Source organism: Tachyglossus aculeatus, chromosome 16, assembly GCF_015852505.1.
Source record: "Tachyglossus aculeatus isolate mTacAcu1 chromosome 16, mTacAcu1.pri, whole genome shotgun sequence".
Taxonomy (NCBI): domain Eukaryota; kingdom Metazoa; phylum Chordata; class Mammalia; order Monotremata; family Tachyglossidae; genus Tachyglossus; species Tachyglossus aculeatus.
Window position 1 is genome coordinate 32048552 of NC_052081.1, and position 272753 is coordinate 32321304.

The 272753-nt window shown below is 43.3% G+C and overlaps 3 protein-coding genes across 4 annotated transcripts; 1 reads left to right on the forward strand and 2 right to left on the reverse strand.

Moving 5' to 3' along the window:
* Positions 1-14440: 14440 nt before the first annotated feature.
* Positions 14441-16743, forward strand: BBIP1 (BBSome interacting protein 1). Its single transcript, XM_038757628.1, has 3 exons — positions 14441-14526; positions 14996-15068; positions 16378-16743. The coding sequence occupies exons 2-3, from the start codon at positions 15023-15025 to the stop codon at positions 16542-16544; spliced, it is 213 nt and encodes a 70-aa protein (XP_038613556.1). The 5' UTR covers positions 14441-14526; positions 14996-15022; the 3' UTR covers positions 16545-16743.
* A 3544-nt stretch (positions 16744-20287) lies between these two features.
* On the reverse strand, positions 20288-46513 carry PDCD4 (programmed cell death 4). Of its 2 annotated transcripts, none has more exons than XM_038757626.1 (12): positions 46403-46513; positions 40447-40542; positions 36192-36494; positions 33423-33517; positions 31869-31982; positions 29562-29783; positions 28301-28398; positions 26313-26427; positions 23978-24085; positions 23734-23844; positions 21847-21986; positions 20288-20990 (listed from the first exon to the last, which is right to left on the reverse strand). In XM_038757626.1, the coding sequence occupies exons 2-12, from the start codon at positions 40487-40489 to the stop codon at positions 20930-20932; spliced, it is 1410 nt and encodes a 469-aa protein (XP_038613554.1). In that variant the 5' UTR covers positions 40490-40542; positions 46403-46513; the 3' UTR covers positions 20288-20929. The 2 variants fall into 2 exon arrangements, with proteins under 2 accessions (XP_038613554.1, XP_038613555.1); XM_038757627.1 differs by lacking the exon at positions 46403-46513 and adding an exon at positions 43830-43917.
* A 23654-nt stretch (positions 46514-70167) lies between these two features.
* Positions 70168-234392, reverse strand: RBM20 (RNA binding motif protein 20). The gene is made up of 15 exons (XM_038758330.1): positions 234213-234392; positions 120487-121636; positions 117757-117818; positions 117563-117651; positions 117136-117233; positions 107584-107727; positions 105929-106060; positions 95408-95487; positions 93522-94188; positions 89636-89740; positions 83414-84068; positions 81025-81144; positions 76378-76499; positions 73019-73165; positions 70168-70307 (listed from the first exon to the last, which is right to left on the reverse strand). Exons 1-14 carry the CDS (start codon positions 234293-234295, stop codon positions 73055-73057), a joined length of 3618 nt encoding a protein of 1205 aa, XP_038614258.1. The 5' UTR covers positions 234296-234392; the 3' UTR covers positions 70168-70307; positions 73019-73054.
* Positions 234393-272753: the final 38361 nt, after the last annotated feature.

Below are 272753 nucleotides of genomic sequence, written 5' to 3' on the forward strand. Positions count from 1 at the left end.
CACATATTTTATTTGCATTTCAAATGACAGGTTCTGTTTAAAACGCTTTAAATCTTGCCCTTACTGTATTACATCAGAGATTGATTGATGTGTACAAAGGCTGTCATTTTCAATAATGATCATCCTGAGTTGCCAGCAGTTTTCTTTACAGCAACATATAATGAAGGAAACGTGAGCCTCAAAAATTTTCTAACTTGATTTAAGAAAAGATTTGAAAAGAGAGACTCTGTGAGAGAGTGGAATAATAAAGAATAAGGCAAGAGAAGCCAAACATGGCTTTTGTCAGTATTACAACGCAGAAAGCCAAAGACGAAGTGATTTTAACCACCCTCTAGCTTAAAATGGGTAAAAAAGGAGAAAAATATTGGATAGCTCTCTGGCTCCCATCCTTTTCTTCATCCCTTCCATCCTTCCCTTCAAGTACATTCCCTTTCCCAGCATTCCAAAACTTGTGGAGGCCTCACGCTACTGAAATGTGAGTCCCTCATGGCCTCATTTGCCCAGGGCAAAGCCCTAGGAGAGTATGATGGGAGTGGGAGGGATCAGCAGGGGTTCCTGGTGTGGTTCACTGGGATTGAGCTAAAGGTGTTCTCACAGAGCAAATCTGGAATGAAACCCCAGGATGACATTGTGGGGTGAGAGAGGAGCAGCAGGGGAGCCCAGCCGGGATGGTCGGCAGGCCAGTGGGGTGAGAGGCTGAGGTGGAGGCTTCTGCTGCTTAAATACAAGTAAATAAATGGTATTTGCCAAATGTTTACTATGTATCAGGCACTATACTAAGCACTGGGGGAGATACAGGATAATCAGGTCAGACACAGTTCCTGTCCCACATGGAGCTCACAGTCTAAGGGCGAAGGAGAACAGATAATCCTCTTTTTATAGCTGAGGAACCTGAGGCACAGAAAAGTTCAGTGAATTGCCCATGGCCACACAGCGGGCAATAATAATAATATAGTGTTTGTTAAGCACTTACTATGTGCAAAGCACTGTCTAAGCGCTGGGGGGATACAAGGTGATCAGGTTGTCCCATGGGGGGCTCACAGTCTTCATCCCCATTTTACAGATGAGGGAACTGAGGCACAGAGAAGTTAAGTGACTTGCCCAAAGTCACACAGCTGACAGTTGAGGGAGTCGGGATTTGAACCCATGACCTCTGACTCCAAAGCCCGGGCTCTTTCCACTGAGCCACACCGCTTCTCTGTCAGGCAAGTGTCAGAGCCAGAATTAGAACCCAAGTCTCCTGACTCCCAGGCCCACGCTTTTTCTCCAAGGTCATGCGGCTTGTCTGCTTAAGGAAAACGTCACACTGATAAAGAATTTCCTAATGATCCTTGAGTAGTCATCAGCAACGTGTATGTGCTATACTCGATATCAAGTGGCTAGACAAGATGACGAACACTGAAGTTCTGGAAAGCTGTCAGTCTCATAACACAGCTACTCCCTCCACCTCTAGACCGTAAGCCCGTTGTGGGCAGGGGCCATGTCTGCCAACTCTGTTGTACTCTCCCGATCACTTAGTACAGTGTTCTGCACACAGTATGGGCTTAATAAATACCATTGATTGATTGACTGATACTCCGCTTAGTACCTGAGAGGAGAATGAGCAACAGCAGGATACGCAAACAACGGCTGTTTGAAAAGTTGCAATTGGGAAACAGAAAACAAGGAAAGCAAAGGGAATATTTTAAGGATCCAGTAAAACAAAACCCCAGACAATGCTGAACGTCAGCCGTGAACTGGGAGTCAGTTGCTGAGGAGAGCATGGGCCTGGGGGTCAGAGGACCAGGGTTCTAATCTTGGCTCTGTCCCTTGCCTGCTGTGTGACCTTGGGTAAATCACTTTTTTATGGTATTTATTGAGCACTTGGTGTGTGCAGAATAGTGTATAAAGTGCTTGAGAAAGTACAACAGAGTTGGTAGACACATTCCCTGCCCACAGGGATTTTACAGTCTAGAGGGGGACACAGACGTTAGTATAAATCAATGACAACTTCCCTGTACCTCAATTTCCTCATTTGGAAAATGGGGATTAAATAGGTGATCAGTGGCGGAGCTGGGATTAGAACCCACGACCTCTGACTCCCAAGCCCTTGCTCTGTCATTCATTCATTCGTATTTATCGAGCGCTTACTGTGTACAGAGCACTGTACTAAGTGCTTGAGAAGTACAATTCAGCGACATATAGAGACAATCCCTACCCCACAATGGTCTCACAGGGCCAGGGGCGACCTCTCAACCCTACCGGGCCCCACACCCTCTGCCCACACTCCCCCGACTGAGGCCGCCAGTCCAAACGGAGTCTACCCCAGCTCCCTCCAACTGCACCAGTCCCGAGCTCCTCACCTAACAGGATCCATCTCTGAGCGCCTCTCGGGAACCACGTTGCTTCTCGTCCAGCGCTTAGTACAGTGCTTGGCATATAGCAAGCACTTAGTAAATAACACAATTAGTAGTAGTAGTGTTTTGTGCGTGCAGGTGGCATCCAATATACCACCATTGACAGGAATGAAGAGACTGAAAAGGAGGAACCACGCCATCTTCAGAAGGGCTGCTGAACTACCCTGGTGGATAATTAGCTTTTCCTTCCTCTAGGATGTTGACTGAGAACTTAAAGCATATACCTGTTACGATCTAATGAATGATTGTTATCTAATGCTCACAAGTGGGCTTGATACTGAGGATTCCCAGCCCCAATGTCCCAGGTTTCTGTGATGTTGCAGCTACAAGTCATTAGCTTCCCCTAAGTAGGTAGATGCAGCTCTTAGACTGTGAGCTCCCCAAGGGACAGGGACAATGTCTAATTCATTCAATCGTATTTATTGAATGCTTATTGTGTGCAGAGCACCATACTAAGCATCTGGAAAGTACAGTTCAGCAACAGAGATAATCCCTGCCCACAGTGAGCTCACATATATTCTCCCTTAGAACTTAGTACAGTGCTCGGCACACAGTAAGCACATAATAACTACTACTACTACTACTCATCCTGCTGAAGAAGTCTGATGAGCCAAGGGATCTCACATAACCAGCAGCTGCACAGCCTGGCCTGGCAGAGTAATTGTCCTGTGCTTTGAAGGATGCTGCCTTCTCCATACACCTAGCAACACCTCCTGACGAGCCACTTGGCTCACGCCAAGTCTTGAGAATAAATGTATACAGCTGGGTCAAGGGCCGGGAGAAGGTGATTAAGGAGAACTTCTTCAGCTGCAAGCTCCTCAATACTGTCTTTCCATCCTCCCAACCTGAGCCCTAAAGCAATCAGTAGCCCTGCTTTGGCCGAGGCCTGCCATGGCCATTTGGTGGCCCTAAGAGGAGGTGATAACAATAATAGTAATAATGGTATTTGTAAAGCGCTACGTGCCAGGCACTGTACTAAGTGCTGAGGTGGATACTAGCAAATCGGGTTGGGCACAGTCCCCCTCCTACGTGGGGCTCACAGTCTCAATCCTCATTTTATGGATGAGGAAACGGAGGCAACCGAGGTGATCATTCCTGATCATGTTTTCCACCCTCAGGTCCACAGGATTCCTTCATATTCCACCCCTGCACTTGCGTGCTGTTTATTTGTTTTAGTGGATTTTATTTTCCTTTAAATTGTCTCTATGATGTACATTTGGCAATTCACATTGGCCCTTCTCTCCTCCTTCCCCCGAAAGGAGATAGATGAATGTCCCTTCCCCCAGCACTTGTATACATTTGTACATATTTATTACTCTATTTATTTTATTAATGTGTATATAGCTATAATTCTATTTATTATGAGGGTATTGACACCCATCTACTTGTTTTGTTGTCTGTCTCCCCCTTCTAGACTGTGAGCCTGTTGTTGGGTAGGGACCATCTCTCTATGTTGCCCATTTGTACTTCCCAAGTGCTTAGTCCAGTGCTCTGCACACAGTAAGCACTCAATCAATAATAATAATAATGATGGCATTTGTTAAGCGCTTACTATGTGCAAAACACTGTCCCAAGCGTTTAGTCCAGTGCTCTGTACACAGTAAGTGCTCAGTCAATAATAATAATGATAATAATGATGGTATTTGTTAAGTGCTTACTATCTGTCCCGAGTGCTTAGTTCAGTGCTGTGTACACAGTAAGCACTCAATCAATAATGATAATAATAATGATGGTATTTGTTAAGCACTTACAATGTGCAAAGCACTGTCCCAAACACTTAGCCCAGTGCTTTGCACACAGTAAGCGCTCAATCAACAACACTAATAATAATAATGGTAGTTGTTAAGTGCTTACTATGTGCAAATTACTGGGGAAGTTACAAAGTGATCAGGTTGTCCCACGGGGGGCTCACAGTTTTAATCCCCATTTTACAGATGAGGTAAAGCTCCGCCAAGGTAGCTCTCTTCCTCCCTTCGGGGCCCTACTGAGAGCTCACCTCCTCCAGGAGGCCTTCCCAGACTGAGCCCCTCCCTCTCCCCCTCATCGCCCTCTCCATCCCCCCCGACTTGCCTCCTTCCCTTCCCCACAGCACCTGTATATATGTATATATGTTTGTACATATTTATTACTCTATTTATTTTACTTGTACATATCTATTCTATTTATTTTATTTTGTTAATATGTTTGGTTTTGTTCTCTATCTCCCCCTTCTAGACTGTGAGCCCACTGTTGGGTAGGGACGTCTCTATATGTTTCCAACTTGTACTTCCCAAGCGCTTAGTACAGTGCTCTGCACACAGTAAGCGTCAATAAATACGATTGATTGATTGATTGATTGATTACTCTATTTATTTTACTTGTACATATCTATTCTATTTATTTTACTTTGTTAATATGTTTGGTTTTGTTCTCTGTCTCCCCCTTCTAGACTGTGAGCCCACTGTTGGGTAGGGACCATCTCTATATGTTGCCAACTTGTACTTCCCAAGGGCTTAGTACGGTGCTCTGCACACAGTAAGCGCTCAATAAATACGATTGATTGATTGATTGATTACTCTATTTATTTTACTTGTACATATCTATTCTATTTATTTTGTTAATATGTTTGGTTTTGTTCTCTGTCTCCCCCTTCTAGACTGTGAGCCCACTGTTGGGTAGGGACCGTCCCTATATGTTGCCAACTTGTACTTCCCAAGCGCTTAGTACAGTGCTCTGCACACAGTAAGCGCTCAATAAATACGATTGATTGATCGATTGAAGTGACTTGCCCAAAGGCACACAGCTGACAAGTGGCGGAGTCGGGATTTGAAACCAAGACCTCTGACTCCAAAACCCGTGCTCTTTCCACTGAGCCACTTTGCTTCTCCATTCATTCATTCATTCAACCGTAGTTATTGAGCACTTCAATAAATGTGAACCCAACAACGGGTTCACAGTCTAGGAGGGGGAGACAGACAACAAAACATGTAGACAGGTGTCAAAAGGTTCCTCCCTTAGAAAGGATCACTGAAAAAGACACAGATCTCCGACGGCTAGCCATCTGCCATGTGGACTAAAAAACCCCTCGCAGTTGGCTTCGAGATCCTCCACCACTTCTCCCTAGACTGCGATATAAAAATAATAATAATAATGATGATGATGGCATTTGTTAAGCGCTTACTATATGCAAAGCACTGTTCTAAGCGCTGGGGGGATACACTGTGATCAAGTTGTCCCACATAAGGCTCACAGTCTTAATCCCCATTTTTACAGATGAGGTAACTGAGGCTCACAGAAGTTAATCGACTTGCCCAAGGTCACAGCAGACTTGTGGCAGAGTCTGGATTCGAACCCACGACCTCTGACTCCAAAGCCTGTGCTCTTCCCACTGAGCCACGCTGATTCTTTCTGTGTTCACTGTGATATGTGTTCACCCTCGTACCCCTCCCTTCCTGAGGCTGCTGGTTGGGGGCTGGAGGGGACGTAGCCAAGCCCTCTGTCTCCTGGTCTGCTGGTAAATTTATCAGCCCATTTCCAAGGCCTCTTTTTTTTTTTGTTTTTAAATGAACAAATATATACCTGTATATATGTATATATGGTTGTACATATTTATTACTCTATTTATTACTCTATTTATTACTCTATTACTCTATTTATTCTATATCTAATATAAATAATATATTTATTACTCTATTTATTTTATTTGTACATATCTATCCTATTTATTTTATTTTGTTAGTATGTTTGGTTTTGTTCTCTGTCTCCCCCTTTTAGACTGTGAGCCCACTGTTGGGTAGGGACTGTCTCTATATGTTGCCAATTTGTACTTCCCAAGCGCTTAGTACAGTGCTCTGCACATAGTAAGCGCTCAATAAATACGATTGATGATGATGATGAAATGAAGGAGATTGGAGGGGAGACGGGAGACGGAGGGGCCCAGCTAGGGGGAAGAAAACTGCTCCAAACAGCGCCGAGCCAGAAGTAAACAGAGCAAGAAAGGGAGAGGGGCAGGGAAGGGAAATTAATTCTTTACACTTATTGGACACAGTGTCAGATGGGGCTTTCGGATGCTGGGCTACGTCAACAATCAGCACCCGATTGTGTTCTCTAGGTCTGTCTCTCTTTCCCATCTCCTCCCCTTTCCGACCCGTATGTGGAAAGCGAAAATAAACTGCGATTTAAGTCAACAAGGAGGCCAAGGCCAGCGATCCACGTTTCCCCAATGCTCCATTTGGCGAAACAGGCTTTAAGACGGGGCGGGTGGCGGCAGCCCTTCTTTTATCAATCAATCAATCAATCAATCAATCAATCAATCGTATTTATTGAGCGCTTACTGTGTGCAGAGCACTGGACTAAGCGCTTGGGAAGTACAACTTGGCAACATACAGAGACGGTCCCTACCCAACAGTGGGCTCACAGTCTAGAAGGGGGAGACAGAGAACAAAACAAAACATATTAATAAATAGAATAGATATGTACAAGTAAAATAGAGTAATAAATGTGTACAAATATATATACATATATATAGATGCTGTGGGGAAGGGAAGGAGGAAAGGCGGGGGGGATGGAGAGGGCTCAGTCTGGGAAGGCCTCCTGGAGGAGGTGAGCTCTCAGTAGGGCCTTGAAGGGAGGAAGAGGCTTTAGGCTGCCCCAGGAGCCAGGTGATCAAGCCCTAGTGGCCATAGGCTACCAGGAGTGCTCAGAAGCTCAAAGACTCCACACAATTCCATGTTTTCATACAACAAATTTAATAAATATTACTTTTCAAAATTTATTGCCAGGAACAACACATCAAAGATGCATTTTCATGTTCATATAACACTAATATCACAATACAAGGTATCTTCATGATCTCATTGGTTATCCAATGAGATTACTCTGTTTATAAGCCTTTTTGATCTTAAACATTGTAATAGCACTTTGATTTCCCCACTTTAGGCGGGCATTGTAATCTATGGCAAATCTAAACATTCAATCATATTTCATTCAATCATATTTATTGAGCGCTTACTGTGTGCAGAGCACTGTACTAAGCGCTTGGGAAGTACAAGTTGGCAACATATAGAGACGGTTCCTATCCAACAGTGGGTTCACAGTCTAGAAGCTCCTGCCTCCCAAGAGCTTAGTTAATAATAATAATAATAGTATTTGTTAAGCACTTAACGCTTTCCAGGCACTGTTCCGAGCACTAGGGTAAATAAAAGCCACCGGGGTTGGACACAGTCCACAGTGATCTTACTGGATAGTCTACTGTTCAAGTATTCAACAAGCTTATTCGAATACTCCCTACATGCAGTAGATTACAAAAAAAATCAAATCTATAAGTGGTTCAGTATTACATAGTCATGGTGAAAAAAAATCAGAATTTACAAAATAAGACTGCTGTGCTTCCAACTTCACGCACTAATTTGTTTTTTTATATGCAACCACTCACATTTCAGCTAAAGTCATAGCTCAGTTTTTCCCTTAAACTGCTTTGGAGCAGATTATCTGCCTGTCACTTCTCTTTTAGACTGTGAGCCCACTGTTGGGTAGGGACTGTCTCTCTATGTTGCCAGCTTGTGCTTCCCAAGCGCTTAGTACAGTGCTCTGCACCCAGTAAGCGCTCAATAAATACGACTGATGGATTGACTGATTCCCTCAGGACCTGAGGAGCGGAGCGACGAAGCTCCGTGGTCGCCTCCGCGCATGCGCCACGGCGGTGGCCCGGCCTCCCAGCCTGCTTTGCGGCGGTGGGGGCCCGGAGCTTGGTGACAGCGGCCTTGGCGACAAGGAAGGCGCCCTCCGGCAGGTACGTCGTAATAATAATAATGGCATTTATTAATAATAATAATGATGGTATTTGTTAAGCGCTTACTGTGTGTCAAGCACTGTTCTAAGCGCTGGGGGGATACAAGGTGATCAGGTTGTCCCACTTGGGGCTCACAGTCTTAATCCCCATTAATAATAATGCTGGTATTTATTAAGTGCTTACTATGTGCCAAGCACTGTTCTAAGCGCTGGGGTAGATACAAGGTGATCAGGTTGTCCCACTTGGGGCTCACAGTCTTAATCCCGGGGCATTAATAATAATGTTGGTATTTATTAAGTGCTTACTATGTGCCAAGCACTGTTCTAAGCGCTGGGGTAGATACAAGGTGATCAGGTTGTCCCATTTGGGGATCACAGTTTTAATCCCCATTAATAATAATGTTGGTATTAAGCGCTTACTATGTGCAAAGCACTGTTCTAAGCACCGGGGGGATACAAGGTGATCAGGTTGTCCCACTTGGGGCTCACAGTCTTTATCCCCATTAATAATAATGTTGGTATTAAGTGCTTACTATGTGCCAAGCACTGTTCTAAGCGCTGGGGTAGATACGAGGTGATCAGGTTGTCCCACTTGGGGGTCACAGTCTTAATCCCCATTAATAATAATGTTGGTATTAAGCGCTTACTATGTGCAAAGCACTGTTCTAAGCGCCGGGGTGATACAAGGTGATCAGGTTGTCCCACTTGGGGCTCACAGTCTTAATCCCCATTAACAATAATGCTGGTATTTATTAAGTGCTTACTATGTGCCAAGCACTGTTCTAAGCGCTGGGGTAGATACAAGGTGATCAGGTTGTCCCACTTGGGGGTCACAGTCTTAATCCCCATTAATAATAATGTTGGTATTAAGCGCTTACTATGTGCAAAGCACTGTTCTAAGCGCCGGGGGGATACAAGGTGATCAGGTTGTCCCACTTGGGGCTCACAGTCTTAATCCCCATTAATAATAATGTTGGTATTAAGCGCTTACTATGTGCAAAGCACTGTTCTAAGCGCCGGGGGGATACAAGGTGATCAGGTTGTCCCACTTGGGGCTCACAGTCTTAATCCCCATTAACAATAATGCTGGTATTTATTAAGTGCTTACTATGTGCCAAGCACTGTTCTAAGCGCTGGGGTAGATACAAGGTGATCAGGTTGTCCCACTTGGGGGTCACAGTCTTAATCCCCATTAATAATAATGTTGGTATTAAGCGCTTACTATGTGCAAAGCACTGTTCTAAGCACCGGGGGGATACAGGGTGATCAGGTTGTCCCACTTGGGGCTCACAGTCTTAATCCCCATTAACAATAATGCTGGTATTTATTAAGTGCTTACTATGTGCCAAGCACTGTTCTAAGCGCTTGGGTAGATACAAGGTGATCAGGTTGTCCCACTTGGGGCCCACAGTCTTAATCCCCATTAATAATAATAATAATGTTGGTATTAAGCGCTTACTATGTGCCAAGAACTGTTCTAAACGCTGGGGTAGATACGAGGTGATCAGGTTGTCCCACTTGGGGGTCACAGTCTTAATCCCCATTAATAATAATGTTGGTATTTATTAAGCGCTTACTATGTGCAAAGCACTCTTCTAAGCGCTGGGGGATACAAGGTGATCAGGTTGTCCCACTTGGGGCTCACAGTCTTAATCTCCATTAATAATAATAATGGTATTTATTAAGCGCTTACTATGTGCAAAGCACTGTTCTAAGCGCTGGGGGGATACAAGGTGATCAGGTTGTCCCACTTGGGGCTCACGGTCTTAAACCCCATTAATAATAATAATAATAATGTTGGTATTAAGCGCTTACTATGTGCCAAGCCCTGTTCTAAGCGCTGGGGTAGATACAAGGTGATCAGGTTGTCGCACCCGGGGCTCACAGTCTTAATCCCCATTTTACAGACGAGGGAACTGAGGCACACAGAAGTGAAGTGCCTTGCTCAAAGTCACCCAGCTGACAATTGGCGGAGCCGGGATTTGAACCCTTGACCTCTGACTCCAAAGCCCTTGCTCTTTCCACTGAGCCGCTCTTACTATGTGCAAAGCACTGTCCCAAGCACTTAGTCCAGTGCTTTGCACACAGTAAGCGCGCAGTCAACAACGGTAATAATAATGATGGTATTTGCTAAGCGCTTACTATGTGCAAAGTACTGGGGAAGTTACAAGGTGATCAGGTTGTCCCCCTTGGGGCTCAGTCTTCATCCCCATTTTACAGATGAGGTCACTGAGGCACAGAGAAGTTAAGTGACTTGCCCAAAGTCACACAGCTGACAACTGGCCGAGCCGGAGGGAGAGTCGCGGGGTCCGCCATGGGCCCGGGGGGACTAGGCCCGATCGGCCGCGGCCAGCTCCATCCTCCTCTCCCTCCGCCTCATTCATTCATTCAATCGTATTTATTGAGCGCTGACTGTGTGCAGAGCACTGGACTAAGCGCTTAATAACAAGGATGGTATATATTAAGCGCTTACTATGTGCAAAGCACTGTCGTAAGCGCTGGGGAGGTTACAAGGTGATCACGTTGTCCCACGGGGAGCTCACAGTCCGTCTCTATATGTTGCCAACTTGTACTTCCCAAGCGCTTAGTACAGTGCTCTGCACACAGTAAGCGCTCAATAAATACGATTGAATAAATGACTGAATCCCCATTTTCCAGATGAGGGAACTGAGGCACAGAGAATAATAATAATAATAATAATAATAATAATGGCACTTATTGAGTGCTTACTATGTGCAAAGCACTGTCCTAAGCGCTGGGGAGGTTACAAGGTGATCACGTTGTACCACGGGGGGCTCACAGTCCGTCTCTATATGTTGCCAACTTGTACTTCCCAAGCGCGTAGTACAGTGCTCTGCACACAGTAAGTGCTCAATAAATACGATTGAATGAATGACTGAATCCCCATTTTCCAGATGAGGGAACTGAGGCACAGAGAATAATAATAATAATAATAATAATAATAATAATGGCACTTATTGAGTGCTTACTATGTGCAAAGCATAGTTCTAAGCGCTGGGGAGGTTACAAGTTGATCACGTTGTCCCACAGAGGGGCTCACAGTCTTCATCCCCATTTTCCAGATGAGGGAACTGAGGCACAGAGAATAATAATAATAATAATGGTGATAGCATTTATTGAGCGCTTACTATGTGCAGAGCATTGTTCTAAGCCCTGGGGAGGTTACAAAGTGATCACGTTGTCCCACGGGGGGCTCAGAGTCTTCATCCCCATTTTCCAGATGAGGGAACTGAGCCCCAGAGAAGTGAAGTGACTTTCCCAAAGTCACACAGCTGACATTTGGTGGAGCGGAATTTGAACCTGTGACCTCTGACTACAAATCCCGGGCCCTTTTTCCACTGAGCCACGCTGCTTTTTTCCCCTCCTCCCCACGGGGTCCGCCGCCAGCCCCCCGTGCTGGGGAGAGCTCCAAACTAAGCTGTCTTTCTCCCTCCAAAGCTCAACTGAGAACTCACCTCCTCCAGGAGGCCTTCCCAGGCTGAACCCCCCTTTTCCTCTCCTCCTCCCCATCCCCTTCTCTGCCCTACCTCCTTCCCCTCACCACAGCACTTGAATATATAATAATGATGGCATTTATTAAGTGCTTACTATGTGCAAAGCGCTGTTGTAAGCGCTGGGGCGGATACAAGGTGATCATGTTGTCCCACGGGGGGCTCACAGACATAATCCCCATTTTACAGATGAGATAACTGAGGCACAGAGAAGCTAAGTGACTTGCCCAAAGTCACACAGCTGACAATTGATGGAGCCGGGGTTTGAACCCATGACCTCTGACTCCAAAGTCCGTGCTCTTTCCACTGAGCCACGCTGCTATATCTGTACAGATTTATTACTCTATTTTACTTGTACGTATTTTCTATTTATTTTGTTAACGCTGTGCATTGGGGAAGTAGCGTGGCTCAGTGGAAAGAGCACAGGCTTGGGAGTCAGAGGTCATGGGTTCAAATCCCAGCTCCACCGTCAGCTGTGTGACTTTGGGCAAGTCACTTAACTTCTCTGGGCCTCAGTTCCCTCATCTGTAAAATGGGGATTAAAAACTGTGAGCCCCCCGTGGGACAACCTTATCACCTTGTAACCTCCCCAGCTCTTAGAACAGTGTTTTGCACATAGTAAGCGCTTAACAAATGCCATCATCATTATTATTATATAGCTATAATTCTATTTGTTCTGACGGTTTTGACACCCGTGTGCATGTTCTGTTGTCTATCTCCCCCTAGACTGTGAGGCCGTTGTGGGGTAGGGACCGTCTCTAGATGTTGCCAACTTGTACTTTCCACGCGCTTAGTCCAGTGCTCTGCACACAGTAAGCGCTCAATAAATACAGTTGAATGAATGAATGAGAGAGAAGGGGAGGGCGCCCCTGCAGCTCCGCGCCCTCCCCAGCGCGGCTCGCTTGCCAGTGCGAAAGCCATCCAAGGAGGCGATAACACCAATAATTATTACGGTATCTGTTAAACGCTTACCATGTGCCACTCACTGCGCTAAGCGCTGGCGTAGATACAGGCCAGTCGGGTTGGACCCCGTCCCACGTGGGCCCAATCCCCATTTTACAGATGAGGAAACTGAGGCCCAGAGAAGTGGAGCGACTTATCCAAGTTCATACAGCAGACAAGTGGCAGAGGCGGGATTAGAACCCACGACCTTCTGATTTCCAGGCCCACGCTCTATCCACAACGGCATGATTTCAGCAATACCATGAAGTTGGTTGGGCATAAATGGTGCGGGCATACTGTAAATGGGCTGGTTGGGCAGAAAGAGGTTTGTTCGTAAACTGAAATCAGCCAAGTGTTGAAAGAAGAGTATCACAGTAGTAGTAACATAATAATAATAACAATGGCATTTGTTAAGCACTTTCAATGTGCAAAGCACTGTTCTAAGCGCCGGGGGAATACAAGGTGATCAGGTTGTCCCACGTGGGGCTCACAGTCTTCATCCCCATTTTACAGATGAGGTAACTGTGGCTCAGAGAAGTGACTTGCCCAAGGTCACACAGATATGTGGCAGAGCCAGGATTAGAACCCATGCCCTCTGACTCACAACCCCAGACCTTTTCCACTGAGCCACAATCATTTGCACCCTGGGTAAATCAATTTGGGAAAGTGCACCACTGCCCACAAGGTGCATGCACCATAACAGGGGAGAAACACATAAAATATTTGCACGTGGAGTAATCTGAAGGTCATCAGTCGAACAATTGAAAAATGCATCAAACCACAAGTACCAAGAATAGGTATAAATAAATATAATCAAGGATGAATTGATCCACGGATGTCTGCTGATGATGCTCAATAAATTCACCAGTTTAAAACTTGGGGTTAAGTAGAAGGTCGTCTTTTATGTAGGTAACACAATTCATAGAAGACAGTTATTTCTTCCAATGCTGTTTTAGCAGTATATTTTGAATCATTAATAATTAGGGTATTTTGTTAAGCACTTGTTAGGTACTAAGCACTGGGGTAAATATAAGATAATCAGGTAAGACACAGTCCCTGTCCCCCCTACAGGGCTCGCAGTCTAGGTAGGAGGGAGTAGGATTTAATCCCCATTTTACAGATGATGAAACTGAGGCCCAGAGAAGTTGTGACTCGCCCAAGGTCACACAGCTGACAGGTGGCAGAGAGAGGATTAGGAACCCAGGTCTCCTGATTCCCAAGCCAATTCTTTCTGGGAACACTATTAGGGAAGTTTTTTATGACAGCCTGAACTCTCTGGATGGAGCGTGACAGTTGAGAGGGAACTTTCTTTCACAAGGGGTTTTTCAAGAATGGAGCAACTGTTTTCGGTGAACTGAGTGTATTTATATACAGTAGTCCTTCTGTGTGTACAGGGGATTAGAAAAATGCCTGCAGATGAGAGAACACAATACCTGTGCCCAATGGTGACAGTTTATTCAACAACTCACAGCTTTCTGGGCTTTCCGGAAGGTGGGGTGGTGGTTACGTGACCAACGAACCATCACAAGAAACATGGCCATGACTGCTGGCCACCAAAGAGGCAGCCAGGGGTGAGCCTGAAGCCCACCAAATCGTGGGTGGGCAAAACTATGAATTAAAAAATCCACATATGCTGATGAACTGCTGTGTGTGTGTGTCCCCATGCAGAGAGCTATGGGTTTTTTTTTTTAAGATGCTCATGTTGGACATGAGTGACAGTGTGACCGAAGAGACCCGTACATGCCCAATATTCCTTTCTGCACTGTTGCATGAAAAGACAGCTCCTTGCCACACTAATGATTTGCCTTAAACTTGTCTGTTTCAGATTTCAAGCTTGCCCCTTGGTGCCCCGGTCTTGGTGAAGACTTTGCCCAAGGAAGACGGTCGCTCTCCCTGCTGCCCATCAGGTGGGTCCAACTCCTATGGTAGTCTCCCAAAAGACCATTGCTGTGTTCCATTGCTTGAGGCTGTGCTTCACTGTGTCTTTAAATAATTGATTCTGCGCTCCCAACTTGTTTGTACCCCCCTTTTCAGTTCACAGCTGGAGCCACTGTCCCAGGTGGAATGCAGCTGGTGGAGCTAATAGTGGGTGAATGACATTGCATAAGTTTTTTAATCAGTGCTTTTGGGCAGGTCTAGTCCCAAACTCTTTGTGACTGGACTAAGACTTCCCAGTTCATGCCAGGAAATTGACTGCTCCATATTGCTAGCATGCTTTTCCTCTTGAGCCAGTTAAATCTAAAGAAATATAACAAATTTGAGGAGTTTTCTCCGTTCTGAAGCCTAAACAAATGAATTTTAAACAGAACTGATTAAGGTATTTTGGGCATTTGTTCTGGAGAATAGCTCTAATACCTGCATTTATTTTATTTAAAGGAAAATAAAGTCTACTGCAGTTCAGATATGCCAGAAGTCAAGTCGATGTTCCGTGAGGTCCTTCCTAAGCAAGGTAATTATATAGTCATCATTAGTTAACTTTTAAGCTATGCACAGTGTGCTAGACAGTACAAAAATCTTTAGAAATAGTTATGCATCCTGTATGCTGATTGCATTTTTCATTCATGAGTCATTTTCAAAAACCTTAGTATTCTTGGAGCTGATCCTTTATAAATAGAACATCCAAAGTATACCTTAAATGTTGGCATATTTTTTCTATATAATTGTTGCAAAGTGGATCTAATCAACCATAAAAATAGGCTTACAATTTAATTATTGCTATTAACTTATTTAAGTGAAAGTAAAAGAGGAGTTCATTCTTACTCTGAAATACAATCAGTTTGGCCAAAATGTGTGCTTAATTATGTGCTTTGGATAGAATGCAGTTGTGGAGTTAGGGAACTTTTTTTACAACAACGCACATGCATTTTGGGTACAACGGAATGCAGTATGTGAAGAAATGGTTTCGTGACTGTGTCTGACATTGGCAAGTACACAACATTTTTCCTTAATGCAATATTCTTGTAAAACATAACCCTCATGTTATAAGAGAACTGACTATACCATTGAAAATATTTTATATATTCCGCTTTTTTTTGTATTTGAAGTGAGGTGTCACATTTATGCTGTGCGGATATTCTGTAAAGTAGTTCTAAAGCTGACTTTTCAGCATTTGGGGGGAATTAAGCTTTGCAAAGCTGCTAAAAAAAACAGTAACTGTTTTCTTTAGTTTGGAACCCCAAGCCAACTATGTTAGAGATATAAGGGGTCCATGAGCTCTGCCAGCATTCTGCTTGATGTGTATCATCATGTATTATCTCATTCCTCTTCCTTGAAAAGTCATGTGTGGGCAGTGTGGTGTACAGAGAGTTAAAGTGATGGGAAATTACTGATTGTTTTCTAGTTGGTACTACTAGCAAATCCTCTCACAAACCAAGTAAGCTTTTTATAAGGGAAGAAAATTCTAAACATGTGAGTTCTGAAATGTAACTATAAGCTGGTTATGGGCAGGGAACATATCTACTAATTATGGTATTGTTCTCTCCCCAGCACTTAGTACAGTGGTCTGCACATAGTAAGCACTCAGTAAATATGATTGATTGATTATGCCCTCTTCCGTGGTTAGGCTGGGGTTTGTTTTGTTGTGTGGTCTGGCACCCCAGTAGCTCAGATTGTTGGAACGAGATCAGGCCGAAACACGGGCAATAGGCGTCTCTCTACTTGCTAATTATGCTTCTTATTTGCAAGAAGTTTTTAAACATCTAGAGCTAGTGATGAGTTAGTCTCCTCCTAACGCTTTTTTTTTTCCACTTTCATTTTAGGGCAGTTATCTGTGGAGGATGTGGCCACTATGGTGTTATGCAAACCCAAACTTTTACCTCTCAAATCTCTTACCCTGGAGAAGTTGGAAAAAATGCAGCAGGCGGCACAGGAAACAATTCGACAACAGGAAATGGCAGAAAAGGCACAGCAGCAAATGAATCAGTGAATTATGAGTCACGTTTGTGCTGTTTATCGGCTATTTACTTCCCGTTATTATAAAACAATCTATATTGTTTTTAAGTTGAGAATAGTTGCATTTAAATGGCTCCTGAGTTATTTTAAAATACTAAGAGGGTAGGTGTAATTGTGGTATTTATTAGGCACTTTACTATGTACCAAGCTGCGGGAGAGCCAAGATAATCAGGTTGGATTCAGCCCATGTCCCATATTGGGTTCACAGTCTAAGTAGGAAGGAGAAAAGGTATTGAATCGCCATTTTACAGGTGAGGAAACTGAGACACAGAGAAGTGACTTGCTCAAGGTCACACAGAAGGCAGGTGGCAGAGCTGGGATTAGATCCAGGCCCTTGCTCTTTCCACTAAATAATCCTACTTCAGATGCATCTGTGAAATCAAAACCTCCACCAAACCACCTCATTTTCAGTTTGAACTATAAATAAGCCATTTAAAAATGAGTGATCATTGTATTAGATCGACCAGTGGTACTTACTGAATGCTTACTATACACAGAGCACTCTACTAAGTTCTTGGGCGAGTATAGTACAACAGAACTAGCAAAACGAGCTTGTAGTTTAGAGATAGGTGGCTTCATTTTGTAAATACTTTAACAAAAATGCAGTAGCGAGGGTCCAGATATTCTTTTAAATAAACAGGTTCCATTTTTTTCCCCTGTGCCAGTCAGTGGTAATTTGCCTAATTACTTGAAACACTGCTGCTTTAAGTAGCAGTTTTCAGTCCATCTATTATCAGGCGTACTCAAAATAGGGGAAAGGTCAGTTGTACCTCACTGTGTATCGTCCTTGATGTAGCTGTCCTGCAGGCCCCAACATGACCCACTTTCTGGTGGAGACTGTCCAAGTGAGCTTCCCCAGCTCCACACCAGGCTCAAAGATGAGGCTTAGGCATCACCTCCTCCTCCTCCTCTTCTTCTTCTTTCTCCTCCTCCGACGGTCTGGTTCACTGAGCTGCAATTAAGATAAAAGGTTTTTCCAGCTCATAGAACAAGGCTCCAAGTGCTGAAGGGAACACTGAATGGTGCAGCTGACTCTGGAGGGAGATGGGGGGGTTCCTGAGCCCCACCCCAGGCCAGCCTTCCCTTCCCCACTGTGGCTAAGATAAAACACTGGTGATCGGTGCTCCTGCTGTAACTGCAGGTAAGTGTAATTCCATTTCAGATCTCAAACCTTGGAGTGTAGGTTGGGTAGAAATTCCTTTTAGAAGCTTTTTAAATATTGCATCAACATTCTGCATTTTAAAATGCACGGGAAGCAGCAAGGCTTAGCAGAAAGAGCACGGCCCCGGGAGTCAGAGGACCTGAGTCCTGATCCCGGCTCTGCCATTTTCCTGCCGTGAAACCTTGGGCAAATCAAATAACTTCTGTACCTCAGTTTCCACTTCTGGAAAATGGAAATTCAATATCTGTTCTCCCCCTGACTTGGACTGTGAGCCCCATGTGGGACAGGGACTGTGCCTAATCCAATTTTACTGTATCTACCCCAGGACTTAGCTCCATGATTCCATGGAGCTAGTAAGCGCCTAACAAATACTAATATCATCAGCGTTATTATTATTAAAATAAGTTGACTTCCTTAAAACAGCATATATAAGGCAGGGATATGTGTGTGTAGAAAATGAGTGTTCTCACGCCTTCATTCCACTTGGTAAAGCATTCTGTGCTTTTCCAATGTCCTGTGTGTAAGTTGGTGGAGTGTTTACGTGGATCATTAGTCCAAACTGCAATGTAGCCTATGAAGCTTTATCTCTTGTAATAAAGGTCGGAAGGAACAGCATCTCCCCACCTTGACTGATGTCTCCCGAGCTTCTGGATTTCTGTGTTTGGGTGTTCGCTTGTTTCCGGTCCCGATGCGGTGGGGAGGGACTGCAGTCGGCTCCGCTACCCTGGCTGAGGCGGGCAGCAGCTTGGGGTGGTCCTGGTTTCCTGGTTCAGACAGCAGCAGCACCAGTTGCTACTGACCCCCCTTCTTTCGGCTTCCCTGGGAGGTCGAGGGGCTACAAGGAGAAAGCGGTGGAAGCTAGGGTGCCTCTGGAGAAGCTGGATTGACGCTAGACCCTAAGATTGTCCTCTGGATTGAAAGCTCATTGTGGGCAGGGAATGTGTCTATTGTTCAGTGTACTCTCCCAAGCACTTAGTACAGTACTCTGCACACAGTAAGCGCTCATTAAATACAATTAACTGTTCAAATTGGAATTTGATGTTTGGGACATTGGGTTCCTCCCCCCAACCCACCCATCTCATACAGTGGTCTGCCCACAGTAGCACTCAGTGTTGATAGTGGCCCCTACAAAGTAACTGGGAGCGACAATAGCCTTGGGGTCTTTCGTGACAACTCAAGCATCATTTCAATGTCTGGCTTGCCTGTTGCCTCGCTACCTAATTGATATCATTAATACACTCCAGCACCTGTCAGGGAGGTGAGGCCCGAGATGGAGCCAAGTGGAATGGAAGCTGAACGGAGGAAGCAGGAGCGGAAAACAGGAGAACTGACCGCTGGACTGAACCGGATAAAAGGCTGGGGTAGGTGGCAGAGGCCATGAAAGCAACACAAAGCATAATATTGACTGTGGGTAAATATTTTAGCCACGTGTGAAGAGATTGCAGCTTTAAGTTAACCCTCCCCCTTTGCCGCCAAGATTATAGGACCAGAGAAAGGTGTGGTGCAGATGGGGAGGTTTGTCAAAAGCTTTGAATAACTAGACTCCATGAGGGGCATACACATCACTGGCATTAACTGTAAGAATGAAAAAGCCCAGACTAACCCTCCTCAAGCCAGAGACCGTCCAGGGTAGGCAACCAGCTAAAAGCCATCAGAACCAGTCTGGATATTAGGCTCCAGGGCAGTCATGGCCAGTATTCTGCAGATATCCGGGGTTTGGTTTGTTTCTCATTTCACCACCCTCCTCCCCTGGAAGAGGATGACCGATCAATCAACGAATGGTGTTTTTTGAGTACTTACTGTGTGCAGAGCACTGTATTAAGCACTTGAGAGGGTACACTATAACAGTTGGCAGGCATGTTCCCTGCCTTCAAGGAGCTTACTGTCTAGAAGGGGAGACCTTAAAGAAATGAAGGATATGTAAATAAGTACTGTGGGGTGAATATCAAGTGCTTCTTGGGTACAGAGCCAAGTGCGGAGGCCATGAAGAAGGGAGAGGGAGGGACTCAAAGAGTGGGGAGATGTGTGCATTCTGTCACATTCCCAAAGGTGCAGGACATCCCAAGCTGATCAGTTGGTGCAATCATTTTCTTTGTAGCAGCAGCACTTCCATTCTGTCAAAAACTGAAAGTGGAAGGGTTTGTGTTGGACATATTAAGGTGGATGTGAACAACACCAACACAGGGCTGAGGGGGAAGAGTTGGGGTTGTGGGGACAGTAGAAGAGAGCAGGCAAGAGAAAGAGAAGGTTTCTTCCATCCAAAATCCCTAAGGGTGTGGATGTTCTTTGGGTGTATTAAGCGGTTAGTGGCACACTGAAGGTATCCACCTTGAACCAAGATTCCCAGGCCTCCCTTTAGGACCCACAAATTGCCTTGGGTCTGTGGGAGATACTCCACAAACACCACTTGGAGAATCTTGGGAATAGTGTTGCTTTTTTCCTTGTAATTACTATTCATAACTACTGCATGCAACATTTTCTGCAAAATTCCTTTTGTTTGTACATGTTAGATTTGGGGTACGTTTTTAACCAGAGTTGTCACTGAAGAATAAGTCTGAACTGCTTCACAAATTTTATTTTGTAGTACATTCTTTCAGAACCTGGTTCATTTTTCCAGTTTTGTAGAAAAATAGATGTTCCAGCCACCATTTACTGAACACTCTAGTCTTTAAGACCAATCAATATGTTCCCTGGAAAGATGAATAAATCTCATGACTAACCCATTTTCTTAAAATTCTTTAAAACAAAGAAATAACCTTTTTTTAACCTCCCAAAGCACAGTATTTCAACAGCAGCAGCCAACATGGGGTTTCAGCGGCTTAACTTTACCCCCTATATAAAGCTTTGTATAAACCAGTGATTTTACTACAAAAACACTGTCCTTGAAAGAAAGGAGTGGCAGTCAGACATCAATGCAAAACTTGGAATGATTAGGTCATAAACATGGCACTTAGAAAAGGGTAGCTTATTTGAATAGACCACATAACTGTGGCTTGTTCTGTCCCTCAACTTTATTATCCACAAAGAAAAATTTTCCTTTAAAAAAAAATCCATCCTGAATGTTGAAGTTTATAAAACATTCAAAAACACCTTGTACCCAAAACAAGTGCTTAAAAAAAAAAAAAACTGTGCTAAGCAACCCCTTTCAATTCAGATATAGGTTTTTATAACATCTAAGGCTGCAAGAGTTCTTGTATTCAGTAGCTCTCTGGTTTAAGGCGACCTCCATCCCCTTCGCTTACAAAGCGTTTTCTGCCCCTGCAATGAAAAAGCAAACTTTACCAAACTTAAAATTAAGTTTAAGTCAAGCTTTAAGTCAATACATATCTACTGTTTTAAGATAATGGTAGAGGAAGCTGATGGGTCCTTTCAGTATCACCTGAAGCAATGAACTATAATTTCCTTTTTTAACTAGAGAGCCGGAAATGGACAATTTTCCTACAAGACATGGAAATATTCCCTCACTGCTCTAACTAGTTCCGATATCAAGTTCAGTTTCAAAACTGAAAGGTCTGGAAACTTGAATTCCCATCCTTTTACACTATCTTTCAAATTAAAAGATAATCTCACATCTATGAACTTTTTTAGATGTAAATAGGAAACTTAGCATGGCTTTTACTGAAAGTATTTACTCAGTGCTCTCAACCCTTTACAAGGCATCATTACTTTGAATAGTGTCCTTCTAAAAGAATGATTGATTTAAAGCCTGAGGAAAAAGACAACTTCTGAATTACAAATTTACGTGAAGCCACAGCTGCATTATTAGAATGCCGTCAAAAGCACAACAGAAAACTAGGATTTTTTTTCATTATTTGTTTCCAAATCTTTCCAAATCTTATTTTAATGTGAGAGTCCCTGCCTTAAATAAGAGCTAGACCTTAACAGCTGAGGTGTTTAGGCACTAGTGAAATAATTTGTTTTACAACGTACACATTGGACCTGAGCCTGTTGATGCAGGAAAGCAACACATTGCTCGTTAAGTAATGTATCAACTCCACAGTGTCATTTTCGGTAAGGGCCAGTAATGGATTGTAGAAAAATGAATGTGTCTTTCAGGTTCTACCTAAAGCTACGTCTATCCAGACCACATAGTTATTTGAAGAGGAAATGGTACCTTGAAGGACATAGATCTCTCAGTGATTTGGAAATTATCCCAGCCTGAAAACATTCTTCTACAAATCGCTCCAGCAGGGAGTAGGAATGGGGCACATCGAGATTAATGTCTGGTATCTCACTGTAAACTCGTTCATAACCCTGCAACAATAAGAGTAGGATGATGAAACCACAATCAAAAAGGTTTACCTCAATACCTTAATGGTAAAAAAGCCTTCATTTAATTAATCAATCAATATAACCACCACTAAATAGTATTGAAGTGCCTAATGCATGTGGTACTGGACAAACAAGGAAATATTCTGGTTTCTTAGAAATGCTTGTTTTTCTGATTTAGGGCACCATGTCAAGAAAAATTAGTTACTCATTAAAGGAGTCAGAAAGCATCTCTAAGGCTACACTTGGCTTTAAGTTCATTAGCCCCCAAGTAACTTTTCTGATACCTCTTGCTTAACTGCCACCCCCAGCCCAAAGACTAATCTGTTGGATGCTTTCATGATCAATTGAGTGAAAATAATAGCAAATGAGCCTTTGCCTGCCCTTCTGCTCCATGTGAGAACCTGATTAACTTGTATCTACCCCAGCGCTTAGTACAGTGCCTTGTATTCATTCATTCAATCGTATTTATTGAGCGCTTACTGTGTGCACAGCACTGTACTAAGCGCTTGGGAAGTACAAGTTACATAGTAAGAGTTTAACAAATACCATAAAAAAAACCACCCTCTCCTCAGCCAGACTTGCTGGAGGAAAATGAGATATCATTTGACAGAAGTGGGCACCAAACTCCCTACCCAATAATGTCCCTGGATAGATTGTCCTCACCCTATGCTGGACTCTAAGATCAAATAAAAGCCTCTTGGGGCTTGCCCCTCCTCTTCATTTGGATAAGTGAAAAATAAACAAAGCCCAACAATACCTGTGACAGGAAAACAAAACCAAAAAACCAAGACCTGTCTACCGAGACATATGAAGGCTGAGAGGGGACACAGATTAAAGTCCACAAAATCCTAGCAGGTATAGCAGAGGAAAAAAAAACCCACGCAAGTATATGACACCAACTTTTCCAATATCAGAACCAAGGAGCAACCACTGAAGTTTGACAGAAGTGGATTCAAATTTAAAAAGGACACTTCTCTACACAGCAGGTAGTACACAGTGGAATTTACTACCACAGGAACTTGGGCAGGCTCAAAACATCAATAGATACATTTATGGCCAAGACACTGGAGGAAAAAAATGGCTGGGGAAGGTAGGTAACATCACAGTATTCCTTCAAATATCATTTGCTGCCTCTCTTGGAGACTAAATACTGCATCGCCTCCAGACTGGAAGCTCATCATGGGCAGAGAATGTGCCTACCAACTCTATTATATTGTACTCTCCCAAGCTCTTAATACAGTGCTCTGCACACAGTAAGTGCTCAGTAAATGGAATTGATTGAGAAAGGCCCATTTGTCTTTCATAGAATGGAAAAGCCAGCAAGTGTAGAAAACACAAGAACAACCTTTCACAGCAAGAGAGGCACGCAGACAGGGAAATTAAAACAGAAAAGGAAAGAGCCTACCACAAAGTGACATAAACAAAAAGTTTCTATCATTTTTGAATTAAGGTCAAGAGTTTGACAGCCCGCAATATTTTCTTTAAAACACTCAGTTACAGTTCAGTTATGTTACTAGTCTAACCCAGCCTGTTATTAGAAATATCGACTTGTCAGATATGGCCAGAAAATCGAAGGATGCGCCAGTCATAGTGAAATACCATGCTAGACTGATCTCTCTAAGCTTATAATTGACAATGCAGCCATTGTTAAGGAACCCAAAAGCCCTAGCAAATGTAAGATAAGGAAAGATCCACAGCTTTTCCTTTCTGCAAGAGGATATATACTTACTCTTTTCATTTGGTCCAAAGTAATGGTTGAAGATTTCCAAAGAGATTTCAGTAAATCCAGTACCATTTTAAAAGTACTTTCTCCAGTTGACTCCAAAACCATCACAACTGCCTGAAATGAAGGATTTATGGTTTAACTGATAAGCATACTTTTGAGATAGAGAAAAGTATGACTACATAAAATACAGAAGACATTAATTTTCGGTTTAGCAAATAGTAACTTCACAACTTCACACTAATCTTACTTCATATACAAGTTCATGGTGAAAATGAGGTACTTCTAGTTCCTTAAGGCAATGTTCAACTTCAGATATGTCTCCAGAAAGTAAGTACTCTTTCAGCAGCATGTCAATCTGTTGGATACAAATCAAGTAACAATTCCTGATGAGAAATAAACTGAAGGAAAACGTTTACCCTTCCCAATGGTATAAGGGATTTTAAGAAGCAAAAATGGCTTAGTGGAAAGAGCACGGGCTTGGGAGTCAGAAGTCATGGGTTCTAATCCCAAGCTCCAACACTTGTCAGCTGAGTGACTGTGGGCAAGTCACATCTCTGTGCCTCAGTTATCTCGCATGTAAAATGGGGATTAAGACTGTGAGCTCCACGTGGGACAACCTGATTACCTTGTATCTATCCCAGCGCTTGGAACAGTGTTCGGCACTTAGTAAGCGCTTAACAAATACTATCGTTATTAAACTTGTCAGCCCATCTGTGAACCAGGAAATGGCAAAGGAATGACATTTGAATCTTTTGTTAATTTTTTTGTTTTTAAGGCAAACCCCTGCAATGCAGAATCCTTAGTGAACTGGTCAAGGGTGGAGAAGAGGTGGAGCTCGTCTCTCCCACAAAAATTGTTAAGCAGACAATACTCCTTGATGTAAAAGTCAATGCTGACTTAACAAAGCTCCAGAGTGAAACTTACATACCACTAGAGGACGCTAGCTACAAATTGAAAAAGTTTGGTAACAAGTTTTGTGTAGTAAAGGCCTCCACTAGCAATAGTCTTCTTTAGTCATTACCTGTTCACAGTTGCTTGAGTAAATTCCATGTTTACGGTCTCCTGAAAAGTACTGTGAAAAGGACCCTTTCCAATAATATATAAGTATATATTCTATCTGTGTGTGTGTGTGTGTGTGTGTGTGTGTGTGTGTGTGTGTGTACACAAGTACACACACACGACCTCACTGTCAAGAATGAGGCTTAATTTTAAAGGGGAAGAAAATCCTGTTCTCCACATATTTTATATTAAAAGCCTATGAAACTGAGCAATCGTATCTAGTGATCGCTTACTATGTGCTATCTTTATATGTGTGTGTGTGTGTTTACACATGTACACACACACGACTGCACTGTCAAGAATGAGGCTTAATTTTAAAGGGGAAGAAAATCCTGTTCTCCACATATTTTATATTAAAAGCCTATGAAACTGAGCATCAATCGTATCTAGGGATCGCTTACTATGTGCTATCTTTATATGTGTGTGTGTGTACACATGTACACACACACGACTGCACTGTCAAGAATGAGGCTTAATTTTAAAGGGGAAGAAAATCCTGTTCTCCACATATTTTATATTAAAAGCCTATGAAACTGAGCATCAATCGTATCTAGTGATCGCTTACTATGTGCTATCTTTATATGTGTGTGTGTGTACACATGTACACACACACGACTGCACTGTCAAGAATGAGGCTTAATTTTAAAGGGGAAGAAAATCCTGTTCTCCACATATTTTATATTAAAAGCCTATGAAATTGAGCAATCGTATCTAGTGATCGCTTACTATGTGCTATCTTTATATGTGTGTGTGTACACATGTACACACACACGACCTCACTGTCAAGAATGAGGCTTAATTTTAAAGGGGAAGAAAATCCTGTTCTCCACATATTTTATATTAAAAGCCTATGAAACTGAGCATCAATCGTATCTAGGGATCGCTTACTATGTGCTATCTTTATATGTGTGTGTGTGTGTGTACACATGTACACACACGACTGCACTGTCAAGAATGAGGCTTAATTTTAAAGGGGAAGAAAATCCTGTTCTCCACATATTTTATATTAAAAGCCTATGAAACTGAGCATCAATCGTATCTAGGGATCGCTTACTATGTGCTATCTTTATGTGTGTGTGTGTGTGTGTACACATGTACACACACACGACCTCACTGTCAAGAATGAGGCTTAATTTTAAAGGGGAAGAAAATCCTGTTCTCCACATATTTTATATGAAAAGCCTATGAAACTGAGCATCAATCGTATCTAGTGATCGCTTACTATGTGCAAAGCACTGTACCAAGCACTTGTGGGAATAAAACAGAGTTGGTAGGCATGTTTCCTGTCATAAGGAGTTTACAGTCTACAGCATATAAATATTGGTCATTATCTGACGCTCAGGCCTCTGTTCTTTCTACTCAGGCCATGCTGCTAAATTCCAAATTATAGAAACTTGGACACGTAAAGTCAAAAATGCAATTTCTCTCTAAAGGACCAATTTTAAAAACTCATTTCAACACAAATCCTGTATTAATAAAATTAACATGCATACAGCTTCTGACAGTGTCTGGTATTTAATTACCTCTTTGATGAGATGATTGACTGACTGCTGCCCACCGCCTGATCCCCACACACTGTCTTTACGCTTTCTACCTTTCGTCATACTCAGGAGCACAGTGGCTCTGTCCAATGCTGCTCTAGAGGGGGAAAAATGATTGAAAAGAAGGAAAATATAAAGTTTATAGTACTGATTCAAATAAATTAAAGTCCATTTCTTTTAACAACTCTATTTTTTTCCACTAGCCTAATACATAAAGGGGGGCTTTGGGGGATTTATGGTTTCCCACTCCAGCTGGCTTGGTACAAAGGGTAGGGTTTTTTTTGTTGTTGTTGTTTAGTTTAACTAAACCTTTCTCCCCTCCCCACCCCGCCAAACCTTACTCCTTCACTATCTACAGGTGTTACTAACATACTGTACCCGCTCTGATTGGGTCATTGTGTAATGATGAAAATTCATCAACCAGGATAGAGCCTATGAACTCGGTGAGATGGACGGCCTTCTGAGACATAAAGTCACCTTGCTCTGGAGAGCTGATGGGGGCTAAGAAGAAGGGATTTATCCAGTTAGCCAGTTGCTAGGTCAGTTCTCCATGTCTGGAGTACAACAGTATTTTCTTGTGGCTGTTGTTCATTTCTTGCTTTAATTACTTTCCCACTAGTTTTCACAATAAAGTGGAAAATCCTAAGCCACCCGGAGAATGACGACTTATCAAATGGGTATGGGTCTGGTGGTGCCTCCTGATGTTTAGAACAATGCTCAGCACATAGTAAGTGCTTAACAAATACCATAATTACAGACTGGATCCATTCTCCCTACCAGCCATTTCACAATGTGGGCCCCAGGCACTGGGAACCAGTCAAGAGAGTAAGGATGGCTCAACGTAAACCACTGCCACTACTGCAGATACAGTCAGTCCATCATACTTATTGCGCGCTTGCTGTGTGCAGAGCACTACTAAGCTCTTGGTAGAGTACAGTATAACAATACACAGACAATCCTTGACCACAACGAGCCTACAGTCTAGAGGATGAGCTCACAGTCAGCAGGACATCTCTTTCCCCCATTGACCATTTGGTGTCTTAGCAGTGCTCACCCAAATAGCAAAGGGCCAGAAAACCAGCAGTACTGTAATTCCCTGGGCAAAAGGTACAAGATTCTTTTTCAAAGACACTCCCACTCACAGATAGAGTCTCATGCCAGCACCATCATCTTCAGGTTGAAGGCCTATTCCACTATTCTCTAATTTTATAGACTGGTTTCAAGGATTTATATTATCAGATTTTTGCCCTAAAATTTTTCAATTAAAATCCAAAAAATAAAATTTTAAATGATATTCCAAAGCAAAGTCCATTCTGTATTCTAAACTTGGGAAAAACAAGGGTGTCACTTCAAAAATATGAACACCTGTCTGTGGTTGGAAATCTGGCTGTGTGTATATTAGAGGCAGGCCTAAGATTGTGGGTGTGAGAGATTATGAGGGTTGCAGGTGTGAGACAAGAAAAAGGGGAGGAGATGGAGAAAGATAAAAAGGGGAAGTAAATGGGCAGCAGAAAAAAAACCCACAAAAGAGAGGAAAACAGGAAAAAGGAAAATGCCAAGAAATAAGGCAAAGAAAAATAACTGGAAGTGGAATTGGAGCTTAGAAGAAAAAGTGACATAAAATGCCTGTGTATTTCCCTCAGTTCTCAGCTAATAGCACATTACATAGCTTTCCAGATCTAGCTTCCCACTAATAATAAAAAAAAATACCCAGGGACTACACTATCACAGTTTTAAAAAGGCTTGAAAAGTAGGTCAAAACTTACTGAAAATAAAATGAAAACATTTTATAAGAGATTTCTCCATCTTGGTTTACTGCCATGGAATCTACTTGCAACAGAAACCAGCCTGGCAAAGCAATCATAATATTTGCTTTTAATAAAAATTTCATTTGAATGGAATTATGAAAACACTCTCCCTGCAAATTCTAAATATTGAGCGAGCTGAAAGGCATGAGTACAATTACTTACCGAGCTTGAACACAGTCTACGGTTCCTTTATAACTATCGATATATGTATGGCATAAAATCCCATCTCCAACAGCTCTAGCGATAAACTGGCCCACCAACTGTAATGGAAAAGAAAAGCTTTAAAATAATTTCTCCAAAATAGAATTCACTCACTGGAAATCATTTATATATAAAATGAATATTTCAGTTTGATAAAATTTCTTCCTTTTCTCTTCAAAAATGACAGTTAAAGAGTGGTTTAGCTAAGTTCATGGGTGAAGTTTCATGAGGAACTACTATTGGGGAAAAAAGTTAGGGAGTCTGATGTTACTTCCCTAAACATTAAAATTGTTGCAAAAGAATGTCACCACCACCCAGTTCCTCCAAGGATTCTACTGCCTCTGCCAAAGACAATAGTCAATCATTTAGTCGTATTAATTGAGCACTTGATGTGTGCAGAGCACTGTACTAAGCACTAGGAAAAGTAAGATACAATACAGCTCAGAATACTGAGCTGATGGAGCCGTTGGTCTGACACAGTAAAGGCATTGCTGATTTAAATTAGTCATTAAAAATGTATGTTCCTCATTAAATACTGAAAATCTTTCTAACCCCATGCAGAAGTACTTTAGCAGTGTATTCCCTATTGCAAATCTTCGGGTAGGGGCAGACATTTAGTGCTCTGTGATGGCACTTCTGACCTCCTAAATTACACAGCACCAGTGATTATTAGAAGGCATTTTTGTTTCTCCATCTCAACAATGCACAAACAAAACAATCTCTGAAATGAACCAAACATTCAAGAACAGAAAACCAGCACTATTTTTTAAAATATGCTTACCAAGCGTTGAAAAATGATTGCTTTATAGAGAAAGCAAATAATACTCAGAGTTTATTAGGTACAAGTGGATTGAATAAATATAAGATCAGCTCCCATCTTAAAAAAATGGCATTATTATCTAAACCACTATTGCTTCCAATGCTGCAAATTCATTATTAATACTTCAAAAACTGGGTGATAACACTGTGAAGACACCATATTAAAAAACAAAAGTATTCAGATTTCTAATTTGTAGCCATTATTTGCGGAGGTTAAGAAGCCTTGGGGCCAGGCTCTTGAGTTTTCTTTAAAGCTTCAGGTTAACAAGATAAATGCACATATGAAAATATCCTTGTGTGCAAAAGGTCTTAAAATCTAAAATGTTTGTACCCGTTATCTATGGAGTACTTTAGCAAACATTTTGAAAAGGATACACAGACAGAAAATATATATTACACACACCTGTGGTGCTCTAGGTGTATCTAATGCTAGTTCAGGTAACTCTTTAAGTAACTTATCAAATGATTTTTCTACATCATTTGTGCTGACTACTGTTCCACAAAGGTCAGAAAGGAGCTTAGATGTCATTTCTCTATGACTAGCTTTGCCCTCCAACGCCAAGGACACGGCCAGCACAGGAACTCCACTTTTCATTTCACCAAGATTTAAATCTCTTAGCATTTCCTTATAAAAAAAGAAAGAAGAAATGTATTACATTATGCAAGAAAACAAAATCTTTATAAATGTTAAATAAGATGAATTACAAAATCAAAAACTCCTTTGTGGAGATAAATTCTAACGCTTCTTACCAGATGAATAATTAGGGCACTTCTGAGAAATGCCATAATTTTTCATGCTACCTTGTTATTCTAGAGCCCTGGAATTTTTACAACTCCTCACTGCACTGACTCAGATCTGTGCTCTGCATAAAAAATGACTATTAGTGATAATGCACTGAACCAGTATTAAATATGTTCTGGCCCTCTCCTAACCAAAATGGAAGTGGGAAACTGGAGTTCGGGAGAGCTGTGGAGGGAATAAGAGATGAAAGCCAATACCAGAATTAACCAAAGAGCTAGGAAAATACAAATGATGAGGTACAAAGAATAGACGTAATAAAATGAGAAACAGGGTGGTGCTTCATGACCTCTCACGCTATCCCCAGCAACACAGCCAAGATGATATCACTAGCAATAGTGACAAGGAGTTTCCACACTTTGGAGGGCTCCAGTAAGGAGTAAGGGTAATGATGGATTGCGCTGGGCCCAGGTTTCAACACACTGCTTCAGCAGCTATGGAAATGGCAGAGGTTAAATAGCCTGGGAGAAGAGATTGATGGAGAGTTGAAAAAGGACAAAAAGAGAAAAGTATCAGAGAGGTAGGCAAGACACAGAAGTGGAAGATAACATGCAAGTGGAGTAAGACCAAGAAGCAAGGAGGGAAGATAAACAAAACAATTTGCTTACTTCCTACTTCAACTCTCTTCCCTGCCTTTCTCCTTCTCTTCCAAGTCTGTATGTGCTTGGACTTTAAGTGTGGGAACAGTATACAGGGAGGAACCAAGGACAGAGATGGTAAGTAATAGCTCCTCAATTACCACCTCAGCACTTGGGCACTCACAGCTACCCAAAGCACTTTTGTACATGTCTGTTCACAACTCAACTACTTTAGCGTTTTTTCCTACTATCCATCTTTCCATTCTGCTCCTCTTATTTGTAAATTATTTTGTGTTGGTCTCCTCTTTACATTTTGAGCTCCTGAGCAGGGATCATCTCTCTTTATCTTTACTGTGCTCTCCCAAGCACTTAGGACTGTACTCTGCCTGGAGCAGATAGTCAATAAGTTATTGACTGATAAACAGTGATACCTGATCAGGGAGAAACACAGACATCAGGCAGGCAGGCTTTGGGGAAAAGAGAGCAGGAGGAAATGGAAAGTCTAGTTCTTAAATGGAGTGACCAACTGAGGAAGAAACACTACTCTAAATGCAGCAATTTTTAGATTACTAACGCACCATTTCTCAGAGAGTCCGATTTTCTCATTTGGCAGGTTCTGACCACATATATCCTTTAAAATTTTCCTCAGCTGAAAATATGCTAGTTTCTTTCCATCTTAACTCCATAACACGACAAGGGCCTGATATTTTGGGGCTTGTTAATATTTACACATCATACCAATTTTTAGTAATCAAAATCCTCTTTCTGGGCCAATATATTTAAAAAATGAAGAGCAAAGTTCATCTACATAAGGGCATTAATACGCTAACATTAAAAAGTTTCCTTTATTTTCAGTTTGTGATAAATATTCACTTTATAGAACTATTATTTCATTCAATGACTCTTACATAGGTCATGCTTCTTCCTGCCCCACCAACATCAAAGACAGTAGATAACAAACCCACAATAGGGTTCACAGTCTTAATCCTCATTTTACAGATGAGGGAACAGAGGCACAGAGAAATAAAGTGACTTATCCAAGGTCACACAGCAGACAAGTGGTAGAGCCGGGATGAGAGCCCAGGTCAGAAGAACTCCCATGCCCGTGCTCTCACTCACTGTCTTTTGTGAAGAAAAAGACACTCACCCTTAAGACTTTGACTGGAGACAAGAATTGAAAGGGTCTAGCCAACCTTCACATGTCACAGACATAGCTGAACAAGAAGTTCAGGTAGAAAACAAAAGCTTCAAATATATTAAATTGGGGAACTTAATACTAAGAATTTCTTCCTTCCCATATTAAATTACATTTAGAAGTTTTTTTTTAACTTACTGCAACTTCATTAGTATCTCCGTGTTCAAAATATTCTTGTATGATGGGTGTTAAAGTCTTCTCAAATGCCCTTTCATCTAAAGGTAAAACTACAGTTTCATAAACACAGTTCTCCTGAAAAGGAAAAAAAAGAAATGTACATTAAAACTCTCTCTCGATCTTCAGATATTTCACATTTCTTATAAAATTGTACTGGCAGTAGTAATCCAATTAATGAAAACCAAATTCATCTTGAGAATTTGCATAAACTTACTGCCAGACTATTTACAAGCTGCATATTTATCACTTTTGTGTCTGAAAATAATGCTATTACTCGTGTGTCCGTCCTCAAAAACAAACCAGTGTTAACTACACAAGCTCTCCTTCCCCTATTACCTACATGTCTAACCTTTAACAAAGCTCCAATATGACCTATTTCCCCAATAGCAACAGAAAGAAGTTTCCTTCCAGCAGAAAAAAAAAGTTGGTAGTTTTCATTTTAATTCACTTTTTAAACAAACGGGCATTGCTAACTACCAAGGTCCCTTTAATAAAATAAATTTAAAGCTTTAAAATTTTAGTTCACACTGAAACTTTATGGAAAGCAGTTACCCTGGCTCCCTCCTAAAAACAAGAAATAACTGAGCTAAATTAGGCAAGGCAAATGCTTACTTCCTTTTTGACGGACTTCAGAAACCACATAACAATAATAATAGTAATAATGGTATTTATTAAACACTATGTGCCGAGCACTGTACTAACTACTGGGGCGCTGGGGTAGATAGAAGATACTTAGGTCAGGCACCGTTCCTGCCCCACGTGGGACCCACTGTCTAAGTCAGAGGGAGAACAGGTATTGAATCTCCATTTCACAGATGAATAAACTGGGGCATAAAGACACAAAGTGATTTGTTCAAGATCACACGGCAGGCAAGTGGCGGAGCTGGGATTGGAACTAGGCTCTGGTACCTTCCCCAAAATAGAATCAGGCACACCCAAGTAGGGTGCCCACTGAATACTGAGGTGCCTTCCATGGGGGGTTGTAGTTGCATATTCATGGAGGGGCTCCAGTTAGCACTACAAGGGATTTGTGTGCCCTGCCAGGGTGTGCATGCTAGCTACCTGTTCAAAAACAGAGTGATTTGCATGTCTGGCGCCTACCAACTCAGGCATTTGGCATTTTGGTGGGGAGTGTGGCTTTCTGGCATTCCTCTAAACTTTAGCAGCCAGCCCTTAGGGTAGAAGACTGGCTAGCTACAATCCAAATGGTTCCCTTGCGGTTTGGGGGCTCTGAGTTCTATGAGTCACAGAATGGTAGAAAACTATTGGGGGAATCTTGAGGTACTACTGGAGTTCTACCTTGGAGTACTCAAAGAGTACTTACGCCAGATGTTCACTGCCATGAGTACTAGCTAGAAAACACTGATGATAAAAACTGGGCATCTAACCTCAGAAGTAACAGAAATGTCACAGACTGTTTTGATTTAATGAGTGCACGAGTAGAGTAATTATAACCAGTTAATACATTTTCCACTTAGTTTTTTTCCACTAGAAATGTAAACAACAAAAAGATACCTGATCATCATCATAGTTAGGGTCTTTAACATCTACTTCCTCCACATCATACACTTGCCCAGGTGTGCCCCACACCCCTTTGCCTCCAGCACCACCTGGAAGAAAGTGAGTAATGGCAAAAGAAAGACATTTTAGTACAGCGAAGAGTCAGGGAACAACTCCTACATTATTTTGGAATCTCTTTTACCAAAGTTTACACATCATGGGATGTTGAAAATCCAACATCAAAAATAATTGTATTTTTTTGAAGTGATTTGTAGATCATCATCACAACTACTCAGTGAGCAGAAACTTTGTCAGAACACTGTATCAGGCACAGACTAGAGGCCATTTGGTGCAGCCTCCCATTTCCAGTTAGATGAGTGACTAAACCACCTGGGGCAAATCATATTGAAATAATTTCTATGGATGGAGTCTCCACAACCTTATTCTGCAGCCTTTGTCACAATGTATAGTCATGATATAAACATCTAATCCCCATAAGCAATTCAAATGCATTTAATGTAGTCCTTTTCTGAAGTAACACAGATAGCAAAATTCAGTGTATTTTATAAGGTTCAATCTACACCAAAATATGCTAGGTTTGATTTTTTTCAAGGTTTTTGTTAAGTGTTTAAGGTGCCAGGCACTGTTCTAAGCACTGGGGTAGATACAAGGCAATCTGGTTGGATATGGTTCATGTCCCACATGGGGCTTCACAGTCATAATCCCCATTTTACAGATGAAGTAGCTGGGGCACAGAGAAGTTAAGTGACTTACCCAAAGTCACACAGCAGACAAGTGGAGGAAGTGCTTAGTACAGTGCTCTGCACACAGTAAGAGCTCAAAAATACAATTGATTGATTGATTGGAGGATCCAGGATTAAAATCCAGGTCCTTCTGACTCCCAAGTCCGGGCTCTATCCTCTTAGGCCACATGGCTTGATTCAGTTGTCAAGAAAATTCATACCTCATTCTTGAATCATAAACAATTCAAATATTGTGAAACTGACAATGAAGACTGTTATGTTTGCTAAGCGAGGAAATCATAAGCAAATACTTGTCCTTTCCTAATATCCTGGACTCCAGGCTGTTAGATTCATAGTACCTGATCAGTGCGGCCCACCAAGAGTATTACTTCCTGTCACAGTACAAGATGCTGCATTGAGAAATGCAGATTGAGTAACTGCTGACTATATAAAGTAACTTGGCTTAAATTGAAGTAAATTCAATTATCACTAACGGATTCATTTTTAAATATTTTTATTGGTAACGTGGTATAGGGTCTTCACACTTACACAGTGACCAATGGATTAATTTGCTACTAAACAACTAGCACTGTTGAGAATTCTCTTCCTACTTCAAGTCAACATTTTTCTGAATAAATGCCCCAATTCGAGCATTTATTAAAACTAAAAGTTAAGGACTAATCTTATTTTCTAGATGTATCTTTTACATAGTATTTATCATTACAGACATTCAATTAAAGAATAGTACCAATTGTGGTTTCACACTTTACATGCTTCACATTTTCAGAGTGAACTCTGTGGTCACCTTTTTTACAGTTCAAAGAGCAACTGAACACAAAGCCTTGCTGCAAACATCAAAGCTGCAAATAGCTTACATTAACTGTACTGAATAAATAGGGTTAAGTTCCTGCTGTTGCTATGCTATGTCTTCCCTCCAGCAGTGGGAGGCCTCCACCTTCCCACCCTTGCCAAATTTCTCTTCTGGAGTTCTAAAGCAACTGCCAGAAAACATGGACTTGTATAGTGGCGGGGAGACAAGGAGCTCTGTGACAGTGAAAAGGAATAGTTTCCACTGATGGCAGAACCCTAGGCTTATTTTGACTGCTGTTTAACATAACCACAAGATATTTCTGTATACTGAAAGAAGCAAGCCCAAACTCCTTAAATTGTTAATGCTATAGTGTTTCACAATGTAACTTTTTTTGAATAGCTAAGGCTTACCAACGAAGCCACCAAATTCAAAATGAGATATATGAGTTTTCCCCAGGAGGGACTTGGTCTCAATATGAAAACATGTTTCTCCAGTGTTCCGATATATACACCCCATGCAACTATCATGGAAGGCCAGTCTATGTAAGTTGGGGGTCTCTTAAAATGCTAAACTAATAGACTTTTTTATAGACACTTTCATTTTCTCCCCTGAGTATTATTCCACCTTACCATGTTAAGAATTGTACCAGTTATATGAGAATACCACCTGAGCATTTTAGCACAGATCTTTAACAATGGGCATGTCTTCACATGTACTTAGCACTGTGTCAGATACAAAGCAAAAGACTCCCCTCTGATCAAGCCTTTGCCTGAATATTATTACATGGTTAAAGAACAAAACCAACTTCATAGAGCTCATAGGGAAAAACTAAGTTCACATGCTCAGTAAAACAGAGTGGTCAAAGCTGGCAAAAAGTCATCACCATCAGTGGTACTGTTGAATGCTGTGTACAGAACACTGTACAAAGTGCTTGGGAGAGTACGATACGACAGAGTTGGTAGACATATACAAAACCTTACTGTCTAGAGGGGAAGACAGACATCAATATAAACAACATAAAAGGAAAAAATTGAGATAGAGCAGTTAAGTTTAATGAGCCTGCAAATCATCATACACCTACATTTGTACAAGTGAAAAGACAGAGAAAAATCAATGGGTCTCTACTGCCCTTCTCAAAACTGTATTTCTGCAAGGCTAAAAAAAATACATTCTGGGAGAGCAACAATATCATTTATTTCTATAATATTTTGGTTTAATGTTTACACTAACCTTTCTTCGGTAGCCCCCTTCCTTTTCCTGATCGGGATCTTCTGTCCAGCAACTTTCCCTTCGGACTGGTTGGTACAGTAACCCCACTTCTTAATGCCTCTCCTCCGTTATCGCTGACCGAATCTCCTCTTCCAGAGTCCCGAGATGAGTTTTTCCTCAACCGCCTCTTAGCTTTAGCGTTAATTTTAGCTTCATTAATGGTCGATGCGGAAATCCAATTTCCATTTATTTCATTCTTTATTTCTTCAGTTCCAGTATTTTCTTCATCACCAGAAAACAGAGAGTCACTTAAATGATCAGGTTCTTGAGAGAAAAAATGAGGAAAGAAAAAATTAGTTTGTATTCCAAAACCAATCAGTTGACCTATCAATCAACTGTATTTATTGAGCGCTGCATGCAAAGCACTGGACTAAGTGCTTGGAAGAGTGCAATATAACAGAGTCAGTAGACATATTCCTTGCCCACAACAAGCTAACCCAGGAAATATGTTATAGTTGTCTTCAATAACTTTAGGGAGTAAAATCATTTTCAGTGTTAGTGTCCAAGGTAAATAATGAGGAGTCAAATGACAAAAATTTAATTCTTATAGTAAGATTTGTGCCTTCAAAACTTTAAATATTGACTGCACTGTTAGTTCTTAGACTATGTATAAAACTAACCAAAATTAAATATAATTTACAATCAATTCACCAAGAAAAACATGCATAATTTGAAAAGCAGTGTCACCTAGTGGAAAAAGAACTGGCCTGGGAGTCAGAGGGCCTGAGTTTTAATCTTGGCTCTGTCACTTGTCTTCTGTGTGACCTTGGACAAGTCCCTTAACTTCTCTGTCCCTCAGTTACCTCATCTGTAAAATGGGGATTAAGACTGTGAGCCCCATGAGGGAAATGGACTGTGTCCAACCTATCTTGAATCAACCCCAGTGCTTTAGTACATGTGCCTGGCACATAGTAAAAGGGCTTAACAAATACATATTTTTTAAAAAATAAGACAAACAGTGTATTAAGAGATCAGAATAACCACATTATACAAGGCAAGTGAGCTTTCTGGTCAAGTTGTCAGAAGAACCAGAAGATCAATTTTGATTTTGAGTCCTTTTTTTTTTTTTGCAATATTCTCCTTTCCTCCCAATTTGTTCATAAATCTAACCCAATGAATACCTATGGGATTCTCTTTTCACTAAAGTATAGTCATCACAATGGACCAGAATATATTAAAATGATAGGTGGACTGGATAGGCAGCTACCACATGGCCCAGGAACTCATCATATCCTGAATAAAGTGGGGAGCTGGGGTACTGGCTTCAAAGTTCTCCATCACCCTGCCCCTTCTTACCTCACCTCCCTTCTCATCTTCTACAACCCAGCCCGCACACTCCACTCGCACTAACCTTCTCACTGTGCCTCATTCTCGCCTGTCCCGCCATCGACCCCTGGCCCATGTGCTACCTCTGGCCTGGAATGCCCTCCCTGCTTATATCTGCCAAACTAGCACACTCACCCCCTTCAAAGCCCTACTGAAAGCTCACCTCCTCCAGGAGGCCTTCCCAGACTAAGCCTCCCTTTTCCTCTGCTCCCCCTCCCCATTGCTCCAACTCGCTCCCTTTGCTCTACCCCCCTCATATTTATAACAATTCTATTTATTTGTATTAATGATGTGCATATAGCTATAATTCTTTTTATTTATAATAATGCTATTGATGTCTGTTTACTTGTTTTGATGTCTGTCTCCCCCCTTCTAGACTGTGAGCCCGTCGTGGGCAAGGATTATCTCTGTTGCTGAATTGAACTTCCCAAGCGCTTAGTACAGTGCTCTGCACACAGTAATCACTCAATAAATATGATTGATTGAATGAATGAATACTATTGAGTCGACTCCAACGACAGATTTATTTACCAACATAGTAGATTGTAAGTGGACAAGAGATAAATCTGAAAAAAGGAAATACCATCAGTTTCAATGAATATTTTCCATTGTTTCCTCACTCCCTGCTTCAGTATCCCTTCACCCATGTGTGCTAATTCCATAGGGGCAATCTCTCCCACAGCTTTTTGAATGGACCTCTGCTTTGTTCATCCTGGATCTTTGACAAGACCCAAGAGATTCCTATCAGGGACCAAAAAACCCAAAATAATGGCTTTCTGACCTGTCAGCCCTTTAAAGCCAGGGCCTTCCAAGCTCCATCATCCCTAAAATCTCTGAAACCTTTAAACTCTCAACCTCAAAATAAAATTAAAAAATGGCACCTATGCCTACATCTGTTGGTTTGTTAAGCACTTACTATGTGCAAAGCACTGTTCTAAGCACTGGGGGGGATACAAGGCGATCAGGTTGTCCCACGTGGGGCTCATAATCTTAATCCCCATTTTACAGATGAGGTAACTGAGGCCCAGAGAAGTGAAGTGACTTGCCCAAAGTCACACAGCTGACAATTGGCAGAGCCGGGATTTGAACCCATGACCTCTGACTCCAAAGCCCATGCTCTTTCCATTGAGCCATTCTGCTTCTCTGATTTGTTCTGATTACTTTCTCAACCTTGAATATTTAGTATCAAAGAACAAGTTTCAATATACTCTGTTTCACCTTCTGAATGATGACTTCAAGAATACTTTCTCCTATGTATTAATGGTTTTCTTTCTGTGTATTCAAAGGCTGTCTCTGAATAGGAACTGTCACTATATTTCAACCCAACTAAACATTTCATAAACATCAATACAGGAAATCAATCAGCGTGAAACAATGCAGAAATTTTAGAGAGCAGATTGCAAACCCTGTATCTAGATTAATTTCTTAGGGTTAATGATCCTTTCACTAGCAAACTTCTGTTTTTCACACTTCCCTCCCTAAAAAGAGAGTATTTTAACATATTTTGCACATTATCTTCTGAGGAGTATTTACCGTAGCAATATTCTCAGCTTTATTTTTCTATCATTTTCAAATTAAAAAAAAAATAAAACAGTGAAGTAGGTTAGACTTCAAAGGGTCTTCCCACATCAAAGAAAGCTATATAAATTGTACACACTGCAGAAAAAAGTATTAATGCAAGTGTCCACAACATGATCAAAGAAATGAAGTTCAAATTGTGTAATACAAGAGAACATGCTGTCTGCTTTACAAGTTTGAGAAATGGATTTCAAACACTTTACAAAGAAACATTATGACTCTATCCTGAAATTATGTCAGAATTTTCAGCAATATATTCAGTTGTAAGCTTTTCCCATAAGCACTAAGATGTTCACAAGAATACCACTGTCACTTTGCTTACAAATCTCCTGAAAGGTACCTATAAATATCCACTTTAAAAGTATTAATAGGATAAGCCCTTTCCCAGCTTCCATGAATTAATCAATACATACCCACATATAAAATATTTACTTTATAAATTTTTTAAATGAGTGAGAAATAACACTGAAACCCCTTGAGAAGTTCTAGCAATACTATTTAATACTGTAAAATCATGAATGCATTTTATATCATTACTAATCATCTCCTTTTACAAGATTAATAGGCATGATCATTTTTGATCTCTTCCTTTATGCTACTGCTCAAAGGATGAAGACCTCATTATTCAGTAGCGGGGTTGTAATAAAATTAGCTGATGCAATGAAGGGAATGTATGTTAAAGGGGAAGTAAAGGGGGAAAAAGAGGCAAACAGGTGAGACTATATGTATATTTCCTTTGGCAGGGATGTTCCATAAAAGCACGTTAAGAGAACGTCAGAGTCCCAAATTTGTGATAGAAGTAATATCAGAGGGATTACTTACTGAAGACTTTCATTTTAAATAATGCCAAAAAACATGTAAGATACTTACATCATGATTCCACAAACTTCAAATAAAAAAAAATTTCTTAATCAGTAGAATTTATTGAGAACCTGTATGCGGAGCACTATCCTAAGTCCTAATTGGTAAATATGATCCCTGACTGTCTTTAGTGAGTTTCCAAACTTAGCATAAGAGGCAGGCTCTAAAATGAATTACGAAATAACAGAATATAAAGAAATGTATGTTAGTCCTAAGAAGGGGAGGCGGGGGACAGGGAGAGGAGTTGGTGAGTAATCAAGCATTTAGATGAGGTGGAAATACTGAAGTGGCAGTTGGAGGGGGATGTAGAGTAGAAAAATGAGAGATAAATCTGAGATGGCCTCCTGAAGGAGATGTGATTTGAGTAGGGCTTTTTCTCTATATTTTTTCAGAAGTACATTTCAGCACACTCGCATAAACACGGTTTAAATCTAAAATGTAAATGACTTACCTTGGGGGTTAACGTTTAAAACCTGCTCATTTTCTACTTCCATTTTCAAGTGTAATTTCCCCTGCACTGATTAAGGATGAGAGCCTCCTTTGGAATCTATAAAAAACAAAATGTCAACCCATAATTTTCCAATGAGTAAATTAACACTTTCGTTCCATTCCATTTTCACAGTTGGCAGCTCTCACAAATCCTTAAATATAAATCAGAGCTGAAAATAAAAATGGATCCATACTGGACTAGGGAGTGGGGCAAGGCATTTAAAGTTGCCTAGTAGTTGTGAGAGCGGGGGAATGTGGGGAAGGATGCAGGGGCACATATCGCACTACAGCAGTTAGCCTTCAGCTCACTTTGCAGCCTGGTGTGGACAAAGGGACCCCACAGGTTGTTGTGCTGGTTGAAATCACAAGAGCAACAGGAGGGTAGTCCAGCCTCCCCCTCAGCCCCAGAGCCATGCCAGCTCACTGCAGTTTCTGACAGCAGTGCTAGTGGCCAACTGACACTTGGCATACTGCAGCCCAAACCCCACCCTAAGGCCTTGGTCAGGGACTGGCACCACACTGGAGACAAGTCTGCTTCTTGGCACAAACGCCAGTGGGAGGCAACCCAGCACCCACATCAACTTGGAGCCAGAAGAAAAAAAAGCTTCCAAATTGAAACAATTTATGGTAATCTGGCACATTCTTTAACCACTCCACCTTCCTTCCACCCCTAATATCAGTCACGCAATCTTTAAAGCTCTCTGATAAGTATTAAGTTTTTAACATCACATTAACTTGGCATTTACACATTTTTTTTATCCTCCCAGCAACACCAGAACTCAGGATCACTTCAAGGAATCCAGAGGTGAATATTATGAGCGCTGCATCTTGTAAATTTTTGCAGAATATAACAATCAGTCCGCCTAGACCAAAGGAGCAGAATAGAATAAATATCAGAACTGCTCATTGGGAGCTTACCCAAAATATAACCTCCACCATTTTGGCAAAAATCACTGAGTAGCATCAACCAGTTATTAATGTCTCATCCCTATGCAATGGCTGAGGATAAATGGATCCACCTTTTAACTACCCTTAGCTCTCTAGAGTCAGACTAGTCCCACAGTGGCATAATAAAACTAGCAACTAGGAAGCAGGTTGGTGTGAGGTCTAGAAAGACTCAGAATCTTCATGGGAAGAGTCACACATATATGTTCCAGTTTTCCTTCTCCTAAACATTCTAAACAGTCTCTTTTAGAAACTATTTGATAGGGCAAAGATACCTACCAAAATGGTTTTCCTGAAAGATAAGCTACAATTTAAAATGTAATAAAGGTTGTGGAATCTTATGAAAAAAGACCTTTCTTTTCTAGAGAAAGGAAGATATAACATTCCTTGAAAGGTCAACTGTTGGTTGTATGAAGGCTCAGAGCTGGTTAGGGTCTCAACTACCCAAATATCTCTTTATATTACATTTACATGACATGAAAAATGAATATCATTCAAAACATCTTCCTTTCAGTACCATGAAAATTGTAACATCCAACCTTTCAGAATTCTCCAGTGCGCTAAAGGGCTAATATTTTGCTAAAACTGTTCACTCTTTAGCACTCACAATGCTCTTTGTTCCTTGTAGAATGTTCTAAGACATTCATTCCACTACATTATGCTCTCCTTTTGAAAAATAAAATGCACACATTAAAATGGCTTTCTATATCAAGAGCTGGAAAATATTGCCACATATAAAATTTTAGGGTAAAATAGGTAAAATACTATTATGTCTTTCCTAAAAGGGATACAAAAGCTGTCACACGTTAAATGAATCAAAGACTAAATCAGCTTTCTTTATTCCAATCTACTTAGATTGCATACAGTCAATCAATCATACTTATTGAGCGCTTACTGTGTGCAGAGCACTGCACTAAGCGCTTGGGAAGTACAAGTCGGCAACACATAGAGACAGTCCCTAAAGTGACTTCTTTTTATTTAATGCTAAAATTTTTGAACAATTTGCTGTTAGTAATATAAATGAGAATATTGAAACATATTAATTACCACAGAAAAGAACAAAATGGAAACACTTCTCTAATTTCACAAAAAGTGATGCATGTCACAAATGGCCGCTCTTTTACAATGTAGTGCCATCTAATGCAGACTTAGGAATGAAAGTGTAAGTTAAAAAACATCCATGACAAAACATCTTACATCATCTAAATGTTCATAGCTAAAATAGCACATGTACATTTGTAAAGCTCATCTGTACTAGAAGCACATATAGTCTATAATTTGCATACAGACTTGACTGAAAATACCCATACCTCCTTCATTTTTCCCATTTACCTAATTCCATGCTTTCTCATTCTCTCAGGATCAACTGAGAAAATTAGATCTCAGATGGATAAACTCTGACAATTGCACATTTTCTCCACAAACACTTCAATAATATTAATATTGGTATTATAGAAGAAATCAATTGGTTAGAAAAGTAAGTGCTCAATAAATACGACTGAATGAATGAATGAATGATCTCAGTGAGTTTTTAGCTATTTGAATATCCAGTATAGCAGTCCAAGATATGTCCCATTAGCCAATTATCACAAATGTGTCTTGCATCTAAGGGAAGTGATAACACACCCAAGAAGTAAAACTTGATAGCAACAATTGCCGTTTGATGAATAGGGAGGAGTTGGATGATGTTTTGTGTGCCTAATATCTCTGCCTTGCAGAATGGTGTGCATAACTGATAAAGTTGTTCATGTTTTTCCATCAATTAAGAATGATTATATGTAATATGTAAGTGGACCACACTTTAAATATATGGCAATATCAAGCTCTTTGCTTCCAAACTCAGGGAATGAAGTATATCAAAAAACATTTCCTACCTACTCTTATGGTTTTGTAGATTTATAATGGGAAAAGAAGGCCTAGGATTTACATTAAGTGTTTTTTCCTCCTTCAATTATTCATGACTCTTCAGTGAAGAGTTTTGGGAAAAAAATCTTACACTTGATCACTAGAAAAAGATACAGCTTTAAAGATGCAAAAGAGGCCTCTGCAAGAAAAGAAGCCAGCCCCAGACACTATTTTAGAGCAATTTCCTTTTCTCGTCTATTATAAAAAAAAGAATGTCTCAAAGATGCCTGAAGACACTTTAATTATTCAGTTTAATCAATAATACAGAATTATGTGCTCAAACTCAAATGTATTTGGGGGCCAACATTGGCAGTATTCAATTTTTAACAAGCCATTCTGCTGTTAAAATACTTGAGAGGCCTCTTTGAGATGCCTGCACAAAGTCATTACCCACATTCACCCACACACCACCCCGCCAACGAAAACCCTGCAGCTTTGAAGATCACAAGAAGCACAAAAAACATTTCAATTTAAAAATTACAACTCGTTGCTTACCACCTTCCTCTCACAATGACTGGACTTGATGAGATGATTTTATTTTACTAGTCTGGAGTCGAATGAAAGCTCTTGTGTAGATTCCATCACCACATTTCCAAACAAATCTGATAGTTTATGGAGTGTGTGTGTGTGTGTGTGTGTGTGTGTGTGTGTGTGTGTGTGTGTGTGTGTGTGTGTTTGGAGGGGATTTGGCCTTTACGCTAACTAGATTTGTTTTAAGCTGGGTAGGAAAGAGGTAGAACAGAAGCCCCAAATCTTGAGGGTGATTTCGAGCTTCTGTTCAAGGATAAACAGTAACCCTGTTTACTGTTACTGGATAACAGTAACCCTTATTACCTCTTTCTATATATATCTATATCTATTTATATATCTATATCTGTATATATGTCTATATATATAGCTCTTGTGTAGATTCCATCACCACATTTCCAAACAAATCTGACAGTTTATAGATTGTGTGCGTGTGTTTGGAGGGGATTTGGCCTTTATCCTAACTAGATTTGTTTTAAGCTGGGTAGGAAAGAGGTAGAACAGAAGCTCCAAATATTGAGGGTGATTTCAAGCTTCTGTTCAAGGATAAACAGTAACCCTGTTTACTGTTACTGGATAACAGTAACCCTTATTACCTCTTTCTATATATATCTATATCTATTTATATATCTATCTATATCTATCTATCTATATATCTATATCTATCTATATATCTATATCTATCTATATATCTATATATAAAACGATCTTAAAGGAAGGAAGCAGCAAGCAAACCAAAAGTAATTCAGGAATCAGGGCCTTAGGCCTAAAGAGCGGGGGCGGGAGCAGTCTGCCCGGGCTCCACGGGGCGGGGAGACGGAGGGGGAGGAGGAGGAGGGAAAAGGAGGGAAGGAGGGAGGAAAATGGGAGGAAAGGCAGGAAAATGATGCCAAGGAAATAAGGGCAGGGAGAAGGGAGATCGGGAAACGGGGGTAGGTGAGGAGGCCTTCCTACTACAGCCCCCGGCTCCCATTCCTCGCCTCCATTTGGGGCGAAAGGGAGTTGTTGGGGAGGGCGGCTTCCACACACGGATCCGAATTTCGGTCACAGAATAAAACCAGAAGGCTCGTTGGGGGGAGGAAGAAATGCAGCCTCCTAAGGTGTTCGGAGGGGTGGTTAGGGAAGGAATAGGGACCCAACCCGAAGAGGAGGGGGCTGGGGGGGGGGGGGGGCTGAGGAATTCTCTGAGGGAAAGATGGGGAAGGGGTTCTGAGGAGACGGGATCTGAGGGAAAGATGGGGACGGGGGTCTGAGGAGACGGGACCTGGGGGAAAGATGGGGAGGGGGGCCTGAGGAGGCGGGACCTGGGGGAAAGATGGGGAGGGGGGCCTGAGGAGGCGGGAACTGGGGGAAAGATGGGGAGGGGCCCTGAGGAGACGGGACCTGAGGGAAAGATGGGCAGGGGGGCCTGAGGAGGCGGGACCTGAGGGAACGATGGGGAAACAGACCTGAGGAGGCGGGACCTGAAGGCTTCTCTGAGGGAAAAATGGGGAGGGGGGGCCTGAGGAGACGTGACCTCAGGGCTTCTCTGAGGGAAAGATGGGGGGGGGGTCTGAGGAGATGGGACCTGAGGGAAAGATGGGGAGGGGGGTCTGAGGAGAGGGACCTGAGGGAAAGATGGGGAGGGAGGCCTGAGGAGGCGGGAACTGGGGGAAAGATGGGGAGGGGGGCCTGAGGAGACGGGACTTGAGGGAAAGATGGGGAGGGGCCCTGAGGAGACGGGACCTGAGGGAAAGATGGGGAGGGGGGCCTGAGGAGACGGGGCCTGAGGGAAAGATGGGGAAGCAGGCCTGAGGAGGCGGGACCTGAAGGCTTCTCTGAGGGAAAAATGGGGAGGGGGCCCTGAGGAGACGTGACCTGAGGGCTTCTCTGAGGGAAAGACGGGGAGGTGGTCTGAGGAGATGGGACCTGAGGGAAAGATGGGGAGGGGGGGCCTGAGGAGACGAGGCCTGAGAGAAAGATGGGGAAGCAGGCCTGAGGAGGCGGGACCTGAAGGCTTCTCTGAGGGAAAAATGGGGAGGGGGCCCTGAGGAGACGTGACCTCAGGGCTTCTCTGAGGAAAAGATGGGGAGGGGGGGTCTGAGGAGATGGGACCTGAGGGAAAGATGGGGAGGGGGGGGCCTGAGGAGACGAGGCCTAGAGGCTTCTCTGAGGGAAAGATGGGGAGGGGGGTCTGAGGAGATGGGACCTGAGGGAAAGATAGGGAGGGGGGGCCTGAGAAGACGAGGCCTGAAGGCTTCTCTGAGGAGACGGGACTTGAGGGCTCCTCTGAGGGAAAGTTGGGGAGGGGGGTCTGAGGAGACGGGACCTGAGAGAAAGATGGGGAGGGGGGTCTGAGGAGACGGGACCTGAGGGAAAGATGGGGAGGGGGGTCTGAGGAGACGGGACCTGAGGGCTCCTCTGAGGGGGAGCCGAAAGGCCCTGAGGAGACGGGGGCCTCCTCACCCCTCCCATCTCCAGCCTGCGCGGCCTTCTCGGGGGACAAAGGAGAAACTGAAGAACGTGAGGCGGTAAAGGAGTTCCCTCCATCCGGTACTAACCCCTTTCGGGCTGCTGTTGTCGCGCCTGGTCCCCGAATCCAGTCCCCTTCAACAACACCGCCACCACCACGGCCACAGCCGCCGCCTCTTCAGCGCCTCTCCGGCCCTTCTCGCTCCGTTTGTTTTTGTTTTGTTCTACCCAGTAACACGGGGGCGAAGGCAGGCCTCTGATTGGCCACAGCGTGGGGGCGAGCCGGCCAATCGCGGGGCTTGGACGGTCGGAACGAGGAGCGCGATAGGTGGGGAGGAGGGAGGGAGGGAGAAAGTGGGGGGGCAGGGGACCGTACTGCGCATGTGCGGACGCTTCCCGCAATCAATCAATCAGTCGTATTTGTTGAGCGCTTACTATGTGCAGAGCACTGTACTAAGCGCTTGGGAAGCACAAATTGGCAACGTATAGAGACAGTCCCTACCCAACAGTGGGCTCACAGTCTAAAAGGGGGAGACAGAGAACAAAACCAAACATACTAACAAAATAAAATAAATAGAATAGATAGGGGGGAGAGAAAGAGGGAGGGAGGGAGAGAAACGGGGGTGGGAGGGGCGAGCAGAGGAGTGAGGGCGTCTATTTTATTTATTTATTGACGGCATTGGTTAAGCGCTCCCTATGTGCAAAGCACTGTTCTAATCGCTGGGGCGGATACGAGGTGATCAAGTTGTCCCACGTGGGGCTCCCAGTCTAGCCGTCCGGTTTAATTTTAGACAGCGGTTTAGGCCCTGTGCTTTTATTTTTAGCACCCAGCTTTCCTCCGCTGAGACCTCTGCCGCCATATCCCAGCCCCGCCACTTGTCGGCTGTGTGACTTTGGGCAAGTCACTTAGCTGCTTCTGTGCCTCCGTCACCTTATCTGGAAGATGGGGATGAAGACTGTGAGCCCCACGTGGGGGCTTACCTTATGAGAAGCAGCGTGGCACAGTGGAAGAAGCACGGGCTTTGGAGTCAGAGGAGGTTCAAATCCCTGCTCCGCCACTTGTCAGCTGTGTGACTTGGGGCAAGTCGCTTAACTTCTCTGTGCCTGTTACCTCATCCGGAAAATGGGGATGAAGACTGTGAGCCCCCAGTGGGACAACCTGATCACCTTGTAACCTCCCCATCGCTTAGAACAGTGCTTTCCAGCGCTTAGAACAGTGCTCTGCGCATAGTAAGCGCTTAACAATTGCCATCATTATATCTACCCCAGTGCTAAGAACGGTACTTGGCACACAGCATTTAACGTGGCTCAGTGGAAAGAGCACAGGCTTTGGAGTCAGGGATCATGGGTTTAAATCCCGACTCCACCAACTGTCAGCTGTGTGACTTTGGGCAAGTCACGTAACTTCTCTGGGCCTCAGTTACCTCATCTATAAAATGGGGATTAAAACTGTGAGCTCCCCGTGGGGCAACCTGATCACCTTGTAAACTCCCCAGTGCTTAGAACAGTGCTTTGCACATAGTAAGCACTTAACAAATACCATAATAATAATAATTATTATTATTGTTATTATTATTATTATTATGTCCCGCAGCCAGGAAGCAGCGTCCCTGTTTACGGGAATCTGGGAAGGGAATGCAAAGGCTCTGGAGGAAGGAGAGGGGCGGAGGGAGCGTCTCCCTAGGGAAGGCCCTAAAATCGGATGGACGTGACAGACAGATGCACCGTTTCACTGCTATCGTCATGTTATGGTGTGCGTGCCCTGTGTAAAACATGGTATCACGAGTCTCTTTCTAGGGTTTCCAGAAGGGATGTCAGCAGCCTCCCTTGAGGTGAGAGGAAAGGAAATGGAGGGGGTGGAAAGGTATATGGGAGGGGATGAAGGGAAGGAGAAAGAGGGGGATGGAGGAAGAGAGGAGAGAAGTAAGGAGGGGGTTAAGGAGGAAAGGTGAGGGGCATATGATGCAAGACTCAGGGCTGTTCTTCCCAACATTAGTTCTTTGGTTGGAGCAGCCTATTTTCGTTGATTTCCCCGCCTACTCTTCAACTCCTCAGCCATCTGTACAGTCTACCACTTCCAAGTGGCACTCAATAAACATTAGACAAATGATAACCGCGTCATCTTTCTTCCTTCTCCCATCTCTGCCCAAGGGGTTGCCAGGTGAGATAGAGTCTCAGGGTTCCAGTTAGTAGGTACAGATCCCTTGTAGGAGTCACAAAGTGTTTCCAACTATCCCCCAAATTGTATTATGAGGTCATATTGCAGAAAACAGCTCAGTCAATAAATCAATCAATCAGAGGTATTGTGCGTTTAATGTGAGAAGAGCAATGTACAAAGTGCTTGGCAGATAATAAATAATTCTGGTATTTGTTAAGCCCTTACTGTGTGCCTGGCACTGTAATAAGCGTTGGGGTGAATACAAGCAAAACGGGTTGGACACAGTGCCTGTCCCACATGGGGTGCACAGCCACAATCCCCATTTTACAGATGAGGAAACTGAGGCCCAGAGAAGTGAAGTGATTTGCCCAAGGGCACACAGCAGACAAATGGCAGAGCCAGGATTAAAACCCATGACCATCTGACTCCCAGGCCAGTGCTCTATCCACTACACCATGCTGCTTTCAATTCATCTGATTAATTAATTATGGCATTTATTAAACGCTTACTACGTGCCAAGCATTGTTTTAAGTGCTGAGGTAGATAGACAAGTTAATCAGGTCAGAAATAGTCTCTGTCCCTGATGGGCCTCACAGTCTAAGTAGGAGGAAGTAGGACTTAATCAATAGGCATAGTCCCTGCCCACAAGGAACGTACGGTCTAACGGGGAGACAGATATTAAAATAAATTATGGTTATGTACATAAGTGCTGTCGGCAGAAGAGGGGGTGAATATCAAGTGCTTAAAAGGCACAGATCCAAGTACATAGGTGACGCAGAAGGAAGAGGAAGTAGGGGAAATGAGGGGGGTAACCAGCTCTTTCCTAGGCAGGCAGAATACCTAGCATTCCCAGTTGAATTCCTTAAGTACTCACCAGGCCTAGGTCTGCTGAACTTTCAAAATCAGATGAAATAGGCCTCATTCAGGCAGTGGTGGCCAGGATGGATTAGACATTCAAGCTCCGCCACATGTCTGCTGTGTGACCTTGGGCAAGTCACTTAACTTCTCTGAGCCTCAGTTACCTCATCTGTAAAATGGGGATTAAGACTGTGAGCCCCACGTCGGACAACCTGATCACTTTGTATCCCCCAAGCGCTTAGAACAGTGCTTTGCACATAGTAAGCGCTTAACAAATGCCAACATTATTATCTGTTCCCAGCTCTGCCACTCGTCTGCTGCGTGATCTTCGGCAAGTCACTTCATTCATTCACTCATTCATTCATTCACTGTATTTATTAAGCATTTACTGTGTGCAGAGCACTGTACTAAGCAGTTCACTTCTCTGTGCCTCAGTTACCTCATCTGTAAAATGGGGATTGAGACTGTGAGACAGAAACTCTGTCCAAACCAATTTGCTTGTATCTACTCTAGCGCTTAGTACGGTGCCTGGCACATAGTAAGCCCTAAACAAATACCATTAAAAAGTACTATGGATTGATTGATTGAGACACACCTAGCTCTCAAAGCATGGTTTGGTCACCAGTTCTAAGGAAGAAAGTTCAAACAGTTGTGATTTTCTGTTCCCTGGCTTGGTTCACATTGAGACTATGTAACCCCTGGGCTTAGGTTTCTCAATCTATAAAATAGGGATAAGAAATATCACCTCTCCACATCACAAGAGCACAAAGAGTTTCTGGTGCAAGGTATGATGTTGGTAAATTGCTTGCAGATCTACAGATGAAAAGTACAGGATAAAAGTACCCTTGGGATTGTCTAACACCCTTTTGCTTCCTTGGACAAAGTCTACTTGGGAAGGAAAGTTACTTATCAAGAAGTCCCCTTATACTGCTTGCTATGCCCTCCAAGATGCCCGAGGACCATATTTTCAAGGAGGGCTAGGACCAGATGTTGATTGTTTTCCACTACAGTCCTACCTAATCACTTTCAGATAGGGTTGTCCAACAGATCAACATAATCTACTTGTGGTAACTGTAATCCTAGAGCCAGTGAAAAAACCGAAGTGAATTTTAATATATAAAAGAGATAGGCAGCCATGAAGATTAATTTGCCCCCTTGAACTCTCTGCCAGAAAACTTTAAGGTAGAACTAACCCCAAAAGGAAGACAGGAGAGTAAAACTTTTCACAAAAAATTCAGTATATACGCTCCATATCTGGCTTTGTTTTATTTCAGATTTCTGATGCACCTTCAGATGTCCATCAGACTTAACAATTTTAGTGATGGTGTAAAAATTGGAAGGCATTTTAGAAGATGAGGAAATGTTCTCATTGGCTAAAAGGTGCTTATATTTATGTGTCAGGGCCCCAGTAGGAAGGTAGTCTCTCAAATATAAAAGCATAACAGAGCTTATTATAATCTAGTATATCAGCAAGACTTTTTTTTCCTCCAAAGAGCATCCAGATTTTTGCATTCAGAAACCCATTCTTGCAGCAGATAAGAAAGATTTTCCCAAATGAAAGCTCTCATTTGGTTTGGAAGACAGGTTTGTCCTCCTAACTAGAGCTGAAAAATACTGACTGGAGATAATATTCCCTAATATCACTTACAGCCATCCTACTTGAAGCACCCTAAGACCTGAAGCTATAGTCCAGAAGCTCCCTTCCCCTGGAAAACTCCTCAACTGCTCAAACTTTCCTACAGTCAGGCCCAGGATCAACCCATCTTGTTTTATTTGATTACTGCAAATATTGCTGTCTGCATCACCATATTTAATTGTACAGGGAAATTTTACCAAAGAGCAGACTGACTGAGTTTCATTAGCATATCTTCTGCCATCAAAGGGCCTTTCCGAATGTGCATCTCAACCTGTTCTAAGCCTTTCTCACTATCCTTGGAAGCCTGGGCAAATTTCCTTTGTCACCTAATAGGTTCATCCTAAATCCTGGGCAACTCCCCATGTTGACTCTGAAGGCTGAGGGGCCCAGGAGTCCTCCAGAACATAAGCTCCTTGTGGGAATGAATGTCTCTACCAATTCTATTATAATCTCCCAAGCACTTAATGCAGTTCTCTCCCTTTTTTTTCAATAAATACCATTGTTTGATTGACTGGAGTCATAGACTGGGAATCTCAGGAAAAACTAACTAGGGTCTTTGCATCACCCCAGAAAACAAGGAAGAATAAATGAGAGGTTTGGGGTGAGAGCAAAAAAAGAAAATGCATGAAGATACCAGGCTGAAAATATGAGGCTGGGGAGCCAGGTTGGGGAAAATCCAAACAATTAAGATGGTGAGGAGGGAAAGAGATACAGAAAGGGAAGAGAGAAAAGAGAGCCTCAGCAGAAATTATTGAACAGATGGTAACTTATTGTCAATTAAAAGAAACAAAACTAGTGTTAAATTGAAAGGGAAAATCAAGGACAGATGGTATGTTATTTGTTAGCACATGAAGTCTGTTTCATCATTAAACACTTCATAATTATCATTTAATAATGATTTTTTTCCCTGTTGGTGTGAATCAAAAGCTATGCAGCGACATGCAGCACTGTACTAGGCGCTTAGGAAGATCAGAGTAACAAAATGACCTGTTCCCAGAATAACTGGAAAAGTCCCCAGGCCCCACAAATTTTGATACTCAGACTCAGGGAAACCCTCTTTCTGTGCAGTTGAAGTATTATAACTGTTCTGTAGCATAGCAGATGGTGGGCAGACTTAGAAAGAGGAACAATAAGACACCAAAACATTGCATGCAAATCTTTTAAACCCCAAGACTTCAGGACGAAAAACGTAACAATTTTTCAGGGACAAGGAACCAGGTGTTTTTCAGTTTACAAAGTTTCTCTTCTGGAGCAGAGGTTTTGCTCATGGCATGTATGACTCTGTCAGTTCTTTCAATGTCCTCATGATAGTCAACCTACTGGAAGAATTCTAGATTAACCTCTGCTGTAAAGCCCAGGCCTGACAGGATAGCGTCTGGAACATAGAGATCTAGGCCTTTGGCCCATGAAACAAATCTTACTGTGACCATAAGACAGTGGCAAGGAAAAACAAAAAGACACAAATTTGCTTGCTGCAGTAAGGTCTCTAATGGAGCCCAATAGGTTTGGAGCAGTAGGGGAAAAAAATCAGTAAAAAGAATATATCTAGAATAGAGTGAAAGTGTGTGGGGTGACCAGGGAGACAAAGCGCAAATAGTTCAGGATGCCAGGAAGAGAGCAGAAGCTGGGACCTGGTGAGGGGAGGGAGGAGGGCGGGAGCAGGGAAGGGGAGGGGTCACTTTTCTGGTGAGTTTTACAAAAGCAGAAACCCAAAACTCAAGAGGCAATCATTTCAAGAGGAATGATTTCCACTGAGCTTACACTGAACCAACAATACTAATGTCAACTGATTTGTTAACCACCAAAATCAAAGAGGGATTTTTTTCTATACTTTTCATAGCAGTGTATCACTGTAGGGTTAGAATATAATAGCTGATAGAATGTCGATAGGGTTATTTTGGTAGATTAGTCGATCTGATGAGCAACTCTTTCCCTAGGTCCCATCTTGCCCCTCAGACATCAACCTCTTATTATTAATAGCAATAATAATAATAATAGTAATTGTGGTACTTGTTAAGCACTTACTATGTGTCAGGCACTGTACTAAGCACTGGAGTGGATACAAACAAATCAGTTTGAACAGAGTTTCTGTTCCACGTGGGGCTCACAGTCTCAATCCTCATTTTAGAGATGAGGCAACTGAGGCCCAGAGAAGTGAAGTGACTTGCCCAAGGTCACATGGCAGACAAGTATGGAGCAGGATTAGAATCCATGACCTTCTTACTCCCAAACCCATGCTCTATCCACCAGACCATGCTGCTTTGTCTGGGAATGGCCCTGAAATGATCTAGAGTGGGCAACTGAGAGAGAAGGCACAGATAGGTGAAATGCTTGAACTGTTCAGTCAGACTGCATGTGTTGCCGTCAGGGCACCTTCCGTGTGCTTGGTCCATAAAATCCCAACTAATATTATGTGGACTGTAAGCTTATTATGGGCAGAGAGCATGTCTGCTAATTCTGTTGTATTGTACTCTACCAAGCGCTTAGTACAGCACTCTGCACATAGTAAGCACTCAAAAAATACCACTGATTTATTGATTGATGGATGGATGTGCTCAGTTTACTGAGACACTCCCTACAGGGACCCCAAACACATTTCTCTACTCAAAAATAATCTTTGAAACACATGCACAGCTCCCACCCTGCATTCATGACTTAGCAGCAAATACTGAATAATGGAGGGAAATACTATTGTGTTAACTTGTAAATAAGGTAGATTTTGCTGGTACAGGCTCTTTGGGAAGTTGCATCAATTCTTTCCTGCCACTGGGTTAGCATTCAGGGCGCTAAAGCCATCCATCATTTATACTGTAGCGGGACTCAGAGACTATGGGAGAATCAGACACAATAGGAATTTTTACATCAAGCAGACTGTTCTCAATATGAAGGCTCAGTCAGAATGAAGACAGCAACTCTGGGATAAACTTGACATCAGTGTTGGAAATGGGAGGAAATTGAGAGTAGAGTAGTTTGTTGAACATTTTAATTGGAAAAATAAGGAAATAGGAAAGTATGTATACAGGCCCAGACTTAACCCCTTAAAAAGTAGCCCGCATGTAAAGAAGTAGTGGCTAGAGAACAGGCCTGGGAGTCCGAAGGACTTGTGTTCTTACCCCAGCTCTGCACTTCTCTGCTTTGTGATCTTGGGCAAGTCACTTAACTTCTCTGGGCCTCAATTACCTCATCTGTAAAATGGGGATGAAGACTGTGAGCCCCATGTGGGATAGGGACTGTGTTCAACCTGATTGACTACCCCAGCACCTAGAACAGTGCTTGGCACATAGAAGCACTTAACCAGTACTATTATTGTTATTATTATTATTAAGAATTTTACTTCATTTGCAGATTTGGGACTTTATGAGAGACAGAATCTTTGAAATTTTCTCGAGCTTTCACAATCAGTTGGGAATTAGCCTGTGGGGATATTTTAAGAGATGTTGTGTGGTGACGTAGTGCACATGTTCTCTGCATCATGGGTGTAGGAAGCGATGTAAAAGTTTAGCAAGCGTAACTGTGCAGGGAGTAACAGAAGCCAGGTGGCAGGGAGTCACAAGCAGCAAGATCAAATAATATGTTCTACATATAAAATAGAAAGGTTGTTACCCTGTAAAAAGCAGCCATTTCTTATACTGATGATGAATGAAGGCATGCTGAGGCTCCAAACTGGGTAGGTTACACATTACATTTCTTTCTCTTTGGTCATAGCTGCCCAGAGTCAGGAGGATTTTACTAAAGGAATTTTCCACTACACCCAACTTTTGACTCAAATCTGCCCAAGGAAAACCTAACTTTTAAGGTTCAAGTTAATATTAGGAGAGATGGTCCTGTGTAGCCCAATGATTGCTTTGGAAATCACAAACTCATAGACCCCCTTCCTAGAAGCCCACCTCAGAAACCCTGCCATCAGTGCATCCACTTTTCCAGCCTGGGTCTTATGGTAGAAAAGGGATAGGATAAAGAATGGGAGGCCTCAGGACAGACAGATAGTGAGGTTGGTCAGTCAATCCTATTTATTGAGTGCTTAATGTGTGCAGAGCACTGTACTAAGCACTTGGGAGAGTTCAATATAACCATAAAACAGCCCCATTCCCTGCCCACAACAATCTTATAGTCTAGACTAAGGTGAGTGGAGCAGTTTAAAGCAAATAATGCCACTGGGCAATAGATGTCAATCAGGCAGATTGTCAGACCAATCAAAAGACACAAATGAGGTCACAGTCTTGCAGTTGAAAATCCTACCTGCTTGACAACAATCTAATGCATTTTAGTCTTTTGTGTCCAAATTGAGGCACTCAGTAAAGAGACAAATCCTCTTAGTGTTAACTGGCAGATGAAACAAAATCTGGGAAGGCAATGAATATGGAATTCCAACAACTTTTCCCAAATTTACATTATATTTTGTCCTATACAGACACCACTTTTATGTTGGTGTCCAGTTTTGCTATACAGGTAGATATTGTTTGGTCTTTGCATTTCCAGTGTGCTCAGGTAGCATTTACAGTAAAGTAAATAGAATTCAATGGAAAACCATTTTCAAGTACTTTGTTAAATGTCCTTCTTTCCTTCTGAAGTTTTCTGCTGAGGGTGAAGATGCATAGTGTTCCCCTTTAAACACTCTAAAAGACAGGATTGTGTCAATCCTCATAATCAACCAGGGGGAAAATTAAAGAGGACTAAATCAGTACCCCAGCCTACCTGTGGCCCAAGGCACAAAGCTACCACTAAAGCACATGTGATATGCACAGCCCATGCAGCATTTCTCTAGCTACTGGGAAACTGGTAAAATGAGTTTCTAAAGCAGTTATTCCATAATTAGCTCCAGTGAGTCAGCACATGGAACAAAGCAGAGCAGTCACAGCAATGTACATTTCAGAAGTGATCAACTCCTGAGGCTCTTCTGTACAAGGTGGGAGAAATAAAACAGGAGGACAAGGTGTTCCATAATCTTCCAGAAAGCTGCAGGGTATGAAGCTAAGCGGCATATAAGTACTTTGGTGACCCTGAAGAGCCCTTATCCAAGAAACCCTGATGTCAGGGTGTATGTCTTTTATTTGTGTTTTTATTTTTTCCAAAGTTCTTTCACATCAATTATCACATTTTAACATCACAACTTCCTGGTGAGATAAGGAGAGGCAGTCAGGGAGTGGCTCTGTCAGTTGCCTGTTGTGTGACCTTGGACAAGTCATTTAACTTCTCTTCTCAATTTCCTCATCTGTAAAGTGGGGGTAAAATACTTGTTCTCCCTCCCTCATAGACTGTAAACCCCATGCAGAACAGGGACTGTGTGCTATCTGGTTATCTTCTATCTACCCCTATGCTTAGCACATATTGTTATTATTACTGTCATTATTATTATAATCCACATTTTACAGGTAAGGAAGCAGAGGCACAGAAAGGTTAAGGAGACTTGTCCACAGTCACACACCAGACCAATAGCAAAATTAGGACTAAAGTCTGGTCTCCCAATTCCCAGCCTTATGCTCTTTTCCACAAAGCCACACTGACTCTTAGCGAAGGATTTACATTAAAGATGGACTTGCACCAGGACCCCATAATTTTCCATTCTGTGTCCAGCCTTGACCTTGATACTGGGGCTTCCTTGAGTGGCCTCAGGGCAGTGCCTAGCTTGGCCAGCCTGTATGGCCTGCCAGGTTACAGAGTCAGGGGGAGGGTGGAAAGCTACCAGCACTACAGTAGCTGCCAATGTGCCAAGCAGGAAGCCCCATAAACACTCAATCTCCCGTGTGTACTGTCAACCTATTATTTTACAAACCGATAGAGTGTACTGGAACTGAAGGGACCAGTATTAGGGTAAGCCCATGGTAGCAGACTTAATAGGGCAATGCAAAATTGTTCAAACTGTTCCTGTCCCATTCAAAAACAACTACCGGCCGAGTCTGTTGCTGAAAACAGAGATCAATACAGCATATCGTCTCATGAAGCTCAGACTATACTTCTTCACGTTTCTTTGTGAAGGTAGGAAGAGGACTTTGAAATTCTGATTAATTTTCCTTCAATCCCATTGGAGACCAGGCAGTTTCTCCCCAAGGTCTGCACAGCTCGTTCTGCTCTGCACTGTCCCTACCCTCTGGTTCCACCACTAGCACTCATTCCTCATGAACTACCTTATTTCCCACCTCCATTACGGTCCATTAGGTCTTTTGGCCCATGCATCAGAAGCATTTCCTTCTCTTGCCAACACAGGCTTCTCAAGCCTTTTCAGGTTGAAGCATTAGGTCCTAGGGAGTCAACTTGTTGACCTGAAAATAAAAAATCCAGTCCTCTCAAAATAGTGTGTCTGTCTTGCTCTTTGCAAAAACCAGTTGGAGCTGATCTGGTACTTGACCTTGGATTTTAATCACACATAAACAAGCATCCTGAGCTCTGCACTCGGGCAGCCTTGCCCAGCTGGGCCTGGGCCAGACTTGAGTGTGCACCTTCTATGTGCAAGACTGAGAACTCAGAGTCCAGCAGAGGAGACTCAAAGCCAGAGAAGACCATAGGAGCTCTTCGGAGAGGAGGGCGGGTCGGTGAAACTTGGATTGTGACACTAGGCCGCTTTCTGAAGTACTGTTAGAATTGAGATAGAGCCTCAAATCTGTATTTACTGACCTCAGCGCCTAGAACAGACAGAAAGAATTTGGTGCCAATGCACCAAAGGATAGCTTTGGCCCTGGGAGAATCTAACTCTATTGGTTGCCTCTGAAATCTGTAGGGCCGGTGGTGGCATAAGGTCTTTCTGGATGACGTCTGTTCGAGCGCAGTGGGGAGATTCAGATCTTGCTAAAACTTGTTTGTGTGGTATTTATCGATGTAATGTCACATCCTAGTAAACAGTGAGGGCTGGCAGCCCTAGCCATAGCAGTTTGCAATTTGCCCATCAGATGGGGAATGCTTTTACAGCAGCTGAGCGAGATTTTCATCTCCCTTCCCTCTTCCTCTACTTCACCTTTTCCCCCTCCTGCTCCAGAACCATACACACACTCACACTCTCTCTCACTGAGTCTCTAGGGTCTGGCCTAGGGGAGTAGACAAGATCTTCCTGAGGACTATATCAAGCGCATGAAATAGTTTTGGTGGCCAGATGTACATTTACAAAAAGAGAGTGTGAGCCTGTATCATCTTTCACCAACAGCAGCAGTAGTACTGAGCTCTACTTTGTGCAGTACACTAAGCTAAGCACCCACAGTTTACAGGTTGTTCCTGCTATTATAATTGCTCCTTTCTCAATTTTCTTTTTTTTAAAAAAATGGCATTTGTTAAGCACTTACTTGGCTCCAGGCACTGTATTAAGCGCTGGGGTAGATACAAGCAAATCAGTTTGGACACAGTCCATGCCCCACGTGGAGCTCACTGTCTTAATCTCCATTTAACAGATGAAGTAACAGAGGCACAGAAAAGGTAAGTGACTTATCCAAAGTCACACAGCTGACAAGTGGCAGAGCCAAAATTAGAACCCAGGTCCTCTGGCTCCCATTTCTTCTTCATGCATTCAATCGTATTTATTGAGCACTTACTGTGTGCAGAGCACGGTACTAAATGCTTGGAAAGTACAATTCAGCTACAGATAGAGACAGTCCCAACTATGGGATCTTCCCAACCCAGTAACTGTATCACGAAGTTCTTCTACAGAAGTATGGGATATGGGGGTGCAGTGGGGCAGGGCTGGGGTGGAGAGGGGAAAGAGAAAAGTTCCATAATTAAGATGAAAGGGGGAATCAAAAGGGCATGAGAAACCTTTGCTGGATTCCAAATAAGGTTTATGTTCTTTTGTAATGCTTGGGTGGGGAAGGAGCTTTATTTATTTGCCACTGACAAGATGGGCCAGGTTTTCTAATTTTCTCCGAGTAGAGAATGTGTGGGGAGGTGGGTGAGTGTGTGGGGCAGGGGGAGGGAAGGAGAAGGAGGGAGACAGGGAGTGATGGGTGTTTCACAATTTGTTCTGATCCAGGTGAAACTGTGCAGCAATCAGTAAACTGCTATCTAAGGCAGATAAACAGGGACACTCCACCTGCATCACAAACACAGGGATTAACCAAGAATGTCTGTAAACACAAATGCATTTCCTAGGCCCAAAATCACTCAAGCCCCAAGAGGCACCAGTTCATAGAGAAGGAGACCTGAGTCAGCGGGTCCCTAAACTTAACAGAGGTGTCATGGGGAACACACACACACACACTCACTCACTCATTCACTCTCTCAAACTCAAGTCTTTGCAGACAGAGTCTGGGGAAGAAGCAGGTGAACTCTGTGCCAGTCAGAGGACAAGGCAGTTGTTATGCAGTCTAGCAACAGGAGGAAAAGAAAACTGGCAATGATTGAAAGGTTTAATGAGGTTTTAACTCCCAGCCCTACCCCCTGATTAGCCTTCCTTGGATACTAAAACATTTGAAGCCTGCCAACCACCCAGCCATTCCCAATTTTTTTTTTTTCATGTGGGAGGACATTGTCCGAAGCTCCCCATGGCCCGGTTCGGGAGGTGGTGGTGCAGCAACAGACTGGATGGGTTTAATCACTGTGTATTCATGAAGGCTGAATGACCAGGCCTTCTGCTGCTGGGCGAGGCAGAGTCTAATCCCGGCTCTGCCACTTTTCTGCTGTGTGACCTTGGACAAGTCACTTTGCTTCTCTGGGCCTCAGTTCCTTCATCTGTACAATGGAGATTAATACTGTGAGTCCCATGTGGGACATGGACTGTGTCCAACCTGATTATCTTGTATATACCCCACTGCTTAGTATAGTGCTTGGCACATAGAAGTGCTTAACAAAAGCCATAAAAAAATAGCAACAGTAGGCAGGTACACGGTCTTCCCCATTTGCTTTGGAACAGCTTATATTCTTCCCTCTGCAAACAGAATGGCCCCCACCAGTCAATACTTGGGCAATTCCTTCACTTTCATTTACAGCTTTGGCAGTGGAGAGGGGAGGAGAAAGCTGTTTTGGTTTCCTTCAACTGTAACTTGTTATCTAGGGCTGTTGGTGGGATTCACTAGTTAATATTTACCCAGTACATTAAGATAAGCAATACTATCTGAAAACATGCTGAACTTCTCAGCTGTTATATATTATCATTGCCACTCATATTGTCATATTCCTGACATTTGTTGAGCACTAATGTTTTGCAAAGCACTCTATTGAGAGCTGGGGAAAGGTACAAAGAGAGCACAAATACCACCATAATTTGTGATTATTGTTATGGCTTCACACAGGGGTGGGGGCAGGGAGGGAGGGAAATGACAGAACATCAATACCACTAAACAACAAAGGCAGCACAGTACGTGGCATCACGTTCAGCCTTGAGATGACAAGAATTCCTGGAACTCCCAGACCAACACCTTGGGGAAAACTGATACCACGTCCGTGGTGTTGGGATTCTGGAGAGGAAGCCAAAGGAAGATGGGGTCTCCGGATCTGAGAGAAGGAAGCAGTGTGGCCTAGTAGAAAGAGCATGGGCTTGGAAGTCAGAGGACCTGGGTTCTAATCCCAGCTCCACCACTTGAATGCTCTGTTTCCTTGGGCAACCCCCTTCACTTTTCCATGCCTCGGTTTCCTCATCAGTAAAATGGGGATTAAGTCTGTGAGCCCCATTTGGGACAGGGAATGTGTCCAGTCCAACTATCTTGTATCTATCCCAGCACTTCGTACAGTGCCTGGCACATAGTAGATTAACAAATACCACAATTATTGCTATTATTATCCCCAAAGGTTGGTTGTGGGTGGGTACAAGAGGTGCCTGGCAGTGATTGGAAGGGTCCTCTCCACCCCTTCCCTCGCTCCCCACCACAGGCAGTGGATTCCGCTGGGGGCCCCAGGTCAGGGACAGAAGGATTTAAAAAGATGAATCACTTGCCACTTCAGGAACTGTGCTCCTAAAACCTTCCCCATTCTCCATCCAGGCTAGGAGCCATATTGGATCCTGAAACTAGTGCCTCTCTGACTAGATTCAGAAATGGGGTGATTTAAGGGGCAGAATTATTGCAGGCAGTAAATAGTTCTATTCTTTGAGCTCCTCCCTCTCCCCTTGGGCAGGGCCATGAAATGAAGGTTTGCCCAAGAATACCAAAATGCTAGCACTGGCCTCAGGTCAGTAAGGACCTCTTAAAACCATGTAAGTGCTGAACTTCAGAGTTTCCACCCAAGAGCCAGTCCTGACTCCCCTCATCTTATCCTCCCAGTATTTTCTCTGGTATTTCCACCTCAGCTCTCCCCGTGAATTCCCCCTATCTGCTGACTGTTCTTTTATCTCTCCCAGCAGGTAGCTGCCTTTATGTTGATTCCAGAGTAAAGAGATTGATATACATATTTCTTTATTATAGCTGAGAGGGAAACCATCCATTTCAGGGTCAAAAGGACGAGGAGGTCAGGGTGGGCTGTGGAATTATGACTCCCCATCTCTGAAGACCTTAATTTAGAAGACTCTTCTGACTGGGGTAGTGGACGGGCTGCTTTGGTTGGTAGCAGAGGAGAAGCCAGGACGGCCTATCAAGTTCTGGAATGAGAAAAGCTGTGGGCAGGGAACGTGTCTACCAACTCGATTATACTGTAGGCTGTCAAGCACTTAGTACAGTGCTCTGTAAGTGCTCAACAAATACCATTGATTGATTAGGGTAAGATAATAATGTCAACAATCAGTTGAGGCTGCATTCCCTTGGCTCTAGGAGAGCGTGAGAGCTTTCAAGCAAATTAAATGATTTCTCTTCTCACCTATGACACCAGCTATTGATTCAGAGACTCAAAATGTTCACAGATTAGTTTTGCTTATCAGCAGAACTAATAATAATAACGATAAAAATAATGATGGCATTTAAGTACTTGCTTTGTGTCAGGTCCTGTACTAAGCACTGGAGGTAGATACAAGATAATCAGATCTGACACAATCCCTATCCCACATGGGGGGTCCCAGTCTAAAAGAGAGGGAGAACAGGTGTTTTATCCCCATTTTACAAATGAGAAAACTGAAACACAGAGAATAAGTGACTTATCCAAGGTCACACAGGTGGCAAATGATGAAATTGGGACTAGAAACTGGGTCTCCTGCCTCTCAGTCCTATGACCTTTCCACTCGGTCACACCATCTTTTCCCAGGGGAAAACTGTGAATCACCTTCCACTTAGAAAAAACACACTCATCCATCTACCCCTTTTCTCCTTTATCAAAACCTCCAGTCACCAGACGTTGTGTTTCACCCCCCTGGGTTTATCCTGTGACCCTGCCTCTTGCCTCTTTGAGTCACTAATAGGACAGTGGGCATTGTAAACATGGCTCAGGGTGCCAGTCCCAAATTCTCAGAGCACTCAAGGAAGTCCCTGTGAGTGGCCCTGGCAGTGAGCAGAGAGCACCACCATACTCTGACAGGGGTTCCTTCATGTCCTCCACAGTATCTGTTGGTCAGCAAACATCAAATATTTATCATTCAGCAATGGAGCTAGGCTCGGGGGAGGGGGCAGGGGGGACACCCCGGAGTTAGAAGTATGTTTTTTGGGAAATTTCTTAGAACAGTGCTCAGTGCAAAGATGATGTTCAATAATATTGTTTCTGGTGGTGATGGCCAAGGTGTCTGCCTTTGGGGAGGAGCATTTGGAGTTTCTACGGCTTTTTCAGCTGCCACTTTCATCACAAATTCACCACAGGCTGCTGGAATACTGACTGGGAGCTTAGGGATAGGTGAGTTGGGTTTTCTCCCTCCCCTGGTTTTAAGAAAAGGATAGACCCCATCCACTGGAATGGGCCAGACGCCTGGGCTTAGGGAGTGGAAGTGACAGTCTATTGATATTGTATCTGATAGGACTATATTGTATCTAATACAGCACTTAGCACGGTGCTTGGCCCACAGTAAGCACTTAAATACCACAATTATTATCATTATGAAAATCTTTGGTTCTGTTCTCTGTCTCCCCCTTTTAGACTGTGAGCCCACTATCGGGTAGGGACTGTCTCTATGTGATGCCAATTTGTACTTCCCAAGCGCTTAGTACAGTGCTCTGCACATAGTAAGCGCTCAATAAATACGATTGATTGATTGATTGATTGAAAATCTCTTCCAGGCAGCGGTTGCTACTGTTTCCTCAGCAGCAGCATGGTTGAATGAAATAAGTTCCAGAAAACTAGTTCTAATCCTGACTCTGCTACTGACTCATAATCTAAAACATGTCCATCTATCTATCCCTGTTTCTCTGCTATAGATAGGTGACTCCTTTTTCGACACCCCTAACCCAAAGGTATTGACAACTTAAAGGAGATTTGAAATGTGATTCTAAAAGGAGCTATGGTAATAAAAGCACTAAACTATAAGCTTCTTGTGGGTAGGGATCGTGTCTTCCACCTCTATTGTACTGTCCTCTCTCCAAGGCTTAGTGCAGTGCTTTGCACACAGTAAGTGTTCAATACATTCCTCAGATTAGCTGATTGATTCAAGGTGAAAAGTGGTTCTTAGTTAGTCAGCATTCAGAGTGGCCCAATGAGAAGCTAAACAATTTGTACGCCAAGGACCTGCTCTTTGCCCTTGCAACATTTAACTCTGCTTTAGCCCTTTTCTTCCCAGTCCCTCTTTCGGGTTAGTCTGGCAAGACAAAGCTAAGGGCAGGCTCGTCCAACTGGATTCAACATTAGTCTGGGCAGTCACGGGCCCCGGGCTCAGGGCCTCAGAAGCCCAGCTCAGCCTGGACAGGTTCTGCCCTGCGGATCCTGGAGCTAGTTTTGTTCTGGCCCAAACCCAGAGGGGTCCAAGCAAAAGTGTCCGTGACCCAGAACCACAGGAAGGAATCAGCAAGTTAATAGCTTGTCAGTTCCTGGTTTTGATTCCCTGAACTGCCATGAGCTAATTTCAATGAGCCACTCTGCTCAACTGTCACATGGTGATACACATGGGCACACACACTCCAACCCAACACACATGTGAAGTTCAGCTTCCCAGAACTCCACTGACATTCTTCTCCACAGTACCCACACAAGGAAACGAACAATGACCCAGACACATTAAGTAACAGGGCAGAGGCAAAGTGGTACAATAAAGAGGATAACCAGTGTCAGGGGCAGAAGTGAAAAACATGAAATCTGTACAGAGCTCTGGCATGGGGAATTATTACCACCCTCGGGCTCCCTGGGTTTCCAATTTCACCTGAAAGACATATAAGCCTTTGGTGCCAGTTGGTTGTAAAAAATGTGGGTCAGCCTCAACTCCTCTGAATCCCTCAGCAAAAAAGTTGCATTCATTTTCTGCAGCTTTGACTATCTAAACCTTCATTCCCAGACTCTCACAATCCCTTTTCAAGAAGGAAAAAAGACACTGAACAGATATGATCCTGACAAGTATGTTCTTGGAGTCTTCGGTTATTTCCTAACTAAACCAGCAAAATGTGGCATTAGAGGAACCTGATGAAGCTTCCTTAGCCAATATCAGCAATTAGCTACTTACCAACAACAGGAAAAACAGAACAGATGTCACTCGTGGTTTGCAGCAAGGTCAAAAATGGGAGTGAAAACTTAGGAAAACAGCTAAAAGGCAAAACAGTGGGTGACACCCACTTCAAGTATACGTCTCTTGGCATTACATGCTGCTGTGTACGTGCGCTGGCACAGATTCTGCCCTCAGGCTCAGATCTCCAATTGCAGAACCCCTGAAGCTTTGGCGACTCCGTTCTTTGAGGGCTGAAGTTTTAGGGCCGAAAGAATGTTTATTTTATGGTTAAGCATCCTTTAAAAAGCCAGGCTTGAAAGTCTGCAGAATCAGTTATCTGGAAATCAGTTCTTCTGATCAACATGAAGACTATCCCTTAAACGTCACCCTGCCCTAACCAAGTGCTGATGTGCTGGGTCCCTGACTGCTGGCTCCCTCCATTCTGGCTACTCATGGTCCCTGGGTTCAAACCCAGAACACTGACACTAGCAGCTTTTCAGAGACACACACTGAATGGGGGTGTTGCGGGGTGGGGGTGGGATAGCAGGGGAGAAGGAAGTGACTTCTAGGGATTGTGTCTTCCAACTTTATTGTACTGTCCTCTCTCTAGGGCTCCAGTTATTGGAAATTAATCACATAACTAAGAAAACTGCATGCCTCTGGATTCCTTATGAAAAGGAGAGAGTGACATTCTGTTTGCATTGCCTGGAGCCTCCCTTTCTGACAGCCAGATCCAAATACAGGCAACTAGTGGTTTCCCATTTCTGGGGCACCAGAGGGAGTACGCCACCATCATGGAGGAGCCCTGACCCTCGCCGGGACCGCCACCTCCGGGGAGCCCTCCCGGATGGGAACGGGCCCGGGGGCCGCCTCCCACAGACCACCATCGTCAGGAAAGCCGTGGGTTTGAATCCCGGCTCCGCCACTTGTCTGCTGCGTGACTTGGGCAAGCCACTTCACTTCTCTGGGCCTCAGTTATCTCATCTGTCAAATGGGGATGAAGACTGCGAGCCCCACGGGGGATAACGCCCGTGCTTAGAACAGTGCCCCTTCTAGACTGTGAGCCCATTATTGGGTAAGGACCCCATCTCTATCTGTTGCTGAATTGTACTTTCCAAGTGCTTAGTACAGTGCTCTGCACACAGTAAGCCCTCAATAAATGTTATCGAATGAATGAATGAATGAATGCTGTGAGATGGGCAACCCTAATCGAAAAGGCAAAGGAGCTTAGAAGGACAGATGCAGTAAATCCCCTCTGCTCTCAATATCAGTGATCAGAGCCCAGGTAGATGGGCTTTTCGAGGATAGAAAGAAGCAAAGAGGTAAGAAAGGAGTAAAAAAAAGGAGGAAAAGAAGAAAATGCTCCAAGCAGGAGGGACCTCTGCAGTAATCAGTGGCCTTTATTAGTTAGAATTGTTAAGGTCTCTCTAGGTTATAGGCATATAAACTAAGCACATAGAAAGACCCAGAAGAAACAGGTCTTCAAAGATTCTAAAGTTAGCAAAAAGTAGTATAATATTATGTGGTAGTTATCTCCCCTAGCAAAACAATATGCCAGTTCAGTTCCATTGATCAATTTCCCAGAAACCCTGGAGCACTCAGGAAAGCATTATGTCAGAACAAAGCCCTTTTGGAGAAACCTTTCTCTTAGCTCTTGCTCCTCTGACTCTAGGTCCAAAGGGCCTGAGGCTGTGCAGTGTCAGGTTATGAATGATCCGGCCATGACCATCCATCTATGTAAAGGTCCTTTATCTTATAAGGACTTGCAATACCTGCCTAATCAAATCCTCCTCCTCAAGAAACAGCCCATAAATTGAGCTCTGATGAGGGTCAAGAAAAACACCCTTCTATCCCCCTAAGAAGCTGTTGAATATGCTATGTGCCTGTCAGTTAGGTGTGGTCTCCAGATGTATGAGTGAACCAAAAAAATAAATCCCGTGTTGACATAATTGTCATAAAATGAGATTCATTCCCAGACCATTAAAGCCTCCACACCCAGAAGCTCCTCAGCAACCCAACAATCCGCTTGGGCTCAGGAGGCCCATCTCGGGCCTGGCAGAGCTGGAAGACCAATCTGCTCGGACATGTGGAGGGGCATAGTGCTGGTGAGGTGCCCCACGAATAACTACATGGTACACATACTATCCCAGGCTGGCAAAAGCAGGCCCCAAGTGAAAGGAATAAGGCATGCAGGGAAAGCCTCAGTTACCTGCTTCTGTGGCAACAACAGGATCTGGCTGTCATAAGGTGGGGCTCCAGGCAGGCAACCATTGTTGAGTTAACTTTTCTTCTACCTTCAGGCACTACCTTCCTAACACTGTTACGGAACTTCTCCTGGGTAGCAACAGTAGCAAGCTCCCAAATCAGCATCTAGCTCAAACAAGATCATAAAAGCATTGCTCTTCAGCTCCCCATCTCATTCCCCTTGCCTCAAACTCCTTGCTCCTCCACCCAAACATGGAAACCTGGCCTTCTCCACTCTTGAGTATTTGGGGTGAACTGGGAGTACTGTTTGTTGTCCCATTTAAAGAGCAAGAATTAAAGAAAAAAGCTGATCTCTACTGGGTTTCAGTCTAATTTTCAATCCAGTAAGTAGTATGGACTCCAATCAGTCACACTTATTAAGCATCTATTAGGCATCTTATTAAGCAGAGCACTGTACTAAGAACTTGGGAGAGGCCAATGGAGTAAGAATAATAATGGTATTTGTTAAGCACTTACTATGTGCCAGGCACTGTACTAAGCGCTGGGGTGGATACAGGCAAATTTAGTTGGACACAGTCCCTGTCCCACGTGGGGCTCACAGTCTCAATCCCCATTTTACAGATGAGGTGCCTGAAGCCCAGAGAAGTGAAGTGACTTGCCCAAGGTCACAGAGCAGACAAGTGACAGAGCCGTGATTAGAACCCATGACTTTCTGATTCCCAGGCCCGCGCTCTAACACTACACCATGCTGCTTCTCTAGCAGCATAAGAAGACATGATCCCTGCCTTCAAAGTCCTTACAATCTAGCAAGGGGAGGCAGATGCAAAATAATATACAGACAGAAGGAAAATAATGGAAAGATGGATGTGTGGATGAGGTAAGTGCTTATAAAATGGGGGATAATAACAATAATAATAATAATAATGGCATTTGTTAAGCGCTTACTATGTGCAAAGCACCATTCTAAGCACTGGGGCGGTTACCAGGTGATCAGGTTGTCCCACGGGGGGCTCACAGTCTTAATCCCCATTTTACAGATGAAGTAACTGAGGCACAGAGAAGTTAAGTGACTTGCCCAAAGTCACACAGCTGAGAGTTGGCGGAGCCGGGATTTGAACCCATGACCTCTGACTCCAAAGCCCGTGCTCTTTCCACTGAACCATGCTGCTTCTCTGTAAGTCAATATGTGCCTGTGCAGAAATGTTAGAGGTGGCTGTGAGTGTTGAGATGGCACCAAAGGGCTAAGAGGATATGATCTGGGTCAAAGAAAAATGTACTTGCTTTGACCACTCTAGATTGATTTATTGAAAAAAGATAGCAGACCAGTGGTGAAGGTAATCTTGTGTGTGTGCACCTACTGACTGGTCTGGAGGTCAGCACAAGTCACAAATCTTGCTCTGGTTTTGCAATGGCCCTATCTGCCTCTCTTTTCCTTCCTCTCCCTCCCCGATCACATTCCTGGTGTCTGGGAATTTCCCCAAGGTGACCAGGACAATAGAAAGGTGAGGGAACAGGAATGCCTTAAACACTGTCTGGCACTCTGGGTACCTTGGGGGAAATCAGGTTCCTGGGGGCAGTCAGATGCAGGACTGGCTCTACATCCTTCTGTAATGGAGAACTGCATACAGAGAAGCCCAACGGCCATTACCTGGAGGTTGGTGCTGGGCATAGAGAATGATGGAAAATTCAAACTGAAAGGATGCTATTCTCTTTTGCTGAAAGCAGGACCATAGAATTCTAGGACTAGAAGGAGTCTTGTAAAATCAACTGAGTCATCCTCCTGCCTCCCAGAGGATCTTCCTTACTCTTCTTTCAGGGCGACCAGTGCCCTTGCCTTCCCCAAAACACAGCTGCTCATGATACAGTAGCCCAGCCCGGGAATCAAGCTTAGATCTGTTTCCCATAATAGCACAAAGAGCTACTGTGAGATCTTGGGGTGAGCCTTCTTAATTACCACTAACTCTTTTAGCAATTAAAAAAATAAATAAAACATTTGAGCTGGATGTGTTTGGAAACCAACTTCTCTGTAAGCACGGGGTAATTACGGAAGTCAACAATTGTATTTAACATGTGAATGTGTGCTCAAATGGTAATGACCGCCACCAAACAAAACACACAGCTTTTACCGGTTTCATTAGATTGAAAACTCCTCGAGGCCAGGTGCAGTATCTTGCTTTTTCGTTTGTGGAGGAACCTCTCCATCTGGCACGGATACTGGTCTGGGTCTTATCCAAACCCCAGATTCCTAGAGAAAAGAGACAGTCCCAGGTTGAGTCACTGTCTGACAGCCTCAGGAATATTCCTCTTCTGCCTCCCTGGGACACAACGGTGAATCTGGAAAAGAGAAGGCCCGTGATTTTAACCTGTCTCTGTGGGTGGAATCCAAGAATCTCTGGTAGGGCTGGGCAGAGAATGTGGGGCGAGGGAGTTGAAACATAGGCTTTCCCCAAGCTTGGTCAGAAAACTGTGACAGTGCATGTCATATTTCTGAAGAAGTCCTCAAAAACAGTCTAAGGCTTTGGGGTGGTGAAAAATCCTGCACCTCCCACTCACTGCAGAGGGATTATAGGAGGAGGTGCTCTTTTGCCAGAAGATACGGCAGCAGAGGTGGTGTGGCCATAACAGGCTGAACAGCATGCCCTGGGCTTGGGGAAGGGAGGAGTAACAAGCTCAACAGGAATGTCTGCCTGTATTTCATAGCGTTAGAAGCGGTGGGGTTGGGGAGGGCAGGGGCTCCTTCTCCACTCTAGCCCAATGTTGGAGGAAAATCTGATGTAGCTGGAACTCTTTAGCCTGGAGGAAAGAAGGCCAGAGAATGCCTCAAGGACTATTATACCGAAGATAACCAACTTCTCTGCTCAGGAGCAATGGGAAAAGGGAGGCACAAGGGAAGATCTTCTAGGTTGAAGAGCATGGGGGAGGCAGTGGACTCTTTTAGCAAAGATGAGAAAAGAAAGAGAACAGACCACTGGAAATCTGGAATAGATGTAGTTTCCCCAAACGTTTCTCCCAGAAGACAGGATTGGGTGACCTCTGGAAGGCCATTTTATCCCCAGAACTCCAGGATTCCATCTCTGGTGGGCTGAAGAGTTATAACCCTGCCTCACTCTAAGAAATGTCCCTCCTCCCCTCCCTATGTCCCTCATTGTTCCCACCACTGTACACCACTGCTGGCTCCCGGAATCCAAATCTTGATTTTGCTGCCTGCTGGACCTTCTTCATCAAGACCCAGAGAACTTATTATGAATAAACCATAACCAAGACTCACATGCTTTAAAATTCTCTTTATTAAAATCTTTTTTAGGAAACAACTTGAAACACTTTGCGATCAGTAACACAGATCAGTAAAACTGGTGACGATTCATATGACACAACAAATTCTAACAAATTCCAAATGTTTACAAGCCAAAAGTTAAATTAACAAGTTTTTTTATATAAGCTCAATAAATATGTTCTGGTCCAGTTCAAGTATAATTCAACAGATCACAGCCTCAAATAGTCCAAGAAGGATAAAACCCTGATAGAAAAAGCCTGATGCTCTGCTGATATTCAGTCAATGTTGAATTTGTCATTTCTGATGGAGATTAGCTTTCATATTTTCTTTTGTTGTTGATGCTACAAAACAGTAAGTCTTGCATGTGATATTAACCAAGGGAAAGATGTGTCTTCTGTTCAGAAAGGCTGCTCTCTGGGAAGCCTTTGGTTGATTCACTTTCAAATGATTCACAAACATCGAGGCGCCTTTTTTTTTTAAGAAAAAAATAAATATTTTTCTGGCTGCACTGTATTCGGTGCTATACACATACAAATAAGAAGTGCAAGCTACAAGGTTGGTGAAGAATCATGCCAACTGTATAAAAATATATATATATATATATATACATATACATGGGTATATATGTGTATATAAAATCTTAGAATCAATTTTTAAAATACAGGAACCTGGCTGAGCCTGGTCAGAATAAAGCCTGGAGGTTGCTAACTGTCCTCTGATGTCTGATGCTGATGGTTCATTCAGCAGAGGCAACCTAACAGTAACCTAGGAGAGGGGCTAACTTTCAGGGTCAGTCTCCATTTCTATAAAACCCCACTTTCAGTGATTAACTATCTGGGACCTTTCAAACTAGATGGAAACAAATTTCCCAGAAGGTAGGCCTAATGGAACAGGGAGCAAAGTTGCAGTCCTTCGCCTCTCTCTGAGTCTTACGACCAAGCCAGTTGGAGTGAACGACAAAGCCCATAAAAGTGAAGGAAGTGGTCCCATCGCTTCCTTCCATGGACCTTCATGAAGAAGAAACATGCCTTTCAGGGCTCTATCAGAGTACTTCAGAGAAAGGAGGAAGTGGTTTCTGGTGCACAGAGCATGGTAAAAGCACTCATTGTTCAGTAAACAGCTTTGGCACCTGGACTAATGAACTCTGGAAATGGAAAAAGCCAGCATCTTCGGTCCCTTTCCTTTTTCCAGGAACCAGCCTTCCAGGGGGCCTAAAACAATCAGGCGATTTCTTCTGAGTTCCAGCTTCAGCCTCAGTCTGGAGCCAGGATGCAACACCTAACTTGGGAAATAGCAGGCCTGCTTTCCCTTCCTTCCCTAGACTTCCTTCTCCCTCTCTCCATTTGCCTTTCGCTCAAAGTTTCCACCCAAGAGTCTTATCGGATTTAACTGTGTTTAAACGGCTCCAGTGGGAAGGTCCTTGGGCAGGCCTTATGTTTGCAAGTGCCTGGGACACTATCACCTGCCATAAAAAAAATTAATAATTGGCTCATAGCAAATCTGCTAATGGCTTAGGTGAAACTGTGGCTACTCTCTTGGCCTAATCCTTCCTAGGCCCAATATGTCTAGGTCAATTTCACATAAACACCCCAACCCAATTCTCCTGCTGACCTTCCTAAGCTTTATCCCCTGGCAAAAGCTTATCCGAGTTCTCCTTCATCTGGCCTAAAACTATTAGATGTGTAGAGCATAGGAATGTCACCTTTGGCCATTTTATTCCTGCATCTGCTTGGGAATAGGTTTTCTTGCACAAAACCCCTTTGAAATGGAGCAGAAATATAAGCCATGGGCTTCAGCGGGGGGCTCTGCAGAAAAAGCCCCAGAACAAGAGACTGCAACTCTGTACAAACAGTGCAATCTCCAGGCAGAGTCCATTAAGAACATGAAAGGAAACTAAATATCCAGCCAGTGCTGCAAGAACCTTCGGCGTTGGTCTTAGCTTAAACTGTTTCTCAGCTCCCAGTGATCCACTTGGAGGAGGATCACGACTGCCATGGACCTTTCAGATCGTTCTACTCGGAGGTTTCTGATAAGAGCACTACTTGGGAAGGTAAAATTCAGGCACAACGGGATGAGATAAGGCCAGAGTCCTTGGCTGCAGTTTCCTTGTTTTTATGTTTTTCAATTAAATACTGAACACAATTTTAGGGCAGTCGTTTGTCCGGAACCCACAACTGCTATTTTAGCTGGAGGATCAGGAAGTTGTTTAGTTCAACCCTTATGGAATTCATTGTTGGAGGCTGTTTAATTTTTTAAACTGTGTGTTTGGTTGGGGGTGGGGGGGGGGGGGGAGAGGATGGAGGGGAGAAGAGAGATCTAACCTGTCCTGAAATCAAGAAGGGAAAGAATGAATTAGGAGGAACGGTATATTAAGACACAAAGCTGGTGAATGCTCAGGATGGACCTAAACAGGAACTATTAAAAAGGTGCTTAGCGTTTGGAGGATGAAAAAGATTTGACAAGTTTCATGAACACCCTGTCATTCCACTAGTTTTCTTATCCTGTTATTCTTACTTCTTTCCCCTTTTGAATCTGGACTGGCACAAAACTTTCAGGTCCCACTCCTGACATCTGTCCTGTGAGGACCACAAGCAGGGATTATCTTGGCTCTACCCCAGTGTTTAGCATAGTGCTTGGCACATAGTAAACACTAAACAAATCCCACAATTATAATTAGGATTGGAGAATTTCCCCCAAAATTTATCTTTCTTGCCAAGTAGATTTGCTTTCACTGATTGTGAGTGCCTCAGGGACAAGCTCCATCTCTACTTCCTACATGTACACTCTTTCCTAAGTGCTTAGTACAGTGCTCTGCACAAAGTAAGCACTTAATAAATACTACTCCTATCATAACTACTTTCAGATTGCTTCCCCTGGATAATCCATCCTCCCTGGATCTGCCCTGCTGTAGACTGCCCAAAATCCAGACTCTGAGGAAATCCCTGAGCAGGAGGATTTTATAAAAGGAACTTGCTCTTGACAAAGAATGCAGGAAAAAGAAGGAACAGCTCTCCTCTGCTTTCAGGACCTGACAGAATTGCATCCCGCTGGAAATACATTTGGGTTTTTATTTCTCTTTCATTCCGCAGAAGAAAATGTAAGTCCTACGCTCTTCAATGTGCTGCCATCCTCACGGTCAATGCCAACGGACCCCAGGCCGGCTCCTGAGTGCACCCACCAGTGTTTGCTTCTTTCTAGCTTCCCTGCTGGAGCATCAAAGCTTCTTCCTTTCAAAATGTGGAACAATTCCCATGTCCTCTGGCACCGGGCTGCTGCCTCTTTCGCTCTTCTTCAGGCCCTCCTCGGCCAGCTGGGACAAATACTTCTGTGAGCAAAAGAAAAAGGCCAAAGAGCAGTTGCTACACAGAGAGGAAAAATCTACCCTGAGGGACTGGAAGAATGTAGACACCTCGCTCAGTTGGGAAACTATTTTTTTTTTTTTTTGGTAAAGGAGGGAATGTAGTTTCTTCTCAGGATTGTTTTCTGGTGCTTGTTTCCTGAGGGAAAGCATTTACCCTTGAAACAGTTCTGCTGTTTCCTTGGTTTGGGCTGAAGTATGTTGTGCAAGAACCAACAAATAGGTCATCCCACAGAGCTGGAATTCTCCGCCATGCTGGTTCTAGTTCATACTGCACGGCACACAGAAACAACCCATGCAAGGATGGATTCCCTCTGCCAGAGACTTTCCTAGAGAAGAAGAGGTGAGTACAGCCATCAGAGTCCCTTTCACTGTGCCTCAGCTTAAGGGGATGGGGCTGAGGCCCTACCTGCTTTTGTAGCATGTGAGACCTGAGGTTCAGTAGATGGCAGACGTCTCTCTGAAAATACCCTTATGAATTCTTGATGCTGCAAGCTGTGAAGGAGTAGGCTGCTGCTGCCATCCCATTGTGGCACTCCTCTCATCACTGCAACCATTTATCCAGTGGGCAGCTAAGGACTTCCCCACCCAACCCCCTCTGTGCTGTCCTTGAGCAGCAATCAGAATACAGGACTGGGAGTCTAGTTAGTTCTAGCTCTTCCATTGTTAAGGAAGTAACTTGAACACCTGAAAATTCAAAGCCACTCAACCTGGTTGTATAAGGAAAGGGGCAGGTGGGCCCTACTGAAAGGGTAGTTGGTCTGAATCCCTCTGTTTCCCATCTAGCAGGAAAAAAATGTGAAGGACAAATTTCTCCCTCCCTTCCCATTTCCATGCTGTTTCCTGTGGGGAATGAAGTCCAATGTATGCCATGTGGTTTCAAATGTATACTCCATTCATCTGTTGTTTGGAACAGTTGACACCAGGAGGCTACTGGTTGCTGTAATGAGAACACACCTACTTTTCCAGCTATGAGCTGTGGCTGAAGTCTGGAGGGGCAGTACCTTGGGGGAATGAAACATCCTTATGGCAGCCCTGCCACTGCCCCATCTCTTTCTTGCTGCCTCAACTTCTCCCCTTTCAGCTGAAGGGCTGAATGCCCCTATGAGCTTCACCACTGGAAGCTCCCAAAGTGCTCCTTCTGCTCCAGGCAAGCTCCAGCAGCACCCATTCATCAGTTCACAGCTCTTCCAGATTGCCACTTTGGACAGGGATGAGCAGAAAGCATTTCGAAAATCCCAGAGGTAGAAACCCTGGTGAGTGGTGGGGAAGAGGAGGAAAGGTACCCCACCATCTTTATGGCTAACAGAGCTGTGGACACTGAAGCTTGGCACTCATCACACCTGGCTTTGAAGAATCCTCATTCTGAAAACAAAGGCTCTTTTCTGCGGATAATCAAGTCCTTCCTCTCTCTCTTTCTCTCCCTCCCCCAGCCAAGGCAGCTAGAGAGCTACATTGCCCCTCCCTCTCTAATAAGGGTGCCACACACAGTATGGTTAAATTTTCCACGGAGGGGGTTGATGTAAGGAGTGAGAATGAAGAAAACAAGCCTGGCTTTGGAAGAGCCATATCCTGGGCATCTACAGACTTGGAATAAAATCTAAAGTTGAATCACCTCAGAATGGAGATATACTGAAGTCGGACCTGTTTCTGCCCATTTTGCTCCAGAAGCATGTTGGCATGGGTTAAACCTAATGCCGACAGCAAAGCTTTTTGTAGGATCCATTCATTCAATTGTATTTTTTGAGCACTTATTGTGTGCAGAGCACTGTACTAAACTCAATCGAGTACACTACAACAATAAACAGGCATATGCCCTGCCCACAATGAGAATTCAAATTTCTTAACAGCTTGAGTGAAATCTCCCATGCTTACCTGTAATATTTTTTTTAACTTTTGATTGCAGAGCAGTCTGGGTTCCAAAGCACTAGATTGAGCTCTGTGGGGGTATAATTTTTTCCCTGCCAGATATTCTTCCTGGTGTAGATCCCCTGAATGGATGGGGGGTCCATTTGCTTGAAGGCTGCTGCCAGCCTGCACTGCAGCCCTCTTGGGGGACTAAGATCAGGAGCAAAAATGCTCCAAAAGGTGGCTGTCAATCAGGCAGATGGGCTAACATCAGGCTTCTGGAGAAGGTACTGGACATGGAACCATGGGACTAGTGGATAATAATGCTGGGTTATTACCTAACATTAGGTGTCCCAGGCAGACTCTGGCCCCAGATGGAATCTCCTCCGGGTAAAAATACCCTTGCCCCATACGAACATGGCCAGGGACACTACAGGAAGTTTTATGTGCTGCCCACAGCCATAACATCAGCTTCAGAATTAGGAAAAAGTTATGCAGCATGTACATTTGGGGGCTTTGCTTTCCTCTCTAAACAGCTCAGGGAGCCACGTTCCATGTATTCTCTCAGTGGCTTGCCACTGAGTCCAGGAGTCACTCCATCCAGCTGCCCTGGTGGCTCGCACTAGGATTTGTGTCCAGATCTCTCCAGTTCACTGATTGGTCATAAGCAGAGATGCTGAATCACGATTTTATCCAGCAAATCTTCCAGAACAGGTTTCAATCAGAGTATTCTCCCTCCTCACTCTCCCCGGCATGCCATCCTGCCAACCCCATGGTTCTGCAGGGCTGCCAGTGATGTTAGGGGACTCTTTCTCCAGACCAAGTTTCTTGCTGTGAAAAACTGAAGCAAGGTCCAGACTGAGTCCAACCATGCAATTTCCAGGGGGTTGGGAGAATCACTGAACTAGAACCTTACTCCCCCCTCTGACCTTCAACCTCTCTGGAATGCCAGGGGAGAAGGGTCTAGGATCTCTTCAGCCCAAAGCAGTAGTCCCCAAACCAGTGACAACTGTGTCTGGTGTGGTTGTCCATCTATCACCTCTTATCACTCTAGCGTACCTGAAAAACTCCCAAGTCACCAAAGGACATGGGGCTCATCCCCTTGTAGCCAGAAAGTTCAGCGTGAAGTTAGCAGGCAAAGTTTTGCTGCCAGCCTAAGCCAGAGTCAGAAACCTGGCCTGAGGCCTACAAAATATAGCATCCCCCAGGCTCTGTGTCAGAGAACTCCCACAGATCCAGGTGGAGCTTTGACTACAATCCAATGCTGATTCCTCAGCCCCAACACCTCAAACAAGGTATGAAGGGGTGGGGGCAAGTGAGCGGGGTCATACCTGAAGGTTCCTATAGTGAACAGAGCTCCGACAGTGGTTTATCTTTGCAGTCTCCTCACTTGTGTAGAACAGTCCACACAGCTTACAGTAGAATCCTGTTCTGGGCACCACAAATTCTACCCCTAATCAACAACACAGAGAATCAACATGTTAGAAAGGCAGCATATATAATCAATCCATTGCATTTTTTGAGTGTTTACTATGTGCACAGGACTGTATTGAGTGCTTGGGAGAATATAATACAACAGAATTAGCAGACATGTTCCCTGCCCATAGCGAGCTTACAGTCTAGAGGGGGAGACAGACAATAATATGAGAAAATAAGCACTTTACAATATATAAAATTTAAAGACATGTATATAAGTGCTGTGGGTTTGGGGGTAGGGTGAGTATTAAATGTCCAAAGGTTGCAGATTGAGGTGCATATAAGTTAGAGAGAAACTGAACAAGGTGGGCAAGCTGGGGTGTGACTTATGTGCTTTTGGATATAATCTTGTGATTATAATCTAGCCAGAGGCAGGATCGCAAGGCCTTCAGGTTCCTATTCTGCAGATGGGGATGGGGATGAATAACTTGTCTAAGGTCACCTACTGGGTCAGATGGAGTGCTGGAACTAGAACCCAGGCTTTCCCTACTACTTGGGAATAACCCCAGTCAGGAGAATCTAGTATATGACCATTTCATGAAAAGATTATTGTTTGGGTGGGCTCCTGCAAGGGGATAACTCAGAAAGAATGGTGGAAATGGTAAGCGCCCGGAGAAATAGCAATTGCTTGAAGTCGACTTGGATTTTGTTGGATTCAAACAATGAACAATTATTGAGTGCTCACCGTGTACAGAGTTCTGCACTAAGCTCTTGGGAGAGTACAATCCAAAAAAGATGACAGACATGTTCCCTGCCCACAATGATCTTACAGTCTAGAAAAGATAAACAGCCAAGTCTCTTCTGTAGATTCCTTGTGGGGGGACTGTTTTACCATATATTTATAAAATACCACACCCCAGAATTTGGTCCTCTTTCAGAAGACATAACAGCTCTCTCTCTGATTAGCAACAAGGCATGAGTTCTCTGGCCCTCCACTACACTCCATCACTTCCTTCTGGGTTGGGGATCTGCCTCTCCTTGAAGGCTATATAGGGTAGGTGGATAACTCTGATGAGGTCAGGATGAATGCATATAAAGAGATGCATATAACATGCTCATACTGAGAAAGTCCATTAACATCAGTCTGAGAAGTGGCAGGGGAATTAGTATACAAAGATAACTGGCTCCAAGCCAGCTGTTAATAGTTGTGCATTGCCCAAAAGTCATGAAAGTTTTTTTTGTTTGGTTCTTTCTTTAAATAAATAGATGAGACTGTCTAAATCAGGCAGACACGTCTGAGCCCCTGTCTGAATCATGCAGACACATCTGAGCCCCTGAGATAAAGTCCAGTCTGGCTATTAGTTAAGTTTATTTTTTCACCTCAAAGTTGCCATCACTAACAACAAACATTCTCAGAAAGATAACTCACTAATGATCTGAGCATCTGATAGTGAGTTCTGGACTCTATCTCTATGGGTACAACTAATTTGTGTTTCTTAGAACTGGTGTCTGGAAATATAATGTTACCCTCATTTTCTTAACCCTACATTTAAGGATGATACCTAGGTATTCCTCTTATTCTGGGCAAGGGGTGAAAGAAAGATTGTGCCCATGGGAGAAATGCTTTATCAACTCCCTAGTAAGCCAGGCTGACTAAAACCATGATTTTGGAAGAAAACTTAAATAGGTCACCTGATCCATACTCCTGCTTCCAGGCTTTACCTGCCCAAGAGAAGTAATATTACATTTTTTTATTTCATGAGCAGGAGGAAATTTTGTCCTCTCCCCAGGCAATATGATGTTTTCTCCAAATCCTACTCACTAGAGCTACCTTACGGGGGCGGGAGCAAGGGGGTGAGAAGTCATCACTTTATTTACATCTGCTAGATTGTAAATCCCTCCACTAGACAGGAAACTCCTTGAGTCTAAGTAGGAGGGAAGAGGATTCGATCCCCGTTTTACAGATGAGGTAACTGAGGAACAGAAACATTAAGGGACTTGCCCAAGGTCACACAGCAGACAAGTGGCAGAACCAGGGCTAGAACACAGGTTCTTCTGACTCCCATGCCCAGCTAATCTGAAAGCAGCATTTGTTTTCCAAAGGCAGCTTTTAAGTGAGGATCATTATAATCCTGTCATAACAATAAGTCTGAGAATTAAGTAAACATGGAAGCATTTTAGAAGCAGAGCTCCTAAAAGGCAGTGATGCATACACAATAGAGGTAATCTGAGTCTTTCACCCTGGCTTTTGGGCCTCAGCCCTCCACAGCCTACTGGCCACGGTGGTCCTTTGACCAGCACTGCCCTGGCCCCTGGGGAGGTGGTACTTGGTCCCTGGCTTTGCTGACAATAGTCTCGTTGCACTGCTGTTCCACAGGGAAGAGTTTGCAGGTCACACATGAGCGTCTATATCAGCCATCCCCGGACTCATGGAAAGTATTATTGTTTGCTTAACAGAGAACCAGAAAGAGAGAACCAAGTGTTTCCTGGCTTGCCAATTCTCTCCTGGTAATGATGAAACCACTCAGTTCTACCTATACCTCTGGGGTTCAGGACTGATCTGGTCTGAGGTTCCCCTTGTGCCAGGGCTGTTCCCACACACAGCACACCCCAGAGACCCAATCCACTTGGGGAAGAATCCCCAATCTACTAATTCTTGGGAATTTGGGTGAGTTACGAGCCACCACAGCCCAAAGCCATGTAGGTTGCTGTTTTGCTAGGCCTGGGGGCTGGTTTAGTGTTGAGACAACACTGGGGTCACGGGACAGAAACACAAACCCCCACTGGAGAAAGAGGCTCTGTATCCAGCCTCAAGACTGGGGCTGCCTGGGACCTCTCCCCAATCCCGAGGATCCTGACTGCTTCCAGCCCAAACTGAAGGGTTTGAGCAGAACCAGACCTCTGGGACTTTATAGCAAGGAATCCAAAATTAACACAAACAGAATGGGTCCTTGAAACTTCTTCTGCCCCTTTAACTCAAAAAGAATCCCCCATATGTCTAACTTGAAACTAAGAACTTCAATTTGAAAACAGCTGCAGCCCAACTGTTGTTAGCCATGATCAACAGGATCAATGTAAAGTCATACATATTTTTTTTCTTGGAAGGGGGATAACTTGCTGGCATATGACAGTCTCTGAGCAAATGAACTACAAAAGAAGGAAATTTGCTCTTCATAACTCTCACTATCAAAATGTTGCAGTTGGGACAGAGAACAATACGAGCAAAGATGTCTGGTATCCAGGGTGAACCCTCACCATGTCAGCCTCTCTGAATTCTCCTTGCCTAATTTACCCTTCCAGAAGGACTGACTTATCATACTAATTGCAGTGTTTTTCAACTCTTGGCAAGAAATATCTTCAGAGCGATCTAAGCCTGCGTGTCTGAAGTGCATCTGCTCTCACTCCTCTCTCCAGAATCAAGCCTAGGTGTTCTGGTTCAGAAGCAGGCCTGGTCCATAGAGCCCGCCAAGGACTTAGGTTGACCTGGGGGCTGCTAGAATGAGCCTCACTTCTTTTTTCCTCTTTCCCCAAAAGTGATGGAATGGGATTCTCCCTTCTCTGTCCCCTTTTCTCTTCTCAGCCTAGTTTTCAGACACTGGAGGGGCTGTGAAGCTCTTGCCCCTATGTTACTGTCTCCACACTGTTCCCTCTCCACTTCCTGTTAAGACCCGGCAGGTAAAACTACAGTTGAATAAGTGTGTTGCCCTTGTACAACTCCATCCCCAGAGATAATGTAAGGTTCCCTTCAGATGGTTCAAGTGTTGGTCTCTGTAGAATGCCACAGTACTGGGTGTCACCGTGGACCAGACTGGACCATGGGTTTATGGCCCAAACAAGGCTTCAGTCCTCCTGTGGCCATCCCCCCAACCCCTGCGTCACATCTTCTGTATTTATTTTAATTGCCTGCACATCCAGACCAGAGCCCACTGACCACTTGAGATGACCATCACCGCTTTCACTCCCCCTCCTCAGCACAGTGCTCTCTGTCTCATTATTTGGGACATTATTCTTTATCTTTTTTGGACTGATGGACTGGTTAATATTACTACGGTATTTGTTAAGTGCTTACTGTACCAAGCACAGTTCTAAACGCTGGAGTGGATACAAGTTAATCAGGTCAGACACAGTCTTGTCCCACATCAGGGTGGGTGGGGGAGGGGGGACTCACAGTCTAAGTCATAGAGAGGGGGAGGTGGACCTTTAGGAGTTTGCTTCCTGCAGGCCTAAGAAGAAGCATGCCACCTTTATTTGGGGGAGGAGGAGGGAGTGACTTCCGATTGCTCTGCAAAAGCACTAACCCCCTATTTCTTCCTAGAAGTGGATTGGATTCACTGCCTGTTTCTTTGTAAATGAAATCCCTGACCTCTAAAGAAGAGATTTTAGCCTTTTGCAATGACATGGTTCTCCAAAGCTCCAGCTGCTTGATTACAGGCATCCTGGATCTGCTCTCCTGGGACAGCTCAACAAACCTTGAATAATGTCAAAGAAGCTGGGCCACAGTCTGATTTCTGGGGTCAACAGGGGATTCACAACTTACAAACCTTACCCTGAAAGTCACTTACCTAAAGGAATGCTAAGTTCCCTGAACACATCCTCTTGTCCCCAGGAAGACAGAGAATGTGGTTGTTTTGTCTCTTCCTCTGCGTATTCCAGGGATTTGATTTCCAGGTACCCAGAATTTTCTGAAAGATAGTGTGGACAACGAGTGAAAGGAACCCAAAATGCTAATAAAAAGCCTTAAAATCTATTCCTAGCATTTCCTGTGACTGGACAAATAAACCACATTCATTTCAGATTCTTAACAGCGTGGAGCGGGCAAACAATCACTAATTATCACCAGAATATCCTAATTGCAATGGGTTTTTTCCTGGCAAATTATGACGTGCCTGTTGCAACTAAGGGTTTCAGCATTCCCATTGGTCCAGTACCTAAGTGTTGGGTGGAAATGGAGTGCTGAAGCCAGGGTTGACTCATTTCCCTGGCATCAGCCTAGATGGTCCACTCCCACCAACATTACTCAATCAGGCAATGTGTTTCCTGAAGAACCCAAATTATGCTGACATACTCAGGACTAATGTTGGCAAGAGAAATTGGTGACATTCTCACCTCAAGCCTGTCAGGTATTATTATTAAATATGAACTCAAAATTCTCTGTGAGATAACAAATCATTAAAGCTAAATGCATGTTCAGGCCGACACCAGACAAATAGAGGCAGCCTAAACAAAAGAGGGTGAGAAGTTGGCTCCACTTTTGATTTTACCTTCCAAGGTCAGATTTCAGGTCCCCTGGTTTTCTCGTTAACCAGAATGCAACTGGTGGCAGAGATGCCAAAGAGATTCTGACACAGACAGGTGAGAAGCATACATGCAGACCTTGTGATAAGTAAAAGTCTATTTCTGATTATTGCAGTACACTATGTTGACTGGGATAGAAGAGTTTGTTACACAGAACCCAAATTACGCTGGTCTCAAACACTACAGGCCAGAATCAATAACACTTAGTGATGTTTATTTGATACCATAGAGACTGCAGGTTTCACAAGGAATATACCTTACTCATCTACCATTCTGAAAATAATGATCTTTACCTTTACATTAGGGAAATGAATTTATTTTTTTCCCGCTGATTTTATTTCAAAAGTTAATTTATAAAGTACGTACTCCCAAGTTTGGGAGACCATTTTTGGAATATTGTTGTATCACCTAAGACTGCTTTTAAATAGGCTCACCTTCAGGATGGGCTCAGTCTGTGAAGTAATTACAGTAATAATCATACTATTTTGAATTTGTAGAATGCCTTAATTTTACCACATTATTTGTCCTCACATCTCTGTGAGGTAAAGAGAGGAATGTATTATTATCTCCATTTTTCAGATGAGGAAACTGGGGTCTAGAGAGGTTATGACTTGCCCAAATCATTCAGCAGGCAAAAAGCAGAGCCAGGACCAGAATCCAGACCATTTGGCTCCTAATTCAATGCTCTTTTCACTAAATCTCATTGGCTTTGTTGAAAGCCTTTCTCTGGTCATGTTTGCTCCATTTTAAACATGTTTTAAGGTATCAGAGTTTTTAGTGCAATATAGAAATTCATTACATCCAAGCTCACCTATAAGAATTAACAAAACCAGTCCCTGTTCACTGTCCAGCACCTACAGCTGAAGGGGTATTCAAATCTTCTCAATAAAGCAATATGAAGTAACATGGCCTAGTGGAAAGAGCCTGGGTCTGGGAATCAGAGGAACTGGGTTCTAATCCCAGCTCTCCTACTTGACTGTTTTGTGACACTGGACAATGCACTTAACTTCGCTATGCCTCAGCTTCCTTGTCTGTACAATGGGGATGAAATACCCTGTTCTCCCTCCTACTTGAACTATCAGCCCAATGAGGAACAAGAACTATGATCTACCTGATTATCTTGCATCTACCCCAGTGCTTAGTGTGGGGCTTTGCACATAGTAAGCACTCGACAAATGCCACAAATATTAAAGCTCACACGCTGCTCTCAAGTCATTCAGGGCAGAAATAAATGTCCTGAATTGCCTTTGTGGGTCTGTGCCATGCAGACACAAAAGGTACCCCTACTCCTTGTTGATCAGCAGGAACTGCTGCTCTTTTTTTTCTGATAATCCAAACTAATTTTACCTAGGGACTGAAGGTGTTCATCTCTACTCACATGAACCCAGAGGAGACTGCTCTATCTGATTATGCCTCCCAGAAAACCTGTAGCTGCATATCATATTCTCTTTACGCCATTTGACTAAAAGCCTCAAGTGGTTTAACTTGGCTTATGGAAGCTTGCTTCTATTACCGAGTTACTCATAGGTCTCTTTTAATGCTATTAGCAACATTAATTATATTAATAAACGGCTTGCAATCTCATGTTCCTCTTCTGGATACTTAAAAGTTCAATGACCTACCCAACCGTAAAATTCAGAGACACTGCATATTTACCCTGGGTTAATATTCCTTGGCAATCTTGGCTTTTGGCACTCGTCTCTTCTTGAGAGCTAGGATTCTCCTCTGCAGGCATTACTTCCAGAGCAGAGTCAGCTGGTGAGGCCACAGGCTTGAAATGACCCAAAAAGGTGCCAGGGAGCTGGACACTTTCCTCGGTTGGCTCTTGGGAAAGGGTCTTCTGTGCTTCTGGAGTTAAAGGACTCTCGGAACTTTCAATCTGTTCTTCTTCAGGATCAGGACAGAAGGGATCCTTGCGGGTGCAGCCTTCCACCAATTCATCAGGTTTCTGTGCGGCCTCGAGATTTATGTTTGATGTTTCATCTCCTAGGTCCTCTGGACCACCCACAGGAGTGACAGGACTTCCTTTCGGTGACCTGCAGCTTGTTTCTAGGGATGCTTCACTGGCCAATTCACCCTTTGTTAATTCATTGTGGTTGTTTTTCAATTCCAAGGGGCTAATTTCACAGGGAGACATTTCAGTGCCAGTTTTGTCCTTGGGGATGACTGGCATAATTTCCTCCAGTTCAGTGATATCCGGCTCCATGATGAAATCTTCTTCTCCGACCTCATCTACTGTGACTAATTCTTCCATATTGGTAGGATACCAGGTCTCTCCTTCCACCTCACTTTCACTCTCCCAATCTTGTTCCTGTTCAAATATAGAGTGTTGATTTTATAAAGTGGCTGTGGAATCAATGGTCCAACTAAAATAGACATCTGTGTCTATAGTGACCACTGAGTCAGGCCTTTTTGTTCCCTTATACCTTAGTACTGAAAATGTATTTGCTCTGAGAGGTAACCTCTTAAAACCTACCCTGCAAGACATGCATTCTTAAAGAATACGACATTTCTCTTGGTGCATAAAACGCATGTTGGTAATTTGAGGCTCTAGAAACCTCCACCTGTGCACAACTGAGTTGTAGCAAGCCACCACTATTAACTTGAAGGGTTTAAAATGATTCTAAGCCGCTGTTTAAGGTACCTACTATACACTCAACTATGATCCTGGGATATTTATTAAACTTAGTCATGCTTCTTGTGGCTATTTCCATGCAGCTTTATTATAATTTTTGTAACAAACCCGGGCAGCTTGCAAGCTGGCTGAAGCAAACCATCTTGCACCTATGTGCAAAGATGTATGTTTTCATTTCGCACATCCTGCCTTCATTACTGTATGAGCTTCTTTGTTGACCTCCCTGTCTTTCTGTCTCTCCTCACTCCAGTCTGTACTTCACTCTACTGCCCAGATCATTTTTCTACAAAATCATTCAATCTATCTTTCCCCACACCTCAAGAACCTCCAGTGATTGCCCATCCACCTCTGCATCAAACAGAAACGCCTTACCATCGGCTTTAAAGCACTCAATCACCATGCCCCCTCCTACTTCACCTCGCTAATTTCTTACTACAACCCAGCTCACACACTTCACTCCTCTAATACCAACCTACTCAGTGTACCTAGATCTCATCTATCTCCCTGCCAACCTCTCACCCAAGTCCTGCCTCTGGCCTGGAATGCCCTCCCTCTTCATATCTGACAGATAATTATCCCCCCACCCCGCCCCCACCCCCAGCCCGGCCTTCAAAAGCCTTATTGAAGGCATATCGTCTCCAAGGGGCCTTCTCTGACTAGTCCCTCTTATCCTCTTCTTCCACTCCCTTTTGCATTGCCCTGACTTGCCATCCTCCCTCCCAGCCCCACAGCACATATGTGCACATAAATCCATAATATATTGATGTATATTAATGTCTGTCTCCCCCTCTAGACTGGTATGCTCACTGTGGGCAGGGAATGTGTCTGTTATATTGTACTCTCCCACACACTTAGTAATCAATCAATCAATCAATCAATCGTATTTATTGAGCGCTTACTATGTGCAGAGCACTGTACTAAGCGCTTGGGAAGTACAAATTGGCATCACATAGAGACAGTCCCTACCCAACAGTGGGCTCACAGTCTAAAAGGGGGAGACAGAGAACAGAACCAAACATACCAACAAAATAAAATAAGTAGGATAGAAATGTACAAGTAAAATAAATAAATAAATAAATAAATAGAGTAATAAATATGTACAACCATATATACATATATACAGGTGCTGTGGGGAAGGGAAGGAGGTAAGACGGGGGGATGGAGAGGGGGAGAGGAAAGAAGGGGCTCAGTCTGGGAAGGCCTCCTGGAGGAGGTGAGCTCTCAGCAGGGCCTTGAAGGGAGGAAGAGAGCTAGCTTGGCGGATGGGCAGAGGGAGGGCATTCCAGGCCCGGGGGATGACGTGGGCCGGGGGTCGATGGCGGGACAGGCGAGAGCGAGGTACAGTGAGGAGATCAGCGGTGGAGGAGCGGAGGGTGCGGGCTGGGCAGTAGAAGGAGAGAAGGGAGGTGAGGTAGGAGGGGGCGAGGTGATGGACAGCCTTGAAGCCCAGGGTGAGGAGTTTCTGCCTGATGCGCAGATTGATCGGTAGCCATTGGAGGTTTTTGAGGAGGGGAGTAATATGTCCAGAGCGTTTCTGGACAAAGATAATCCGGGCAGCAGCATGAAGTATGGATTGAAGTGGAGAGAGACACGAGGATGGGAGATCAGAGAGAAGGCTGGTGCAGTAGTCCAGACGGGATAGGATGAGAGCTTGAATGAGCAGGGTAGCAGTTTGGATGGAGAGGAAAGGGCGGATCTTGGCAATGTTGCGGAGCTGAGACCGGCAGGTTTTGGTGACGGCTTGGATGTGAGGGGTGAATGAGAGAGCGGAGTCGAGGATGACACCAAGGTTGCGGGCTTATGAGACGGGAAGGATGGTAGTGCCGTCAACAGAGATGGGAAAGTCAGGGAGAGGACAAGGTTTGGGAGGGAAGACAAGGAGCTCAGTCTTCGACATGTTGAGCTTTAGGTGGCGGGCGGACATCCAGATGGAGATGTCCTGAAGGCAGGTGGAGATGCGAGCCTGGAGGGAGGGGGAGAGAGCAGGGGCAGAGATGTAGATCTGGGTGTCATCAGCGTAGAGATGATAGTTGAAGCCGTGGGAGCGAATGAGGTCAACAAGGGAGTGAGTGTATATTGAGAACAGAAGGGGACCAAGCACTGAACCTTGGGGAACCCCCACCGTAAGAGGATGGGAGGGGGAGGAGGAGCCTGCAAAAGAGACTGAGAAAGAACGACCGGAGAGATAAGAGGAGAACCAGGAGAGGACGGAGTCTGTGAAGCCAAGGTCAGATAACGTGTGGAGGAGAAGGGGGTGGTCCACAGTGTCAAAGGCAGCTGAGAGGTCGAGGAGGATTAGGACAGAGTATGAGCCGTTGGATTTGGCAAGCAGGAGGTCATTGGTGACCTTTGAGAGCGCAGTTTCCGTGGAATGAAGGGGACGGAAGCCAGACTGGAGGGGGTCGAGGAGAGAGTTGTTGTTGAGGAATTCTAGGCAGCGTGTGTAGACAACTCGTTCAAGGAGTTTGGAAAGGAATGGTAGGAGGGATATGGGACGATAACTAGAAGGTGAGGTGGGGTCAAGAGAGGGTTTTTTTTAGGATGGGAGAGACATGGGCATGTTTGAAGGCAGAGGGGAAGGAACCAGTGGAGAGTGAGCGGTTGAAGATGGAAGTTAAGGAGGGGAGAAGGGATGGAGCGAGAGATTTCATAAGATGAGAGGGAATGGGGTCAGAAGCACAGGTGGCCAGAGTAGCACTTGAGAGGAGGGAGGAGAGTTCCTCTGAGGATACCGCTGGGAAGGATGGGAGAGTAGCAGAGAGTGTTGAGAGCCGGGGGGTTGGAGAAAGGGGGGAAGAGACTTTGGGGAGGTCGGACCTGATGGATTTAATTTTGTTAATGAAGTAGGAGGCCAGATCGTTGGGGGTGAGGGAAGGAGGAGGGGGAGGAACCGGGGGCCTGAGAAGGGAGTTGAATGTACAGAAGAGCTGGTGGGGGTGATGGGCATGGGTGTCAATAAGGGAGGAGAAATAGTTTTGTCTGGCAGAAGAGAGGGCTGAGTTAAGGCAGGAAAGGATAAACTTGAAGTGAACGAGGTTGGCATGGTGTTTAGACTTTCGCCAGCAGCGTTCGGCAGCTCGAGCATAAGAGCGAAGGAGGCGGACAGTGGCAGTGATCCAGGGCTGTGGGTTAGTGGTGCGAGAGCGGCGAAGGGAAAGGGGAGCGAGCGAGTCTAGCTGAGTAGAAAGGGTAGAGTTGAGAGCAGTAATCTGATCATCAAGACTGGGTAGAGAGGAGAGGGCAGCGAGGTGGGGTGTGAGGCGCTCCGAAAGATGGGTGGGGTCCAGAGAGCGGAGATCTCTGTGAGGGAGTAATACGGATTTACGGGGGAAAGGTGTGTGAGTGAGGAGGCAGGTGAGAAGATTATGATCAGAGAGAGGGATCACAGAGTTGGTGAGGGTGGACACAGTGCAGCGGTAGGAGATGATGAGGTCGAGGGTATGACCAAGTTGGTGAGTGGGTGAGGTGGGGTGGAGGAAGAGGTTGGCAGCGTCAAGGAGAGATAGAAGGCGGGCGGCAGAGGAGTCGTTAGGGATATCCATGTGGATATTGAAGTCTCTGAGGATCAGAGTGGGCATGGAGAAGGAGAGAAGGAATGTGAGGAAGGGGTCAAAGTCGTTAAAGAAGTTGGAAGTGGGGCCCGGAGGGCAGTAGATGACGGCTACAAGAATCTGGAGGGGGTGGTAGAGGCGAATAATGTGGGCTTCGAAGGAAGGGAAGGAAGGGGAAGGGGGAGGAGGGATAGTGCGAAAGCGACATTGGGGGGCGAGAAGGAAACCGACACCTCCTCCTTTTCCGGTGAGTCTGGGGGAGTGGGAGAAGAAGAGGCCTGCACTGCAGAGAGCAGCAGAAGAGACCGTGTCATCCGGCGACAGCCATGTTTCAGTTAGGGCGAGGAGGAGTAGAGAACTGGAAAGGAAAAGGTCCAGGATGAAAGGGATCTTACTTAAAACGGAGCGGGGGTTCCAGAGGCCACACTTGGCATCAGCTGTCGAGGGAGGGGAGGGAGGGGGAAGGGTGCGAGGGGTGGGGAGGGTTTGGATTGGGATGAGTTGGCGGGGGCCTGGGCGGGGAGAGTGGGAAGGGGGGTGGCGATGGGAAAGGAGAACTGGGATGGGGTGGGGGCGGGGAGAAGGGGAGGAGGGGGGCCGGGAGGGAGAAGCGGAGGACCTGCGCTGGTACAGAGGAATCCTTGGTAGGGGTTGAGGGGGAGCAGTCTTGGTGGGTGAGAGGGAGGGAAACAGCTGGGTGGGAGAGGGGAAGGGGAAGGTGAGGAATGGGAATGGCAGTTGGGAGCAAGGGAACTGAAAGTTCATGGTGAGGTCAGCAGGGCGAGTGACAGTACCGCGGGGGGTTAACAATTGAGATGCAGAAGCAATAAAACAGTAGCAATGATAAAAGTAGGCGATGGCATCACAGGGTGTAGTTGAGCAATCAATATGCAATCAATAGTAGAGTGGTTTGCAAACATTAGCGCTCAATAAATGTAACTTGGTGATTGATCACATCTAGAACAGTGCCTGGCACATAGTAAGTGCTCAAAAAATGCCGTTATTATGAATTATTATTATTATTGGCCCTTTCCAAAAGATGCTAAGATCCAGGGCAGTATTAAGCCTAGGAGGGCAAGTTCTGTCTCTGGATCTAGAGATCAGTTTTCTCTTGCCTCAGAGTTTGATATCTTCCTCATCTGACTGTCAGCTCATGACTCAAGAGATATGGAGCTGGGCAGTTTCCAAGGACATTTTTTTGAGCCATTTAAGCACCACACAGGGAGAACTGTAACTGGATTTTTCTCATTCTAATTCAGATTGTCCCAGTGCTGCCGATGGCTCATTACTCCAATGTCTTAGGAATTTATGTTTTAATACCCACTCTCTTCTTTGTCTACAGTTCATAAGAGATCTGGGTTTCTATTCCTGGATGCAGTTTTCCAAGTCATATAGTCCTTTTTTAGGCATAATTATTTTTAATGGACGTGGCCAAATATTATGCATGTAAAGCAAAGTGAACTTACTTGGGGAAAGAGCAACTAGAAAAACATTTCAGAGGTAAGTATGAGAGGGCTAGAGCAAAAAGAAGGACGGGGATGGGACATGAATTAATTTAGGATATAATTAATAGAATACTTAGAACTGGTATTTAATAGGGATGTCCCATGTTAAAATGGAGAATTCCCCAACGAGTTCCTTTATAAACCTGAAGTACTCCAGATATACTGGAGGTATTCCAGATAGAATTACCTTCTCTTTCCTTGAGTTTTCCTGATCAGATTCACCTGCTTCTCGCTGTTGCCTGTCTGGAGGATGTGAGATCTTCCCAATGATGCCAGGGTCCTCTTTGTCAAGCTGAAGGCAACAAAAAAACAGCACCTGTGTCTTTAATGATGCTTGGCAGAATAAGTCTCAACAGAGAAAGGGACAGAATTCTTGATGCTAAGCATTGAGGGCTACTGGATAGAGCAAGGGCCCGGGAGTCAGAAGGATCCGGTTGTAATCTCGGCTCTGCCACTTTTCTGCTGTGTAATCTTGGGCAAGTCACTTCACTTCACTGTGCCTCAGTTATCTCATCTGTAAAATGGGGATTAAGACTGTGAGCCCCATGTGGGACATGGACTGTGTCCAACCTGATTAGCTTGTACTGATCCCAGTGCTTAGTACAGTCTCTGGCACATAGTAAGCGCTTAACAAATACTATTAAAAAAAGATTGTGGGGGGCAAGAGTTACCCTTCCTCCTCAATAATCCCCTTTGTCTGCCACTTATCTTGCGTTCGACTTAAAAAAAAAAATGAGCTCAGGGTCGGTCAAAGGAGCCAGTAATTAAGGGATAACATCCTGAGGTTACCCATGTGACCTCTGAACCTCCCAAAACTGGACTATGGTTTCCAAATCAGTTCATTCCAATCTCAGGGCAATGCCAATTTTCAGGGCCTGGTGTTCAAGGCCAGATTCAAAATAAAAGGTTCTGGGGTCTATAAACTCATTGCGGACAGTGATCGTATCTACCAACTCTGTTGTACTGTACTCTCCCAAGGGCTAAGTACAGTGCTCTGCACTCAGTAAATGCTCATTAAATACTATTGATGATGATGGTCCACTCCCAACGTCTCCAGCCACCCAATCCCACTGACATAGACATCAGAGAAGGCCGCTGTAAGTTAGAGCTGGAAAACACCTCAAGACCATACTGGTTTAGCTCTCTGGCCTAGGCCTAAATCCCTTCCTTGAACCAAATAGTTTCCTATTCTTCCCAACATCCACTAAGGGAAAGTTCTCCATTAGCTGGCCCTAACTGAATTTAACCTTATTCTGTGCTGTGGTATGAAACCTTTCCTCTAGATTGTAAGCTTTTGGAAGGCAGGGATCAGCTCTACTAATTCTACCGCATGCTCCCAAGTCCCGGCTCCGCCACTTGTCAGCTGTGTGACTTTGGGGAAATCACTTAACTTCTCTGGGCCTCAGTTACCTCATCTGTAAAATGGGGATTAAAGCTGTAAGCCCCACGTGGGACAACCTGATCACCTTGTATCCCCCCCTGCGCTTAGAACAGTGCTTATAGCACATAATAACAAATGCCATCATTGTTATTATTATTATTACACTGCTCTGCCCACAGTAAATGCTCAAAAACCACTACTGATTAATTCCTTCTTGTCTTTTCTCAGTGGTCAAAGTAATTAGCCACGTTCAATCTTTCCTTCACTGAACTATTCATGGGTTTCCAAGGAGCAGGGTATTTCCACTGCTTTCTAAACTTTGTGAAAGGTATATCTGAGTAAACCCATGACAACAGAAACAAAGGCAATCACATGTGCTATAGCAAAAGGCCAACTATCTAGACCTCTAGGGAACCTAACAAAGACATGTAAAATAGCATAAAAGGAAGCCAACTAATTACTCTGAGTCTACATCTGGGTCACCTCCTGAGTACCCTTACTGGATGGAGATAACTCCCACTGGCAACTGTACACTGGGGCTGGCCTGCAGGATGGGCAGGAGTAGAAGCCAGAGCAGGGGCAAAGTGGGAAAGTGCCCAGGAAGGGGGGTAAGGATGGAAAAGAGCTGCTGAGAAGACGGCAAGGATGAAGAAAAAGGAGGAGGAGAAAGAGGAAGCCAGGCTGGAGCCGTCAGGACAGCAGGGATGATCCCAGAAGAGAGAGGGTGGATAGAACACAGGCCTGAGAGTCAGAAGGACCTGGGTTTTCTAAGCCTGGCTCTGCCACTTGTCTGCTGTGTGACCTTGGGCAAGTCACTTAATTTCTCTATGCCTCAGTTACCTACCTGTTCAATGGGTAATCTGTAAGACTGTTAGCCCCATGTGGGACAAGGACTCTGTCCAACCTGATTAGCCGGTCTCTACCTCAGCGCTTAGAACAGTGCTTGACACATGGTAAGCACTTAAATACCATCATAATTACCCTGCAGACAGAGCAGGAGCAAGGGTTGAGAATGGGAAGTGACTGCATCCGCCAGATGACTGGGATGGTGGCAAGGAGAGGGGCAGGGGCAGGACAAGGATGAGGATACGGACACCTTGATGCAGACCAGATACTAAAATTTGAGATTCTGAAGCTCTCCCTCTCCAGGAGAGACTGGAAACAATGTTTCCCAGGTTTCCACTGCTATATCTAGGAGACTAGAAAAAGGGTCACAATCCTATGGGGAGAAATCTTTTTGTACATTGATTATGCTGAACCTCCCCCACAGTTTTCCCATGTGCTAATAAGGAAAGGCAGGGTAGCTCATGGTTAGAATACAAGTCTGGGAACTCAGATTCTTCCCTTTGACTCACTGTGGGACCTGAAGCAATCACTCTTGTTGTTAAAGGCTTTGAGATTTCTGGATGAAAGGTTCTATATAAATGCAAAGCATTTTTATTAAAGGGGAAGCCAAATATTGCTACAATTAACGCTATCCGGAGAAACGCATAATATAACCTGGTGGGAGGCTCTCCTTTCATTTCTTTTCTTTCTTTGCAGCACCAACAGTGGTCACTGCTCTAGACTTCAGACCAAATTTAGCAACCCAAATCATCTAGTGCGTGTCTGTGGGGAACTTTACAAGTGCATGTGAACACATTAAGGAATATCACTGGAGTTCCACCCTAAACAATGGATTAACAAAGACTGTCTTTGCATCAAACCACAGCGTGAGAAGCAGTGTGGCCTAGAGAAAAGAGCCCGGGCCCGGGAGCCAGAGGACCTGGGTTCTAATCTCTGCTCTGCCACGTGCCTGCTGTGTGACTTTGGGCAAGTCACTTAACTTCTCTGTGACTCAGTTCCCTCACCTGCTAAATGGAGATTCAATACTTGCTTTCCCTCATATTTAGACTGTGAGCCCCATGTGGGACTTGATGATCTTGTCTGCTGGGTGACCTTGGGCAAGTCACTTAACTTCTCTGTGCCTCAGTTCCCTCAGCTGTAAAATGGGGATTAATACTGTGAGCCCCAAATGGGACGGAGACTGTGTCCAACCCAATAATCTTGTATCTACCCCAGAAATGAGCACAGTGCCTGGCACACAGTAAGAACTTAAATATCATTATTATTATTATTACTCCAGCACTTAGTAAAGTGCTAGGGACATAGTAAACATTTCAAAAAATACCACAAGTCCCTGAAGTTCCAACCCCTTCTATATACTCATTCATTCAATCGTATTTATTGAGTGCTACTGTATGCAGACCACTGTACTAAGTGCTTGGGAAGTACAAATCGGGAACATATAGAGACGGGCCCTACCAAATAACGGGCTCACAGAAGCACAGTGGCCTAGTGGATAATGCAGGGGCCTGGGAGACAGAAGGACCTGGATTCTAATCCCAGTTCTGCCACTTGTCTGCTGTGTGACCTTGGGCAAGTCACAAATTCTTTGTACCTCAGTTATCTCATCTGTACAGTGGGGAGTACTACTGTGAGCCCCATGTGGAACATGGATTGTGTCCAATCTGATTATCTTGTACCTACCCCCAGTACTTAGTAGAGTGCCTAGCACATAGGAAGTGCTTAACAAACTCCATAAAAAAACCAACCCAACAACTTTACTTTTAGGACACAAACTGTCCAGGTGGAAAATTGGGAACACCACCATATTTTACATTAATTGGAGATGGGCAACAGGGGTTACTACCTCACTCTTGGCTACATCACTTTCTTTCAGATAAGCAGCAACTTCTTGGTCTCTATCCAGTTTCTTGGTTTTATTCTTCTCACTCTGTTTCTGCTTGGAGCTTTCAGAAGTTCTGTGGGCCTTTGGCTCCGAGTCTTCCTTCCCTGAGTCCTCACAGTGGGCATGTCTGCTTTCTCTTAATCTCGACTCTTCTTTTCTCCTGGACTTGACCAGGGCATCCTGTTGTTGCTTTAGGTATTTGTCAGCTTTTGGTTTAGACTCTTTTCGGTAATAGTCATCTTCCCGGCTTTTATATCCAGACAAAGGGTGAAGAGGATTGGGAGAACCAGTCCTGGTGTACTTCTCTCGGTGTCCCCTCAGACTTTCGATCCGATCATCCAAATCTAACTTGTCCAACTGCCGGAGATAATGTTTCCGATCATGAACCCAGGAGTCCGTCCTGTCCCTCTTCTCCTCCCCATTCTCTCTCCAGGGGACCAGTTCTCGGTCTTCCTCTCTCCTGGAAAAGGGAGACTGGTCCCATGCCTCCCTTCCATTTCCCCAGTCTGCCCGTGAGGTACCCACTGGGCTGTGGGAGGAGCTGCAAGATGTGAAGCTAGGAGTATGAGATCTTGGAGAGAGGGACCGGCTCACAGGGCTACGGGACCGTGGTCTTTCAAGTCCATATCTATGGGGTAAAGTGGACGCACAAACACACATGGTGGTGGGAGGAGAAGTGGGGAGAGAGAGAAAGAGAGAGAGGGAGAGAGAGAGAAAAAGAGAGAGAGAGAAGAGAGGGAGAGTAAAGGGGAGAAAGAAAGGGAGGGAGAGAGAAGAAGAAAATGAGAACAGGAGAAAAGTTGAAAAGGAGAGAACAGATGACACGGGGAAGAAGAGAAGAAAAGCAAGGAGAGAAAAGAGTGAAAAAACTGCTTTCGTCATTAAACATTTAGGAAGAACAGCAGTACCTCGATTTTTAATATCCCGTTAATCAAGCAATCATATATACTGAGCACTTACTATGGGCAGAGCACAGTACTAAGCCCTTGGAAGAAAACAATACAACAGAGTGGGTAGACATTCCCTGCCCACAAGGAGCTTATGATCCAGAATTATCTGAGCTTTGGTTTTTCTACTTCTCCTCTCGTCCTCTAGACTGTAAGCTTGTTATAGGCAGGGAACATGTCTGCTGATTCTGTTGTACTCTTCCAAGCACTTAGTAGAGTTATCTCCACATAGTAAGTGCTCAATAAAGGTAATTGATTGACTGACTGATCAAGACAAATCAGATGAGAGGTAACCAGAGAGAGCCAGGCTGTAGCTCCCAGACTGTGTTAACTGCCAGTATTTCTACACCTACTCTTGCCACAAGCTGAAAAGAGTCAGGTTTTGGTGCTGTCCACACTTCTCTTGAAACTCATAAATTCCATGCTGTTGCCATTTAAAGTACAGAGAGGCCTATAGTATTTCTCAGACAGCATGGGCAAAAGAAGAAAAATCAACCACTGCTTTAGGCTTGTGAATGCTTTAAGTGGTCACCATGCTAAAAACTACTTCTTTCCTCCTTTGCTGACAAAAAAGGCAGCTGGATCTGGAAGCGGTCCCGGCACCCTGCATCTTTAAGTAGCTAAACTCTAGAGTGTGTTTCTCCTGAAAATTTCTGGGGGGACCCAACCTTTTTATTAGGCAAGTGAAAAGAGTACCAGGACAGTGAGGAGAGGGTCAGAGACTCAACCCAGGTCTGGGTCATGAGACAACTAGCATAATATCTTATCTGCCCAGTCCAACAACAGATCTTCATGAAGTCATAGCTCATGGTCCAGGAAGGCTTAGAATTTGCTCCCTGCCCTTTGTCTGGACCTCCTGAGGGGACCAGACAATGGAATATCTCAGAGATATTCTGTTACCTGTCCGTTTCCCGGAACATGTCTCTCTCCCTCTGAGAATGGATGTCCTGAATGATGGCTGCCACATTCTTCCCGGGTTTCTAGGCAAAGAGAAACCAATTTCAAATCAGAGATGCCCCCACAAGCCCCAGATGAGAGGTAGCCTGAAGAAAAGACTAGTTTTATCAAACTATCAAATGGTACTTACTGAGCACTGACTATGTGCAGAGCACTGTACTAAGTGGTTGGGACCGTACAGTAGGGTTGGCAGAGGTGATCCCTGCCCTGTAGGAGCATTATCCATTCTACTGCTTGGGGAAGGCTGTTCTCTTCCCTGGCAGAAGCAGATAATAGTGGTGGGGTGGGTAGCAATAATAATAGAAAAAGAAACATGGTCAACTTATTTGGCCTTATGTCTGTAAATGAGGTGGGGTGGAGAGGAGGGATTTTGGTGGTAAGCTCAAGGGTGGAAGGACACACACAGCCTTGTACCCAGAGCTGTTTGGAGACATGCCTGTTATGGGGCAATCCTGTCTTTGGTATCCTCACTGTAGCTCTGTTGGGAAATGCAGATAAGATACCTGCTGGGCTCCAGAGGGGATAAGGCGGCAGTGAAGAGAAGGCAGCTGCGCTTAACAGCTATTCTCTATCTGTAACAGCATGTGCCATGTCTTGTGTCCCGTGTGGAGGGAATGAAGGGAGCAGAGAGTTGGGCTCAAAAGTTACTACTTTTCTCTAATAATCAACCTGAATGGTCTAATTTAAACGCTGATCTTATCACATTAATCCACTTCTTCAAAGCTTCTGTGGCTCCCAGTTGCATCAGCTTTAAACGCTTGACATTTGGCTTTAAGGTTCTCTCACCCCTCACTGAGAAGCAGTGAGGTCTAGAGGAAGGAGCACAGGCTCGGGAGTCAGAAGACTTGGGTTCTAATCCCAACTCCACTACTTTTCTGCTGTGTGACCTTGAGAACGTCACTTAACTTCTCTGTGCCTCATCTGCAAAATGGGGATTCGATACGTGTCCTTTCTCTTAAGACTGTGAGCCCCAAGTGGGACAAAGACTGGACTCGACCTATTATCTGGTATCTACCCCAGCATTTACTCCAATGCTTGGCACATAGTAAGCACTCATCAAATATCATCTTGGTGAATTCTTTTCACTCACTCCTGCTTGTGGTCTTCACTCTGCCCAAGCCAACCCCCTTAGAATTCAGTCAGTCAATTGTATTTATCTAGACTGTAAGCTTGTTGTGGGCAGGGAATGTGTCTATTTATGGTTGGATTGTACCCTGCCAAGCGCCTAGTAAAGTGCTCTGCTCACAGTAAACACTCAATAAATAGGATTGAACGAATTGAGTGCTTACTGTATGCAGAGCACTGTACTAAGCACTTGGGAGAGTACAATATAACAATAGACTTATTCCCTGCCCACAGCGAGTTTACAGTTCACACTATACTTTTCTGCCTCCTCCATTCGTTTAGTGCTCGCTCTATGTCTTTTCACCAAATTACAGCTTTTGCACCCAAAACAATATACTGAAAACACACCTTCTATGGCTTAACCCCCTACTGCTCTATCCACATTGCCCACTACAGTTTCCCCATTGCTTTTAGTCTTATCTGTAAGCCTTTGTATGTATTTTAGGATTAGATTGTAAACTCTTTGAGAGCAAGGACTTTGTATATTTTTCTTGTAAATCGCTTCACTATCTAGTTCGGGCGCAACCCATGATAAAACCAGGCTGAGTTTAATGGAAAGCAGCATGACCTAGTGGAAGGAACACAGGTCTGTGAGTCAGAGGGCCTGAGTTCTAATCCCGGCTCCGCCACAAACTTGCTGTGTGACCTTGAGCAAGTCACTTCACTTCTCTGTGCCTCAGTCCCCTTATCTGCAAAATGGAGATTCAATACCTGTCCTTCCTCCTACTTAGACTGTGAGCCTCAACTGGGACCTGATTTTCTTGTATCTACCCTAGTGCTTAGTACAGTGCCCGACACACAATAAGCACTTAACAAATACCATACTTATGAATATGTGATTGTATTGTGAAGGGTTCTTTTGGTACATTTGTCCATAAACCTATGAAAAATTAGGTTCTCTTCCAGAGCCAGCCCTAACAAGACAGCTGATGACTTCAAGTCAAAATTACACTGTAAATTCCTCCCTGGATCTTTCTCCCCTCCCCACTCCATTCTACCTTCCCTTGTTTGAAGAAGATTTTCTGCCACCTCCTCCCTGCCCACTGAATTCACCTAACCCCCTTGCACTCTGGTAATCTTTCTTGGTTGTTGTTTTTTTTAAAAAAACATAACTACTGGTGAGCCCGTTGTTGGGTAGGGACTGTCTCTATATGTTGCCAACTTGTACTTCCCAAGCACTTAGGACAGTGCTCTGCACACAGTAAGCGCTCAATAAATATGACTGAATGACTGAATGAATGAATACTGGTGCTGCTGTGAGCTCCCCCACTCCCTCGCCACCCTTTGCTCCCTGTTTCCCTGCCTCTCTGCCCCAGCTAAAGCCACGGGATTGAGGACAGGGATGGAGGAACAGGTGGTAATAGTGGCAGCAGTAACTTGGGAGGAGATCATGCCACTCCTCCCACTTCCATCCTGCCATGGTCCATCCCTGTCCCCCTAGTTTCCGCAAGTGTGCGAACTGAGATGGCAAGTGGGAAGTGGAAAGGAGAAGAGGTAGGGGGATGGTGCCATATGTCTGGCACATGTGTGAGGCGGTAGCTACTAACATCACTGAGGTTGGTTAAAAAAACAAAAACAGCTGGATCATAGAGAGGAGACAGGGAGGAAGAGGTTTAGTTTGGAGTATTGGGTCGGGCAGCAAAACCACTGGAAACAAAGGAGAGCCGGGATGGGGTGAGGCAGGGAGAGAAGAGGGCAGGGAGGAAATACATTTTCCTCCAATAATTGGATATATATTTTGGGGTCAATCAACAAAGAGTACAGCGCATTACCTGCCTTGTGGGTGGACATGACAGCGTGTAAATAAATTCTGCTACTTCTAAATGACTACCACACATCCATCCAGATTATCTGATTTTTGCTTCATAAGGGAGTTTGGAAAATTATTATGTTGCAACATTTAAAAAACTCCTAGAGTGGGCAGGGCAATGGAGCTTCTATTAAAAAAAAAAGAAAAAAGAAAAAACTGTCCTGGGAATCTTCGAAACTAAGAACCAAGATTCAGCCAATTCTCCATTATCCATGATAATCAGGACAGGGAGGACAGAAATGAAATTTTTAATTTGAATTTTGAATCCTCAAATGTGATTTTAGGCAGTAGTTTTAAACTCCTTTCCTCTTTTCTTTTTTAACCAGAATTATTAAGAGTATTATTATTATTAGATGGCTTGAGGTTTGTCTTCTTTTAATTCCCCAGAGCATACTCTAGTTGCAGGTCAAAGAGCAGTGAATATTCTTTAAGAGTAAGCCTAGCAAGCAACATAATGGGTCTGGATAATCCACAACTGGATAATGAGACTCTGAATAATCACAAGTGGACTCTAACTGTGGGGCATGGACACATTCAACTACATAAAGATAATTCTGCAAATGCTCATAACTTCTATTCATTCAATCATATTTATTGAGCGCTTACTGTGTGCAGAGGACTGTACTAAGTGCTTGGGAAAGTATGCTACAACAATAAACAGTGACATTCCCTGCCCACCACAAACTTACAGTCTAGAGGAGGGGAGAAAGACATCTTTACAATAAATAAAATTACAGATATACTTCCTACTTTACTTCTGTGTTGTGACTTAGTGGAAAGAGCACAGGCTTGGGAGTCAGAGGTCATGAGTTCTAATCCCAGCTCCGCCACTTGTCAGCTGTGTGACTTTGGGCAAGTCACTTAACTTCTCTGTGCCTCAGTTACTTCATCTGTAAAATGGGGATGAAGCCTGTGAGCTCCACGTGGTACAACCCGATTACCTTGTATCTACCCCAGCGCTTAGAACAGTGCTTCGCACATAAGCATTTAACAAATTCATTCATTCAATCGTATTTTTTGAGCACTTACTGTGTACAGAGCACTGTACTAAGTGCTTGGAAAGTACAAGTCGGCAACATATAGAGACGGTCCCTACCCAACAACGGGCTCACAGTCTAGAAGAGGGAGACAGACAACAAAACAAAATATGTAGACAGGTGTCAAAACCATCAGAACAAATAGAATTAAAGCTATATGCACATCATTAACACAATAAATAGAATAGTAAATATATACAAGTAAAATAAATACAGTAATAAATCTGTACAAATATATACAAGTGCTGTGGGGAGAGGAAGGAGGTAGGGCAGGAAGGATGGGGAGGAGGAGAGGAAAAAGGGGGCTCAGTCTGGAAAGACCTCCTGGAAGAGGTGAGCTCCCAGTAGGGCTTGAAGGGAGGAAGAGAACTAGCTTGGCAGATGTATGGATGTATGGAGGCAGATGTATGCTTCTAGACTGTGAGCCCACTGTTGGGTAGGGACTGTCTCTATATGTTGCCAACTTGTACTTCCCAAGCGCTTAGTACAGTGCTCTGCACACAGTAAGTGCTCAATAAATATGACTGATTGATTGATGTATGGAGGAAGAGCATTCCAGGCCAGGGGAAGGACGTGGGCCGGGGGTCGATGGCGGGACAGGTGAGAACGAGGTACAGTGAGGAGGTTAGCGGCAGAAGAGCGGAGGGTGCGGGCTGGGCTTTAGAAGGAGAGAATGGAGGTGAGATAGGAGGGGGAGAGATGATGGAGAGCCTTGAAGCTGAGAGTGAGGAGTCTTTGCTTGATTCATAGGTTGACAGGCAGCCACTGGAGATTTTTGAGGAGGGGAGTAACATGCCCAGTGCCATCATCATCATAGAATGGGAATTCTCAGGTCCAAGATCCTGTTTGTGTTTAAGTATTGGGGTAATTTTGTTGGGGTGAGCTTGACAGGGCCAAATAGGGAAGGTGGCAGCTTTGAAGATTCTGGATAATATAAGGGATTGATGATGGGAGAGGGATGAGATTAAGACATGGATGAATCCAAAAGAGGAGAAAGCATCCTGCAGCAGGAGACTTCAAATAAGGCCCAAGTGAAGCCCTCCTAGTTGCCTGATCTACTTCATTCTCTCAGTCATTGTTTGAAGGGGACAAGGAACCCAAAAAGGGGCTTGTGTCCCTTATTTAATCAAGTCCCATACACAGAAAAGGAAGTCTGCTGGAATCCCTGCCAACCAGCCACCTCTGCTTCCCTCTTCTCACTTTATGCCTTGCCAACCTTCCTAGATAATCCCTTCTCCAACTGCCTCCCTCCCCCCACCTCCTTGATCTGACCCACGGTTCTCCACACTCTGGGCCCTTCTCCATGACCTGTTTTCCTTTCCAAGTCCCCTTCTCTGAGGATTAAGACAGGCAAAGGGCTGGCAGCAATGCTGGCAGGTTAAACTGGGCCTGCAGGATGTGTGTGTGCGTGTGTGTTTTGGCGTGGGCAGGAAGGGGATGCAGTCGGGCTAGGGAGCAGGGGCTGGAGGGGGTTGGAGGGTGTGAATCAGGTCTGGCTCCAAGCAAGGGCTTCGGTTCCTTTCACATGACTGAGGTCAGGCAACGCGCCTTCATTCCAGCCTCCACTTCCTTGACACGTTGGTTTTTGTGGCTGAAAGGGACTCTGGGCCTAGTGTTCCCCTCGATGAGGCAAACTTTAGCCAAAAAGATGTACCAACGACCTCAGCCACTCCTCGCTGATTACAGCATCCTCTAGTGGCCCTTAAAATGGCCAGGAACACAAAACCCCGCTCGCTAGTAGTTAGAAGTTCCTAAGTGCAACAGGAGGGCCTCCTCCTCCTTCAAGAAAACACGATTTGATTTCCCAATTCAGTCCAACGCTCAAGACAAGGGCACTGCCAGAGGCACAGAGAAAATCAGTAACCATGACAGAATCCCAGAATCATAGCCCTCTTTGCCATCATCATCATCATCATCAATCGTATTTATTGAGTGCTTACTATATGCAGAGCACTGTACTAAGCGCTTGGGAAGTACAAATTGGCAACGTATAGAGACAGTCCCTACCCAACAGTGGGCTCACAGTCTAACACCTGCCAGGGCCAGGTGTTATTTTTGTTTAGACTGCTTTTTCCCCAAAGAAATTTCTATTGTTTGTCCTAAGACTGCCCAAGACAAAATCAAGGTCTGAGGCTTTTTTAAATGCCCTGGATACTGCTCAGTGCAGGCAATGGCAAAGCTTTGGAAAACATAATCATAACATTTGTGAAGCAATTATTATGTCCCAAGTACTACACTAAGTGCTAGGGTTGACACAAGATAATCAGGGTCAAATACTGTCTGTCCCACATGGGGCTCACAGTTTAAGTAGTAGGGAGAACAGACATTGAATCCCCATTTTACAGATGAGGAAAAGATGTTAAATGATTTGCCCGAGGTCACACGGCCCACACCATTAAACCAATGTCAGAGCTTGCCCAAGTACCCTAATAATAGGACCCCTTTTGGACCAGAAGACTGCACTGCCTGACCTGATGACCAGTTTCCCAGTCCTGTCTCTGCAAGGGCCATATTATTTTCTCCCTTCCTTCTCTTCCTTGCTTGGGGGTGGTCAGGGAAGATGAATCAGTGGTATTTATTGAGCACTTACTGTGTAGAGAGCACTGTACTACGTGCTTGGGAATACAAGGATAAGATGAAGGTAAAACAAGATAAAACAGAAGTATCATCAGAAGCTGGGTACAAAGAGAACGAAGCAATTATTCTCCCCACTCAAAAAAAAAAAAGAAAATGAGTATACCAAGAAAGTTAATAATAATTTCTTAGCAAGAAAGATTAGCTCACTTCTCTAAACCCAGTAATATCCCAAGTGAGTTTTCTCAAGCTGGGGTGCATGATCTGTGGTTACTGGTTCAAGCGCTTAGTACGGTGCTCTGCCTACAGTAAGCACTCAATAAATACCCATGATTAACTGGCCCTCCGTTAGCACAAGAACCAAAGAAATACTATAAGGAAGAGATGGAGATTTGAGTTTCAAAGTCCAAAGCCAAAAGAGACATCCTAGATGAGGAGTTTCCCTCCTGAAATCCACCAGCAACAGTAATCCAGGAACAGACACACAGGAGTAGCTCTAACTGCATATCTGTCTGTGGTTAGTGAAAGAATTAGTCATATAGATGTGAGCCTGATTAATCTCTAGAGTTAACAGCCCCTAAAGAAGACTGTCCTCACATTTCTGTGCTAGATACGTTTGATGCCTGCAGTGACCAACCCCAATTTTGGGGGGAAAAAAGAACCAAAAACAAAAATCAAAACAAAACAAAAATCTTTTTGTTCATAGAAGGCAGTAAAATAGTTACATTCTAAAGACAGGAACAACAAAAATACATATTAAATTTTGCTACATTTCCTTTTCTAAAGGACTGGGAGGAAGTGAAAGAGACGAGATGAAATTGCAGTCAGGCAGACTTGTAAGCCAATCAGGAGACATACTTGAAGAGGCACACTCAGCCACAAAAACATTGTCTGTGTGGGCAAAACAGAACTTAACAGGGGATCCACAGAAACCTCTGTTCAAAGTTTGCATGCATTTCCGCAGTTAAGCAAATTGAGTTTCAGGATTTTTTCTTCAAATTATCACTGACTGTGTTTTATATAGGAGTAGAAGATACTGTCAAAAGTGGGTATTTGAGATGGTTGAAAAGATGGTTGAGAAGCTGCATTGCCACGTGGAAAGAATACAGTCCTGGAAGTCAGAGGACCTGGATTCCAATCCCAGCTCTGCCACTTGGCTGCTGTGACACCTTGGTCAAGTTACTTAATGTCTCGGTACCTCAGTTACCTCATCTGTAAAATGGAGAGTAAATCCTATTCCTTCATGCTCAAACTTGTGAACCCCAGTGTCGGATAGGGACTGTGTCCAACCTGATTAACTTGTATCTACCCCAGTGCTTAGAACAGTATTTGACACATAGTAAGCACTTAACAGATACCGTTTAAAAAAGAAAAACAAAACTGTTGTTTCGATTAGCTTAGACATAAACATCCCTCAACTCCTTGACAAAGGTGAATACCACTGAGTGCCTGGCAAATAGTTTTTTGAAAAAGAAGATTTCATTGATTTAACTCTCTGTGTTTTTAGGGTTTGGAAAATGTGGCCTAGTCATTTTGTCTTACTACTTTCTGTAGAAAATAATGATTATGGCAACCACTGCCATCTTCCAGCCACCAAATATCGTCAATTATGGTAGGAGCAGCTGAGATTTTAAAGAAATCAAGGAGCTTCCAAACCTCACATCACAAAATTACAAATCAGCATTAAGCAGCATAGGAGCTCTCCATTTTGCCCCTGAGTGACATGGCAAACAGGGAAATGGAAAGCTGAATGTCTGCATTTGCCTTTCAGGGTGTTCTCATTCAGTGGAACTGGTACAGAGCTTCCAAGACCATGTTCACTGACCTGGCCCCAGTATGACTGTTGCTGCCACTTTTAACATTCAGTAGCAGGCTCACACGGTTCCTAGGGGAGTCACAGAACAGTACTTGCTGCTGCCTCAAGAACAGAAGGCCGGCCTGCTATACTGACAGGGTGGTTGAGGGTAGGGCTTATCAGATCAGGGATGCTGGCCAGTGAATTTGAGCCCTAGCTCCTGCCACTACCTGGTTGGTGACTCAGGGGAAATCCCTTCACTCTCTATGCCTCACTTTCGCCATCTGCATACTATAATATAAATACCTGCCTATCACTTTCTACAATCCGGGGGTGTGAGGGGTGGGATAATGAAAGCCTTCAGGCATTTGGACAGCATAGAATTGCTTCAGAGAGGGTTCAGTAACGTTCTCCCAGGCCCGGTTGCAGTTTCAAATCTGCTACGGGAAGAGTGGAAGAAATCCTATATGATGGCATTTGTTAAGCACTTACTATGTGTCAAGCACTGATCCAAGATCTGGGGTAAACACAAGGCTAATCAGGTTGGACACAAGCCCTAACCCATTTGGGGCTCACAGTCTTAATCCCCATTTTGCAGATGAGGTAACTGAGGCACAGAGAAGTTAAGTGACTTTCACAATGTCACTCAGCAGACAAGTGGTGGAGCCAGGATTAGAACCCAGGTCCTTCTGACTCCCAGGCTTGTGCTCTATCCACTATGCTGTGCTGCTGCTATACGCTGTAATCTCCTTAAGAGTCAGGGGATATCCAAATGCTCAATGATTTATATCTCCCATAGCCTGAGTGGTGTGCAATTTGTGGGTGTTTACAACACTTTTGCTTCATTCAGTGCCACACATCCTTCAAAATTAGGGTTAATTAAGCTCAGAATTATTCTTGTTGAGACTGACTCTCCTGGGGAGAATGAGCTCTACCCTATATCTCTGTGAATATTCCCTGGGGGTGACAGGAAGAGGGCAAGTGCCCTCCTCCAATGCCCAGGGTAATAGCGATGCTGGGCGAGTCCTGCTTGGGACAAGCTAGTGGGGCAGGTCTGGAGACTGGTTCCTATTGGCATGATTCTACGATAAGAATGACTTCCATGACTCTGTTCCCTTCCCTAACAGGGCTGGTGAAACAAGCTCATGGTTGTGGAGGGTCGAAGCCCTTGAAGGGAACTCTCTAGCTGAAGCAGGCACCACAATGGGGCGGATTTTACCAGATAAACATGCTTAGCATTTGGAACGATGAATTCCAACAGGGTTCACCACCTGAGCTGGTCCATGTCTAACCGCACAGTGAACACATCAGAAATCATTATTCTCACCACAAATTATGGAACCAAGTGGTGAGAATCACTTGTGGAGGCATATACATCCATGCTGTTCTCTTTTCCCCGAATTCGGGAATTCCCCTGTGGTGTATTTAGACCTCGCTCAGTTTCCAAATGGGTCATCTCCTAAAATATTCAAGCTAGAGGCTGAGCTTACACACACACACAGGCAAATTATCCAGATAATTTAGATGCCCCAAAATACATTTTGCCCTTAGTGATTTGGCTTTTTGTCAAAGTGAACATCTGCATCTCACTGTCGGGATAATTCAAATTTGGCAGTTTTTTGATTAACTGAAAAAAAATTCCCTCACCGTACTATATTATTCTATTTCTTGTTACTACTATATCAATTTAGAATAATATGCCATCTACCATTAGTTGATGGAAATTTAACGTTGAAATTCAGTTTCCGTTTGAGGTAAAGTATTGGGAGAACAATAACTTTTTTTCCAATAGTGGTGAGCATGGAATTTGTGAAATAATTTAAATGTGGTCAAGGCAAGCAATTAGCTTTCATCAGTCAGAAAAATACATTACTTTGTCAAACTAAATTGCTGAGGAAGGAGTTCTGCAGATAAAATTGTAAAAAAAATCCTTACGGACCTAAATCTTTGACTTCTTGCACACAGTAAGTGCAAGGCAATTTGACATATAACCAGAAAATACTTAAGCTCTGTTTCATGACTTTAACCCTTAATTCAGAGTTGAAAACTGATTATATGCTTTGCAAAACAAGTTGCTGACCTACTTGACGTAGATAGTCATAGTTCCCGCTTTCCCTTTTTACCTTCAATTGGAGTTCTTTGTATCTTTTGGACATCCGAATGAGCAATTTCTCATCATTTATCACAGCAGACTTCTCTTGGTAGTATTGTACCATAGCCTGGGCTGCCTCAGTGTATGCCATCTCCAGAAAGGCCTAACATAGAAGAAACACATTATATTACCTGATATAAACATTACATAATTATTTTATAAAACAGATTTTGGTTCCATAATGAATATGCTTATTTGCAAATATGCATATTTATATATATGTAGCTGATGATGCTGATGATAAACAGGGAGTGGTATAACCACCCACACCAATTATTTGAAGTCAAATTTTACTCTTTGATACACACACACACACACACACACACACACACACACACACACACACACACACACACACACACACACAGATATGCAGGTCCTGGGAGAGCACAAAAAGACCCCAAATCAGGATGTGGCTCTTGTGTATAAAAGAAAAGTGAAAATACATTATAATGATGATACAGTGCACCACTTATATCCTTTCCTAGTTTACTTAGCTAATAAAATACCAAGGAAAAAGAATCCTTATCCTAAAGAAGGAGATCTCCAGGAGCAGAACCCAAGCTGAAATCAAATAGCAAGATCTTTCTAGGACGTCTTCCCAGCAGAGAATGGACAAATCCTGAAAATATCTACCTGGGAGGCCAAAATGTGAACATCCTTCTGATTGGCCTCAATTCCTAAACACCATGAATTGAATCTTTGGTGGCAGATTCAGAAGAAGTATGGCTATCATTCCTCTTATTGTTTTCTTTTCATGTATCGCTAAGATCCTTCATTCCACTTAGAGAAATAAGGCTAAGGATTGGGAGCTTAGGACTCCTACATTCTCCTCCAGTACTTCTGTGAACTCCCTCAGGAACCTTTTGCAAATCTTTTAAAATGTCTGGTCCCTAGAGCAGAACCTTGATTATCAGTTCATGAAAGTTTGCAGCTGACTCTGGGGTCTTTAACTATGAATGTACATTCTCTGAGATCTGACTGCCTCTGTTTGAATAAGAAAAATAATAACGTGGTAAGGAGGCTTTAAGTTAAGCATTCTGATGCACATACAAGCATTTCAAGCTGAGCTCACTCAATTTAGAATTAGAAGCAGGATTTTTCTGAATCTGAGCTCTCTAATTTCTACTTTGTCTCTGAAAATGAGGGAGGTAATCCCCAGAAGCCTTGTGAGTTTTAGTAAATTCCTTTTGATATATGTGTCATTTGTCATGACAGTGTCATGTGGGACAGGGGTTGTGTCCAACGTGATTAACTTGTATCTACCCCAGAGTTTACAACAGTGCTTGACACATAGTGTTTAACAAATACCATAGTTAATTACTTAAATTCTCAAGGGGTACAGTGTGATTTCCATTCATTCTCGCACATACCCTTCCTTATTTTCCCTCCCTCAGTCCTATCGGTGGAGAGTTTGATCACAAACTAGAAAAACTGATTCTGCACAGATCTTGACCGGTTCTATACCCAGTCCAACAGATTCAAGAAGCCGAGGCCATCATGGCCTCATTTTTAGCTATACAATTATGATTTTTCATGCCATAGAATATTCAGTGCAGTCTAGAACAGGAAGGAAGTACTGACAGCAGCAGAAATGAAAGGTAAAAGCTAAGTCAAGCCAGGTACCTGATTGGTAGACTTCATGAGGATGTAATTGGTTACTTTTCCAAAGGGAAGTCCCAGGTTAATGACATCATTCTCAGTGCAGCTTCCTTCAGGGAGATTGCAGATGTGAACTACACGGCCAGCAGTGACTTTCCTCTGTGGATACTGAGAAAAATTGAGGCAAATATTTGGAAATGCCATTCTTTAGCTTTCCCCCCATGCCTCTCAAGCATCAATATTAGAATCACTTCTCTTGTGGCAATAGAAATCACACCTCCTCCAAGAGGCATTCCCCAATTAATTTCTAACCTCCCCATTTTATATTCCCCCAACTCCCCAGTATTTTCACACCAAAAATGTACTTAAGTATTTACAACCCCCAGGCATTTATGTTCTTATCTCATATACTTTATTCATACTATCTGTAATATACTTTTATAACAGTCTCCCCCACTACATTGTAAACTCCTAAGGGTAGGGATCCTGTCTCCAAATCTGACTGCATTCTCTGAAGCATGTAGTGAGGTGCTCTGCACCCAAGGGATACTTAATGAATATAACTGATTGAATAGAAGCAGAAACAGAATGTCCCTACACGTGGGCACTGAAAGTCACTTTGGTAGGAAGGTCTAAGTCTTGCTGCTTGAGGTCTACTTCTTGGCACATTGTGGAGGAAGCTTGGAATAAAAGGGAATGCAAATTGGAACAGACCACCAAGGGAAATTATGAGGTCTTGAAGATTTTGTGGGAAGAAAATAGACTTCCATATGTCTAGAATGGCTAAAGGTGGAACCAGCTGTTCGATATTTTGACTGCATATTAGTAATCATTGCCAAGGACAATAGGAGAGGGCAACCCACTTCTTCAAAGAAAAAGCCTGTAACAGTAATATATTGTTGTTCTATTCTGTAGGGTAAGGGAAATCAGAAGAAATCACCTAGCTATTTTGGCGATGTGAATCCACCATAGCATTATGTGGACTTAGTTTTCCTTTATTTTATTTTTCCTTAACAATACCTACATTTTCTCTTATTCATTACTAATTTTCTGCTATTTTCCAATGCCCCCTTCAGAGCTCCACACCCACCATGGGATCTATCCCTAAACAGTTCTTTATTCCTGCTGTCCCATGAAATATTATTCCCAAGAGCACATTTTAACTCAAAATGTGTGTATGAAGCATGCCTAGTAAGAGCAGAGAAGTAGCGTAGCTCAGTACAAAGAGCATAGGCCTCAGAGTTAGATGACCAGCATTGTAAATTTTGCCTCTACCACTTACCTGCTGTGTATTTCTGTTCTTCAGTTTCCTCATTGCAAAATGGGGATTCAATACCTGTTCTCCCCCTTACTTAGACTTTAAGCCCTACGTGGGATCTGATTATCTAGTACCTATAATTTAGTACAGTTCTTGGCAATAGTAAGCACTTAAATAGCACCCATTATTATTATTAGCAATAAAAATAATATAAATGGAGAGGGAGCTGGAGCAGCCTCTGTAGTATTTAGATATTAATGTGCAAGGACAGATAAGTTGTAATTCAATTCATAAACCTTTTTATCCCTTCTCTTCACTTCCACAGTTCACCAGGGATTTCCTTCCTTGGAATGAAGTTTGGATGCTAGCATGGATCAAATGCTCACCCAGCAGTAACTGCTTCTAGGAAGAGGAAAAGAAACTGCAATGCTACAGCAGATCTCAGACATTTCCACCCCTAAATTGAAAGGAGGCATATACTCTTTGGTTCAGAGAAGTTTCCATATGTGATGTGAGATGGATGAAATTGAACCTACCTAAGGATAGTCTGCATACGTCTCAGGGCATAAATAAGTGAAGGGCTTTAAAGAGCCCATGAGTGCTACCATTTTGCCAGTTCACGTTTTTAACCTGAGCAAAGACACTCTGCCCTTAAATATGGTGAAGAGTTCAAAGAAAGATGCAAATCCATGGAGCTTGCAAGAGCAAAGTCCCCAGAGCTCCTGGGGGTTCGTGGCTTGGAGTCTGAGTTAACAAACTGAAAATTAGGGTCGGGATTGTTACTTGAATTTTCATTACCAAAGCATCCTGTCTGGAGTTTGGAGTCCTCTTTGTGTTTTGACTTTTTGCAGAGGAAATGAAAGAGAATAGGCATGCCTTACAGTACTTATTTTATAGCTTTTTGCTTACCAGGTTGCCTAGAGACTGGAGAGTGAATGGAGGCTGTATCACTGCTTTTTTTTTGTTTTTGCTTTTCTGGAGAGTGAAAGGAAAACCCAAGGGATTTTTATTAAGGCATTAATTGTTCAACAGCTGACTGGCTGGAGGTTGAACTTCGTAAAACAAATATCCTCACATTTACCTTTAACTCAAAATCCTGGAGTCAATTTCACTGCTAAGGCAGCTATAGGAAAGGGAACAAAATGAATGACTGTCTAAAACTTCTCAATCAATTGTATTTATAGAGTGTTTACTGTGTGTAAAACCCATACTAAGCACTTGGGAGAGAACAATATCGTACAATCCCTGCCCACAAGGAGCATATTTTCTCTATTTAAATGCGCTCCTTAGTTTCCTAATACTTGCATTCTCTGCTTGCTTTCTAAATTGCAGCTGCAATGTCAGCCTAACAAACTGAGGTAAATACAAAATCATATATATAAGAATTATGCCTCTCAGGCTGGACATACTGGCATTTTACATTTCTGTAAATGTAAAGCATCTTGGCAGATAGACTGACTTTGATTCCAATGCTAATTCATCAGCTGGAGAGTTCTCTTTTAAGGTGTAAGACCAGAGGTGCCAGTTTTTGTCTTGTGAACCCAGGAGCGATATGGGGGCCGGGGTTGTAGGGGGCAATGAGGACTGGGAGAGGGACCAGGCTTCAAAGAGGTAACAGGCCAGAAGGCCCCCATTTTGGGTCATTTCATCTCTAAAGGGAAACTCTCAGGTCTCAACAGAGATTTGGAATGAGAAAGTCAGGGAGTCCAGCTCAAGGAGCTCAAGAAGCGTGGCTCAGTGGAAAAGAGCCCGGGCTTTGGAGTCAGAGGTTATGGGTTCAAATCCTGCCTCTGCCAATTGTCAAGCTGTGTGACTTTGGGCAAATCACTTAACTTCTCTGTGCCTCAGTTACCTCATCTGTAAAATGGGGATGAAGACTGTGAGCCCCACGTGGGACAATCTGATCACCCTGTATCCTCCCCAGTGCTTAGAACAGTGCTTTGCACATAGTAAGCGCTTAATAAATGTCATCATTATTATTATTATTAAGGGCTGAGGAGTCATTGCCCCATGAAGTGGGCACTCAATAAATATGACTGAATAAATGAATGAATCTGTTTTTAATATCCTGACCCTGGAGGTCCTGTTTCACTGCCTACCCAAATCTTGGCTGCTTTATATGCACAGGATGGGGTTTTTTGTGCCAGGCACGCTGGGGTAGATACAAGGTAATGAGATTGGACACAGTCCATGTGCCACATGGGACTCCCAGTCTTAATCCCCATTTTACAGAGGGGGTAACTGAGGCAGAGAGAAGTTTAAGTGACTTGCCCAGGGTAGAGAGAAGTTTAAGTGACTTGCCCAGGGTCACTCAGCAGACTCGTGGAAGAGCCAGGATTAGAACCCAGGTCATTCTGACTCCCAGTCCCGTGCTCTATCCACTAGGCCACACTACTTTTTATTTTAACATAGATGCCGTGTGTGGCACTGGAAACAAAGGTGAAAATCCAAAATATATGGAGGATTGCAGGGTGAGATTCAGAATTTCCCTGGCAGTACACATTCATTCAACCCTAATCCTGATTCGGGCCCTAACTCACTTTATGTAAGTCAGTCTGCTGCTCTCTGCCTCAGTTTCTCCATATTTACAATACAAATGTCCCAATTCCCAGAGTCACTTGATGTAAACAATCTGAACAGCTGGATCAAGAGGAAAAAAATAGCTAGGTATCACGTAAAAGGAGTCACGTAGGAAGGAAGCAGGTGCTAAGTAAACAACACAGAGCTGTGAAAACCGAAAGGCAGCTTTACAGGGATGAGTGGCAGTCATGTTCTGTGTGCCTTCTGTAGACATATAAAGCTATTTACAGCCGAAGAATGCATAGGCAGCCCCTTCCAGAAACCTGATTCCTCTGTTCACCATGACTTGCTGAGCCAAGTATAGCCACCCTGCTGTTTTGTCACATGGCATCAGTTTGACTAAACGAGAATACTCCTAAGGAAAGGAATACTGCAAAATATTTCAAGTCTCCCCTTCCTGCTGATGAAAGGCAACATGCAAATTGCCTCAACCTGTTTAATATAATTTTGATTACTATCCAAGCCAAAGCTGGAAACAAATGGGTATGACATTCCCAAAGGATTTGACCCAATGCCACTTTACTAAGTGAAAATTCCCAATGAGAACCAAGAATGGGTTTAGTATTCCAAGGAATTTTAGGTTCCCTCTACACGAAATATTGCACTGTAGTCCATTTAACCTGTTTTCACACTCGGAGAATGTTCAAGAGAAAATGCCCTTTTTTCCCTGTTGGAGAATGGAATGCCAACTACAAATGTTCTCCAGCAGGAGCAACAAGCTGTTAACATGGAAGACAACTGACGTGCACACTTATTCACAGAGTGATGATTCAGAGAACAGCTGGAGTGAGATTGGGGCTTCAACACTTGAGAAAGATTGACACGATCAGACAAACATTTAATACATAAAGCTTCCTTACTTCAAACCCCACTAATCCAGAATCCTGGACAAAATAGCTGTTCCCGGCTTCCCCTCCCTACACAAAGAAAGGCATTACACCAGAGCTAATAAAGCCTAAAAAGAACTGCACTGGAAAAATATTCCAATACAGCAGAGGCTCAGTTAGGGAAAGGCACAGCTGGGGACACAGTTAAAGAAATGTTTAGAAAAAGGAAGAGGTAAACTGCATAACCATGAACACACTCAGAGAACTAAAACAAAGCTGCATTTAAAAAATAATCAGTGCAGTTGAGCAACAGGGTCTGTGTCTAACCCACCTGTATATTCTTTCCCAGTGTTTGGTGCAGTACTCTGCACACAGTAAGAGCTTAATAAATACTATTATTACTACTAGAGAAAAGGAAGGAAACTTCCCCCTCCTGCCTCCACTTTAATAAAATGCACTATTTTGTAGGTATTTAGACATTTCCAGATAATAAAGGCCAAGATGGTTCTTGACAAATTTTCTGGGGGTTCTTTAGTGGTATCTGTAGAGTGCTTACTATGTGCCAGACACTGTACTAAGCTCTGGGGTAGATACAAGCTAATCAGGTTGGTCACAATCCATGTCCCACATGTAATCCCCAATCTTAATCTCCATTTTACAGTTGTGTTAACTGAAGCACAGAGAAGTTAAGTGACTTACCCAGGGTCACACATTTTCTATATTAGTCTCAGGACAATTCTTTCAGTGGGAAGTTCAAGAGAGTCCACGTGTCCTTAAAAACTTAACTAATGATGTTGGTGATGATAACAACGACAATGAAATAATCCCATCAGGAATTTTATCAAAAGAAACACTGAGGTGGGTAAGAAAGATAGTTTTAAGAATACTCAACAGGACAGAACCTTATTTAAGGCAAAGAGAGAGATTCTTGAAGCTCTAAGTGAAGCCTAACTTCAACTTTCCTATATATGACAGAAGAGATTAGTTTTTCTTTAGGACAATCGCTGGACTTCTGGGTTTCTTGGCTGCAAAAAAGGGAACAGGAAACATTCCCAAAGGAGAGAAGGGGACCTCCTATTTTGCCCCAAGGCAAAATACCATAGCGGGAGTTCAAGGTTAGCCCAAGAGGCAATGTGACTATTCAGCCTCACTGGATGAGCCTCAACTGTTTGTGTCAGCATTGAAAGGAAATGATGGAAAAGATTGATCAAAGAATCCCCAGCCCCATAAGAAAGGGCCCAGACTCCAGAGGCAGGGCCATGGAGAAGGCTTCTCAGTCCTGAGAGGAATTACTTGCCTTTCTCTCAAGCTGCCCTGTGATCCAGTCAGTCTCAATTGCCCCACTTGGAGACAGAGAGCGAGCATCCACTCTGCATGCCCCACCTCCATTAGCTCCCTTCTCCTTTACAGAGCTGAGAAATTTTAATAGGTCAGTACGCATCTGCTACATCTGAGGAAGCTGGGAGGGCCATGTGGTTGGGGCTGCAGGTCGATTTTAGGCACTATCTTCATTATATTTCAAATGGTGATTATGTTGGTAGAGTCTGGAAGTCCGTGATTGTAGTCGTGCATCTCCAGGTGGGGTGCAGCTGGCCACCCCTCCCGCCACCAACCAGAGCCCAGGGCTGCAGCCCCTAAAGCCCTTGCATAAATCTTGCCCTGCTGTTCTCAAGGAGCTTACAGAATAAACACAAAGGCACAGGAAAATAAAACATGAAATGCATTACCTATGGAAGAACACAAACAGAAGAAATAAAAACCTACAGAAGTAAATTAAAGTGCTTAGAGGTTACTGAAGTGGAGATTCATGGATTGGAAAGACTGGAGTTGGAAGAGGTTAATCTGGGAAAGATTCACACACAAAAAATATGCTTCGAGCAGAGTTTGAAAGGTGGAAGAGGATCTAGGTTTGGTTAAAGTACTAGGGGATTTTTCACAGTGGGAAGGACACGTACAGTGGTATAGCCTAACCCTGCTGGGCACAGCCCAAACACAGATTATAAGCTTCTATCTACTTAACTATGCAATAATCACTTAAATTGAATCAAGAGTTGAATCAACGGTCCAAGCCCAACATTCAGCAGGGTGCTCAATGGCTTCCCCAGCCTCTCTTTGGTCCAGAGTGTAATAGGATCTTAAGTCGGTCAGTAATGTTTGCATCACTATTCCCAGCCCCGAGCACTTCACTACACCCTTCTAAGAATCCACAAAAGCCAACCAGAGTAATCAAGTACATTAAAGCCCAAAAGGCTTATTATTGTAATTCATCATGCCCATCAACTCCTCCAAATTTGGATTAGGCTAGATGCCCTGGCCTTTCAGGCCACTAAGCATATTACAGCTGTGAATGACCCAGATTGAGGTGTGTGGGAAGAAGGGGAAGGGAAGTAGAGTGAATTGAAGAGACTGTTCTCCTGGGGGGTCTCTCCTCCCCCGGAAAAACGTTGTTCTTATAAACATGGTCAGAAAAAAAGAGGCTGACTTCAAACTGGAGAGACTGTCTACATTTCCACTGTCCTGACAAAACTCCCCAAATTCCCGGGGTTAGGGAACATATGTTAGCTACTGCTCCAGGGTCGCCGTTAATTTAAACTGATTATTGTTGACTTATATCCCCTTACTCAATTCATTCATTCATTCAATCGTATTTATTGAGTGCTTACTGTGTGCAGAGCACCATAGTAATCGCTTGGGAAGTACAAGTTGGTAACAGACAGACAGTCCCTACCCAACAATGGGCTCATAGTCTAGAAGGGGGAGACAGCAAAACAAAACATGTAGACAGGTGTCAAAATCATCAGAACAAATAGAATTAAAGCTATATGCACATCATTAACAAAATAAATAGAACAGTAAATATGTACAAGTAAAATAAATAGAGTAATAAATTTGTACAAATATATATACAAGTGCTGTGGAGAGGAGGAGGAGGTAGGGCAGGAAGGATGGGGAGGAGGAGAGGAAAAAGGGGGCTCAGTTTGGGAAGGCCTCCTGGAGGAGGTGAGCTCTCAGTAGGGCTTTGAAGGGAGGAAGAGAGCTAGCATGGAGGATGTGTGGAGGGAGGGCATTTCGGGACAGAGGAAGGACGTGGGCCAGGGGTCGACAGCGGGACAGGCGAGAATGAGGTACAGTGAGAAGGTTAGTGGCAGAGGAGCGGAGGGTGCAGGGTGGGCTTCAGAAGGAGAGAAGGGAGGTGAGGTAGGAGGGGGTGAGGTGATGGAGAGCCTTCAAGCTGAGAGTGAGGAATTTTTGCTTGATTCGTAGATTGACAGGAAGTCACTGTAGATTTTTGAGGAGGGGAGTAACATGCTCAGAGCGTTTCTGCACAAAGATGATCTGGGCAGCAGAGTGAAGTGTAGACTGAAGTGGGGAGAGACGGGGGATGGGAGATCAGAGAGGAGGCTGATGCAGTAATCCAGTCGGGATAGGATGAGAGATTGAACCAGCAAGGTAGCGGTTTGGATGGAGAGGAAAGGGCAGATCTTGGCGATGTTGTGGAGGTGAGACCGGCAGGTTTTAGTGATGGATTGGATGTGTGGGGTGAACAAGAGAGCGGAGTCGAGGATGACACCAAGGTTGCGGGCTTGTGAGACGGGAAGGACGGTAGTGCCGTCTACAGTGACGGGAAAGTCAGGGAGAGGGCAGGGTTTGGGAGGGAAGATAAGGAGTTCAGTCTTGGACATATTGAGTTTTAGATGGCAGGCAGACAACCAGATGAGATGTCCTGAAGGCAGGAGGAGATACAAGCCTGGAGGGAGCGAGAGAGAGCAGGGGCAGAGACGTAGATTTGGGTGTCATCAGCGTAGAGATGATAGTTGAAGCCATGGGAGAGAATGAGTTCACCAAGGGAGTGAGTGTAGATAGAGTACAGAAGGGGACCAAGAATTGACCCTTGAGGAACCCCTACAGTAAGGGGATGGGAGGTGGAGGAGGAGCCCACAGAGGAGACTGAGAATGAAAGGCCGGAGAGATGAGAGGAGAACCAGGAGAGGACGGAGTCTGTGAAGCCAAGTTTGGATAGCGTGAGTGGGATACCCCTCTTCTATACTAGGAACAATTACTGGATACCCAAACTGTTGGGACAAACTGACCTCAGGAACTTTACAGTCTAATAAGACATAAGATGGTTGCTTAAAAGGCAGTTTTTGAAAATGGTCATTCACTCATTCGAATTTATTGAGTGCTTACTGTGTGCAGATCACTTACTAAGCACGTGGGAGAGTACACGTTCCTTGCCTATACATGAACTGTTTTTTGTTTCATTCTTTGTCTTTATAGTCCATTCATTTTATGAATGAGCGGGGAGAAAGAGGGAAGCCGTGGGAAGCACGGAATGCTCGAGGAGTGAGTAGCAAGTGACGGAGTGCAAAGGAGGGAGTTGGAACAGCCAGAGGAGGGAAAGGGAGATGGAGCCAAGGAAAGGAGATGAGGGAGGCAGGGACTGAGGTGTGTGGGTATAGAAAAAGGATGGAAGTGTGACAAAAGGGGACACCAAAGAATTTTCTGGCAATAAGCAGTACTCTAAAAAGGGCTATGTAGACCTATCAATATATCTTCTAGCCTTTAAATATATCTCCCAGCTTTAAAATACATTTTTTCTTTTGAATCTGGCTGGTGTCTGGGTAAATAGCTTATACCTACTTAGGCACAAGAGAAAAAAAAATTGAGAACCATAAAAATTTGATTTTTTCTTGTTACTAAGAATGTAGAAAGCATATTTTCTGATTAATAGCAATGACTTTTTTATGTTCCTGGTTTGAAGAAACTAGCTCTGACCTTTTGACCTGGGATACTTCCCCCAACCCCAGCTTCACTTCACACTGAAAATAGACCGAACATTCAAGTGGAGGATTTGCACCGTGGTTATTGATTAGACAGGCTAGAAAGATTGAAAAAAGCTTATGTACTCACATTTGTTCCTGAAGAAGTGGAAGGGAATGCAGGGCTTGACTGAGCAAAGGGCCTTGTGGGAGCTGGAGTGTAAGCAGATCCAATATTGGTGGTATAATCTAAACAACGAATCACACTCACCCAGTGAAAACCTAGTTATTAACTTTGCATTTAAATTTTAATCACCTGGGCCTATCTAATTGAAAAACAATTATTCTCTGGGGCTCTTTCCACAAATACCAATAACAGGGACACAAATGTTAAAAAAACTAATTAATGTTCTGACAAGTTTGCTCTTTTCAGTTGGATTTTCCAAGATTTTGGCGAGAGTGGAACTGCACGGGGAGCTTTAATGATGGAACATATCACATAATGTTTATTCATAAATCAGACTTCTGCCCCATGTTACTTTGGCCATCTATTCACTCATAAGCAGGGGATTATTCACCTTCATTGCCAGGAGAGTTATAGACAGCTGTGCTGTTTGGAGAGGTGCGTAAAGTTCCTTCTGCTGCCACAATACACCGGACACCCATGCTGGAAAAAGAATCAGAGGGACAAAGAGAAGGAACTTCACTGCTTGCACCTGAAAAAACTGAATTCGAGATATAAAGAGATCAGCTCTTCAAAGCCACTACTTACTTTTCAGAGAAGACCATGCATTTTTGGGTGTGCAGTTTCCCCTTAATATGATGCTCCCAGTCCTAAATCAGAAGGAGAAGATGAAAGACCAAAGGTGATCAATCACAGCAAACACTGAGGGCAGGGAGAGAGAGCAAAAGCTGTGATTGAAAAATCCATGGGACCAGGCTGGGTGAAAACACAATTTTTCTGCCCACTCAACTCAATCATTCAGTCAATCAATCAGCACATTTATTGAGCTCCTACTTTGGTCCCTCCCAATTTGTGATCATTGTGGTCATGAATCCCCCCAAGCTCTCTTCCTTTCAGCAAATCCTCTTCCTCTGTTTCAAAAAGCCCTTGCTCTCTTTCACTCCCTCTCTTCCCTCTTCTTGCCTCTTCATCATCCCTCTGTCCTCTGAGCCTCCACCTTCATCTGCCTGGGCTTTGAGACCCAACTGTGCTAGACGTCAAATTTCCCCTCCATTCCAAATAGAACTTGGTTTACCCTCATGGATCTGAGGGAAAACACACATCACACACTCACATATCAAGTCACCAAACTAATAGATTGGCATAGACATCAGTGTTCAGAAATGGAGAAGAGTCAGCAGAGAAAGAAGCAAAGGCTGAACTGGGACTATTCTATTATTCCATCTTTCTTCCCCAGTGATGGCTACTTTATATTGTAGTTAAAGTACTGGACATGGTTATGAATGAGACAGTTCTGAACAACTGCCTTCCCTTAACCAAGCTATTAGGACTGTAATTTCCATCATAGCTCCCTGATGCTTTTACTTGGCATTTTCATTTGCTGTAAAGACTACTTTATCAGTGTCGATGAGAGAGGATATTTTCAGCAAAAATACCTGTAGATGGAAGAAGGCACACGAGTTACCTTCCAAGGTTCAGTCCAGGAGCAGAGATCTACCGTGATGATATAGGATGACCCCATCAGAGGAAGGTGAAGGTGGAGTCAAGGATCTGACAGGCCCAAATGCTCCAGGGTAGCAGCAGAGCTGGCTTCAGGCTGCCACCTCCCCACACACCGTGCCACTGTCTGGATCCAGTGGTGCCCACTGGCAGCACCCTCTGACATAAGGGAAAATGGGCCATGATGGGAGCTCAGGAGACCAAGCAATTTGAGAGAGGAGCAGCAGCCCGGGAGCTGGTACCTAGCTCTGCTTTATTGCTGGAAGAAATCCCACACCACTGATTAGAGCAGGACCCAGGCTACTAGGCCTGGATAAAAACCCGTGTGAGGCAGAGCCTGGGACAAGTTCCCTGCTCTCCCTCCCCTTCCCTGGCTCTGAGTTCGGCTTTTACCCTGGGATATTGTACAACATCATCCTGGCTGTTACAAGCAAAATGCTAAAGGATTTAACACATGACACAAATGGAAGAATTTGAACTGGTAAATTAAGCAAGGAACAGCAGGCAATGAACAACTAATTTTCAAAGAAGAAAAGTGCACGTGGACTGAGAAAACCGAAGGCTAAAAAAACGACCCGAGGGCTTAGTTTTGTTAAGTGATCAAACTTCTCAGCTGACACCTTAGTTTTTGGTGACCCGAAGCACTTTTCCAACACAAACTTGCCACCCACTGCACTGGGGGAGGTTACAGATAGGGAAACTAAGGCCCAGAATGTTTAGATCCTTAGCCTGAGGCTCCAGATTGGAATAGAACAGGGTAGCATTTTTTTGATTGAGAAGACTCAATCAAATCAGTCAATGGTATCTTCAAGTGCTTACTGTGTGCACAGCACTACACTAAGCACTTAGAAGAGTAGAGTATAAATATCTCTTTCCCCTCCCTCTTAGACACTGTGGAAGTCACACTGTGTCTGATCTGTTTGAATTGCTGCTACCCCAGCTTAGCAATAGTTTTACTACCTACGTGCTACTGGTATGATTGCCTTTATTATTATTATTATTCTGCTCAATACTTGTTTTCTCAGGAAAATGTCCATTTCCTAAGGGTGATCTGAAATTTTGATGTGTATATCTATAATTCTATTTATTTATATTCATGCTATTGATGCCTGTTTACTTGTTTTGATGTCTGTCTTCCCCCTTCTAGACTGTGAGCCCCTTGTGGGCAGGGATTGTCTCTGTTGCTGAATTGTACTTTTCTAGTGCTTAGTACAGTGCTCTGCACACAGTAAGCACTCAATAAATATGACTGAATGAATGAACGAATGAATTTCAAAAACAGGGTAACAAGATAGATGGGAAATTTCAGTTAACAAAATCCTCTCCCTTCTCCCAGCATGTCTGCGCTCCTGGGACTCAAACCTGCTGTCCCTTGGAAGGCAGCAGCCTCTCAGCCCAGAAGCCCCATGTGGGATAGGGACCATGTCCAGTCTGATATTATATCAAACCTAATGCTTAGCATAATGCTGGCATCAAGTAATAATAATAATGGTATTTGTTGAGAACTTACTATTTGTCAGGCACTGTACTAAGCACTGGGGTAGATACAAGCAAATCAGGTTGGACATGGTCCCTGTCCCACACAGGGCTCACAGTCTTAATTCTGATTTTACAGATGAGGTAACAGACACAGAGAAGTGAAGTGCCTTGCCCAAAGCCACAGGGCAGACAAGTGGCAGAGCCAGAATTAGAACCCATGACCTTCTGACTCCCGGGCCCACGTTCAATCCACTACATCATGACCATGCCATCGGTATTACGGGAGGGACTGGGCACTACCGGCCGTCGTCGGGGTCCCGCCGCCTGCCCCCGACTCACCTTCAGATCAAAAACCTTCTTGTCACAGATACTGCAGACATGCGGCAGGTGAAGGGGCGTGACACCGTGGAGGTCGTTGAGGTCCTGGGGCTGCAGGGCCGGGAGGCTCTGGCCTTGTTCCTCGGACTGCCGCATCCGGGGACCGCCGAAGCCCGGCTGGCCGTCGCTGAGCCTACCGAAGGGGCCGGGACCCCCGGGGCCGAACTTGGTGTCGGGGGTCGGCTCCTCGGGGTCGTACAGCTCGTTTCTAACCTCGTAGGGCTGGTCGGTCTGCGGGGGCCACAGGCCAGAGCCGGCCACGAGGTCACCCTTGCTTGGGCCCGGGAAGCCTTGGGGGCTTTCCCAGTGGCTGTTTGTGCTGGCCCCGAGGGGGACTGAGGCCGGTTCTACTTTCTGGTTCCCAGGCGGGTGAGCAGTCACATGCTGGTCACCAGAAAAGCCCAAGGATTGTCCTCTTGGCACGTGCTGCTCTTGGGGGTTTAGTCCGTAGAAGTCCTTCTGAAATGTGGCTTGGCCGCCCGGCTTAAGATGTCCTGCATGACTGTAATGGCCCTCATAGTTGGCCCCTCCAGGGGTTGGGGCTGCACTGGACAGAAAGCTGGGCTGGCTCCCAGGCTCTGCCTCCGAGGCATATGCCTGAAGGGCCCCGGGCTTGCCATAGTCGTAAAAGCCTGCGGCCACAGCCGTTGGGGAAGGGACTCCCTTCCCAAGGCCCAGGATGACCGCTGGCTGGGGAGGGGGTTGTGCGATGAAAGGGTGCATCATCAGGGCACCGGGGGGCTGGCCTGGCCCCAGCCCGGGGCCCTGGGGTGGCCCGGCCTGGCCGGAGGAGGGGAAGGCAATCCCTCCTGGGGAGAACTGGGAACTGGGCACTGGGTGCTGGGGTCCACCCGCATGCCCTTGGGGGGTGCTGAGCACCGCCCGGGGTCTCAGCTGGTTGAACAGAGGTTGGGACATGGCCACTTTGGAGAGAACTTGGTTCAGCACAGTGGCGGCCGCAGTGTTGCTCGTGACCGCCGTCTGGGCCAATTTGAGCCGGTGGAGTGTGAGCTGGGCTTGCAGCTGGGCCAGCTGGAGGCTCGCAGGAGACGGAAGCAGGGGGTTCGGGGTGCTGATGGAGAACGGATTTTTGTCCAGGAGCTTGGCAGCACTGCAACGACAAGTTTGCATGAACAAACTGCTTCTAAATTGGCTTATCCAGAGGGTTTTTTTATGGCATTTATTAAGTTCTTACTATGTGCAAAGCACTGTTCTAAGCGCTGGGGAGGTTACAAGGTGATCAGGTTGTCCCTCGGGGGGCTCACAGTCTTAATCCCCATTTTACAGATGAGGTAACTGAGGCACATAGAAGTTAAGTGACTTCCCCTTAGTCACACAGCTGACAATTGGCAGAGTTGGGAATTGAACCCATGACCTCTGACTCCAAAGCCCATGCTCTTTCCACTGAGCCATGCTGCTTCACAGCATGCTAAGAAAATAACTTGCCCCCGGGACCAAAGCTCCAATCCAGCCCATCATTTTTGCTCTTACAATGAGTTTAAAAGGCCCCAAATGTAGTAGTTGTGTTCTTGGAGAGTCCCGGTTGTAGGAATCATTGAACCATTGAGAAACAGGAAGTGAGATCCTCATTACTTGACCGCAAACCTAATCCACTATTTTTCATCAACTCGATCACCCCAAAGACATAACCCAGGACCAATACATGACTCGGATTTCCTAGCTAGCTCTACCCTGGAGCTTTGCTGTTGAATCAAATTAACCTTAACGTTTCTCCACTTCGTCAGGTTTGGGGAAAGGGAAACCATCGAGCTGACGTGGGAAACTGAACTCCCCTTTAAGGCTGTCCCTTAAAGTGCTGTCATGTTTGATGTTTGCGGTGCCTGATGATGTTTTTGCTTTGGCCTCTGAGGCTCGGAAGGTGCTGGCTGAGTAATCTGAACAGAATGTGACAAGAAGCTGAGGCTGGCCTGGCCAATATTCAGTGACTGATTTGGAAAGAGCAGTACACACAAATCAAATCCAAAATCCAGTCCAATCTTGCTTCCTGGTTCAGAAACACACACTTCTTGCTAACAAGGTGCTAATATGGAATCGATGCGGTTTCTATAACCAAGGTAAACAAGGGTGTGGTTTTCTTTTTTCCAAGAACTGGCTTGTAGCCCAAGAATGACTACTGGTTCTTGCCTGTGGACTGTTGTTTGGAAAAAAAAATGCTGACTTTTCAACCCAGGTATGTGAAGGTCTGGACTAGGAGAAGTTATTTTCATTCACAACAGTAAGAAGGAAAGCAACATACCCACCCCTTCAGTGTGAAAAGGACTAAGAATCATGTATGGCTCTATTCAGCCACTGTAAAGTACCCAATGAATACAATATCCTAACAAAATCATCTTAAAATACAAAAGCCCCAGTTCAGTATCTCAACTACTGGATAGAGCACAAGCTTGGGAATCAGGACCTGGATTCTAGTCCCAGCTCTGCCACTTGACAGCTGTGTGACTGTGGGCAAGTCAATCAATCAATCAATCGTTTTTATTAAGCGCTTACTGTGTGCAGAGCACTGTACTAAGCGCTTGGGAAGTACAAGTTGGCAACACATAGAGACAGTCCCTACCCAACAGTGGGCTCACAGTCTAGAAGGGGGAGACAGAGAACAAAACAAAACATATTAACAAAATAAAATAGACTAGATATGCACAAGTAAAATAGAGTAATAAATACGTACAAACATATATACATATATACAGGTGCTGTGGGGAAAGGAAAGAGGTAAGGTGGGGGGGGAGAGGGGAAGGAGGGGGAGAGGAAGGTGGGGGCTCAGTCTGGAAAGGCCTCCTGGAGGCAGCATAATGAAGTATGGACTGGAGTGGGGAGAGACAGAAGGCATGGAGATCAGCAAGGAGGTCAGTCAAGGTGGGATAGGATAAGTGCTTGGATTAGTGTAGTAGTGTTGGGTAGATAAAAGCAAATCAGGTTGGATTCAGTCCCTGTCCCACAAAGGGCTCACAGTCTTAATCCTATTTTGCAGATGAGGGAAGCAAGGCACAGAGAAATGAAGTGACTTGCCCAAGGTCACACAGCAGCCAAGTGGCAGAGCCGGAATTAGGACCCAGGTCCTTCTGAGTCTCCAGCCCGTGCTTTATCTGCTAGGCTAAGGTTCTGAACGCTGAGCTGGTCACCATAGAGGACCAGGATGGATCACGGCAGAACTGGTGGCAGATACTAGCACTCAAACTGTTGGACCCAGGTAGGAGTGAGCTGATGAGGAGGGGTAAGAAGCAAGATTCCCCACTCCTTGCCCTATCTCCCTCTCACTCCCTGCTTTTCCTCTTTTCTCCTTCTCCCTTTTGGCCCTTCCCCTTCCCTCTTCTATCTCATCCTCTCCTTTGACCTTCCCTCCAACTCAATTTCTGACCCCTTTTGGTCTGCCTGGAGGTCCTGACCTTCTTTTGGAGACAGCAGTTAACTAGCACCATCTCCTCTCCTCTCCTTGCAGGTGAAGGAAAGCGTTGGAGAGATTAAAAAGCAGCAGCCAGAGATGCTGCTGAGGGGGGGAAAGGGAGGGTCAAACTCGTGACCCCTCGTGACGTTGCCTGAAGTCAGTTAGGACAGCTGGCCGCAGGCAGGGAAGTGTGAGAATGAAGCAGCTGATGTACCCCTCCTCCACCTTTGGCAGTTGAGCTTCTTGCTCTGGTCCCAGACTGATGAGGCGGTGGTGGCTGCTGTCCCAGTATGAGGGAAAGCTCATCTGGGTGAACTGAGATGGCGTGTGTGAAAGGAAGTGTGAGCGGGGTGTATGTCTGGGTCTCTGGGTCTCTCTCCTATTTCTTTATCTATGGGCATCTCTCTCACTCCTGTCTCTGCATCTGAGTGTGTCTCTCCTGTCTTTGTCCTGTCACTGAAACTGTGTCTCTTCTCCTTTCTCCACCCGAGTCTCTCCTGCCCTCCACCTGTGTCTTTCTCACTCCTTTCTTTGTACCTGTGTCCTTTCTATTGTCTCTGCACCTGTCTCCTTCCTCTCTGTACCTGTGTCTCTTTCCCTCTTTCATCTCTGCACCTGTGTCTCTTTCCCTCTTCCAGCTCCGCAACTGTGTCTCTTTCCCTCTCCCATCTCTGCAAATGTGTTTCTTTCTCTTGCCTTTCTCTGGGTTGTTCTCCCTCTTCTGCATTCTTCTCCCATTATCTTGGACCACGGTGGTCCATCCACATGGATTAACATAGCTATCTGAAAATAGTAAATATTTTCATTTGCAAGCCTTTGCGGGTACATTCAACATATAAATGTTCAATTGCATAAGCGATCCATCCACTGGAATGAGTATGCCATGCCAAGGCCAACCAGTCTGGTTCCTGTTCCAGCATTTCTATTAATGTGGATCCTCAGAAATTACAATCGATGGAAACACTATCTGAAAATCAGTGGATTTCAACTGTGATTTGCTGTAGCTCTTGAATACTGCGAAATGTCCCTGTCTGGGGGAGAATCAGACTCAGTTCAGACTCAAATGCTTCATTAGGAGATGTGCGTCACTTTCTGGAAGGTCTACCCAAAACAAATTAAATGATAGTCTCCCGCCCCTTCTGCTTTTCCACGGTAACTTTTGAAAACTAGGCTGACAGCATCATGTTTATAGGAAGCAGGACATCGGGACTCCACTCAAGCATGCATTCCTGCCACTCAGTTCTTGATAACCATGCAAGGGGCATACAATGGGGTGTCACTGTCTGTGTCCTACAACAAGCATCACAGAGTGTTCTCCAAACTGAGTACGCTCTACCTAAACATAAGAGTCCAAGTATTAACACTGGGCAAGAATGGCCAGGGTTCGCTGCCACTAGGTTAACCAGTTTGGTTTAACTACAGGACATTTTTACATTTTTTTTTCACTTGTCTGGGCAGTGTACAAACTGGAACTGCCTGGTAAAACCAGAATGTATGATCAGACTATCCACTCCTCAGTCTTACCAATGTATGTTTCATCTGATGGAGAAGCAGCATGGCCTAGTGGAAAGAGCACGGGCCTAAGAGTCAGAGCACCTGGGTTGTCATCCTGGCTCCACCATTTGTCTGCTGTGTGACCTTGAGCAAATCACTTAACCTCTCTGTGCCTTAGTTATCTCATCCGTAAAACGGGGATTAAGACTGTATGCCCCATGAAGAACAGGGACTGTGTCCAACCGGATTATTTTGTATCTACCCCAGAATTTAGTACAGTGCCTGGCACATTGAAAACACTCGATACCCACTGATGGATTGAATTTATTATTTAGGATTCTGAGTCAAGAATTTACCAAGTCGGTTGACTTGATCAGGAGTAACTAGTGGTAGGATCTTCAAAAGCCTTTGGAAAACCATATGTACCAGGAGGTCTTCCTTGATCAATTTCTACCACCCCAGGTCTTGCCAATTCAATAACCACCCTGAGAAAAACATATCTATCAATTTATGCAGTTACCTATTCATTTTCCAGTTATCTCTCTGTTTTCCACTTGCTCCCACTATATGCATACACTTACTATCTGTTGGTCTCCCCCATTACATTGTAAGCTCCTAGAGGGAAGGGACCATGCCTCTGACTTTTATTATATTCTCTCAAGAACTTGGTATACAGCTCCGTATACAGCATGTGCTCAATAAGTAATGATCAGCCTGGAAAGAAGGCTCACCTCAGTAATAATAATGATAGTAGTGTTAAGCGCTTCCTATGTGCCAAGCACTGGGGGAGATTCAAGGTAATCAGGTTGTCCCATGTGGAGCTCACAGTCTTCATCCCATTTTACAGATGAGGGAACTGAGGCACAGAGAAGTTGAGTGATTCGCCCAAAGTCACACAGCTGACAAGTGGCGGAGCCAGGATTAGAACCCATGACCCCTGGCTCCCAAGCCCGTGCTCCTTCCTGTTGAGCCATGCTGCTTCTCTAAGTAAATGTGCCCAAAGTCACAGAGCAGACAAGTGGAAAAGTCATGGGATTAGAACCCATGACCTTCTGACTCTCAGGCTCATGTTCTACCCACTATGCCAAGCTGCTTTCAACAGGAGTGAGCTGGCAGGGGCTAATATAACAGGTTACTTGGGTGTGTTAGCTCACTGTGGAGAGAACGTGTCTACTACTGCTGCTACATTGTACTCTCTCAAGCGCTTAGTATAGTGCTCTGCATGCACTTGATAAATATAACTGATTGGGCCATAAATAATAATAATAATAACAATAATGGCATTTGTTAAGCGCTTACTATGTGCAAAGCACTGTTCAAAGCACTGGAGAGGCTACAAAGTGATCAGGCTGTCCCACAGGGGGCTCACAGTCAATTCCCATTTTACAGATGAGGTAACTGAGGCACATAGAAGTTAAGTGACTTGCCCAAAGTCACACAGCTGACAACTGGCAGAGCTGGGATTTGAACCCATGACCGCTGACTCCAAAGGCCGGGCTCTTTCCACTGAGCCATGCTGCTTCTCCAATAAATCAATTGAGCATGCTGAGAAGGCTAATCATATTCTCTAGAAGAATTGTCTCCTGATGGCATCCTAATTCATATATAAGGGTAAATATGTTTTGACCCTCATCAAGTCATTCTGAGGGCCATACTCAACTATAGCTTGGAAAATGGATAATGGCAAAGTGATGTATCTGATGGTATTGAAGTCTCAGAGCTGTCCTGTTCCTTCACTCCAGACTACACTGTTCTCCCTACGAGCCATCTTGCAATGTGTGCCGTTGGGAATGGGGACCAGCTAAGCGTATGGCTGCCTCAGCACAAACCATCATCATGACAGCAAAAATACTCAAGTGAATGTCTTGTCAGTGGTAGGAAATACTCTCCTCCTCTTAACCATTGGTGTCTAAGCAATGCTCACTCCAAATGGCAAAGGCACAGAAAAGGTACACTACTTACTGTATTTTCACAGGTAGTGTACCAATGTGCATGAGAGTCTCTCTCAACAATACTCATACTTTTCAACATCATTAGGCTCATCGTAGAATTGAAGGACGACACTGCAACAAATTCATATGCAAGACTCAATATCACTGGCGCGGGATTTGATAAAACCAGGTTTGCTTTAAAATAATGTGTTGGATCAGCAGAAATTAGCACACCTAATAGCCTTGAAGAAAGAGAGAACTTAGAGGGTAAGTGGATCTGCATAAAAGGCAGCAAGACTCAGGAGATCCAAATGAGAATTGCTTCTCACAGTTTAATTCCACAGGCTTGAAATGACAATCAATAGCATAGGCACCCCAGAATTTAACAGCAGCTGCAGTGATTTATTTGGTAGTGCCTTAATTTAATGTTAATTTGGGCAAGAGTATTAAAGGAAACCAACCTCTTCAAGGATTTCAGTTTCTGCTTGCAGGGCAATCTACTGACTATAAGGCCTGGATATAATTTTTTGGAAGCTTTCCTTTGAAGTATAGAGATTTTGGTTTAAGTGATGAAAATAGTAAATAGCTGTTTGTAAATGCTTTAACATTAGAGGGAAATGTTTAAATTGCTACAAATAAAAAAATTGTGTATAAGTTTTCTGTTCTTTAGGCAGAGTTTAGATTATTGCACAATTGCATTAAGATTTCCATTAGCAGTTAAGTAAAGTCTACTGTACAGATGACAATTCTCTGATAAGCCACATGCTATTTAATTAGGAATGACCTATAAAGAAAATGCATGTGCAGCAAATTATCTACACCTATGTCACCTATGAGTGACGAAGCACATCCACACATATCCCTGCAAAAACGTGGAGATAGGCTCCTTATGACACATATAAAACTATCTTCTCCAGACCACTTTAATCTATAAAGAAGGACATTCTAAACCCCACTTGTGTGGCCCGGGTGATTCCAGCAGAACAAGGCTGGTGAGCTGGGAAATCTCTGATCAGCATATCTGTAGAGGCCCACACAAGACAGGCATGTTTGAGAAAACAGTGAACTCTCCGTGCCCAGGAAGCTGCTTCCATCATCCAGAACGCTTTATTTCTCATTTTATAGCCCTAAAACAGAGACAGCTTTGTGTAAGCCAACAGACACTCTATACCGCCTGCCTTAAAAAAAAAATTAAAAATCCGGTACAGTTTCTTGCAAAGCAAAAACATTCTTTGCCCCTCCATTCCATAGCAGAAAGCACATGGACAGAACAACAGAACTGTAGAAGGAAGGATTAACCTATAATTCCATTTCTTCCAGTGGAAAAGCCACATTCAAAAACGTGGATTTCAAAGAGTGGCTTAGCTGGATTTGCAAGTGCTAAGACAACTCTGTGGTGAATTCACTATCTTCCTCTTTGTAAAAAACAAGGAAATACATTCAAGGAGATGGTTCAAGGCTAGAGAAGGAGAAGAGAAAATTATACCACTTCATCTTCTGAGACGGAAGGTCTAAAAGTTGGCCAGACTTGAGAGTAACCATGAACCACACTGGTAAAAAAAAAAAAAAAGCCGGAACTGTACTGTTGCAGCCACTGCGGTTTGAATTGTTTCCAAATGGACTTCTTTCCCCACCCCTATGGCTCCGAGCTTCCCTCTGCTTTATCTCCAAACCAGAGCCTAGCCTATCTGCTCAGGGGCTCTGGACAGTGCAAGTCTACTGTGGGCATAGGGCAGTGTTTTGCACATAGTAAGCGCTTAATAAATGCCATCATTATTATTATTATTATTTGAGGGCTCTGAGAGGTGTGTGTGCAGAGCTGGCTTGATTGCCATGTGGTCCCCACTGCTGTCCAGAGCAGGAGCATGAAGCTCAGGCTGAATTTGCAGTTGGCAAAGAGCAACACTGCTGCTCCTGAAGGGACCTCAGAATACCTCTGAGAATGAGGGAAGAGCCGGCCCACATTCCCACTGCTTCAGCTCTCTCAGCCGGCAGGATGCGGCTCCACAGCCCGCCGATGTCGTGGATGTGTTTGCCTGCCATGGTCCTCACCAAAACGCAGGGCCAAACAGAGCAGCTCTGCCCCCAACACCTGTGTCCTGTTTACTTCCCATGCTGGCAGAAGTTGTAATTGCCTAGCCATTTCACCAGGAAAACATTTTTATTCTCACTCCTGATGTGAAGAGAACCAGACCACCTTCCTCCCCATACCAACATCACCTTGTGGGTGGCTGGAGGGTGGACCTGAGCTCTCTTTCCAGGAATTATTGCTGGCTCCCATTTTACAGAACTGCACCTCTTCTTCCAAGGCCATTCCCTCAGCTCTCCACCTCCTTTCTCTTCCATAAAATGAAACTTCTTTTGAGATCTCCTGGAATCCCACTATACTACTGAGAACCAGAGAAAGGAAGAAAAAGCCATAGTCTACAGTGCATTCTTAAATCCTGAGTGACTGACTCTCTTCAAGGTGAGCTTTGGCTTGATTGAATCACGGAATCTTATTTCAAAAGAAATGTAACTAGCTGCTCCACTGCTCAAGGCATGGATTTTTAGGGTTTTACCCAATTTGAAAAGTTTCCATCATCCCCCTCTATCACGTTTGAAAATTCAGGATTAAACCTCTCAAAATTTAATTCCTATTAATTTTAAGTTTTCATTAACATTTTCATTGCCCAAATAAATTGATGTACGAATCACTTCTACTTCTGTTACATCATCTCATTTGTGTAATGAATCGTCAACATGTCATAACGGTCAATACGATCAACCCATTTTGGAATGCAATATCTGGATGATTTGTCCATTTTTAAATGTGTCATATGCTTTCGTTTTTCTGGGAAATTTCCCTTCTCTCCATTTGCAGAGTTAGAAAATTCCCTTGGCTAGTCGCTTTGGTCAAGTTTTGCTTATCCCTTAGAAGAATGTCATTATTTTTCTTATTCAGTTTTGGATCTGTGCTGGTTGAATACACTAAATTAGTCAAGGTTGCCTTGGCAACCTACGCATGTCCTCATTTGGCTGCGATGTAGAACATTCGTTTAGGCATTGGTAATCACCAGAAACACATGTTTTCATTTCACAATTTGGATTCTGCACACAGTACGCACTCAATAAATACGATTGACTGAATACAATCTGGTGGCAGAATTAAGGGATTTTCTTCCCACAACATAAGTTTATTCTGGAACAAAGTTGGTGCCTGTAGATTCAGTGTTGAGAGAAGTAGCTGTGTGCAGGCAAGTAGTGTAAATTCAGCCATGATGCTGATACACTTCCCTGCTTCTACCTCTGTTATACCACAGAGCATTTTCTGTTTCTGTACCTTTGTGGAACTGCACCTATAAAATTGCCATGACAATTTTATCATAACAATAATATAGGAATTTGTATCAAAAAATATGAACAACAGTGGTCACCTGGAACAAACTGTCCCTTCACCCATTAACTCCAGTTGAATCAAAGGTTACCGTGACATACTTTTCCCATGACACAAGTTCTTCGAGAACACAACTATAGCATCAAAGCAGAAATGGCTGTATTGCTGAAGAAACTCTTTCCATTTGAATGTTTCTGCATGTAAATCATAAAAATAAAATCTAAAGTAACACTCAAGTCTTGAAACTCATATCTGATTTTGTACTTCAGTTTAAAAAAAACATGAAACTTGATCCCCTGGATTTATTTACATCTCTATATATTAAATTAATATATATTAAACTCTTAAAATATCCATAGTCTACCAACATTCTGATCCACTGTTACTGTAAACAAGGCTTTGTCTTTTTCTTATTGGAGATATTAATTTAATTTCAAGTCAGCCTTGCAGAATTGGACACCATTTCAGTTTCAATTTGATATAAAGCTCAATACCCTGCTATCACCAAACCCAATTTCTCTTTCAGTCCTTCAAAGTTCATGCTGGCCTTCTTGGTTCTGCTTTCTATTCATATGTATTTCAATATGATTTATAAATCCATAGTGATATATACCTATGTGGTAATATATATACATATTCTACATATACATAACCTAGACTACTAGAAAGAACATGCAATTGGAAGTCAGGAACCTGGGTTCTAGTCCTAGCTCTAACCAGTTGCCTGCTGTGTGACCTTGGGCAAGTCACAACTTCTCTGTGCCCCAGTTTCCTCGTACATGAAATTGGGATAAAATACTTGTTCTTCCTCCTTCTTAGTCTGTGAGTTTTATATATTATTGTTTAGGATGGGGAATGTGTCTAATCTGATTATCTTGCATCTAAGTCCACGGCTCAGTCCAGTGCTTGGAATATAGTAAGCACTTAATAAAATCCACAATTATTATTAGATGGTCAGATATTTATATAGATATATACAGTAGAACATAGGATTTTTTTTCTGAAAATCCCTTGAGAAACATTTTCCTACAAAGTTGAAAATATTTAATGTCACAGATGAAACCAGCTGTCCTAATCTTTGGAAAACTGTACTTTATCTAAGGCTTCCAACTATGTCAAAGAAAAAAAGTTTTAAAATATGACATTTTAAACCAATGAGTTTATTTCTACTTTTCATCTCTCAGCTACAGTTTAAAAGGGATGTGGTTACAGTTCGAACTGTAGGGATGAAAGTGTTTTTACTTGCAGGCATAAAAAATGGTAAATAAATTTCAAAAGGTTTACACTGAAGATACATATAATCAACAGAATGGACCTTAAATTATTCTAAGTGTCAGGCAGAGAACTGGAAAGAGCTTACTTCATATCCTTGAGGTGTCTTTTCTAAATGTACACAAAGATGGTGACAGAATTAAACACCCACTGAAACAAAATAAAACTAAACACTGATGATAAAGAGATTATTCTGAAGAGTTAAAACAGGCAAAAGCTAACAGTTTCAGATAGCAGAATCACTGTAATGTAGTTATTTCTTCTGAAATGGATTGATCCCCTTCAGATAAAAAGTTGCAGACTAATTCCTATTAACAGTGGCATTTAATAAACGGTTAATTTGAACAGAGCACTGTACTGTTTGGGAGAGTACAATACGGCATAGTTGGTAGTCACATTCCCTGCCCACCAAGTGCTGACCATCTATAGCCTAGAGCCTACTGAGAAGCAGCGTGGCCTAATGGATAGAGCACGAGCCTAGAAGAAGTAACAGGGTTCTAGTCCCAGCTTTGCCACTTGCCATTTGTTTTCTGTGTGATCTTGGGCAAGTCACTTAACTTCTCTGTGCCTCAGTTACCTCATCTGTAAAATGGGGATTAAGACTGTGAGCCCTATGTGGGACAGGGACTGTGTCCAACCCAATTTACCCCAGCAGTTAAAACAGTATATGGCACATAGTAAGCACTTAACGGATACCATAATTATTATTATTATTACAATCTACAGCCTCTAATGTAAATATGCTGTCAAAGAGTGGTGATGGCTTTTAATTTTGTCAACTGTTGCTGCATATGTTATGAAAAAATAGATTTCTTTTAAGGGTGGACAAATATTTAATTTTAATAACATGTAAACATTTGCATTTAAGATGGGTTACAAATATTTCTAATAGCTTATCCCCCAATTCCAATGGGTTTGGGACATTCAAAAGGTAATTTTCATGTGATTACTTCTGTTACTGCAATTCTTTATGCGCACCATGCTACATTATTAGGTTTAGAGTCAAAATCAGAAAGCTGACCAAATTTAAAGGTTTCCTTCTTTATCTTTGTTTTAAATTTTTTTTAATCAACAACTATGTATTTTTCTCACAGATAAGTAGGATGTCTCAGTTCACACTCAATTGGGAAATAACAGGAGAGGGAATGGTCCTTCTTCAGAATGCTAAAATTCTTGTGGACAATCAGTAGACCATCACTGTACTAAAATAAATCTAGGGTTATTAAGCTAACTGCTTCCCAAAGCCATCTGGAACTAAGGGGTTAGGCGGTAAAATGATTTCATAACCACATTCAGTTCAGTGGACGCACTCTGACATTAAGATCTAAACGTTTGAAAAAATACATACAAAGAACAATACTGGAATTGGTCTATAATTTACAGTTTTGAGTTCAAAAAACTATCCCTTTCCTAATACCTTCCTCCCACAGTAATCTAGATTGATCACCACGGTCTATATTGTTTGATTTCAAACTGCTTTTAAGCACAAAAAAATTACAATGCCTACAGATATTTAGAACCACACCATAACATGTAACAGCAGCGATAGAGTCCGTCCGTCCTGTCTTTGCCCTCTCACCCTCCTCACTCCCCACCTATGGCAACCTAGCTTTTGCAGCACAGATGGTATGAAAAATTAACAGTTCCCCGCCACCGTTTTCAATAACTTGGACTCAGCTGTTTAAAGACTGGTCCAGTTGAAGTTAAAATGTTAACTGCCATTATTAATGATTCTGTATACAAATATTCTTTCAAGTCAATCAAAAATCTTATGAAAAATATAAAGATAAAGCTTGATAACTAGTTGATAGCAAGGACATGAAGGATTTGAAGATTCTTGGATTTTTTTTTTTCCAATGGCAGGTATATTCAAAACCAAAGAATTGCAGAGGTCAGTGGCTACTTTCAGCTCTCTATGGCAGTGTATAAGCCCTAAGAGTTTGGATGTAATATGTTTCCTTTGAACAGCAAAGAAACCAGAGATAAGTAATGGTTAGCACTGTTAGACTACATATAGCACTGAAGTGGCTAGGGAAAACAAGTACTATAGTATTCCATATACTTTCAAAAAAACCCCCACAAAAAACCAACTACCAAACCTTAGGTAAAATCCATAGCCCTGAAGTGGCTAGGGAAAACAAGTACTATAGTATTCCACATACTTTCAAAAAAACCCCCACAAAAAACCAACTACCGAACCTTAGGTAAAATCCAAGCAGGTCAAAAGAGTAATTGTGGCAGAAGCAACAAACACAGCTAACTCCATTGTAAATTTGACATTGTTAACTATCTTCTGAATAAACAACTTGCTGCTTCAACCATTGCTAATTAGGAGTACCCAAGAGTTAACATGTACAGAGCTCGCTCTATGGTAAAATTGATTAGAACACTATTCTGGTAAATAAGGAAGTCATTTTGTTGGAAATATCAAATTCCTCAAAATTCTATGTGGCAGCTGTTTGGGAGAGGGAGGGAAGTGTGTGAAAATATTAACCCCAAACTTCACAGTTAGGAGACGCCTCTGCACAGACATGCAAAAGAAAAACCCAAATGAGAATTTGTTAGGAACATTATAAGTGTAGCAGTAAAGTGGGATTTTTGGTTCACATCCACTACCAAAATTTTATAAGTTGTGAACCCCACTTCTTTTCCCTTGGTAAAGTTTTCATTCTCCTGCACAGCCGCATGCAGAAAGCCAACCCTCCACTATCGTCACCATATATGCTGAAGCCGCTGTAAATTGCCCGGGATAAAAGCAAAGAGGTGAGTCACTTTCGGCTTTGCCTGCGTCTGGATAGTTCATTACATTGACATAAAAAATTGTTTTTTGAATCTTCAGTTAAGAGGTTTAAGCAAGTATTTTTTTTTCCCCATAGATTCCAAAAAGGCTATTACTGAACTCTTGCTTTAACGTGAAATTCAAGCCTGGTTTACTTATAAAAATTTGTACCGTGCCAAATTCTGGAGGGTTCAATAATGACGTTGAAATTGATATTTCTCTGTAAATCTCACTCTGTTCAAACATTTTATTCTCCCTCCATCCTCACCCAGACAGGCTGAATTGAATTTGCATTTTATGAAAAGGGGCCATTTTTATGTTTGGGCCATTACAAAAGACTTTGCCTTTGTATTCACGTTCTGTTTCTGGAAATTTCCAGTGATTTAAGTGAGCGATTCAACAATGCTGAATATCCCATCTTCCAGGCCAAGGGTCAAGATGAATGTCTAACTTTCCACTCCTTATAATCCCTAACCACAACATTAGGTTTGCTACCAGGTGATTTCCCTTTCAACATCGCTTGTCAACTTGTGAAAATAAAAGCAGGATTGAAAGTTTCAAACCCGGCTTGTAAATGGCCGTGGTTATGAGGAAAAAAAGGAGCAGACCCACGAGAGTGCTTTTTCTTGCAAGCCCTCCATCTATCTCCCCTGGTGTTTGTGATTCTTTTTTTTCTTCTAAAATGAAAACAGTTGGTGGGCACAGAAGTATCATATACGCATGCACAAACATTTAACCTTAGGAACTTGGGAGAGGACTGTTGTCTTAAAATTCCTGAAATGAGGCAAAAAAAGAAGCTCCATTACTGTTGAGCAAGACAGCCAGTGTGACATCATTCAGTCTTACCTTTCTGTAAAATATCGCGTCGTCAGACAGTCCTGACCTGCAGGGATTGGAGCCAGTATTCATTTTTGCTCCTGCGCATGTGCCTCCCTATGAAATTCCAGTGACATTCTACCAGCTTTCTGCACGTTGGCTATTTACAAGCTTCCTCTTACAATGTCACAAGTTTGGGAGTGGAAACGGGACAGAAAAAGAAACAAACCCTCCTCACAACCACCCCCCTCCACCTCTCCACTCCTCTTTACCACCATCACATATCGAGCACAAGAAGTAGGGTCACATGGTACCCAGAAGTCATTCTTGCTGCATTACACATGCAGAGTGTAAATGGAAAACAATATCAGTTGATATGAATGCCATATGTTCTCAATCTCTTCACACATCAACACCCCAGGGCCGCCCAGACAGATTTCCAGAGAATCTGAGGAAGGACAGCCCAGGCTAATGGGATAAATTATGTAAATCATTTTAATAAGATTTTCAGGTCTGCAGCCATACTAGCTTCACTTAGCATTGGACTTGATGACATATGCTTTATACCCAAGAAGCACACAAACTGATCTTTCATTTTAGGCATTCCATTTTAAGGGGCATAGATACCCCTTCCATAACCCAAAACTCTTTTTTTTCACCCTCCCCTGGAAGGCTGACCACCTGATTGTGTGCTCCTCTTCCCCATCATTAAACCTTCTCCACTTATGACTAGAGTCAGTTTCCAGTGGTATCTCATGTGGAGAAATCCATGTCTCCTTTGCCCTGAGTCTTTCTTTGTAATGATGTTCCCATGGTAATCTTAACAGCATGGATACTGTCTCATGGCAGTGATCCTTATCAAATGCAATATGCTATTACAGGCAAGGAATGATCTGATATGTATCACCTTCACTCTACCTCCTTCCCATAATATAACTGGCCTTCTCCCTATCTTAGTTTTTTCTCTTCTACAGACTGCTGCCATCCAAGTCTATTGTATTGCTTTAAAAAAACAAAACAAAAAAATCTCTCTGGGGATAATTTCCAACCAACTGTATGTACACTTCAGGATTAAAAGAGACAGCCATCAGAGTTGTCCGAAGATAGAGTGAGTTTGTAAAGCCTGAAACAGAACCACTATTCAAAGACCTAAAACACATGAATGAAAATATTCACTAAAGAAATCACAATGATTATGTGCTTAAAACTCTCCTCCTCCAATACACTGACCATAGGCAAATGGATAAAGTGAATTTTTCAGACTTTCACCACATGGAACCCATCTCTCACTGGGAAACAGATAACCAATTCTCCCTCCCTTAAAAATTGAAACGAGACCCAAATGCCTGCCTTACTTCAAGTAGGATAGAAAATAAAGGTGAAAGCCAATCAGATTTACCTTAATAACATTTTCAGCTGCCCAGCTGGCAACCCTGCCTTTCACCTCCCTCTGTAAGCTCCTGCAAAACAGCAAGGGCTCATTCTTCCCTTATTTGGTCACAGTTGTTGCCAGTTCACAATCAGTTCCCACCAGGGATGGCATTTGCTGCCAACAATCACAACTACCTAAAGGTGCCAGTCCTGACACTTCTGACTTACAAAAAAAAAAAATTTCAAGGTGGGTCAGTTGGTTGCTGCTCCGCATGACTGACACATATACTCTCTCTATCCCCCTCCCTCCCTTCCTCATTCTTCTAAAAGAAGTTTTCCAAAGTAGTTCAAAATGACCCAAGCTGCTGCATCTCTCTCTTCCCCTTTGAGGGCTTCCATTTTTCTGTGTCTCTTTTTCTCCCCCTTGTCTTTTTTTAGACTTACTGCAAATCCCTGCTTGACAGCTCCTGAGGAGAATCTCATCCCAACACATTAATTGAGGGTTTTGCTCCTGCGAAGAACCATATCTTTAGCTATTGCCTGTGAGTGTGGATTAACAGTCAGAACAAGGACAAGAGACTCCTTATCATGTAGTTTGGGATGTTAATCCAGCAGAAGGAAGGAACACACTCTCAGAAGAAGAAAAGGAAAAAAGTCACTTGCCCAAGGTCACACAGCAGACTTGTGGCAGAGCCGGGATTAGAACCCATGACCTCTGACTCCCAAGCCCGGGCTCTTTCCATTGAGCCATGCTGCTTCTCTGAAGGTCTACATTTTCTGAAGGTCCATCAGAATCACATAGAGAAGTGCAGGACATTTGGTCTTCCATATGTCTTCTTTCCTTTTTGCTCGATATGCCAGAGAAAAGGATTCATTGAAGCAGGGAATGTGACTGTTATATTGTCGTGTTGTGACCCCCCCACAAGTGCTTAGTACAGTTCTCTGAACACAGTAAGCACTCAATAAATATGGCATACTGAATGAGCGGCAACAGAAACTCCATTAAAAATAAAACCAAAAACAAGTAAAAAGAGTGGCAGGAGTTGTGTGTGATAGCAACAGGCATAGACCTAGGGGAAGTAATTACAACTGTGCAGCATAAAAGGGATTGCTTGTCACACTTGAGTCTTTCAGTCTCCCTCATATGGCTAGTCATTCACTGTCAATAGCATCATCTTTTAATATGAAAGTGTATATCCACAGATATACATATACACATATATACGTATATTCATTCAATCATATTTATTGAGTGCTTACTGCGTGCAGAGCACTGTACTAAGTGCTTGATATGTGTGTATATATATATTCTGTATCTATCTATGAACATAGATAGAAAGATACAGACATATATGTCAAGAAGACCAAATGGTCCAGTCTTCTCAGGGATTTAAAGGTTAAAGCTGAAAATTTTTTAAAAAACCCCATAAACTCGATCTGGCCAGCAACTGGTCAAAACGTGATGTACAGAGTTGGCCAAGTACCCTCTGCACATCTCCAACCTTCCAGCTGCCAGAATCGGCACTAGCTGGAGGTACATGGCCCAACCTTTTTGGTAACTCAATCTTGTGCTCATCAGAGGCATCCCACCTCCCTTGTCACCGAGACACGTGGGAATGCTGAGGCTCAGGGTGTAAGAAGAGGGGCTGCTGATGGATTGTGCCTTCCCCACGGTCAGATCCTACCATCCCCATAGCTGACACTTTATCATGTAACACTGGGGTATCCGGATTGCACAAAAGGCTACTCAACAGGAGTCCAAAATCTTCAGCAAGCTGGTGAGGTAGGTTTTCCTTTTTAAGCCCACAAACTATGTCCTTGGCTGATAATCTGAAAGCACTCCCGTGTCAAAGTCCAACAGGTGTCAAGTCCATCATTTTGAAGGTAATCCTCGGAGACAGGGAGCTGGGCCCTGCATTTCAGGGACCCTACCAGATGGAACTGAAGAACTCTATTGGCTCCTGTCTGTCCTGCTTCCCGCCTTGTGGAACCACACTTCTCACAGTCTTGCAAAGACAGTTCATTTCAGCAGCAGCTCCATTAATTGAGCACCTTCCATGTGCAGAGCACTGTGCTAGGCTATTGGAGAACGGACAGTAGAAATAAAAAAAAACGGTCCCTGTCCTGAAGAAGCTTACAAAGTCAGAGGACCTGAATTCTAATCACGGTTCTACCACTTACCTGCTCTGAGACCTTGGGGAAGTCATTTAACTACTCTGTGTCTCAGTTTCCTCAATTGTAAAATAGGGATTCAATGCATGTTCTCTTTCCAACTTGGACTGTGAGTCCCGTGTGGGACAGGCTCTGTGTCCTCCCTGATTATCTTGCGCCTACCTAGCCCAGCACTTAGTACAGTGTTTGGCTCTCAGGGAGTGCTTAGCAAGTTCCACAATTATTATTGCATTATTAATTGAATCATTTGAACTGATCCCTGCACTTGCAAGAGGTCCTACATCTCCTCCATAACTTTCCTTTCTGAGACCTGGCCAAAGTGAAGAAAATGGCATTGATGGCAGAAAGGAGGCTGGGTCCCTCTAGTTTGGCTTCTTGTTGCCACCACCCCAAATATTTATCTAAATTGTAGCTCTAATATTGCTGTCCGCTTATCAGATGAGATTACTTGACATTTACAGTCCAGAAACAGTTGAGGCAGATGAACTTCCCCCCAAACACCTCCTGCAACTGGCTCTGCAATGGTCTTGTATTGCCTAAGCTATATATACACCACAAGACCACATACTATACCTTTAACATAAATATCGAGGGCAACTTGTTCAACTAGACACATTTTCATCATGAATGCCATTCTCAGTAACCATCTACCAAATCGTGGTCTAGCTTTGGGTCACTAGACATATTCTTTTTGTCTTGTCTGACAAGAGTGAGGGCTCATTAGGTCTTCCTCAATGCCCACTTAAATGTCCCACAAGGGCTAATTAGGCAGAGGACTCTCTTTCTCCATCCTTAACTTTCACAAGGAAGCAGCAGGGTATTTTCTCAGTTTGACCCTGGAAAGATGATGCCTTGAAGAATTGATTTTTTTTTAAGTAACATCTCTTGATATATCTTCTGTCTTGGCTCTGCTAAAATTGATTAGGCTCTTCCCTGATTCACAGGTTGCTATCCCATAACTTATGAAATGATCTCACGGTGTCCCAGAAAGCTCAGATGATGAAATTAAAGTCTTTTGGACTTTTTTTTCAGGAACCTTCTAGAAGCCTCTATCAAGTATGCCCCATACCACTCAATCGGCTTATAATGCAATATACCCGCAAGCTGTAGGGACTTGAGATCAATTTGGCTGAGATAAATTCCCCACATCTGAGTTAGCCCTTAAAGCCAGTCCAGCAATGAATTTGTGTGCTTGTGTTGGGAAGAACAAGGAATCTGTAATTAAACAGGGCTTTTGCAACACTCACTAAATATTGATGCAACTTTGCCATTCTAATGGTTTAACAACACAGGACACCCAAACTTCAAGTCTGTACTTGAACTCTACTCCCAAGGCTAGCTGGGTGAGTTGCTAGAGAAAGCCAATGTCAAAACAGGCGCAAGAAGGCATTATGCAAAACTACTTACTGGTGTTTACTGAGAAAATTACAGGAAAAATAAAATATATAGTCACTGGACAGAGATCAAACACCCAGTGCCTGTCTTCCCTCACCACCCACCCCATCCAAAGAAAAAAAACAAACCAAAAACATGAATGAATGTTTTTGGAAAATCCACTCTCTTCCTATGGAAGAAGTGACATTTTAGGCATTTCCCAAACAGAAAGGGGTAGGGAAGGAAGTGATAGGAAAATAGGAAATAGGAAAATAGGAAGAAAAAAAGTGAATGCTGACTTTCAGATTGTTCATTTTAATGTACATTGCCTTCAACTAAGGTTAACATGGGAAAGAAGCGAAAACCAAGGGGAGAAACAGGGAGAGGAATTCAGGGGGTTTAAAACGTAATTCATGTAATTAGATATGTTTCTCCAACTGTTTTCCATTTGATTTCACTGCTGATGCTGTTACTTGAATGATTCTTAGATTCTTGAGGCAAAGAAGGGTAAGGTTTAGCAACTGCACAATGCATACTATTGCCTTATTGCTGTCCAGCTCTGAGACTGGATCTCCAGTGCAACAGAGTAAAACTGGAAGATTCTCTTCACAATAAAATCTGATGAAATTACCAGCTAGGATCACGCGCTATGATAACAATAATTACTAATACTTAACAGTGGGGTAATATTTCCCCAGCTTCAAAGACTTTGACAGCATTACCAAATGAGTCTTCACCACACCCTAGTACAGGGTGATTACCCCCATTTTCAGATGAGAATACTCAGGCAGAGAAGAAAGGTCAGCAGTTTACTTGCCCTGAAGTAGTGGAGACAAAGCCAGAGAAAGAATGACATCTCCTATGGCTCTCTAACCCCCAACTTGCCCTAGAATAGTAAGTGCTGCAAGTGCACTCTGGATTTTCCATTACTGCCATGCTTTTTCTTCAGCGCACTGGCTCAGTATCAAAATATCCATGCTGGAAGAGACTTTTCTAACACTTCAAGTCCTGCCTCTCATTAATTCAGCCAACCAGATTATCTTGTATCTACTCCTAGCACTTAGTTCAGTGCCTGGAACATAGTAAGCGCTTAAAAAATACCATTATTATTACTAAACAGCCCTGAGGCTTTGGCCTAGGAAGGAAATTGGAAGAGAGAAATCAGTTGACTGGTTCTCTTTTCTCTCCTACAGAGCTCACTCTGGCTTTTCTATTTAAGAAGAGTATTTAAAAGATAACAGAGGCAAAATTCAGCCCAGTGATTTTGAGTTATCAGCATCCAGTTGACAGGGAATTTATTATAATGCTAGGGTCTTTCAGAGACTAGTAGTACCTAAGTGCAAATTAACATAGGTGCACAGCCTGAAAGGAAAAAAAAAATTAGGCAGGGTCAGACAGTAAGAGAGTGTTTCATAGAAACTGAAAATGCCAACCACAGCCCTGGAAATGCATGCTTTCTGGTCAGTGACACTTCTTGCTCTCTGATTTATAGTACTGAACTTTGGACGGGTGGGGAAATTCTCCAGGATGGCAGCCTTCTTTTCAGCATGGCTTAGTGGATGAAGAATACGTTCTCAGTCAATGTTAAAATAACTTGGGCACGCACAGGGACAGGCAGTGAACTACTGGCTTACTGCAGGGTGAGTCGTTTAAGGCCCTGTCATCGATTCTACCCCATTAGAGAGCCATTGTGACACAACGTGAGCAGCTCTGAGTGGGTTTGCTGGCCCCCGAAGCAGGACACCACCCTTACATGGGCACATAAGGAGCTGCTAACTTCTAGTGCTAAAGAAAGGGAGGGATGAGGAGGGGAGGGGAGGCTAGGGGTGTTGACAAAATCTGAGTTCAAGTTCTGTGGGAATGGTGCCAAGCAACAGTTTGGCTCTTTAAAGAGGATTAAATTTCCTGGGATGGAGGCCAGTGAAGGCCCCCTGAGGCTCTAATGCCAAAACCACTAAGAACAGCACTCTGTCCCGAACTCAAGACTTTGAAGAAGCAGGTATAACTCAGGACAACTGCCCACCCCTTCTTTTACTGCTTCTAGTATTAATCTTTCCTACTGCCAGGCCGGTTTCTGTGGTCAGCGGTGTGGGCACTAGCGCTAGGGGATTGTGGCTTAAAGGATGTAGGGGTAATTGTGCTCTCCGGCTCTCTGCTCCCTCAGGAGATTGTGGCTTAAAGGATGTAGAGGTAATTGTGCTCTCCAGATCACTGCTCCCTCAGGAGACCCTCCATCTTCCAAAATGGAATCGATTTCTCTCAGACAGTCCCAAGGCTGTGGCCTACAAGGAAATTGGAAGGGAGAAAAATCGTTGACTTATTCTCTTTTCTCCCCTACAGAGCTCATTTGGGCTTTTCTATTTAAGGAGAGTATTTTAGAGATAACAGGGACAAGGGTTTTAAAATATCCCTGAAGCTGAAAATAAAATCAGAAGGAGCTAAGATGGAACAAATAAAGCAGAAGGAAACAAAAAGGGGACAGGTTCAAAACTAAAGGATGAAAGGCTCTAGAAACACTTCTTTGAGAGTTAAATTCAAACGGGAAAGGAAAACCCTGAACGGTTGCCTTGAAGAAGTCAAACAGCCAACCTTCCTGAACTGGACATGTATAGGTCTGTGATAAGGAATCTGACAACACCTGCCAAGAATGTACAACAACCATAATTCTGTGGGTACTTGTCCACTGCATTACTGAGGCTTTTACAGCAGGGATTTGTGCCTGGGGGCAATTCTGCTGAATGTGATGGGGAAATAGTGGGGGTTCTGTTGGGAATGATGTGCTGAATATCCCTTCCTGTTTATGTTGAACTCTCCCTTTGGAACTGGCCAGAGCAGCTGTATTTAACTAACTGGACTTACAAATGGCATACATTTGAGCTTGCCTTTTAATTCCAGAAAACCCGAGGGAATATTGGTTTGGGTAGTTCTTTACAGGATGGGATTATGACCGGCTAGCGATTTACTTGAGCGGACGGAGAAAACACAAGGGAAAGGACCCAACCCAGTGGAGATGCTAGCCAAGACTTTCAGAAAGGGAATCCCCGAGGAAAGCCCAAGAGAATGCCACGCTAGCGACACTTTTTAAAATCTGAATCACTGGAATAATCCCATGCAGGACTGCTGCTGCTAGCAGAACTGGAAATCTGTGGGGTTTTATGCTGATTTGGGTGATTTTGTTTAGTGATCTTCTTGGGTATTAGTCTGGAATAAGAGATTTACAAACCCTGGGCACTGGAGTGGCAGCCTTGGTGGTAGGTGCTATTTGCCCCAGGCTGCCTCTGAGCCCCAAGTGATCCTTGGCTGCTGTTTCTGCCGGCAGGCATTGAAAGGGCTACTGTTTGTGCTCTAACAGCATGCATTTATGGTGGTACTCCTTTTGTATCTAACAATGGCGTAGGAAGAGGGCCTAACTTCACTATCAGAGAATCCCTGGGCTGAGAGACCTTATCTATTCTACTCTCCCCTGATTCCCTCTCCACCCCTACAATGCCAATCTCACTGAAGTATTGACAGTCTGGGATTCAGATCAATCATTCATCAATGCATGCACTGTGTGCACACCCTACGTGAAAAAAAAAATTGAGAGGCTGCTATGGCTGCTGCCAGTTTTTTTTTAAAGGTATTTGTGAAGCACTTACTATGTGCCAGGCGCTGTACTAAGCGCTGGGGTAGATACAGATAATCAGGTTGGACACAGTCCATGTCCCAACTGTCTTCATCCCCATTTTACAGATGAGGTAACTGAGGCACAGAGAACTGAAGTACCTTGCTCTAGGTCACCCAGAAGGCAAGTGATGGAGCCATGTGTCTGCTGTGTGATCTTGGGCAAGTCATTTAACTTCTCTATGTCTCAGTTCCCTCAGCTGCAAAATAGGGATTCAATACTTGCTCTCCCTCCTACTTAGACTATAAGCCTCATGTGGGACCTGACTATCTTTTATCAACACCAGCAGTCAGTACAGTGCCTGACACATATAAGAGCTAAACAAATACCACAATAATTATAATCACTCAAAGTTCCTTCTTTCCTTGTGATTGGCATAGGGTTCCATAAAATTTACATAGATTAAAACGGGTACTAACAGTATCCAATTTTGAAGCATACATGCCAACAACAACATGGCTTAGTGGAAAGAGCATCTGGGTTCTAATCCCGACCCTGACATTTGCCTGTTGTGTAATCATGGGCAGGTCACAACTTCTCTGTGACTTGGTTTCCTCATCTGTAAAATGGGGATTCAATACCTGTTCTCCCTCCTACTTAGACTGTGATCTCCATATGGGACAGGGACTGCATCTGATCTGACTAGTTTAGAACAGTGCTCTATGTATAGTAAGTGCTCAATAAACACCCTTGATTGATTAGTATAGTGTTTAGGTCAGTGCTTGGCACATTGTAAACACTTAACAAATACCACAATTATAGCTGAAAAAGTTTACATGATTTGCTTCACTCAGTGTCACAGGCTGAATGGTATGTAGACCACCTAACTTTGGATTGTATGCATATAGGTCCACTGAGCTCAAAGATGACACAACCAATGGTGAATTCCCACTTTCTGTTCCAAAACTAGCATAATAAATTGTAGCTGAATTTTGCATTTGCTAAATGGTAGGAGAACTTTCAATTCAAATCAAACCTTTTATTGAATCTAACTACATGACCTTTTTGAAGTTAAGACAAAATGTGCCCAAATGCACTAATGGTTTTTCACGGCCCTTTAAGTGTTGGATGGTTATTTTAATTCTTCATTTCTCCTAATGATAAAAAAAGTAGTACACGAAAATTGTTTTCCCGAGGATGAGGAATCCCAGAGCCCAGAAAGAGCAAATGGCTTGTTACAGTCAAACCAAGATTAGAACTCCAGGTCTAAGTTCCCTCTTTGCTGGAGAGGCGGTAGTGCCAGCGACAAGAGGATTCCATCCCCCCCACCCCAAAACATTCAGTCCATCCATAGGTGGGTGCAGAGTACTGTAGTGAGCGCTTACGAGAGTACGGTAGACCTAGTAGGCATGAACCCTGCCCTCGAGGAGCTTACATTCCAGCTCCCTTCTTCAAAAATGGAGGATAAAGACTGTGAGTCTGTTGTACGTCAGGGACTGTGTCCAAATCTATTCCCCCCCACAGTGCTTAGTGCAGTGCCTGGCACATAGTAAACACTTAATACCACAATTATCAATATTATTATTATTTTCAATTTTTAAATCAGTACCCCAGCTGCAGAAAAGGACAAATTCCAAATTCTGAATCCCCTGGGCTCACTACTAAGACCGTGAGCCCCTTGTGGGACAAGGACTGTGGCCAACCTGATTAGCTTGTAGAGTGCTTGACACACAGTCAGCACTTAACAAATACCATCATCATCATCTTGGATATTACAGTTAAGTTTCATTGCTTAATAAAGATCACTCATTTAGGGAGCTTAGTGGCTATTAAGTGCCTGAGAATTCTGGATATCAATGGGAAAAAATATACTTAAAACAGCATAGCTTGTAAGAGGTGCAATGTGATTTTTGGAAAGTGTTCTTGGAAGTACGGAGTAAATGTGTAACACAATACATCCCCAAGGTAGACATTTTTCTAAAGCCACTGCCAAAAAGAGGACATTCAATGCCAGAGTGCCACAATGAAGTTTCTCATTTTCTAAGAAAGATGTAGCTTCAGTTTCAGCTCACAGTCTTCATTCCTCTCAAGATAACCAATTGTTGTACCTTGGCTCTTGTTTCTACCCAACCTCTTGCTTGCGTTCCCCCACCAGCCTGGAACTCCCTTCCCCATCCTATAGACAGATCACCACTCTCCCCATATTTTCCAGGAGGCCCTGAGTAATCTTTAATCTTCCCACTTCAAGTCCTCTAAATGCCACATCAGCCCCTTTTCCCCATCGCAACTCTACGTTACCATAATGCTCACTACTCTGTCTGCGCCTTGAGGGCAGGGATTGGGTCTGCCAACTCTACTGAAATGTACTTTCCCAATGATGTAGTACAATACTCTGTACACAGTAAGCAGTCAATACGTACCTTTGATTGATGATATACATGCTTTATATACTCCTAGACTCCTCATATTTGTAATTTAGTGCCTGCTCTTCCGATAGGACTATAACCATCTTGAGGGTAGGGATCTTGCCTTCTCTTTTGTACTCTTCCAAGTGCTCTGCAGAGCACACGGTATGTATTCGACAGATGCTTTTGATAAATTCTGTTGGGACACATGCTTCCACTGTAATCACGGATATTGGATAGAATTCAATGGTACAACTGGGGAATGTTCCTACAATAATCCAAGTCTGCCTGGGTGCAGTGTGATTCAGGCTTGGAAGAAATGGTTATATGCATGAACGCTACATTAGAGGCAGTGAATCCTGAAGTGCAAGTGTTCCTTAACATGTGGTTCTTTAACAAAGCAACTCATACAGGTAAAGAGACTCCATTTGGGTTTTTTTATTTCTCAGTTGCCAAATGCTACATGAAGCAATAATACTGCTTGACTCTCAGAGCACAGATGAATAGTAGGCAATAAGCTGCCTAAATCTTGCTCAAACTAGTATTCTTTAAACGGTGATCCTGCCTTCATCGTGTTTATGAACTACATTGTGAGTCAGCCCTCCTGCAATTTTCAATGACTCTGCCCTTAAAAAAAGGGGTTTCTGTGTTGAGTCTTCAAACCTCATAATAATTAATAATAATTATGGTATTTGTTAAGTGCTTAGTATGTGCCAAGCACTGTTTTAAGCGCTAGAATAGATATAAGGTAATCAGGTTGTCCCACGTGGGGCTCACAGTCTTAATCCCCATTTTACAGATGAGGTAGCTGAGGCACAGAGAAGTTAAGTGGCTTGCCCAAGGTCACACAGCAGAGAAGTGGCAGAGATTAGAACCCATTTCCTCTGACTCCCAAGCCCATACTCTTTCCACTAAGCCACACTGCTTCTCTGAAAGTGGTACTAAAATGTGACTATTAAGTAAATGATCTTCCCAGCAAGGAATAGATTCTCATTCAAGTGAGTAATTATGAATTATTTTTATTCATAAAGCAATCATTCAAGTGCATTTATTGGGTGCTTACTCTGTGCACAGAGCAATGGATTAAGCTCCAAGGATCCAGGCAGCAGAGTGAAATATGGACCGCAGAAAGGAGAGTTTGAAGGCTGGGAGGACTGTAAGAAGGCTGATGCAGTAAGATCTACTTTTATTTATACCACCAATCCGCTGCATTTTCTGCAGAACATATCCTCATTCAATCATTCAGTTGTATTTATTGAGTGCTTACTAGGTGCAGAGCACTGTACTAAGCGTTTGGGAGAGTACAATATAATAGACACATTCCCTGCCCACAACAAGCTCAGTCTGAATACCTCCGCCAGGATTTAGTCACAGCAGAAACAATACCCTACTTCATTCAGGACTCTTTTCCCGAGGAACCTAAAAGACTTCGTGGTTATAAAAGAGTCCTAAGAGAGCGGTACGGAGTAAAGATTCTCTCTCCGCTTTTGAGGCAGCAAAACCCAGTGTTCTGTGAACTGGCTGGCCCAGGGTCACGGAGAATGTTTGATTCAGTGCCAGATGCCCTGGCGCCTGAGTCCAAAACGCAGCCTGAACCCTACAGTCAATGTAACCTTCTCTAATATTTTCGCTTCCAAGATCCACACTTTACAACTTCTGAATTTGTTGGTATGTTTGGTTCTGTTCTCTGTCTCCCCCTTTTAGGCTGTGAGCCCACTGTTGGGTAGGGACTGTCTCTATGTGTTGCCAATTTGTACTTCCCAAGCGCTTAGTACAGTGCTCTGCACATAGTAAGCGCTCAATAAATACGATTGATTGATTGACTGATTGAATTCTACCCACTTATTTGCAGCCAGTGTCATGGGCCACAGTGCCTATCACGCCAACTGGCCGATGTCACCATCTACTGGTTAAATAGAGAGCAGACTAAAGTATACAAAGCGGATCTTCCAAATGATACATTTTGTGCATTCTTTCTTTTGGCCAAACACTCACATATAGTTAGAATCATTTCCCAGATCTCCAAATGATCTGTTATGCCTACATTACTGATATGGGTTTTTCATCCTAAGTGGATCCAAAAGTCTCAGCTCCGTGACGCTTTTTTTACTGAAGAAAAATCTAGAAAGTTGATCTAGGATGGGAAAAGGGTCTGATGAAACCACGTGAACCGAGCTGAGGAAACGTCTCATCATCTGACATCTTTCTGATAAATTACTGTTGTTACTAAGAGACTGTTCTGTTATTCCAATCACATGGGTCAATCCTGCCAATCCTGCTGGAGGCAGGGATGCTAAAGTCCATTGTATGTGCAATCTACTTATTAATTCCACACATTTAAAGACAGTTTTTGGGCACACTGCTGTGTTTGCCTCTTGAGGGGCCTGGTGCTTGGTTGTCTGATACTCTCTATGCATCTGCTAGAGGAAAGAAACATTAATATTATTATTATTACTATTGTATTTGTTAAAGTGCTTACTAACTGTCAAGCCTGGTTCTAAGCTCTGGGGTAGATACAAATAGACTAGGCTGGACACAATCTCTGTCCCACATGGGGCTCAGAGTCTAAGTAGAAGGGAGAACAGGCATTGAATCCTCATTTTGCAAATGAGGAAACTGAGGCACAGAGGAGTTATGTGAGTTGACCAAGATTACACAGGCAACTGGCAGAGCCAGGATTGGAACCCAGGTCCTCTTACTCCCAAGCCCGTGTTCTGTCTTTCCACTAGGCCAAGCTGCTCCTCAAACATCTCTCCTGATTGCTCAATCAATCAATCAATCAATCAATCGTATTTATTGAGCGCTTACTATGTGCAGAGCACTGTACTAAGCACTTGGGAAGTACAAATTGGCATCACATAGAGACAGTCCCTACCCAACAGTGGGCTCACAGTCTAAAAGGGGGAGACAGAGAACAGAACCAAACATACCAACAAAATAAAATAAGTAGGATAGAAATGCTCACCCCAAGTTGATCTGCCTGTTGACTTACTACATTTTTAAAACATTTATTTGGGCCTCCTTGATTGAGTGTTCCCTTTTATACGCACCCCAACTCACACATATACACACATAGCTACCTTGGGTTTCAAAAATGATGTGATTGGTGGTGCAATTTTATCCTTGGTTTCAGATGTGGTTAGAAAGCTGATTTGAGACTGACATCTCATCCATAAGTACACACATAATAGCATCCTTTACTGCACTGATGCATTTGCCACTTGCAGTTCCCACCCCCATCCTATTTTTTGGTTTACCTCTTCCTATCAAAATCTTCTTAAAATCCCTGCTCTGAAAGAGCTCTCTCATGGCTACTTGCCTTCAACAGTCTCCTCTGTCTACCACTTTAGTCTTCCAGCAATTCATGGCTGGGCTTTGTTGTTCAAGATTGTGCCCAAGTGTATCTTCAAATGTTTCTTCTGCCCTCCTTGCATACAGTTCCCTCAGAAAAGCAGCATGGCATGGTGGAAAGAGAATGGGCCTGGGACTCAGAGGACCTGGATTCTCATTCTGGCTCTGACAAATGTTTGCTGTGTGACTTTTAGCAAGTAACTTCTCTGTGCCTCAGTTACTTCATCTGTAAAATGAGGATAACGATTGTGAGTCCCATGAGGGATTCACTTCTCTCTGCCCCAGCACTTAGTACAGTGCCTAACACATAATAAGTGCTTAACAAATACCATTAAAATATGCATTCTTTTCACATACCACACCCACAAAAACTGAGTTGTGACCACTATGATGACATCAAGTGTCTACTTTGTGCCAAGCATTTGCGGAAATAATTGTACTAAATACACAGTACTCACAATCTGAATGGGAGGGAGAACAGGTATTTTACTCACTTGTTAGAGCTGAGGAGTAAGAGGTTAAAAAATTTGTCCAAAGTCACACCACAGGCAAGTTGCAGAGCCAGGTCTAGAAGCCAGATATTCCGACTCCCAATATCCTACCCTTTCCATTAGACCACGCTGCCTCCCCCATTGGATGAGCATTTTTTTTGATATTCCTAGATGGGGCCCACTTGATTCTGTCTTGCTGGAGTGACACTGATGGAATTGTCAAAGACCAGTAGAGCATCTGTGGTTGTACAGGTCTCACTGATATCTATCTATCTATCTATCTATCTATATATAGATTATACACTACAACAGCAGGGTAGACTTTCGATTCAGTCTTCAGTTCAGTGCCCCACTGTTACCACACTATCACTCCAAATTCACAAATAGGATGAATATTCCATTTTTGAGCACCTACTTCTTTGTCAAGCACTTTGCTGTTGAACATCTACTTCTTTGTCGAGCACTTTGCTGTTGAACAATGACAGCTTTCAACTCTGAGTGAACAATGAAAACACATATAAGATTTACTGAGTGGAGGCCAAGACATAATCTTTACATTCTCCAGGGTTATGGGTTGCCTACAGTGTTCTACAGATTCTGAAAACACAGTCATTGGTGTAGAGCAGACACCTTAAATATGTAGCTGTTTTATTGAAGTCTGGGTCCGGGCTCAACTTTGCCATATGGAAATGTTTGGGGACAGAGGACGGGGTTAATGATTAGACTACTGTCAACACCAGGACTATTTACTCAGGATTCACTGTTCTTTTGAGGAAGAAATGAGATGAGATTTGTGGACTGTGTGAGAAATGGTGAAGGAGAAAGGTAAAGGGAGGCTGCTTAAGAGCATAGAATATAGGTAGATGAGAAGGTGTTCATGCTAGCCAAATTGGAGAGTGAAAGACATGTAAATTAAAGCTGTTTTTGGATGAGGTACTAACTGGTAGGAGAGAAGGTCTGAGGTAAGAAAACCTAGTAGAATGCTTTAAAACAGCAGGGTAGGTATGATGCTCAACCATTGGGACAGTTGAGGTGGCTGGTAAAAAGCCCAGAGTCTCAAGAGAGTCCATTTCTCAGGACAGTAGCCCAATCACCACAGTTTTCTCCAGAACCTTTACCCCCTTAAGGCTTAGAACTGGACTCTATAACATAAATCTTTCTGGTGGGGTTCTGTGCACAATTGGACTTCCAGATTTCAGACTCAGGATGCCTATAAAGGATGTAAGGAGTTTTCAGGGCTTCCAATACACATGCTCCATCATCCCTAGGATGAGAAGTCCTAGAACTATCTGGCCTTTAAACTCTGTGCCACGCTGTGAGAAGAAGCCTGGCTTAGTGGAGAGAGTATGGGCCTGGGACTCAGAAGGACCTGGGTTCTAATCCTGCTCCACATATCTGCTGTGTGACGTTGGGCAAATCACTTAACTTCTCTGTGCCTCACTTATTCTTACATATTAAGAGTGTGAGCTCACACACATGTGGGACAGGGACTGTGTCCAACCCGATTAACTTGTATCTACCACAGCACTTGGAACAGTGCTTGGCACATAGTAAGTGCTGAACAAGTCCCATAATTGTTATTATTTTTAATACTGTTGCCCTCCCTCTCATATTCGCTAATGCCACAAGGCAGTGTGCCTGGTTCGGCCTCTTAGTTTTCTTCTAAAATTACCTGTTCACCCTACCTATAATGGATATCATGACACCTCAGTTACAGAGGAGGAAATTAGGTGCAAATTAGAATCCCCCAGAAGAGAGAGGATTCAGAAATCAGGGCAAGAGAAATGGAAAGACACAGATGACAAGGATAACCAACGTTTCATTGTTGTCTTGTTCCTCTCCCCTTTGGTCAGTGTCTGTTATCTAAAAAAAATCTGCTGAAAAACAGGATCTGAGAAGGGCGTGTGAGTAGTAGTACTAGGATTCAGGGTGTTCACCTTGCTGGCTAAATACCACTAGATGGAGATCTTTGCCTGAACTAGGGAGGAAGCATTTATAGTTGAACGTGTCAGATGCTTTACAAGTGAAAACCTTCCCCACCATTAGACCAGTTTACAAGTGAGAACCTTCCCCACCATTAGACCACCTTAGCCAAGTGAGAAAAATACCTGGGAGACCGTATGGGGCTGTGATCCAAAGCAGGGAACAGTTGTGCAAATGATCCCACAATTTCTGTGCCTCAGAAATGTAGCCCAAATAACTTTTGACACATTTAGGATAATCGTAGGGGAAAGTTTTTTCTTCCATTTGCAGGAACTGCGGGCAAAGGCTATTCTTTTGAAAACCAAATTCTTTTGACCTAGATTCTTCCAACGGGGCTCAGGAGGAGTTCTTACTGGCCACTGGGGTGATGACTGCACTGAAGGGGGGAAGTAGCATGGTCTATTGGAAAGAGCAAGGACCTGGGTTCTAATTCCACTCCGCCACATGTCTGGGCAAGTCATTTAACTTCTCAGTGCCTTCATTATTTCATCTGTACATTGGGGGTTAAGACTATGAGCTCCACAGGGACTGTGCCCAACCTGATCACCTTCTATCCCCCCCCACCCCCAGTGCTTAGTTCAGTGCTTGGCACGTAGTAAGTGCTTAACAAATCCTATTAAAAGGAGAGAGGGGTGTTCCTTTGGCCAAATCCCTAAGGATTAAGATATGGCTAAAATTACAATTCACGTGAACCATGGTAGCTGACTGTCTTGAGACCCACAGATGGGGAATAGCGAAGTTCTGTCACAGCATCACAAGACCCTCGAGAGAAATCATTCAAGCTCATAAATGGTAGTAGCCAGTGAACTTCAATTCTGGGCAGAGAAAATTCTGTCAGTGTGAGTGGGGAAAACTATCCTTAAGGGTAAAACCATGACTGGGTCCGGTAAAAGTCCTCACTGTATTGTGAACAATAATATTCTCAAAGGTCCTCAAAGGAAATCCAATCTCAGTTTCAAGAATGATAACAGCCTCCGATACAGCAAGGAATAAAACAGCTCATTAACAGCCAGCTCAAGTGACCAACCGAAAGCCAACTCTCAAGTTGTCACACCTGTCTGTCTATGCGGCTTGCCAGAAAGCTAGATTCCATGGGGTGGGGAGGGATAGAGAAATAGAGGGTGATCAAGGGAAGAACGCTCATTTTCTTCATTCCACTTCTGGACCCTAGAACACCCAGCTACACTCTGGGACATTATTTTGGGGTGGAAACGATATGTGGGTGGGGGTGGGGTGGGAAGGGGGAATGGACAAAACTTGAGAGAAGAATAGCTTTCCTTGACAAGAGAATTTCTTTCATCAAGTAACAGAAAGCTTTACACTATCAGTGGCTCATTTAAAAAAGCTAGTTTAAGTGTCTCCATTAAAACTGTCCTCAATAACAACGACAGCATTCATTATTAAGCACTTACTATGTACTATATGCTTGGTGAAGGTACAAGGTTATGAAATGGGACACAGGGCTCACAATCAATTTTCTTCCCATTTTATAGATGAGGAAACTGAGGCCCAAAGAATTTACGTGATTTGCTCAAGGTCACTCAGAGGGCCAGCCATAGAGCTAGGACTTGGCCTCAAGCCCTTTGGTTCCCGTTCCCATACTCTTTCCACTACGATGAAGGTGACCATACATGGTCTTAAGTTTGTTTCTGCTATCTCACTTGATAAAACCTGTCCCATCAAAACCTCCCTGATTGATTTTCCACGTCTTTTCCAACAGCTCACTGGTTCCTTTTCTCCAAGCCTTGAAAAATAATAATAATAATGGCATTTATTAAGCGCTTACTATGTGCAATGCACTGTTCTAAGTGTTGGGGAGGTTACAAGGTGATCAGGTCCCACAGGGGCTCACAATCTTAATCCCCATTTTACAGATAAGGTAACTGAGGCACAGAGAAGTTAAATGATTTGCCCAAAGTCACACAGCTGACAATTGGCGGAGCTGGGATTTGAACCCATGACCTCTGACTCCAAAGTCCGTGCTCTTTCCACTGAGCTACGCTGCTTCTCTATGAAAGATATAGTGGTCCCTATGAGGCTTGAAAATCCAATTTATTTTTTCCTATAATAGTTGTCATTGTCTTTCCAGGTCTAAATATACTGTTTCCTCAACTATAAAATAAGGAAGAGATAGATTGTGGGCCCCACGTGGGATAGTGCTCTGCACCTACTAAGTGCTCAATAAATACCATTAATTAATTGATTGAAAATGCCACACTAATAATAATAGTAAATAATTTAAGTAGCCCAGTTACACAGAATCCTCAAGGAACAGTATGATTATTACTCTTCATGACATCCTTTGGACATTGCTAGTTTTTCCCTAACTGCAGAAGCAAAAATGGATAAACAGATGTGTAGATACATGGAATAAATACATATAAAATGGATCTTCACCTAAGTGAACAGGTGGCTAATGGGGTGGTGACATGACAAGGGATGACTAATGGAGGAGATGGGTTCTACAAGAGGGCTCTGAAGGAGAGAATCTGGCAGATGTGAATGGGGATCCAGTTCCAGGCAGGGGAAGGATGGGTGCAATGGACCAGAGATGGCAGTCAAAAGCGAGGTACAGACAGGAGCTTAGTTTTTTTTAGGAAAAAAGAGTGTGAGCTGAGATAAAAATATGAACAATAAATAATAATGATGGTGATGGTGTATTTGTTCTAGGCTCTAAGCTCGTTGTGGGCAGGGAACATGTCTAATAATGATAATAATGGTATTTGTTATGCACTTACTATGTGCCAGGCACTGCACTAAGTACTGGGGTGGGTACAAGCAAATCGGGTTAGACACAGTCCCTCTCCCATGTGGGGCTCACAGTCTCAATCCCCATTTTACAGATGAGGTAATTGAGGCCCAGAGAAGTGAAGCGACATGCCCGAGGTCACACAGCTGACAAGTGGCAGAGCCGGGATTAGAACCCATGACCTTCTGATTCCCAAGCCTGTGTCCTATCCACTATGCCATGCTGCTTCTCATAAGATGTGAAACCAGTGTGGGTCTGGGTCTAATCTGATTAGCTTGTATCTATCCCAGCTCTTAGTACAGTGTCTGACACATAATAAGCACTTAACAAATACCAAAAAAAAATACAGAGTTAGTAGACATGTCTGTTGGATATGAAGAGGGAGGGCATTCTAGGCCAGGGACAGGACATAGGGAGGGGTCAGTGGTAAGATAGGCAAGATTGAGGGACAGTGAGTAGGTTAACATTAGAGGAGTGAAGCATGTGGTTTAGGTTGTAATAGGACATCAGGGATGCAAAGTAAGAGAGGGCAAGGTGATTGAGTGCTTTAAAGCCGGTGGTAAGGAGTTTCTATTTGATGTGAAGGTGGATGGGCAACCACTGGAGGTTCTTGAATATTGGGGAAACATGGACTGAATGGTTTTGTAGAAAAATGATCCGGGCAGCAGAGTGAAGTATAGACTGGAATGGGGAGAGACAGGAGGCAGGTAAATCAGCAAAGAGGCCGATGCAGTAAACAAGGCAGGATAGGATAAGTGCTTGGATTAACATGGTAGCAGTTGGATGAAGGGAAAAGGGTGGATTTTAGCAATGAACTTTGCTAGTTTTTGTTGAACTGACAAGATATGATGACAGACTGAATATGTGGGTTGAATGAGAGAGACAAGGAAGAAGGCGGTGCTGTCTACAGTGACGGGAAGGTCAGGGGGAGGACAGAATTTGGGCAGGAATATTAGGAGTTCTGTTTTGGACATGTTAAGTTTGAGATGTTGGTGGGACAGACAAGTAGAGATGTCCTGAAGGCTGGAGGAAATATGAGACTACAGAGAAGGAAAGAGATCAGGGCCTTAAATTTCTAATTTCTAAATTCTCAAACTGGGTGGGTATAGGTTATGTGTGCATACACACACACCCATGACCAGGGGATAACTGCACCATGAAAGTCTGTGGAAGCAAAAAAAAAATCTGGTATTATAAGCAGCATGGCCTGGAAGACAAAGAACCCAGGTTCTAATCCTGGCTCTACCACTTGCCTGTTATATAACCTTGAACAAGTCACTTAACTTCTCTGTACCTCAGTTTCCTCATCTGTAAAATAGGAATTCAATACCTGTTCTCCCTCCTACTTAGATTGTGACCCCACTGAGGGACAAGGACTGTGTCCAACCTGATTTACTTGTATCTTCCCCAGTGCTTAGAACAGTGTTTAACACTTAATACCAATTTTTAAATTATTATTATTATTATAACCATGAAAAAACACCTAATTTGAGACAGTATAGACAGCACGACTAGATATATGAATTCTTCATTTCCACACCCAGGGAAACTTTTCTACAGTTAACATGAAATTTTAACTATTTCCTGCACATGGCTTTCTGAACAAGCATTACCATTTAATTAGAAGATTTCAAGAAATTCTTCGTTCAATAAAGACAGCTACCTGAAGAAATTAAATCTCAGTGGTATTTGGAAGAAGAATTTGCTAACCTACATTATTTGAGAGTCCCTTGGGAAAACACAGTAGCATGGTGCAGTGGATAGAGCACGGAACTAGGAACCAGAAGGTCATGGGTTCTAATCCCGGCTCCAAAACTTGTCTGCAGTGTGACCTTGGGCAAGTCACTTTATTTCTCTGGGCCCCCTCATTTCATCAGATCCCCTCATCTGTAAAATGGGTATTGAGACTGTGAGCCCCACGTGGGACAGGGACTGTGTCCAACCAGATTTACTTGTATGTACCCCAGCGCTTAGTACAGTGAATGGCACATAGTAAGCACTTAACAAATGCCATAATTATCAGCGCTTAGAAAAGTGCTTGTCACATAGTAAAGTGCTTAAATATCATCAATATTATAAATATAAAAATGTTACTAGCTTATGCATCTGTGCAAGTACTGCCATCTGATGATATAGTTTCATCTTTTTTGGTAAGTAAAAATTTTCAGAGGGCTTTTGGGGCATGAAACGTCCAATGCTGCCTATTTCTAAGGTCATTTCCCTCTCCCTTACTACGAATACAAAAGGGGACATAGCAAGGGTCTCATAACTGGAGAGCCAACAAGCAGATAAGTTCTTGACAGGTCAGTATGTTCTACAAGAGAATGAGTATACTATATTGAAATTTCAGAATGCGCCTTGGCCCAGCTGCCATTTGGGGACACAGGCTCTCAAGTCCCTGATCATTCTCTTCCTTTAAAAAAAAAAAAAGAAAAAAGAAAAAAATTGCTGTGTGTCATCAGTGTTAATCTCTACAGCAGGTGGCAGTGAAGTCTTCAGAGCAGCCTGATTCACATGCCTCTCCATCTTGAGCAGATGGAAATGCATATAGATATGGAGAAGAAACTAGGATTTATATTTGGGAAGGAGAAGAAGATTAGGAATACTTTGCCTTTGTCAAATGCTTTTCCCCGTGGAAGCCCAAAACATTCCAGCTTCCAGCGCCTGCGTGTGTGTGTGCGTATACGCAACACACGTGTGCACATTAAACATCCATGATCGGGAAACATAAAAGTAAAACCAAATCAGAATCAGAGGCTTGGTAGTATTAACAGTATTTATTAGGCACTAACTGTGTGCACAGCACTATACTAAATGATGGGAAAGAATATGTGGATGGGAATTGGACACTGTGGGCCTCAGACACAATGAAGTTGAGAAATCATCCAGTAAAGTAACTGATCTAGTGACATCTGAACCATTCAGGCCCCAAATAACATTTCTTCTCCAATTGCATAAATTATTTTAGCCCCTAATTCTCCACATTTTGGGCCTAAGAAGGTTTTGTTGAATAGAATATGGGATTCAATGCCTCTTCTCCCTTCTACTTAGATTAGGAGGCCCATGGGGACAGGGGCTATGTCCAATCTGGTTACCTTGTATCTACCACTAAACACTTTAGTACAGGGCTTTGCACAGAGTGAACACTTAAATACCATAACCATTATTCTTACAAGGACATTATAAGTTGAATTTAGATAACTGAGGTGAAAGCACTTGCTAAAAATGCCACATAGCATTAGCATCTTTAAAGCCACATCTCCTCCAAGAGGTCTTCCCCGATTAAACGCTCTCTTCTCTGGCTTCCACTCCCTTCTATGTCATTTATACACTTGGATCTGTGACTTCTGGCCATTTGATATTTGCCCCACCCACAACCCCACAAAAAAAAAATTAAAGAAACCATTTTCACCTTGTAACTTCCCCGGCACTTAGAACAGTGCTTTGCACATAGTAAGCGCTTAATAAATGCCATCATCATTATTATTATTTTTAAACATTGAAACAATCTATACACTTAAGAAATACCAGAGGGAGACAGGCTTATTTCTGGGTAACTGAATCCAAAAAAATGTATGAAATTTAAAACAGACGATTGCTCATCACAGCTGTAAAAGTGTTGACATACATGGCGAGTACAGAGAAAATATGTAGCCATCTCTGGGGATGGCGCCTGCTGGGAAGCATTACAAACATAAGAAGCAAGTTACAGTAGGTATGTGAGTTGGATGGCATCTTGGGAAATTGTCTTTCAACTGATTGATACTTTCATATATATATATAACATATATATACATATATATATATATATGTATAAATTCCCCACCCCACCATCCTCAAAACCTTCACTTTTGCAAAGTGACTCATTTTAAAAGATGACAATCTGAACTGCACGCTATTGAAGATTTGCTGCCAAAAGATTGAGTTTCCCACTCTTAAGTATTAAGAGTGTCTAAGTTTTTTTTAGAATGTACCCGTGCTCTCCACTGCTGATGGCCTGTCATAATGTAGATGTCCCCAGGGAACCATTGGTGAGATGCAGCGGAAATAACAGTTCCTAACCTATTCTCACCTTTGACCTACGATTTAAGTTGAGAAATATTCCTTTCCCAGAGCTGAGCTGTCACCAGTTTTCTATGTGAAAGGTCTGGTTTGCTCTAACAAGCATCATTTTTCTACTACTGCATTATTCAGAGAAAATACTTCAGGGTTTATGGGCAGCCACATGTAACAAATGTGGGATAGAAACAAAATTCTATGTCACTTTTAAAACACTTCTGTAGGCATGTTAACCAGAGGAGTCTACACAACTCAACAATTATTCTGCTTAAATTGAGTGATGTTGGTGTTTAGAATCAAATAACTGTGTTAGTCTCTATATGTTAATGCATGAACTTTATTTACAGAATTAATTTATTTTTCCACATTCCCAGTTCCTATATTAATTCATGACAGCCTTGTCTCCCCCATGAGATCGTAAGTTCCTCGAGGACAGGGAAAGTGTCTCTCCTGTTAGTACTCTCCTGAGTGCCTAGTACAATGTGCTGCACCCAACAGACATTCAGTGAGCTACTTGAGGGCAGGGACTGTCGCTACTTACTCTATTGCATTCTCCCAAATGCTTAGTACAGTATTCTTCATGCAGAAAGCACTCAATAAAGACCACTAATTGATTGCATCTACTGAATGAATTTCACTGGAGCTGAATCAGGATTTAGACATTATTTTCAATATGGCTTTGGTGGGATTTTTAAATGATTAATCTAGGTTAAAAACAAACAAACAAAAAAGAATAGAGGCTAACCAATATGGTTTTAACCAGATGAAAACATGATAATTAGTATAGACCAAAACAATTTTCACACAAGTTTAAGGAATGATGGGAAAGCAAACATATAAAACATCCAATCAAATACTTTCCAATTGTTCCTACAGTTCTATGGATACTGGGGAAAGAGTTTTGGGAATACGTTACTTGAAAACCACAAATGTATTAAACTGAAGGGAACATGGGAGGCCATCCAGGAAGCCTCTACTTTCAGGCAGATTGAGGGCATACAGTTGGGTTTTTCAGGATTTTTTATTTTTTTAAATGTTCTCAAGGAATGAAAATTCAGAACCTTCCTTTGCCAGTCTCTATCGGTGCTTACTCATCATGCATTCAGAAGTTCTTCCTCATTCATTCACTGAATCGTATTTATTGAGCGCTTACTGTGTGCACAGCACTGTACTAAGCGCTTGGGAGGTACAAGTTGGCAACATATAAAGATGGTCCCTACCAAACAGCGGGCTCACAGTCTAGAAGGGGGAGACAGACAACAAAACAAAACATATTAACAAAACAAAATAAATAGAATAAATATATACAAATAAAATAGAGTAATAAATACGTACAAACATATATACATTTATACAGGTGCTGTGGGGAGGGGAAGGAGGTAAGGTGGGGGGGGATGGGGAGGGGGAAGATGGGGAGAGGAAGGAGGGGGCTCAGTCTGGGAAGGCCTCCTGGAGGAGGTGAGTTCTCAGTAGGGCTTTGAAGGGAGGAAGAGAGCTAGCTTGGCGGATGTGTGGAGGGAGGGCATTCCAGCCCAGGGGGATGACGTGGGCCGGGGGTCGACGGCGGGACAGGTGAGAACGAGGCACAGCGAGGAGATTAGTGGCAGAGGAGCAGAGGGTGCAGGCTGGGCTGTAGAAGGATAGAAGGGAGGTGAGGTAGGAGGGGGTGAGGTGATGGAGAGCCTTGAAGCCGAGGGTAAGGAGTTTTTGCCTGATGCATAGGTTGATTGGTAGTCACTGGAGATTTTTGAGGAGGGGAGTAACATGCCCAGAGTGTTTCTGCACAAAGACGATCCGGGCAGCGGCATGAAGTATGGATTGAAGTGGGGAGAGACAGGAGGATGGGAGATCGGAGAGGAGGCTGATGCAGTAATCCAGTCAGGATAGGATGAGCGACTGAACGAGTAGAGTAGCGGTTTGGATGGAGAGGAAAGGGAGGATCTTGGCAATGTTGCAGAGGTGAGACCGACAGGTTTTGGTGACGGATTGGATATGAGGGGTGAACGAGAGAGCAGAGTCGAGGATGACACCAGGGTTGCGGGCTTGTGAGACAGGAAGGATGGAAGTGCCAACAGTGATGGGAAAGTCATGGAGAGGGCAGGGTTTGGGAGGGAAGATAAGGAGTTCAGTCTTGGACATGTTGAGTTTTAGATGGCGGGCAGACATCCAGATGGAGATGTCCTGAAGGCAGGAGGAGATGCGAGCCTGGAGGGAGGGAGAGAGAGCAGGGGCAGAGATGTAGATTTGGGTATCATCAGCATAGGGATGATAGTTGAAGCCGTGGGAGTGAATGAGTTCACCAAGGGAGTGAGTGTAGAGAACAGAAGGGGACCAAGAACTGACCCTTGAGGAACCCTTACAGTAAGGGGATGGGAGGTGGAGGAGGAGCCCCCAAAAGAGACTGAGAATGAATGGCCAGAGAGATAAGAGGAGAAGCAGGAGAGGACAGAGTCTGTGAAGCCACGGTTGGAAAGCATGTTGAGAAGAAGGGGGTGGTCCACAGTGTCGAAGGCAGCTGAGAGGTCGAGGAGGATTAGGATAGAGTATGAGCCGTTGGATTTGGCAAGCAGGAGGTCATTGGTGACCTTTGAGAGGGCAGTTTCCGTGGAATGTAGGGGATGGAAGCCAGATTGGAGGGGGTCGAGGAGAGTCCTCATGTTTAACCAAACTCTTTCATGTTGCCAGTTAAACCCATTGCCATTTTATCCAGGTCTGGGCAGACCTGGAAAGCACTATAATGGAAATCTGAACTCTCTGGGGCCCTTCTCAAAGAAATTTACGTTTCTGAAGCAAGGATTTGTAGCTACAGCTTTGCACCCCTGTGTTTCCCTGGGCACTCTCCTCTTCGCCCTCCAAAAATCTTTTTTAGCCACCCAGCCCCTCGACATGTTAAAAGGTGAGTGGGGATAAACAGAACCACTGCCTAAGTATAGCTGGGTACTCTAACAAATGCAGTCTTCACTGCCATATTTCATAAAACCGTTATGATGAAATACAAGAGGTTTAAGAGTACAGAGGCATCATTTAAAAAAAAAAGAAGGGAGAGAATCATGGTAAATCGGTCACTAGAGGTCAAAATGAGGGAAAAATCAGTCAACCAATGGTATTTATTGCATGCAGAGCACTGCACTATTAATCAATGGTATTTATTGAGTTCTGTGTTCAGACCACTGAACTCAGCACTTGGGAAAGTACAGTCCAACAGAGTTGGTAGGCATGTTCCTTGTCCACAAGGAGATTACAATTTACGGGGGAGACCGACAATAAAATATATTATGGATGGGAGAAATAGTAGAGTAAAAGAATATTTACCGAAGTTCCACAGGGCTATACAATCAATCAATCGTATTTAAGTGCTTAAGGGGTACACAGGCAAGTGATGAGTCAACACAGAGGCACAGACAAATAAGGGATATAAAAGGCTTTGTTTGGGAAGGCTTCTTGTAGGAGATATACTAAGCACCGGGACAGTATAACACAACAGTAGGTAGAGACAATCTCTGCCCACAAGGAGTTTACAGTCTAGAGAGATGTCTAGGGAGGAAGGATTAAATACACATTCATACAAAAAAAATGTAGCAGTTATTCATCTCTAATTCCGCTATCTGGATTTCCAGAGAGCATTAAAGAAGAATTATAGAGTGTATACTTGTTGTGGGCAGGGAACATGTCTACGAACTCTGTACCTTTTTTATGGTATTTGTTAGGTGCTTTTGTGTTGCCAGGCACTGTACTAAGCACTGGGGTAGATGCAAGGTAAACAGATTGGACAAAGTCCATCTCCCACATGGGGCTCACAATCTTTGATCCCCATTTTACAGGTGAGGTAACTGAGGCTCATTCAATCATATTTACTGAGCTCTTACTGTGTGCAGAGCACTGTACTAAGTGCTTAGGTTCAGAGAAGTGACTTGCCCAAGGTCACACAGCAGACAAGTGGTGGAGCCAGGATTAGAACCCAGGTCTTTCTGACTCCCAGGCCTGTGCTTTAGCCACTAAGCCACACTGCTTCTCCAGTAATTTAGTACAGTGCTATGCACACAGTAGGGGCTCAATAAATAATAATAATAAAAATAATGGTATTTGTTAAGTGCTTACTATGTGTCAGGCACTGTACTAAGTGCTGGGGTAGATAAAAGATCATCAGGTTGGACACAATCCCAGTGAATCAATCAATCAGCGTGGCTCAGTGGAAAGAGCCCGGGCTTTGGAGTCAGAGGTCATGGGTTCAAATCCCACCTCCGCCAATTATCAGCTGTGTGACTTTGGGCAAGTCACTTAACTTCTCTGGACCTCAGTTCCCTCATCTGTAAAATGGGGATGAAGACTGTGAGCCCCCCGTGGGACAACCTGATCACCTTGTAACCTCCCCAGTGCTTAGAACAGTGCTTTGCACATAGTAAGCGCTTAATAAATACCATCATTATTATTATTATCATTATTATTTACTGAGCGCCTACTATGTGCAAAGCACTGTACCAAGAGCTTGGGAGAGTACAATACAATGGAATTGGGGCTCACAGTCTTAATCCCCATTTTACAGATGAGAAAACTGAGGCACAGAGAAGTCAAGTGACTTGCCCAAAATCACACAGCAGGCAAATACCACTGATTGACTTGCTGATTGACAACCAAAAATGTTGGTCCTGAAATGCACCTGTTACCTTAGTTTAGAGGTGGCACTCATAGCAGGCGGAAAATGAGCCTGACAAACACCTCTCCATGTTCAGAGAAGTCAAATGGTTCTAAATACCAGAGGCGGCAGAGAGAAGCTGAGTCACGCATACAGAGAATGTGTGGCTTTCTCTGAAATGAAAAGGATATGAGAGAAGCAAATGATCTGGAGACATGAACAGAAACTACACACGAGTCTCCAGGGATTAAGGAGAGAGGAAGAGCTCAAAATGCACTTGCTGTGATCTTTATAATTGTGCCCCATGCCCAAGAACTAGACAGGTTCTGGACAATTCTATTTGTAGCTACTACAAATGGTGGCATTCTACCCATCACACCCCTCCCACCTCGTCAGTGGATCCGGGGGTCTCCCATCCTCCCCCAAATCGCAGCACGGCAAAACAAGAAAAAGAAAACCCTCACCCTTTATCCTTCCAATATAATCTCTGCTTTTTATTTCTGCCCACTTACTCTGGAGTCAAATGGCACTTCAGAACTACTAATGGGATTTTGCATTTCTGCATCAGCCCAGGAATGGTGAGGTGACCATGGACAGGAAGAAACACTGTCCAGGCTTCATCATCATCATCATCAATCGTATTTATTGAGCGCTTACTATGTGCAGAGCACTGTACTAAGCGCTTGGGAAGTACAAATTGGCTTCATGGAGTGGAGCTGGGTCCAGGAGACTGGGGATGGAACGGCACTTCAGAAAAGACCCCAGGTAAGTAGTGAATCGCTCCATCCTTTACAGCATGGTCTAACAATGGGTGCAATTTCTGTTCCTGAGCCTAAAGCTTCCCTTGACAGGCTCTGGACTGAAAATTACACTGGAAAGAAAGAGACAGATGCTTGAAGAAGTGGGGGGCCAATGAGTCAAAACAGGGGAGTCATTACTCCCCCCATCAAAAGAAAAAAATCAATAAAAGAAAAAGGGGAGAGCGGGTTAGAAGGCTGGTAAAAGGGGGCTTTTTTCTCTGGAACACTGATATATATTTGGCCAGTGAGCAATCCTTGCTAAAAGCTGTTGCCATTTCCAACTGCCTGCTTGCTTATGTTTTATTAGTTTATGGCAATCTAGAAGCAGGTGCTGCTGGTTACCTGGAAAGAAATTCAAACTTCACGGCCCTGGCTTCCCTGCCAGTGATGGCCCTAAAAACCCAGCAATGTCCCGACTCAAAAGAACAAGTCCTCCTCCTTGCGTCCAGGGGAAGAGGAAGGCACAAGGGCAAAACACAAATCAGAAGGGATGCCTGGCCACTTTGCCAGTATTTCTTGTTCTGAAGACAAATGATGCCCTCTACCCTTCTAGGTGGTGAAGGTTTGCTGAATGGTAAACAGGCATTTAGGGAGAACAAATGGAGACAGGATTGAAGGCTATTGAAGATTGAAGGTGGGAAAGAAAGGAAGGATTGAAGATGGGAAAGAAAAAGGCTTTTTAAAGGAATCTCTGCCGTGTGTGAAGCCAGTGACCTCATCCAGTGCAGTCAGTAGAGTCTCGCATGTGATACCGAAATGTCAGTACTGGTGGAAATTCACGGTGGGAGAAGCAGTCAATCAATCATAGGCATGTAGTACAGTGCTCTGCACAAAGCGCTCAATAAATACGATTGAATGAATGAAATGTCTACAGTGTGCACCACAGTCTACCACGCACATGGGAGAATACAGAAGATACAGGAGACAATTCCTACCCTCAAAGAGTTTACAATCTAAAAGAGGAGGCAGAATAATTTACATAGAGGAGGAAGAAGTGCTTAAATAGCAGAGTACATAAAAATTTTCACAGAAGTGCAAAAGGATATTGTGTAAAAATCCTGAAATGATAGTTGGGACGATATAACCTTGGAAGAGAAGAAAATTTAATGGAGCAAAGCTTCCTGGAGGTGGAGGGATTTCAAAAGGGCTTTTGGAGATGGGAAGAGCTGAGGTGTGACGAATAAGAATGGGGAGGGGAATTCCAATAATGAAGAAGGATGCAGGCCTGGAATTAGAGAAGGGACATCAGAAACGAGGAAACAGTGAAGTGACTTGGGAGCTGGGGTGTAGTAGGAGAAAGCTGAAAGGTAAGGGGGAGTGAGTTGATGGAATGCCTTGAAACTACTAGACATAAGTTTCTGTTCTATACCGAGGAGAATTGGTCACCATTTAACGTTTCTGAGAAGTGGAGAGATGAGTGCAAAAATAGTTCTTAAATGTTGATCCAGGCAGTAGTTGGTGTATAGCCTGGAGAAGAAGCTGGAGGCAGGAAAAACACTGAGGAGGCTGATACAGTAGTCTAACCAGGAAGCACAAGCATCTGGACCAGGGTGGTGGCCATTTGGATGAAGAGTTCCAGTTCCAGAAAATATCACAGAAGGAGGTTATATTTGATGAGAATCTTGAAAAAGGCCTCTCTCAATTTGCTGAAAGAAGTCTAGGGAAGAGGACAGACTGAAGAAACAGATTTATAAGGGAGCAAAGAAAAGAAAATTAGAAATAAGTGTGGCAAATATACAGGAGGGCAAAGAATACAATTACTAAGCTTTTTAAACCACTAATGGGAGACCATCAAGAGAACACTGAAAGAGAAACAAAGAAAATAAGAATAGCAAAGAAAGAATGAAAGAGATGGCGTTATGATTACAGTGTCAGAATGTAACTTTGAAAAGGCTTAAAAATATAAAATAATAGACTGAGAAGTCAATTATGCTTAATAGAAAAATGACAAAAAGTGTACTTAAAGACTGTGGCCTGTTGAAAAGAAATGAGTGACAAGGCAGGGAAGAAAAAATACCTCCACTAACTGTAAATTTTAAAATCTATATGTGAAGAAAGCTGGAGGGTTGAGAGGAGCAAGTGGGGAAGATTAATTAACCTTTGAACTTAATTAGCATAATAAAGACGGAATTTCCAGAAGTGGGGAGGGAGTGTCCTAGAGGCAAATTTCAAATATCCAATGTAAACAACGAAGTTTAAAAGGTTTTTTTTAAAAAAAAAAATGATTACATGTAGAAAATGTGTCTAGACAGGGCATCCCCAACAATTAAAAAAGAACACAAAGAAAAACCACAGACAACAAAATATATTACCAAAGAGAAAACAGCATCACAAACTGTAACCGATAGTAAGTAAGGTATTTGTTAAGATAAGCAGGTTCCATATGGGGCTCACAAACTAAGTAAGATGGAGAACAGATATTGAATCCCCATTTTGCAGATAAGGGAACTGAGGCAAAGAGAAGTTAAGTTATTTGCCCAAGGTCACACAGGAGATAAGTGGCAGAGCCAAGGTTAGAACTCAAGTCCTCTGACTCTCAGGCCTGGGCTCTTCCCACTAGGCCACACTCCTTCACTATCGTGTATAACCAATATATATCAGATTCAGCACTTAGAACAGTGCTTTGCACATAGTAAGTGCTTAATAAATGCCATCATTATTATAACAGCCAATGATGATAAGTGGAAAGGAAAATATCATCATAAGGCAGTCTTACCAAGAAAAACTATTTCCCTTGACCAAAACTAGGTGTGGGAAATAAACTAAATGTCTATATAACAAAGAGGAAATGACAAATCTTTTGAAAAAGATGACAGACACACAAAGAGTTATACTCCAGTCATCTTAATGACAAAGTCCAGATTAAAACCATCCTAACAGTTCCAAGTAAATTAGAGTATGGAAAAGAATAATAATGATACTAATAATGATGGTATTTGTTAAATGCTTACTATGCACCAAGCAATGTTCTAAGCCCAGGAGTGGATACTAGGTAATCAGGTTGTCCCACGTGGGGCTCACAGTCTTAATTCCCATTTTACAGATGAGGTAACTGAGGCACAGAGAAGTTAAGTGACTTGCCCAAAGTCACACAGTTGATAAGTGGCAGAGCCAGGATTAGAACCCACAACCTCTGACTCCCAAGCCCATGCTCTTTCCACTAAGCTACGCGGCTTCTCTGGCTGGAAAAATATCTGGCAGCTACATTCAATCCTCTTGGAAGAGTGGCAAGAGGAAAAGGAGAGAAGATCAGAACAGGCAAGGCAAGACTAGAATATATATATATGAAAGGTAGAGGCAAGGGGCATGGATAATTGAGTAGATAATCCCCAAACCTCATTTTTGCTGGTCATTAAAAATTCAACCCTCACTAGACCTTTCATCTGCACTAACAAGTAGCAACCTGGACAGATTTGAGTTTCAAGTCCATGCCCTCCTTGCCTCTCTCACTGATGGAATTAGTCCCTTCTTCATTCATTCTTTCAGTTGTATTTATTGAGTGCTTACTGTATGCAGAGCACTGTACTAAGCACTTGGAAAGTCCCTCCTGTAACGACTAACCCCAAATTCAAAGACTTCAGATGTGTGCAAGTCCATATCAAAATTCAAAAATCACTCATAGTTGTTTAAATTAAAATCAGAAACCCAAGAAACAACAATGGACAAATTTCCCCCCAAAAGGAGCAGAGAAAGACTTGGAATAAAAAACCAAGAGTGTAACTGAAACAACAGACTTGCTACGTTCTTGGTTTTTTAAAAAATCTAAATAAAGGATTTTTTTATGGTGTACAGAATGTTTTTCTAGCAGTGACACTTACTTGCATCCTCCTTCCATTTCGAAGTCTTTCCAAAATGTTCATCTAAAGATTGGGGCATCAGAAATCATCTTATAACAATAACCTATAATTTTAGGTCCAACTGTCTGGGTGAAGTCAAATTTTATTTTTTAGATCATTCATTTACTGGTAAGATCAATGTCAGGCAAGTAAAACACCACAGGTTACCAAGCAATCAGGAAAATCCCACTGAACCTTACAGCAGACTCTCTATCCGTAACAAAATGGTTGGTGCCACTGTCTGTGCCCTGCAAAGAAACCTCATCCAGAATGTAATCTAAATAGAAGTATTTTGGAAGAGGGGTGCTCATTTAGTAGTGAAGTAGTGGGACAATCCTAAAATTTACGATTCTCTCTTGCCACCTGTTCTCTAAGTGCTTCAGGACAAAATTATGTCACAAAAACCAAAAGGAAACACAAAATGGCCATCTGAGCGGTACGTGCATTTCAGTCAATGGGAGGGAGCCCTATATCCATACTGGCACTAATCTCCACCCCTCTATCCCTAGGCTGGGGGGTGGAGACAGGAGAACACTGGACAAAGCACTTGGGTGAGAATGATGGTCGACAAGATCCCTGCCATCAAGCATCTTGCAATTTAGTTGGGGAGACAGAGACCATAGTTTATTACGGATAGAATACAGTATATAAATTATGTACTTAAGAGCTTACTCAGAAGACATGGAAGTGCTGAAAAGGCAGTTGGAGATATATGGTATGTCAATCGTATTTATTGAGTGCTCACTGTGTGCAGAGCACTGTACTAAGCACTTGAGAGAGTACAATATAACAGAGTTGGTAGCCACATTCCCTGCTCACAATTAGCTTACAGACTAGAAGTAGGTATAAGGTAAAAATCAATTGGGGAAGACCTCTTGGAAGAAATGTGATTACAGAAGGGCTGTGAAGATGGGAAGGGCAGTGATCTGCCAAATGTGACGGGGCTGAGAGTTCCAGAAAGGAGGGAGGGCATGAGCAAGATGTTGGCAGAAGAGACAAGAATGAGATACAGGGAGTAGGTTAGCTTCAGGGGAACAAAGATTGCAAACTTAAGTAGAGGGACAAGAATGTGGCTAAGTATATGAGGAGAGAGTGCTGCTTGAACCTTAAAGTCAAAAGTCAGGAGATCCTGTTTGAAGCAGAGAGTTATGGGCAGCCACTGGAGTATTTTGATGCTTGGGAAGATGTGGCAGAAAGACGCTTAAGAAAAATGATATGGGCAGGAGAGCGAAACAAACTGGAGAAGGGAGAAATTGGAAGACAGGAGGTCAGCGAGGCAACTAATGTGGTACTCAAATCAGGACAGAAAAATTCCTGAAGGAGCATGGTGACCCTGGATGGCCATGACTGCAGGCCCAATTTTGGGGCAGCTTTTTACCCTGAGATGTACAGATCAGGAGTTTGTGACCCCCACAGCAGCTCAAATCATCGGCCCCACAGATTTGCCTCATAGTTGAGCCAGGGACAGATCCCTCCAGGGCAAAGATGGCAGCATCCTCTGCTTCAGTGGTCCATCGTGGATCAGAGCTTTACCCTCTCTCTGCCTCATCCCATTTTAGAATAACAATAATAATAATGGCATTTATTAAGTGCTTACTGTTTGCAAGGCACTGTTATAAGCACTGGGGAGGTTACCAGGTGATCAGGTTGTCCCACGGGGGCTCACAATCATAATCCCCATTTTATTGATGAGGTAACTGAGGCACAGAGAAGTTAAGTGACTTGCCCAAAGTCACACAGCTGACAATTGGCGAAGCTGGGATTTGAACCCAAGTGGTCTGACTCCAAAGCCCGCGTTCTTTCCATTGAGCCACGCTGCTTCTCTACCCCCGCTCCCCCTCTGGTCAACTCAACCCAATGCCTGGATGCCTGAACACTTTGCATTTTGAAAAAGACAAAAAGCACATGACCTTCAGAAGATAAGCTCAACGAGCCCGTGAGTTAGCCAATGGCTCGGACATCCTCACTCCAATGATTCTGAAACCGAGGCTCAGATTCTGTGCCCACTAGGATAGAAACAAGGCTCTCCGCCAGGCATGAGCGCCTCAACACCCAGAAATGCAACGGGAATCTAATCTCAGTCGGTCTAGACGTCCGGGGGCAACTAGGGAGAGGGCCTGGAGCAGGCCAGAAGAGGTGCAGGGACATCTTCCCTTACAAAGTTGACTTTGCTGTTGCTTGTGGCATTGACGCGGCTACAGTGTTAAAAGCTGCCCGACACGATCACCTGCTACCGCAGCAGATTCCCATCTGTCATCATGGTCAAGCTGTGGCTGTCAATCCTTCCGAGCTTCAAGGAAAACCCTGATGTTATCAATCGGCATAGTCTACTGTGCACATGCCACTCTGCTACACACCATAAAATTAGGGTTTTTACAAGAGCAGTGGATTTGAAAACCCGTTCTCCAAACACCAGCACTAGAGAGCCCCAAGGCTCCTCTAAAACGTAAAACTGCTAAATAAAATGTGTCGAAACCCAGTGTCCTTGAAAGGAAGTTTGCGCCTCCAATAAAGATGTTCTGTTGGCGGAAAAAAATCTGCTCCATATAAAGAAAACCAGTCTTGTGAAGTAAGATGCGGCTTGGAAGAAGGCTTTTCTGCCCACGTTAGCAGAATGGGGACAGCTGGACCAAAAACTATCCCTGTTTATGTTTCATTCACTGTGTTTGTCATCCCAAGAAATGCTAACCACTAACCATAAAGCCTCAATTCAGGAAACAACATGGTTTCTTTGAGGACACATCCCCTATGCACAATCAGCTTGTTGACCCTGAATATTAATACATTGGATTTACGTAGCGGCCTTAACTCCAAATCCTTTCCCAAGAGTTCCATATCATCTACTCGCAGCACCTTGGTTATGAAGGGGAGAGACAGAGATTATTTTCCCTATTTTCAGCTGGCACATTGAGGTTCGATGACTTATCCAAAGATGCACTGCCAAACAGTGATTGAGTTGGTGCTAAAACTCGGCTTTGACTTCCAGCCCAGTGCTAATGTAGAGATTCAAAATAAGCATTCCCTTTGGTCAGAAAGGGTCTCAGGCCAACCTGTTTACATTGGCCATGTCGAAAGAATGAACGGTTGCTGGTTTCTCTAATGCTTAGGTTTCCCAAAAGGCATGGCAAAATGGCTAAATGCACAAATAGCTTAAGGGAAATCTGTTACAATTGGTACAATACCAATGATGGCAGCAAATTTAGTCAGGAGCAGAGTCAATGGGGAAATATAAATAACCTGTTCAGTTTTTGCTATTTTTCACTCTGAAGTGATTAAATGATTTGAAGAGGTACTTACAAATGTCACCCTATACTGTCAAGCAGAAGAGAGTACATCCTAATTAACTGCCAACCCACTGGGATTGCAATAAAACACCAAGATCTATTTTAACAACTTTCTGATCTCCTCATTTAGAATCCATTGAACACATTACTGTTTCATTCATAATTCAACACTCAAGGTACTTCAATTTCAATTCCCAGGAGTCAACAGCTTTCCTACCTCCCGAAGCACGAGGTGCAACTCCTCAGTGTCATAAGGTGGAAGCTGAAATTGGAGCAGGCACAAGAGGTGTGCCATCTGGGCTCGAGAACTGGAACCATCAGTCCTCCCTGCCTCCTCCCACTCCAGTCCTTACTTCGCTCTACGGCCTGGATCATTTTTCAAAAAAAATGTTCAGTTTGTGTCTCCCCACTCCTTAAAAACCTCCAATCCTCCAATGGTTGTTCATCCACCTCTGCAATCAAACTCCTTACTAATGCCTTTAAAGCACTCAGTCAGTTGACACCCTCCTACTGAACCCCTATTACAATCCAGCCTATGCGCTTCACTCCTCTGATACCAATTTTATCCATCTCACCACTGGTCCCTCGCCCATATCTTCCCTCTGGCCTGGAATTCCTTCAAATCCAATCGACCACCACTCTTCCCACCTTCAAAAGCTTTATTAAAATCACCTATCTTTCAAGAGGACTTAGCCCCACAGCACATATATATAATATTCACAATTTATAATAAATGTCTGTCTCCCCCCCTCTAGACTGTTAGCTCCTGGTGGTCAGGGAATAAGTCTCCCTATTCTGTTGTACTGTACTCTCCCAAGCACTTAGTACAGTGCTCTGAACACAGTAAGCACACTGTAAATACCACTGACTAAATAGCTCATGTAGACTGTCTGTTCACTGGCCATGCTGCTGCTCATTCTCATTGGCTGGTAAAAGGAACCTGGGAGGGAGAGTGCATTGTCAGTCAGGGAGCCAATCATATTTATTGAGTGCTCACTGTATGCCGAGCACTGTACTAAGCACTTGGGAGAGTACAATATAACAGACACATTCCCTGCCCACAAGGAGCTTACAGTCACTGTACTTTGTTCTCAGAGGAGCAGCATAGCTACAAGTCATTACTCAAAATAAAAATTCCAACGGCTTCATGAACAAGATATTAGGGCCTTCACCTCCATTCCCACCAGGTCTGTCCATGCTCCCAGGGTAAATCAGAACCAGGCTCCTGGGGCTTGAGTCCATAATCCCTGAACACTTAAGTAGCCACCCCACCTACACTTGTGTACCTATTTTTATACTCAGTTGCTTCCCCTACCTGTAATTTGTTTTAATGTCTGATTCCCCACTTGATTTTAAGCTTCTTGAAGGCAGGGATCATGTCTTTCTCACTCTACTGTACTTTCCCTAGTGCTTGTGTGCTCTGCACACAATAAGTGCTCAATAAATCGTTTATTTGGTAATTTGTGCCAATAACGGGTACTTGGTACTTTGAGGAATGAGGGAGAGGCAACAGCCAAGAGCAGGCTATCAAAACACCAGCACATCAGCAAGAGGTGATGACAGAGTACAAATTCAGAGTCTAGAGCCTCAGGGGAATAATAACAGAGAAGAAACTGAGCCAAGTCACAGAGCTTAAGGTACTGGAGTGGGAATGGACCCTAAGAAAAGAGAAACATGTTTGTGCCAGGGCATCCTTGCCTGTCTTTTCTGTTAGAGTTTAAACTCCTTGAGGGTGGGTTCTATGCTTATTCTTTAAAATATGCTTCCAGCATCTGCAGTGGATGCTAAATGCAGTTCAGCCATTATTGGAAGTGTGGGGTGAGAGTAAGCTCTAGAACACAAAGGTGACACTGAGAGCTAATTTTCATTCTAGCATATAGCTGAGGCAGGAGGAGCCATACATTCTTTCACCCATATCATCCAATAGTGTTTAGGAGTGCTAAACACTATTGGACATTTGGGAGAGTAAAATTAATGTAAAAAACAGGATCCCTGAAATTGAGAAGTTTATACTCCAATGTGGTAGACATAACTTGATTACATACATAGGAGCAGGAAGGCAAATAAAAACTAATAACTGCAGGGGTATGGAAAAAATGAATACATAAATAATGTAAATCAATCAATTCGTAAGGACTAGGATGAAAGTTGGCATGACAAACCAGGGAAACCTTCCTGGATGAGGTGGGTTTTCAGAAAGGTTTAGGAGATATGCAAGGCTGTAGTCTGGACGGTTGAAGTATGTCCCACTGTCTAGTCTCTCCGATTGGAGTGTAAATAAGCTGCTCAGGAAGATTTGAAATTGGAGAAGATTGGGGATGTTTCAGGCAGGGGAAGGGTGTGAGAAGCAAACGGTTGAAGACTGGAGACTTCCCACCAGACGTTCACCTTTGGGCACAGATGTCATGGTGGTGGGGTACCCCAAAGACCCAAAAATAGCACCAGCCAGTGCTGACTGGCGTAAAACATTGTCATCCTCCCCTCTCCTGTCCTCCGCACCTAAAAACCATCTTCATCTCAGCTCTAAACTCAGGGAGGCTTGGGGTTTTCTCCCCAGATTTTCAGAATAATAATAATAATGATGATGATGATGATGGCATTTGTTAAGTGCTTACTATGTGTGAAGCACTGTTCTAAGAGCTGGGGTGGATGCAAAGTGATCAGGTTGTCCCTCATGGGGCTCACAGTCTTAATCCCCATTTTATAGATGAGGTAACTGAGGCATGGAGAAGTTAAGTGACTTGCCCAAAGTCTCACAGCTGACAAGCGGCGGAGCTGGGATTAGAACCCGTGACATCTGACTCCCAAGCCCAGACTCAGAACCATTTCTATCCTTTCTGTGGCTGTTTGGGAAAAGAGCAGTTGGCATATACCGCATCAATGAAGACAAGGAATCTATTTTTAGGTCTCTTGATTTAGCTCTTAATATTATATATGGTTGGGGCCTCTGTGCAGAAATGAGAAACTAGCTAGACAGGCAAGCAGATTCACCTGCTGCAGTAAGACCTTTCACATAGTTTCATGTAGAGCTTCATGGAGATGAAAAGCAGATTAAAAAAAAAAAGACTTCCAATGTCTATTCATCTTCTGCATCAAGAAAACGATCCCCACAGTGGGTTCCAAAGCCCTGCATAATCTTTTTTTAAAGGTATTTAAGCTCTTACTATATGTCAGGCACTGTACTAAGCACTGGGGTAAATACAAGCTAATTAGGATGGACACAGTCTGTATCCCACAGGGGGTTCACAGTCTTAATCCCCATAGTACAGATGAGGTAACTGAGGCCCAGAGAAGTTAAGTGCCTTGCCCATGGTCATACAGCAGGCTAGTGGTGGAGCCAGGATTAGAACCCAGGGCCTCTGACTCCCAGACCTGTGCTTTATCCAATAGGCCACCCTGCTTCTCAATCTTTTATATGACTCTTTTTATCTGCTTTCTCCCCAGTTCACACTCTTGGCTCTTCCAAAGCTCACCTTTCAGCTGAACCTTGCTCTTGACTTGCCTGTCTCTGCCCCAGGTAAGAATAATTATTATGGTAGTTATTAAACATTTACTATATGCTAAGAGCCTGGTTCCAACCTTGGATCACCTCCACGGCTCTGCTCCTCCCCAGGTCACTGAGCACAGCTGGCAGAAATCCCTTCTCACATGGAAAAACATCTGTGCCACTCCCCTTCCCTTCTTGAGTGCTATCTTCAACTACTCACCCTCTGATGGCTCCCTCTCTCTGCTTCAGACACACCCATGTCTCCTCTCACTTGAAAAATCATTTTCTCGACCCCGCTACACCATCCACCTATCACCCCATACCCCATACCTGTTCAAACTCGAATGCGTTGTTTACACTGGCTGCCTCAATCAATTAATTGCAGTTATTGAGTAATGACTGTGCACAGCGCACTGCACTAAGCACTTGGGAAACTACTGCAATATAACAGAGGTGGTAGACCATGTTCCATGCCCTAAGGGAGCTTACAGTCTGTAAGCCTCTATTTCCTCTCCCTCTCTTTTCTTGATATGCTACAATCTAAGTTCTACCCCCTTTACTACACTGAAACCATTCTCTCCCAGGTCACCAATGACCAGTGGCCAATCTAATGCATTTAGCCTTTATGAAGGCCCACCTCTTCCAAGAGGTCTTCCCAGAGCAAGACCCACTTTTCATCTCCCGCTTCCTTCTGTGTCATCCTGACTTGCTCTCTTTGCTCTTCTCCCCTCCCCGCTCCACAGCACTTATGCATACATCTGTACTTTTATTTATTTATATTGATGTCTGTTCATTTGTACTGATGTCTGTCTCCCCATCTCTAAACTGTGAGCTCGTTGTGGGCAGGGATTGTCACTCTTTGTTGCTGCATTGTATTTTCCCAAGCGTTTAGTAGAGTGCTCTGCACACAGAAAGCGCTCAATAAATACGATAGAATGAATGAATGAATAACTACTGCTCATTTTGATTAACACTAGGCCATTGGTATTTTCAGATTGTATTGTCCTCAAGGAAATGAAAACTCAACATGATGCCTCATGTCGAATTTATGCATGCCTGGATTACCAACACCCATGGAACACACATTCCAAATATAGCAACACCCACTAAAGGGCGTATTTAATCCAGACCATTTCTTGAATTTCACTAACCCTTTTGTGATCACCCTGCACCGAATTCTCAGTGTGGATTCTAACCTATGAAAAGACTATGTTTGTGTGAGGAAAAAGATTAAAAAAAAAACTGAGTTCCTTTTATTAGTTGATACCAACGGAAACACTGGTTTTCATGGTGCATTAATTCATATCCAAAACATTCACTATTCTCCTCTTTGGTCAAAAGAAAATTCATTCATTCATTCAATCAATCATATTTATTGAGCGCTTACTGTGTGCACAGCACTGTACTAATCAGTTGCTTGCATAAGGACTACTTATAAAACTGAAAATACAACAGTAGATTCACATGAGCTTAAATAGTTACTATTCATCATGTTCATAAACAAATCTTCAAGAGTTTGGGTCAATTGTTACAATTTGTACATAGAGTGAAAAAATCTGAGTCAGGTTGAAGTCGTAAGGTTTAAAATAAATAATGGGAAAACACTTCTGCACCCAGCAAGCAGTAAACAGAAGAAATGTGGGACCACGGGAAGTTGTACAGGATGAAAATGCTGGAAGGTTCAAAGAATTTGGAAAATTTCTCAAACAAGAGCTCCATTATGGGTTCCTAGAGGGGAAAGCCAGAGTTGTAGAAGCCAAAGTTAAGGATGTTAAATTACTTATCCCTAATCACCAGGGTGGATGTCAGGATCAATGAAAATATTTCATGGTTCCACCACAGAGCCCATTTACCACTGTTGGAGACCAAATATTGAACGGAATGGATGCTTGGTCTGACAGCTCAATGGTCTTGATTATGTGGTTACTTTCTACTCTAGTGGATAATTCAGGGCCAAAATACAATTCTTCATTTATTCCTGGTTAGTGTTGATTAAGCACTTATAAATAAGGTGGAAATAAATAAGGTGGAAAATTTTGCCCTGAAGTTACAGTACTACGCGCCTGAGAGAGAACAATAGAGATAGTAGACCCAAGAAGGCAGACATTAAAATAAATTACAGGTAGAGGAAGCAAAGAGCAATTGGAAGCAATTCAGGACAGAGAGCAAGTTGTATCTAACCCTGATACAAGAATACAAGACTTAAGAATTTTATATTGCATTGTCCTCCCTTAATCTTTGAATGACCTTCACAAGTTAGTCAACCAAATGTATTAGCTTTTTTGAGGGAAGGGAAGGACAGTATAGTAATAATTAATAATAATAATAATAATAGCATTTGTTAAGTGCTTACTATGTGCAAAGCACTGTTAGCAAAGGAGCTATTTCAGCTTGACCTTGTTTAAGTATTTTCCAACATATTTACCACTGGAAATGAATTGGATATGCAGCGGAGTCTTATAAAAGTACAAGAAAATTGCTACATCAAGTTAACAAAAAAAAACAACAAAAAAACCCCAACCACTAAAACCCATTTTACACCCAGAAATCTAGATCACAGATTTATAATTTTATAAAATGTGTTGTAATCCACACTTTCAGTGCTGCATGTGATTGTGCTTTTTAAAAAAACCCAATAGATTTCTTTATAAAGCTTTATCAGTTGGCATTCAGAACAGTATAAAATTAAGAATGATCTCTGCCTCTTGCAAAGTGCACTGGGTATATTTCACAAGGGAAAATTACCATGAAAAAGGAATGGTCATAAAGTTATCCAGAGTACACTCTGGTCTTATAGTGCTGGGGTTGAATTTCTGATGAAGCCCACGATAAAGAAAATTTGTATCACAGTAATGGATGCCTTGATTGACGTCACATGTGTACAACTGTTTCTTCTGACATGACCCCATTTTATAGCTAGGTAGATGTGCATTATCAGGAGAATGTTCCCTAATCCCGTTTTGATCATCTAACCACAGTGTGCAGTGAGGACATGCTTAATGGGAGAACTAAGTTCAACTCTACATATTTTGATTTTTAGCAAGTATTATAAAGGTGGTCTCAGTGATACCTGGGGGATCACCACCTCTGAATGAAGTGGAAACTGAATACTATCTGCCCCGGGTTGTGCCAATTTATTCAACAACTCATGGTTCCCTGGGCTTTCCCAGGGTGGTGGGGAATTGGGCAGTCAGTCATCGAAGGCTGGGGATGGGGCTGGGATCAACTGCCAGCCTGGCCCCGACCAACTGTTCATAAGTAAAACCATGAATATAAAATCCTTGAATGCAAAGGGACTACTGCATAAACAGAGAGATATAATATAATCAACCAGTGGCTGAGAAGCAGCATGGAAAGAACATGGGCCTGGGGGTCTGAGGATCAGGGTTCTAATCCCAGCTCTGCCACTTACCCGCTGTATGACCTTGGGCAAGTCATTTAACTTCTCTGTGCCTCTGTTGCCTCATCTGGAAAATGGGGATTAAGACTGTGAGTCCTATGTGGGAAATGGACCATGTCCAGCCTGATTAGCTTGTATCTACACCAGCACTTAGTACAGTGCCTGGTACACAGTAAGCACTTAACAAATATAATTTCTAAAAATGGCATTTATTGCCTTCAGAGTACTGTACCAAATATTTGGAAAGTACAATACAATAGACACGATCTCTGCACAGGGGACCTTATAATCTAATATATAAAAGTTGGCATGGCATTTGTTAAATGCTTACTACACATCAGGCATTGTACTAAGTGTTGGGGTAGATACAAGCTAATCGGATCGGATACAGTCCCTGTCCCACATAAGACTCACGATCTTAAAAAGTTCTCCTTCATATACAAAGAGACATCACTGGGAGTGAAGTTTACCCAAGAAAGTAGGTATGACTGAAGAGGCCAACATGGGTCCCTCAAATCCCAGCTACATTGGACACTCTCAAAGACTTTGTTCTACTGAAATGTTCATTGTCTGCTGTACCTGCTCCTATTTTAGCTTTCATCTTCCAATCCTCAAAGTTTCCACTCAAAACAAGCTGCTCCTTTCTTGATGTGTGCTGTTTTTGTGCTGCAGTTGTCTTCCAGCTGGGAGACCATACTGTCTGAGACTGTGCTTTATTGCATCATTAAAATATTTCCTCAGTTCCCCCCTTGCTTTCTTTTAGTTGTCCCACTTCAGCTCACCACAAAACAGCTGTTTGGGTATCCTAAAATCATCCATCCTCCTCACATGCCTCATTTAGTAAATTGTGTTCTGGTTTGTATAGCTTCAATGCTCGCACACTGACTTCATTCCAGAACTTCATTTTCTGTCATCCCATTTTGCGATTTATTTTTGAGAATGGATAATAAGTTACAGTGACTGAACTGCTCAAGGAACTTGTACGTGGCAGTTGAAAAGGGTTCAGGTCTCTGCCCAATTCTGTAGCTCTGAAGACCTCTATCTGAGCAACTTAGGTCAAAAGAACTGAACAATATCGAAGAAAGCCCTGATTTTTTTTATACAATTATAAAGATACAAAGAATTCCTTCATGGCTGTTACAAATAGCTTCCAGGGGAAAGCCTGGGCACAATTCTGCAGCAGTTATTAGTGTCAAAAGGAATTCAATTCCGGGATTGAAAGCAAAAAAAAAGAGTTGAACACTGTCTCTCCCCAACATCCCTTCCTCCCAACAGACCCCTCGGTATTAGCTAAAAACAGCTGCAGAATCTCTCTGATGAGAATGAGAACACTTTGTATCAGTACTGCACTCTTATAACAAAGACGTCAAGGCACCATCCCAAAATTCCCTCCATAATCCACACCATGACCCAGTGAGGCAACTATTATTATTCCCCCAGGCATAAACCTATATTACTCAGCATCTATAATTCTTGGGCATTATTTCAAACCTAACTTTTAAGCCACTTTTATTGAAAAATGGGACATTCAAGACATTGAAAAGAGGTTAAAAAAATCAGCAATACCAATAATTTCCAGACATGACCGAAGTTACTCTGTACTGCCTTTGTAGATGGCCACCAACCACGTGTCACTCTGCTGCTCCAATCCAAGTGAGGAAAAATAAGCAAAGAGGTGAAAGTTAAAACACTGAAGATACCTGGAAGAACAGGTAAGCAGTACCTATTTTCCACTGTATAGCATTCATAAATTCATAAACTGAAGCAGCACAGGTTTGGTTCACATTTGCAGACACTCAGAGATCAACTTGGGCCCATTTACTAGCATTATCAATTTCTAATTCCCTGGTTGACAGGATGAGCAGGAATTGCTGAATTGCAGGCAATTTTCCTAGTTCATTCCGAAGGAATGAACAAGCTGCTGGCACACTCAGCTCTTCCACAACATGTTTTTCACTGTGTGTCTTGGTCAGAGCCGTGTGAAGGAATGTTCTTCCTACAGTGCTCGTCTATCTAGACTAAAAAGTCATGCTATTTGAAAGAAATGTTCATGTATATGAATGCAGCATCAATTTTAACAGTCAAAACACATTTTATAACATGAATTTTCCCTCAGGCGGGGCTCACCAAGAACATAAACCCTGCATTATATGAAATGAGGGTGGCTTTGAAGGGAGTAGGTGTGATGGAAAAAGTCAACGTGGGTTCCACAATCCCATCTACAATGGGCACATACACACTGCCCCTTGTACTGTAATGTTGTCTACTTTAGCTTTCTTTTTTTAAAAAAAATGGTATTTGTTACGTGCCTATCATATGTCAGGCACTGTACTAAGCAGTGGGGTAGATAAAAGCTAATCAGTTTTTTTTAATGGCATTTATTAAGCGCTTACTATGTGCAAAGCACTGTTCTAAGCACTGGGGAGGTTACAAGGTGATCAGGTTGTCCCACGGGGGGCTCACAGTTTTCATCCCCATTTTACAGATGAGGTAACTGAGGCACAGAGAAGTTAAGTGACTTGCCCAAAGTCACACAGCTGACAGTTGGCATAGCCAGGATTTGAACCCATGACCTCTGACTCCAAAGCCCATGCTCTTTCCACTGAGCCTCGCTGCTTCTCAGCATGGTCACAGTCCATGTCCCATATGGGGCTCACAGCCTTAATCCCCACTTTGTAGGTGAGATAACTGAGGCACAGAAGTTAAGAGACTTGCCCAAGGTCACACAGCAGATATGTGGCAAAGCCGGCATTAGAACCCAGGTCCCAGGACTGTGCTCTGTCCACTAGGCCATGCTGGTTTTGTCTTCCAATCCTCAGAGTTTCAACTCAAATCAAGCTGCTCCCTTCCTGATGTATGTTGTTTGGGCACTGCATCAGTCTTCTAGCTCTGAGGCTTCCTTCTACTGTATTCACCATTTTCATCTACTCACTCATTCAGTGCATTTATTGAGAAGCAGTGTGGCTTAGTGGAAAGAGCATACGTTTAGGAGTCAGAGGATGTGGGTTCTAATCCCACCCCCACCACTTGTCTGCTATGTGACCTTGGGCAAGTCACTTAACTTCTCTGTGCCTCAGTTACCTCAACTGAAATGGGGATTAAGACTGTGAGCCCGACGTGGGACAACCTGATGACCTTGTATCTACCCCAGAGCTGAGAAGAGTGCTTGGCACAGAGTATGTGCCTAACAAATACCACAATTATTATTATTATTATTGAGTGCTTACTATGTGCAGAGAACTGTACTAAGCATTTGGGAGGGTACAGTACCACACTGTTAAAAATAATAATGATAACTGTGGTATTTGTTAAGCACTTACTATGTGCCAGGCACTGTACTAAGCACTAGGGCGGGTACAAGCAAATCGGGTTGGACACAGTCCCTGTCCCATATGGGGCTCACAGTCTCAATCCCCATTTTACAGATGAGATAACTGAGGAACACAGAAGGGAAGTGACTTTCCCAAGGTCACACAGCAGACAACCGGCGGAGCAAGGATTAGAACCCTTCACCTTCTGACTCCCAGTGCCCCATTTATACTGGGCACTATTGTTGATTGATTACCTTTGCGCAGGGTGGCAAGGTAGAACCCTTTAACTGTGGTGGCAATGGTCAGTCAGTCAATTGTATTTACTGAGCACCTACTGTGTGAAGACCACTGTACTAAGTGCTTGGGAGAGTACAATGCAACAATAAATAGACACATTAATAATAATAATAATGATATTTGTTAAGTGCTTACTATGTGCCAAGAGCTGCTCAAAGCGCTGGGATAGATACAAGGTAATCAGGTTGTCCCAAGTGGGGCTCACAGTCTTAATCCCCATTTTACAAATGAAGTAACTGAGCCCCACTTGGGGCTCACAGTCTTAATCCCCATTTTACAGATGAAGTAACTGAGGCACAGAAAAGTTAAGCAGTTTGCTCAATGTCACGGTGGCGGAGCCGGGATTAGAACCTACATCCTCTGACTCCCAAGCCCGTGATCTTTTCACTGAGCCATGCTGCTTCTCTTCATTCCCTGCCCACAACAAGCTTACAGTTTAGAGACAAGCTTACAGGGAATTGGAAGAGTGAAGAAGGCTGTTTAGCTTCTGTCTCCTCCTCTTCTGCATCAGGAAACAGCAGCTGGCATTACCCCTTCCACAGCCCAACCGGTTCTTCTGGACTTTGACTGGTTTGTCTGCCACAGTCATCAACTGGCCTAAGAACGGTCAGTTTGGCACGGTGGGGTGGCAGAAGTGGCCACTGCTATCGCCAATTACTTGGTTCCCCCTCTCCATCCTCTCTCCCCAGTGCTTGACTGAACTGCTAAGGCCAGACTGTAGAATGGCAACAGTGATAAAAGGTAGCTTGATCAGAGTCCTTACCCGAACAAGGTAATCTCTCCTTGCCCTTCCTCTTTTTCCCCCACTTTCCCTTCCTTTTTTATATATATAGTATTTGTCAAGTGCTTACTATGGACCAGACACTATACCAGGCACTGGGGTAGATACGAGCTAACCAGGTTGCACACAGTCCATGTCCCTCGTGGGGTTTACAGTCTTCATCCTCATTTTACAGATGAGGTAAATGAAGCATAGAAGTGATCTGCCCAACTTCACACTGCAATCAATCAATCAATCAATAGTATTTATCATCATCAATCAATCATATTTATTGAGCGCTTACTGTGTGCAGAGCACTGTACTAAGTGCTTGGGAAGTACAAGTTGGCAACATATAGAGACAGTCCCTACCCAACAGTGGGCTCACAGTCTAAAAGGGGGAGACAGAGAACAAAACCAAACATACTAACAAAATAAGATAGAATAGATATGTACAGGTGAAATAGAGTAATAAATAAGTACAAACATATATACATATATATATACTGCAGACAAGTGGCCCATGCTCTATCCACTAGGTCAAGCTGCTTCCCTTCCTCCTACACTCTCCTCACCCTCCTTTTTCTTTGCAGTTCCACCCACCGATCTTCAGCATTGGAACCAGGGAATTTGGTCACTATTATCTGAGGACTGGGAAATGAAACGAGGTCATTATATTGCAAGTTCATCTGCTTAAAAAATCCCCATATGAAACAAACAGAACTCTCAACCTACACAGGTGCCTTTAGGTAGGGCAGAGAGGAATCTGCAAATAGTCTAGCAGAGAAGGAAAACAGAATTAAATTCCCACTTGAAAATCCACTCACCGCCTGCCATTAATTTTATGCATTGGTGATCTAATTATCAACACAATGAAAGTGCACTGAAAACTTTCTTGTCAGGGCAGCCAAGGATTAAAACAAAATTGGAAAAAATGAGCAATGTTTTCAATCAATCATATTTATTGAGTGCTTACTGTGTGCAGAGCACCATACTAAGCACTTGTAAGATTACAATATTACAGAGTTGGCAGACATGTTCCCTGTCTACAAGCTTACATTCTAGCAGAAATACGTTTTCATATTCATATAATAGTTTTCACAGAGCAAGTGTCATTTGGAGTGGTTTGTAAGAGGAAAGCTGAGGTTAACATGGACAAGAACCATATACTCGAGTCATGCTTCAAATAAAATTGCCCCAGCTTTCTGCATCCTACCATACAATCAGAAAATTGGATGTCTTGGAATGGCCTCCCATTAGAAATTTTGACTTAGTTTCAAGCCCCATAGGATTGTTGTGAAACTGTTGGATAATGTATCCTCCGGGGAATGAAACACAGAATTTATCTGGCATTCCAGCGTTGCAGGCTTAGAGGGAGCAATACAGCTCAAAAGATTTTCAGATTATCAAGAGCGGATAACAGGAATGTCACAGCCTCTGTTACTCTATGTAGGGACATTTATCAAAAAAGACAGCTGCTGTGAAATTGCCATCTCCCTTTCCCACTGGAGTGGCATATGGAGAGTGTGTGTGTGTGTGTGTGTGTGTGTGTGTGTGTGTGTGTGTGTGTGCGCGCACGCGCATGCACTTGTGCATGTTTATCAATCATTTCTGCTCATTTCCTGATTTTCAGGGTCAGAAGAATACCAGAGCAATAACTTTTTGACCAGTTTTAATTTTCCAGTCACAAACAGCAGAATTGGCTTGCTTCATCATTCACGAGGAGTTCACCAGAGTACAACTTCTGACAGGTTCTTTTGCCCCCAATCTTCAGAATACTCTCCTTCCTTGACATTCCCAAAGGCCACCCTGCTGGTCCAGGTGCTTATCGTATCCTGACTTGACTCCTGCATTGGCCTTCTTTCTGAGCTTCCTGCCTCCCATCTCTTTCCTCTCCAATCCTTGCTTCACTATGCTGTTTTGATGCATTTTTAAAAATGTCAAACTGTACACATCTCCCCATTTCTCTCCACATCAAACAATGCTGTCCTATTTTTCTACCCTCTTCTAGTACATCCCAGCCTTCAATCTTTATTTCTCTTAGGCTAACCTACTCACTGGATCTTGTTTTTGCCTCTCCTGACCATGATTTCATGCTCACATTCTTCACCTGGCCTGGAACTCCCTCCCTGCTTCATATCCAACAGACCAGAACTCTTCCCAAAGTCCTCCTGAGATTACATCTCCTCTAGGAAGTCTTTCCCAATTAATCTCTAATCTTTCCACCTTATTTCCCCCTAAACCAGTTTAGCTCTTCCAAATAATGTAACTACCACAGCTTTTATGTACATATCTTATACATACTATTAATCCTCCCGTTTGTAATTTATTTAAATGCCTGTCTCCTCTTGATTGTAAGCTTGTTGAGGGCAGGGTTCAGGTTGCTTAAGTTTATTATACTGTCCCAAGTGCTTAGTACAGTGCTTTGCACAGGATAGATACACTATAGACTCTTTTGCTTGTGCTGTTGCAGGATAGTAAGCAATGTAATAGAATCCCTTTAGGAAGGATTTTTGGACTTCTGCTTATGTTCTCAGTTTAGAGTTGAAAGAGTTTTCCCAGGGTTCAGAATTGTATTTTGACACCAGATTTCAGATTGCTAGCTTTATCCTTGAACATGGCTGGCAGAATACAATAAACAGGTATCCTACAAAAACACTCAATTCTAAACCAACTAAAATCAGCTTGACCTACGGTATGACTATTACAATCCACTATGGTATCCAAGGCCAATAAAGGCCTACTCTTTGTCAGCGAAAGCCTATCCTACAATGTATTCAAACCTTAAACACCTCATCACAGAGAATGGATAATTGTCGACTGACATAAAAGCCTCCCCAAACAATAAAGTGAGCTTTGTCTTTGGCCCTGATGAATGTTTACTTTACTAATGGGATGTTGAAGCATTATTATTATTATGGTATTTGCTAAGCACTGAGTGATAATAATGAGTCTGATTGTCTCCTACTGAGAGGAAGAACTGTCCCCACAAAAGATCTTGGAGACTTTGTTGACTTTGTTTGCCAAGAATGCTTCTAAGCATTGGGGTAGATGCAAGATAAGCAGGTTGGACAGTCTCTGTCTCACATGAGGTTCACAATCTAAGTAGGAGGGAGAACAGGTATTGAATCCGCATTTTACAGTTGAAGAAACTGAGGCACAGAGCAGTTTAGGGACTTGATCAAGGTCACACAGCACACAATTGGCAGAGCCAGGATTAGAACTCAGGTCCTCTGACTCCCAGGCGATGGCTACTTCTCCCATTGTAAATGAAGAATCCAGTTTTCATAAGTAGCCTCTATTTCAATCTACCTGCCCCGTGTAGTGCTTTGTGAATCCAATTCACAATTTGACTATTTCAGGTTGATTCAATTTGGAAGAGAATTTTAGATGTACAAGACCTAGAGAGAAAAATAGTTTGGTGGAGAGGACTGGATTGGAAGGATATAGTCAGGAGTTAAGAATATAACAAATGGCACCCAGTGTTAGTAATTTAAATAGCCCTGGATTCTGCCTTTCACAGATTTCCTAAGAATCCTCAGAGGAACAGTATGATTGTGGCTCATGACATCCTTTTGACATCCCTAGGTTATCCCTTCTTATTGTCCATCATCGATTTACCATTCATGAATTTAACCAAAGCTTTGCCGAACCCACTGATTTTTATGTGCCTGAACAACTTCTTAGGATACTGAATTCCCTTATCTGCACCCTAGTTCCAGGGCTGGGAGATTTGACTGGCTGCTGTCTCTCAGTACATTTTCTAGCTCTGTTGTCTTTCCTAAGACACGGTGACCAGAAATGCATGGAGTATTGCAGGTGGATTCCAATGATTTTATACCATGGCAAAGCTATGCTTTCCATTCTGTTTTCTACTCCTTACCTGATGATGCCCAGCATTTTGCATGTTTCCATGAATTTCTATTGATTTTACCAAAGATAATAATGATGATGATTGTGGTATTTGTTAAGTGCTTACTAGAGTCAACAAAGTCTCCAAGATCTCTTGTGGGGACAGTTCTTCCTCTTAGTAGAAGACAGAATCAGACTCATTATTATCACTCTCAGTTCAAATGGAAAGAATATGGATTTTAGTGTAGGGTCTTTTGGGAAAGGGCCTTGCTCAAGAAGAGACACAGAGAGTCCTGTCCTGGTTAACCACCAACCTGCCCAACCAAGTTGCTTTAACACTGAAGATTACCTTTTTCTCAGATGTAATGGAAAAACCTCAACTAGCTTACCATAGGGACATCCCCTCTGAGATACTTGATATCATTCCACCTAACAAAAACTAAAAATGCTAAATGAAAAACCAAGAAACCACTGGGCAGCTCCAATGGCAAAATGCTAAGGTCAGAGATGGATGTTGAGGTCAAAAATGGAATGGATTGCCTCCCCCACTTGAAATCCTCCAGACCACAGCTCCTCCCAACTTCAAAGCTCTCCTGAAAGCCCACCTCTTCCAGGAGGTACTCCCATACAAACTGCCTCCTAAATCAGGTTAATCCAACCACTGCCCTTATCTCTTACTTAGTCTCAACTTATGTTAACTTACACTTATTTTTCAATTTATCCTGCTGTTCCTCTCCTATCAACAGTTATGTGTGTGTTCTTTCTCCTGCTTCCCCTATTAGTAAATAACTTAGATCTTTCTGCCTCTTGAAGGCAGAATTGTGTCTTCTACTTGTATAATACTCTTTGACATGCTTGGTACAATAATCAGAGTAATAACTCAACTACCATTGATGGATTTACTGATTGATTCATTATTGACTGACATTCCTGGAAGACAAATGAGGAATTATTAGATTAAAGAATGTCAATTCAATTGGAGAATAAAGATCATTTAGGAACATGTAGCAAACATATGGACACATCCAATCCCACTACAAAAGAGTACAGGACCTAAAATGTATTCTTTGCTCCCTAGCTTGCCTACTAATTTGTTTGTGAATTAGGTCAATTTCCTCTTGGCTGCTGTGCCTTTGTTTCTGCGAAATGGAGATCATAAAGCTTGAGCACTACCAGTTCTCATGCATATTGCAAGACTAATGGAATGCTATGCCAGTGATTTGAACTATTCATCGCCTTTATTGATTCAGTGGGACAATTTAATTATAATCTTTACAAAGTCACCCAATGTTGGGCATGAAAATTGCAATGGATGCATTTAAACTGTTGTAGTCTCTGAAAAGCATCAAAATCTCATAACGGGAGCAACCAGATACCTAAGCAGCAGCAGAGCCCCTGGATTAACACACTTGGATATAGAGAGAAAGAAAAATATTTCTCTAGCACTCCCACTTGCATATCAGCAATCCTCCTCATATTTATGACTCAATCCATTATGTCCACTGACATAGGAACTTTTGGGTTTGGGGTTGCATGTGACTGCTCTTATGAAAACAAAAATCTTCCCTGAATTGAGTTCCAATAATTATGAGAGTTAATTTCCAGTACCAGGTTTCAAATATCAGAAAAAGTTTTTGAAAGTAAGGCTAAGAATAATAATAATAATAATAACAACTATGGTGTTTATTAAGTGCTTACTATGTGCCAGACATTGAAGGCTCAATGACATTTACTGAGTGTTTACTATGTGCAGAGCACTCTACTAAGTGCTTGGGAGAGAACACTACAACAGAATTAGCAAGTGCAGCCAAACCCTCTTATGCCTGGAATTCTGAGCTTGGTCCCAAAAGATACTCTACACGAAAAAGGAGAAAGGGATATGGAGATCAGAGGAGAGAAGGTGAGTATAAATTTATGCCTTGGAAGGAGCTATGCCTTTTTTTAGGGATACTGCCGTGCTCTTTGGCCAAATAAAAGAATCACTTTGAAACTGCTGCAAGTTGGTGTTTGGAACTACTCCATCAAATAGAAGTCTGAAAAAACAGATTTACACCAGCCCAGTTCATGAACATGTGGTACAGACATGTAAATTACCCATGGGTTCCTTGACTTGACAGTACGTGACTTGGCTGGGAGCAGCATATTTTTACATCAGCTTAGGTTCTGACATTATATCAGGCCCTCTGTCAAGAGACCAACGGGTTCTTGGAAACCTGCACGCCAACTGACACAGAACAGAATCTTGGCTAATGAGATTTTTCTTTAGTAAATTCAAGAGCCTGTCCCCCACGGTCAGCCTGACTCAATGAGTATCAATGATATTTACTGCTTCCCAATGGACAGAGCACTGTGCTAGGTGCTTGGCAAACATACAGAAGGAAACAATCTGTCCCCTTGAGGAAGTTAGATTCCAATGGGAGACAAACAAAATCTGATGTATGTCCATAGTTAAGAACCAAAGAATAGGTAGTAATTTAAAGGAATAAATAAATAAATGAAGAGATAAATACATGATGGTTGAGGAGGTTGATTGAACGGCATGAATGGGAAGGTAAGGAACTTAATCTAGAAATGTTCCTGGGAGGAGCTACCATTTTAGGAGAGCTAAAAAAGAGTGGGGAAGGACAGGGTTTGGCTGAGGATGAAGAGTGTTCCAGTAAAGGTCATTCCTAAGATCTAAACTGTCCTTTGAGAAGCAGCATGGCCTAGTGGACTGAGCCTGGGACTGAGAGTCAGAAAAACCTGGGTTCATTTATTCAATCGTATTTATGAAGTGCTTACTGTGTGCAGAGCACTGTACTAAGCACTTTGGAGAGTGCAATACAACAATAAACAAATCCATTCTAATCCTGGCTCTGCCACTTGTCTGCTGCGTGACCCTGGGCAAGTCACTTAGCTTCTCTGTGCCTCAGTTAGCTCATCTGTAAAATGGGGATTAAGACTGTGAGTCCCACGTGGGACAATCTGATTACCTTGCATCTATCCCTGCACTTAGAACAGTGCTTGGCACATAGTAAGCACTTCACAAATACCATTATTATTATTATTATTATGTGGGACATGGACTGTGTCCAGCCTCTTTAGCTTGTATCTACCCCAGTGCTTAGTACAGTGCCTGGCAAGTAGTAAGAACCTTGCATGTAGTAGGCACTTAGAACAGTGCTCGACACATAATAAGTGCTTAACAAATACCACAAAAAAACTTTAAAAGAATTCATCCTTTTTTCAAAGCCAGGCAGAGGGACTCGCTGTAATATTCACCGTGGATGAAACCCTTCAGCTAAAGGATGAATTCTGAAGAATGTTCTGGATCCAAACAGGAGAAAATAAGGAAAATTGATCACTTCTCAGGGAAAAGGTCCCGTGGAGGTGAAAGTGGATGAGTTCCCCCGCCACGGGAGTACCGCCGAAACCGTGTCCAAGCTGAAGCCCTACTACTTACATATTTATTACTCTATTTATTTATTTATTTATTTATTTTTCTTGTACATTTCTATCCTACTTATTTTATTTTGTTGGTATGTTTGGTTCTGTTCTCTGTCTCCCCCTTTTAGACTGTGAGCCCACTGTTGGGTAGGGACTGTCTCTATGTGATGCCAATTTGTACTTCCCAAGCGCTTAGTACAGTGCTCTGCACATAGTAAGCACTCAATAAATACGATTGATTGATTGATTGATTGATTCCTGACGGATGGAACCGGCACCGTGACACCAGCCAACGCCTCCGGTAGGTGAGGGGCCCGAGGAGGCGCTGTTCCCAATGGGCCCAGTCACTTCCCTTCCCTAGGCCTCAGTTTCCCCATCTGTAAAATGGGGGTCGAGACTGTGAGCCCGACGTGCGACAGGGAGGTGTCATTCATTCAATCGTATTTATTGAGCACTTACTGTGTGCAGAGCACTGTACTAAGCGCTTGGGAAGTACAAGTTAGCAACACAGAGAGACGGTCCCCACCCAACAGTGGGTTACCTTGTATCTACCCCAGCCCTTACTGTGAGTCCCACATGGGACAACCTGATTACCTGGTATCTAGTGCTTGGCACGTAGTGAGCGCTTAACAAATACCATACTAATAGTACAGCGCTCTGCACCCAGTAATAGACACCAATCAATCAATCAATTGTGTTTATTGAGCACTTACTGTGTGCAGAACACTGTACTAAGTGCTTGGGAAGTACAAGTTGGCAACATAGAGAGATGGTCCCCACCCAACAGTGGGTTACCTTGTATCTACCCCAGCGCTTAGAGAGAAGCAGCACGGCTCAGTGGGAAGTGCACAGGCTTTGGAGTCAGAGGTCAGGGGTTCGAATCCCGGCCCCGCCACACGTCCGCTGTGTGACACTGGGCAAGTCACTTCACTTCTCCCCCTTCCAGACTGTGAGCCCACTGTTGGGTAGGGACCGTCTCTGTATGTTGCCGACTTGTACTTCCCAAGCGCTTAGTACAGTGCTCTGCACACAGTAAGCGCTCTTCCTCCCTTCAAAGTCCTACTGAGAGCTCACCTCCTCCAGGAGGCCTTCCCAGACTGAGCTCCCTCCTTCCTCTCCCCCTCATCCCCCCACCTTACCTCCTTCCCCTCCCCACAGCATCTGTATATATGTATATATGAAAGTCCCAATTGTCCAAGGCGTGGAGCACTTGCAGTTACGTCAATAAAGCACTCTTGAAAGCAGAAACAATGACACTTGTCTCCAAAGGGTAAAGATCATTTCAAAGCCTTGGGTGTCTTAAGAAAAGAATCAGTGACGGAATTCTGCTGTACATCTGGAGCCAGTGGGCATTTATTGCAATTGGGAAGCAGTGTAGTCTAGAGGGAAGAGTATGGGCCCAGGACTCAGAGGACTTGGGTTCTAATTTAGACTCTGCCAAATGCTTACTTGTGTGACTTTGGGCGAGCAACGTCTCTGTGTCTCAGTTATCTCATCTGTAAGCAAGTGAACAGGTGCCTAGTTCTCTGTTCCCTTGATGCATTTGCCACTTGCTGCTCCTTAATATCACTTTTTCTACTCAAAAGGGAAGCCAGAGAGCAATCTCTCCCCTGAATACCACCCTCAAGCTTGGCCATCTGCTGAAGAGCTGCTCCCCAATGGCAGCTGCTGTTCTGCGTTGTCAGTCTATGCATCGCCACGTTTTTAAAACGTTGCTTCTGCCCTTTCTGCTTGTATGTGCCCCATTTCAGTTCACCATACGGCAGGTGCTTGGGGAGTTTGTGCTGGGTCACAGCAAAACACTGTGGTAATACAAACTGTTCCAGAGGAATGTGTCTGTTTATTTTTATATTGTATTTTCCCAAACACTTAGTACAGACCTCTGTTCACAGTAAGCTCTCAATAAATATGATTAAATGAATGAATTGAATGTATGACGGTTGAAGGGGTTCCTGAACTTCGTGAGTGGGATCCTTTGCTGACGGTTAAAGTCGAGAACGATATGTAGGTTACTCTGATAAAATGCTTTAAGCTGAATGAACTTGCTATAGGAGATCCAGATCTCGGCCCAGAGAGGCTGGAACACCCCACAGTTTGTAGTCCTTAGTAAACCTCCACATTGGTACTAAGAATGATGTCCCAAATCATTATACTCCGCCATTCTCCCATTGAGAATGTGACCTATTCAGTTTTCTTCCTGTCTAGACAGTAAGTTCCTTTTATGTTTATACATATGGTACTTGTTAACCATTTACTATGTGCCAGACACTGTACTAAGTGCTGGGCTAGTTTCAAGTTAATCAGGTTGGACACAGCCATGTCCCGCAAGGGGTTCATTGTCTTAATCCCCATTTTATAGATGAGGTAACAGGCACTGAGAAGTGAAATGACTTGCCCAAGGTCACACAGCAGACAAGTAGCAGAGCTTGGTACATTCCATTTTATTCTTCCAGTGAAATCACTGCATTAAATTATGTTATTCATTTAATTCAAATGTTCTATTTCATATACTAAAACTGTTTCATTATGACAAGTATAAAAATCAACTACCATAAAGTAAATACAATAAGAACTTTTGTCTGTTACCCAGCTTAACTAAAAATTTGTCACCGTGGTTTAAATTGCCTTCCACTGATTCTCCTTCCAGTGAAAAGTTTTTAATCCTTTGTGACGTAAAGGAGCTGTATGGCAAGAAAGGGAAGATTTACTACATCTTACATCTCCATTTATAACAGAGTTGAGAAAACTCACAAACCTCAGGTTTACACATGCCTCGACTGGTATTTTGTCATGGTCTAATCATACATAGTTATTCATATAAATCAAGTTGATTTGCTGAGAAATGAAATAATTAATTCTGAAGAATAAATGTCCTACTTTGATTCAGAAGAGCATGGTTAGACAGAAATCACCGACACAAGTCAATTAAACATATCTATCTGTGTAAATCAAAGAACTCCTGACCACTGACTTTAGGGCACCTCATCAGCTCTTTCCCTCCTACCAATCCATAATATTAACCTACGACACCCAAATCACACACTCAGTTCCTCCCAAGATCACCTTCTTTCTGTGTCTCACTTTCAACTCTTTGCATCTCCCACCCCTGGCCCTGTCTTTCCTCCTGCTGGGAACTTCCAATTCTTCAAATCTAATGGATCACAGTTCTCCCCATCTTCAAAGTCTTCCTGAAATCCCATTTGCTCCAAGGGGCCTTCCTGGATTAATTTCACATTCTCCCTATCACCACAGTACTTTTTCCATCACCCTACACGTTTGTACTCACAACCTGTGGTCACACTTTTGTACATATCAATTTGCATATTTCTATTATTTGAGCACTTCTTCCTCTTATTTATACATTATTTTACATCTGCTTCCCCCCCCCCCCCATTAGATTGTAAAATCCTCATCAGCAGGGATCATGCTTCTATCTCGATTGAACTCTCCCAAATGTTTAGTACAGTTCTCCACCCATAGTAGGTGCTCAATAAATAAAATGGACTCTTTTAAAAAAAAGAATCCACTGAGTCAATCAAATAACTTCATAGATAGAAATAATGGTCAAAGACTTTATAATATTGCTCTCTCTCCACTTAAAATTTTCTGAAAAACTGTCAAAGTTCTGAACCAAAAGTTTAAATGTCCAACAATAATTTCAATTTCCAACACAGGGCATTTTTTGTGTTTTTTTAACCCACTCCACATCTACAGAAGCCATTCTACTCTTTCTTCCTCCATGTAAGGAATTAGGCTCACAAACACATCTAGTGAGCATGAATGCCAACTATGGTAAACCAATGTGATCAACTCTAGACAATGTGTTTATCTTCTAACTAGCATTTATTTGGGAATAACGCAATTTGAATTCACATTTCGATTTGCAGCTGAAAGTTTATCTATGATCCCCTCATTTCTTGGGTCACCTTAGGAGTCCTATTCTATTACTGTATATTCTTCTCAGGTGTAATTCCTATAAAGTATTTTAAATAACAAGGATTCCATATAAAATTAGAATACAAAAATCTGATTGAATTATGACTGTTTTAATGTCTAACACTGCATGTGTCAAGAAGGAATTGTCTTTTTTTACTACTTCCAGTCAGCCAGTGGTATTTATTAAGCACTTTGTGAGAGCACTGGACTAAGTCAAGCATGTTTAGTACTCTAATAGTATTGCTAACCTACCCTTTTATTTTGGAGGGTCATTTATTTTCCAGGTTCTAAAGTAATTAGCAGTTAAAACCTGTGTCCCATGCCCTTTCAAAACTATTATTAGTGAGTCTTTCACACACATATTCCAGTGGCTTTCTTTTCCCTTCTTCTCCTGGTCTTATGGAATACTTGGGTCACACTCATAAAAATAGGGATGCTTTAATCAATCTGCATGACTTGAGAGCCTGCTGTGTGCAGAACACTGTACTAAGTGCTTAAGAGAGTACAACAGAATTACCAAACCTCTTCTGAGACTTAGAAACAATGACATCTAACAGAAAAAAAAAAGTTGGGGGCAAGGAAAGGGTAATGATAAAGTGTTTGTTTCTCGCTGACCTGACAAAACGCAGGACCCAGTGTCAAAAATAGATCATCCACTTAAAAAGTAACACTGAACTTTTCCACACTTATCTCAGGTCCGGTTGGTTGTGACAAGGAGTGCATTAAGCATTTGACATAGTGGAATCTGGAGTCTCTGACAAGCCCTTGGAAAAATCAGCCTGTCAAGGGCAAGGAGGCCTGAAATTACTGGGGAACCATGTGAAAGCACTCTGACAGTGCATGAGTAGAAGAAATGAAGCTACAATTTTTTCATGCCTGCAACAAAACAGTGCCTATCAGGTAATCAAGTATTGCTAAAATGAGTTTTTCAGTAGGAAGTCCACTTTAGACTCAATGCCATAAGGGGCAAACGGGTCTGATAATGATAAAAATTACTCTTCTGGGTGGAAAGGAACAAAAGGAAGAAGTAGACACCACAAATTGTGAGCGGGCACATATCACTAATCTTGATCCTACTTCATCCTGATTGACAAAAAGTATGCAACTCCTCTCTCTGCTCTCCCTCTCTCACCCCTCCCATCCCCGGGTGCATGTATGGCTGAAGAAGTCATCATGGTTCAGATAGGTTGACAGGGAAGCAAGGGTCACCGGTGACCCCATCAACTGCTGGAGTGTTAGGCCACTCAGGAAGAATATACAAGGAAGCTCTACCAAAGACCTGCCACCTTGTCAGTGGTACGTCTCACTGCAAACTGTGCTCAGTTGTGTCCTGACATATAAGTTTACCAACCTCTTCTTTACAGTACTGAAAAATAATCAAGGCAGCGCCAGCTTCAGACACCTGGCTGTCCCAGCTCAGGAAATATTTGCTTCCCCCATCAGAAAGTATAGATACTGGTTACCCAGAGACACCGGACGCTGTGAGTGTTACACCAAATCCATAATGAAATGTAAATGGCATCTTATGGAAATCTGTACAAGCATGCAGTCCCTGAACCCATCAGAGACAGTCTGTGACAGTCCAACCTCATTATCTTGCTATCACTCTGACATTCAGTAGAGTAAGCCCTTAAATAGCATTATTATTTTTGTCACTATTACAGGGTTTCTTCAGGGAGATCTATGACCACCCCCCGGAGCCTTTGCATTCCACTCCCAAGTCTCCATTCATCCAGGTGTTGCTTCTGAGTCTTAGGGCTCCTACCTTGAGCATTTTTCAAAGCCACCCCTGAACCTGGGAATGCTATGATTCTTAAGCCACTGGCAGGACTTGCTAAAGTGCTTTTTGCCTGCTGTAGAGATGGCATCGGTTGTCTTCCAGTGTTGGGGCAGAGTCACAGGAGAAAACCACAGATGGAGCATTCCTGGAGTCATCCTGGGGAATTTGTTCGAATTATTCACTGAGAGTTAACTGGGATGTTAGATGTGCTGAGGTATTATTAGCCACCATGAAACACCTGAGGCCTTTATCATTCCAACTGCCCTAACTTAACACCAAGTTATTCCCTTTATGAAGAATGACTCTAAATGCAGAGAAAATTCTAAACTTAACTGAAACAGAAAACAGAGTATAAAATGTGTACTCTCCTGCTCACCAACTTTACTTGCTTACCATAGGTTAAAATTCTTTACAATAATTATCAATCAATGGTATTTATTGAGCACTTACTATGTGCAGAGCACTGTTCTAAGCACTTGGGAGAGTACAATAGAATTAACAAATTATGGCATTGGCTAAGCAATTATTATACACTAAGTACTGACAGTAAATAAATGATAACCAAAGAGGCCTTAATCCCTGTCCCACAAAGAGCTCATAGTCTAAGGTAGAAAAGCAGATATGTTTTCCCCATTTTACAGATGCAGAAACTGAGGCCCGGAGAGGTTAAGTGACTTGCCCATGATCACACAGCCAGGTAGTGGTAGAACGGGGATTAGAACCCAAGCCTCTTAGCAGCATTGCCTAGTGGATAGAGCACAGGCCTGGGAGCCAGAAGGATCTGAGTTCTAATCCCAGCTCTGTTGCTTGTTGTGTGACTTTGGGAAAGTCACAACTTCTCCATGTCCCAGTTACCTCAGCTGTAAAATGAGGACTAAGACTCTGAACCCCATGTGGGATAGGGACTGTGTCCTACCCTATTTGCTGGTATCCACCCCAGTGCTTATTACCATGCCTGGCACATAGTAAGCGCTTAACAAATGCCATCATCATTATTATTGTTATTAGTCTTCATCCCTTTCCATTATGCCATGGAGCCCCATTCTGGTACTAATACATTTAGACAAGCAACAGCACACAATACTGACCTGAATGGGATATGAAAATTGGAAATTTTTCACAGTGCATTGGACACCTATAATGTACCACCCCCTCTCTGTGGACTTTGGGAATTATAGCACTGGAGGAGCTTAGTCCTCTTTTTTAGCTCAAAGATTTTTCCATTGTGTTTATTGCCCTCTTAAAAGTTACTTAAAAAAAATTGGTAGTGTTAACCCAAGAGTAATTACACTTACAATAGGTCCTAGAAAACCAGAAGCCATCCTTTTTATGAAAGCTTAATTTAATTAATAAAGATCATTTCAGGTAGGTTTTTTTCTCTTTAAACAAAATTCCTTAAGAGAAATCCTGTAATCTGCTCTAAGAAAAATATAGGCTGGCAAAGAGTGAAAAAGTCAAAGTGAGTCTAATATCAGAAGAAATAAACCCCACAAAACAACTTTTCCACTAGGGCTCTACAGTAGTAGCAATAGTATTTATTACACACTTACCATGTGTACAGCACTGTAGTCAGTGCCACAGAAATAATACACAGGTGGGAATTAAACATGGTCCCTGTCCTTCATGGCATTCCTCCCTCTCTCCCTATATCACCCCTCTAATTGGATGAAATGAATGGGCATCTTAATCAGTCCTTTTTTTTAAGTGTCAAAGTCCCATCTGCTTCATGTTTATGTCCAGAAAAAGCTAAAATGGGGGGTGAGACAGAAACTCTAATTATACAATTGACCCCCTGAAATCAGGATGACTGATCACCTTAAGTGAAAAGTCCCCGATCAATACATCAAAGACTTTTATTGAGAGCACTTACTATATGCAGAGTACTGTACTAAGTGCTCCATTAAATGACTTGACACCTGTCCACATGTTTTGTTTTATCTGTCTCCCCCTTCTAGACTGTAAGCCCATTTTTGGGTAGGGACCGTCTCTATATATTGCCAACTTGTACTTCCCAAGCACTTAGTATAGTGCTCTGCACACAGTAAGTGCTCAATAAATACGATTGATTGAATGAATGAATCAAATAGCTGTGAGGAATCAGGAAATTGCAGTGGAGGCTGCATCAGTCAGTGGCCACCCTGGCCTACAGTGCAGAAGGAAGGAGGGAGGGGGACACAGAGTCAGTGTTGGGCTGTAGGGCTGGATAGCTACTGGGTACACAAGAGTGAATAATGATAACTGTGGTATTTCTTCAGTATTGCCTATTTGTCAAGTACTGTGCAAAGCTCTGGAAAAATCTGCCAGTAATAGAGTCCATCAGTTCTCTCGATGCACAGTCCCTTTTTATTTGCATGTTGATGGCATTCATCAGTACGTGAAAGTACTGGAGCTGCCCAGACGTAGAGAAGCTGTGTGGCTTAGTGGAAAGAGTGCAGGCTTGGGAGTCAGAGGCCTTGAGTTCTAATCCCAGTTCTGCCACTTGCCTGCTGTGTGATCTTGGGCAAATCAGTTAATTTATCTGTGCCTCAGTTTCCTCATCTCAAAATCGGGATTAAATCCTACTCCCTCCTACTTAAACTACGAGCCCCAATCTGGATAGGGACTGTATCTAACCTGATGATCTTGTATCTACCCCAATGCTTAGCACATAATCAGCACTTAACAAGTACCAAAGTTACTATGGTTATTAGCATGTCAGTGTGGGGCATGGCAGTGACTTGTGCTATTTATCTTTCCTTGGAGGGCAGTGAAGGTAAGACTAAATAAAATTTGACTCCTGTGGGGCTTTTAACACTTTTCTAAATGACAGCCCCCCTACCTCTAAATGGGATGCATCCCTGCAGGGGAAAAATGACAGGTGGAGGAGAGCCATCTGGAAAGAGGGAGGAGGCGTTTTTATGAATGAGCCATTTGGTCAGGAAACAAATGCCTCATGCTTTTTCCAGTGTTGTCGTCCTGCTTTTCCCCTCCCTCCCCCTGAAAATTGCTTCAGAATTGTATCTAGGAGAACCAGGGGTGAAGGAGGGAGGGAGGGAGGGAGAAGAAATCATGGCACAGCTCTTGCTTAAAATCCCAAAGCAATTTCCTGGCTTTTGCCAAACCAAATAATTTCTCTCTAAAGGGCTGTCCGGACTATACAACAGGTATCAAGATTTAAATGCAGTGTAAGGTTTGGGAGCACAAGTCTTCCTGTTTTGCTTATGTTTTTAAATTTGCTACAGAGTTATTTTAAGCAACATTAAATTAGACATTTTCTCCTCCCCATCCCCTTTTCCCTCTTCTCCCTCTCCCCCCAGTGTCAAAACAGAAATGGGGAGTCAGGGAATCACCAAGGTGCATCAAATGGTGTTGCCTCTAACTTTGTATGACTTTCAGGTGACTCAATCTATTTAGGTCGGGCACCACTAGCACAGCAAATTCATTTGTGACCTTGGGACTCTGAATCTGTCTGGCATGGGAATTTGGTATGTCAGTCTGGCAAAGATGGTGTCTCTGTCTGCAGGGCTGAATTAGACAGCTGCCACTCAGGATTCCTTGACAAGGAATCCTGGCCCCACAGGCACACACACCAGCTCTTCCCCCTCGCAATATGTTTCAGACATTTACAGTCTTGTCCTTCAAGCGTGGGATGATTTAATGACAAAAATTATCAACTGACCTAACACATTTTTAATATTCAGTAAACTGCCGTTGCTAAACAAGTACTGTAGATGTCTTCTCTCTTCCCGAGCAATGGATTGTCCAATTAAATATTCACTGAGAAATAAATCTTAACAGATATGAGGGATGGTAATAACATGATACTAAATGTAGTATCTTCAAGAAGGCAGCACCTAGTGGATGATTTTTTTCTCTCTTGTGTGACAGAGACGGGTATCAATCCAACTATTCACTACTCTGTCACCCATTATTCCATGCACCTACCATTCTGAATTTTTCCAAACTCTCTTCAAAGTGTCATTCAGTAACAACCATTGAGCATTTCGGTCACACTTGAGGTGAATTTTGTTAGAAGTTGAACTTCACGTCAAGTTTGAACAATTTCTTAAAGCACTGTTATCACCCCAACACTTTTGTGAATAGTACTTAAGTGCTTACTATGTGCCAGGCAGGCACTGTACTAAGCGCTGAAGCTCAAAGCCTAACTTGGAGGGAGAGGGATTCAATCCCAGCATGGCTCAGTGGAAAGAACCCGGGCTTTGGAGTCAGGGGTCATGGGTTCAAATCCCGGCTCCGCCAACTGTCAGCTGTGTGACTTTGGGCAAGTCACTTAACTTCTCTGTGCCTCAATCACCTCATCTGTAAAATGGGGATTAAGACTGTGAGCCCCCCGTGGGACAACCTGATCACCTTGTAACCTCCCCAGTGCTTAGAACGGTAGGGACTGTCTCTATGTGTTGCCAATTTGTACTTCCCAAGCGCTTAGTATAGTGCTCCGCACATAGTAAGCACTCAATAAATACGATTGATGATGATGATGATGCTTTGCACACAGTAAGTGCTTAATAAATGTCATCATTATTATTATTATTATTAATCCCTGTTTTACAGATTAAGTAACAGGCACAGAGAAGTTAAGTAATTTCTTACTTAACTTATGGTGTGCAAAGCGCTATACTGAGCACTTGGGAGAGGACAATATAACAAGAAAGAGACACATTCCCTACCCATAATGAGCTTACAGTCTAGAGGACTACAGTCTTGGTTCCATAAATAAGACAGGTCTGAATAACAAAAAACTTGTTGCAATCAATAAAATATACGTTAAAGTACTATGGAAGCCATATAAGACACTTGAATCAAGGAAATATATTTGTTAGACCAGAAATATTTCTTTTATGTGCATGAAGTTTCTAAGGGATGAAGTGTAAAAATTAAATACAAAAAGATTTCACAAACTCAGAATCATCCTGCAATACAACTAGCATATGAAAAGCCCAAAGGAGAGAAGTTGCATGGCCTAGTGGATACTGCATGGACTTGGGAGTCAGAAGGACCTGGGTTCTAATCCCTGATCTGCCAGTTATCTACTGTGTGACCTTGGGCAAGTCACTCAACTTCTCTGTGCTTCAGTTACCTCATCTGTAAAATGGGAATTAGTACTGTGAGCCTTGGACTGTGTCCAACCTGATTAGATTATATCTACCCAGAACGTAGTATTGTGCCTGGCATGTAGTAAGTGATTAAACATCAAAAAACAAGAACAAAACCCTAAAAGTGTGGAAAAATACATAGCCCTTATCTTCCATAAAATGTGATGATGATATTCCTAATTAGTATCTGGTTTTACTGTTCTTTCTTTTCTGTGAATGTTAACAAAAAATGCACTCCTAATTCTAAATTCTTCTCAGTAAATTCATGCATTGCTAGACTTTTACTTTAAATGCCATTAAATAGGCAGTATTCAAAATTATAGTTTTCTCTGTTATACCCAATACGATTATCTGTGGTCAGCAACATTAGTCAAGTGACCCAAACAGAACATGAACACCAACAATTTCAAGGCTCTTGATCTCAGCCAACAAATGGAAGGCACAGGACCAGATGTTATGCTGAATTTCAGGCCAATGGAAACATCCAGTTTTACCCACTTTGTTCCCATTCCAATCCATCCTTTTCAAGGAAAAATAGAATTAGAGTTAAAATCTTATTTTTGCAATACAATTGTCCAAAACTGAAATTCAAACTGCCCTAAGCCTCTTGGAAAAAAAAAAGAATATGCCAACTTGAGTGGCGTTTGGGCTGGTAAATCTACACTTGGGGGAGCAACGTGGAATGGATTACAGCTGTTTGTCATGATACCTAAGCCCTGAAGGCTGGGCTGGTTCCTACAAAGTGTGGGAATCTTAGCCCAGTTCATCATTCATTAATTTATTGGTAACTTTAGAGTAAGCTTATTATGGACAGGGAGCATGCCTGTATTGTACTCTCCCAAGTGCTTAGTACAGTGCTCTGCACATAGTAAGTGCACAATAAATACAATTGATTGATTGGCTACAGTGTTAGGTGCTTGGGAGCTTAAAAAAAAAAACAGTCACTGGCCTTGAGGAGTTTACAATCTAATGGGCCAGAAGAGGACTAAATACTCTATTGCAGTGAAATCCAGTGCTCCTAAGTCCCCTCACACAGACCCAAACTTCTGAATTGGCCCCGGAATTCGCCTTGGGGCCCTTCAATCTGGGAACAACCTGTGAAGGGCAGGCTGGATCACTTGGATGCTTCATTCAAGAGTCCCACCTCAATCAATCAATCTTAGTTATTGAGCACTTACTATGCGCAGAGCACAGTACTAAGCATTTGGGAGAATACAACATAACAGAGTTGGTAAACACATTCCCTGCCTACAGTGAGCTTACAGTCTAGAGGGAAAAGAAAAAGGCATTCGCTTGTCTGTGTTCTGTGCCACAAGGGTCTAACATCTCTTGTTATATAGCGATACGACAGATAATTCTAAATTTTGCACATATTTACTTGTCGAGTGCAGGTTTCATAGTTCAAAAAGGAAAGAGTTTGGATTAATAGAATTGTAACTAATCTGATAAGCATCTAAATGATTTAAGAATGTTAAACTTTATTGAGTGTATATAACAATGGAACAAATGCCCAGTTGCCCAGTTACAAGCTTTGTACTGCTTTGACATCCAGAAATTATTGCATGGAAAAACTAAATAATACTGTGAAGGTTTCTGGATGCCTCACTAACTGAATTTACAGTGTGACCATTTGAAATGTCTAAAGCATGATTTGTATAATGTACTATTCACTTGTTACTCAAGCATAGGACCTTCCAAAATGGAAACTATTGTATAAAGGTAACAATTTGGATTCCCACCCACTCCTCACAAGCCCAAAAATAAGAAAAAAAAACTTAGATATACCTTCATTTGCAACCTGTCAGGAGCCTGGAAGACATAAAAGAGGTAAAACAATGATCTTCAGGGCCTCTATTAGATTTCCAGTTCCAACATGGCCCAATTGCCTACAATTATGAGCCAGCTTCCTCTGAGCATATCTTGACAAAAGGCTTTATCACCAAACTCTTAACTGATCACTGATATTTCTTACCATTCTTCACAGGATGCTCAAGGGTTTCTCTCTTTCAGTCTCATCTTCAAAAAGAGGTTTCTCCATATCCATAAAGAACTAGTGTGGGTAACGCTAGGATATCTTCTACCATACTTTAATCAGCCATGGTTAAACATCCAGACTTTGCACCCTTGCCAACACAGGGCGTTACAGTAGATGAGTGATGGTGATGATGGAGTTTCTCATTGAGAACAACGCATGAGCTCACCAGTCATGTCCCACTGGGGCACAGAGGCTATTGAACAACTAGGTGGGAAGAGATATTATGAAATGCAAGCCATGATTTTTCTTCACAGGCCAGACCCATTTACAACCCTCGAGACCACAGTCTGGTAGCAGTTGTTTCGATGGCCACTGAAGTCTTTGCTGCCATATTAACCAGGTATTTTTCAGGATTCCTGCTGGTCCTGTCTACCTTGAGACATACCAAAGTGGAACTTTGGTTGGAAATCTTCACTACTGATGGTATCACCCCAACGGGAAGAACCAGGACTAAAACCCATATCTCCTGATTCCCAGAGCAGTGATCTTTTCACTGGGTCAACAGCAGGCTTAAAACTTCAATTAATCTAGAGATTAAAGGTACATGATTTTTTTTTGGGGGGGGGGGGGGTGCAGGAGGTAGCCTGACCCAGCTTCCTCCCCAAGGATGGTTGACGTTTAAATGATTCTAATGGTGGTTAATCTTAGAAATATCTCTGGAAATGGAGATTCTGTATTTTACCTTGGTAGTCTACTGCAGCTATATAAAGTTTTAGAAGCCGTAACAGGGACTGCAATCAGAAGTGTAAAACTACAGAACCTTACAACAGAGAGTGACTCAATAAGCCAACAAGTTGACAAGCTGCATCAATTTTTTATAGAAAATATTTGAGTTTCTTGGCCACTAATCAAAGATTCCACCCCTATCTATCCTTGAACCCGGGAGCACAACTTTTCTCCATAATGAAAGCCCCCAATTCAGTCCCCAAGAAGCATATTTCTTAGACACCCCTACATCTCAGAATATAAACATATCCAAGGAAAGGGGGACATAAAAAGGGTCTGGATTCTCCCATCAAATTTATTCCTTCTCAGTTTTGAAGAAGCTCAGAATCTCTAGACTTCTAGACTGTGAACCCACTGTTGGGTAGGGACCGTCTCTATATGTTGCCAACTTGTACTTCCCAAGCACTTAGTACAGTGCTCTGCACACTGTAAGCACTCAATAAATACGATTGAATGAATCTCCCCACTACAGCAGGGATTTCACCCAGAACAACATTTGACCTTTCATAAAAGATGATCTCTCCACCCTAACTTCATTCCCTCTATTGCGTTCTTCATCCTCAATCTCAGAACCCTGGAAAAGGCTTGGGAATTTACACTTCCTAATACACAGTAGAAAAGGGGAAATCTTTATAGTGCTAAGAAGTATCTACCTGACTAACATTAGTCAACAAAATGCATACACATACAAAATAGAAAATGGGAAAACAGCCTCATTATTATGATAGTGTCTGTTAAGCTCTCAGTATGTGTTAAGCACTATTATAATTGCTGAGGTACACACAAATTAATCTAGTTGGACACCATCCCTGTTCCTCATGGGGCTCAAAGTCTAGTGCTAAGAGTGCTCTGCACACAGTAAGCGCTCAATAAATACGACTGAATGAATTCACCTGACTTACAGCAGTCAACAAGACTAAGACCCAGGGTGGCCAGTTGTGAGGGACAGCAAATTGTTGTGCCTTTTGCAGCACTCTCCATCCTTCTGGGTTTGTTTTGGTTATTCCCTAAAGGAAAACCACAGAAATGGTGATGGCTGATTGGAATAGGATCCTGGTGCCAGAGCAGTCAGAGCAGCAGAAGAGCCCACGGACTTGGCCTGACAGGGCTCAAGTGGGTGCCACGACCCTAAAGGAGTGGCAAAATCCTGAATCTGCAGGGTGGTTTAAGCATATGCACAGAAGCACATGTGTTCAGTCCATAATAAATTAAAATAGTTGCAAAAAAAGAAGACTGTGAGAAAGTCAGATTTTAATTGAAGTTGCAAATACGGTTCTTTTCCATCTGCTGCTCACTGGCATAAGCTACCTTATTAACATGCAATTGGTAGGTATGGGAAACAAGGGAAATTTTCTAGACATATAGAAGCTAATGTGAATTGATTTTATTTTTACTGTTTCTTCAAAATTGCTTAAATTCCAAGTTCTTGAAGGAATGGGAGCAGAAGTGATGACTTCTGAAATCCCTTCCTACTTGATCATTCTAGGCGGTGTAACTATGTCCTATGAAGCTGCCTTCACTTCCTCTTCTCCACTTCTCTCCTTGACCCACTCTAATCTGGCTTCTGCCTCTGTCACTCCACTGAAACTACCCTCTCAAAGATCACCAATGACCTCTGTCTTACAAAGTCCAATGGCCTCTACTCCATCCCAATCCTCTTTGATCTCTCAGCTGCCTGTGACTCTGTGGGCCACTCCCTTCTCCTGGAAACGTTATCTAACCTTGGCTTCACTCACTGTCCTCTCCTGGTTCTCCTCCTATCTCTCTAGTCATTCATTCTCCGTCTCTCTCATGGACTCCTCCTTTGCCTCCCAACCGCTAACCGTATGAGTCCCTCAAGGCTCAGTTCTGGGTCCCCTTCTATTCTCCATTAACAATCATTCCCTTGGAGGACTCATTTTCTCCCAAGTCTTCCATTACCATTCATTCAATCGTATTTATTGAGCGCTTACTGTGTGCAGAGCACTGTACTAAGCGCTTGGGAAGTACAAGTTGGCAACATATAGAGACGGTCCCTACCCAACAGTGGGCTCACAGTCTACCATCTCTATTTATGCTCTAAACTGTAATCTCACTGTGGGTAGGGAACATGTCAAAGAGCTTAGTACAGTGCTCTGCACACAGTAAGCACTCAAATACTATTGAATGAATGATCTCCCAAGCACTTAGTACAGTGTTCTGCACACAGTAAGCACTAAATTTGATTAACTGACTGGATTATTTTTTAATGGTATTTGTTAAGTACTTACTATGTTCTGAGTACTGTACAAGCATTAATCAGGTTGGACACAGTCCATGTCCCACAAAGGGCTCACAGTCTTCATCCCTATTTTAAAGAAGAGGTAACTGAGGCACAGGGAAGTTAAGTGACTTGCTCAAGGTTACATAGAAGACAAGTGGCGGATCCGGGATCAGAACCCAGGTCCTCTGATTCCCAGGCTTGTGCTCTTTCCACTAGGCCCCAGTGTCTCATCACAGCAGACAACACCACCATCCTCCCTGTTTCACAAGCCCATACCCTTGATGTTACCCTCAATTCATCTCTTTCAGTCAACCCACATGTTTAATCTGTCACCAAATCCTGGTGGTTAAACCTTCACTGTATCACTAAAATCTGCCCTTTCCTCTCCACCCAAATTGCTATCATGTTGACCTGAGCACTTTTCCTATCCTACCTTGATCGGTCTCCTCGCTGATCTCCCTGCCTCCTGTCTCTCCCTACTCCAGTCCAAACGTCCCTCTGCTGCCTGGTTCATTTTTCTAAAAAGCCCATCAGCCTACATTTCCCCACTCCTCAAGAACCTCCAACTGGTGCCCATCCACCTCCACGTCAAACAGAAACTTCTTATCATTGGCTTTAATGAACACAATCAGCTGGCCCTCTCCTATCTTACTTTGCTGATTTCCTCCTTCATCCCAGCATATTCATGTTGCTCCTCTAACACCAACCTACTCAATGTACCTCGATCTCCTCGATCTCACCACCAACTCCTCACCTACGACTTGCCACTGGCATGGAAGTACCTCACCCTTATATCCGACAGACCATCACTCTTCCCACCTTCAACCCCTTATTAAAAATCACATCTCCTCCAAGACGCTTTCCTCAATTAAGCCCTCGTACCCCCTAATCCCTCTCTGTCATCCCAGAACATAGATTTGTACCCTTTAAGCATCTGATATTCACCCCATCCTCAGTCCCACAGCACTTTTATAAATATCCATAATTTATTTTAATGTCTGTCTCACCTTCTTGACTGTAATCTTCTTGTAGTAAGGGAATGTGTCTACCAACTCTGTTATTGTGTGCTTTTCCAAGCATTTAGTACAGTGCTCTGAATAAGCACTGAGTAAGCACTGAATAAATATGATTGATTGATGTAGTATTCTGCATCCTTACATATAGAAAATGACTCCAGATTCTTTCCCTGAGTGCGGGTGAATCCCAGAAGAGATTAAAATATGAAGGACAAAAATAGGAGGCAAAGATACTTAATTTCAATAGGTCAGCCTTAGGTAGGCCCTGCCCACGAGGTTTTGGGAGTTTAACTCCATTAATTGACAAAGACTATAAAACTCCATACAATAAGGGGCAGCAACCTGCTCAGAATTCTGAGAATTGGTCAGAGAACATCCACTACCCGAGGTGAAATGAAGAGGTGGAGGCCCAGAGGTCCGCTTTCTTCCACTGTGATTTCCCAGGACCTTATGAGAGGTTAAAAAACACAGGTCCCGAAACTGATCCACTGACTTATTTATACAATTTACTGGGAGGCTGAGGATTAAGGAGGAGCTGAAAACTAATTTTGCAGTAAAATCCAGGGTGTCAGAACCACCTGTTACTTCTATCCAGGCTTCAGTGAAGTGAACAGGGATCAGAAATTAAAAATCGTACATCCACCACCACACCCAATAGCCCACACATATACAAGATCATAAATACCGAGTTAAAAGAGAACACAGATGTTTCTATGATCCAGAATCAGAGTGAAGAGGAGCAGGAAGAGGCTCCGTCACCACCATGCCACTCATCAAAAAACATTTCCAGCTTTCTTTCATAGCACATATTAAAACCTCAAAAGGCATACTAACACTTTTTTCTGTGCAGATGACCACCTATGTGACCGAACCATCAAGAAATACTAGTTTTTGATTTCTGAAAATATAGAAAAAGATTTTACAAAAAAAGACTGAATTGGATTTAGTCATTTGGCCTACACAGAAATGCCTTGCTACCAAAGTAAGGAAGAACCTTTTACCTGCATAGAGTAGGTTACCTTTAATTTTGACTAAATTTTCATTAATTTCGATTATATTTTTAATATAAAAATTTACCACCTTTACAAACATTTTTTTGAAAATAATTCAGTGGTACGTGGTTTGCTTAGGCCTGAAATTCTCTCAGAAAATAAAATTCCAAAGTGTTAGACTAAACGTATACATTTGTGTTGTTTTTAAACTTTATTATCTGAGCACCCCCACAGGCTGTTGGCTAAAAATGAAAGAGAGGCGGATAAAGTGGATTTCAATGGAACTACTACTATCATTAAATGCTTTCACATCATGGAGACACAAACCACCAGCAATAATGAAGTCTATTGGATGAACCCTGAAAGCAACGGCTATTACTAAGAGCTTATCCCAATGCAAATCCACTATAAAAACTAATCTAATTTTCTAAATTACAGAGTAAGACCCAAAAAGGCAATTAGTTAAGATGTACAGTATTCTTCACCTAACCTCTGTGTCTGCATAATACAAAGCACCATCAAATGGACTCATGAGAGCCCATTCAACAGTCTTGGTAAATTGTCTGGGAAACACTTGGGGAAAATAAGAAAATGGAAGTACACCAATACGATACTTTACAATTTCATAGAAACATCCCTGGTGACCCAAATCTCATTCCCTTTCCTCCTTCTCCACTCCCTCGCCCCTCATTCCATACACACAAACACACACACACACGTGCGTGCATACACACACACACACATATAAACACGAGCACAAAATTAAGCTAAATTAAGACTACAAAACAAAAACAACAAAAAACTACTTTACATAGCATATTAGAGGCATGCAAATTGAGAAAAGGCAAGAATATAACTGGCAAAAAATAATTCTAGAGTTTGCATTAAGAATTTTGCCCTTCACTAAATTCAAAGAACTGTGTTCATTCAATGAATACCAAGCACATTTTTCTGCCCTTACATTTTTAAGGAATACGATCTTTTATTTTTACAAATTGGCTTTGTGATGGAAATGCTTTGGCTGGAATAGGTGGTTCCTTAAAATGAACTGTATTTAAACAAATGGGCAAAATTTCAAACTTGAAAACAAGCCTCAGTTTCTAGCTCTGTTGTACTACAATCCAACGCTTTATTAGAAGAGAACATTATAGAATTTACGTGGTCAATAGACCACTTGGTCTTCTGAACTACAAGCTAAAGCGAATGCAATATTTTTTCAGACAGATGGCAATGATCTGTAAAAACTTCATATTTCATTTTGGCACTTTTAGGAAAAATTCAAGCAGTATTTTAGTGACTGCTGTTTTGTGCAAACTGTTAACATTTACTGGAAGTAATGCAACTCCTCTCTGTTCCTCTTCTGAAGTGAGCTGGAAACATTTTCATAGTTTCCTAGCCATAAACAACTTCATGTCAGCGGATTAGCAAAAGTAATTGGCATTTTAAATTAATCTTCCGCTTATCCTTAACAATGTCTTCCCTGCACTGGCAAAAATAGAGTAGAGCTTTCACATAATTGTGTAAAAACAGCCATGGACTAAACGGGAAAATGTTCATGGTTGTAAATTACTGCAGAATTCAGTTCTCTGCGTACATTCATAAAAGCCACATAAGGAGAACTGTCATAACTCCACTATAAAGCATTAACTAATTCTCCACTAAAAAAACTAAACATTATTTTCAACCACATTTTCAGAGACAAAATGAACTGACAACAGAAAGATGTTTATAAACAAACTCCCTCAAGCTAATACATTTTCTCTGAGAATTATTTGGGGCTTTCCCACTAATGATTAAAAAGAAAAACAAGAGCTCTGCCAGCTTTTCATCAAAACGCCTAAACTGTTAAATGATGAATTTTAAGAATTGGAATAAATTCTGCCCTCTTTGCTGCCTCCCTTCACTATATGGCCCAATAAAAGACGAGGTGGATTAAAAAGTGAAATAATCTTCTAATTTTTAGAGGAGAATTTAGGAGGGATTGCAGTCTGAGAGTTTTCCTATTCCTTTTATCACTCATCACTGACCCTGTAGCAGTAATACTGTTCTTGTTATTTAGGAATTTTTTCCTACACCTGTTGCCACAAGTCTCCTACAGTGATGCACTGTGCTTTCTTATTTTCCATTTGAATGAAAGATTTCTTCTTCAATGTGATGAATGTAACTGGGGAAACTTCCCCTGAAAACTGCTCTTCTCTTGGGGATGGAGAAGCTAGACACTATCACACAAGAAGACCATCCCCTTCTCTTCAGTGCCAGATTGCCCAAGATGAGTATTAGTGTTTTAATTAGTTCTGCTGTTAATTCATGGGTTCCAGTAAGAGAGATAGAGGGTGAAAACGGACTGCGTAGACACAAAAAAACAAACAAAAAAAACCCCATAAGTAACCAAAGAGAAAATCCTCATAGGTCCTGAATTCCTGAATTGGTAAATCCAGCACAGCTCAGTAATTTGAGAAGAGAATGTTTCGAAGAAGTGAATAATTTAACTAGTGGAGACCCCAAGAAAGATTTTGTACTCACATTCATATACTAAAGTGATTTAAAAATAGAGCTCGAGAATGGCCTGACTTCACCCTTTAATTTTAGCTGGATGATGAACATACCCTGCAGACAGAAAGTCACCGGGCATTTTCCTAAGCACATTGATCTTCATATTTTTATAAAAAGGAAATGCAGCATGTTCTATTAATAAAACTGCTGTAGCCTTAGACAAATCTGAACAGTCTGTAAATCAAGACACCCTTCTGTTGGCTTCCCCAAGTCTTTCAGCACTAGTCTAAGACACACCCATGGGTCACATGCAGTAAGGACATTTCAGAGATTGTAGAGAGATGAAAGGTTATATTTACTGCATTTCAATCTTATGCCAGATCACACAATATCACAGATGAAGCATGGTGGATGAACTTATGAAATATTAGACTGTTGTTTGATAAGAGGATTGTTAATGTTTTGATGTGAAGGAACTTAATCAGTACATCTTCACGGGATTAAAATTTTAAAAAAATCAAGTCTCTATTCCCACCAAATCACCTGCTTAAAAGTGTAGCATTTCAGCTCATAGAAATGTAGACATGGGAGGGTGCTCCCTTCTAGAAAGAGAAAACTATTTAGTTCACTTCATGGGAGGAATTTGGCCATTTAGTTCCAATTTTATATTTAGATGAGGAAACTACTGCAGCAATGGGGCCAGCTGGATCGAAACATATTATGCAAGAGAAAAGAAATTGATCAAATTGCAACTGAAATCAAATTCCATTATAATCTACTATTAGAATCATGCCTCCAAAACGTTGCCTCCATTAACAACCTTTTACACCTCCTTTTAAGTGTTGGCTCCACAAGTCCTGTCATTATTTAATTAGGTCAGGAGGAAAAAACAAAACAAAATTTACATCTTCGGTATCTAATTTTAAAGAAGATTCTTTCCCCCAGCATCGCTCTACTAAATTACGAGAACAAAACTTGGCACAGGAATTTTAAACTCCACACTATTTAACAATTCCATTTGTCAAATATGGCCAAACTAGTTAAAGCCCACAAGTTACTACAGTCATAAAGAGGTTCATCGCAATAGCCCATTCACCCCAGTGTTCCATCTTTGACAGTGTACCAGGATGCTTGAAAGAACTGTGTGATGGCTGCCCTCCTGAAAATCGTTCATTCATTCATTCAATCGTATTTATTGAGCGCTTACTGTGTGCAGAGCACTGTATTAAGCGCTTGGGAAGTACAAGTTGGCAACATATAGAGATGGCCCCTACCCAAAAGTGGGCTCACAGTCTAGAAGGGGGAGACAGACAACAAAACAAAACATATTAACAAAATAAAATAGACTAAATATGTACAAATAGAGTAATAAATATGTACAAACATATATACAGGTGCTGTGGGGAAGGGAAGGAGGTAAGATGGGGGGATGGAGAGGGGGGCGAGGGGGAGAGGAAGGAAGGGGCTCAGTCTGGGAAGGCCTCCTGGAGGAGGTGAGCTCTCAGTAGGGCTTTGAAGGGAGGAAGAGAGCTAGCTTGGCGGATGTGCGGAGGGAGGGCATTCTAGAACGAGGCACAGTGAGGAGATTAGCAGCAGAGGAGCGGAGGGTGCGGGCTGGGCTGTAGAAGGAGAGAAGGGAGGTGAAGGAGAGCCTTGAAGCCAAGGGTGAGGAGTTTTTGCCTGATCCACCTTCATAGTTAACGGTAGCCCCTCCAACATCTTTAATCTTTACCTCCTCAGTCCTAATGTTTCTAAGTCCAAGAATTTACCCAAACCCCTCTTGAACCCATTAACCTTTTTACCCTACTCCACTTAAGGAGACATGATGTTCTGAACAGGAAGATTCCCTTTACAGACTAGTCCTGAAAAGTCTGGAGAAGATGAAACACAATGAAGTAGCCAAACCTTAGAATTCTACAAATAGAGGTTTCTTCTGGCTGAATCTTGGTGAAGCTAAATTTGATGGCTGGAAAGATGAGTGACATATATGAAGCAATATGACCTTGCAGAAGTCAGAGGATGTGGGTTCTAATCCTGGCTCCGCCTCTTGTTTGCTGTGTGACCTTGGGCAAGTCACTTAACCTCTCTGTGCCTCAGTTACCTCTTCTGTAAAATGGGGATCAAGACAGTGCTATGTGGGACAGGGACTGTGTCCATCTTGATTACCTTGTATCTACCCCAGTGCTTAGAACAGTGCTTGGCACATAGTAGCATTTAACAAATACCATCATAATCATTATTATCATTAACCCAACAGGACTGTAAAGGCAGCAATGTGCCTTGTTTCCATTTTGGACCTTCACTCCTTCCTTAATCACCCTCTCCCACTAACTGATAATGTACAAAGCACTGTATTAGATATTAGAAGAGCCACAATGAAATTATGAGACCCAGTCCTTGCCCTCATGCTGCTTTTACAACTTAAATCCATGGAAAGATGACACTTGGAGAAATTCAAGAAATGAGAACAATGAAGCAGTTACAACAATTAAAAAATGTTATAAAGGCTGAGGTGGATGGTGTGGAGATGGAGATTCCTCAACTGGCCCTACTGACCCTAGCCTCAAAAGGCATATTGGGGGAAGGACAGCAAGGAGAACGGTGGGCAACTTTCCAGGGAAAAATGAATTCAAAACTAAAAATATTAAAAGTATGAGGTACCCAAAACCATTTATTCAGATTGTAATTCATGCCCTGCAACACAATAACCAATGAGATGGGCTCAATCATTCAAATCACATTTACTAGGTGCTTACTGTGCACTAAATACTGTACCAAACACTTGGAAGAGGAAGATATAACTATATAGCAGAGTTGGTAGACATGTCCCCTACCTACAATGAGCTTACAATCTAGAGGCAGAGGCAGATATTAACATAAATAAATTATGGATATGTACATAAGTGCTGTGGGCTGATGGGGGGTGAATGAAGAGGGCAAATTCGGGTGCTGCAGAAGGGAGTGGGAGAAGAGGAAATGAAGATTCAGTCAGGGAAGGCCTCTTGGAGGAGATGTGTTTTCAATAAGGCTTTGAAGGTGGGGATTGCTTATATAACTATTTATTTATTTATTTATTTATTTCACTCATACCTATCTATTCTATTTATTTTATTTTGTTAGTATGTTTGGTTTTGTTCTCTGTCTCCCCCTTCTAGACTGTGAGCCCACTGTTGGGTAGGGACTGTTTCTATATGTTGCCAGCTTGTACTTCCCAAGCGCTTAGTACAGTTCTCTGCACACAGTAAGCGCTCAATAAATACGATTGATTGATTGATTGATAACTACAGTGGCTCAGATGAGAGCTTGTCTCAGTAGGAGCCTAGTCACAGATGTGAGGGAATGCCTTTTTTAAAAAACACTAAAGTGGTGGCACACTGCATTAATAAAATGTCAATCAATAAATCAAGAGTATTTATTAAGCTCTTACTCTCTGCACAGCACTATGTGCTTGGGAAAGTATATCAGAGTTAGTAAACAAGATCCCTGCCCTTAAAAAGCTTATAATGTGGTGGGGAGAGATGGACACTAAAATAAAGACAGAAGCAGCGTGGCTCAGTGGAAAGAGCATGGGCTTGGGAGTTAAAGGTCATGGGTTTGAATCCCGGCTCTGCCACTTGTCAGCTGTGTGACCTTGGGCAAGCCACTTAACTTCTCTGGGCCTCAGTTCCCTCATCTGTAAAACGGGGATTAAGACTGTGAGCCCCACATGGGACAACCTGATTACCCTGTATTCCCCAAGCACTTAGAACAGTGCTTTGCACATAGTAAGGGCTTAACAAATACCATTATTGTTATTATTATTATTATTATAAATTACGGATAAAGATATGGCCACAAGTGCTTCAGGGGGCTGGGGAGTGAGTAACCAACTGCTTAGCTGATGTGAAAGTGCTGAAACGGCTGATGGGGAGACGAGGGTATAATTAGGGAAGAGCTTCTGTAGGAAATACGATTTTAGAAGGCCTTGAAGATGGGGTGAACAGTGGTCTGCCAGATGTGAAGGGGGATGGCGGTCCAGGCAGAAGGGGGATCTGAGGAAGAGGTCAGGGGAGAGAAAGATAAGAACAAGGCACAGCAAGTAGGCTTGGCTTGAGAGAAACAAAACTTACAAATTGGGGAGTAGTGGAAGAGGAGCAAGGATAAGTTGAGGGGTGGGGAGAGAGACAACCATATGACTACTACCTTTAATATTTGCTTTTAAAATAAATAACAATTTTATAATTATTATAAATATCATTAATAAACTGGACCAGCAATAAACAGTACATATGGGTGGCAAAATGAAAAATCCTTTCCAATACATATAAAATAGCCCCAACTGTCAAGACAGCAAAGGAGGCCTCATTAGCCAACTGGATCTCCTCCAAGCTGAGGCACTCAACATGTTCAAGATTTATATTGTTCTGTACCAGGTAAAAAGGCAAACAAACCCATGACCGAATGTTTGCAAGGGAGAAATTTTGACAGCCACTGAAGTTGGGTGGGGGAGGCCTATGGGCTGCCCGGCCTTGCAAACTCTGGTCATGGGAAGTTCACTGCTCACATCCTTTGAGGGCTTCTTCCTTGAGCTTTGAATGGGTCTGCATTAGATTGGAAGCTCCTTGAGACCAGTGCTCTATACATGGGGTGCCGAATAAACATCAATGGAATGATTGGCTTCCATGAGTACTTTGCATAAAGCCATACTGGTAAATTTTCCAGATAATAAAGGCCCAAGAATACTATTATCTTAAACTATTCAGTCTATTTGGCACCCACTTCCCCTGACAAATAAAAAAAAAAAAAAGCAAAAACAACCCACAACCTAGATTTGTCTGGTCTATCCAAGTAATCTGATTTAAAAGGTACTTGGGGGCCTGAATTCACTGTAATTCAGCAGGAACTATATCTTAGCCAGGAGCTCACCAGTCTTCCTTAAAAATACTGTGTTCCACAAACAGAACTTGCAGTATTCCAGAGGAGCGAAAAAAATACTTTATCTGTGTTGTACTCATTCCCACTTCCACTATTTGTCCTACTTATTCAGTACACTCAAGTTGCTTCTTGGTACAAGCAGTTCCTTCATTATTAATTCTTCTTCCTTACAGGGGGCCATTCCCTTTCCTGCCTTAATCGTTTTTCCTAATTTTTACTAACTCCTCAGTCCTTCTAAAGCCTGCAGACTAATGGGCTTGAGAAGTGAGTTTCCAATTCTACCTCAATCAGGATAATCAAGCAGGATAATTGCTACACAAAATTCTGATTTCTTCAAAAATGCATCAACAAAGCTTTAGTCTTTCAGAACCCCATGTAACAACTGGTTCAGGCATCTGTAGCATTATTTTTCTCCCACTTAAGATACTATGGAAAGAAACACCGAGAACCTTGAAAGAATGATTAGACCTGCTGACTGAGACTATGGGTTTTATGAGCCTGCCTTAGCAAAACAAAGTCACTGGAAGTGCACACCATCCATCAACAACAGAAATACCATCCCTCCCCACCTTTAATAACTCTAATACCTGGATGCATAATTTTTACCTTCCATGACTGTAACAAGTGAGTTGTGTCAACTATTCAATATTTAGCTAATTCAATGGGTGTTGGATGACTTTGCCAATCGTAACCTCTTTTGGAATTAAGACTATAGGAACATAAGTAATGCCACACTGGCCCACTGGCCAAACCAGCTCAGGATTCTGGCTCCTAAAGTAAGCAACAGGGTGATGCAAGCATTCAGTACCCATTCTCATAGTTAGGTATGCATTACCTTCTATCCCTAACTTTTCATTCTAATAATCCTATAGGTGCTCCCATTTACTAACTTATATCCCTTCTTGAACCTAATGATGCTATCTGTGGTATTTATTAGGTGTTTTGTTTTGTGCTAAGGTACTAAGCGAAGCCTGGAGTAGAAACAAGAAAATCAGATTGGAAATGGTCCCTGTCCCAGACAGGGCTCACAATATAAATAGTAGGGAGAGCAGGTATTCCATTTTACAGATGAGGAAACTGAGGTCCAAAGAGGTTAAATGACATTCCTAAAGTCACATACCAGACCAGTGGCAGAGCTGGGACTGCAACCCAAATCTCCTGGCTCCCAGACTTTGGCTCTTTCCCCTAGGCCACCCCAAGTCCCCAAATTTTCTGCCTATACAACTTCTTGTAGTTGTCTTTTCATCTTAATCAAGTTCAACATACTTATCCTCTTGTTGTGGGAGTTGATGAATAATTCCACACTACTCTTGTTCATACCCTTCACAATTTCATTAACTTCAACCACATTCCCTTTCAGACTTTCTTGTTCCAGGCTGAAGAGTCCTTAATCTTTTCTATTTCTCCTAATACAAAAGCCTTTCCCCTCACCACACACACTAACAGACAAACCAGCTTAATCATTTCTACACCTTATCCAGCTCTATCTTCTTCCTAAAGTCTAGTGGGCAGAACTGCCCCTAGATGTGGACATACCATGGTTTCATACAATGACAGAACACCATCCTTTTTCTTTGTCTTAATAAAACAAATTAGAAAGTCCTTTTTTCATTTCACCTCCTATCTGAAGCAAAGTTCTAAGCATGGTTTTTCAAAACAAAATAAGCTTGTCCTTCTGCCAAACCAGAGAAAAGAATATAACCCCTTTTTCCTCTGTCCACTTGCAAAAAAACCAACACAATCAGTTTACCAACATCAATGGTATTTATTGAGCACTTACTTTAAGCAGAGCGCTGTACTAAGCACGTGGGAGAGCACAATACAACCAAGTTCGTAGGCATGTTCCCTGCCCAAAACAAGTTTACAATCTAGAGGAGGAGAAAGACATTAATAGAAATGATTTGATATATAATTTACAGATACGTACATAAATGCTGAGGGATTGAGGGTAAGGCAAATATCAAATGCCCAAAGGTCACTTGGGAGAAATGTCTGTACACTTGTACCTGTGTACAGACATTTCTCCCAGGTTCTAATAAAATGTACTTCTCTTCCTCATTACCCCCAAGAAAGTGTCTGTCATTATTTGTCCCAGGACAGGGATAATACTCTACTAACTTTATTGTACTCTCCCAAGCACAAAGTACTCTGGTCAAAAGTGCTAAATACCACTGATTGATTGTGTAATGATTTCAGACACTTTTGTTGATCAAGTGAGATTAATTTACATTTAAAGCTCTGGGAGAAATTCTCTCAGATAAATTTACACTGTAAACAAACTATAATAAGTAGTAACACCACCACAGTAATACCATTATGCTCTGTCCACATTCCTCTTAGCTCACTAAGCTTGGCCCAATGGCATCTTTACATTCTTACTGGCTTAGGCAAGTAGTATGGAGTTTAACCAATTACCTTTTAGGTCTATGATCTCCACAAAAACTTGGGGCAGACATCATGATGCTTGTGCTACAAATGGGAAAATGGGGTTAGAGAATTCACCCAAATCTATCATTGAGTTCCTGATAGGAAAAAGGCAGAAAGATCCAGGGATACCACTGTCTCATCTTCTTCCCTTAAACTTTCTAAATTCTCTCTAAACTTCCCTCCTAAACTATCTGTTCTAACCTTCCAATCACTGTTAACAATCATCCGTGGTCCACAAACTTGCCACCACAGCGTCAACTCTGAAGCTTTTCTCATTTACCTTCCGTGTTCAATCTGGCTCTGTCACGTCAGTTTCCCCACCTTAATGACCAACACTTGTCTTCTACTACTCATCCCTGCTCAGTTGGACTATCAAAATAGCATCTTTCTGACCAACCTGCCTCTCCCAACTGCAGTCTATTTTGCTAAGGAAGGAGATAGGAGGGAGGTGACTGCCCAGCCGAGGAGGAAACAGTGGCATTGAAGAGGAGGGATAGGATTTTGGAAGAGGAAGAGGTTGCCTGCCCCCAACAAAACTGACCCATTCTGGGTCAGATAAGTGCTGTGTAATGACACATTACTGTTAGTTCTGTTGGGGTCAGAGAGCCACTAAACTGCCCACCATTCAAATCAAGTGGCAGTGACGGGAGGAAGTGGAGGGGGAGGAGGAGGAGGAAGAGGAGGAGAAGGCTATGGAGCCACTTCTCTACTGCTTCTCTCTGCTGCCAGTCCCCTGCTGTCCGCCTCCCATCTGTCAGGTCCCTTCTGGGACCTCTGACCAAAGGGGTCCTCCCCACCCTAGGCCACCTGGGTGGATGTTGAGAGCCTCAAAAGATACGAGCACCCCAGTTTTTAAGTGGGATATCTGGTCACTTTATCCCAAGGAATTCCAGAAAAAATACCAAAAGGACCAGAAAGAAGAGAGTGCACTCTAAAGTCAGAGGACATTCATGAAGAAGGCAAAGTCCCTTTTCTTTTGAGGGATATCACTACAACTTCCTGTAACTATGTTGGCAGAAATCACACCCCTGATGAAAAGGAGGGCTAGGACGATGATGATTTTGGTATTTGCTATGTGCTTACTATGTGCCAGGCACTGTATTAATCACTGGGGTGGATACAAGCAAATCGGGTTGGACGCAGTCCCTGTCCACATGGGGCTCACAGTCTCAAATCCCCATTTTACAGATGAAGTAACTGAAGCCCAGAGTAGGGAAGTGACTTGCCCAAGGTCACACAGCAGGCAAGTGGCAGAGCCTAGATTTGAACCCAGATCCGTGCTCTATCCACTAGGCCATGCTGCTTCTCGTGTTGGTTACCGCTGAATCATAGGTTTTGTTCTTGGGTGTTGGGGCTCTCTGGTAAAGCTTGGCAGACATTTGCCTTATAAATCAAACTGTAGTATCATTTCTATGATTATTTTAGCGCATGCTGAGGGGATTATAACTGTTTATATCCTATCCTCAAATGCAGGGCTTGCTTAACATGCATAGCGGGCAGAGTAGAAAAGCACATAAAATGTGTGGGTCAGATTTACTCAGGAATTTAAATCAGAGTATAGGTTTCTATTTACACTAAAAAATACATAAAGATACTTGTATAATTCAAGAGCAAGCTTCTTAATCTGATTACCATGTATGCTTTATTTTTCCGGCCTTCAAATTCGTTCCACTTATTTCTTTTCACTAACAGTTACATTTATTTACTGATGATCTAGATCTGTTTTAAGTTACAGATATTTATGGTAATAGAAGTATCTGGCATAAACTGAATTATGTAGCATCTCCCTCCTCTTATTCCCCGCCACTAAGAGATGCCAAGACTTTAAAATAGTCACTAAACTCTCCCTGCTGCAGGGGGAGAGAACGGCCCGTCCGAGAGAAGTGATGGGGGAATGATCTACCCCATATACATCCTTATCTTCCCACTCAAACCTTGTCCTTCCCATGTCTGTCCCATTACTGGAGACAATATCACTATCCTATCTCACAAGCCTGTAACCTTGGCGTGGTGCTCGGCTCCTCTCTCTCATTCCACCCACATATTCAATCTGTCACCAAATCCTTCCAGTTCTATCTTCACGACAATGCTACAATCCACCCTTTCCTCTCCAAACTGCTACCACTCTGATCCCCTCCTTCCTTTCCCCCTCCGCCCCCTCCCCATCCCCCCTGCCTTACCTCCTTCCCCTCCCCAGAGCACCTGTACATATGTATATATGTTTGTATGTATTTATTACTCTATTTTATTTGTACATAGTTATTCTATTTATTTTATTTTGTTAATATGTCTTCTTTTGTTGTCTGTCTCCCCCTTCTAGACTGTGAGCCCGCTGTTGGGTAGGGACCGTCTCTATATGTTGCCAACTTGTACTTCCCAAGTGCTCTGCACACAGTAAGCGCTCAATAAATACGATTGAATGAATGAATGATACGAGCACTTATCCTATTCCCTACTGCCTGTCTCTCCCCACTCCAGTCTATACTTCATTCTGCAGCACAGACAGTATCCCCACTCCACAAGAACCTCCGATAGCCACCCATCCACCTCCACATGCAACAGAAACTCCTTGCCATTGGTTTTTAAAGCACTCGATCAGTTTGATCCCTCCTACTTTACCTCAGTGATCTCCTACTACAGTTCAGCCCACACACTCCACTCTTCTGGCATCAGCTTACTCACTGTGCCCCAATCTCATCTACCTCACCACTGACCCTTTTCCCATACCCTTTTTATTTTATTTTGTTAGTATGTTTGGTTTTGTTCTCTGTCTCCCCCTTTGAGACTGTGAGCTCACTGTTGGGTAGGGACTGTCTCTATATGTTGCCAACTTGTACTTCCCAAGCACTTAGTACAGTGCTCTGCACACAGTAAGCACTCAATAAATACGATTGATTGATTGATTGATCCTCCCCCTAGCCCAGAACTCCCTCCCTCTCCGTATACACCGAACTACCTCTCTTCCCACCTTCGAAGCATTATAATGTCACGTCTCCTCCATGAGGCCTTACCCAATTAAGCCCTCTTTTCCCTGCTTCCTCTCCCTTCTATGTCATCTTTGCATTTGGTTCTGTGACCTTCGGGCACTTGATATTCACCCCACCCTCGACCCCACAGCATTTACATACGTATTTTCAATTATGTGTTATACATTATTTATTTATGTCTGTCTCCCTCTCTAGACTGTTAACTCGCTGTGGACAAGGTATGTGTCTGCCAACTCTATTGTACTATATAATAATAAGAATAAGAATAATGATATTTATTAAGGTAATAATAATAATGGTATTTATTAAGCACTTATGTGCAAAGCACTGTTCTAAGCACTGGGGAGGTTACAAGGTGATCAGGTTGTCCCACAGGGGACTCACAGTCTTAATCCCCATTTTAGATGAGGTAACTGAGGCACAGAGAATTTAAATGACTTGCCCAAAGCCACACAGCTGACAATTGGCGGAGCCGATATTTGAACCCATGATCTCTGACTCCAAAGCCCGTGCTCTTTCCATTGAGCCATGCTGCTTCTTCTATATTCTCCCAAGCGCTTAGTCCAGTGCTCTGCACATAGCAAGTGCTCAATAAATACCACTGATGATGATGAGCTCAAGCAAGGAGGGAGAGAGATTATACCCCGCTCTGTGCTTGTCCTGCTAATACCTCAGCAAAGGCGGATGGGAGGCCTGGGGACATCCCCAGGATATCAAGAGGACATCTTTATGACATCGGTATTACTGTCCTCACTTTACAAAATTGGGGAACGGAGGCACAGAGCAGCTATGAGATTTGCCTGAGGCCAAACAGTGATGAAGTCTGAACTAAAATTTCCCGAGTTTCACATCCAGGGCTTTTTCTACTAAACTTGGCTCCCTTCTGCAATTTATTTTGTGTATGAAGACATGGCTCCAAATTCAACAAAGGTAAAAGCAGATGGTTGCCCTCAATCAAGAATATTTATCGACACCCTGTGTGCGGAGCCCAGTACTAAACGCTTAGGCAAGAACAACAGTTAAAGGACATGTTCCCTGTCCTCAACTAATTTACACTCCAGTGGGGGAGACACACACAAAATACTTCCAGGTCTCTCCATACTCTCATTTCCCAGCCTCATGATCTCCCCTTATTCTCACTCTCCAAGACTCACTCCAGACAGACTATAATAAATAATAACGATGGCATTTAAGCGCTTACTATGTGCGATGCACTGTTCTAAGCACTGGGAGAGATACAAGGTGATCAGGTTGTCCCACGTGGGGCTCACAGTTTTAATCCCCATTTTACAGATGAGGGACCTGAAGCACAGAGAAGTGAAGTGACTTGCCCAAAGCACACAGCTGACAAGTGGCGGAGCTGGGATTAGAAGCCATGACCTCTGACTCCCAAACCCGGGCTCTTTCCACTGAGCCACGCTTCTGACATCCATCCTATCTGGAGCATCTAACCTCAAAACTTTCCATCTAGAAAACCCAGTCATTTATTCAAACCCCTCTGGTACCTCCTGATGTTTTAAGCCTATGCAAATTCCCGCACTTAACCCACTGCAGAAATGTTTCTTACCACCTTCAACCTTCAAAGAGGGTGTCCCCTCTTCCTGTTGTAAGATTTAATGAACAGGCATTCATGTGTTCTCCCTTTCATCCTTTATGATTTTCTGGATTTATATCATGTCTCCTTAGAGCCTTCATTGTGTGGACTGGAATTCTAATCTGTTCAGTCTACATTTATATGGAAGCTTCTGCAACCCCCTGAACACCTTGGTTGCCTTCTCTAGACTATTAACAGCAAAAATCTGCATATAGTGTTCAGATGCAGGTGTGCTGTGGTAAAATTTTATTTTGTTTCAATCCTGACAATGCCCACCTTTTTGGCTTTTGCACTGCCATGACAGGTGACCAACGATTAAAGTACTATCAGCAATAATTCTGAGATCTCTTTCCAAGAGTTGTGATGGACAACAAAGGGTTCTTGGTCATTAGTTATAGATTGGATTATTTTCCCCTCAGTAAATGTACTTGCCCTTGTCACACTTGAGTTCTTCTGCTTTTTTCGGTTTATGCACTCAATTTTCTGAGTTCTTCCAGCAATTTAGACCCATCTGCACAGCATTTCACCACGGGAAAAGCATAATGCCATCTGCAAACCTGAGGATTTCACTGTGCACTTTATTCCACCTTGTAAATAAGCAGCTTCCTAAAAAATTGGCTGGGCTAGAAAAGAAGTTTGTTTGTGTTGATATTTTCACTCACCAAAATTACATGGGGGTTTGTGTTTGGTTTATTTACATACAATATAGGTTGTTAATATGTATAATCAAATTCACCTTCACTATGTGCTGGATGGGAAAGAAGCCAAGACTTAAGTATTGTCAACTCTGGTGGAGGGGATTTTCACAAGTATTCTCTGGGGCTGGTAGTTTTTTTTTTTTTTTAAAGATACTTGCAAAGTTAAGCAACATAGTAGTAATAATAATAATAATAATGGCATTTATTAGTGCTTACTATGTGCAAAGCACTTTTCTAAGTGCTTGGGAGGTTACAAGGTGATCAGGTTGTCCTATGGGGGGCTCACAGTCTTAATCCCCATTTTACAGATGAGGTAACAGGCACAGAGAAGTTAAGTGACTTGCCCAAAGTCACACGGCTGACAATTGGCGGAGCCAGGATTTGAACCCATGACCTCTGACTCCAAAGCCCGTGCTCTTTCCACTGAGCCACGGTGCTTCTCCCGATCTGTCTACAGATCAGTCTCACGGATATGTGGTTTCGCAAATACTCTGCTATGAAATTGTTTTGCTCATCTCCCAGAATCAGGACTACAAAATTCATTGCATGAGGCTCACTTCTGAAACAGAGGCTCAGCTGAACCTCATGGCTAGAAAATTCAGCCAGCTAATGGGGGACCCAAAGCACACCCTTCAATAATAGAAAAAGTATCATAATAAATATTTCATTTCCACTGAAAGACATTTTTTAAGTGCCTTTCCCAACAACAACTATTCAAGCAGCATGGTCTAGTGGGAAGAACACAGGCCCGGGAGTCAGATGAACCAAGTTCTAAACTTGCCTCTGTCACTTGTCTGCTACGTGACTTTGGGGAAGCTATTTGACTTCTCTGTGCTTTAGTTTCCTCATCTGTAAAATGGGGATGAAATTCCTGTTGGCCCCCCCCTTGCACCATGAGCCCCATGTGGGACAAGGACTGTGTCCAAACTGATTATCTTGTACCTTGCCCAGGGCGTAATACAGTGTTTGGCACATGGTAAGCACTCAAATACCATTATTAATGTTGTTATTGTTATTAATCTACAAATCTCATCAAGAGGAACCAATTGAGGCATCTCAAAGTGATAGAAAGGAGTTGCCTACATGTTTAGTGTAAAATGACCTTAGAGCACATTATGAGCTAAAGGGATGCTGGGTGTCTGGAAGGGAAGCAGGGGGACAATCTTGAGTGACATATTCAGTGCCAAAATGCAGAAAGACCAATAAATGAATAGCAATACAGACAACTGTGCATGGAAATAGCTGAACTGAGACAAATTTGCCAGTGACAGTAGATAGGCAGAGCAGTGGGTCCTATTTCTCTCTCTCTCCCTCCCCTGTAAAGAAATCCGGGCAAAGAAAGGAGACACTGCGTTTTTGATGGCAGTTGACAGAAGACACTCTAAAACGGGATATATGATCATTTAAAAGAAAAATCTATCAAGTGTAGTTGTCGCTTAATAGCTCATCTACTACTTTTACTCAGAGGATTTTACAGGACTTTTCAAGGATTAAATTAAGCCTCACAGAAGCCCAGAGAGGTACATATTCTCCGCTGTAATTACTGCTGGGCCAGGATATTGGGGAGGGGGTGGAGTGGTGTAAAAGTACACTCTAATGACGGTTAGTAAACTGCCTCTCCACCAAAGGAACAAAACTGGAAGGGGGGTTAAAAGAAGGGACTGCCCTGTATATGGGGAGAAGTCAAGAAACTGTCTAAATGGTCTGAAAGAGGAAACTTTATTCACAAAAATCCTTGATTTATGAAGTTAAAGGAGGAAGTTTTTTCCTTTCATCTAATCACAGGATAATTTACTCATTAGGAAAATGCTGTTTTACTAATCCCCCAGAGTTATTAACATATGAAGGAATAACCAGGTTCATTGGTGGAGTTTTTCTTAAAGAATCTTGCCTTTTGTAAACAGAAACATCAATCTAAGATTACAAAATGCTGAGGAAAATTTCCAACTGCAGAAAATATTAAAATTTTTCCTCTTTTATTGATACCACTAGTCATTTGTATTCCCTAAATTAAAACCATGGACTCATGATAGGCTTTGCAAATAAAGTGGAATTTTACACTATTTTTTAAAAGCAAGGAAAAATCTCACCAAAAATGCACACACACCTACTAGAAATTTCACTCTTCTTGGATTGTGAGCCCCCTGAGAGACAGGGACCATAACTAATTCCCATCTGTGCATTCTCTCCCAGCGCTTAGTTTTCTGCACATATTAAGGGCTTAGTAAATACTACTACTACTGCTCCTATCATGCTTTGCAAATGTATTGATACAAACTTATAGCTTTCATTAAAAGATACTGCTTCAGAGCCCAAAACACTAATTAATATTTCTAAAGGCAGTCACTTCACGTTTAGTAATATCTAAGGTATTTAATATACAATAAACTGACAGAGAAATCATGTATTCATTACCCAAATATTTATCTCATAATCTTGTCTCACATCAGTTCGATAACTTATTTGGGAAACGGGTCTTGAATGAGTCACCATAGCAAAAGACATTAAAGTTTCCAGACTGGAAGCAGCAATTTCCCAGGTTTATAGAGTATATGAACTCACAGCTTTGCAGTGAATGGTTATTAGTGAAAAAGAGAAAGAGCTGGTGAGCAAAGAGCCTGAAGCTCACAAACCAATCACATCCTTAACCAATGAAGAATGCAACGTAAAAAGGGAAAGCGGTTTGGAAAAGATACTGAGGAAAAAAAAACAGCATCCATTCCACCAAACACTCCAGAAGAATGAGTCAGAAATATGGATTTCAGTCTGAGATTATTCATATATTTACAGGCAGAGAGATGGGCTGTAGACAATTTCATTTGACTGACTCCAAAGGACCTGGCCAGTAGAAATAGACCATTTCTTCCCTCACAGATTTGCTGTCACCAAATGGGAAAAGGGACTGTGGGTTTATAAAACAGCAGGGGATTTACTTTCTGCAAGATCAGCAGCAGTCAGAGAAAGGAAAGAAGCGTTCCATTTGTATACTGTATTTGTATATTTTGTATATTGTATTTGTGTATTGTATATGTTGTTTTTGAGGATTTTTAATCATTATCATAGGGAAGCTCTGCAATGCGTGTGCACACACACACACACACACCTGCAAATCCAATAAATAACCAGTGTTTATCAGAAATAGAAAACACAAAATCTATTTACTTATTTTTTTAGTATCATTTCTCCTCCTGTAGAACCCAAAGATTGAAATCGCCTAGACTGCTTCATGTGGCTCTCCTCTATGACCACCCATTATGCTTCGACACACATCTGCAGAATACTAACCCTGCCTAGGTGGCTTTACCACCCAGATTCTCACGCCTGAGTTGAGATCTGATTTCTTAATGACAGCAAACATTTCCCAGCCTTCTCACTGTTGGGAACAAAAGAACACTGATATTGGATTTCCAATAAAACACCCAAGCATTCATCCCCTACACCCAGTTTCTATGAAAGAAGAGACCCCAAAGCTGTATTCACTCTCTGCCTTGATCCACTCATTACCTTGCTCGCTTCTTTATCCTCATTCTGAGACAGACAGAAATCATTTTACTTTTTGAAAACCTTCATAGGCTTGGACCTGAGAATCACTTCTACTCCTACCATGTGTAAGTCGGCAGCAAACTCAGATGTCACTGTGATCTTCCCAGTGACAAATTCTCTATTTACAAACTATGCAGTTATACCTTGCCATTTACGCAGGAAGTGTGTTTTGAATCCTCTATGGAATATTGGTTCTGTGGGTGCTCAGAAGCTCAGAACTTCAAGCCCAAGGTTAAGCAAAGAGAAGAAGAAAGGGGGGAAGACAGAAAGAATCTAGTAACATTTAACTCTATTTTTGATGAGAGGAGGGACATTCGATAGGAATAAGAATGAAGGAAAAGGGCATAAAGATGAAAATCTCCTGTTTGTAAAGAACCTGCCTGATGCAAAACTTAATAATCTAGTAATATTTAACTATTTTTTGATGAGAGAATGAGGTACACTCGATAAGAGCAAGAATGAAGGAAAAGAGCAGATATCTGAAAAATCTCCTGTTTGGAGAGCTGGCTGATGCAAAACTAAGGCAAGATACTGACAGAAAAAACATTACTTTTCTCTCCAGAACTACTGGTGCACACATAGTTCCAACAAGTGCGGAAACCCATTTGCCATGACTAATGAAAATAATGCACTACTACTTTTCGTACTTCTGATCTCTCTAGCGATTTGCAAGAAACCGATAACCAGACAGCAACATTTATCATTTAAATGTCAATCGTATACTTGAAACAAAACCTGAAAATGAATTTATCTTTTAAAATAACACTGTTGTGATCCTTGACTTTTCCAGGACAAGCTGAAAAGAGTAGACATTTTAGGATAATAGAAGGCAACTAGAAAGCCTCTCTCCTTTCTATTTTGGGGTAAGTCACTTTAGCTTTTGTTTTATTTTCTTGCGGAATGCCTCTTTTAATATCCTATTAAAGATAAAGGACCTTTGAAGATTTTCAACTCCAAGATGTGTATCCTTATTTTCCCCCAAACCTGACCCAAACTTATCAATTTTATTTATTGAGTGATAACTGCATGCAGAGCAAGCCTTAATGGTTGGAAATTTCCCTGCCCATCCACAAAAGTGAAATGTATTTGAGGTAAAATGTATCTTACTTCTTACCTCTGGTTCTGAATGCCTCTTCATGTATTTGCAAACATGTGACAATTAGAGGAAGCTACAAAATGCATCTATCACCAATATGCTCTTCCTAACTTGCTACTTGCGATATTTCCAAAGTGTACATGGCAGCTTATTTGGTTTACAGCTTATTTGGTTTACCAGAAATCAAAATTTTTATCTATGCCATGTTCTCTTTTCTTTAGTTGGTTTTATTCGGTTTTTTTTACAATGATTTGAGCTGGGAGAGGCAAGCCATCATCATTTATCCAATATGTTCCAAATGTCATCTCATTAATACATAACAGGGCTGTAAAGTCTAGTAAAGCTGGTGTGATAGTACTGTTGATGTTTTTGTAATTAGAACAAAGAGATATGATTCATCATATCCACTCAAATTTGAAATGTTTTAGATTTTCTTCAGTTTATTTTTTAAACATCAATATTTAAAAGAACTTTACGAAAAGATCCCAATGTCTCATGTACCCATGTAGAAAATGCTCCAGAGCTCACTGTTGCATAGGGATTCTCTTTCTGTTGCCAAATTGCACTTTCCAAGCACTTAGTCCACTGCTCTGCACACAGTAAGCACTCAATAAATACGATTGAATGAATAAAAGCATATGCACAACATATTCAATGACTTGCCTGGTATAAATATGCATACCGTTAAGTGCATGTAATCCTTAACTATACACCTTAGAAAAACTATACTCTGGAAAAATCAAGCTGTGTTTATTTCATTAAAAACATGCATTAAACAACTATGACACTCTTGATTCCCTTATCTGACACACATATATATATGTATGTATCTATCAAGACCTTTTGATTTTATTTTCCTGATAAAATTATAAAAGTGAGGTACTTCCAGTAAAATGCAAAGTGAACATTCAATACGATTTGAAATAAAATGTTAGAAAACATTTCTGACGTGGAGAATATCCACAAATATATTTAATCATTCTTTACACTTCTCCTGAAATTGTTTAAACAAGTCATTGCTTGTTGTAATAAAAAATTGAACTTGTTTCTGAATTTATTCAAAATCTCCTCTTCGTGGACTATTTAATGAACTGTACTACGTTAACTATGCTTGTTCAGAGTTACTCTGTGTACAATATTGCTCTTTCCACTGTGAGCCTGTTGTTGGGTAGGGACCATCTCTATATGTTGCCGACTTGTACTTCCCAAGCACTTAGTACAGTGCTCTGCACACAGTAAGCGCTCAATAAATACGATTGAATGAATGAATGAATGACATATCAGCAACGCTCTTGTTATACTTAACTTTTTATGAAAAAAGCCAGATCACTTAAAACAGAGTAAAATGATAAGGAAACTAAATAAGCCTTAGTGTTGGATATCAAATACATATTAGCAGCACTGTATACTTTCCTTCACAACACACTGGAATGACAACATATTTTATTATAGTCAGATCAGAATTTACACAGAAATAAAAAAACTGAAAACCAGAAAATACTTTAGGAGAAATATATATAAAAAAACCTCATAATTTTTGTCAACTTATACAAATTATGGCAGATTAATACTTCAATATCTTGGAGGAGACAAAAGTAGTCTTCCCTTCACTGTCCCTAAACACTACGTGTGCAAAAACTATAAAATGCCTAACAGAGTCTTTTAAACAACCATTTGATCTCTTTGCTTTCATGGGAATTTTCCATCAAAATCTGGTTCATAAAATTGTCACAAATAAAAGCTGGTGCTAAACTTTGAAGCTGCATGAAATGTCCCCACTATTTTAGATCAAAGATGGTTGGGGAAAAAGGACTGCTAATTATAATGTAAATATGGTGGCTCGGATGAAATTATGCAAACGCAGTTTCAAAATAACCCGATCAAGTTGCACTGCCTCAAAGACGGACCTGTAAGGCATTTGTCATTTTATGCTTTCTCCCAGTAATATCACAGCTGTTTAGGAGTATGTCAAAACCCATATCATCCTCCCAGAGAAATATTCAAGCAAACCTAGATATCACTGACCATTTGCAAAAAAAGCTGTGGTTTTCTGCCCTTACTCCATGCAAATGGCCAAATCAAGTCGGAAAAAATGAAGGCGCTCCTAGTCTTTACACTTATAGTTAGAAACAAGCGGGGGCCATCTTTAAAAATCACACGAATGTGTTTTGGTTATTTTTTAAATCGATTTAACTTGGGCACTTAGTTTACTGGACAAATGATTTGTTTCTTGTGGGGCTTAAAATTCAGTTTCTGGTGACCAATTTTCAAAATGTTTTCCAACCTCTTCTCCTGCTTGGTCTCCAAATGTCATACTCATTTAGATGTGCACAAAAGTTGGCAATGTACGATTTCTTAATTTTTGCATTTTAACTTGGTGGCACAGGAAAACATTGTTCACCGAGTTAAATACATCAGTGGTAAGTCAATCAGACCCAATTTCATTATGCAAGAGATTGCTCCTAAGAGGTATATTTAATAATTCTAAAATGTGTATTCCCTTTAGACTTAAAATAACCTTCATGCAGCTGCTTATACTTCCAGAGACTTAAAAATAAATGTTGAATACTGAATTACATCATACTTTGAGACTAGAGATGGTTTCAATATTTTGAAAAACCTTGACAGAACAATTATATGAAGCACTGATTCTGTATTTAATAAAATAAAGTAAGGGTTCATCCAAGAGTCACAACACCTTTGGCACAAAAATTGCCTTACTGCAATGCAAGTTGGATTCAATTATTTGGGCGGGTCAAAAATTTCTGAATCATTTCATAGTTCCAAACACTTTGTAGATCAGCAATGACAGACATTAACTTTCCCCACTTTTCCTCTCCTGACGAACAATGCCCAAAACAATGAGTCTTAAATGGGATTTATTCCCTTTGATTAATTTTCTGGACAGTTTTCTTTTAGCACATTTCAATTCTCTATAATCTGCAGGATGACTACGGTATTAACCTCGCTCATTCCACCCTACCGCTAGCCTATCCATTAAATTTCTCAGCACAGCTCCATATCATTGGATTTGGAGCACTTGTCGAGTTTGTTGATTTCTCTCCATCATTAGGCATCTAAACCTAGCTCCCACTACTTTTTTTAATGAATTTTGAACGTTTTGTTTCAGTAAGACAGGAAAATTCTCCATTCCAGAACTTTACTGGAAGCCGATAGCAATCCACTCCATCTAGGCCTTAGCATCTTTGTTTTAAAAACTTGAAATGGAGAGGTTAAAAAGAAGTCTTAAAACGTTAAAGGGCATTTCTCCTTAGTGCTGCTGAAAATGCTTTCGACGCTTGTCTGAGGCTAACTGGGTATCTCTCTTACTGAAAAAAAAGAATAAATGAAATCTGAAAATCCAGCGTGAAAGTCGCAATGTTCATCGTGGCTACGAGATGGTAACATTAAGACGGAAATAGTTGGACATTTGAGCGCCTGTGCTGAAAAGGGGCTCCGGAGAAATCGGCTTGTGGGTACACTGGTGAAATCACGAGAGGACAACCGGAGCTGGTGATCAAAATGCCGCCCTCCACCTCTGCCCCAACACACTATTTTGCTTCTTGGGTCTAGTTGGAGGTGCTGTCTCCCCTGAATACCGTAGGAGGTACAGAGAAAATGGCAACACGGGGGGAAAATATCATTTCCCTGGGATCGGGTGGCGTCCTACCCCTAAAATGTCTCTTTCAATGCTTGGCACATAGTATGCGCTTAACAAATACTATTATTATCATCTTCTAGACTGTAAGCTAGCTCTCTTCCTCCCTTCAAGGCCCTACTGAGAGCTCACCTCCTCCAGGAGGCCTTCCCAGACTGAGCCCCTTCCTTCCTCTCCCCCTCTCCATCCCCCATCTTACCTCCTTCCCTTCCCCACAGCACCTGTATATATGTATATATGTTTGTACATATTTATTACTCTATTTATTTATTTTACTTGTACATATCTATTCTATTTATTTTATTTTGTTAGTATGTTTGGTTTTGTCTCTGTCTTCCCCTTTTAGACTGTGAGCCCAATGTTGGGTAGGGACTGTCTCTATATGTTGCCAATTTGTACTTCCCAATCGCTTAGTACAGTGCTCTGCACATAGTAAGCGCTCAATAAATACGATTGATGATGATGATGTAAGCCCGTTGTTGAGTAGGGGCCGTCTCTATCTGTTGCCGACTTGTACTTCCCAAGCGCTTAGTCCAGTGCTCTGCAAACACTAATCTCTCAATAAATACGATTGAATGAATTATTATTATTATTATTATTATAGACGGGGTGGGCGTGGGGGTTGGATCTGCAAAGAGGCTGAAGACGCATCCCCCCAAACCCGCCCCCCAGGTCAGTAACCTTTTTGGTCCAAACGTGATCCCCTGCGGGGTGCCCAGCCCCCTGAAAAGAAACTTGTCTTTGGGCCAAGCCAGGGAGGGGGTGGTCGGGGCAGGGCAAACAGTGCAAGCGCTTAGTCCAGTGCTCTGCACACAGTACATATTTACTATTCTATTAATTTTGTTAATGATGTGCATATAGCTTTAATCCTATTTGTTCTGACGATGTCGACACCCGTCTACATGTTTTGTTTTGTTGCCTGTCTCCCCCTTCTAGCCTGTGAGCCTGTTGTTGGATAGGGACCGTCTCTATATGTTGCCGACTTGTACTTCCCAAGAGCTTAGTCCAGTGCTCTGCACACAGTAAGCGCTCAATAAATACGACTGAATGAATGAAATAGTAAGTGCTTACTACTTTTATGTGATGTATTTTATTTTATGTATTGTTGTCTGTCTCCCCCTTCTAGCCCTTGAGCCCGTTGTTGGATAGGGATTGTCTCTTGTTTGCCCAACTCTACTTTCCAAGCGCTTAGTCTAGTGCTCTGCACACGGTAAGCGCTCAATAAGTGCGATTGAATGAATGAATGAATGAATGAAATAGTAAGTGCTTACTATTTGTATTTGATGTATTTTATTTTTATTTTGTGTATTGTTGTCCGTCTCCTCCTTCTAGCCTGTGAGCCTGTTGTTGGGTAGGGACCGTCTCTAGATGTTGCCGACTTGTACTTCCCAAGCGCTTAGTCCAGTGCTCTGCACACAGTAAGCGCTCAATAAGTACGACTGAATGAATGAAATAGTAAGTGCTTACTATTTGTATATGATGTATTTTATTTTTATTTTATGTATCGTTGCCTGTCTCCCCCTTCTAGCCTGTGAGCCCATGGCTGGGTAGGGACCGTCTCTAGATGTTGCCGACCTGTACGTCCCAAGCGCTTAGTCCAGTGTTCTGCACACAGTAAGTGCTCAATAAGTACGATTGAATGAATGAATTAGTAGGTGCTTACTATCTGTATTTTATTTTTATTTTATGTATTGTTGCCTGTCTCCCCTTTCTAGCCCGTGAGCCCGTTGTTGGGTAGGGGTCGTCTCTATCTGTTGCTCTATCTGTTGTCCCCCACTTTAGACTGTAAGCTCATTACAGGCAGGGAACATATCGACCAACTCTGGGAAGCAGCGTGGCTCAGTGGAAAGAGCCCGGGCTTTGGAGTCAGAGGCCGTGGGTTCAAATCCCGCCTCCGCCACTTGTCAGCTGGGTGACTTTGGGCGAGTCACTTCACTTCTCTGGGCCTCAGTTCCCCCCTCTGTAAAATTAGGGTGAAGACTGTGAGTCCCTCGTGGGACAACCTGATTACCTTGTCAGTTGTGTGACTTTGGGCGAGTCACTTCACTTCTCTGGGCCTCAGTTCCCCCCTCTGTAAAATGGGGGTGAAGACTGTGAGTCCCTCGTGGGACAACCTGATTACCTTGTCAGCTGGGTGACTTTGGGCGAGTCACTTCACTTCTCTGGGCCTCAGTTCCCTCCTCTGTAAAACGGGGGTGAAGACTGTGAGTCCCTCGTGGGACAACCTGATTACCTTGTCAGCTGGGTGACTTTGGGCGAGTCACTTCACTTCTCTGGGCCTCAGTTCCCTCCTCTGTAAAATGGGGGTGAAGACTGAGAGTCCCTCGTGGGACAACCTGATTACCTTGTACCCACCCCAGCGCTTAGAACAGTGCTTTGCACATAGTAAGTGCTTGACAAATACCAACATTATTATTAATTGTAGTCCAGGGCTGTGCACGCAGTAAGCGCTCAAGAAATCCGGTTGAGGGCATGAACAAATACGACCAAATGAATCAATCAACCGTATTTATTGAGCGCTTACTGTGTGTGCAGAGCACTGGACTAAGCGCTTGGGAGGTCCAAGTTGGCAACATAGAGAGACAGTCCCTACCCAACAGTGGGCTCGCAGTCTAAAAGGGGGAGACAGAGAACAAAACCAAACGTACTAACAAAATAAAATAGACTAGATATGTATAAATAGAATAGATATGAATGGGGCAGGGAGAAGAGGCGTCCGGGTGCCCCCCACCCGCTCCTTACTTTTGGATGATTTGGGGCAGGGCGGCCTGCGGCGGCGGTGGTGGTTGCTGCGGCGGTGGTGGTGGTTGCTGCGGCTGCTGCATCCCTGGTTGGTTGGGGGGCGCCGGTTGTAGGGTGCGGGCATCCTTGCCCCTGCCCCTTTCCGTGCCCCTTTCCCTGCCCCTGCCAGGCTCCCCGGGGGGCACGTTGGGGTCGGAAGCCTGCTTCATGGCAGCGGCCACGACGGCGACCCCCGGGGCCCCCACGGCGGCCCTCGTCCTGCCAGCCAGCGGCGCGGCCGGCCAGGGGGCGGGCAGGGGGTGGGCAAGGGGTGGGCAAGGGGGCGGGCCCTGGGAGCCGGGGATGGGGGCCGCCTTGTGCGGGGCAGCCCGGCCTCCCCTCTCCCTCCCCGGCTCTTCATCCCTGGGAGCGGAGCACTGGGCTAAGCGCTGGGGAGAGGACCAATCGGCCACAGAGACGAGCAGCGTGGCTCAGGGGAAGGAGCCCGGGCTTGGGGGGGTCAGAGGTCGTGGGTTCTAATCCCGCCCCCGCCACTCGTCTGCTGTGTGACCTCGAGCAAGTCGCTTCACTTTTTAGGCTGGGAACCCACCGTTGGGTAGGGACTGTCTCTATAAGGTGCCAGCTTGTACTTCCCAAGCGCTTAGTACAGTGCTCTGCACACAGTAAGCGCTCAATACGATTGATTCACTGCTCTGTGCCTCAGTTACCTCGTCTGTAAAATGGGGATGAAGCCTGTGAGCCCCACGTGGGACAACATGTTCACCTTGTATCCCCCACCCAGTGCCTAGAACAGTGCTTTGCACATTGTAAGCGCTTAACAAATACCAACGTTATTATTATTATTCGAATCCCAGCTCCGCCACATGTCTGCTGTGTGACCTTGAGCAAGTCACTTCTCTGTGTCTCAGTTACCTCATCTGTAAAATGGGGATGAAGCCTGTGAGCCCCACGTGGGACAACCCGTTCACCTTGTATCCCCCCCCCCCCAGTGCCTAGAACAGTGCTTTGCACATAGTAAGCGCTTAACAAATACCAACATTATTATTATTATTCATCCCTGTGAGCGGAGTACTGGGCTAAGCGCTGGGGAGAGGACCAATCGGCCACAGAGACAAGCAGCGTGGCTCAGGGGAAAGAGCCCGGGCTTGGGGGGTCAGAGGTCGTGGGTTCTAATCCCGCCCCCGCCACTCGTCTGCTGTGTGACCTCGAGCAAGTCACTTCACCTTTTAGGCTGGGAACCCACCGTTGGGTAGGGACTGTATGTATATGGTGCCAGCTTGTACTTCCCAAGCACTTAGTACAGTGCTCTGCACACAGTAAGCGCTCAATAAATACGATTGATTCACTGCTCTGTGCCTCAGTTACCTCGTCTGTAAAATGGGGATGAAGCCTGTGAGCCCCACGTGGGACAACATGTTCACCTTGTATCCCCCACCCAGTACCTAGAACAGTCCTTTGCACATAGTAAGCGCTTAACAAATACCAACGTTATTATTATTATTCGAATCCGGACTCCGCCACGTCTGCTGTGTGACCTTGAGCAAGTCACTTCTCTGTGCTTCAGTTACCTCATCTGTAAAATGGGGATGAAGCCTGTGAGCCCCACGTGGGACAACCTGTTCACCTTGTATCCCCCCCAGTGCCTAGAACAGTGCTTTGCACATAGTAAGCGCTTAATAAATACCAACATTATTATTATTATTCGAATCCCAGCTCCGCCACATGTCTGATGTGTGACCTTGAGCAAGTCACTTAACTTCTCTGTGCCTCAGTTACCTCATCTGTAAAATGGGGATGAAGCCTGTGAGCCCCACGTGGGACAACCTGCTCACCTTGTATCCCCCCCAGTGCCTAGAACAGTGCTTTGCACATAGTAAGCGCTTAACAAATACCAACGTTATTATTATTATTATTATTCGAATCCCGGCTCCGCCACATGTCTGCTGTGTGACCTTGAGCAAGTCACTTCACTTCTCTGTGCCTGTTACCTCATCTGTAAAATGGGGATGAAGCCTGTGAGCCCCACGTGGGACAACTTGTTCACCTTGTATCCCCCCCGACCCAGTGCCTAGAACAGTGCTTTGCACATAGTAAGCGCTTAACAAATACCAGCATTATTATTATTATTATTCGAATCCCAGTTCCGCCACGTCTGCTGTGTGACCTTGAGCAAGTCACTTCACTTCTCTGTGCCTCAGTTACCTCATCTGTAAAATGGGGATGAAGCCTGTGAGCCCCACGTGGGACAACCCGTTCACCTTGTATCCCCCCCCACCAGTGCCTAGAACAGTGCTTTGCACATAGTAAGTGCTTAACAAATACCAACATTATTATTATTATTCATCCCTGTGAGCGGAGTACTGGGCTAAGCGCTGGGGAGAGGACCAATCGGCAACAGAGAGAAGCAGCGTGGCTCAAGGGAAACAGCCTGGGCTTGGGGGTCAGAGGTTGTGGGTTCTAATCCCGGCTCCGCCGCATGACATCTGGGTGACTTTGGGCCAGTCACTTAATAGTAATAATGATGGCATTTGTTAAGCGCTTACTATGTGCAAAGCATTGTTCTAAGCGCTGGGGGGATACAAGGTGATCAGGTTGTCCCACGTGGGGCTCAAAGTCTTAATCATCCATCCCTTCAATCGTATTGATTGAGCGCTGACTGTGGGTAGAGCACTGGGCTAAGCGCTGGGGAGAGGACAAATCGGCAACAGAGAGAAGCAGCGTGGCTCAGGGGCAAGAGCCCAGTCTTGGGGGTCAGAGGTCGTGGGTTCTAATCCTAACAACTGGGTGACTTTGGGCCCGTCACTTCACTTAATAATAATGGTGATGGCATTTGTTAAGCGCTTACTACGTGCAAAGCACTGTTCTAAGCGCTTGGGGGGGAATACAAGGTGATCAGGTTGTCTCACGTGGGGCTCACGGTCTTCATCCCCATTTCACAGATGAGGGAACTGAAGTACAGAGACGTTAAGTGACTTGCCCAAAGTCACACAGCTGACAATTGGCGGAGCCGGGATTAGAACCCATGACCTCTGACTCCACGGGGCCCCGCTGCTTCTCACTTCTCTGGGCCTCAGTGACCCCATCTGTAAAATGGAGATTAAGAATGGGAGCCCCACGTGGGACAACCTGATCACCTTGTATTCCCCACCCCCCCCAGCGCTTAGAACAGTGCTTCGCACATAGTAAGCGCTTAACAAATGCCACCATCATGGAGACGGTCCCTACCCACCAACGGGATCACAGGCTAGAAGGGGGAGACAGACAACAAAACAAGACAAGTAGATGGGTGTCGATACCATCAGAATAAATAGAATTATAGCTATATACACATCATTAATAAGATAGAGTAATAAATATGTACAAATAAAATAGAGTAATAAATATGTAGAAATATATACAAGTGCTATGGGGAGGTTAAGGGGGTAGGGCAGAGGGAGGAAGCTGGAGGCCCCCAAAGTCTTCAACCCCCCCGCAGCCCTTGGACACCAGCACCCCCATTTCGTGCCCAATTGTGAAGCAGCGTGGCTCAGTGGAAAGAGCCCGGGCTTTGGAGTCAGAGGTCATGGGTTCTAATCCCGACTCTGCCTCATGTCTGCTGTGTGATTTGGGGCAAGTCACTTAACTTCTCTGAGCCTCAGTTCCCTCATCTGTAAAATGGGGATGAAAGAGCACGGGCTTTGGAGTCGAGGTCATGGGTTCGAGTCCCGACTCTGCCACCTTGTCAGCTGTGTGATTTTGGGCAAGTCACTTAACTTCTCTGTGCCTCAGTTAAGTCATCTGCAAAATGGGGATTAAGACTGTGAGCCCCACGTGGGACAACCTGATCGCCTTGTAACCTCCCCCAGCGCTTAGAGCAGTGCTTTGCACATAGTAAGCGCTTAATAAATGCCATCATTAATTAATTAAGACCGTGAGCCTCACGTGGGACAACCTGATCACCTTGTATCCTCACCAGCGCTTAGAACAGTGCCTGGCACGTAGTACACGCTTAACAAATGCCATCATCATCATCATTATTATCATTATTATTATTATGTCTCGTGGCTTAGTGGCAAGAGCCCAGGTCTGGGACTCAGAGGTCGTGGGTTCTAATCCCGCCTCCGCCGCTTGTCAGCTGGGTGACTTGGGGCAAGTCACTTCGCTTCTCTGGGCCTCAGTTCCCTCATCTGTAAAATGGGGATGAAGACTGTGAGCCCCACGTGGGGCAACCTGATCGCCTTGTATCTCCCCCAGAGCTTAGAACAGTGCTTTGCACAAAGTAAGCGCTTAATAAATGCCATCATTAATTAATTAAGACCGTGAGCCCCACGTGGGACAATCTGATCGCCTTGTATCTCCCCCAGCGCTTAGAACAGTGCTTGGCACATAGTAAGCGCTTAACAAATACCATCATTATTATTATTGAAGTCCGGACGGCTCCAAACTGCTCTCCTTTGGGGGAGGGGATGGGGTTTGGAGAGGGGTGGGATTGGGGGTTGCGCTCCCTGTAGGGACCGTCTCTGTCTGTTGCCGACTTGTAATAATAATAATAATAATAATAATAATAATAATAATAATAATAATAATAATATTGGTATTTGTTAAGCGCTCACTATGTGCAAAGCACTGTTCTAAGCGCTGGGGGAGATACAAGGTAATCAGATTGTCCCACGTGGGGCTCACAGTCTTCATCCCCATTTTACAGATGAGGGAACTGAGGCCCAGAGAAGTTAAGTGACTTGCCCAAAGTCACACAGCAGACAAGTGGCGGAGCCGGGAGTTGAACCCACGACCTCATGACTCCAAAGCCCGTGCTCTTTCTACTGAGCCACGCTGCTTCTCTTGTACTTGTAATAATAATATTAGTAATGATGGCATTTGTTAAGCGCTTACTATGTGCAAAGCATTGTTCTAAGCGCTGGGGGGATACAAGATGATCAGGTTGTCCCACAGGGGGCTCACAGTCAATCCCCATTTTACAGATGAGGTAACTGAGGCACAGAGAAGTGAAGTGACTTGACCAAAGTCACACAGCTGACAATTGGCAGAGCTGGGATTTGAACCCATGACCACTGACTCCAAAGCCCAGGCTCCTTCCACTGAGCCACGCTGCTTCTCTGTACTTGTACTTCCCAAGCGCTTAGTACAGTGCTCTGCACACAGTAAAGCGTTCCATAAATACGATTGAATGAGTGAATGAATGAAACGACCTTCCAGAGCTGGGAGGGAGCAGGAGGAGCCTGGCGGATTGGAATCAGCTGGGAAGGATGCTGGAAAACCCGGGATCGGGACGGTGATCCCCCGCAGCCGGGAAGCGAGCGGGAGGAGCAGCGGCGCGCTTAGAACAGTGCTCTGCACACAGTAAGCGCTCAATAAATACGATTGAATGAATGTTTAGAGGGCCTAGGTGTCACGAGAACTTTGGTGCTAATTCCGCCTCCGCCACTTGCCTGCTGGGTGACCTTGGCCTCGTCGTTTCACTCCTCTGTACCTGTTTTAAAAAAAGGGGGAGGGGGAGATTGAGTGGGAGACCGTGAGCCCGTTGTGGACAGGGATTGTCTCTATTTGTTGCTGAATTGTACGTCGCAGGCGCTTAGTACAGTAGCGTGGCTTAGTGGAAAGAGCCCGGGCTTGGGGGTCAGAGGTCGTGGGTTCTAATCCCGCTCCACCACTTGTCAGCTGTGTGACTTTGGGCAAATCACTGTGCCTGTGACCTCGTCTGTTAAATGGGGATTAAGACTGTGAGCCCACGTGGGAGTTCTGAGCCCCACCTGGGACAACCCGATTACCTTGTCTCTACCCCGGCGCTTGGGACAGTGCTTGGCACATAGTAAGCGCTTAATAAATCAGGCCCCCCGACCACTTACCTCCCATGGACCCAGCTGACCACCGGCGGGGACCTCCTCCTCCTCTTTCCAACATTTTCCTCCAGCTGTCCATTGCTTAGAACAGGGCTTTGCACATAGTAAGCACTTAATACCATCATTATTATTAACTGTAGAAACGAAATGTGGAACCCTCCCAAAGACACCCCCTCCCCGAAACAGAGCAGATTCTCAATTCCATTTTAAAAATTGGATCCCTCCCTTCAAAGCCCTACTGAGAGCTCACCTCCTCCAGGAGGCCTTCCCAGACTGAGCCCCCCGCCCTACCTCCTTCCCTCCCCACAGCACCTGTATAGATGTTGGTACAGATTTATTACTCTATTTATTTTACTTGTACATATTTACTCTTCTATTTTGTTAATATGTGTAGTTATGTTGTCTGTCTCCCCCTTCTAGACTGTGAGCCCGCTATTGGGTAGGGACCGTCTCTATATGTTACCAACTTGTACTTCCCAAGCGCTTAGTACAATGCTCTGCACACAGTAAGTCCTCAATAAATGTAACAAAAACCCCCAAATACCATCACTATTATTATTACTAAATTAATTCATTCGTATACTTGAGTACTAATGAATGAATGACAGGGATTGGGTCCGACCTGATTAACTTGTATCTACCCCAGAGCTTGGCACATAGTAAGCGTTTAACAAGTACCATTATTATTATTAGAGCTGGGGGATGATGGCAGCGTGAGAAGGGACCTAAGCTGGGCTGGGGGCAGGATTGATGCCAGATCTGGTTTGGTCTGGTTTTGCAGACCGCTTCTATCAATCAGTTTTGCCAGCTCAGCCCCTACTCCCCTAAAACAGGGCTAACTCCCAGGGAATCCACTTTAAAGAAGTATAAGGGAGGGGGGTGACCTCATCTCACTCCAGGGCACATATGGTGTAAAGTTTGTCATGACCCTCCAACATTATTTCCCTGACCTCCTGCCCCAACACCTGCAAGCTCTATCCTCAGATTAACCATTTTAATTGGACACTGTGAATGATCAATGGGCTGGCAACTTTCCAGAAGTAGCAGGCTCTAAAGCAGTTGTTTGGCGGTTTGTTTTTGTTTTGCTTTTCACTTTTTTTTTGTAGCAGTTCACTTGAGGGCATAAGGACAAAATGAAATAATCATTCAACTCTTTTTAAGTGGCTTTCAACCCACTGCTTTTGTCCTTTAAAGGATCCACTTTATTTGTCACCCCTTCCACGACGGCCAATTTTAAAAGAAGGGCCTTGCCTCAGGATACTTTAGTATTCAACTACAATTTAATAGTCCTTTTCCATCTTTTAATTTCTGCTTCTCTTCAGAGCCGGAGTTTCTTTGCTTTCATAACTCTTCTGAGGAAAGGCAGTTGAGACTGGAAATTGCTTGTTAAGTACCCACAGAGGAAAGAGTAAGAGTCTGGGGCCCAAAAATGTGTATCTCCACCTTACCCTACTCCCCATTCTTTATTACTTACTCCAAATATTTGTTTTCTGCTTCATCCTTTCCAGGAGCACATTTGGCCCCAAAGATCCCTAGTTAATAATAATAAATTGTGTTTGTTAAGCACTTACTATGTGTCAAGCACTCCTCTAAGTGATGATAGAAGATCATCAGGTTGGACACAGTCCCTATTCCACATAGGGCTCACAAGTCAATCCCCATTTTACAGATGAGGTAACGGAAGCACAGAGAGGTTAAGTGACTTGCCCAAGGTCACACAGCAGACAAGTGGCAGAGTCAGGATTAGAATCCAGAACTTTCTGACTCCCGGGCCCATGATCTTCTTCACTAGGCCATTCTTCCTCCTTAGTTGGGCCCCTTCAGATCTTTTAGGCCTCCATTTCCCTGCTTCCCCTCCCCCTCCCCCCATCACCAGACAAACCATCCATTTCGGAGCTCCAAAGTTTGCGGATTTAAAATCCCCCTTTCTTCTATGAAATTGTGTGATTACATTTGGCTGTCTTCCTGCCCCCGAAACTCCCTTGAAAATGTCATTTGAAATAACTGAATGTTAGGCTATTTACAAAGTACCAAAGTACCATTCTTTTCGTTTCTCATTTCTTTAAAAACGTTGTATGCCTCTGCTACCCCCAGCAGAGTAGGACCAGTAAGAAAAATGACTCTATTGCTCTTCTCCCAGCAACCATTCATCAATAGGGACACCTATGCTCAAGGGAACAACACTTCCCTTGATGACCTTGCAGATAAATTAATTTTCTGAAATATTCTTGGTCTATCCCCAGAATGCCAGATCTTTTTTTTTCTTTTTCCTCTGAGTTCTCCTTATGACTGTGAGCTTCTTATGGGCAGGAAATGTGTCTGTCAACTCTGCTGTACTGTACTCTCCCAAGCACTTAATACAGTGCTGTGCACACAGTAAGCACTCAAATACAATTGACTGATTATGATAGTGATAAAATGGGAAGGTTTGGACTTGACCATTTTACTGTTAGGTGGGAAGGGATACATTTCAAAAATGCTCACAGAGTTTGGTCATGGGGATGGTTTTCTAGTCTATCTTAATTGATAATAATTGTGGTACTTGTTAAGTGCTTACTGTGTGCCAATTAATTACGGTATTTGCTAAGTGCCCGCTATGTGCCAGACACTGTACTAAGCGCCGGGGTGGATACCAGCAAATTGGGTTGGACACAGTCTCAGTCCTCATTTTTTAACAGGTGAGATAACTGAGGCACAGAGAAGTGAAGTGACTTGACCAGGACCACACAGCAACAAATGGTGGAGCCGGGATTAGAGCCTACGACCTGCTAAGCCCCCCTCCCAGGCCTATGCTCTATCCACTATGCCATGCTAACGACTTAAATGAAAAACTCAAGAACAAATTGAAGATGATACAAAATTGAAGTTTGCTAATACTTAAGAACATAGAATAGGATGCAGAGTGACAGAAAATGTGAAAATGATCCTCATCAACAGAACAGAGATAACTTCAAGGCATTGCAATTAGGACAAAAAGCAAACAACACAAATACAGGATGGAGGAAGATTGGTTACGTCCAAGACCAGACCAATGGAAAAGGTCTAGGAAGCAGGAGAGCCACTGTTGGTCCAAACTGATTAAATCAACTTGTAAGACCGCAAAATCCTTGTGGGTAGGGATCATGCCTTCATCTTTCATCTATTATAGTTTCCCAATTGCCTAGTGCAGTACTCTGCACTCGGTAGTCAATCAGTGGTGTTTCCTGAGTGCTTACTCTGTGAGGATCACTGTACTAAATGCTTAGGAGTGTACAATATAACCACACCTGCCCCCAATGAGCTTACAACCTAGAGAGACACGAATATATTCATTCAATCATATTTATTGAGCGCTTGCCGTGTGCAGAGCACTGTACTAAGTGCTTGGGAGAGTACAATGTAACAATACATTTATGATTATGACAACAATGTAAGGAGTGACAGTCAGTCCTGTACTGAGGCTAATCGAAGAAATAGGGCAAGGAAACAGTGGAAAATAACTCCCACTGATCAGACCCTTGTTAGAATGCTACAGTCAGTTCTGTTACCACATATTAAAAAGGATGCATAAAAGCTGGAGAGGGTCCAGAGAAAAACCACAACACTGATTAAAGAGATGGAAAATGGGTCCTATGAGTATACGCTAAAGGAGTTTGATTAACAAAAAAAGAAAAGCACAGAGTCACTTAATTACTACATATTATGGATTTTGATGGGGGAGGATGTTTGCTAATAATTCTCCAAAACAGCTGAGGATCAAGAAAGAACTTCTTGACTATCCAAGTGATTTAACACAGGAACTTGTGGAATCTCCACTCTTAGGAAAAGTCACTTGCCCTGGATGGTTTAATCATTCACAAGCCTGAAGCAGAAGGCTGGACCAGATGATCAATCAATCGTATTTATTGAGCGCTTACTGTGTGCAGGGCACTATACTAAGTGCTTGGTACAGTATGACAACACAGAAACATTCCCTGTCCATAATGAGCTTACAGCCTAGAGATCTCTCAAGTTCTCTGCCAACAGTATTACAATTCAGTTAAGAATTGTATTATTTTCTTGATTCCTTAACAGATCCTAATATATGACAAAAATGATTTTTTTCCAGTCATATCCACATAAGGTAACAGATTAATCAATTACACATCCACATTAGTAATGATAGGAATTTGAGATAAGGAAAGAACAGAACATTTTGGGTTGATACCAATCCCCATCACCTAGTTAATTTTATGTGCAAATAATCTTATCCTTAGAATATTTTTCAGCAAGTGAGTTACAGATTTCTCATTTTTTCCCCATTTGAAGGTGAGGCTAAGGGAGAGAGCCTGCTGCTAAGGGGTGGCAGTAGAGTGGGGACAGGGTAGTTCACTTAGTCTGGTTTTTATAGGCTGCAGTATGAGTCAAAGTTAATTAGAGAAGTGAGAGAAATATTGGATGACTCATCTTTAGTTGACTGAACTAAAAGTATAAGAGTGAAATGAATGTCTGGTAAGGCATCTCTCTATGGTCACACTAAAGTATGTTCTTCCAAACTGAAACAAACTACGAGTCTACCTTAAGCCTATGTTAGCCCACTGTTGGGTAGGGACCATCTCTATATGTTGCCAACTTATACTTCCCAAGCACTTAGTACAGTGCTCTGCACACAGTAAGCGCTCAATAAATATGATTGATTGATTGATGAGTAGAAAATCTTTGCACTACTATTTCATCATTCATCTTTGATTTTCTCCGTTCATCTTATTTCAATATCTGGTCTGTTTATTTCCCGCCTCTCAGTTTATCTGTCCTTTTACCCTGCCCCCTCGCAATCATTGACGCTTCTGATCCCATATCCCACTTGGTTGAATATTTTTTTCCTTTGGGTCTACCTGGGCTTCTCATATCCTTGAATCAAAAACCTCCTTCGTCTCTTTCACATACAACCAATTCTCTTCAAACCCCAAGAAGATACTGAGTGTGAAAGATGCTATTTAAAAATAAGGTGGTTACTCATCATCATACGTTGTGTTAGCCAGAGCTGAGGCAGTGAACTGGATGATTGTTTATCTGGAAAGAAGTCAGACAGGGACTTTACCTTATGAAGACTGAGGACATGACCCAAGAGGATTCGTACCTCTAACCGTTGAATTCTCAGCTTCTCTGAGATTTTATGTTTCTGGTTTTTTGTACGATGTACCTTTTGTGTCCTGTGCCTTTGTATTTTCACCTCTATGTTTGTATTTAAGTTAGCCTAATGTCTTTCATGAGTCAGTAAACATCTCAAAGGCAGGGACTATGCTTTATACTTCCTTTGTTACTCCACACAGTTTCTCAATCAAGACTGTTAAATTACTGAATGAAGTAAGGTGGTCTCCAAACATAGGCTTCCAAACTGGGTTGGAGACAGTGTAGGAGTGGCTGGATTTAAGAAGTGGAAACTATATAATTCTGTTAAATAAACATCTCTCCCCCCTCACTTGGACTGAGCCTTTGAGGCTTTGGTTCTGGAGGTTGTGTGTCTTTTAGACTGTGAGCCCACTGTTGGGTAGGGACTGTCTCTATATGTTGCCAATTTGTACTTCCCAAGCGCTTAGTACAGTTCTCTGCACACAGTAAGTGCTCAATAAATACGATTGATTGATTGATTGATTGAACAGCTCTGCCGTTATCACAGAAAGGGGAAGAGCCCTATTAAACTTGGTGGACTGGGGCTTTGTCTGCCCCTCAAACCAGTTCTGACAAAGTCCCATTCTGTACAATACTGGATACTGTACAACATTAGTTTAGCTTACCAGTCAACTGATGGTTTACAAAGTGACCAAAGTATCACCAGCCTGATCCCTGCGGACACCGACCCTGCTTCTTTGTCCATCCTGCCTGCTGTATTCAAACAGGATTCTAGGAGATTGAGAAAAGCCACCCCAAATCCCACTACAGAAAGCTACTTGCCTCCCCTGTTGTCACTTGCTCGGGCAAGTAACTGCAAGGGGAATACTCACCTAAGTAGGATCTGTTCCAAGTTAGTTTTGCTTTTTATTCAGTGTTTACTCTGCACTGAGCACTTTGCTAGAAGCTAGGGAAGGCACAAAGTGTTCCACATAGGGCTCCCTAAATAGTTGGGGATAGAGAGAGAAAGACAGAGATAACAACTGGTTGCAAACAGCAGTAGCCAATAAACCAAATAAGTTAGAATGGATCTTGAGAGGTGGGACTCTTCCCCATTGCTTCAGATAAACAATCCATAAGTTAATCAATCAGATGTACTTATTGAGCACTTCCTTTGGGCAGGACACTGTTCTAATCACTTGGGAGTGCAACACAACAATATTAACAGGCATATTCCCTGCCCACAATGAGTTACAAAGCAAAGCAGCCTCCACAGATTTCTAAGGGTTGTAAAGGTGTTGATGGAGGCTGGCCCCAATTCAGTAGCCCCCTGAGCCCCAGTTCGTTCATTCATTCAATCGTATTTGAGTGCTTACTATGTGCAGAACACTGTACTAAGCGCTTGGGAAGTACAAATTGGCAACATATAGAGATGGTCCCTACCCAACAATGGGCTCACAGTCTATTAGAAGTGTATACATAGTTTTTATACATACCTTTCACTGGACATTTATCTGGACATTCAAGTATTCTTTCAGCTCTTTCACCCTAATGCCTTTTATACTATTTCCTGCTTTATCCGAGTTTCTTCAGCTACTATCTGTAAACGCTTATTGTCTGCCTCCTCCATTTAAGTGCAACCATCTTGAAAGCAGGAAATAAAAAGTTGCTCAATGAAAGCCATTGATTGAATGATTTCAACTCAAATCTGAATTCAGTGCAATGATTGTTTCCTTAGAGGATGGACCTCGGAGACTGCAAGAGATTTTTGAGATGAATGAACTGGGGGATGTTGTGAATAATGTGCCAGGGTGCAGTGCCATCTCCCAGGTCTGAACACACCCTTGAGGACGGACTCTCAGGATCTACTCAGCATCTGGCTTCAAAGCTCTCCATCACCTCATCCCCTCCGACCTCATCTCCCTTCTCTCCTTCTCCAGCCCAGCCCACACCTTCCACTCCTCTGTTGCCGCTAACCTCCCCACTGGGCCTCATTCTCGCCTGTCCTACCTCTGGCCTAGAATAATAATAATGGCATTTATTAAGCGCTCACTCTGTGCAAAGCACTGTTCTAAGCGCTGGAATGCCCTCCCTCAACACATCTGCCAAACTAACTCTCTTCCTCCGTTCAAAGCCCTACTGAAAGCTCACCTCCTCCAGAAGGCCTTCCCAGACTGAGCTCCCCTTTTCTTCTTCTTCTCGTCCTCCCCTCCCAATCCCCCCCACTCCCTCCCTCTGCCCTACCCCCTGCCCCTCCCCACAGCACTGGTGTATATGTGTTCATATTTATCATTTTATTTTATTAATAATAATATGATGTGTATATATCTATAATTTTATTTATTTATATTGATGTTATTGATGCCTGTCTACTAGGAGAGAACCCCCCCCCATCTCTTCCTAATAAAAATAATAATTACGGTATTTGTTAAACACTATATGCCAAGCACTGCTCCAAGCACTGGGATAGATCCAATGTAATCAGGCTGTCCCACGTGGGGCTCCCAGTCTTCATCCCCATTTTACAGATGAGGGAACTGAGGCACAAAGAAATGAAGCGTCTTGGCCAAGGTCACACAGCAGACAAGTGGCAGAGCCGGGATAGTAATAGCAATGGTACTTATTAAGCGCTTACTATGTGCTGAACACTGTTCTAAGCGCTGGGATAGTTACAAGGCTATCAGGTTGTCCCACATGGGACAACCTCACAGTCTTAATCCTCATTTTCCAGATGAGGGAACTGAGGCCCAGAGAAGTGAAGTGACTTGCCCAAGGTCACCCAGCTGACAAGCGGGGGAGCGGCATTCGAACCCACGACCTCTGACTCCCAAGCCCAGGCCCTTTCCCCTGAGCCACGCTGCTTCTCAAAAGCCACCTAAGAGGACGAGGCGAGAGGCGCCGACTGGGCTGAGGACGACGAGTGGACCAGTGTTCAATCCTTCTTTCAGTCCTCTTTATTGAGCGTTGACTGTGTGCAAAACGCTGCGCTCTGCGCCCCGCGCTGCAGGCACGGGGCTGGGGGAGCACAGCGCACAGTCATGTGAGCGGGGGCAATGGATCATGAGGTGGTCACGTGCTCGCAGTCTTAATCCCCATTTTACAGATGGGGTAACTGAGGCACAAGGATGTTAAGTGACTTGCCCAAGGCCACACAACAAACACATGCCAGGTCCTTCTGACTCCCAAGTTCAAGCACTTAGTACAGTGCTCTGCACACAGTAATAATAATAACGGTATTTGTTAAGCGCTTACTATATGCAAAGCACTGTTCTAAGCGCTGGGGAGGATACAGGTCATCAGGTTGTCCCACAGGGGGCTCACAGTCTTAATCCCCATTTTACAGATGAGGTCACTGAGGCGCAGAGAAGTGAAGTGACTTCCCCAAAGTCACACAGCTGACAAGTGGCGGAGCCGGCATTTGAACCCATGACCTCTGACTCCAAAGTCCGGGCTCTTTCCACTGAGCCACACTGCTTCCCTATTGAGTAAGCGCTCAATAAATACGATTGAATGAATGAAATGAATGCTGTATCCATGAGGCCACACTGTTTCTCAGTTCTTCCATGGAAGGACAAAGAAGGACCTGTCTGAGGTCAGAACCCCTCTTCCTAACCCCTTGTTCGTCACTGTTTTAGTGCACATCATCATCATCAATCGTATTTATTGAGCGCTTACTATGTGCAGAGCACTGTACTAAGCGCTTGGGAAGTACAAATTGGCAACATATAGAGACAGTCCCTACCCAACAGTGGGCTCACAGTCTAAAAGGACTGTGGCACCAAGCACGGTGGTGGGGGGAAAGCTTGGTAGTTTAGGCAGGGTCCATGGCCCCAGGAGCTCAAAGTCTAAAATCTAGGGAGGACAGACTGGGAAATAACTGAGAATAAGTGAAAAACCACAGACCACACAAAGACAGTAACAAGGAGAAAGCGGGTGGACAGAGTACAGTTCTGGGAGTCCTAAGGGCCTGGGTTCTAATCCCAGCTTCACCACTTTTCTGCTGTGTGACCTTGGGCAAGTCGCTTAACTTTTCCGTGCCCCAGTTACTTCATCTGTAAAATGTCATATGGGACATGGACTCTACCATGATTACCTTGTAGCCATCCCAGCGCTTAGTACAGTGCCTGACACACAATAATCACTTAAATACCATAAAAAAACCAGGTGCCCATCAAAAGCTGGAGAAAGAAGTCTTGGACTCCAGTCAGGCTATCCTTGGTCACAACCTTTCCAACGTTTGAGCAGTTGGGACAGGCCTTCTCCCTGGTGGGGGTGGGAGGAAAGGGACCCTGGAGCTCAAATGGCAGAAAGCATGTGTCCAGCAATCAATAGTAGCAGAATACTAAGGCATTGGGGGAGTACAGTAGAGTAAATAAGGAATTCAGTCTAGCAGGGGAGACAGACACTAAAATAGTTTACGGGTAGGGGGAAGCATCAGAGATTAAACATATGAACATAAGTTTTGGGGGGGCTCCGTGGAGCAGGTCCAAACCCACCTGACACCGGGCCTTTTTTTCTTTCCCAACAAGAACCATGAGAGTTCCCATTCATTATTAGGAGCGGAAGGAGGGAAGAAAGTTCCAAAGGACCCAGACAACATCTCGGCACCCACGGACAACCACGAGGGAATCCGAGACACCAGGCGCCCAAGGAGAAATTAAAGCTGTCTCTTGTGTTCTCATGAAGGATTCTTGGGATATCAATGTGGAAATGTGGCCTATTCAGTTAATGGTATCATTTCAGGGCAATGAAGTACAACACTCCACTTTCAAGTACACCTACCAGACACTGGAATGGACCCCCTAAACGTCACCATCATGAGGAGGCGGATACTCCCTTGGCATCAAACGCATCAGCATTTCTCTGCGGCAAATGGTTTCCCTCATCCGCCGCCTATAACCTCCGCTCCTCCTTCTCTTTCACCCAGGCTGCCCAACAGGCTGTTTGAGAAACAAAATCTTCAGCTAAGTTTGCCCACCGACTCACAGATCAGGTGACCATTATGGAAGGAAACACCAGAGTCACTTAGTGCCAGCATGACATTTTAAGGATTGCAGCCTCTGCTGATTTCACTGGGCAGTCATGCAGCTGACCTTTGTATCGATGTTTTACATTTGTGTAGCACCTTTGTGTCATCCCAAACACTTGTCAGTCTATTTACACCCCACCCCCACGAAGGACAGCCCTCCCGCTGGGGGCCAGGGGAGATGGAAGAGGAAGGAGAGAAAAATTTTACCCCAGATCTACACAGTCTCACCCACCCCTTCCCCCAACCTGTTATTCAGAGAGATAAACACAAGACTGAAAGGGGAGGCTGAGAAGGATGATAAGGAAACCAGAGTGTCAAACTTGATGGAAAAGCAGAGGGAAAAAGAGTACTGAAGGCAAAAGCAAACACAGAGGATGCTTGGGATTTTAGCAGAACCACTTTAAAACTGCCCAATTATATTGAGAAATCTGAATTTTGATGGAGTGTCAAGGAGAGGAGAATACCCAGACAAATTCTTTTTGCCTCTGGTTGCAATTTTTCCATGAGGAAACTGAATTCCAATTTCCTGGGTGAGGTTTGAGAGATTCACAGAAACAGATCCAACCAGAAAAATCCTAGGTGCAGCCATAGAAGAGTGCTACTTCCATACCTGACTATTTCACTCTAATTCTTGGCACTGTGTGTGAAAAATGTCCAGGGACCGATAAGGAATGGTAGACGACTAAGTTCTTAAATTTCGAAAGGAGCCACGGTGGGGGGGGTTTGTTTCCCTGATCTAAGAGCCGAGCAAAACCCACAGAGCGAGCCAGACGAAGGAATGTGAGCAGGCAAAGCCAAGTCATCGGAGAATTTCTGATCACAGTGCCTGCCCACCCAGGGCTTCTGCTTGCTGATTCCACCTGGCCTTTCTTCCTTACAAGCGATACTTTCAAAGCAAAGATTGAGCTGAGGGTGGTGGAGGGGGGAAAGAGAAGGAGGTGACAGGCTACAGAAGCTGGGTGGGGAACCTGGAATTGACAAGGGAACCCTCCCTTCCAATCTCGATTGCCCTACTTTCCCACACCACATGACTAGTCATCTATTCAATGTATTTTTGGGGTGTCTACCACATGCTGAGCACTGTGCTAGGCATTGGGAGGATGCAGTAGGAGTAAAAGACACCATCCCTGCTCACAGGAAGTTTACAATCCAGTGGGGATATAGATGATTGGAGAGACACAATAATTGTTGTAGCTGTCACGTGCTCACAAATACGGGGCAGATCCAGAAAAATAAGAGCGGACCTGTCCCACATGGGGTTCACAGTTCAAGAGGGAGGGACAACAGGCATTTAATCTCTATCAACTCTGTTGCACTGTACTCTCCCAAGCACCTAGTTCAGTGCTCTGCACACAGTAAGCACTCAAATACCACTGTGATTGATTTTACAGATAAGGAAACAGGCAGCAAGAACCCCTGGTCACACAACACGCAAGGGACAGAGCCGAGATCGGAATCCAGGTCTCCCGCTCTTTCCACTACGCCTCACAGCTTCTCGTTGTTTAGGGCGCATTGTGACCTGCCCAATGAAGCCTTCAGAGCTACTGAAGAACTGGCCACCTGGCTAGGTAGAAAGACTCTTGGACGATGCTCGCCAAGGACGTTGTCATTTGAAAGAAAAGGGAAGCAAGAGCTGATCCTCAGGGGTGGAGACAAATCCTAATGTGGCAGAGACAAGTGGCACCAAGACCGAGGAATGTAAAAAGATATCGGTGGGGAGGCATATCTCTCCAACACCCCACGAAAGATTCTTCATTTACTCAAGCTGTCACCAGCAGGGGATGGCTCCAGACACCCTCAAATACAACCCGAAACCAAGGAGCTCAACTAAAGAACATGATGTAAATGCCACATTGCCATGTTACAGTCTGATAACGGGCTGCATTCCTGACTGGCTATTATTTTAGTCTCTCCTGATTAGAAAGAAATGATAATAATGCAACCTCCCGCCCCTCCAAGGCAGAGAGCAGCAGACTCTGTAATTCTTAGTCTGTGTCTATTAAAAAGGGTCACCGAATGTTAGCAACTGATCACACATTGCTAAGGATGGTTAGGCTCCTGGATCCTTAAGTATTGACTTATGTTATTATTGTTCTGTTTGCCTCCTCCAAAAAAAGTAATAGCTCACTAACTTTGTGGCTTTTTGTTCTTAATAGAAAACCTCCCACCTCCCAAAATAAAATCATGAACTGAAATTGGGTTAATGAGCCTCAGGTAACTTTTTAACAAAATGTAACAGACTCTAAATTGGATTTCATGAGTTATTATTGAATGGCAGGTGTGTTTTTTTTTTAATACATGGGGTGTCTCCTTTCTCTGAGGCTTCCAGAGAGCCCCCCGCCACACTGACTGTGAGCATATGTCACATTTTATTCGCTGGTTTTCACAATTCAGGAGAATGTTTAAAGTCCATTTATGTTCAGATTCTTCTAAAAAGACGGAGGTAACAGTAATGATGGGATTTGTTAAGCTCTTACTATGTGCAAAGCACTGTTCTAAGCGCTGGGGGGGATACAAGGCGATCAGGTTGTCCCACGTGGGGCTCCCAGTCTTAATCCCCATTTTACAAATGAGGGAACTGAGGCACAGAGAAGTGAAGTGACTTGCCCAAAGTCACACAGCTGACAAGTGGCGGAGCCAGGATTAGAACCCACAACCTCTGACTCCCAAGTCCGGGCTCTATCCACTGAGCCACTCTGCTTCTCTAGGTGATCCCAAAATCCAGATTCTCCTTTGCAAAAATTTTATATGACAATAACTTGAATTTGCAGATTGATATTCAAAACACAGGATTAGAATGTAGGTGACCTAGGTTCTAATCTCAGCTAATAATAATAATAATAATAATAATAATAATAATAATGGCATTTGTTAAGCGCTTACTATGTGCAAAGCACTGTTCTAAGCACTGGGGAGCTTACAAGGTGATCAGGTTGTCACACGTGGAGCTCACAGTCTTAACTCCCATTTTTCTATTATTGTTATTATTAATAATAATAATAATAATAATAATGATGATGGCATTTGTTAAGCGCTTACTATGTGCAAAGCACTGTTCTAAGCACTGGGGAGGATACAGGGTGATCAGGTTGTCCCACGGGGGGCTCAAGTCTTCATCCCCATTTTACAGATGAGGGAACTGAGGCCCAGCTCTGCCACTTGTCTGCTGCATGGGGTTGGGCAAGTCACTTAACTTCTCTAAATAATAACAACTGTGGTATTTAAGTGCTTAAATGTATCAAACACTTTAACTAAGCCTTGGGGTAGATAAAACATCAACAATTTGGACAGAGACCCTGTCCCAAATGGGGTTTATAGTCTAAAGGGGAGGGAATGCAGTTAATTAATTTCCCATTTTACAGATTAGGGACAGAGGCACAGATAATTTAACTGACTTGCCCTAGCAACTAGTGGAGGCAACATTAGAACCCAGGTCTCTTGACTGCCAGTTCTGTGCTTTTTCCACTAGGCCACGGTACTATTCTAAGCCTCAGTTTCCTCATCTGTAAAATGGGAATCAAATATCTGTTCTCCCTCTGCTTAAACTGTGAGTCCCATGTGGGAAAGGAGCTTGGTCTGATCTGATTGTGTTTTGTTTACTCCAGAGCTTAACAAATACCACAACTATTATTATTGTGCACAGGGAATGTGTCTACCAACACTGCTATATTGTACTCTCCCAAACACTTAGTACAGTACTCAATAAATACTATTGATTGATTATTATTTCATTCATTCATTCAGTGTATTTATTGAGCACTTATTGTGTGCAGAGCACTGTACTAAATGCTTGGAAAGTACAATAAAGCAATAGAGACAATCCCTGCCCACAACAGGCTCACAGTCTAGAGGGGGGGTGAGACAGAAATCGATACAAGTAAACAGGCATTAATATAAATAAATAGAATTATAGGTACATACATATAAACATTAAGTGCTGTGGGGCAGGGAGAAGCGGGAAGAACGAAGGGAGCGAGTCAGGGTATTTCCAAGACTTTCACGCTAGTGATCTCGTTTTGCCCTCACAACATTCCTGAGTGGTAGGGGAAGGTAGGCATTATTATCCTCATTTTCCAGAAGAAGAAATGAAGGCTTGAAAAGGCCAAATGATTTGCCCAATGTCACAGAGCAGCCCAGTAAAAGAGCTGGGTCTCAGCCTCATGTTTTCCCCAGTTCAGGCTACTCTCCTTCCCTTTAGACAAAATTCCAGGGTAACTCAAGCCTGCTGGAATTGTTCTGTTGTTGGGATTACTGGCCCCAAACACTCTCAAAGGAAAGGTACCCTGAGGTGATTAGGTTTCTTGCCAAAGCATCACAGTGGCTTTAAAGGCTGGCAGGAAAGATTGAGAAAAGACAGAAAACTCCCAATGATTAAAAGATCTTCAGGGGGTGGAAGCCAATTAGGACACACAGATAATGTTCCCTATACCTGGGATCTATGACTATGCAGTTTAGCCCAAACGCACACAGGTTTTAAAGCACGTGAACCATGGTCTGTTTTGCAATAAACTGAGACCTCCAAACGAATCCCAATAAGGTGACATCTCCTCCGAGGCTTTCCCTGATTAAGCCCTCTTTTCCCTGGCTCCCTCTCCCATCATCATCAATCGCATTTATTGAGCGCTTACTATGTGCAGAGCACTGTACTAAGCACTTGGGAAGTACAAATTGGCAACATATAGAGACAGTCCCTACCCAACAGTGGGCTCACAGTCTAAAGTGATACATCTGTATCACTTATGCACTTGGATCTGCGACCTTTAGTCATTTGATATTCGTCCCACCCTCAACCTCACAGTTATGTCCATAACTTTAATACATAATTATAAATTATTTATTTATAATTTATAAGTCTGCCTCCCCATCTAGACTATAAGCTCGTTACGAGCAGGGAGCGTGTCTGCTCATTTTTCTGTACTGTACTCTCCCAAGTGCTTAATACAGTGCTCTGCACATAGCAAGTGCTCAATAAGTACCATTGATTGATTCTCTCCCAAACGCTTAGTACAGCGCTCTGCACAAAACTAATGCTAAATACACAGCAATGACTGATTAATTAATCTCGGACAAATGAGACTGGGAGTCGTGGGACAGAAGTGAGTTTGTTCTTGAGTTGGGGTCCGGGGCCAGGGAAGGGGGAACCGCACCAGTCTGGTTAGGGGAAGGGAGCGAGCTTCCTGTGTCCTGGGGAGCCCTGAGGAAGCAGAATGAGCATGGCCTAGTGGCTAGACCCCGGGAGCCAGAAGGACTTGGGTTCTAATCCCAGCTCTGCCACGTACCTGCTGTGTGACCTTGTGCAAGTCACTTCACTTCTCTGTGCCTCATTCCCTCATCTGGAAAATGAAGATGAAGACTGTGAGCCCCATGTGGGACAAGGACTGTGTCTAAACCAAGGTACCTATAAGGTATCTACCCCAGCACTTAGAACAGTGCCTGGTGCAAAGTGCTTAACAAATACCATAAATATTATTATTATTATTATTATTATTATTATTATTATGGAGATCATCAGACTGTCAGCTCCATGAGGGCAGAGAATGCGTCTACCAACTCTGTTGTATTTTACTCTCCCAAGCGCTTAGTATAGAGCTCTGCACACGCTAGGTGCTCAATAAATATAATTCATTCATTCAATCATATTAATTGAGTGCTTACTGTGTGCAGAGCACTGTATTAAGCACTTGGGAAGTACAAGTTGGCAACATATAGAGATGGTCCCTACTCAACAACGGGCTCACAGTCTAGAAGGGGGAGACAGACAACAAAACAAAACATGCAGACAGGGACATACAATTGAATTAATGAAGTGAGATTAGGAACTCCGATTCTCCTTATGAAGCTGCTAGCTTCAAATGGAGAAATGCTCACAGAGCCTGAAATGGACTAAGCAGATGCTTCAGATCCAAAGATTTCCCTGGATGCACAGATCCTTCAGACAAGTGAGGGGGAAGCTGTAAGTTCATTGATGCTATTTATGCTCTTCCTTTTTGGCCTGGCTCACAGCTGCCGCTACATGGTTTTCCTACGCTCCTAGCATTCAGCTCAAAGGAGAAGGGAGGAGGTGTGGCGGGAGGGGAGGAGAAGAGAGGCAGGGAAGCAATGTGAAAAGCCACTCAAGGTCAGGGCTTTTTTACCTACTGAGGTGTTACTTGGCTAGAGTGAGCAGGCGGCCCAGTGCGGCTATACTGTCATGTTTTGGAGGGTTCTGTCACCTATCTGATAATAATAATAATAATAATAATAATAATGGCATTTGTTAAGTGCTTACTATGTGCAAAGCACTGTTCTAAGTGCTGGGGAGGATACAAGGTGATCAGGTTGTCCCACGTGGGGCTTACAGTCAATCCCCATTTTATAGATGAGGTAACTGAGGCCCAGAGAAGTTAAGTGACTTGCCCAAGGTCACACAGCTGACAATTGGAAGAGCCGGGATTTGAACCCATGACAAGTCAGTGGAGGGTCCATTAGGGACCTATTTTCAGCCAGGATGGCATCAGTGATGTCTCTGTGGCAGTGCCACAGCAGTAGGGAAAAGGAAGTGGAACAGAGGAAATAGCATAGCCTAGTGGAAAGTGCACAGACTCTCAGGTCACTTACCTTCTGTGCCTCAGTTTCCTCATCTGTAAAATGCAGATGGAATACCAGTTTTCCTCACCGATTTAGAATGTGAGTCACATGCAAGACTGGAACTATGTCCAATCTGATTATCTGGCATCCACTTTAGTGCTTAGCACATAGAAAGTACCAAGTCACTTCACTGGGCCTCAGTTACTTCATATGAAAAATGGGGATTAAGACTGTGAGCAAGATGTGGGACAGGGGCTGTGTCCAGCCCAATTACCATATATCTGCCCCAGCACTTAGTAATAATAATAATAATAATAATAATAATAATAATAATAATAATAATAATTATGGTACTTAAGTGCTTACTATGCACCAGGCACTGTAGTAAGCGCTGAGGTGGATACAAGCAACTCAGGTTGGACACAGTTTCTGTCCCATGTGGGGCTCACAATCTCTTCATCCTCATTTTACAGATGACATAACAGGCACCGAGAAGTGAAGTGATTTGACCAAAGTCACAGCAGACAAGTTACAGAGTGGAATTAAAACCCATGACCTTATGAGTCCCAGGCCCATTCTCTATCCACTACACCCTGCTGCCTTTCTAGTACTTCAGTGCCTCTCACCTAGTAAGCACTTAACAGAAACAACAATTATTATTATTTATTCACAATTATTAATCATTATTATTAGAGGAGGGGATGTTGAGCTTCCTCTTCCTCATCTGTCTCCCCTTCCCCAGCCACAATAGCTGCTGTCCTCAAGGTGCAGAGAGAAACTGAGTCTAGTCTTAGCTTCTCTGTGCTTCAGTTTCCACATCTGTGAAATGGGGGCTTGAGTACCTGTTCTCCCTCTGATGTACACTGTGAGCATTAGGTGGAACAGGGATTGGCTCTCACCCGACAGTCTTGTATCTACCCCGGGGCTTACTACAGTGCTTAGTACAGCATAAGTGCTCAGTACCACAATTATCATCATTATTGTTACTGTTATTCCTCCTACATCCATTACTGCTGCTGTTGCCAAAACTGTCAAAGCAGGACTGGCCCATTCAGGGACCAGGCATGAGTGGGAGTTTCCATGGTGCTCAGAATGATGTGATTTTGGCCTTTCTAGAAACTCCCTATTCCTGTACAGTCCAACTAAGGCTGCCACTATTTTTGCCCAGAGATGGCAGAAGAGACAGTTTTCCCCTCTTCCCTTCCCTCTCTGATCTCAATCCCTCTTTTTGGAGGCCCTGTCCCACCTACCTGTGTCCCCTGAACTTCAGGCAGAGAAAAATGGAAATTGGATGGATATGAGTTAGCCATTACCTCAAGTCTAGTACCTGCCCTGCCAGACACTTCTTTCTGACCAAATGGGTACGTTGAGCTAGGAACATAGTTCCCAACTTTTGAGTGTGGGGGTGAAAAAGGCGCTGGGATTTTGGTGGGGATGAGGACTGTGAAGAAACAGATTCCCAGAACCGGCCAGAAAGTCACAATTTGGGGTCTTTTTTAGGCATGATTTTAAACTCTCAAGTCTTCTCAGGGACCTGGAATGAGCATGTCTTGGAAGTGAACTTCAGGCAGCTGTGAAGGTTATTATCCCCTTCCCCCACATGGTGTGGGCACCTATGGCCAGGAGTGTTGATGAAGGGAGGGAAAAATAAACCACCCCACCCTATTTGCACATGTTCAAATTATTTCCAGGGGGCTTAGAGCCCTGTCAGTCACTGTGATTTGTGGGGTGAGCAGAGCTAGTAAAAGTTTAATTGCTCAGCAACCTAAAGCCCAGAAGCCCAATTCAACGTTTACCAAAAAAATGCCTGACAAGTCAAGTTCACTTTCATCTCCAGCCCCCTGGGAGAGAATGAATCTCCCTGACCAAAGGGGCCAGATGTTCCTTTTCTCAGTGAACCCAGTAAATGTATCAATATGATTTGTTTTGACTTTGATAAGAATTTTTGCTCAAACTGCTACAGGCTAGGGCTGCTGGGGTGGCTTGTGGCCAATTACTGCACTTCTGGGGTAAAAAGCAGGCACTGTCACTGCTGACTCCTGTCTCCCAGCATGGCCTGAGGCCGTGCAGATACCACCTGCATTGTCTTCAATGGCTCATCTCTCAAATGAGCAACACTAGGCTATCCTCACCTGCCTTTCCTTTCATTTTTATTAAAATAATCACATTGGACACAGTCCATTTCCAGGGGCTCACGGTCTAAGAGAAGCAGCATGGCCTAGAGGAGTGGAGAGAGCACAGGCCCGGGAGTCAGAAGGATCTGGTTTCTAATCCCAGCTCTGCCATATATCCACTCTGTGACCCTGGGCAAGTCACTTCACTTCACTGTGCCTCAGGGCTCTCATCTGTAAAACAAGGAAGAGTCTGAGCTCTGTGGGACATGAACTGTGTCCAGCCTGATTAGCGTGCACCTACACCAGTGCTTAGTACAATGCCTGGCACATGGTAATCGCTTAAGAAATACCATTTAAAAAAAAGAGGAGAATGGGTATCAGATCCTTGTTTGACAGATGAGGAAAACTGAGGCACAGAGAACTTGTTAAAATAATGGTAGCAGCAGTAATAGTATTTATTAAGCACTTACTCTGGGCAAAACACCATTAAAGTTCTGGAAAAAGAATATATGAATATGATAAAGGCACGTGAGCCCGTCTTCCAGACTGTGAGCCCGTTGTTGGGTAGGGACCGTCTTTATGTTGCCAACTTGTACTTCCCAAGTGCTTAGTACAGTGTTCTGCACACAGTAAGCGTTCAATAAATACGACTGAATGAATGAATGGTCCCTGGATTCCAATAATTGGGGAAGAGAGGGCTAGCAAATAAATAGAAATAGAAGCACCAAAGACAATGACAAACAGGAAAGGACTTAAGTGATGTGCCCAAGGACACACAGCAAGCTATTGTCTCCTGGTACCAGGTCCCAGGCTCTTCCTTTAGGCATATTGCCTTGCCTTACTACATCAATAGCTGAATTGAGTGCCTGCCACATATAGAACACTGTATTAGACACCATGGGAGTTATATAGGTGAAAGCAAGCGATAGACTTTGCCCTTAAACTGCATATAGCTAGGGAGTAAAACTCCAATTTGGTATCTCTTTTTTGAAAATGGTATTTGTTAAGTGCTTACTGTGTGCCAGACATTGCGCTATGCAGTGGGGTAGAAACAAGCTAATCAGGTTAGACAGAGTCCCTGCCCCATATGAATCTTAATCCCCATTTTACCGATGTGGGAACTGAGGCACAGAGAAGAGACTTGCCCAAGATCACACAGCAGACAAGTGGCAGAGTCGGGATTAGAACCCAAGTCCTTCTGACCTCCAGGCCCGTGCTCTATCCACTTGGTTTGAGTAGCTTCCAAGAGCTGAGGGACATTAGGCTAGAGAGAGGGTTAGGGTAGTTATTTATCTGTTTTCCAGCTGCCCTGTCCCCTGATGGGTTCGGATAGGCACGAGACGCCACCATATTTGGTATTTTTATTTTAAGCACCTAGCTTCCCTCCGTCTTAGCTCCTGCCATTGAGTTCTGTCGCTGAGCAGTGGTGCCTGGTTCCCAGGGACCTGTCAGAGAAATGCAAAGGCCCGGGAGTGAGGAGGTGAGGTGAACAGGAGTCCCGACAGAGAAAAGTGTAGCCTCCTGGAACTCAGGCTGTGGAGCAGAAATGCAGGCCCAGCTCAAAATGGGAAGAGGTAGCGGGGTGCGGGTGCCCCTTCCTGGATTGGGCCTCGGAAAGCCCTACTAGACTCCAGCTAGAGGCCCGACTGGAGTGGAGGCCACAGCCCTTGCACATGTGGGACTGGTGGCCACCACACTGTGTGGGCATCAGCTCAAGCCTGTGGGGACCTTCTAAGACTCCACATCCCCCTCCAAACAACTGCGCACCTTCAGCCCAGTGCACAAGTGGGTATCCCTCTCCCCTGTGTTCCTCTATAGAGAGGGGGTTGGACCTGACCAGAAAAATGTGGGGTAGCAAGCCAGATTCAGCTTCCTTGTGCCCAGTTTCGGCTGCTCACCTCCTCATTTTACCCTGAAGTTTGTGGCTGCTAGATGGACTTCCAGTCTCTTGACTTTCCCAAAGCGTAGTAAGTCTTTAAGCATTCTGCCTTCCCTCTCGTGTTTTCCCCCTCCAGCAGAGCTCTGAGAATAGCACCACCATGCTTACTCCAGGGAAGAGACCAGGTCCTAGAAGCAAGGCAGAAAACTGGATCTCAGTTTCTTCCTACGGCAGAACTCCCCATTGCTGTTCAGAAACAGCAATAAGTTTGGAGATCCGGTAAAATTGGTTGAGACCCGGTGGAGGCGAAAGGGTTATTTTATCACTAGAGAATATTTGTCACCACTGGGGAACAGCAACAATACAGGTGTTAAGACACTTAAGTCCTCAACCTTCCAGTGCCCTACAGACAGAATTTCATATCCCTCTAATTCCCTCAATTCCTATCGATTCACTCCCTGCCTGACAAACCTGTGGCTCCGCTGTCCCTTTCCCATCTGCTCCTTCTACCCTACTCCCTGGCCCACCCTTCTAAATAGGTCTTCCAGTCCCAGGGAATATCTTGGAGTACAAATCAGAACGCTATTCTATTTCATTTTTATTTTATTTTGTTAATGATCATCATCATCAATCGTATTTAATGATGTGCATCTAGCTTTACTTCTATCTATTCTGATGATACCTGGTTCACATGTTTTGTTGTCTGTCACCCCCTTCTAGACTGTGAGCCCGTTGTTGGATAGGGACCGTCTCTAGATGTTGCCAACTTGTACTTCCCAAGCGCTTAGTACAGTGCTCTGCACACAGTAAGCACTCAATACGATTGAATGAATGAATGAAACCCCAAGAAGGCTCAGCTCTCTTCCACTGGACAGAACATCGGACAAAGGCAACGATACCGGCTCCTATTCAGTTTTGCCGACAGATCTCAGACAAGATGTTTAACTTCTCCGTTCCTTCTCCTTTGTCATAAAGGGGTGGTTTTCTCACCCATGTCCACCCATCCTCTTCTGGCCTTGCAGGGAAGACATCTGAGAGACACTTGGAGTTCCATGTAGATAGCAGAGCCTGAAATACAGTAAAGGGTCCCCAGGATGAATAAAGAGCATTTTTGTCTCACCCAGTTGCCCTGATAAGTTACAAGGAACAGAGGGTGGGGATGAGAGGGAGAGCAACAGGAGTTCCCCAGGGTAGATTCATCCCCTTTCTCAACTCCCAGTGAAGGGCAGAGACTTTGGCCGTGGCTGGCTATGCAACGGAGCTGACATGCCAGCTGGGGGGCGGATACAGAAGACAGATGGCCTAGTTCATCATAGCCCCAAAATAAAAAAGCTGTTCCAAGCATTACGGGCCCGGCGACGATCGTAAATTCCACAGCCCTGGCTCGGGGCCAGAACAATCCCACCACCCCAGTCCACTACCAGGATCGTGCCTATCCCCAGTGAGATGAGGAAATCAATTCTGTTCCCAGGACTTGGTCCGTCAAGTCACCTCCCAATGCATGGCTGGGGAGGGTGGCCAGAGGAGGGATGGGGGCGAGGGGAAGGATAGATAAATGGACATGCTAACAGGTGGCTGACATTGTTGGGTGATTAATGGTAATAGATTAGAGGGTCCGTGTTTCCTCCTTATCGGGATTTCACGCCATGGGCTTCTGGCACTAGAGGTTTGAACTCACAATGATAGAACCACCATTCCATTACAGGCCAGGCTCTCTTGAGGGCCATTAGCTGAAAATAGCAGCTGGGGTCTCCGCCCCTGGGCCAATCAAGAACCTCCATCTCCACAAACCAGAAAACTCAAAACCAAACCAAGGCTGCGGGACCAAAGCTGACTCCAGGTCTATGAAAAGATCGTCCCCAAATAATTCCTCGTATGGTCAGCCCAAGGCTTGGTCTCGTGGGGATGCTCAGTAGATCCTCCAGTGTCATGATGATGAATATTCCACCCAGAGCTGCGTCTCTGACCTAGGGAAGTGGATGAAACAATATAGCCATAGTAAGTCAACTGCTTGAGTTACCAAATCTGCCATACAAATACAGACAGTAGAATGATAAATGACACCCCTAAGCGTTTGCAGATGGTGTCCTTTCTTTGCCTGCCAAGTCCTGAGTTCAGGATTCCCATTGTCCCTTACTCTCCATGGTGCGCGCACTGCGCGCACACACACTCTCTCTCTCTCTTCCCCCCCACCAGCTACTGACAAGCCAGTCAGCCTTGTCCAGGTGGTGAGGCACCCCCTCCCACCCATCCACCTTGCCCTCAGTCTATCCCCAAACAAAACCTCAAAGATGCCCAGGCCTCCCCCCTCTTCCTTTTCCCTTTCTAAACTCAAAGTGAGCCCAGATTGAAAAGTCCTGGCTCCTGGGAACACTGTCCCTCTGATTTTTCTTTTGGCAGGGGTGAGGGGGGATTATGGTATTTGTTAAACAGCTACTATGTCCTAAGCACTGTTCTAAGCGTTGGGGTAGATACAAGGTAATCAGGTTGGACAGAGTCCCTGTCCCACCTAGGGCTCACAAATCCCCATTTGGCAGAGGAGGTAACTGAGGCCCAGAATTGAAATGATTTGCCCAAGATCACACAGCAGACAAGTGGTAGAGCCAGAGCTAGAACCCAGGTCCCCCTGATTCCCAGGCCCGTGCTCTATCCACTAGGCCAAACTGCTCCTGATTATGGGTTTGTCAAAGGGGCTGCCAGGTGTGGCCAAGCTTCCCTCTTCGCTCCAAGATCATTTCACAGCTTAGACCCAATGACTTAACCCGGTTCCAAACAGGGACAGGAATGAGCCCAGTAAAGCTGGGATGTAAGGAATCCTACAGTTGCTGTTTGTTTGGATATGGAATACTTAGCTCTCACAGGAGTGCATGGAAGGGGCCTGCACCTTTGTTCCTGCTTCCTAAGAAACCAAATCCAACGCTCTCCACCAACACAACCCCCAGACATCCACCTGTCTAGTCCTTTCCTCTTTGCCACCAGGGTGAGCATTCCTCTGGTTTTCTACTGGACTGTCCAGCTGCCAGCTGTCCCAATATGGCACCAGATGCCTTTTATGTCCAGTATTTTTATTTTAAGCACCCAGCCTCCCTTCACCTCAGCTCCTGCCATCAAGTTCCACTGCTTGGAAGAGGTGCCTTTCTTCACTGGGATCTTGGAGGGGGATGCAAGCAAAGGCTCTGGAGCGAGTTGGGGTGATGGTGAGGTCCCCCAAGAGAAACATTGTATGTTTGAGTGTCTTCAGACACTTATGCAAAATGGTGTGCATGATATTATTATGCGTCACCATGTGCCCATTATAACACAGGACACTGGATGCAACTCAGTGTCCGGTATCCCACAGTGATCATCATCAGCTACCCTCCTTGCCTCGTTTCCTTTTGTCCCTTTTAATCTTGGAGTCTCTGGAAGTTCCCTCTTTCTCTTTGCTTTTCTAGCTCTGGAGAGCCACACGAACCGTGCGAGACACGTTGCACATAAGGAAAGTCTGTTTTCCAGGGATCAAAGCCTCACAGGAGCACAGACATGTGTGTGCTTCAGCCCACCCATTGGGCACCACTGGTCTAAAGCACTAAGTTTTGACCAAAACAGACAAACTCTAGGGGAGTCAGGAAAGACAGATTTCTAATCTGACCTTTTCAATGACCCTTATCCTTTGTTTTTCTTCTTAAATCTTCTTGAACAGGCTTCTGGTTTGTATATGTAACCTCTAGCCCTGGGCTGGATGGAATGAAAAGGAACTGCTAGCTTTCTGGTGATTACCTTGACCTCAAGTAGCAGTCTTGCAAAGGTTACTGCCCTTGAGAGATTTCTCATTTAGCATGTGTTCTGCAGCTGAAGGCACCAGTGCCAGTCTACCAGAGAGCAAGTAAGCATTTTGTGAGTGAAAAGAATGCTTGGAATCTTTGTTATCTATTGTAAATTTATTTATCCATATTAATGTGTCTCCCCACAAAACTGTTAACTTGTTATGGGCAGAGACGTGCCTGCTAATTCTCTCCCCACCTTCAAAACCTTATTGAAGGCATATCTCCTTTCCTTGGCCAGAGCTTGGTGCCAGTGGCACTTGCAGGGATCTGATTGCTGCTTCTAGCTTATGTTCTCCAACAGCCATGGAAAGTCCTCCTTTCATCTATTCCCTTCTGAGCTGCTTTGCTTGCTGCTCCCTTTATTCATCCCCCTCCCCAACCTCACAGCTTTTATGCACATATCTGTAATTTTATTTATTTATATTAATGCCGGTCTCCCCCTCTAGACTGTAAGCTTGTTGTCGGCATGGAATGGGTCTGTTATACTCTCCCCTGCACTTAGTACAGTGTTCTGCACACAGTAAGCACTCAAATACAGTTGACTGACTGCTGCATTTTATTCTCCCAAGCGCTTCCCATCCTCTGCACATAGTAAGCACTCAAATACAATTGATTGGAAAATTATAATGTTAGAATATGGCTTGTGCACTAAAGGACCTCAGAGTTCATACTTATCACTCTGAAACCTTATCTACAAATTGCTTCAAATGGCCTGGGTTTAAAAAAAAATTGGCTTGAAAACGCTGACTGGGCAGAAAATGGGGGTCTGGCTCTGGCATCTGAAGGCTAATTTTGATGTCCCTTGCACACATTAGGAGCATCACTTCTATTCCTGGGCCTAAGTTTAAAATGTCAGGGAAACCCCACTTATAGCATTACCTCTTTAGAGTTACTCGAGAGTTACGTGTGGCTATTCTCTAGTCACTGCGATGTCTCCCCCATCGCACATTACCCCTGGGCTAGCTTTCAACTTCTAATGCTTTCCCACTGGGGGTGTGATATGAAGTACAGAATTTCTGTTCTTCAGACTGCCCTTAAAACTTGAACTGCTTAGAGGTGGTCTGAGAGGGAGGAACTCAAAGAGACATGTCCAAATTGATTAGAGGAAAAAAAAAAAAGTTACCTTGGTTACAGGCTCCTGGTTTGCAGATTGATTTGGGGTAACAAGGGCATCCAGATGATTCACTCGGGACAGTGTCACCACATTCTAAACCAACCACCTTAAGGGCTAAGGAGAAGAGAATGTCTTGGGTTACTAATGTAACGAAAGAATTTATGGGATCTTCTTCCCTGGAGACTTGTCTGGCTGGGATAGGTTTGTTTCAGGTCTCTTCCTTTCGATGGGAAGAAGGGAGAGCGGTCTGGCTTTAGTTCTGCAGCAGCCTAGGATGAAACAAAAATGATGGAAGTGTGATAGGCAGGCCAGCCTGCTCAGCAAAGTCCCCTGGAGGGAGGAAGAAAGAGGAGAGAAAGGTGGGAGAGTGCAGAGCAGGGGCAGGGATGTAGCTGTTGGAGAACATAAGCTAGAAGCAGGCAAACAGATCCCTGCAAGTGCCACTTGCACCAAGCTCTGGCCAAGCCCAGACTGTAAAAACTAGCTTAGTCCAGCCAGCTCTGAGAAGATAGTCTGGTCTTATATTGGTCACTGGAGGCTGAAGGGCTGAGTCTAAGGCCTATGGGGGTTGACCAGGCTAATGCCAACTCAATCCCAACTGGGTTTGGACTACCTCTGCCAATACCCCACCTTCTCTCCAACCCCCACCCCCAAATTAAGCAGACTTCAAAACGGATGCTCCAATGCACGGTGGCATTGCACCTGATTTTGGTACTTCAGTGGAGGATAATGGCCTTCTGGACTTGCAACTACCTTCCCAAGTGGTACTAAGCTTCCCGTCATCCATTCTACCTTGGGTCCCCCTATCATCACTACCAGGAGGCTCAGCCTCCCACACTCCTCTATTCTGCTAATAGCTTCTTCTGTGTTCCAGGGAATTCCTGTTCCATTTGGGTCAACTTTCCTTCCCCCAGATAAATTTCCTCATTTCTCCTTGCCAACACTGACATCTGGCTCCCCTCCACAACATACCTTAGAGAGTTCCCTCCAGAGGACCTTTCATCTTCTCTCACCCCTACTGACTTGCTGGGAAAGCAGACTTCTCCTGGTCCCTCAGTCCCATTTCCAGAGCTTCTCGCTGCCTTGGGCCTCACTTATCCATCATCTGAAGCCCATACAATCTAGTCCACCAATGAAACTCAAGTTAGTGCAGCATTCTGGTCACTTGGACCCACTGTGGCATTTAGATCATCAACGGTATTTATTGAGTGCTTGCTGTGTGCAGAGCACTTTACAAAGCATTTGGGAATGTACAGTACAACAGACTTAGTAGATTCGTTCCCTGCCCACGAGCTTGCAGTCTAAAGGGGAAGACAGACATTTCCCATTCCCTCTTTACAATCTATTGTCCATACCAAATCTTGGAAACTTCATCTCCACTTAAACTTACAGCCAAAATCCAAGTTAGGGGACAGAACCAGTAGCTTCTTTGCATTTTTGTAATTCTCTTTTGGGGGAAGGCTTCAGTAATGGGGCTTTATTTAACCAAGTAGGCACACACAATCCGGTAATAGTGACTGCAATGTCAGACTCTTATGAGGGACTGGGTAGATAAAAAGAGTGGGCATGGGGAACAGAGGAAGTTATGATGGAGTTAGAAAAGGAAGTTATAAAAGTAGCCTGGCCTAGCGGATAGAGCACAGGCTTGGGAGTCCAAAGGACCTGGGTTCTAATACCAGTTTTGCCACTTCTCTGCTGTGTGACCCTGGGCAAGTCACTTCACTTCTCTGTGCCTCACTTACCTCATTTGTAAAATGGAGATTTGTGTCCAACCTGATTACTTTGTATCTATCCCATAGCTTAGTACAGTGCCTGGAACATAGTAAGCACTTAATGAATACCATACAAAATAAAATAAAAAGGAAGATAGTGGCCTGAGAGGAGTTCCAAGGAGAGACACTGACCCCCTCCCCTTATCCAAGAGAAAACCACCATGGCAAACACAATAAGAAACACTGCACCCAACAGCAGTCATCAGAATCTGATGTAAATAGAATGAGAAATCCCAACATATCTGCACGATGACAAGAAACAGCTGCATAGCTTTCCAGAAGAAAAGTAAACTGATGCTAGTACCGGCTACAAAGCATCCAGTGTGTGTTGTGGAACTAGGCTTTAGAGTTTCTGTTGGAAACTCAGTCCCAACTTCCACAACAAAGAAATGGCAAGACTGTCACTCTCTGACCTTCCCCACTGTTAATGGGACTGTCCAATTAAGACTGTACTGTGAAGTACAAAAAGGCTGTGTGAAAAATTAGATTAAGAACCAAGGTGGCAAGCATGAACAATGCAAGGAGCCTCCTCTAGTGGCCAAAAACACTCAGCAAGTGCAGGAAAAGAGGGACAGGTTGCAAAGAAAAAAAAAATATAGCACAGCAGAACAATTAGAGAAAAACCGAGAAATCTTTTCCCATTATAATTCAGGTAAAGGTGAAAGTCCACATTCTGCAAAGCATGGCAATCCAATATAATCAAAACTTCATCTGTAGACATATTATTACATTGTGATCACATTAATATTTCCAAGCAGAGTTTGGAAATACCTTTGATTTACAGTCATTTTATTTCTCACAGTAACTCTCTTTCCACATTCCTTCACTAATCTTCGGCAACTTCTCACTCAAATTCCCTTCTTCAGCTCACAGAAATAACCCTCCTCCCACCCACCTGCAAAAACGCCTAATTTGGAAAACCTGCCTTCTTAAATGTATTAATTCTGACACCTAGGGGGGAAAATTACTTGAAACCTTTCTTTAAGTTTAAATTTCCATCAGAAACTCTAAAGCCCAATCATTCAGAAACTCAGAAGCTCTACTTGCAGTTCAAATGCCACGGAGATCTAGGAACTGAATTCAAACTAGTCTTGGTATTATCAAGTGTCAGAGTGCTGGGCTGTACAGAAATCAAAGACAATCTCAAATGACAGACTACTACCTGTTATGGAGGTATATTCACCAACATGGTATCTCGAGAGTGTAAATGTATCCATGAACGCCTGACAAACACGATCCTTTTGCTGTCTCATTTTCTTTGCTCCTACTGGCTGACACAAGTCACCTTACACCCAGGAGACTACATCACCTACTAGAGCACCGATTGGGTTCGTTTTGGGTGCCTCTTGGTGGAAGATTTATAGGGCAACACTGGCATCAGTCTTGCAGACGGCTGGCATACGGAAGCTACCCAGTATCTCCTGGAATAGTTCAGGGCAGATGACTGATGACAGAGTGCATCCAGACACGTGGGAAAGAAATAGGGCAAAGATTACAAAACAGCTGAAAATATGCTATTAACATCTGGCTCTTTGTCTCTGAAAAACACCACATCTATGGTCAAGATGTTTACCTTCATGGAGCTATAATCAAAATAGGACTGATATAACCTTCTTTCTTTTATGACATTACATAAACCCCACTTGATATTTACGAGTGGTGGGGGGGAGGAGAGGCTAAATTATATCAATAACTGAAAAGCGACAATCTAGAGAAGAGTAGAACTGAACCATTTTCTAAAAAAAACCCCTCAACTAAATAAACAATGCTTAAGAAATATCAAGCTACTTCATTAAGGGATTTGAAATGAAAAGCACAAGAAAGTGGGGCAATATTTATACAAGCATCAAACTCAGAGCTGACATCTTTATTCTTTTTTCCCCCCCAAATTCTACAGGGATAAGATTGGGGAAAGCAGTGCATGTTTCCCCACTTCATTGCTCCGTTATTCAAAGTGAAAGAGTGAATGCTAAAATTGGGTTAGGAACATTTCTAAACAATTATCTACTCACTTCTGGGCAGGAATAGAACACCTTCCCTTATCACCAGCCTTAAAAACTGTGTTAATGAATATTCTTGGGCTTCCTCCCTGTCCTCCACTGATTATCCTATCAGGCTCAGCATGGACAAACAAGCTTGTATTATTTATTAGTGTTCCGTAATAAGGAGAGAAGGCTTAAGTAGCAGGCGGAAAAGTAGTACACATTGAAGCAGGAATTATGAGCAGCAAATGCAAAGTGTTTCAACTACAATAAATTCTATTGAGGACATTTCTTTGCACAATGCACTGCAAGGTTTCCAGTAGCCCAGCTATATATGGAAAAAGAATTTGCTAGTTATATTCAGTATAATAGTATGACATTAATATAGTTTGGCTTTCTCAAACTGGTCAATCATATTACTTACCCTTTTCTGGGGGTTAAGTGAAATGGCTGGTTGGCTGGGATAATCTGAAAGCCTGGGAAAGTGATTTGGCTTTTAGATCTGGCCTCAATAAAATTCTTATTACTGATATTGTAGAACAATACTTAACCCAAGGGGAAAGCAATTCTCAAATTCCTTCCAGTCCTTCCTTTGGCTTCTTATTTGCAGTTCATTAATGAGAAACAAAACCTTTAAAATTCACTTCGTAGAAAAAATAGCAGAAAACATTTTCCCTAGATAGCTAAACAATCATACAGATTTTTCCAAATTTTAAAATTCAAGTTAGTGTTATTTGGCTCATCCCTTATTTTCAAAAACTAAAGCCATTAGGTACCAACCACTCAATTTGAGTGTTGGGGCAAAGCGAGGGAGGGACTTTAGGAACCATGTGGACAGAAAAGATCAGAGCTGCAAATAGGCCAAAAGGCCATCGCTTTAGGCTTTTTCAGTCCTGACTGGAAACTGTGAGGCCTTGACAGAGATCTGAAATAAGTAACAGCTTACAAAGTTGCAGTGAAAACCACTGCCGTGGAGCTGGCACCCAAGCCTAAAACATTATCTTCTTCATGACCAAAATGTAATCTCATTTCATTGCCTCAAAGCATATTCAGAATAATCGAGAAATGCTGACAAGTTGACTATTAGCATTTCAAAATTATCAAGCCCGTTTGGTTGGATCTGTGTCATCACACTCATTGGAAAAATCAGATGCAAGGAAGTTGAGTCATTTTCCTGTCTTAAAGGAAGCCCATGGTGGATCTAGACATGAGCTTGTCTCCTGCCCTAACTTCAGCTAGGGTTTAAACTGTGTTTCTTTTACTTTGATTCCTACAGCTGCTTTGCAAATAACCATATGCTCCTTGCCCTTCTCACGATGAGTAATTTATTGCAGGCTGATTTTACTTATTTTAATGGACCTGGGGGATAAAGCATACAAGTTAGGGGGGGTCAATGTTTTTATACATACTATTAATTGAAAAAGGCTAACAGTCACAATTACTTAATCAATAAATAATTTAAAATGTTTTTCAAATACAAAATTGTACCGAATGCTTTTTTTTTTTTTTTTTTTTTACAATACACATCCAAAAATTCAGCAACTTCCACCATTCTTATTTTAAAAGTTAGATTTAAATTCTGGCCCCAAAGTGAAACTGCAGGTATAATATTTCCCCTATCATTTTCCCGCCCTTACATCTATTAGACAATTGGTTTAACATAGATGCATGTCAGATCATATCACTCCTCAAACTTCCAATAGTCAATCACATGAAACAAAAACCATGCTATTGCTCCTGTAACAATGAATTACGCTATGGTATTTGAGCGCTTCCTGGGCCAAGCCCTGCGTAGTTCATGTTGCTCACATCTCCCAACTTCCTAACATTCTCCATTCTTAAATTGACAAGAGGATAAATACCATTGATCTTAGATTGTAACATCCTTGAGGCAAGGGATCAGGCTTACCGACTATACTCTCCCAGTATAATACAGTACAGTGCTGTACATAGATTGTAGGCACATTGTGGGAAAGAAATGTGTCTGTTACACTATCACCCCTAAACGCTTAATACAGTGCTGTGCACAGAGTAAATGCTAAAAAAAATACGGTCGACTAAGTACTCAGTAAATACCACAACCTCAGATCATTTGTTCATGCTTTTCTCCCGTCCCACTCAACTTCAACCATGTTCCTCTCCTTCTTCAAAGCCCTTCTAATACCATTACTATTTTTCTAACATTTGCTCCTCTAGAAAATAATTACAGATAGATCCCCACATTCATTTCCTACTCATTGGAATAAAACAAACAGTTCAGCACCTAAACTTGGTATTCCCTGTTAATAATAATAATAATGTTGGTATTTGTTAAGCACTTACTATGTGCAAAGCATTGTTCTAAGCGCTGGGGTAGATACAAGGTCATCAGGTTGCCCCACGTGGGGCTCACAGTCTTCACCCCCATTTTACAGATGAGGGAACTGAGGCCCAGAGAAGTTAAGTGACTTGCCCAAAGTCACACAGCTGACAAGTGGCGGAGCCTGGATTTGAACACACGACCTCTGACTCCAAAGCCCGTGCTCTTTCCACTGAGCCACGCTGTTTCCCCTGTTGAGGAAGTACCCCACCCTCTGCTTGATCTGTCATTCCAGTGTGCAAGGTGATCAGATTATTTCAGGCAGATCGTTTTTCTAATAAAAAAAGTTTAGTCCATGTTCTCCCACTCCTCAAAACCCTTCAAAGGTTGCCCATCCACCTCCTCATCCAACAGAGACTCCTCACCATCAGCTTTAAAGCACTTAATGACCTCGATCCCTCCTACCTTACCTCGCTGCTTTCCTACAACCCAGCCCGTACACTTTGTTCCTCTAACGCTAACCAGCTCTCTGTACCTCGATCTCATCTATCTTGCCACCGGCTCCATGGCCATATCTTGCCTCTGGACTGGAACCCCCTCCCCTTCATATCTGACAAAACATAACGCTCCCCACCTCCAAAGCCTTATTAAAATCACATCTCTTCCAAGTGGCCTTCCCTGCCTTATGTCCTCATATCCCCTACGCCTTTTGGCATCACCCTTGAACTTGGATTTGCACCTTTTATTCACCCGACCTTCAGCCCCACAGCACTTATGTACGTATCCATAATTTATTATAATGTCTGCCTCCCCGTCTGGACTGTAAGCTCCTGGTGGGCAGGGGACATGTCTATCAACTCTACTGTAATGTAATCTCCAAGTGCTAAGGTATGTAAGATAGCTAACAAATTTTGTTTTGCAGAACAAAAAAAGATAACTTCACACATTTCTTATCAGTATACTACCAGGAAAAGATGAAGAGGTTCAAAAATGAGCATACAGATGTTTTAACTAAACAAATGCTTTACTTAAGATATCTTATTTTAGCTACACAGATTCTTGGCCCTTA

Excerpts from the sequence above, each read along its gene's own strand:
- BBIP1 (XM_038757628.1), top strand. The coding sequence starts at position 15,023 with ATGCCAGAAGTCAAGTCGATGTTCCGTGAGGTCCTTCCTAAGCAAG. Across the intron at positions 15,069-16,377 it reads TGAGGTCCTTCCTAAGCAAG|GGCAGTTATCTGTGGAGGAT; the intron begins GTAATTATATAG and ends CTTTCATTTTAG.
- PDCD4 (XM_038757626.1), bottom strand. The coding sequence starts at position 40,489 with ATGGAAGTAGAAAATGAGCAGGTTTTAAACGTTAACCCCCAAG. Across the intron at positions 26,428-28,300 it reads GTAGACTGTGTTCAAGCTCG|AGCAGCATTGGACAGAGCCA; the intron begins GTAAGTAATTGT and ends TTCCCCCTCTAG. Across the intron at positions 23,845-23,977 it reads ACCATGAACTTGTATATGAA|GCAGTTGTGATGGTTTTGGA; the intron begins GTAAGATTAGTG and ends CCTTCATTTCAG.
- RBM20 (XM_038758330.1), bottom strand. The coding sequence starts at position 234,295 with ATGCAGCAGCCGCAGCAACCACCACCACCGCCGCAGCAACCACCACCG. Across the intron at positions 94,189-95,407 it reads ATGTTCCGGGAAACGGACAG|ATATGGACTTGAAAGACCAC; the intron begins GTAACAGAATAT and ends TTTACCCCATAG. Across the intron at positions 89,741-93,521 it reads GTGATGTAGCCAAGAGTGAG|CTTGACAAAGAGGACCCTGG; the intron begins GTAGTAACCCCT and ends TGTTGCCTTCAG.